The sequence below is a fragment of the Ranitomeya variabilis genome, chromosome 5, assembly GCF_051348905.1.
Source record: "Ranitomeya variabilis isolate aRanVar5 chromosome 5, aRanVar5.hap1, whole genome shotgun sequence".
Taxonomy (NCBI): domain Eukaryota; kingdom Metazoa; phylum Chordata; class Amphibia; order Anura; family Dendrobatidae; genus Ranitomeya; species Ranitomeya variabilis.
Window position 1 is genome coordinate 253,149,340 of NC_135236.1, and position 288,358 is coordinate 253,437,697.

A 288,358-nucleotide genomic window follows, 5' to 3' on the forward strand; every position below is an offset into this window, starting at 1 on the left:
CAGAATCCTTAAGGTTTACACTAACAGATTTGTTTACTAAGGGAAAAATGTATTTGCACGTTGAGACAATACCTACAAAATTAGGACAACACATCACTAATTGTCACTTAACAAAACTAGTGATAAATAATACCGCCTCCGTGTATTTCGTAAAAAGAACATTTTATGATTTTCCACATTTTCTGCAACTTTTATGTGCAATTAGCAAGTTACCCGCTAGATGGCGATAGAGCACCAGTAGATTCAGACACGGACACGAAAAGCATCAGAGCGGCTGCGCACTGGAGGACGGATGGGCTGATGACGTATATGTTGTGAGCCGCACGTGGTGCGGTAGTCGCACACATAGAAGACATGGAGGGGACTGGAGAGCTCCGGTGGTAAGTGACCTGTCAGGCGGGGACCACAGACGGGCAAGGCAGTGGTGGGCGTGGGGCACACATGGCAGGCTCTGTACTTGCATCACGGATCCAATGTTTGTTTCCTGTAAAACTAAATGTGAGACTGTCATAGGGAGATGGTGACAGTCAGCAGTCATATCCCAGGCTGGAGATGGTGACAGTCAGTGGTTATATACCGGGCTGGAGATGGTGACAGTCAGCGGTTATATACCGGGCTGGAGATGGTGACAGTCAGCGGCCATATACCAGGCTGGAGATGGTGACAGTCAGCGGTGATATACCAGGCTGGAGATGGTGGCAGTCAGCGGTTATATACCAGGCTGGAGATGGTGACAGTCAGCGGTTATATACCGGGCTGGAGATGGTGACAGTCAGCGGCCATATACCAGGCTGGAGATGGTGACAGTCAGCGGTGATATACCGGGCTGGAGATGGTGACAGTCAGCGGTCATATACCAGGCTGGAGATGGTGACAGTCAGCGGTCATATACCGGGCTGGAGATGGTGACAGTCAGTGGTTATATACCAGGCTGGAGATGGTGACAGTCAGCGGTTATATACCAGGCTGGAGATGGTGGCAGTCAGCGGTTATATACCAGGCTGGAGATGGTGGCAGTCAGCGGTTATATACCAGGCTGGAGATGGTGGCAGTCAGCGGTTATATACCAGGCTGGAGATGGTGACAGTCAGCGGTCATATACCGGGCTGGAGATGGTGACAGTCAGCGGTTATATACCAGGCTGGAGATGGTGACAGTCAGCGGTTATATACCAGGCTGGAGATGGTGGCAGTCAGCGGTTATATACCAGGCTGGAGATGGTGGCAGTCAGCGGTTATATACCGGGCTGGAGATGGTGACAGTCAGCGGTCATATACCAGGCTGGAGATGGTGACAGTCAGTGGTTATATACCAGGCTGGAGATGGTGGCAGTCAGCGGTTATATACCGGGCTGGAGATGGTGACAGTCAGCGGTTATATACCAGGCTGGAGATGGTGACAGTCAGCGGTTATGTACCGGGCTGGAGATGGTGACAGTCAGCGGTTATATACCGGGCTGGAGATGGTGACAGTCAGCGGTTATATACCGGGCTGGAGATGGTGACAGTCAGCGGTTATATACCGGGCTGGAGATGGTGACAGTCAGCGGTGATATAACGCCTGGAGATGGTGACAGTCAGCGGTTATATACCGGGCTGGAGATGGTGACAGTCAGCGGTTATATACCGGGCTGGAGATGGTGACAGTCAGCGGTTATATACCGGGCTGGAGATGGTGACAGTCAGCGGTTATATACCGGGCTGGAGATGGTGACAGTCAGCGGTTATATACCGGGCTGGAGATGGTGACAGTCAGCGGTGATATAACGCCTGGAGATGGTGACAGTCAGCGGTTATATACCGGGCTGGAGATGGTGACCGTCATTGGTTATATACCGGGCTGGGGATGGTGACAGTCAGCGGTTATATACCGGGTTGGAGATGGTGGCAGTCAGTGGTTATATACCGGGCTGGGGATGGTGACAGTCAGCGGTGATATACCGAGCTGGAGATGGTGACAGTCAGCGGTCATATACCGGGCTGGAGATGGTGACAGTCAGCGGTTATATATCGGGCTGGAGATGGTGACAGTCAGCGGTTATATACCGGGCTGGAGATGGTGACAGTCAGCGGTTATATATCGGGCTGGAGATGGTGACAGTCAGAGGTGATATACCGGGCTGGAGATGGTGACAGTCAGCGGTTATATACCGGGCTGGAGATGGTGACAGTCAGCGGTTATATATCGGGCTGGAGATGGTGACAGTCAGAGGTGATATACCGGGCTGGAGATGGTGACAGTCAGCGGTTATATACTGGGCTGGAGATGGTGACAGTCAGAGGTGATATACCGGGCTGGAGATGGTGACAGTCAGCGGTTATATACCGGGCTGGAGATGGTGACAGTCAGCGGTTATATATCGGGCTGGAGATGGTGACAGTCAGCGGTTATATACCGGGCTGGAGATGGTGACAGTCAGCGGTTATATATCGGGCTGGAGATGGTGACAGTCAGCGGTGATATACCGGGCTGGAGATGGTGACAGTCAGAGGTGATATACCGGGCTGGAGATGGTGACAGTCAGCAGTGATATACCGGGCTGGAGATGGTGACAGTCAGCGGTCATATACCGGGCTGGAGATGGTGACAGTCAGCGGTTATATACCGGGCCGGACATGGTGACAGTCAGCGGTTATGCAGTGGGTACAGAAAGTATTCAGACCCCTTTAAATTTTTCACTCTTTGTTTCATTGCAGCCATTTGGTAAATTCAAAAAAGTTCATTTTTTTCTTATTAATGTACACTCTGCACCCCATCTTGACTGAAAAAAAAACAGAAATGTAGATATTTTTGCATATTTATGAAAAAGCTGAAATATCACATGGTCATAAGTATTCAAACCCTTTGCTCAGAATTGAGTAGAAGCACCTTTTGAGCTAGTGCAGCCATGAGTCTTCTTGGGAATGATGCAACAAGTTTTTCACACCTGGATTTGGGGATCCTCTGCCATTCTTCCTTGCAGATCCTCTCCAGTTCCATCAGGTTGGATGGTGAGCGTTGGTGGACAGCCATTTTCAGGTCTCTCCAGAGATGTTCAATTGAGTTTAGGTCAGGGCTCTGGCTGGGCCAGTCAAGAATGGTCACAGAGTTGTTCTGAAGCCACTCCTTTGTTATTTTAGCTGTGTGCTTAGGGTCACTGTCTTGTTTGAAGGTGAACCTTCGGCCAAGTCTGAGGTCCAGAGCAGTCTGGAAGAGGTTTTCATCCAGGATAATTTCTGTACTTGGCCGCATTCATGCTTCTTTGAATGACAACCAGTCGTCCTGTCCCTGCAGCTGAAAAACACCCCCATAGCATGATGCTGCCACCACCATGTTTCACTGTTGGGATTGTATTAGGCAGGTGATGAGCAGTGCCTGGTTTTCTCCACACATATCGCTTAGAATTATCACCAAAAAGGTTTATCTTCGTCTCATCAGACCAGAGAAGCTTATTTCACATAGTCTGGGAGTCCTTCATGTGTTTTTTTTTTTTGCTAACTCTATGCGGGCTTTCATATGTCTTGCACTGAGCAGAGGCTTCCATTTGGCCACTGTGCCATAAAGGCCCGACTGGTGGAGGGCTGCAGTGATAGCTGACTTTGTGGAACTTTCTCCCATTTCCCTACTGCATCTCTGGAGCTCAGCCATAGTGATCTTGGGGTTCTTCTTTACCTCTCTCACCAAGGCTCTTCTCCCCCGATTGCTCAGTTTGGCTGGATGGCCAGGTTTAGGAAGACTTCTGGTGGTCCCAAACTTCTTCCATTTAAGGATTATGGAGGCCAGATCTGTGCCTTGACACAACTCTGTCTCTGAGCTCCTTGGCCAGTTCCTTTGACCTCATGATTCTCATTTGGTCTGACATGCACTGTGAGCTATGAGTACTTATATAGACAGGTGTGCCTTTCCAAATCAATTCCTATCAGTTTAATTAACCCCTTCCCGACCTTTGACGCCACGTAGGCGTCATGAAAGTCGGTGCCAATCCGACCCATGACGCCTATGTGGCGTCATGGAATGATCGCGTCCCTGCAGATCGGGTGAAAGGGTTAACTCCTATTTCACCCGATCTGCAGGGAGAGGGGGAGTTGTACTTCAGCCCAGGGGGGGTGGCTTTGCCCCCACGTGGCTACGATCGCTCTGACTGGCTGTTGAAAGTGCAACAGCCAATCAGAGCAATTTGCAATATTTCACCTATGAAAATGGTGAAATATTGCAATCCAGCCATGGCCGATGCTGCAATAGCATCTGCCATGGCTGGAAATCATGTTCTGCCCCCCCCTGTCCGCTCCCCCGTGCTCCTGTCCGCTCCCCCCATCCTCCGATCCCCCCATCCTGTGCTCCGATCCACCCCCCCACCACCCCCTCATACTTACCGAGCCTCCCGAAGTCGGTCCGTCTTCTCCCTGGGCGCCGCCATCTTCCAAAATGGCGGGCGCATGCGCAGTGTGCCTGCCGAATCTGCCGGCCGGCAGATGCGTTCCATGTACATTTTGATCACTGTGGTAAACTTATCACAGTGATCAAAATAAAAAAAAATAGTAAATGACCCCCCCTTTTATCACCCCCATAGGTAGGGACAATAATAAAATAAAGAAAATATATTTTTTTTCAACTAGGGTTAGAACTAGGGGTAGGGGTAGGGTTAGGGGTAGGGTTAGGGTTAGGGTTAGAACTAGGGTTAGCGGGTCATTCCATGTCAAGTGATCCAAATATGAATATTTTTTTTACCTGACGTCTTTAGATTTTTTTTATTTTTTGGTCTTATGAAGTACAACTTTAGTTAATTACAAATTAAAAGTTTAGAATTTTTTTCTTCATCAGTTAATTTTTTACAGATTTTTAAAGTTTTAAAAAAGCGCAGATTTTGGCCTGGTATGGCATTACATTTTTTATCATATCTCGGGCTAGAATTAAGATATAGAGGTGGGAGAGGCATCATTTTTCTCAGAACGGTACCAGCTTTCATTTGATATGTCACAAGACTATGTTTCTTTATATTTTGTTTTGGTGAAATCAAATTAAACATTTTGATGCGCAATTCTGAAAAAAACGTATGTTTTAAAATTGTGAAAACATGCATGTGGGTTACTTGTGTCCTTGTTTATATTTGTACAGGGATTCAACTTGGGACCTATCAAATTTGTATTTTTTTTTTAAGCCTTGAATCATCTGATTTTATGTTTGTGTTAGTTTCTTCCCTTTTTCTTTTCAAATTACAACTTATTGCATTCAACATTTATATGTAACAATAAAGAAACGCAAAAAACAAATACCAAAGCGCCAGAATAAATACATCTTAATCATCATAACACAACTTGCTCAGCATTTTCAACCTGAATTCATTGAACAAGCCAAAAGAAAAATCACATCCTCAAGTGTGATTTTCTAAATACAGTCTGATCCTAATTACCGTATATACTCGAGTATAAGCCGAGATTTTCAGCTCAAATTTTTGGGCTGAAAGTGCCCCTCTCGGCTTATACTCGAGTCATGATCGGTGGTGGGGTCGGCGGGTGAGCACTGTCATATACTCACCTAGTTCCGGCGTTCCTGTCGCTCCCCCTGGCTGTCACACTGTCTTCGGTGCCGCAGCCTCTTCCCCTGAGCGGTCATGTGGGACCGCTCATTAGAGAAATGAATAGGCTGCTCCACCCCCCATAGGGGCGGAGCCGCCTATTCATTTCTCTAATCAGCGGTGCCGGTGACCGCTGACAGAGGAAGAGGCTGCGGCACCGAAGACAGGCAGGGGGAAGGAGCGGGACGCCGGGAGCAGGTAAGTATCGCATATTCACCTGTCCTCGTTCCACACGCCGGGCGCCCCGCCATCTTCCCGGCGTCTCTCCGCTCTGACTGTTCAGGCAGAGGGCGCGATGACGCATATAGTGTGCGCGCCGCCCTCTGCCTGATCAGTCAGTGCGGAGAGACGCCGGGAAGATGGCGCCGAGGAGCTGCAAGCAAGACAGGTGAGTATGTGTTTTATTTTTTTTTTATTGCAGCAGCAGCTATGGGGCAATAATGGACGGTGCAGAGCACTATATGGCACAGCTATGGGGCAATGGTGCAGAGCACTATATGGCACAGCTATGGGGCAACGGTGCAGAGCACTATATGGCACAGCCATGGGGCAACGGTGCAGAGCACTATATGGCACAGCTATGGGGCAACGGTGCAGAGCACTATATGGCACAGCTATGGGGCAATGGTGCAGAGCACTATATGGCACAGCTATGGGGCAACGGTGCAGAGCACTATATGGCATAGTTATGGGGCAACGGTGCAGAGCACTATATGGCACAGCTATGGGGCAACGGTGCAGAGCACTATATGGCACAGCTATGGGGCAACGGTGCAGAGCACTATATGGCACAGCTATGGGGCAATGGTGCAGAGCACTATATGGCACAGCTATGGGGCAACGGTGCAGGGCAACGGTGCAGAGCACTATATGGCACAGCTATGGGGCAACGGTGCAGAGCACTATATGGCACAGCTATGGGGCAACGGTGCAGAGCACTATATGGCACAGCTATGGGGCAACGGTGCAGAGCACTATATGGCACAGCTATGGGGCAACGGTGCAGAGCACTATATGGCACAGCTATGGGGCAATGGTGCAGAGCACTATATGGCACAGCTATGGGGCAACGGTGCAGAGCACTATATGGCACAGCTATGGGGCAACGGTGCAGAGCACTATATGGCACAGCTATGGGGCAACGGTGCAGAGCACTATATGGCACAGCTATGGGGCAACGGTGCAGAGCACTATATGGCACAGCTATGGGGCAACGGTGCAGAGCACTATATGGCACAGCTATGGGGCAACGGTGCAGAGCACTATATGGCACAGCTATGGGGCAACGGTGCAGAGCACTATATGGCACAGCTATGGGGCAACGGTGCAGAGCACTATATGGCACAGCTATGGGGCAACGGTGCAGAGCACTATATGGCACAGCTATGGGGCAACGGTGCGGAGCACTATATGGCACAGCTATGGGGCAACGGTGCGGAGCACTATATGGCACAGCTATGGGGCAACGGTGCGGAGCACTATATGGCACAGCTATGGGGCAACGGTGCGGAGCACTATATGGCACAGCTATGGGGCAACGGTGCGGAGCACTATATGGCACAGCTATGGGGCAACGGTGCGGAGCACTATATGGCACAGCTATGGGGCAACGGTGCGGAGCACTATATGGCACAGCTATGGGGCAACGGTGCGGAGCACTATATGGCACAGCTATGGGGCAACGGTGCGGAGCACTATATGGCACAGCTATGGGGCAACGGTGCGGAGCACTATATGGCACAGCTATGGGGCAACGGTGCGGAGCACTATATGGCACAGCTATGGGGCAACGGTGCGGAGCACTATATGGCACAGCTATGGGGCAACGGTGCGGAGCACTATATGGCACAGCTATGGGGCAACGGTGCGGAGCACTATATGGCACAGCTATGGGGCAACGGTGCGGAGCACTATATGGCACAGCTATGGGGCAACGGTGCGGAGCACTATATGGCACAGCTATGGGGCAACGGTGCGGAGCACTATATGGCACAGCTATGGGGCAACGGTGCGGAGCACTATATGGCACAGCTATGGGGCAACGGTGCGGAGCACTATATGGCACAGCTATGGGGCAACGGTGCGGAGCACTATATGGCACAGCTATGGGGCAATGGTGCGGAGCATTATATATAAGGCACAGCTATGGGGCAACGGTGCAGAGCACTATATGGCACAGCTATGGGGCAACGGTGCAGAGCATTATATATGTGGCACAGCTATGGGGCAACGGTGCAGAGCATTATATATGTGGCACAGCTATGGGGCAACGGTGCAGAGCATTGTATATATGGCACAGCTTTATGTGGAGCATCTATGGGGCCATAATGAACGGTGCAGAGCATTATATGTGGCACAGCTTTATGTGGAGCATCTATGGGGCCATAATGAACGGTATGGAGTATCTATTTTTAATTTTGAAATTCACCGGTACCTGCTGCATTTTCCACCCTAGGCTTATACTCGAGTCAATAAGTTTTCCCAGTTTTTTGTGGCAAAATTAGGGGGGTCGGCTTATACTCGGGTCGGCTTATACTCGAGTATATACGGTATATGTTAAAAACAAGATTAAAAGAGCCAATATTATTATTTTACCACCTATTTATACATGGAACAATTTTTTTCTACTATATCACTAAGCATGTAATTTCTGAAGTGTTTAAGAAGAATAGTCCAGCAGTTAAATCCTTGTACTATAAAATATGAACTAATCAAACAATTAATAGTAGGTTTTTACACTGGGCTGTTATCATCAATGTGTCCCTTCTAGTGGATGAAATGTCATCTTGCCCATAAGCGCTCACTAGCAATGGCCGTTTCCTTCTGTGTCAGAGTATGTGCGGCTGTCATGGTGCTTGGCTCCACCTGAGTTATATCTGATTTTTGTTCACTTTTACAATGTCTGATTTTCTTGGATACACAAAGGACGGCGCTGGACCAGAAGGTGCAGAAAAGTCACTTCTACGTCTTCATTTTCACAATCTTTGGAGAGTTCAGTAACCACCAGCGCCGATCATATTCACAGGTCACATCACCAGTTATGTCATCCATGGCCGATCTTGTGCCGCCTTCTACCACGTCATGGACGTCGCTGTCTTTATTTCCACTACATGTGATGACAGTCCGGTATTGCTGAGTCCCTGTGATGGGTTCTGCTTCCTGTAACCGATGTTATAACAAACTCTCCTCCTCCCCGTAGTCCTGGTTTGTACAATACATGAACTAGATGTTAAGAATATTTTTCTCCCTCCATTTGAGGAGTTGCCTCTCCTGGGTGTTCAGATTTGGTGTGAATACGGCCTCTGGAGGCTCGAGCTGCCGGCCTGTCATCTGCTCTGCAGTCACCGTCTACCCCTGTTCAATCTCAGGTTGGGCCCTAACAAAGCTTTCTCCTCTGTCCTCTCCTGCTTCTAACTCTAACATAATAAAATAATACAGTAATATCTAACAATCATGGATTATTTGGTAAATATGGACCCCACACTTCTACACCACAGGCTGAACAGACCTGAAATCAAGATTTTTGAACTGACACTGTAATAGTTTTATTTTTAAAAATATGATCCCATCATGATCCCAGCTGGTATTTTGGTACAGATGTGGCTAGGAGCATAACAGGTACATGTGCAGTTTTTGAAATTTTTAAATTAAACGTTTTTTTCGGAAATGCGTTTTAAAGTTTTGCGCTTGCGTTCACATAGGTAAAATATTATTAAATATACTCTTGTGACATATCTGGTGAAAGCCTGTACAGTTCTGAGTAGAATGGTGTTTATTTTGTTTCTCTATCTCTTTTCTAGCCTGAGTTATGGGGAGAAATGGAAAAAGGCAGGCAACACCGAAATTCGCACTTTTTCCGAACTTTGAAAATCAATAAAAAATTTTAAAAAAAATCTAGAATTTTTTTTTCTTCACATTTTGCATTCTCTGATACACTATTACCAAATAACAAAATCTCAAAAGAATTAAAAATATAGTGGTAAAAATCATTGGTTCACTTGACATGGAATGACCCTAGCGTTAGAATTAGGCTATGTGCACACGGTGCGGATTTGGCTGCGGATCCGCAGCGGATTGGCCGCTGCGGATTCATAGCAGTGTTCCATCAGGTTTACAGTACCATGTAAACCTATGGAAAACCAAATCCGCTGTGCCCATGGTGCGGAAAATACCGCGCGGAAATGCTGCGCTGTATTTTCCGCAGCATGTCAATTCTTTGTGCGGATTTCGCAGCGTTTTACAGCTGTTGCTCAATAGGAATCCGCAGGTGAAATCCGCATAAAAAACACTGGAAATCCGCGGTAAATCCGCAGGTAAAACGCAGTGCCTTTTACCTGCGGATTTTTCAAAAATGGTGCGGAAAAATCTCACACGAATCCGCAACGTGGGCACATAGCCTTAGGGTTAGGGTTGGAATTAGGGCTAGGGTTGGAAATAGGATTAAGAATAGGCTTGTGGTTAGGGTTATGGTTCGGGTTAGGGGTGTGTTGGGGTTAAAGTTGTGGTTAGGGTTGGGGTTAGGGTTGGGATTAGGGTTAGGGTTGTGGTTAGGGGTGTGTTGGGGTTGGGTTGTGATTAGGGTTATGGCTAGAGTTGGGATTAGGGTTAGGGGTGTGTTGGGGTTAGGGTTGGGATTAGGGTTAGGGGTGTGTTGGGGTTAGTGTTGGAGTTAGAATTGAGGGGTTTCCACTGTTAAGGCACATCAGGGGTCTCCAAACGCAACGTGGCGCCACCATTGATTGCAGCCAATCTTGCGTTCAAAAAGTCAAATGGTGCTCCCTCCCTTCCGAGCCCCGACGTGTGCCCAAACAGTGGTTTACCCCCACATATGGGGTACCAGCATACTCAGGACAAACTGGGCAACAATTATTGGGGTCCAATTTCTCCTGTTACCCTTGCGAAAATATAACATTGCTTGCTAAAACATAATTTTAGAGGAATGAAAAATGATTTTTTATTTTCACGGCTCTGCGTTATAAACTTCTGTGAAGCACTTGGGGGTTCAAAGTGCTCACTATACAGCTAGATAAGTTCCTTGGGGGGGTCTAGTTTCCAAAATGGGGTCACTTGTGGGGGGTTTCTACTGTTTAGGCACATCAGGGGCTCTGCAAATGGAATGTGACGCACGCAGAACACTCCATCAAAGCCTGCATTTCAAAACGTCACTACCTCCCTTCCGAGCCCTGACTTGTGCCCAAACAGTGGTTTACCCCCACATATGGGGTATCAGTGTACTCAGGACAAACTGGGCAACAACTATTGGGGTCCAATTTCTCCTGTTACCCTTGTGAAAATAAAAAATTGCTTGCTAAAACATCATTTTTGAGAAAAGAAAAATTATTTTTTATTTTCATGGCTCTGCGTTATAAACTTCTGTGAAGCACTTGGGGGTTCAAAGTGCTCACCACACATCTAGATTAGTTCCTTGGGAGGTCTAGTTTCCAAAATGGGGTCACTTGTGGGGGAGCTCCAATGTTTAGGCACACAGGGGCTCTCCAAACGCGACATGGTGTCCGCTAACGATTGGAGCTAATTTTCCATTCAAAAAGTCAAATGGCGCTCCTTCCCTTCCGAGCCTTGCCGTGCACCCAAACAGTGGTTTACCCCCACATAAGGAGGCATCGGCGTACTCAGGAGAAATTGCCCAACAAATTTTAGGATCCATTTTATCCTGTTGCCCATGTGAAAATGAAAGAATTGAGGCTAAAAGAAATTTTGTGTGAAAAAAAAGTACTTTTTCATTTTTGCGGATCAATTTGTGAAGTACCTGAGGGTTTAAAGTGCTCACTATGCCTCTAGATAAGTTCCTTGGGGGGTCTAGTTTCCAAAATGGGGTCACTTGTGGGGGAGCTCCAATGTTTAGGCACACGGGGGCTCTCCAAACGCGACATGGTGTCCGCTAAAGATTGGAGCCAATTTTTCATTCAAAAAGTCAAATGGCGCTCCTTCCCTTCCGAGCTCTGCCGTGTGCCAAAACAGTGGTTTACCCCCACATATGAGGTATCAGCGTACTCAGGACAAATTGGACAACAACGTCCGTGGTCCAGTTTCTCCTTTTACCCTTGGGAAAATAAAAAAATTGTTGCTAAAAGATCGTTTTTGTGACTAAAAAGTTAAATGTTAATTTTTTACTTCCATGTTGCTTCTGCTGCTGTGAAACACCTGAAGAGTTAATAAACTTCTTGAATGTGGTTTTGAGCACCTTGAGGGGTGCAGTTTTTAGAATGGTGTCACTTTTGGGTATTTTCAGCCATATAGACCCCTCAAACTGACTTCAAATGTGAGGTGGTCCCTCAAAAAAATGGTTTTGTAAATTTTGTTGTAAAAATGAGAAATCACTGGTCAAATTTTAACCCTTATAACTTCCTAGCAAAAAAAAAAATTTGTTTCCAAAATTGTGCTGATGTAAAGTAGACATGTGGGAAACGTTATTTATTAACTATTTTGTGTCACATAACTCTCTGGTTTAACAGAATAAAAATTCAAAATGTGAAAATTGCAAAATTTTCAAAATTTTCGCCAAATTTCCATTTTTTTCACAAATAAACTCAGAAATTATCGACCTAAATTTACCACTAACATGAAGCCCAATATGTCACGAAAAAACAATCTCAGAATCGCTAGGATCCGTTGAAGCGTTCCTGAGTTATTACCTCATAAAGGGACACTGGTCAGAATTGCAAAAAACGGCAAGGTCATTAAGGCCAAAATAGGCTGGGTCATGAAGGGGTTAAACACAGCTGGACTCCAATGAAGAAGTAGAACCATCTCAAGGAGGATCACAAGGAAATGGACTGCATGTGACTTAAATATGAGTGTCTGAGCAAAGAGTCTGAATACTTATGACCGTGTGATATTTCAGTGTTTCATTTTTAATAAATTTGCAAAAAATTTTAACATTTGTTTTTTCTTCAGTCAAGATGGGGTGCAGAGTGTACATTAATGTGAATTTTTTTTTTTTTTTGAATTTACCAAATGGCTGCAATGAAACATAGAGTGAAAAATGTAAAGGGGTCTGAATACTTCCTGTACTCACTGTATACCGGGCTGGAGATGGTGACAGTCAGCCGTTATATACCGGGCTGGAGATGGTGACAGTCAGTGGTTATATACCAGGCTGGAGATGGTGACCGTCAGTGGTTATATACCAGGCTGGAGATGGTGACAGTCAGTGGTTATATACCAGGCTGGAGATGGTGACAGTCAGCGGTTATATACTGGGCTGGAGATGGTGACAGTCAGAGGTGATATACCGGGCTGGAGATGGTGACAGTCAGCCGTTATATACCGGGCTGGAGATGGTGACAGTCAGTGGTTATATACCAGGCTGGAGATGGTGACCGTCAGTGGTTATATACCAGGCTGGAGATGGTGACAGTCAGTGGTTATATACCAGGCTGGAGATGGTGACAGTCAGCGGTTATATACTGGGCTGGAGATGGTGACAGTCAGAGGTGATATACCGGGCTGGAGATGGTGACAGTCAGCGGTTATATACCATCCCGGAGATGGTGACAGTCAGTGGTTATATACCAGGCTGGAGATGGTGACAGTCAGCGTTTATATACCAGGCTGGAGATGGTGACAGTGGCATCATTCGTTTTACCATTTGATGTGCTGGAAAGCAGGGGAAAAAATGGTGAAATAAATTCTCTATTCCGCCATTACTTTTTGGCTTTTGCTTTTCCGGCTTTCAGTGTGCTGTAATAATGACCAGGCAATATGATTCCCCCATCAGTATGATTACGGAGATGCCAAAATAAAAAAAAACTTTATTTAATTTAAATGCATAGTAAATATTTTGACCCCAAAGGTGTTTTCCAGAGATAAGCACGCAGTTTGTTGCAAAGTGAAAATTGCAGATGTGCCGGGTCAGTGCCCGATACATGGTGCTCAGCTTGTGCTTCTGGAGACAGTTAGTTTAAGGGACTCTGTCCTACAAACCAAGTACAGGGGCTTAGTATATCACGGCTGGGCCTAACATTTAACTACACCTTGTTTTCCCTCTAACTCCAACTCCCCTTTTCTTTTTTGACAGCTTTGTCTTGATAGGTCCAGAGAAAGGTGGAGATAGATGGAAATCACCTGGTGTGAAGACGCACCTAAATGATTCGCTCCGCCTTGATATAAGGAGCGCCTGTACTTGGTGTGAGCAGTCATTCTTTGCACAGCCCCTTTAAGTGGGCCCACCCCGCTACAGTTTGCCACATATGTGGATGCTAACTGCGGTTTAGAACTTTGAATGATAGGGACATTTGGAAGCGCAAATTTCACTGCATTTTTTTCCTCTGGTGGTAGTTTAGTGGCTGTTACAGCGCCTTTGAGTTTACAGCAACATGGAAACTTCTAATTTTTCATTGATAAATGATGGACTTTAGGGTTTGTCTTTTGTGGGATAAGTTGAACTTTTTGTCACTCTTGAGGTAAATAACATTTGTTTTTTTTAATTTATTTTAAGGTTCAGTTCACATTTATCCTGTCCTCTGTGTTGAGCGCTAATATCTGCTTGTTGTCTAGTTTTGTTAACCAAAATAATTGGATTCAGACAGAACCAATTACTATAATATGGCGGAGAGACTCCAACTATCCTCTTTTCCATCAGTGCTTGTCGTCTTAGGCCCCTTTCACACACCAGTTTTTTTTGCCGTCAGTCACAATCCGTTGGCTCGACAGATCCATCACACATTGTGAAAAACTGATGGCGACGGATCCGTCGCATCAGTTTTTCATCCGTTTTTTTATCCGTTTTACAACGGATCTGTTTTTTAAAAAAGCCCAATGGGAGGCTCCCAAATGTTATTGGCTAATGAAAACCTATATATACAGTGTTTTTACAGCCCAACTTTGACAGGTTGTAGAGCAAGTGGCAAAAATGGAAGATGTGAGTGTGAACATTGTGAAGATCTATGTGGATTTTTATTTTACTTTTGAGGCAAATCGTTTGGAAGCGATTGTTCTTGAAAAGGAGCGAGAGAGACAGCGCATGATGCGTCTGCGCTGGCGTCGTTTTTGGATCCACCCAATCACTGCACTGAGAATGACACGTGGGGTGTATTCTACATTATATATGGAGTTGAGAGGAAACCCGAGGAGTTTTTTAACTATGTTCGGATGAAAGCAGAGAACGTTTTTGGATGCACGTATTGGAGTGGAGGGATTGGGAGACAGAAGAGGTGCTGGGTGGAGAAGAGGGGTTATTTGGGGCATGATGGGTGTGGAAGGAGACTGGTGGTGTTGGGCAAGGAGTACAGGTTGGGCAGGGAGTGGAGGCACAGATGCTGTGGTTGGGAACTGGTACGGGGCAGGAAGCTGGTACGTGGCAAGAAGTTGGTATTGTACAGGAGGGGGAGGAGGGACAGTGGCTGGAGGGGGGCATGTGCTGGAGGAACTACCGGGGCGGGTGGAGGGGCTTGGGAGCTAACCTGCGCTAGAGCAAACTGGCAGGCTTGCATTACATGCATCTGCTGGTCAGGATATAGCTTGTCTATGCGCTCGACTACTGCCTGGAAAAAGGAATGATTGGGGGATTTACTTGCATCTAAATGCATCTGTGACGCCCGGGAGACCGAGGTACCCAGCACCAGATCAATGAGGTCCGTCTCTTGAGGGGGATGTCACTAGTGGCTTGACCCGGTGCTGTGGCCTCAGGCGATGCACGGTGTAAGGGATATCATGAAGGAACAGACACTTACTTGGTCAGCAGCAGGTCTTCTCAGCTGTGATGACCCCGATCCTGGATCGACGGCTATTGTCCAAATGAAAGACTGAGGCGCTGAAACGTTTAACCAATTTACTTAAACAAAAAGGGATTTGCCACCAATACTGTCACCGGAGTCTGTATAAGAACCCTGAATTACTTTGAGCCTGTCAGGATTTCCACCTCTTATTATGCGCAGTTTCTGTATGGCCCTGCTGCTGTTTGTGAACTGGCTGCCGACCCAATCTGTCTCTTCTGTGCTCTGGTTCGACGGACAACCCGAGTCCTTTTTGTCGGCTTGCCCCCACTGGGAGTACTGCTGAACTCTGTGTCTGTTGCTGCGTCTTACCCTGGTGAAGCTGATATCACCTCACTTCCTTCCGGTTGCTGTATTATATATAATGAATATAGCCACGGATCCGGTATCCGTCTCTGCGCCTATTCTGGGTAGAGGTTATTACTACCCGGTTCTCACAATGTCCTTTTTCTCTATTCCTCTTTTCCTACTATGGGTATTACGAGCCTATAATCCGTCATAGGGCTGTTAGGAGTTCAGTTATACGACCTCTCGCTTTCAGCTCCTCAACCCGACTGCCAATCTTTTTTCTCAGACCAGAATAGATCAAGGGGAGTCTCTGGAGCTCCCTCTTCTGGCCGGAGATGGTAGTGCAGTCTTGCTATTTTAATATTTATATTTTGTGTCAATAACTATTTTTGTGGCAAATAGCCCTAGGGGCGCCACATTCCCACTTAGTTAAGAACAGTACTCCGGGACTGTGGGACGATAACATTTTGAAATAACAATTGATATATACAGAGTCTTAAAAATGAAAAGTTACAAAAACCACTCAAAGAAACAAAAAAAAAATGGAATTCTGTAAAAAGTCACTTCAAATAGCGTCCATTAATACAGTTCTATCCTTGAAGGTACTAGGAAGCAAAGTTCACAAAGCAGTCTTTCCGGAGCTTTGATTTAGTGTTTCCGGGCTGATAAAAAGTTTAAGAATATGCAAGAAGTTCATACAGGTAAGTCTCTGTAGGTACTGGGCTTAAACGTTACAGAACGATAACAATAACTGTAGTCTTATAGTTGGTAATCCGCATACCTGGCCGGTAATTGACCCTGGGTACTACGCTGGGATCTACGTAATGGCGGTGTCTCTTTATGTGGTGTACTACTGTCTACTGCGGATATAGTATCTGCCCTCTCTGCTAAAGATAATTCCACCACTATGGGGTTGGCAAGTCCACCGTGAATGGGATCACTCTGATCAGGAATCTGTTCTTCCTGACCTGGAACCTCTTGTAGTACGGGGTCAGCCTCCTCCTGTCTTGGGACTTCTAATATTGGGTTCGGTGTTGGATAAAAGGCCACCATGGGAACCACTACTGCACCATGGTATGTTAGTAGGGTTTTGGGAAAGTCTCCTATACAGGTGTGATACATTTCCTCCTCCTTTTTCCTTTACTGGTTGAACCTGTATAGGTTGAATAACTTCTGATTCTGGCTGGACAACTTCTGGCTCTTTCAACGTTTCCGGACATAATTTAAGATTGTCTCTTGACACTAGTACAGATGTTAAACCTCCGTTTTTGCTAATGAGACACATTTTAGGATTATCCATTCTTGTTGGTAAAACTGTGTAGGGTACGGCTTCCCATTGATTATCCAGTTTATTGGTTCGACGATTCCTCTTGAGTACTTGGTCACCCGGTCTTAATGGAGTTGCTAGAGAATTCTGGTTGAAAGTTCGCTCTTGTCTTTCTCTGGTTTGCTGGAGGCTTCTTTCCACACTCTCTTGCACTTGGCGATACTGCTTTTGCCGTACGACATCCCAATTGGAGTCTTGAAGTTCTGCGTCTGGTTTCAGAATTCCCATTTCTAGATCGATTGGTAATTGGCCGGGTCTTGCACGCATAAGATAAGCTGGGGTGCAGTTGGTAGAGCTCACCGGGACATGATTATACAGATCCACCAAGTCAGGCAATTTCTCTGGCCATTGATTCCTTTCCGTTTCAGGTAAAGTCTTTAGTAGGTCTATCACAATATGGTTCATCTTCTCACATAAGCCGTTTGTTTGCGGATGATAGGCCGTCGTCCGGAACTTTTTGCAACCATACATATTACAGAATTCTCTGAAGATCGATGATTCAAAGGCTGTACCCTGGTCAGTGAGAACCTGTTCCGGATATCCATGGGGTCTACAAAAGTACGTTTGGAACGCTTTGGCTGCTGTTTTTGCAGTCAGATCTTTTACAGGTACTACTACCAAGAAGCGCGAATAATGGTCCACGATGGTCAAGGCATAGACGTAACCGGACCGGCTCGGTGTCAATTTCACGTGGTCCATGGCTACCAGTTCAAGTGGTTGTTTGGTGATTATGGGCTGCAGTGGTGCTCTTTGGCTCTTTTGATCGTTCCTTCTGAGGTTGCACGGGCCACAGTTTCTACACCACTGTTCGATTGATTTTCTCGTCCCGACCCAATAAAATCTTTCTCTCAGAAGTACTTCTAGCTTTTTCCAACCAAAGTGACCAGCACCATTGTGGTAAGCCTCGAGGACCATCCTCACATCTTGTTTAGGCACGATAATCTGCCAAACCAATTCATGTGTTTTCGGATTGGTGTATCTTCTATAGAGTTTCCCTTGATACAGGAACATTTTGCCTCTCTCTTTCCAGAGTTGATGCGTCTCTTCTGGGGCATCCTCATCGGGATATGCACTTTGCTCAGTCAATAGTTCCTTCACTATCTTCACAGCCGGATTGCTATCTTGGGTGTCAGCCCATCTATGGTGTGCTAACGGATTAAAATTCACTTCTTGTTGTTTCTGATAGGTATTTGACTGACGATGTTTTGCCTTGGGCTGATGAAAGGCTGGTAGTTCAATTTCTTCAAGCTCCCCCTTTTCTTCTTCTACATCTCTCAAGTGTGGCATCCGGGATAGGGCATCGGCATTTCCATTCTTGCGACCTGCTCCATACTTGATCACGAAGTTGTAATTAGATAACCGGGCTATCCATCGCTGTTCTAACGCACCTAATTTAGCCGTGTCTAGGTGGGTCAATGGATTGTTGTCAGTATAGACAATAAATTCTGCACCGGTCAAATAGTGTTTGAAACGTTCAGTCACAGCCCAAACTACTGCCAGTAGCTCCAATTTGAAGGAACTATAATTTTCTAAATTTCTTTCAGTAGGCCGAAGTTTTCTGCTTGCAAAGGCGATGACTTTCTCCCGACCTTCTTACTTTTGTGACAGCACCGCTCCCAATCCCACATTACTGGCATCGGTGTAGAGGATGAAAGGTTGATTGTAATCCGGGTACGCCAGAACTTCTTCTCCGGTTAGTGCCTTCTTTAGTTGTTCAAAGGAGTCTTCTCTTTCGTCGTTCCACTGAAAAGGAGGGTTTCGGTTTGAAGGTTTCTTCGTCTGCCCTATCAAAGTATCTTGCAAGGGCGCTGCCAATTTGGTAAATCCTTTTATAAATCTACGATAGTAACCCACTAATCCCAAGAATTGCCTCACTTCTTTTGCGTTGGTAGGTCTTGGCCAATCCCTTATGGCAGTTATTTTCTCGGGATCCGGTGCTACTCCCTCCGAACTCACGACGTGCCCTAAGTATTGTACCTTTGGCTTGAGAAGGTGACATTTGGATGGTTTGATTTTCATACCATACTTGGATAAGGCTTCGAACACCTCTGCCAGGTCTGTTAAGTGCTGTTCGTAAGTCTTTGAGTAGATGATCACATCATCTAGGTACAGGAGGACGGTCTCGAAGTTCTTGTGTCTGAGGCAACATTCCATCAGTCGCTGGAAAGTACCGGATGCGTTGCAGAGTCCGAACGGCATGCGATTAAATTCGCTTAGACCCATTGGTGTGGTGAATGCTGTTTTTTCTTTATCTCTCAGCCACAGGGACTTGCCAATACCCGCTTGTTAAGTCTAAGGTGGAAAAATAATTAGCAGATTTCAAAGCAGTCAAGGACTCTTCTATCCTAGGCAAGGGATAGGCGTCTTTATGGGTGATGTTGTTAATCCGCCGGTAGTCTACGCACATTCTCATGGTTCCGTCCTTTTTTTTGACAATCGCCAGAGGGGCCGCCCAAGGGCTACAACTATCTCTTATTACCCCAGCCTGTTTCATCTCTCTCAGCATGTCCTTCGCGCATTGATAGTGAGCGGGCGGTATGGGTCTATATCTTTCTTTTATCGGGGGATGGTCACCGGTGGGGATTGTATGTTCCACCCCTTCTATCCGTCCGAAGTCCAATGGCTGTTTACTGAAGACCTGTTCATATTCCGTCACTAATCTATATACCCCTTGTCTTTGATGGGTAGGTGTTGAATCTACACCCACGTCTAGCTGTTGGCACCAATCCCCTGATTCTCCATCTGAGCCGTTATTTTCCACCTGACAGGTTGATTCTAAGGGCTCAACGGTTGTGATGGCATTGTTGTCAACAGTATATAACTTTGCCACTGTAGCGTACCTTGGCAAAGTGACCTCTTCCTCTCCACAGTTCAAAAGTCGTACCGGCACCCGTCCCCGGTGTACCTCGACCACCCCTCGTGCCGTGAGTATAGTGAGTCTGCTGTCGGTGTACGCTGGTTCTATTAAGGCTTGATAGTCTCGTCCTTTAGTACCTATGGCCGCTCTACACCATACCAGCATTTCTGTTTTTGGTGGGATTACAATAGACGTTGGATCACTCACCCTCACACTGCCGATTTCTCCACCTGCAACTTCTATCTGTTGCCTTAACATTAATACTTTTATTTCCCTCCGGAGAACTTTCTGCTGGCAGGATCGGGCGGTTTCAGCAATTTGTTGTAAGACAGAAATAACTTCGGAAAAGCAGTTCTCTAACACATTCATTCCTATCAATACAGTTGGTTCACAGTTCTGTCGGTCAACATCAACGACAATTATACCCTGTTTCTTCAATTCTGCTTTACCAATCTTTACGGTCATCTCCCTGAATCCTAGTTTCGGTACCAACTTACCATTACTGGCCCATATATCTAGTTCAACATCAGAGGGTCCTTTATCAATATCTACCTCAGCCCAGTACCTCTTATAAAGGATATATGGTATAGATGAAATCTGGGAACCTGTATCCAGCAAAGCGTTGAGGGGAATTCCATCCAGCACGATAGGGATGATGGGTCGTCCTCCGATGTACCTGTCGTGCCAGGGTGTTGGGCCTTGAAAATTCATTCCTGCGAAGCGGCCCGCATTCCCAGGGGATTCCCGTTTAAATCACAATTTCGTGCGAAGTGGCCTGGCTGCTGGCAACGGCGGCAAATGGGCTGTCCATCCGGTTGGTAGCGGTCACGGAGTCGTCCTCTCCATGTCGGGTATCTCCGGGACCTCATCCATGGAACATCCTCTCTACGGTTTGCCAACTCCATCTTGGGTTCTCTCATCTCCTGCATGGTTTTAGCCATTGAAGCAACAACATCAGTTAAAGAGTCAAGCTTTTGCTGAAGAGCCTCATTAGTAATGGGCCCCAGGGACTTAGCACTGGCACCGGACGTAGCTGATGTCACTGGCATTCCCCGTTGCTGAAGTGCATCTGCCATGGGTTGTGTGAGATCCTGATCCCGAGGTGCCTCTGCCAGCTGGAGACGTATAGCGCTCTCCTTTAATTGGGCAAATGTTAATTCCGGGTCCTTAAAAACAAGCATGCTCACATGCCCCCGGTGAGAAGGGGTGTAGAGTCCCTCAATAAATTGATCTCTTAGCAGTTTATCAGCTCCTGTGTTAAAAATGGGTTCAGCCAGTGTAAGTGATTTAAGGGCTTCCTGCAGGTTTAAGGCAAAATCTCTCACGCCCTCATTAGCTTTTTGTTTGCAATTAAAGAATCGTACTTTAGCTTTGCTGCTGACAGTGGTTTCAAATGTAGCTTTTAATCCAGCAAATATGCGTTCAACAGTACCTTTTAGATCAGTTGCCCATGCCGTGACTTCTCGCTTAGCATGGCCACTTAACTGCATCATCAGGAGACTAACACGCTGAGCTTCACCCACGGGGAACATATCAAAATGAGCCAGCATCTTTTCCCTGAAACCGTCAAGGGTATTAGGTTCACCTTCATACATTGGAAGCCACGGGCCACCCGGGGTAAATGGCATTAACACCGGCATGATGGGCGCCACTCCTTGCACTGCTGCGCTGCCAGGCTCTCTATCGACACTGTCTTTCAGCTGCATTAGCGTCGCCGGGTGCTGCGGCGTCTCCGTGCTGCGACATACTGTACCCCCTTAGTTAATCCAGACCCCTCCGGTCCCAGCTTCCGTCTAGATCAGAGGTCCCCAACCGCCGGTCCGCGGACCGGGACCGGGCCGTTGGGGTTTTTCAGCCGGTCCGCGGCGCCGCAGCTCTTCCCCTGTTCAGCGGTCACGTGGGACCGCTCATTAGAGAAATGAATAGGCTGCTCCACCTCCCATAGGGGCGGAGCCGCCTATTCATTTCTCTAATCAGCGGTGCCGGTGACCGCTGACAGAGGAAGAGGCTGCGGCACCGAAGAGCAGCTGTCCGGGGGAAGGAGCGGGACGCCGGGAGCAGGTAAGTATCTCATATTCACCTGTCCTGGTTCCACACGCCGGGCGCCGCTGTCTCCATCTTCCCGGCGTCTCTCTCTCCTCACTGACTGCAGGCAGAGGGCGCGATGACGCATATAGTGTGCGCGCCGCCCTCTGCCTGATCAGTCAGTGCAGAGAGACGCCGGGAAGATGGCGCCGAGGAGCTGCAAGCAAGACAGGTGAGTATGTGTTTTATTATTTTTATTGCAGCAGCAGCAGCACAGCTATGGGGCAATAATAAACAGTGCAGAGCACTATATGGCACAGCTATGGGGCAACGGTACAGAGCACTATATGGCACAGCTATGGGGCAATTATGAACGGTGCAGAGCACTGTATGGCACAGCTATGGGGCAATTATGAACGGTGCAGAGCACTATATGGCACAGCTATGGGGCAATAATAAACAGTGCAGAGCACTGTATGGCACAGCTATGGGGCAATAATGGTGCAGAGCACTATATGGCACAGCTATGGGGCAATAATGAACGGTGCAGAGCACTATATGGCACAGCTATGGGGCAATAATGAACGGTGCAGAGCACTATATGGCACAGCTATGGGGCAATAATGGTGCAGAGCACTATATGGCACAGCTATGGGGCAATAATGGTGCAGAGCACTGTATGGCACAGCTATGGGGCAATAATGGTGCAGAGCACTGTATGGCACAGCTATGGGGCAATAATGGTGCAGAGCACTGTATGGCACAGCTATGGGGCAATAATGGTGCAGAGCACTGTATGGCACAGCTATGGGGCAATAATGGTGCAGAGCACTGTATGGCACAGCTATGGGGCAATAATGGTGCAGAGCACTGTATGGCACAGCTATGGGGCAATAATGGTGCAGAGCACTGTATGGCACAGCTATGGGGCAATAATGGTGCAGAGCACTGTATGGCACAGCTATGGGGCAATAATGGTGCAGAGCACTATATGGCACAGCTATGGGGCAATAATGGTGCAGAGCACTGTATGGCACAGCTATGGGGCAATAATGGTGCAGAGCACTGTATGGCACAGCTATGGGGCAATAATGGTGCAGAGCACTGTATGGCACAGCTATGGGGCAATAATGGTGCAGAGCACTGTATGGCACAGCTATGGGGCAATAATGGTGCAGAGCACTGTATGGCACAGCTATGGGGCAATAATGGTGCAGAGCACTGTATGGCACAGCTATGGGGCAATAATGGTGCAGAGTACTATATGGCACAGCTATGGGGCAATTATGAATGGTGCAGAGCACTGTATGGCACAGCTATGGGGCAATAATGGTGCAGAGCACTGTATGGCACAGCTATGGGGCAATAATGGTGCAGAGCACTGTATGGCACAGCTATGGGGCAATTATGAACGGTGCAGAGCACTATATGGCACAGCTATGGGGCAATTATGAACGGTGCAGAGCACTGTATGGCACAGCTATGGGGCAATAATGGTGCAGAGCACTATATGGCACAGCTATGGGGCAATAATGGTGCAGAGCACCAGGGAAACAAGCATGGTGCTCCCACTCATTCCTGAACCTATGGTAAGTTGAATCACATTCTCATTATAAATGTCATAATTATATGATAAGTATGCACTAAGCTCCATCCCTCCATAACCCCACCCCCATATGACCAAAGCCCCGCCCCTGCCCCACCCCCACCGGGCCATGGAAAACTGGTCTGGCTTAAAGCCGGTCCCTGGTGCAAAAAAGGTTGGGGACCTCTGGTCTAGATAATGTAGATTTGTTCCTCTGTGCAGCAGGATGACAATGACACGCCCCCTGCTGCCTCTAACTGCCGCACGCTCTGTGATGGTGGATTTTGAAGTTTTTCAGTTAGACTGGGGCTTGGGTAATGACGTAGCTCGATTAACAGTTTTGTGCCTGACGGTTATGAGATGATTACTTCAGGGGATGGCGGCCATTTTTACCCCATTATAACCAATGGAGAAAAGTCACTTTCAATAGTTTTCAATGGGGAACGGGAATTTCTTTAACAAAGTCAATTTCCAAGACTTTTCATCCAAATTTTCAAAGTTTCAGACTCCAATTACGGCACACAATACCCGGTGTACGGGCTGGCCCTATCCTGTTCGTGACGCCAGTTGTGACGCCCGGGAGACCGAGGTACCCAGCACCAGATCAATGAGGTCCGTCTCTTGAGGGGGATGTCACTAGTGGCTTGACCCGGTGCTGTGGCCTCAGGCGATGCACGGTGTAAGGGATATCATGAAGGAACAGACACTTACTTGGTCAGCAGCAGGTCTTCTCAGCTGTGATGACCCCGATCCTGGATCGACGGCTATTGTCCAAATGAAAGACTGAGGCGCTGAAACGTTTAACCAATTTACTTAAACAAAAAGGGATTTGCCACCAATACTGTCACCGGAGTCTGTATAAGAACCCTGAATTACTTTGAGCCTGTCAGGATTTCCACCTCTTATTATGCGCAGTTTCTGTATGGCCCTGCTGCTGTTTGTGAACTGGCTGCCGACCCAATCTGTCTCTTCTGTGCTCTGGTTCGACGGACAACCCGTCCTTTTTGTCGGCTTGCCCCCTCTGGGAGTACTGCTGAACTCTGTGTCTGTTGCTGCGTCTTACCCTGGTGAAGCTGATATCACCTCACTTCCTTCCGGTTGCTGTATTATATATAATGAATATAGCCACGGATCCGGTATCCGTCTCTGCGCCTATTCTGGGTAGAGGTTATTACTACCCGGTTCTCACAATGTCCTTTTTCTCTATTCCTCTTTTCCTACTATGGGTATTACGGGCCTATAATCCGTCATAGGGCTGTTAGGAGTTCAGTTATACGACCTCTCGCTTTCAGCTCCTCAACCCGACTGCCAATCTTTTTTCTCAGACCAGAATAGATCAAGTCTCTGGAGCTCCCTCTTCTGGCCGGAGATGGTAGTGCAGTCTTGCTATTTTAATATTTGTATTTTGTGTCAATAACTATTTTTGTGGCAAATAGCCCTAGGGGCGCCACACATCCTATCCAGACGCATGCTCAATTCAAGCATACTGTTGTTCATGAGGTTGAATCCAGCAGTGATTTGCTCAGACAACAGTTTCATCGAGTTCTGGAAGGATTCATTTAGATGAAAGAACGCTGGCGCATAGCTCTTTTCCTGACCCCTCTTGCGCTGCCAAGGTCCCCTGACGAAGCCCTCTTGAGAAGGGCGACACGCGTTGGGCGTTTCTTTCTTTGGCACACATTCTGTCTGCGGTCGGAACCGGTGTGTTCACCAGTCTGTTTCTGGGTATGTTCAGCTCTTGTGTCTTATTAGGGACATTGGACCTCCCGGGACTCTACCAGTCATCTCACACGCTGCTGCATTCAGTGGCTTTGCCCTGCAGCTGAGCACTCATGCTCGATTGGTTGTTCCAGGTTGGTGGACCGTTTTTGGGCCCCTAAAGGGTGGTGCACCTTTTTGATTCAGACTTGTTAGCTCCATGAGCCAAAAGGGACCTTTGCTACATATATACCGGTTTCTGCAGACATATATTTTGTATTTTCATACACGTGATATGGTTATGTGCCAATTGATGTTTGTACTGGTTTTAATTATGTTTTACATGTTTTGAGGTTGTTATGTGTCAATAAAAATTCCCCTTTGGTATTAGGATATTATTATTTTTGTCTCATTTTGCGTGGTGTGCATTCTTTGAGCAGCTTCTTCTTTTTTGTAAACCCATTTCTAGACCCCTTTGAAAGAATTCTAAAATTTAATTAATACAAGGTTTCTGGTCAATTTGTGCTCCTGAACTTGATAGGAATTTTTTCCAAACCCTGACATAAATGTTTTTCGTAGAGGTTTTCCTACTTTTTAGAAGTGTATTTACAAGATCCTGAGAAATCCCTTCCCCCTTAGTAACGACCTCTCAAATTCCACGCTGCTAGGTGTAAATTGGCTACTCGTGGATGGAGAATTGGGCCCTGGGAGAGGAGATCTGGTAATTCTGGGAGAATCCATGGTTGGGTAATAGACATCTTCCTCAACCAAGGAAACCACGACCTGCTGGGCCAGAAAGGGGCTATCAGAATTACTTGGGCCTGTCTTCCCATATTTTCCTCAGAATTATAGGAATTAGGTTTAGAGGGGGAAAGGCATAAGCGAGACTGAAGTGCCAAGAGATTAGAAGAGTGTCCACCGCATACGGGTTGTCCCTTGGATTTAAGGAACAGAATTGGTGTAGTTTTCTGTTTCCTCGGTTGGCAAAAAGATCTATTTCTGGACATCCCCATATTTGCACGATCTGATTGAAGATGGCTGGATTTAGTGACCAGTCCCCCTGTCTGAGCTTGTTGCGGCTTAGATAGTCGGCCATGGTATTGAGCTTTCCCTTTATGTGAAGAGCCGTAAGAGAAAGTAGGTGATTCTCGGCCATCTGAAAAATACGATCCGCAACCTCCATTAATGAACCGGACCTCGTACCTCCTTGATGGTTAATATAGGCCACGGTTACCTGGTTGTCTGAGACTAGCCTGACGTGTCGACCCTGTAGGGGCATAAGAAAACTATTTAAAGCGCGCTCTACCGCTAACAATTCCTTTAGATTGGAAGATGAGTTTTGTTCAGACTGGGACCACAGTCCCTGGACCCAATTATTTTCCAAGTGTGCCCCCCAACCCTTGGGGCTAGCATCCGTAGTTACTATCCGTGTTACATGATTTGTCCAGGGAACCCCTCTACGTAGATTTGGTATGTGTGTCCACCAAATTAATGAATGAATAGTTTCAATGGACAGTGAAAATTTGCTGTAAAGATGAGCTCCTAGCCGATGAGAATTATGTAGGATATCCCACTGCAGTGCTCTGGTGTGATATTGGGCCCAGAGAACTGCCGGAATACAAGATGTAAGCGAACCCAAAAGTGACATCACCCCTCTTACAGAGACTAACGGATTGCTAATCATTCTGGTGGCCAACCGTTGGATACCATCCACTTTTGAATCTGGCAGGCGACATTCCTGCTGACTAGAGTCTATGACAAGACCCAAAAATTCCTGTGTTTTTAAGGCCTGCAAACGAGATTTTTTGAGATTAATGATCCATCCTAATCTGTGCAATGCTGCTATCACCTTCCCTAATTGGTCTTTGCAATGTGATTCTGAATGTCCCACAATCAATAAATCATCTAGGTAGGGAATTATTAATATGTTCTGTTCGTGAAGGTGCGCCATAACCTCTACCATGATTTTAGTAAATACACGGGGTGCAACTGCAACACCAAAGGGAAGTGCCTGATATTGAAATTGTTCTACTGTACCAGCAAGTGAAACCGCTACCCTAAGAAAACGTTGATGATCTACATGTATTGGGACATGATAATAGGCGTCTTTTAGATCTAAGACAACCATGAAGCAATTGTTAAAGAGAAGCTTTATTGCCATCTTTACAGACTCCATTTTGAAGGATGGGACCAGCAAAAATTTATTCAGGCCCTTCAAGTTGATGATGGTACGATATGATCCATCAGGTTTTTTGACCAGGAACAAAGGGGAATAGATCCCCTTACCTCTTTCTTCCGCGGGCACTTTAATCAGAACCCTTTTTTGTTGGAGTTCCTGAACTTCCGACTCCAGTGCCAATTGTTCTGCAGGAGAACGGATAGGCGTCAGTTTAACTTTGTCCTGAGGAACTCGATAGAACTCGAACATCAGACCTCTTTTAATAATATTGAGAATCCATGGGCTATTGGTGATCTGTATCCAGGTCGGATGGTAGGCTAAAAGCCTATCCCCCCCACCTGGTCCGCCAGTCATTGTGGCTTTTTAAAGTCCCGAGAGGAATTGAACATATACCCTCTACATCTTCTCCTGTAGTTGTCATATCTGGTTGATTCTCTGTTTGAATCTCTATTTGATCTTCTGCGGCTAGACCATCCTCTGTTGTAATCCCGTCTATAAAAGGGTCTCCTTAAGAAGGGAAATCGCTTTTTATTGTCTCCCGCCTTTTCCAACAGTTCGTCCAGAACTGTTCCAAACAAATGAGCTCCTTCACAGGGAATGCTACACAGTTTTGACCTGGCCTGTAAATCTCCTGGCCAACATTTTATCCACAGTGCTCTACGGGCTGCGTTAGATAGGGCTGAAGATCTGGTGGCCAATTTAACAGAATCCGCCGACGCATCTGAAAGGAATGCTGCTGCATCCTGTATTATAGGTATAGAAGATGAAATCTCATTTCTGGGAACTTTACGTTTGAGTTGATCCTCTAGGTGACCCAGCCACACCATTAACGACCGAGCTGTGCAAGTGGCTGCAATTGCTGGCCTCAGGGAACCTGCTGATGTTTCCCAAGCCCCCTTAAGGAAGAGGTCAGCTTTCCTATCTAGTGGGTCCTTTAGATTTCCCAAATCTTCGAATGGAAGAGAGGTTTTTTTGCACGCCTTGGCCACTGCTGCATCTAGTTTCGGGGCCTTGTCCCATGAGGATGATGCCTCCTCCTCAAATGGATACCTCCTTTTGAATGCTGGTGGGAGTGAACCCTTCCTTTCGGTTTTTTTCCATTCCCTTGTAATCAATGTCTTTATCTTATCCACTACTGGAAAAAACCTTTGGGATTTCCGATCTATACCCCTGAACATTGTCTTGAATGGAGCATTCTGACTGGGTCTCCTCAATCCCCATTGTGTTGTTGACTGCTTTAACTAGGTGATTAACCCTATCGAGTGACAGACAGGCCTGGCCGGATTCTGTGTCCCCCGATGAGGAGGATGATGGGAGGGAATCTGAGCTCAGTTCACCCGAGTCTGAACCTATATCTGAGATTTTGGGGATGTAACTTCCTTCCTCTTTTTGGCATCTGTTTTCTGAGACCTGCATTTTATAGAACCTCTGACTTCTTGTCTAACCATCTCTATTAGCGTAGAGGTAAGGTCAGGGGCCTCTTCCTCAATTAAGTGTTGTATGCAGGATTTACATAATCTCCTTTTATGTCCATCTGGGAGTGGTTCCTCACACTCGGCACACTCCCTATGTTTGGCCTTGGTAAGACATTTTCTCCCCTAGCAAGGAGAGAGGGAATATAAGGAGGAATAACAATCAGTAAGTGAACTTCCACGTAGATCACTTACCCAGCCCTGCAGCGAGTGGTACCGTAGTTGGGGGGTCCTTCCTAGCCGGTGATGCTTTACGGCTTGAGGACTTGCTTGATTTTGACTTTTGAGTCTTCTTAGCTCCACCAGCGCGACTACTGCCACTAGAATGCCGCTGGGAGATCACCTGAGACTCTTCCGAATCCTGAAGCCGCTGCTGCTTGTCCAGCTGCGTTGCTCCCTCTGGCGATTCCATCCTAAGAATGGGTCCGGAGCACCTTGCAGCCTTCATCCATTACTTTAAATACCCCCAAGGTACCGCCCCCGGATGGGGGTCCGCAGGGACTCCAGGAGGCCTGCCTGGTACCATCAACTGAAGGGGCGTGTTCTCCCCCCTTCAGGGCTGCGCCCCCGCCGCCGACCAGTGAGACCCCCACTCCCTCCTGGGTCCAAGCCCCGCTCAGATGCCGGAATGCCGCCATCGGCCGGAACGGCACTACTGCACATGCCCCGCCCCATCATCAGGCCACGCCGCCCAGTTGCATCATCCAGACACGCCCCTTCCGGTTGCGACTGCGGCCTTGCAAGCCGACACGCGACCGAGGATGCCAGCACCGCCCGGACCGACGCGCACGCCCCCAGCAGGCAGCGGACAGATCCCAGAGGCCCCAGCAGGCGCGGTCCCCGAGGAGGGTCCCCACATACTCACCCGGTACCCGCGACGATGGTCCACATCAGAAGCCATCCCTTTCAACCTAAGGCTGCTTCCTCCTGCTATCACAGACACCAGTCAGTTCCCCTGCGGTGTGGTGCTTCCAGCAACCGGATCAGGTCGAGGTAGGGGACCCCCGCTACCTGCATCGGTCTGTCAGGAGTGGGATACCTTCTTTTTCTTCGACCTTCTTAAAGCCTGCCTGAAGAGGTTCCCCTGTCAGGGACAGGAAACCAACTGATGCGAGGGAGAGGTACCGCCCTTTTATGTCTGTAGGTTTCCTGTCCCTGAAGGGCGGATCCCCTCTTTCGTTGTGCTGTCATGGCGACTGAATAAAAACATTTTTTTGGGGAAGCGAGTCTTTATACTTGGGAAACGTACGTTGGGTTTGCGGTCACATCGTAGACAAGAGGAGATACAATATGGGTAATTAACCCTTGATTTATTGATGCATATCTTATGCCACTTATGTCTGATACATTGCAATTGTTTTTAGCAATGCATGCTAGCACTAAACGTGATAGTTATAGGTGGAACTGATTAGTTTTGGTACAAACAAGGTGACTAACTGATTGTCCTACCTGTTTAAGTTACATTGCTTGTGTGCATTGGTTTCTACATTTACATGCAATTATTTAGCATACCGTATATACTCGAGTATAAGCCGAGATTTTCAGCCCAAATTTTTGGGCTGAAAGTGCCCCTCTCGGCTTATACTCGAGTCATGATCGGTGGTGGGGTCGGCGGGTGAGCACTGTCATATACTCACCTAGTCCCGGCGATCCTGGCGCTCCCCCTGCCTGTCACACTGTCTTCGGTGCCGCAGCCTCTTCCCCTGAGCGGTCACGTGGGACCGCTCATTAGAGAAATGAATAGGCTGCTCCACCTCCCATAGGGGCGGAGCCACCTATTCATTTCTCTAATGAAGCGGTGCCTGTGACCGCTGATAGAGAAAGAGGCTGCGGCACCGAAGACCACCTGTCCGGGGGAAGGAGCGGGACGCCGGGAGCAGGTAAGTATCGCATATTCACCTGTCCTCGTTCCACACGCCGGGCGCTGTCTCCATCTTCCCGGCGTCTCTCCGCACTGACTGTTCAGGTCAGAGGGCGCGATGACGCATATAGTGTGCACGCCGCCCTCTGCCTGATCAGTCAGTGCGGAGAGACGCCGGGAAGATGGCGCCGAGGAGCTGCAAGCAAGACAGGTGAGTATGTTTTTTTTTTTTTTTTATTGCAGCAGCAGCAACAGCTATGGGGCAATAATGGACGGTGCAGAGCACTATATGGCACAGCTATGGGGCAGAGCACTATATGGCACAGCTATGGGGCACCGGTGCAGAGCACTATATGGCACAGCTATGGGGCAATGGTGCAGAGCACTATATGGCACAGCTATGGGGCAACGGTGCAGAGCACTATATGGCACAGCTATGGGGCAATGGTGCAGAGCACTATATGGCACAGCTATGGGGCAACGGTGCAGAGCATTATATGGCACAGCTATGGGGCAATGGTGCAGAGCACTATATGGCACAGCTATGGGGCAATGGTGCAGAGCACTATATGGCACAGCTATGGGGCAACGGTGCAGAGCATTATATGGCACAGCTATGGGGCAATGGTGCAGAGCACTATATGGCACAGCTATGGGGCAATGGTGCAGAGCACTATATGGCACAGCTATGGGGCAACGGTGCAGAGCACTATATGGCACAGCTATGGGGCAATGGTGCAGAGCACTATATGGCACAGCTATGGGGCAATGGTGCAGAGCACTATATGGCACAGCTATGGGGCAATGGTGCAGAGCACTATATGGCACAGCTATAGGGCAATGGTGCAGGGCACTATATGGCACAGCTATGGGGCAATGGTGCAGAGCACTATATGGCACAGCTATGGGGCAACGGTGCAGAGCACTATATGGCACAGCTATGGGGCAACGGTGCAGAGCACTATATGGCACAGCTATGGGGCAATGGTGCAGAGCATTATATGGCACAGCTATGGGGCAACGGTGCAGAGCACTATATGGCACAGCTATGGGGCAACGGTGCAGAGCACTATATGGCACAGCTATGGGGCAACGGTGCAGAGCACTATATGGCACAGCTATGGGGCAATGGTGCAGAGCACTATATGGCACAGCTATCTATGGGGCAATGGTGCAGAGCACTATATGGCACAGCTATGGGGCAACGGTGCAGAGCACTATATGGCACAGCTATGGGGCCACGGTGCAGAGCATTATATATATGGCACAGCTATGGGGCAATGGTGCAGAGCACTATATGGCACAGCTATGGGGCAACGGTGCAGAGCATTATATATATGGCACAGCTATGGGGCAATGGTGCAGAGCATTATATATATGGCACAGCTATGGGGCAACGGTGCAGAGCATTGTATATATGGCACAGCTTTATGGGGAGTATCTATGGGGCAATGGTGCAGAGCATTGTATATGTGGCACAGCTTTATGTGGAGCATCTATGGGGCCATAATGAACGGTATGGAGTATCTATTTTTAATTTTGAAATTCACCGGTGCCTGCTGCATTTTCCACCCTAGGCTTATAGTCGAGTCAATAAGTTTTCCCAGTTTTTTGTGGCAAAATTAGGGGGGTCGGCTTATACTCGGGTCGGCTTATACTCGAGTATATACGGTAATATGTTGTCCTGATCCACCCTGTGACTGTTACTACTCTTTTTTTGGATCACACTATTTTATCATATCCTATTGTATGTATTTGTATTTAGTCTGTGGTAAATATCTACCCTTAGTAAAATATTTATATTTTGAGATACATTGTGACTCCATTTCTCCTCATATTTAATTTATTTAATTAATATATTGCTATTGCTTGGCCCTGGCTGAAACCAACATAAAAGGTTACACATGTAAACATTTTTACTTAGTAAATGGGGTGGGGAATATTTATCTTCTGCTCACCATAGTCGACCGGAGGAGAGACAGGACTATAGTATACTTGTTCTTCAAGCTCCTGCATCCTGCCGGTCCACTCGGAGCCTGCATCTCCATGTTAAACTCCTTCTTGAAGGGATTAGTGATGAGCGAATATACTCGTTACTTGAGATTTCCTAAGCACGCTCTGGTGTCCTCCGAGTATTTATAAGTGCTCTGAGTTTTAGTTTTTTCTTGCCGCAGCTGAATGATTTACATCTGTTAGCCAGCATACATGTGGGGATTCCCTAGCAACCAGGCAACCCCCACATGTACTTATGCTGGCTAACCGATGTAAGTCATTCAGCTGCAACAAGAAAAAACTAAAACTTCGAGCACTAAAAAATACTATGAGGACCCCGAGCGTGCTCAGGAAATCTCGAGTAACGAGTATATTCGCTCATCACTAGAAGTGATCCCAGAGTGATCGCCACCGCTTGATAACTCGGTCCCTTGTAAAGTGAAAGCACAAATTGGTTAGTACACAACACATTACATCCTGCAACATAAGTTACTGAACTGTGAATACTTACGCGCTTGATTCTGGGCCCGAACATCAAGGTCCTCCCAAAGTTCCCCAACTTCCTGGCACACTTCCTCCCAGAGCCGACGGGTCACACCAACATCAGCGTGGCAGCGGTACCCCATATTCCACAGCGGCTCCCGCTCTCAGACTAGATCGATGAGGAGGTCGATATCTAGACGGCCTTCTCACCGTCAGTCCAGAGCACACTGTGAAGCCTGTTTAAAAAAGACGAAAAACTAAAACATTACACACAAATCATCAACATGAAGTGAAAAAAACAAAAAATCTAAATAAAAAGGGTACTCATTCGATGGCGACCGCCCCAGTGCTCACACTGACGACCCTGGGAGGTGCTTTGAGAACCTCTATGTTGAGCCCCAGAATTGGAAGACTTAAATTTTTTTTTATTTTTTTTTATGTGCTTGGAATGTAGGCTTATGTGTTGTGTGTACTGTGATGTCTGTGATGATCTGTTTCTGCGATGCATGTAAGAAACTTACAAAATGTGAGCCCGCTCCGGGTCTTTCTTCACCCCATCTGGCTTTAAGAAACACTAAAAGAAATCTAGAACAAAAAATGTGGTAGTCAGTAATGGTTACTTTTTGTAACCAAGCATAGGGGAAAAATTATGGAATCACTCAATTCTGAGGAAAAACTATGGAATCATGAAAAACAAATAAAAAAACACTCCAACATATCACTAGTATTTTGCTGCACCACCTATGGCTTTTATAACAGCTTGCAGTCTCTGAGGCATGGACTTAAAGGGAACCTGTCACCCCCAAAATCGATGGTGAGCTAAGCCCTCCGGCATCAGGGGCTTATCTACAGCATTCTGTAATGCTGTAGATAAGCCCCTGATGCTGGTGGGCTTAACTCATCGTCGATTTTGGGGGTGACAGGTTCCCTTTAATGAGTGTCAAACAGTACTCTTCATCAATTTGGCTCCAACTTTCTCTGATTGCTGTTGCCAGATCAGCTTTGCAGGTTGGAGCCTTGTCATGAACCATTTTCTTCAACTTCCACCAAAGATTTTCAATTGGATTGAGATCCGGACTATTTGCGGGCCATGACATTGACCTTATGTGTCTGTTTTCAAGGAATGTTTTCACAGTTTTTGCTCTATGGCAGGATGCATTATCATCTTGAAAAAGGATTTAATCATCCCCAAACATCCTTTCAATTGATGGGATAAGAATAGTGTCCAAAATATCAACATAAACGTGTGCATTTATTGAAGATGTAATGACAGCCATCTCCCCTCTGCCTTTACCTGACATGCAGCCCCATATCATCAATGACTGTGGAAATCTGTATGTTCTCTTCAGGCAGTCATCTTTATAAATCTCATTGGAACGGCACCAAACAAAAGTTCCAGCATCATTACCTTGCCCAATGCAGATTCGGTCATCCACAGTCCCTGATTGCTTTTCCTTAGCCCATTGTAACCTTGCTTTTTTTTTTTTTGTTTAGGTGTTAATGATGGCTTTCGTTTAGCTTTTCTGTATGTAAATCCCATTTCCTTTAGGCGGTTTCTTACAGTTCGGTCACAAACATTGACTCCAGTTTCCACCCATTCGTTCCTCATTTGTTTTGTTGTGCATTTCCTGTTTTGGAGACATATTGCTTTAAGTTTCCGGTCTTTACGCTTTGATGTCTTCCTTGGTCTACCAGTATGTTTGCCTTTAACAACCTTCCCATGTTGTTTGTATTTGGTCCAGATTTTAGAGACAGCTGACTGTGAACAACCAACATCTTTTGCAACATTGCGTGATGATTTACCCTCTTTTAAGAGTTTGATTATCCTCTCCTTTGTTTCAATTGACATCTCTCGTGTTGGAGCCATGATTCATGTCAGTCCACTTGGTGCAACAGTTCTTCAAGGTGTGATCACTCCTCTTTAGATGCAGACTAACGAGCAGATCTAATCTGATGCAGGTGTTATTTTTGGGTATGAAAATTTACAGGGTGATTCCATAATTTGCGTGGGTTTCCTCCGGGTACTCCGGTTTCCTCCCACATTCCAAAGACATACTGATAGGGAATTCAGATTGTGAGCCCCGATGGGGACAGCGACGATAATGTGTGCAAACTGTAAAGCGCTGCGGAATATGTTAGCGCTATATAAAAATAAAGATGATTATTATTATTAATGATAGAAGGTGCTCACCAAATGGTAGAATCCATCTTCTTTATTGTGGTGGACATCAATGTATACAGAGTCCGTGGAGGCTGCAAGCAGCGTGACAAACCGGCTACAGCCATTTCACATTTGATTAAACTTTTACAGGCCGATAAAATGCGTTTAGCGTTTGATTATTCTTCAGTGGGGACGGAGCACTGTTTTTCTGACCTGTAGAAGTGTAATCAAACACAACATGGCCATAGCCGGTTTGTCACGCTGCTTGCAGCCTTCCCGGTCTCTGTATACATTGATGTCCGCCACAATAAAGATGGATTTTACTATCTGGTGAGCGCCTTCTATCATTCCTTCCCGTACAGAGGAAGATGAAATTAACCAAGGTAATGCAGACACCAAAGTGACGCCATCTGCCTTACTATACTGAATGGTTCCTTTGGGGCTTTAGCTTTTATTTATAAACCCCAATGTAAGTGCTTAAAGAATTTGTCCACTACAATAAACTTTTTTTTTTTTTTTATTTTTTTTTTATTTTTTTATTATGTGCCACTGAAAACATCCACTGTCTTTATTTTAGCCATATTACCTTTTATCATGCTGTAGCAGCACATCTTTAGTGCTGGATCGAGCTCTCATGGGGTTAATCAACAACTTCCTTTCTCCTGAGTTATTGTGCTCTAATACTACAAGTTCCATGATGCATTGCACTCGCCTGTAACTCTGCTCCTGGCACACCCACTCCAAAACACACCCCAACCCCTCCCTCCTCTCCCCCCTCTATCTTCAAAAATATTTGTGATATTATTTCTGTCCAACCTCCTCTTTTACATTTGTCCAACCCACACTCCATTACACACAGATAGATAGATAGGTAGATAGATAACAGATAGATGAATACATACAGATATATCTATATATCTATGTCTATTTCCATAGATATGTCCATATCCATGTTTTTAAACCCCTTCACCCCTGGGGCTTTTTTGTTTTCGTTTATCGTTCCCCTTCTTTCCAGAGCCATCATTTTTCCGTCAGTATGGCCATGTGAGGGCTTATCTTTTGCGGGACAAGTTCTACTTTTGAAAGACACCATTGGTTTTACCATGTCGTGTAACAGAAAATGTGGAAAAAAGTCAAAGTGCGATGAAATTGCAAAAAAAGTGCAAATCCCACACTAGTTTTTTGCTTGGCTTTTTTGCTAGGCTCACTAAATGCTAAGGCTGTGTGCACACGTTGCGGATTTGATTGCAGATCCGCAGCATTTTTTGCCGCACAGAATTGCATCAAATCCGCAGTGTAGTGCACAACCAATGTAAGTCTATGGGAGCCGCAGACTTGTTGTGCACATGCTGCGGAAAAAGCCGCACCGAAACGCAGCTTTTTTTTTTCCGCAGCATGTCACTACTTTTGTGCCGAACTGCAGCGTTTATGCACCCATAGATTTGCATTGAGTCGGGCACATCCGCAGCAAAACCGCAGATATAAAAAAGATCTGCAGTTTAGATGCGGATGTGGGTTCGAGAAACGCTGCAGTTCGGGAGGAGGGAAGTGTGTTGGCGGTGACGGTGTGCATGTATGTGTGTGCGGACGGGGTCTGCGGGCTGTTCAGATGTGTGCGGCGCTGTGCTGGACTGTTCAGGTGTGTGCGAGGTCTGCGGGCTGCTCGGATGTGTGCGGGACTGTTTGGATGTGTGCGGAGCTGTTCAGGTGTGTGCGATGTGTGCGGGACTGTTTGGATGTGTGCGGGACTGTTCAGGTGTGTGCAGGGGGTCTTTTGGGGTGTGTGTGCAGGCATCATCCGATGGGACTACAAGTACGCAGCATCCAATCTGCAGCTAATTCGGATGTAATCCGGACAGTGGGACACACACCCTACACTATCCATACATCTATCAATAGATATATCTATCCAGATATATCTATAGATAGATATAGGAATAGGTAGATGTATGCATCTATAGATCTATCTATATGTAGATCTGTCTATCCATTTCATCTATCATCTATATGTCTATCTGTGTGTAATTGAGTGTGGGTTGGACAATGACATCACAATTTTTTTTTTTTGTTCAATAATACATCTTTATTTAGCGTTCAAAAACGCATACAAAAATGCCCAAAAAACATGCAAAAACCGCACCAAGAACTGCATCAAAACCACACAAAAACCCGCATCAAAACCGCGCAAAAAAATGAAAAAAAACGTGAAACAAATGCATCCAAAACGCAGCGGCGTTTTCTGCAAGGAGATGCAGATTTTGTGCAGAAAATTCTGCAACCAAATCTGAAACGTGTGCACACAGCATAAAACTGACCTGCCATTATGATTCTCCAGGTCATTACGAGTTCATAGACACCAAACACGTCTAGGTTATTTTTTATCTAAGTGGTGAAAATTTCCAAAGTTTGCTAAAAATAAATAAAATAATTGCACCATTTTCTGATACCCGTAGCGTCTATATTTTCTGAGATATCGTGTCGGGTGAGGGCTAATTTTTTGCGCGCCGAGCTGACGTTTTTAATGATACCGCTTTTGTGCAGATACGTTTTTTTGATCGCCCATTATTGCATTTTAATGCAGTGTAGCGGCGACCAAAAAAACATAATTTTGTCTTTTGATTTTTGTTTTCCTCGCTATGCCGTTTAGCGATCATGTACATTTTTTTTTTTTTTGTTGTATTGAAAACAGCTGACATGTTGCGGCTTTGAAGTGGGCTCACCGCCGAAGCCCACCTCAAAGTGGGGGATGCTGCCAGCTGACGTACTATTCCGTCAACTGGCAGAAAGGGGTTAATGAACAATGTTTCAGTTAAATTAAAAAAAAAAAAAGGGAAAAAAAAAATGGTGTAGGCTCCCGCAAAATTTTCTGCACCAGAGGGGGAAAGCCGACGGCCGGGGGCCAATATTTGTAGCCTGCTATGAATATCAGCCCGCAGCTGTCTGCGTAGCCTTTACTGGCTATTAAAATAGGGGGACCCCTCAAAAAAAAAATTACGTGGGGTCCCCCTATATTTTACCAGTCCGCAGCCGCCCCAGAAATGGCGCAATTCCGGCACTTAGCCCCTCTCTTCCCACTCCCGTGTAGCGGTGGGATATGGGGAAATAAGGGGTTAATGTCACCTTGCTATTGTAAGGTGACATTAAGCCGGGTTAATAACGGAGAGGCGTCAATAAGACGCCCATCCATTATTAATCCAATAGTAATAAAGGGTTAATAAAACACACACACATTAGGAAAAAAGTATTTTATTATTCTTCATTTAACCATACTTACCAGCACCAGCACCTTACCAGCATACTTCAGCACCTGCAAAAAACGTAAAATATTAAACCGTATACTACCTGTCCGCCGTAGTCCAATTAATAACGAGTGTCCCACGACGATCATCAGGTGATGTCACTGCTCTATAGGACCCTCAGTGACACACTGACAGGAGACAATGGCTCCTGCAGTGCATTACTGAGAGGTTACTAAAGTTCACTGGTCTCACTTTATGGCAAAAAGCTGCGTGGGAACTTTCTCACACAGCAATGCCAAAAGTGAGACTAGGGAATATTTTCTCACAGGGGCGTAGGAATACATTGTGGAAGGAAACCTTTCTCCCCTCATTGTGTTCCTGGAGCCCCTGGAGAGTGGTCGCATCAGCTGATGCTCCTGCTCTCCGCGGGAGATCGTCAAGGGACACTCGTTTTAATTGGATTTCTGCGGATCAGGGAGTATATTGGTTGTTTATTATTTTAATATTTTTTACAGATGACAATGGCTTCGGGGATCAAAGTGACAAGTGATGGTGAGTATGTACTCTGTTATATGTACTGTATGTCTGTATGTATGTACTGTATGTGGTATGTCGCAAGATGTCACATGTTGCATGTCATCGCATGGTGCATGCCGTCGCATGCCGCATGCCGTCGCATGCCGCATGTCGTCGCATCCCGCATGTCGTCGCATCCCGCATGTCGTCGCATCCCGCATGTCGTCGCATCCCGCATGTCGTCGCATCCCGCATGTCGTCGCATCCCGCATGTCGTCGCATCCCGCATGTCGTCGCATGCTGCATGTCGTCGCATCCCTGCCCACAGCCCAGTCACTCTTGAGTGACTGCTGACTGTGAGGCTGGGTCACGCCTGTTATTGACGTCACGTCAATTTCCAGAGTCTGGAAATTAGCGGCGGCTGCAGCCTGGGGGTCACGTGACCCGGACTCAGCCGCCGCCATAGCGCCGCTCACAGGCGAAAACGGCAACAGAAGGTATTTATAAAATTCATTAGGGGCCTCGGGGGAATACATTGGGGAGTTGCCGTAACTGAAAGTAGTGGACATCCCCTTTAATGTAGAGCACAGGATAAATGTGAAGCCAACCTTATTCCGATTTATGGGAGGCAGAATGAACAAATAGCAGTCTAGAAACTTATTACATTTTTCTTTTTTACCCCATTCACCTTGCTGTATAAATGTGTGTGTGTTTGTGTGTATGTGTATATGTGTATATATATATATATATATATATATATAATATAATATAATATATATACACACACACACACTGTATTTTCTGGTGTATAAGACGACTGGGCGTATAAGACGACCCCCAACTTTTTCATATAAAATATGGAATTTGGGATATGCCCGCTGTATAAGACAGGGGTCATCTTATACGCCCAGTCATCTTATACGGCGTGTGGTTCCCAGGGTCTGAAGGAGAGGAGACTCTCCTTCAGGCCCTGGGATCCATATTCATGTTAAAAATAAAGAATAAAAAAAAAAAATATGTATATACTCACCCCTCCGAGAAGCCTGGCTGTCACCGCTGCAAGCGTCTGCCTCCGTTCCTAAGAATTGCAAAGCATGAAGGACCCTCGATGACGTCGCAGTCCTGTGATTGGTCCGTGACTGCTCATGTGACCGGTCACCTGACCGTGACGTCATCGAAGGTCCTTCACGCTCTGCAATTCTTAGGAACAGAGGCAGACGCTTGCAGCGGTGACAGCCAGGCTTCTCGGAGGGGTGAGTATATACTTATCTTTTATTTTTATTCCTTATTTTTTACATGAATATGGATCCCAGGGCCTGAAGGAGAGTTTCCTCTCCTTCAGACCCTGGGAACAGCCAGGATCGCTCCCTGCACACGCCGTACCTGGCTTATAAGACGACCCCCGACTTTTGGGACAATTTTTAGGGGTTAAAAAGTCGTCTTATACACCGGAAAATACGGTGTGTGTGTGTATATTTGGCTAGAGGGTGGGGTGAAGCGCGAGGCTCCTGATTTATTATGAGTTGTATGCCTCTTAATGAATCTGGAGCATCTGACAAGTTGCTCGCCCGTCTGTGTGCCCCCCACCACAAATGTTACTCCAGTCCCCGGCAGTCATGAATTTGACGAGCAGCTTCCACCGCTTCCCCTTCCTGCCCTAGCTTTGCCCACTTTATTGGAGATGAGTGAGAACGCTACAAGTCACAACATTTTAGTGGAGCCTCACATTGTGCCAAAATGTTGCACCTTTTTTCACCAGAATTCTGGCGTAAGAGCTGTTATAAATCGTGACCATTATAATTTACAACTTTTGCAGAGTAAAAAAAAAGCATTCAGTGAAGATATAAAGGGAATCTTTTATCAAAAAAGGCCTATTGTTTTAAATCAGGTTATGTTAAATGTATATTTTAAAAATCTTTTTTTTTTTTTTTACTTTCCATATAACTTTAACCCCCTACCGACATGTAACGTAACAGTAAATCACATGTCGGTTGCCAGTGTATGGAGCGGGCTCATGGGTCACGCCAGCACCATATCATTGAGATGCCAGGTGTGATACACAGCTGACATCTCACTGTAACAGCAGCAACAAATCAATCTCTGATCAGTGCTGTGTAACCATGTAAATGCCGCTGTCAATCCCTGACAGCAGTATTCAAATATTGCAATTGCGTGTTACTTCTTCCGGAAGAAGCAGGAGGCAAAACGCGCGTCTGGATGAGGGGACACCACGAGCACCTACGATTGCACAAGGTATTGTATTTGCCCACATGATTAGATACCAAGGTGATTACTGGATTGGGTGGTCCGATGATGGGACATGGTAAATGATCCGTATGTGTTATTGGATAGTTTAGATAGGAGCCACTGTGCCTCATTATACAGCACTTCGGACAGCTAACCTAGTGATGTTATGATATTTAATAATTGCAGTTTATTGTGACCACTCTTTATATATTTTTATGTTTATTTATGAAGATTTTAGAATAATACATTGAATACACAGGATTCGGCCGGCCGCGACCAGTTAGCGAAGTGTGGTTCAAATCCCGCGCCAATTCACGGCCGGACTGCGCCTGTCGCTGCCATGTAGTATATAGCACAGCCACATAGTATATAACACCCCACGTAGTAAATAGCAGCCACGGAGTATATAGCACAGCCCGCGGAGTATATAGCACAGCCCGCGGAGTATATAGCACAGCCCGCGGAGTATATAGCACAGCCCGCGGAGCATATAGCACAGCCCGCGGAGCATATAGCACAGCCCGCGGAGCATATAGCACAGCCCGCGGAGCATATAGCACAGCCCGCGGAGCATATAGCACAGCCCGCGGAGCATATAGCACAGCCCGCGGAGCATATAGCACAGCCCGCGGAGCATATAGCACAGCCCGCAGAGCATATAGCACAGCCCGCGGAGCATATAGCACAGCCCGCGGAGCATATAGCACAGCCCGCGGAGCATATAGCACAGCCCGCGGAGCATATAGCACAGCCCGCGGAGCATATAGCACAGCCCGCGGAGCATATAGCACAGCCCGCGGAGCATATAGCACAGCCCGCGGAGCATATAGCACAGCCCGCGGAGCATATAGCACAGCCCGCGGAGCATATAGCACAGCCCGCGGAGCATATAGCACAGCCCGCGGAGCATATAGCACAGCCCGCGGAGCATATAACAGCCCACGCACTTAGTGTGTAACACAGGCCACGCAGTGTATCGCAAAATGTGGGCATCATATCCCTGTTAAAAAAATAATTAAAATAAAAAATAGTTATATACTCACCTTCCGTTGGCCCCCGGATCCAGGCGAAGCGGTTACCGACGCTCCTCGTGCGCTCCGGTCCCAAGAGTTCATTGCGGTCTCGCGAGATGACGTAACTGTCTCGCGAGACCGCTACATCATCATCTTGCGAGATCGCAATGCATGGAGCGGTCACCGGAGCGTCACGAGGAGCGGGAAAGGCCTGTTTTGGATGCTGGGGCCGACGGACGGTGAGTATATAGCGATTTTTTATTTTTTTATTTTTTTTTTTTTTTAAATTTATTTTTTTTTATTATTTTTAACATTAGATCTTTTTACTATTGATGCTGCATAGGCAGCATCAATAGTAAAAAAATTGGTCACACAGGGTTAATAGCGTTAACGGAGTGCGTTACACCGCGGCATAACGCCGTCCGCTAACGCTGCTATTAACCCTGTGTGCATGTAGAAAAGCCGCGGAGACACCATCACGTGTTTCTCAACGCAAGCAATAAATAGGTCTTTCACCGGGAAGGAACAACTTCGGGAAGGGCAGCATCCAATAAATGAAAACCACCTATGCCAAAACATGGTATCCATTCACACACAGCTGTTTAGGGTTATTGCCCCTCATCAGTGTGGAGTAGTAAACTGGCTATTAGGAGCAGTGCCTAATGAAAAGTCTAAAAACATAAGGATGAATGACCTCGGGGAGATCAAAACATCAAACACCGCGGAGACACCATCACGTGTTTCTCAACGCAGTGATCCAGAACACAGCCCCCATCCCTAAAGGGAAATATGCAAATGCATGTAGAAAAGCCGCGGAGACACCCATAACGTGTTTCTCAACGCAAGCAATAAATAGCCAGGTCTTTCACCGGGAAGGAACAACCACGGGAAGGGCAGCATCCAATAAAGGAAAACCACCTATGCCAAAACATGGTATCCATCCACAGACAGCTGTTGAGAAACACGTGATGGTGTCTCCGCGGCTTTTGAGGCTGTCGCTTGGCAACTCGCAGCTTCAACTCCTTCCATAAGTTTTCAATGGGATTAAGGTGTAGAGACTCGCTAGGCCACTCCATGACCTTAATGTGCTTCTTTTTGAACCACTCCTTTGTTGCCTTGGCTGTATGTTTTGGGTGATTGTCTTGCTGGAAGACCCAGCCATGACTCTTTTTTAATGTCCTGGCTGAGGGAAGGAGGTTTTCACTCAGGGTTTTACGGTACATGGCTCCGTCCATTCTCCCATTGATATCCTGTGCTCTCAGCAGAGGAACACCCCCAAAACATAATGTTTCCACCTTCATGCTTGACAGTGGGAACAGTGTTCTTTGGGTCATAGGCAGCATTTCTCTTCCCCCAGACATGGCGAGTTGAGGTAATCCCAAAGACCTCAATTTTTTTGTCTCATCTGACCACAGCACCTTCTCCCAATCACTCACCGAATCATCCAAGTGTTCATTGGCAAACTTCAGATGGGCCTGCACATGTGCCTTCTTGAGCAGGCAGACCTTGCGGGCACTGCTGGATTTTAAACCTTTACGGTGTAATGTGTTACCAATGGTTTTCTTGTTGATGTGGTCCCAGCTGCCTTGATATCATTGAACAAGGATACCCTACGAGATGAGATTTTGCATGATGCACACTGCAGTACTTTGCTCTGCCCTCAACAGGGCAGACAAAGTACACCTGCGCCACAGGCGCAGGGTGAAGACCAGAAGAGGACGTCATGGAATGAAGATGGGAGGCTCCGGACCGGACCTGAGACACTCATCGGACGCGGACCAGAGCGGGACCGCCCCTGGGTGAGTATAATCTAACCTCTTTTTCTCTTCTTTCAGGTAACATCGGGGGCTTATCTACAGCATTACAGAATGCTCTAGATAAGCCCCTGATGACGGTGAGCTTGCCTCACCATCGATTTTGGGGGTGACAGGTTCCCTTTACTAAAAACCAAATATATTCCCATCTCACTTGTTTTTCACCAGGTAAACCAATATAACTGCACAAAATTTAGAAATAAACATTTCTGACATGCAAAAACAAAACGCCACAAAATTAGTGACCAATATAGCCACCTTTCTTTATGATGACACTCAACAGCCTTCCATCCATAGATTGTCAGTTGCTTGATCTGTTTACGATCAACATTGCGTGCAGCAGCCTCCCAGACACTGTTCCGAGAGGTGTACTGTTTTCTCTCCCTGTAGATCTCACATTTTATGAGGGACCACAGGTTCTCTATGAGGTTCAGATCAGGTGAACAAGGGGGCCATGTCATTATTTTTTCTTCTTTGATACCTTTACTAGCCAGCCACACTGTGGAGTAGTTGGAGGCATGTGATGGAGCATTGTCCTGCATGAAAATCATGTTTTTCTTGAATGATACCGACTTCTTCCTGTACCACTGTTTGAAGAAGTTGTCTTCCAGAAACTGGCAGTAAGTCTAAGAGTTGAGCTTCACTCCATCCTCAACCCGAAAAGGTCCCACAAGTTAATCTTTGATGATACCAGCCCATACCAGTACCCCACCTCCACCTTGCTGGCGTCTGAGTCGGAGTGGAGCTCTCTCTGCCCTTTACTGATCCAACTTATGGCCTATCAAGAGTCACTCTCATTTCATCAGTCCATAAAACCTTTGAAAAGTCAGTCTTAAGGTATTTCTTGGCCCAGTCTTGACGTTTTATCTTATGTTTCTTGTTCAAAGGTGGTCGTTTTTCAGCCTTCCTTACCTTGGCCATGTCCCTGAGTATCGCACACCTTGTGTTTTTTTTTTTTTTTGTTACTCCAGTAACGTTGCAGCTCTGAAATAGGGCAAAACTGGTGGCACATGGCATCTTGGCAGCTTCACGCTTGATTTTCCTCAATTCATGGGCAGTTATTTTGCTTCTTTTTTGCCCAACAACTTCTTGCGACCCTGTTGGCTATTTGCCATGAAACGCTTGATTGTTCAGTTATCACACTTCAAAAGTTTGGCAATTTCAAGACTGCTGCATCCCTCTGCAAGACATCTCACAATTTTGGACTTTTCAGAGCCCGTCAAATCTCTCTTCTGACCCATTTTGCCAAAGGAAAGGAAGTTGCCTAATAATTAAGCACACCTTATATAGGGTTTTGATGTCATTAGGCAACACCCCTCCTCATTACAGAGATGCACATCACCTGATTTACTTCATTGGTAGTTGCTTCTCAAGCCTGAACAGCTTGGAGTAGGATAACATGTATAAAAAGTATCATGTGATCAAAATCCAATTGCCTAATAATTCTTCACACAGTGTATAGACTGTTCATGTCTTTGTCAGTGGGAAAACTTACAAAATCAGCAAGGGATCAAATACTTATTTCCCCCTCTGTACAAAATTCCAAAAATGTTTTCACCATTTTTCAGAAACCATAAGTCTGGTATCACCGTAATCATGCTGATGGGTCATTTTTACTATATATTCAGCACCATAAAAATATTTCCCTCTCCCAAAAAATTAAATGGCAGAATCGCAGGCGGTTTTGACATTTTACCGCACTTACAGTGCCTTGCGAAAGTATTCGGCCCTCTGGAACTCTTCAACCTTTTCCCACATATCATGCTTCAAACATAAAGATACCAAATGTAAATTTTTGGTGAAGAATCAACAAGAAGTGTAACACAATTGTGAAGTTGAACGAAATGTATTGGTTATTTTAAATTTTTTGTGGAAATTCAAAAACTGAAAAGTGGGGCGTGCAGTATTATTCGGCCCCTTTAACTTAATACTTTGTTGCGCCACCTTTTGCTGCGATTACAGCTGCAAGTCGCTTGGGGTATGTCTCTATCAGTTTTGTAGATCGAGAGACTGAAATTCTTGCACATTCTTCCTTGGCAAACAGCTCGAGCTCAGTGAGGTTTGGTGGAGATCGTTTGTGAACAGCAGTTCTCAGCTCTTTCCTCAGATTCTCGATTGGATTGAGGTCTGGACTTTGACTTGGCCATTCTAACACCTGGATACGTTTATTTGTGAACCATTCCATTGTAGATTTTGCTTTTGTGTTTGGGATCATTGTCTTGTTGGAAGACAAATCTCCATCCCAGTCTCAGGTCTTTTGCAGACTCCAACAGGTTTTCTTCATCAATGGTCCTGTATTTGACTCCATCCATCTTCCCATCAATTTTAACCATCTTCCCTGTCCCTGCTGAAGAGCAGGCCCAAACCATGATGCTGCCACCATCATGTTTGACAGTGGGGATAGTGTGTTCAGAGTGATGAGCTGTGTTACCTTTACGCCAAACATATCGTTTGGCATTGTTGCCAAAAAGTTAAATTTTGGTTTCATCTGACCAGAGCACCTTCTTCCGCATGTTTGGTGTGTCTCCTAGGTGGTTTGTTGCAAACTTTAAACAAAACTTTTTATGGATGTCTTTGAGAAATGGCTTTCTTCTTGCCACTTTTCCATAAAGGCCAGATTTGTGCAGTGTTACGACTAATTGTTGTCCTATGGACAGACTGTCCCACCTCAGCTGTAGATTTCTGCAGTTCATCCAGAGTGATCATGGGCCTCTTGGCTGCATCTCTGATCAGTCTTCTCCTTGTTTCAGATGAAAGTTTAAAGGGACGGCCGGGTCTTGGTAGCTTTGCAGTGGTATGATACTCCTTCCATTTCAACATGATCGCTTGCACAGTGCTCCTTGGGATGTTTAAAGTTTTGTAAATCATTTTGTATCCAAATCCGGCTTTAAACTTCTCCACAACAGTATCACGGACCTGCCTGTTGTGTTCCTTGGTCTTCATGATGCTCTCTGTGCTTCATACAGAACCCTGAGACTATCGCAGAGCAGGTGCATTTATAAGGAGACTTGATTACACACAGGTGGATTATATTTATCATCATTAGGCATTTAGGACAACATTGGATCATTCAGAGATCCGCAGTGAACTTCTGGAGTGAGTTTGCTGCACTGAAAGTAAAGGGGCCGAATAATATTGCACGCCCCACTTTTCAGTTTTTGAATTTCCACAAAAATTTTAATTACCGTATATACTCGAGTATAAGCCAAGACCCCTAATTTTGCCACAAAAAAACTGGGAAAACTTAATGACTCGAGTATAAGCCTAGGGTGGAAAATGCAGCAGCTACCGGTAAATGTCAAAAATAAAAATAGATACCAATAAAAGTAAAATTAATTGATATCAGTAGGTTAAGTGTTTTTGAATATCCATATTGAATCAGGAGACCCATATAATGCTCCATACGATTCATGATGGGCCCCATAAGATGCTCCATATTAAAAAATGCCCCATATAATGCTGCACAAATGTTGATTATGGCCCCATAAGATGCTCCATACAGACATTTGCCCCAAATAATGCTGCACAAATGTTGATTATGGCACCATAAGATGCTCCATACAGACATTTGCCCCATATAATGCTCCACAAATGCTGATTACGGCCCCATAAGATGCTCCATACAGACATTTGCCCCAAATAATGCTGCACAAATGCTGATTATGACCCCATAAGATGCTCCATACAGACATTTGCCCCAAATAATACTCCACAAATGCTGATTATGGCCCCATAAGATGCTCCATAGAGATATTTGCCCCATATAATACTGCACAAATGGTGATTATGGCCCCATAAGATGCTCGATAGACACATTTGCTCCGTATAATGCTCCACAGATGCTGATTATGGCCCCATAAGATGCTCCATACAGACATTTGCCCCATATGCTGTTGCTGCGATTAAAAAAAGAAAATAAATAAATCACTCACCTCTCGTCGCTCAGGCCCCCGGCACTTGCTATAGTCACCTTTCCCCGTTCCACCGCTGGGCGCCGCTGTCATCCGCATCCTCTGCACTGAAGTTCAGGGAGAGTGCGGCGCGCACACTAATCGCGTCATCGCGCCCTCAGACCTGAGCGTCACTGCAGAGGACGCGGAAGATGGAGCCCGGCGGTGGAACGTGGGACAGGTGAATATCGCGCAATGCCCCCCGTTATACTCACCTGCTCCTGGCGCGGTCCCTGGTTCTCCAGGCGCCGGCAGCTTCTTCCTGTGTTGAGCGGTCACATGGTACCGCTCATTACAGTAATGAATATGCGGCTCCACCCCTATGGGAGTGGAGTCGGGTTCATATTCATTACTGCAGTGAGTGGTACCATGTGACCGCTCAACGCTGGAAGAAGCTGCCGGCGCCCGGAGAACCAGGGACGTGCAGGGACTGTTCCAGGAGCAGGTGAGTATGATTAGACAGCTGCCGCTCCCTCTCCCCTGCCGACCCCTGGGAATGACTCCAGTATAAGCTGAAAGGGGCAATTTCAGCCTAAAAAATGGCTTGAAATTCTCGGCTTATACTCGAGTACATACGGTAACCAATAAATTTCGTTCAATTTCACAATTGTGAAAAGGTTGAAAAGTTCCAGGGGGCCGAATACTTTCGCAAGGCACTGTATAACTTTATCCCATTTTCCTGTACATTCTATGATAAGTTGAATGGTGGTGTTCAAAATTACAACTTGCCCTACAAAAAAAACCCAGCATGTTTAGATACCATTCTTTATTCATGGCAGAGTTCTTAGTCAAAATTGTGAAGTTCCATTCATGCTGTTTGGGACATCTGGAATTTGAGTCCAGAGAAGAAAAGGTAATTGCTACCATGTGTCCTGCCAACAGTAGGCAGTGGGCTCACTCACAATTTTACTTAAGAACATTGCCATGAATAGAGAATGGGATCTAAACATCCTCCAAGAGCAACTTCTACCAAACATCAGGGAGCAATTTGGTGATAAAAAGTGCGTTTAACAGCATGATGGAGACCATCTCACAAGGCAAAAGTGATAACTGAGTGGCTCGCTGAACAACAAATTTTACTCTTTTGTCCATGGCCAGAAAACTCCACAGATCTCAATCCCATTGAAAACCTGTGGTCAACCTCAAAAAGCAGGTAGCCAAATAAAAACACAGAAGTTGTGATAAACTCCACACCCTGATTAGATAAGAATGGGTTGTCATCAGTCAGGATTTGGCCCAGAAGCTGAGATCCAGCTACCTTGATAAATTCCACAAATCTAGAAAAATGGGTCAACACTGGAAATATTGATTCTTTATATAAACTTTATGAAATTGTTAATAAAAGTGTAAAAACTTGTGAATTGCTGATAATGGTACATCAGTTACCATAGAAATACGTGACTAAGAGATCTAAGGGTATGTGCACACGTTGCGGATTTCTTGCAGAAAATTCCTGAAGAAAACCGGAAATTTTCTGCAAGAAATCCGCATTTTTTTTTTTGCGTTTTTTTTCCGTTTTTTTCGCGTTTTTTTAGCATTCTGCAAGCGTAATTAGCTTGCAGAATGCTAAAGTTTTCCCTGCGATCTGTAGCATCGCTTGGAAAACTGACTGACAGGTTGGTCACACTTGTCAAACATAGCGTTTGACAAGTGTGACCAACTTTTTACTATAGATGCTGCCTATGCAGCATCTATAGTAAAAGATAGAATGTTTAAAAATAATAAAAAAAATAAAAAAATGCTTATACTCACCCAGACATCTCACCGGCGTCCGTTCCGTATAGTTGGTCTGTGCGCACAGGACCTCCCGTGACGTCACGGTCACGTGAGCGGTCACATGACCGCTCACGACCAATCACAGGACAGTGACGTCATTCGGCGAGGTCCTTCAGCGCACACCAGGTACAGAAACCGAACGGCAGCGTGCGAGGAGGCGGCAAGACATCGAGGGTGAGTATAGGACTGTTTATTATTTTATTTCTTATTTTTTGACCACTTATATGGTGCCCAGTGCGTGGAGGAGAGTCTCCTCTCCTCCACCCTGGGTACCAACCGCATATAATCTGCTTACTTCCCGCATGGTGTGCACAGCCCCGTGCGGGAAGTAAGCAGATCAATGGACCCCTAGGTGTGCGGAATCCCTGCAATTCCGCATTTTTAATGAACATGTTGCTTTTTTTTCCGCTATGCGATTTTTTCGCGGAAAAAATCGCAACATTTGCACCAAAAATGCGGAATACCCTGTAAATAATAGGAGGCTTATGTAAGCGTTTTTTTTCGCGTTTTTATCACGTTTTTATAGCGAAAAAACGCGAAAAAAACGCTAACAATCCTGAACGTGTGCACATGGCCTTAATGCGAACCTATCAGCTGGATTTTGCAAAGTAAACTACAGACATTGTCATGTTGCCACTTTTATACTGATTAAAATGAGACCTGGGGTAAAGAAATATCTTGTGGTTCTTGTGTAATCAGTGTTAGGCTGGGGTCACACATGCGAGTTTTACGGACGTAAGAGCGCAGAAACTACGTCCGTAAAACTCGCATTACATACGGCACAATTATTCTCAATGGGGCTGCTCCTATTAGCCGTATATTACGGTTCAGTATTATACGGCTTTCTACGGCCGTACAAAATCGCAGCATGCTGCGTTTGTCAGCGTACTGCGCAAATAATACGCCAATGAAAGTCTATGGGGGCGCGAAAAATACGGATTCCACACGGACCTGCAGTGTGACTTGCGAGAAATACGCAGCGCTGTTAGTGAAAAGTCGGTAATTCAATTGCCGGCTTTTCATTTCTCCTGCACAAACCCGACAGGATATGAGACATGGTTTTCATACAGTAAACCATCTCATATCCCCTTTTTTGTTGCATATTCCACACTACTAATGTTAGTAGTGTGTATGTGCAAAATTTCAGCGCTGTAGCTGCTGAAATAAAGGGTTAAATGGCGGAAAAAATTGGCGTGGGCTCCCGCGCAATTTTCTCCGCCAGAGTGGTAAAGCCAGTGACTGAGGGCAGATATTAATAGCCAGGAGAGGGTCCATGGTTATTGGCCCCCCCGTGGCTAAAAACATCTGCCCCCAGCCACCCCAGAAAAGGCACATCTGGAAGATGCGCCAATTCTGGCACTTGGCCACTCTCTTCCCACTCCCTGTAGCGGTGGGATATGGGGTAATGAAGGGTTAATGCCACCTTGCTATTGTAAGGTGACATTAAGCCAGATTAATAATGGAGAGGCGTCAATTATGACACCTATCCATTATTAATCCAATTGTAGGAAAGGGTTAAAAAACACACACACACATGATTACAAAGTAGTTTAATGAAATAAACACAGCGGTTGTTGTAATAATTTATTGTTCTCCCATTCCATTTCCAGGACCTCGCTTGGCAACATAATAAACGCACAAGATACATACCTTCTGCTGTCAGATCTCGTCCCACGAAGTAATCCATCTGAAGGGGTTAACTAATATTACAGGCAGGAGCCCTGCAAATGCAGCTGTGCTCCCTGCCTGTAATCCCCGGGGAATGAATGAAATGTAGGTCATTGACCTACATTTCCTTCAGTCGCGGTGATGCGCCCCTGCTGGATGTTCTCATGAACTGCAGCCTGGGAACTTTTTCCCACGCTCCAGGTCATATGAGGACATCCACCAGGGGGCGCATCACCGCGACTGAAGGAAATGTAGGTCAATGACCTACATTTCATTCATTCCCCGGGGATTACAAGCACGGAGCACAGCTGCATTAGCAGGGCTCCTGCCTGTAATATTAGTTAACCCCTTCAGATGGATTACTTCGTGGGACGAGATCTGACAGCAGAAGGTATGTATCTTGTGCGTTTATTATGTTGCCAAGCGAGGTCCTGGAAATGGAATGGGAGAACAATAAATTATTACAACAACCGCTGTGTTTATTTCATTAAACTACTTTGTAATCATGTGTGTGTGTGTTTTTTAACCCTTTCCTACAATTGGATTAATAATGGATAGGTGTCATAATTGACGCCTCTCCATTATTAATCTGGCTTAATGTCACCTTCCAATAGCAAGGTGGCATTAACCCTTCATTACCCCATATCCCACCGCTACAGGGAGTGGGAAGAGAGTGGCCAAGTGCCAGAATAGGCGCATCTTCCAGATGTGCCTTTTCTGGGGTGGCTGGGGGCAGATGTTTTTAGCCACGGGGGGGCCAATAACCATGGACCCTCTCCTGGCTATTAATATCTGCCCTCAGTCACTGGCTTTACCATTCTGGCGGAGAAAATTGCGCGGGAGCCCACGCCAATTTTTTCCGCCATTTAACCCTTTATTTCAGCAGCTACAGCGCTGAAATTTTGCACATACACACTACTAACATTAGTAATGTGGAATATGCAAAAAAAAAGGGGATATGAGATGGTTTACTGTATGTAAACCATGTCTCATATCCTGTCGGGTTTGTGCAGGAGAAATGAAAAGCCGGCAATTGAATTACCGGCTGTTCACAGATATCGCGCTGAAGTAAATATAAATACAGAATATATATATGTGTCTCAATGACACATATATATATATATATATATATACTGTATATATGTTTTCCCTAACATTTGAGCACATAAATCCATTAGATGTCGGTTTTGCAAGCCTGCGCGAAAATCTCGCAGTACGGATGCCATACGGATTACATACGGAGGATGCCATGCGCAAAATACGCTGAAACACCCTGACTACGGATCAATATTTTGGGGACATTTCTCCGTATTACGGCCGTAGTACGGACGTATAATACGTGGCGTATTTTCTTACGCCATGTGTGACCCCAGCCTTAGAAGTCTTATCACCCTGAAGCACAAACAGTCTGTCTCTTGCTCTGTCTCTATAATGAAGAACATGTTTGTGCTTCGAGGCGGCCTGTGGCTGGTCTTTCCTTGATTTCTCTGGCTTAGGGTACCGTCTCACAGTGGCACTTTGGTCGCTACGACGGCACGATCCGTGACGTTCCAGCGATATACTTACGATCTCGCTGTGTCTGACACGCTACTGCGATCAGGGACCCCGCTGAGAATCGTACGTTGTAGCAGATAGTTTGAAACTTAAAGGGAACCTGTCACCACGTTTTTGGAAGATGGGATAAAAATAGCGTTAAATAGGGGCAGAGGTGGGCATTACATTAGTGTGTTTGTTATGCGTTTATTACCCACCTAAGTTGCCGAAATACCTTTGCAAAGTCTCCGTTTTCGCCTGTCAATCAGGCTGATCTGGTCAAAAGGGCGTTGTCTTCCCCCAGATTTTGCGTAGTTTTCCGTTGGTGGCGTAGTGGTGTGCGCATGCCCAAGGTCCCGAATCCTCTGCCAGGGGATTTAAAAGAGCGCGCTGTTCGTTTTCATTGGTGATCGGTGGGCGCGGCCATCTTCCTTTGGCCGCGCGTGCGCAGAAGCGGCGCTCTGCTGGCCGCGGCTTCAGGAAAATGGCCGCCGCGATATCCATCTGCGCACGCGCGGCATCCCGCGGCCATTTTCCTGAAGCCGCGGCCAGCAGAGCGCCGCTTCTGCGCACGCGCGGCCAAAGGAAGATGGCCGCGCCCACCGATCACCAATGAAAACGAACAGCGCGCTCTTTTAAATCCCCTGGCAGAGGATTCAGGACTTTGGGCATGCGCACACCACTACGCCACCAACGGAAAACTACGCAAAATCTGGGGGAAGACAAGACGCCCTTTTGACCAGACCAGCCTGATTGACAGGCGAAAACGGAGACTTTGCAAAGGTATTTCGGCAACTTAGGTGGGTAATAAACGCATAACAAACACACTAATGTAATGCCCACCTCTGCCCCTATTTAACGCTATTTTTATCCCATCTTCCAAAAACGTGGTGACAGGTTCCCTTTAATTTCGTCGCTGGATCACCCGCTGACATCGCTGCATCGGCGTGTGTGACGCCGATGCAGCGATGTCTTCACTGGTAACCAGGGTAAATATTGGGTTACTAAGCGCTTACACAGGATGCAGGAGGAGTGCAGGGAAGCGGACGCCCGGGGACGTGACAGGCACCGGAATGTGAGTATGTGGTTTTTTTTTTTACGTTTACAATGGTAACCAGGGTAAACATCGGGTTACTAAGCGCGGCCCTGCGCTTAGTAACCCGATGGTTACCCGGGGACTTCGGCATCGTTGGTCGCTGGAGAGCTGACTGTGTGACAGCTCTCAAGCGACCACACAAGGACTTTCCAACAATCACGGCCAGGTCGTATCGCTGGTCGTGATCGTTGGAAAGTTGCTGAGTGTGACGGTACCCTTAGAGCAGGAAGATAAGACTCTCCTACAGTCCTGCCCCGGAGCACAGGCATATCATTAACTGAAAACTTCTATTTATTTTAAATTTCTTTTTATTAGTTTTTACACAGATTACAGATAGATAATAAGTAATAGGTGGTTTTGAAAATATAACAGTGATACATTCAACAAAGCCCCGGGGGAGCTAGTCCATTAAATTCAAGTAACAATAGTAACGACCGTAGAATCAAAAATAAGATTTCATTAGAATGTATCCTTCAGGAAAAAAAAAAAAAAAAAAATATATATATATATATATATATATATATATATATATATATATATGAGTGTTTCCCCGATAGTAAGACAGCGTCTTACTTTCTTTTCCCACTCAAAAGTCCCACTATGTCTTACTATCGGGGGGGTGTCTTACATTGAAAAAAAAACCTGTGTGGTCGCTGGAGAGCTGTCACACAGACAGCTCTCCAGCGACCAACTATGCGAAGTCCCCTGGTAACCAGGGTAAACATCGGGTTACTAAGCGCAGGGCCGCGCTTAGTAACCCGATGTTTACCCTGGTTACCAGTGTAAATGTAAAAAAAAAAAAAAAAAAAAGTGAGGTGTCATATCTTGTTTTTTCCAGAGGTGATTTTGGAGTTTTTGGGCTGTCAGAAAGATACTGATGACTTCCATCTCCGAGGGCGCCCCAGTGCAGGCTGCAGTAGGCCGGCTCTGGCGGCGGGTCCATGCGGGGTGGAGTAGATGAAGCTGGCCGCTGCTTGCTGCTCCGGAGCGCACAGTCCGTGCGGGGGATGGTGCACCGGGCCGGGGGAGGACAGGACGTGCAGGTATCCGCCGCCTCCTGCGCCAACCACAGCGCCGCCCCCGGCCACGAACCCCCCGGAGAAGCTGGAGCATTTGTCGGGGAGCAGCAGCTGGTCGTGCCCGAGGTGGCTTCCCTTTCTCATGGTACGGAGCCGCCGCCTTCTCCGCTCTCCTCCTTGTGACCCCAGTAATCCGCACTGCCCGGCCTGCACCCTACAAATAGCCGGGGCTGCAGTTAGAGCAGGTGCTGAGGTGAGCTCGTCGGAGGGCTATCGAGCACCGGGGGAGGCATATGGAGGACGGATTGTACGGCTGTGTGTGCTCGGGCCCCAGCTCCGACCTCCCTGCCACCACCGCGGCTGAAAAATGGCTCCAGGAAGCTGACAATGAATGAAGGGATGCGGTTTACGCGCGAAGGTCGGAGCTGGGGCCCCGAGCACACACAGCCGTACAATCCGCCTCACGAGGAGAGCGGAGAAGGCGGCGGCTCCGTACCATGAGAAAGGGAAGCCACTTCGGGCACGACCAGCTGCTGCTCCCCGACAAATGCTCCAGCTTCTCCGGGGGGTTCGTGGCCGGGGGCGGCGCTGTGGTTGGCGCAGGAGGCGGCGAATACCTGCACGTCCTGTCCTCCCCCGGCCCGGTGCACCATCCCCCGCACGGACTGTGCGCTCCGGAGCAGCAAGCAGCGGCCAGCTTCATCTACTCCACCCCGCATGGACCCGCCGCCAGAGCCGGTCTACTGTAGCCTGCACTGGAGCGCCCTCGGAGATGGAAGTCAACAGTATCTTTCTGACAGCCCAAAAACTCCAAAATCACCTCTGGAAAAAACAAGATATGACACCTCACTTTTTTTTTTTTTACATTTACACTGGTAACTAGGGTAAACATCGGGTAACTAAGCGCGGCCCTGCGCTTAGTAACCCGATGTTTACCCTGGTTACCAGTGAAGCCTTAGCTGAATTGTCGTACGGCTTATATTTTTCCAACGTGCAGTACTACGTCTTACTTTCGGGGGTGCGTCTTACATTAGCCGACCCCGCTAAAACCCCCACTACGTCTTACTATCGGGGGTGTCTTACTATCGGGGAAACACGGTATGTATATATATATATATATATATATATATATATGTATATGTATATGTGTATATATATATATATATATATATATATATATATATTCCGGTCTGATGTCTTGTATCTTCCTAAGGACTATTCCCGAGGCAGGAGGCGGCCCCACATTAATCAAACATTAATACAACAAACATATGATAGAAGAGAGAGAAAGAAGGGGAAAAACAGGGTTAGGGTTAGTTTCTCCGAAATGAGAGGGTTCGGCTTATATTAAAATAGGTGCAAGGGAGTTAAAGGGAGGACATCGGAGCGTTTACTTTTGGATTAGGAAGAAGTCAGTACTTATAAAAAGACTCTTAATTATTAATGAGAGCTAGATAATCTTCACTAGATCGGAAAGATTTCCAGGGAGCCCATGTTGTGTGGAATTTCTCTTGTGAGAAATAAGTGAATGCGGAAATTTCCTCAATATAGTACAACTGGTCCACTTTATTAGCCCAATCTGAGAGGCTCGGACAGTTTTTAGTCAACCAGTGGACTGGGATAAGAAGCTTAGCTGCTGATAGAAGGAAGGCCAATAGAGATTTATTTTTATGTTTTGATTTATCTTCCTTCCAGTTCAAGAAAATAAGTGTCAGGGAAGGTGGATGTGGTAATTTGCATATTTTAGTTATGTGTTTTAATACTTCTTTCCAAAAGGTTTGTAGTATTTCACAAGACCACCACATATGCAAAAAGGTACCATTGTCTTGAGTACACCTCCAACAAGTTGGTGAGGAGTTAGGATACCATAGATGATATAGTCGGGGTTGTGCACCATCTAGTGACTATTTTATACGAATTTTCCTGTACTCTAATACAACTCGATGGACCATGCGAATTTTTGTAAATTTGATCCACCTCCCAGTCTTGCAATTCAATACCAAGATCTTTTTCCCAGTTATGTGTGTAAGCTCGTTTGAGTGGCGTCTTGTTAATCACAATTGTCTGGTATATTTTGGACTGGACGCCCCCTGGTGGGTTCTTATGGGCTAGAAGTTTCTCAAACATTGTTAGGTCTCTATGAAGGTGGCCTACTCTAACTGAAAACTTCTAACACTGATTACACAAGAACCACAAGATGGATTTGTTCACCCCAGGTATTTTAATTTATTTATTTTCTGAAAATGAGACCTCAGATAAAGCAAAAAAAAAAAAATCATAATCCTTTATAAACAACAAAATAACCATCCCCAGATCATCACCGATCTTCCACCAAATTTCACAGTGGGTGCAAGACACTGTGGCTTGTACGCCTCTCCAGGTCTTCGTCCAGCCAGGTGTTGATCTGGGGATGCTTCAACAAGACTGGAATTGGGCAGGTTGTTCTTTGCGAAGGACGGATGAATCAAGCTGCATACAAGGTTATCCTGGAAAATCTGTTGATTCCTTCTGCTCACGCAATATTCCCCAACTCTGAGGACTGTTTTTTTCCAGTAGGACAATGCGCCATGCCACACAGCTAGGTCAATCAAGGTGTGGATGAAGGACCACCACATCAAATCCCTGTCATGGCCAGCCCAATCTCATGACTTGAACCCCATTGAAAACCTCTGGAATGTAATCAAAAGGAAGGTGGATAGTCACAAGCCATCAAACAAAGAAGAACTGCTTAAAAGGTCACCCAGAAGCAGTGTAAAAGACTGATGGAAAGAATGCCAAGACGCGTGAAAGCTATGATTAAAAATCATGGTTACGGTATTTAACAAAATATTGATTTCTGAACTGTTCCTGAGTTAAAACATAAGTATTGTTGTTTCTAAATGATTGTGAACTTGTTTTTGTTTTTTGCATTATTTGAGGTCTGCAAGCAATTCATTTTTTGTTATTTTGACCATTTCTCATTTTCAGAAAATAAATACAAAATGTATTGCTTGGAACTTCGGAGACATGTTGTCAGTAGTTTATTGAATAAAAGAGCAATTTACATTTTACTCAAATATACTTATAAAGAGAAAAATCAAACAAACTGAAAAATTTTGCTGTAGTCTCTTAATTTTTGCCAGAGCTGTATATAGAGTGGGGAAAATAAGTACGGTATTTGATACACTGCCAATTTTGCAAGTTTTCCCACCTACAAAGAATTAATTTGCATTTTATTGCAAGAAACATGAAATAAGTATTTGATACAATAGAAAAACAGAACTTAATATTTGGTACAGAAACCATGGTTTGCTATTAGATGTTAGACGTTTCCTGTAGCTCCTGACCAGGTTTGCACACACTGCAGAAGAGATTTTGGCCCACTCCTCCTTACAGGTCTTCTGAAGATCTCTCATGTTTCGGGTCTGTCGCTGGGCAACACTGAGTTTCAGCTACTGCCAAAGATTTTCTATTGGGTTCAGGTCTGGAGGCTGGTTGGGCCACTCTAGAACCTTGAGGGTCTGTGCACACGTTGCAGATCCGCAGCGGATTTGACACTGCAGATTCGCAGCAGTTTTCCATGCGTTGTACAGTACCATGTAAACCTTTTGGAAAACCAAATCCGCAGCGGAAAATACCGTGAGGAAATGCTGCGGTTTATTTTCCGCAGCATGTCAATTCTGTGTGCGGATTCTGCAGCGTTTTACACCTGCTCCATAATTGGAATCCGCAGGTGTGAAAACGCATGTGAAATCCACACAAAAACCGGGGTCAATCCCTGGTTAAAACGCAGGGCATTTTACCTGCGGATTTTTCAGAATGTGGGTGGAAAAATCCGCACACGAAACTGCAATGTGTGCACATACCCTGAAATGCTTCTTAGTGCGGAGTCAGACTGCCGTATAACTCGTGCAAGGATCGCATCGTACTGCACGCATTTCTATGCAGCTGTCAAGCTTAGGTCAGGAGAGCCGACAGCCAGTACAAGGTTTACGATGCGATTCTCACATGAGAAATAGGTCAGTCTGTCTCTGCCGTTAGAGACACTCCTTATTTGCCCTGGCTATGTGTTTGGGGTCATTGTCATGCTGGAAGACCCAGCTTCAATTCTCTTACTGAGGGATGGAGCTTGTTGGCAAAAATCCCCATCCATCCTCCCTACAATACGGTGCAGTCGTTCTGTCCCCTTTGCAGAAATGCACCCCGATTATATTTCGTCCACATTGCTTCAAGGTTGGGATGTTTGTCTTGGGGTTGTACAGCGAATGGAGTTGATATCAAAAAGTTCTAGTTTGGTCTCATTTGCCACATATCCTCCCCCCATGCCTCCTCTGGATCATCCAGATGGTCATTGGCGAACTTCAAACGGGCCTGAACATATGGTGGCATGAGCAGGGGGGACCTTGCATGCCCTGCAGGATTTTAATCCATGACGACGTGGTCCCAGCTCTCTTTTTGGCCAAGTCTTCCTGTGTAGTTCTGGGCTGATTCTTGACATTTCTCAGAATCATCCTTACCCCATGAGGCGAAACTTTGCATGGATCCCCAGTCTGAGGAAGATTGACAGTCATCTTGTGTTTCTTCCATTTTCTAATAATTGTGCTAACAGGCCTTCTCACCAAGCTGCTTGCCTATTGTCCTGTAACCCATCCCAGCCTTGTGCAGGTCTACAATTTTGTCCCTGGTGTCCCTTAGCTCTTTGGTCTTGGCCATGGTGGAGAGGTTGGAGTGTGATTGATTGTGTGGACAGGTGTCTTTTATACAGGTAACGACTTAAAACAGGTGCAATTAATACAAGTAATGAATGCAGAATAGGAGGGCTTCTTAAAGCAAAACTATCAGGTTTGAGAGCCATAATTCCTGCTGGTTGGTAGGTGATCAAATACTTATTTCATGTAATAAACTGCAATTTAATTATTTAAAAATCTTACAATGTGATTTTATGGTTTTTATTTTTAGATTCTGTCTCACAGTTGAAGTGTACCTACAATAAAAACTACAGACCTCTCTTTGTAGGTGGGAAAACTTGCAAAATCGACAGTGTATCACATATTTTTATCCCACTGTACGTGGCTCCACACTACAGTACCTTGCGAAAGTATTCGACTCCCTGGAACTTTTCAACCTTTTCCCACATATCATGCTTCAAACATAATGATACCAAATGTAAATTTTTGGTAAAGAATCAACAAGTGGAACACAATTGTGAAGTTGAACAAAATTTATTGGTTATTTTACATTTTTGTGGAAATTCAAAAACTGAAAAGTGGGGCGTGCAATATTATTCGGCCCCTTTAACTTAATACTTTGTTGCGCCACCTTTTGCTGCGATTACAGCTGCAAGTTGCTTGGGGTATGTCTCTATCAGTTTTGTACATCAAGAGACTGAAATTCAACATAGCCCGTTGATATTGGAATGATAGGGGCTTGGCTATAAGATGCTGCATTTGTATTTTGTTACAGAGAGCATCAGATTAGACATGAATTGAGTCCCCTGATTAGTCAACATCTCCCTGGGGAACCCCACACGCGAAAATACAGTCAGTAGTGCATCAGTAACTTTATCGACTCTTATGGAGGATGACGTCATAGCTTCTGGATATTGCGTAGCATAGTCGTCAACTGTAAGAATAAGGCCCCTTTCACACATCAATTTTTGCCGTCCGTCACAATCCGTTGGCTCAATGGATCCGTCGCAGATTGTGAAAAATTGATACGACAGATCCGTTTTTTTGGACGGATCCGAATAACGGATCTAGCTAATGGGATCGGAGGATGCTCAGTTAAAAAAAAAAAAAAAAATCCTGAATCCGTCGCTGTATTCCGTCGCCGTCCGTTTTTTTCGACGGACACAAAAAATTTTACTTTATCCGTTGTCTCCGGCTGCCGGACAAACAATTTTTGATGGATTGGGCGTACGATGAATGAAACGTGAGGCCATCCGTTGCAATCCGTTGCTAATACAAGTCTTTGAAAAAAAAAAAACGGATCTGGCGGCATTAGCCGCCGGATCCGTTTTTTTTTTTCCTTTCAAAATTTGACGGATTGCGACTGATGGCAAAAAACTGATGTGTGAAAGGGGCCTAAAGCTTTTACCAGGGCTGCTAGGTATTGCAAGAGGGCCCTATAGTATCCACATCATTCATTGGAAAGGCTCCTCAATCATCACTAGTGGTATCTTAAGACTATTGCCACAACATACAGACCGAAGGCAAATACAGAATACAGACATAGGACAGAAACAGACATAGGACGGAAACACAAAGGGACATCTGATAGAAGAGTGATGAGTATTATGAGTAAATTAACTATTCTACTGAGCCCAAAAGTAATCCCTAGCAGCCCATATAGCCTCAATAAGTTCTATTCTAGCATTATGAGGCTGTCATGTATTCCATTCTACACTTTGAAGTACGGTAAGTCATGGTAAGAAGGGCGAGCAGTGCGTTTACAATATAGAGCAATAAGACACCTGGCCGCGGTTAGTAGGTGTAATATCAGCTTAGCTGAGTTCTTTCCCATCCCCTAGGGGTAATATTTAAAATGTATATCAAGGGGTCTAATGGAATAACTTTTGGATCATATTTTTAACAGAATCCAAAAACCCTGTCAGACTGGAGCAAGGCCAAAAAATGTGCGTCAAATTACCCTGAGAGGATCTCCACCGCCAACACATCCGATTTCTGTGGATTGAGTTTATGCAATAAAATGGGGGTATGATACCAATACATCAAAATCTTGTACTCTTTGTAGAAAGTGCACATTGAAGTTTTTCCAGCTTTTTTCCCACTGCCTGCCAGGTCTGAGGGAAAAATTCCTTACCCAAGAAAGACTCCCATCTGGCCATATACATATGCCTTGGAAACTAACCTTCCAATGGAGCATTGATCACTATGTAAATATCTGAAATCAATCCCTTAGTGCCAGGCCCTCTACTACAAAGATTTTCAAACTCCGTTGGCTGTGAGACTCCAGTGAAACCAAGCAGCGACGAAGCCAAATGTTTAATTCACAGTTAGATATAGAAAATGTATCTTTAATATAGTCAAACGTGTGACAATCCATTTTTTTCCATCAACCAGGTCAGCAAATCTAAATAGACTAGCTGTGATCCATGGGTGGGCCATAAAGGGTTCAAGCAGCTTGGCATTAATGGCTGATACACAAAATAAGTCATAGGTGAATTTGGGGAGGTCAGGCCGAACCTACTCATACACGAAAGCCAGATGTCCCCAGTAACTTGTTTAGGTCCCAATAAAGGATTTGATATCTTGACTGTACGACATGACCACAATAATGAATGCGGATGAATAGGGGCTGGCCACAACTTTTCAATCTCTGTCCATTTATTTAAGGCCCAAAGAGAAGCCCAGGATAGACCTCTTCTCAAATGGGTAGCCCAATAGTATTTGATAATATCCGGGGTCGGCAGCCCCCCTGGGACTTGTGGGTGATTAGAACTTCCCTAGCAAATCTGTGACATTTATTATTGAAAATAAATCTCATTATTGCTGCTTGTAGCGACTGGAAGAGTTTCAGAATAATATATTAATTAGGGTAGCAGAGACATCTTCAGTGCTGCTAGTCATCGGAGTAAAGAGAGAGAATGTGACATCCATTTAAAGGGAACCTGTCACCCCCCCCCCCCCCCAGGGCCTATTAAAGTAAAAGACCACTTTCAGCAGCACTAAGGCTGCATTCTGTGAAGGTGGCTCTTATGTTTATTATCCCTAGGAATGCATAAATAATGAATTTTATACATTTCCCGCCATACCTCTATTGCGTCAGGGAGGTATGTTTTCTCCCCCTGACTGAACCACCTCGCAGCCGGCCATCATCCCCCTCTGGCCTCCGGGCACCGCCTCCTCTCTTTCTCGTGACGTGAGGATCTCTGGAGGAAAGAGTCAGAGGGAGATAGGGACAGGCGCAGAGGTCCTCACTGCGCAGGCTCCAGATTCCCAGCCCCGCAGTGTGACTACATCATTGCACACTGCGGGGCGGGATATGGGGCCTCTGCTACACGCAGGTGCGATATTCTTACATCACCTTATGTAAGTTCCCGGGCAGCGAACACGGCGTATGCCCGAGAACTGATTGCAGATGCCGGTGACGTCACGAGAAAGAGAAGAGGTGGCACCCGGAGGCCAGAGGGGGATGATGGACGGCTGCGAGGCGGTTGAGTCAGGGGGAGAAAACATACCTCCCTGACTCAATAGAGGTATGGCAGGAAATTTATAAAACTCATTATTTCAGCGTTCCTAGGGATAATAAACATAAGAGCCACCTTCACAGAATGCAGCTTAGTGCTGCTGAAGATGGCTCTTTTACTTTGATAGGGCCTGGGGGTGACAGGTTCCCTTTAACTAGTGTGCTTTTCAGCTCCCTAAATAATGAGGGGAAGTTACCGGAATACAAGGTGTTGTAATAAGAGGTTAAATTAACCCCTAGATATTTAATTGTCAGATTTCCAGCAAAATGTATAGTTTATTTTAACCCCTTACTGCCATTGGACGGGATAGTACGTCCAATGGCAGTACCCCCGCTTTGATGTGGGCTCCGACAGAGCTTCTGTTTTCAAGGCCTTAATCTTATATCCTGCTATATCAGTATTCTCGCAAACATCTTTAAGATTGGGTAATGGGGCATGAAGCCTAGTAAGGGTCAGCAGTACATCATCTGCAAACAAGGAGATTTTAAAGGTTTTCCCTTTTACATCCACTCCTGAGATATCAGTATTCAGATGTATTCTAGCCGCCAGTGGTTCCATACACATAGCAAAAATCAGAGGGTACAATGGACACCCCTGTCTTGTCCCATTCGATATCCTAAAGCTAGAGGAAATATGATATGGACAATTAATGGAGACCGACGGAACTATATATAGAGTGTAACGGGCTGAGTGGTGGAACCACTGTTCTAAAGTTCAAGGAAGACCTGGAGGAGCATGACTAGGAGCCTCACCCAATCCGACCACGGACATGCAGCAGCTAACGATGCCGCAGTCTGTGGAGAGACAAGGGAGGTGATCCAGGTGCTACTCCAGGACTGACCTTGGGTAGATGGCGGCTGACCCCTAGGAGTGAATAGCTGGAATGGCCTGGGGGAATGTCCAACTGATGCAGGCAAGTAGAGAAGATGACAGGAACCGCAGGTGCAGACAGGACAGTCTAGCGGAGATATGAACACTGGCGGCTGCAGCTGGCTCAGCTATTGTTGAGTTGAGCACTGCGGATGCAACTGACTCTAATGCCGTTGAGGTGAGCACTGGCGGGTGCAGCTGGCTCTGCTGCCGTTGTGGTGAGAACTGACGGGTGCAGCTGGCTCGGATGCTGTTGAGGTGAGCTCTGGTGGGTGCAACTGGCTCTGCTGCCGTTGAGAACACTGGCGGGTGCAGCTGGCTCTGCTGCCATTGAGGTGAGCACTGGCGGATGCAGCTGGCTCTACTGCCATTGAGGTGATCACTGGCGTGTGCAGCTGGCTCTGCTGCCATTGAGGTGATCACTGGTGGGTGCAGCTGGCTCTGCTGCCATTGAGGTGATCACTGGTGGGTGCAGCTGGCTCGGACACACAGGGACCTGAGAACTGACAAGCGTGTTAGGAACGAACAACATTGCACAGGCACCTCCATGATGGAGGAGGCGGTTTAAATAGAAAGAGACCTCCAGCAATTGGCTGGGAACACTTTAGAGCAGTGGTGGCGAACCTATGGCACGCAGAGCCCTCCCGTTTGGGCACGCACGCCATCTCCTCAAAACTAGGGCCGCCACCACTCTCCTCAGCCTGCTCATAATCTCCCTCATCACTAGCGCCGATGCCGCGGCCACTCTCCTCTGCTCCTAACTCTCCCATCAGGCCGTTCCATCAGTCTGTGCACGTGCTGAGGATGGCGCGTGGACTGAGGAGAGTGGCAGCGGCACTATAGCCGAGATGGCGCTCGTGCCCACAGGTAGGACTGATATATGAAGAAACCAGATCAGCGTTGGAACGGGCAGAGGTAAGTAGTTTGTTTTGTGGTTTGTTTGTTTTTTGGTGTGCCCATTATACTGTATGCAGCATCACGTGGGGCCATTATACTGTATGCAGCATCACGTGGGGCCATTATACTGTATGCAACATCACGTGGGGTCATTATACTGTATGCAGCATCACGTGGGGCCATTTTACTGTATGTCGCATCACGTGGGGCCATTATACAGTATGTCGCATCACGTAGGGCCATAATACAGTATGTCGCATCACGAGGGGCCTTAATACAGTATGGAGCATCACGTGGGGCCATAATGCAGTATCGAGCATCACGTGGGGCCACAATACTGTATCGAGCATTACGTGGGGCCACAATACTGTATCGAGCATTACGTGGGGCCATAATACTATATCGAGCATCAAGTTGGGCCATAATACAGTATGGAGCATCATGTGGGGCCATAATACAGTATGGAGCATCACGTGGGGCCTTAATACAGTATCGAGCATCACGTGGGGCCATAATGCAGTATCGAGCATCATGTGGGGCCATAATACAGTATCGAGCATCACGTGGGGCCATAATACTATATCTAGCATCAAGTTGGGCCATAATACAGTATGGAGCATCACGTGGGGCCATTATACAGTATGTCACATCACGTGGGGCCATAATACAGTATGTTGCATCACGTGGGGCCTTAATACAGTATGGAGCATCAAGTGGGGCCATAATACAGTATCGAGCATCACGTGGGGCCATAATACTATATCGAGCATCAAGTTGGGCCATAATACAGTATGGAGCATCACGTGGGGCCATAATACAGTATGGAGCATCACGTGGGGCCATAATACAGTATGGAGCATCACGTGGGGCCTTAATACAGTATAGAGCATCACGTGGGGCCATAATACAGTATCGAGCATCACGTGGGGCCATAATACAGTATCGAGCATCACGTGGGGCCATAATACAGTATCGAGCATCACGTGGGGCCATAATACAGTATCGAGCATCACGTGGGGCCATAATACTATATCTAGCATCAAGTTGGGCCATAATACAGTATGGAGCATCACGTGGGGCCATTATACAGTATGTCACATCACGTGGGGCCATAATACAGTATGTTGCATCACGTGGGGCCTTAATACAGTATGGAGCATCAAGTGGGGCCATAATACAGTATCGAGCATCATGTGGGGCCACAATACTGTATCGAGCATCACGTGGGGCCATACTATATCGAGCATCAAGTTGGGCCATAATACTGTATCGAGCATCACGTGGGGCCATAATACAGTATGGAGCATCACGTGGGGCCATAATACAGTATGGAGCATCACGTGGGGCCATAATACAGTATGGAGCATCACGTTGGGCCATTATAATGTATGCAGCATCACGTGGGGCCATTATACTGTATGCAGCATCACGTGGGGCCATAATACAGTATGGAGCTTCACGTGGGGCCATAATACAGTATGGAGCATCACGTGGGGCCATAATACTGTATTGAGCATCACGTGGGGCCATAATACTGTATTGAGCATCACGTGGGGCCATAATACTGTATTGAACATCACGTGGGGCCATAATACAGTATGGAGCATTACGTGGGGCTATAATACAGTATGGAGCATCACGTGGGGCCATAATACTGTATCAAGCACTATGTGGGGCTATAATACTGTATGGAAAGCAATGCCGGGCCTCATTATACTGTACAGTTAGTCCTCGGGTTACAACGGTCTCGAGTTACATCGTTTCGTGGTTACGACGCTTTATACGACGCCTCATTCCGACTTACACGGTTTTGCGTCGTAAGTCGAACAACATGCAACTACGTGCAGTGTGTAGCGTGGCTAAAGGTTGTATAGTCGACGGGAGGTATGTATCACAGGGAAGGTTTGTCGCTGTGATGTAACCCGGAGTGTTTTCTTTAATGCACATAAAGCAATGAGGAATTGTTTGGTATGTTTGGGTCCGGGTTTCGGGTAGCTATGAGAGATGGGAGGGTCTGGCTACCCATATACTGGTGTTTGGAATGCGGGCAAAGATCCAAGGAGCACGTCTTGCAGCGCTGGCTGGGCTGAGCCAAGAAGAGTGGACGGTCTTGACAACCGTGAGTAATACAGTACTGACCGGGGTCAGTGAGAACTGCTGTTTTGGGATACCTCTGAGGAGAAGAGGGATCCGGGAACCTGTGTGGCCGGCACCAACAGGTAACGGACAGGTGTCCGTGTGTACTGACCGGGGTCAGAGTGGAAGAAGACAGAGACAGTGCGTCTGGGCATCTCTGAGGCCGAGGGGTGTCCAGGAACCCGTGAAGTTGCCAACGGGTGATTGTCTGAAAACCGTGTATTGTACTGACCGGGGTCAGTGAAAAACTATGTTTGGGCTGTGTGTAAAGCCGGGTGCGTAACAGACCGGAGTCTGTGGTGTTCTGACCGGGGTCAGTGAGAGACTGAGTTTTTTTTTCCTGAGAGTCAGCTTGCTGTGGCTCGGTGAGGTCACAAGGTTTGCTGTGGCTCGGTGGGGTCATGAAGGTGACAAGCGGCTTGCTGTGGATCGGCGGGTCCACGAAGGTGACAAGCGGCTTGCTGTGGATCGGCGGGTCCACGAAGTCTGCTGTTGAGCTGTGCAGCGCGGTTGCAGCAAAGAGAGAAAAGAAGAAAAAAAAAAAAAGACATTGCTGGTTTAGAGTGTGCGGACTCTTAAAGGGCCAGAGTCACATTGGTGTGCTGGGCGAACTGGGGCCTGAGAGTGCTGTGGGAAGTCCACAGGGTGTACCCCAGAGTGGGGTGGTGTCCCTAAAAGGGGGTTGAGTCCCCCAAAAAAAGGAGCAGTGCCCAAATAATTATGGTTGGCCAAAAAGGGGCTGCGTCTCAAAAGGGGGTGGAGTCCCTAAAAGGGGTGGTGGCCCTAAAGGAGAAAATGGTCCACAAGGGGGCGGTAGCCCACAAGGGGGTGGTGACCCAAAAAGGGGTGGAGCTTTCTAAAGGGGAACAACAATGTTTGTGTTTTGTGTATTCCGAGTGTGGCATAGACTTCCCATTTGATGACAGCCCACAGGTGTGTACTGTTATGTTACACCGTGAAGAAGTATCTGGACTGCTGGACTCAAAGAGTCAGGTGACTCTGACGGGAACTCCTCTCGTTCTCTGTCTAACCGAGAAAAAGGTCAATGTTCGCTGCATTCATGGGGTCACTGTTGACTATACTGTGGACAGAGTGATTATTGATATGTCCAAAAATGTAAAGTGCCAAGATGGTGGTATAACACCAGACTTGTTCTACCCATTTGAGAGGGACCGGGACTTTGTGATCTTTGAAGACATATGGGAAGTTGACGCAGTGTGGGGTTGTTCAGAGGAGAGACGGAATGGTCATATTGAAGCCCCACTACAGCAGCAGGTTGTGGGGATTCCTGTTAATGGGATGTGTAAAGAGAAAGCAGCGCCACCTAATGTCAATAGTCCAGAGTTACAGGTGACTGGAAGAAAGTGTGGGTCTGACACCTGTTTAAGTGGGGACTTGCTGCTCCAGGATGACAGGGTGAGAGGGGGTGACTCCTATCCCGACTGTGACTTGAGCGCAAAGGGAAAAGAGTGCAGTAAGGAGGAGCTGAGTAAAAATCACAGATCTTCATCTCGTCGCGGGGGCCGCAGAAAGGCGGGACAAGTTACACCCTGTGAGAAGAGAGATGATGAGGAAGAGACAGGGTCAGGTGCAGATAACGTTATTGTCCTTGATAAGGAGGTCACTTTATCTCTGACAAATCCCAGCACAGAGGTAGGGCTGGAATTAAAACAGACCTGTGGTAGTCCCATATCTGCAATGCCCGGGAATGCTGAAGTGGCTCAGTATGAAGGCTCCAGAGTACCTGAGGCTGAAGAGATGGAGAACTCTGAAGTTACCAAGAGCCCAGGAGAGACCATAGAGGTGGATGCAGAAACAGGTGGAACTCTGAAGAGGCAGAGTGTGAGTGGGCAAGAGACCCCGTCTGAAAGTTTAATTAAAGAACTGGTGGTGCGACATGTGCTGGCCAAAAGAGAGCATGACCATGAGATAGAGCTGCTTAAAGAGACAGTCAAGCAAGAAAAGGTCCTGAGACTGGCGATTGAGCACAGAGTGGATGAGCTGGAGAAGGAAGTCTCTGAGCTCAGAGGTCACCTATCAGCGTGTCAAACCATGAATAGGGCCATATTGAAAGATATGGAGGTGCTCAGAGAGGCCCAAGAGAAGAATCAGCAGGAGCTTCTCCAGAGAGAGGATGAGCGTCGCTGCCTGACAGAGGAGTTGCCAATGCCCATCTTGGCGAAGGCTCAAGCAGAAGAAAAGACTGGGGAAGAGTTTGTGCTAAAGGCGGAACAAGACAGTCACCCGGTTGTGGCAGATGTCCGTGAAGATGAGACCCCGCTCTTCAAGACCGTGATTGATGTACCCGAAGAGGTGCAAGAAGCCTGTACCGGTGAAGGTGTGCATGAAGCATTTAGAAAGGCAGTAGAAGCATGTAGTGTGCACTGGGCACCAGAGACTAAACAGTTGATGATACTGTCGACTAGGGAAGTCACAGTGAAGCGGGTGGCTGTCCTGAGGGATATGCACCTACACTGCCTCCGTACAAAGCAGAAGATCATTTTGAAGAATGATGAAGCCGTTCGACGTTTGGAGCGTGAAAGGAAAGCTCTTAGTCGGCTGGGCTTATTAGAGGACACAGTCCAAGTACCCAAAGTTCTGGTGGAGAAAGTTATTGGGAAACTTGGGAGAGTGATGCAGGAGATGGTGGATAAATCCAGTCTGAAGAGACTGAGGATACCGGCTGATGAAGAGGTCCAGGTCTTGGGTGAAGATGGGATGGTTCCGTTCCTGGTTGTCGGATCCAGAGAGAGTCTTAGGAATATCCGCATGCTCCTGGAATATCGCATGGCATACCTAAGGGAGGTAGAGCAGCTGAGATTTGAGAGACTGCAAGTTAATAAACAGCTGCCAGAGAGGCGAAGAGGTTCTCTAAAGACTCGAAGTCCTCAAGCTAACAGAGTATATAGAGATAAAGGGAAGAGCTTCTCTCCGAAGAAAGACAATAGGAGAGATCAACAACCGAGAGAGAGCCGAAGGTGGTCAGATGGAAAAGCTAGAAATAGTGACTCCTCAGTTAGTTCAGGGCTCAGTGACCTAAGCGGGAGATCCTGTAGCAGACGAGATGACAAGGGGTCATCGTTATCAAAGGATGTGACGGAAAGGGTTGACGAATACCGACGTAAGGGTTCAGTGCCAGGCCCTGACTTTGACAGACGGTTTGACTGTCAGGGACGACTGAGAGGGGTCTCTAGTCGGTTTAGGACAAGTGCCAAGCCCCACGGCTTTAGGCAGAGGGGGGAGGTATGTAGCGTGGCTAAAGGTTGTATAGTCGACGGGAGGTATGTATCACAGGAAAGTTTTGTCGCTATGATGTAACCCGGAGTGTTTTCTTTAATGCACATAAAGCAATGAGGAATTGTTTGGTATATTTGGGTCCGGGTTACGGGTAGCTATGAGAGATGGGAGGGTCTGGCTACCCATATACCTCACCCCTGGGTAAGGGGCATAACCATGCCTATCTATGTTTGTTTCAGGACCTGTGGTGATGTCAGAACCACATGTCTAATCATGTGACAGGTGCCTGGGTGTGGTTTCAGGCTACATAATGGAGGTGTGTTTGGCACATGCTGGTGAGTGTTTGGAAGTCTGTCAGAGTGGACACACTTCCATGTGTCTTGGCTGGACACTGCAGAGTGGCGTGTGTGTTGGACGGTTCCAAGTGGGAACAGACGTCCTGGAAGCACACAGAGACCATATTTAGGCTGGAGAGCCTACGTGCTGGACATGGCACAGCCTGTATGCCTACAGGTCTGAGGGAGAGCAGAGCTTTACTATGGACACTGAGGACTTATCCATCTGATGTAAGACTGTTTACCTTTGTTTTGCTGACTTAAATGGTTTATGGAGTGAATAAACCTACATGAACGCTGAAGAGAATGCGCCTCCTGTTTCCTCCTATGCACCTGAGCGAGTGAATCCCTACAAGTGGCAGAAAAATAGAGTCCAGTACTGTACACTGTACCCGGTTACACGAGGAAAACGAGTCTCCTGCACGCCATAACACCCTAATTATGTAGGGTACTGTGTTAGGATAGGTGTTTGGATAGGCTAAGTGTTTGCAGTACTGTACTGTTATTCTGGTACAGTCCTGTATGAATGTATGGTCCGACTTGCATCGAAATTCGGTTACGACGTCGTGTAAGAATGGATCAACGTCGTAAGTCGAGGACTACCTGTATAGAGAACTATGTGGAGCCCATTGCACTTTATGGAGCACTATGTGAGGCCCATTACACTGTATGGAGGACTATGTGGAACCATTGTACTGTATGGAGGACATTTTGTGCACATTATACTGTATGGAGAGCTGTGTAGGGATCATTTTAATCAGTATAACGGTGCCGACCTGACACTGTAGGTTACTGTGCACAAACCTGCTGACAGGTTCCCTTTAAGGACACCACGCACCCTATGGCTTGTGGACTCAAAAAGAGAGGGAACATCGAGCTTATTAGCGCACAGTTCAAAAGCTGTATCTCTTAAGGTATGTTGGTTGCATTAGTGCCTATGGCATGGGCAGTTTACACATCTGGAAAGGCACAATCAGTGGTGAACATTAGAGGATTGAGGACATGATATGCTTCCATACAGACATCATTTTCAGGGGAGGCCTTGTGTATTTCGGCAAAACAATGCTAAACCACATACTGCAACCAGCACAACAGCATGCCCCAACTTTTGAGACGTGTTTTTGCCATATATTTTTAAATGAGTTAATTTTTTCAAATGGGAGGGAAAAAAAAGTGTAACTTTCACCTTCTGATCTGTGATCTATGTTCTGTGTTAACTATGGCTATAAGAGATTTCCAAATCATGTCATTTTCTGAAGATCTTTGAAGCTGCATATAAAAAGAAAAAAAAAACCTGTGAAGCTTATCTCCGGTATAGAAAATGTAGAACTAGATGAGGGCATCCAGTTGCCTACATTGTTCATTTAAAACTTTTGTATTCATTACTTTTATTTTTTTGTTCTCTGTAGGGATATTGAACCTTGCAATGGCAGAAGCTGTTTCTTCACACATGAGTCTTATGAGAAATATCGCTTGGGTCCAACACTGGCTGAATTGTTGCTCCTCTCCAGCAAGTAAAACTCTTTTACTTATTATGTCCAAATAGTGTTCTTAAAGTGAACTTGACAGCTGATACATGTGGCCCGATCCACAGACAGTATGTATCAGGCACTGGCTATATGATCTCAGCCATGAATCATAGATTGTTAGAGTTGGAAAAGACCTCCAGGGTCATCGCGTCCAACTCCCTGCTCACTGCAGAATTCAGTGAACCATCCCTGACAGATGTCTGTCCAGCCTCTGTTTGAAGAAGTCCGTTGAAGGAAAACTCACCACCTCTCGTGGCAGCCTGTTCCACTCATTGATCACCCTCACTGTCAAAAAGTTTTTTCTAATATCTAATCTGTGTCTTCTACTTTTCAGTTTTATTTCATTGCTCCTTTTCTTTCCTTGTGCAAATGAGAATAAGCATGATCCCTCTACACTGTGACATAGCTTCAGATATTTGTAGACAGCTATAAAGTATCTAAGGCTACTTTCACACTAGCGTCGGGCTTGGCCAGTCGCGGTGCGTCGGGCCGAGGGTCCCGACGCTAGCGTTGTCTCCGCCGCACAACGGGGGCAGCTGATGCATTTTTCCAGCGCATCCGCTGCCCCATTGTGAGGTTCGGGGAGGTGGGGGCGGAGTTCCGGCCGTGCATGCGTGGTCGGAAAAAGCGGACCATCGTGAGCAAAAAACGTTACATGTAGCGTTTTTTGGTCCCGACGGTCCGCCACAACACGGCGCAACCGTCGTACGACGGTTGCGACGTGTGTCAATCCGTCGCAATACGTCGCTTAATGTTAGTCTATGGGGAAAAAACACATCCTGCAAGCACTTTTGCAGGATGCGTTTTTTCGGCAAAACGACGCATTGTGGCGGATTGCAGTTAACGCTAGTATGAAAGTAGCCTTAGCCTTTTTTTTGTTAAAGCAAAAATTCCCAGATCCTTTAACCGTTCCTCGTAGGACATAGTTTGCACTCCGCCCCAGTTTTTTAATGTGTTTTTTAAAATGTGCCCAGAACTGGACACAGCTTGCTAGATGAGGTCTGACCAAGGAGGAGTAGAGGGCGATAATTACTTAATGTAATCCTAGACTTTGTGCTTCTCTTAATACATCCTGGAACTGTTTGCCTTTTTTACTGCTGCATCACAATGGTGACTCATGTGCAGTCTATGATCTATTAGTACTAATATCCAAGTCTTTTTCACACATGCTGTTGCTTAGTTATATTCCTCCCGTTCTGTAAATTTAATTTTTGTTTTTCTTGGCCAGATGTAGGATCTTGCATTTCTCCCTGTTCAATACCATTCTATTTGTTGCTACCCATTGTTCAAGCTTATCTAGATCCTCCTGAATTCTTTCTCTGTCTTCTCTGTTATCTATCCCTCCTAGTTTTGCATTGTTTGCAAAGTTGATTAGTTTAACTTCAGTTTCCTTCTCTAGATCATTTATAAAAATGTTGAACAACACTGGGGCCTTTTGGTGCCCTACTTGAAACACTCTTCCAAATGGATGTGCAACCGCTTATTGCCACTCTTTGAGTAGGATCACTAAGCCAGTTATGGATCCACCTAACTGTAGGCTTGTCAATCCCATATTTGGTCATTTTTTGCAATAAGAATATTACAAGATACTTTATCTAATGCTTTGCTGAAGTGGAAATATACGTATAGTACAATGCCAAAGATTTTACTTCTTACATTACATGAGTGGTATCTTTTGTAAATTCTACAATAGTTCAGAAACCGGACAGTATAGTTTTCCTTACAGTATTATGGGCACCACATTTTGCTCCATACAGTATGTTGAGCCCCATATATTGCTCCATACAGTATTATGGCTACCACATAGTGCTAAACACAGAATAATGTGCCCCATATATTGCTCCATATAGAACAACAAGCCCCATATATTGCTCCAAACAATATAATGAACCACATATAATGCTCCATACATTATAATGAGCCCATGTAATGCTCCATACAGTATAATGAGCCATACAGAATGAGCCCCATATAATGATCCATACAGTATATAATAGGACCCATATATTGTTCCGTACTGTGTAATGGGCCCCATGTAATGCTCCATAAAGAATGAGCCCCATATATTGCTTCATACAGAATGGGCCTCATATAATGTGCCATACAGTATATGATGGGCTCCATATAATGCTCCAGTATGTGATGGGCCCCATATATTGCTCCATATATAATGGGCCTCATTTTACATAGTTACATAGTTATTAAGGTTGAAGGAAGACTGTAAGTCCATCTAGTTCAACCCATAGCCTAACCTAACATGCCCTAACATGTTGATCCAGAGAAAGGCAAAAAAAAACCATGTGGCAAAGAGTAACTCCACCATGGGGAAAAAAATTCCTTCCCAACTCCACATACGGCAATCAGACTAGTTCCCTGGATCAACGCCTTATCAAGGAATCTAGTGTATATAGCCATTTAATGCCCCGTACAGTATAGAATGGGCCCCATAGAGTATAATGAGCCCCATATATTGCTCCATACAGAATGAGTCCCATATGATGCTCCATTAAGAATACTGTATATACTCGAGTATAAGCTGAGATTTTCAGCCCATTTTTTAGGCTTTTTTAGACTTTTTTAGTGCCCCTCTCAGCTTATACTCGAGTCCTTGTCCCAGGGGGTCGGCGGGGGAGGGGGAGTGGTGGCTGTCACATTATACTCACCTGCTCCTGACGCGGTCCCTGCTTCTAGGATTGTCTCTGACGCCGGCAGCTTGTTCATGTGTTCAGCGGTCATGTGGTACCGCTCATTAAAGTAATGAATATGGATGCGACTCCACTCCCATCGGGGTGGAGCGCATATTCATTACTTTATTGAGCGGTAACGTGACCGCTGAACACAGGAACAAGCTGCCGGCGCCAGAGACCATCGCATCGGAGAAGCAGGGACCGCGCCGGGAGCAGGCGAGTATGACGGGGGAGGGTGAGCCATGCGATATTCACGTGTCCCCGTTCCACCGCCGGGCTCTGTCCTCTGCATCCTCTGGCTGTGACGTTCAGGTCAGAGGGCGCGATTACGTGTTTAGTGCGCGCCCTCTGCCTGAAAAGTAATTGCAGAGAGCCAGAAGACACAGCGATGCGCGGCAGTGTAAGGGGGACAGGTGAGTATCGCAAGTGTCGGGGGCCTGAGCAGCGAGAAGTGAGTATGTCATTTTTTTTTTAATCGCAGCAGCATGTGGGGCATAATATGCTATAGAGCATCTTATGGGGCCATCAACCTTTGTGCAGCATTATATGGCTCATAATCTATGGAGCAACTTATGGGGCCGTCAACCTTTGTGCAGCATTATATGGGGCATAATATTCTATGGAGCATCTTATGGGGCCATCATAAACTTTTCATGCAGCATTATATGGGGCATATTTTAATATGGAGCATCTTCTGGGGCCCATCATGAACTTTATGGAGCATTATATGGGGCTCCTGATTCAATATGGATATTCAAAAAAACAACCTACTGATGTCTCAAATAATTTTACTTTTATTGGTATCTATTTTTATTTTTTAAATTTACCAGTAGCTGCTTCATTTTCCACCCTAGGCTTATACTCGAGTCAATAAGTTTTCCCAGTTTTTTGTGGCAAAATTAGGGGTCTCGGGTTGGGTTATACTCGAGTATATACAGTAGTTCCCATATAATGCTCCATATATAATGGGCCCCGTATAATGCTCCATATATAATGGGCCCCGTATAATGCTCCATATATAATGGGCGCCACATAATCCCGCCCCCCCACCCCATTACCACACGCAGTCCCGCCCCCCCACCCCATTACCACACGCAGTCCCGCCCCCCCACCCCATTACCACACGCAGTCCCGCCCCCCCACCCCATTACCACACGCAGTCCCGCCCCCCCACCCCATTACCACACGCAGTCCCGCCCCCCACCCCATTACCACACGCAGTCCCGACCCCCCCCATTACCACACGCAGTCCCGCCCCCCCGCCCCATTACCACACGCAGAAACCGCCCCATTACCACGCGCAGTCCCGCCCCCCCACCCCATTACCACACGCAGTCCTGCCCCCCCACCCCATTACCACACGCAGTCCCGCCCCCCCACCCCATTATCACACGAATCCAGTTTGCTTTTGATTTTACACTGTGAATAAAATGTATTAGTATTTTTCTGATTTTTAATTATTGTTAACTTCATTTTAAGTTAATTTACCACCTGTGTAAGCGCTATTGAATGTTGTCATTACTTACTTTAGTTTAATCACCAGCAGCGTTAATTAGATAGCAATGAGCGTGCCGAGCGTTAGCTGGCTGGAAACAGCTAGCAATATATATATTATATATATATATATATTATATATATATTAGAAGCTAGGGGTAGAAGATGGTTCTGCGGGACCAGTGTGGTGTCTGTAAAGTACTATATGAAGACGCTGGAGGGTGAATGTGAATGGGGCACAGGGCTTATATTTATATTTAAAGCACCACTCCAGCACTGAACAATAACACTAAAGTGCTGCTTTAAGATCCCAGGGGAGAACTAAAACTCCCAGCATGTCCTGCAGATCCTATGACATGTTGGGAGTTACAGTTCACCACAGTAGTGGCAGAGTGCATTTTTGTGTGTTGTGGTGACGGTCGGGTAATGAAGGACTGAAACATTACAACCGAGGAAGCTGCATTGTTTTTAGTAAAGTGTCTGCAGGACCTGGTGACATCATGAAGAGGGAGGGCTCTGTGCAGTCATGTGATGCTCCAGCCCACCCAATTTATTTCATTATCCACATTTATCACTAACCATGAATTAGTGGGTCACATTGTAACATCAGTTTGTGACCTAATGTACATTCATATTGTATGTATGTAAATAACTCAAAATTAATTTTTTTTAAGGGAGATGGGAATATATGTGGTTTTTATTAAGTTGCCTAATAATTCTGCACAGTAATAGTTACCTGCACAAACAGATATCCTCCTAAGATAGCCAAATCTAAAAAAAAAACACTCCAACTTCCAAAAATATTAAGCTTTGATTATTTAAGACTTTTGGGTTGATTGAGATCATAGTTGTTAATCAATCTGCTATATAATTGTCTAAGGGTCACTTCCGTCTGTCTGTCTTTCTGTCTGTCTGTCTGTCATGGAAATCACAAGTCGCTGATTGGTCGCGGCCGCTCCTTACTCCCCGCAGTCAGTGCCCGCTCCATACTCCCCTGCATTCAGCGCTCACATAGGGTTAATGGCAGCGTTAACGGAACGCGTTATGCCGCGGTGTAACTCAGTCCGTTAACGCTGCTATTAACCCGGTGTGACTAACTTTTTACTATTGATGCTGCCTATGCAGCATCAATAGTAATAAGATCTAATGTTAAAAATAATAAAAAAAATAAAAAATCGTTATATACTCACCGTCCGTCGGCCCCTCGGATCCAGAACCGGCCTTTCCCGCTCCTCACTACGCCCCGGTGAGCGCTCCATGAATTGCGATCTCGCAAGATGATGTAGCGGTCTCGTGAGACCACTACGTCGTCATCTCGCGAGACCGCAATGCACTCTTGGGACCGGAGCGCGAGGAGCATCGGTAAACGCTTCGCCTGGAACCGGGGGCCAACGGAAGGTGAGTATATAACTATTTTTTATTTTAATTCTTTTTTTTTAACAGGGATATGATGCCCACATTGCTATATACTACGTGGGCTGTGCAGTATACTACGTGGGCTGTGCAGTATACTACGTGGGCTGTGCAGTATACTACGTGGGCTGTGCAGTATACTACGTGGGCTGTGCAATATACTACGTGGGCTGTGCAATATACTACTACAAGGAGACTAGAATACTTTAGCACAGACTGAAGGCTGGGGTGGAGTTTTATAGCAGGAAGACACAGTGCACATGAGACCAAAGACGCCATCTTGGAAAAGAGCAGTAATGCACAAAAGGTAATAAAAAATGTTCACAGTCCTGACATTACTCCCTCCTTAGAAGCGGCCTCGGAACGATCCTGGACCTGGTTTCTCAGGGAATCTCTGATGAAAACGAGAAATCTTCCGTTGGGCATTGATGTTTTCCACAGGTTCCCAAGAGTCTTCCTCAGGGGGATATCCCTGCCATCTTATCAGATATTGGAGCCGATTTCTGCGAATCCTGGAATCAATAATTTCCTCCACCACAAATTGTTCTTGCCCATCAATCACCACAGACTGCTGAGGTGGCACAACACGTCCCTGGAAGGTATTAGGAGATACAGGCTTTAGTAAAGATACATGAAAAACTGGGTGTACCTTCATAGTCCTAGGCAGCTTCAGCCGGCAGGCCACAGAGCTCACAATACCGTTGATCTTGAAAGGGCCAATGAATTTCTGTCCAAGTTTTTGTGAAGGAACGTTTAACTTCAGATTCTTAGGGTATGGCTCCACGGTCCGGAGGGGCGGCGGTATCGCCGCTCGGCGCTAAGCCCCGCCCCCTTTCTGGGACGCGATGGTGCCGGATGTGTACAGTACACATCCGGGATCATCGCACCCCTCGCCATAGGGCCCTGTGATATGCCTTGCGGGGACGCTGCGTCCCCGCAAGGTGTACGGACATGCTGCGATCTGAAAAGACGCGCAGCATGTCCGGAGTCGCAGGCCCGCCGCGTGCGGGTTTCCACGCATAGTGGAGACGGGATTTCATAAAATCCCCTCCACTATGCTGGAACATCTGGACGCTGCTTGTTTGACGCTGCAGCGTCAAACAAGCAGCGTTTACTTACCGTGGAAACATACCCTTAGTTGCTAACCACGCGGAATCTCCTACCTTGAACATGGGTGCAGGTTTACGGAATCTATCAGCCGATCTCTTATAACGTTCTTGAGCTGTGGTCAGGGATTCCTTCAGAACCTCCAGATTTTGCCTGATCACAGTCAGCCTTTCCTCCATTGCCGGAACCGGAGAATTAATTGGAGACCTAGGTAAGATACACGGATGATAACCCAGATTGGCAAAGAAAGGTGTCAATTTAGTGGAGGCGCTCTGAGAATTGTTATATGAAAATTCGGCTAACGGCAGCAACTCCAACCAATCATCCTGGAGATGGCTGACATAGCATCTTAGATATTGTTCCAGCGTCTGGTTGGTCCGCTCATTCTGACCATTTGTCTGGGGATGGTAAGCGGAAGAGAGACAGACATTAATGTTGAGTGCGGAGCAAAACCCTTTCCAGAATCTTGAAGTGAACTCTACTCCACGGTCAGAGATGATCTCATCCGGGACCCCATGCAACCGAAAGACATTCTGTATAACCCAGTTCACTGTATCTTTAGCTGAAGGGAGGCCGGTGCACGGAACAAAATGAGCAGCTTTAGTCAGGCGATCAACTACCACCATGATTGTATTCATGCCCCCCGATGTAGGCAACTCCACAATAAAGTCCATTGATATAGACCCCCAAGGGCGGGATGGAACAGGTAATGGTTGTAGAAGACCCGTAGGTGCCACATGAGGAGTCTTGTAACGAGCACATACCTCGCAAGAGAGAACATAGTCCTTGGTATCCTTCAGGCAAGTTGGCCACCAGAAAAATCGGCTCAGGAACTCTTGTGTCTTCTGTACCCCCCTGTGACCAGCCAACTTGGAGTCATGTACCAACTTGAGGATCTGCAGACGGACGACCTCAGGGACGTAGATACGTCGATCTCTGAACCACATGCCACCCCTTCAAGACAAGATTAATATCCACAGGTGGGTTGGCCAGAAATACATCACCGTCATAAGCCTCCCTGCACTCCTTCCACAAGTCCTGATCGTGGATAACTCCCATGAAATTGGCATCAGATAGAATGGTCTTGGACGGGGCTCCAGGTACGGAATCCGCAGCATGGATTCGGGATAAAGCATCAGCCTTCCCATTACGAGAACCTGGACGGCACGAGATAACAAAGTTAAATTGATTTAAAAATAAGTTCCAACGAGCCTGACGAGGAGAAAGACATCTAGCAGATCTAAGGAACTCTAAATTGCGATGGTCAGTTAGCACTATAATCTGTTGTGCAGCCCCTTGCAGATGATGCCTCCATTCTTTGAAAGCCGCAATAATAGCCAGCATTTCCTTGTCTCCCATGTCGTAATTCTTCTCTGCTGAGGTTAGTCTACGGGAAAAGAAAGCACGAGGATGTAGCAGACCCTTCTCTCCAGTTCTTTGGGAGAGAATAGCCCCCAAAGTATTATCAGAAGCGTCCACCTCCACAATGAAAGAAAGTGTTAGATCTGGGTGTATCAACAGCGGTGCTGAGGGGAAACAGATCTTAAGCCGATCAAAAGCTTCTTGAGCCTGTGATGACCACTTAAAGGGCTTTTCCTTCTTTGTCAAGGAAGTAATGGGACGCACAATATCAGAAAAATTTCGAATGAAGCTTCTGTAGAAATTTGCAAAACCAATAAAACGTTGGACCTCCTTAACGTTCTTGGGTACCGGCCAGTCAAGGATAGCCTGAATCTTACCAGATTCCATGTTCAGCCCATGGGGAGAGATGATATAACCTAAGAACTGTATCTCAGAACGATGGAACTTGCATTTCTCCAGCTTAATATACAGATTGTTCTCTTTCAGACGTCTTAAAACATGTTCTTCATATTCCTGTAGAGAGTCAGAAAAGATTAGTATATCGTCCAAATAGATCACCACAAACTGGTCCAACAAATCTCTGAAAATGTCATTAGCAAGGTATTGAAACGTTGCAGAGGCGTTACAAAGCCCGAAGGGCATCACAAGAGATTCAAAGTGTCCATACCGGCATCTGAATGCTGTCTTCCACTCATCCCCTGGACGAATACGCACCAAATTATAAGCCCCACGAAGATCCAGTTTAGAGAACACCTTAGCATGGCGGACTCTTTCCAGTAATTCGGGAATCAGAGGCAAAGGGTAACGGTTTTGTATGGTTACCTTATTGGGTTCCCGATAGTCAACACAGGGTCTCAGGGTCCCATCCTTCTTCTTTACAAAAAAGATAGGTGCCCCTGCTGGTGAGGAAGAAGAACGTATGAAGCCTTTGGCCAGATTTTCATCAATATACTCCTTTAAGGCTTGAAGCTCAGGTGCCGCCAAAGGGTATACATTACCAAAAGGAATAGCTGCCCCAGGAAGCCGCTCAATGGGACAGTCATAATGCCTGTGTGGAGGAAGCTGATCTGCATTCTTCTTGTCACAGATGTCAGAGAACTCTTTATATGCTGAAGGTAAAGTAAATACCGGTACATGTGGTTCCATAGCCGTGGACTCAGGGACAGGTTCTGTTAATGCTGAGTTGCTCCTTGTTGGAAAGATAATCTCCTTGGTCTCCCAGTTGATAATTGAGTTCTGAGAACGCAACCAAGGAATGCCTAAAATCACAGGAAAATGAGGAGAAGAAATTGGCAAGAAAGAAAGTTGCTCCTGATGATTAGGCTCCAACAAAATTTCAAGGGGTATGGTCTCCTGATCCACAGGCCCAGAGATTAAAGGTGACCCATCCACTGTTTCTATGGTAATTGGAGAGGCTCTTTGCTGAATTTCAATACCATGTACCTTGGCAAATGCGATATCCATGAAATTGCCACCTGCACCAGAGTCAATCATAGCTGCACTGGAAATCCACTGATCTGAACACAGGATCTTAATAGGGAGAGAACAGTGAGAGTTCTTTTCCTTAAGCTCCTTGGGGGGTGAAGTCATAGAAAGTGAATGGAATACAGCGTTTAAAGGCAGGCTACATTCAGAGATGTCAGATTCATCATCACAGTTGTCATATTCTCCTACTGCTGCTCGCAACTTGTTAGGCCGCTTGGGACAGTTGATTAAAAAGTGGTCAGACTGACCGCAGTAGAAAGGCGAATGTCTATGCGCACACAATGCAGTATAAACGTTTGTAGCTCCTGTGGTGATTCAGAGCGAGCTAATTCATCTTTTACCATATTAGATAGACCCCTTTTAAAAATAGGCAATTGTGCATAACTGTCCCAATTGGTATGTACCGCTAATGTCCTGAATTCAGTAGCATACTCAATAACAGAACGTTTAGCCTGGCGTAAAGACAATAAAGCAGATTCAGCGGTTGCACGGCGATTAGGATCATCAAACATTAATGCCATAGCGGCCAAGAAATCATCCAAGTTATGTAACCGTGGGTCCCGAGACTCAATCATCGGATTCGCCCAGGCGAGCGCTCGTGAGGTCAGCAGCATTATTAAACACAATACTTTGGATCTATCAGTAGGATAACGGTCAGCATGCACATCAAAATATAGCATGCATTGGTTCACAAAGCCTCAAAATTTGTCGCGATCACCATTAAATCTGAATGGGGGCAACTTAGGTGGGCTAGCTGATGGTGATTGCCCAGAGGGTAAAGTCGCTTGTGCAGCTATTTACGTGCTTATGTCCTGAAAAGCCCGTCCATACTGGGACTCTATGCCAGCAAGTTTGTTTTCCTGGGCTGCCATGCGGTTGCTTAAGTCCTGCAACGTTTGTCCAAACACTTGTTGATTGTGTTCAAAGCTTCCAAACTTCTTTTGCAGACCTTCCACATCTTTATGCAGTGATCTAGTAATGGAAAACACCTGCTCTAATCTGCTTTCTGCAGTCATTGTTCCAGCAGTCTCCTCTTTTATAATAACTCAGGAGACTCTTTGCATGGAACAAGACAACTACAGGACACAGTTTTATAAGTGGTAAAGTCTATATTATCACACGGTGATTCAAGCAGGTGCAGAGAGAAACTCAAGTCCACAACACGGTGTAAATATTAAACACAGCTTAAACAGTCGATAGGGAACTTGAGAAGAAAATGCAATCACGCAGAAAGTCTATGAAGCACAATTTTTTTTTTTTTGATTCTTGAGGATACTTGACACGAATAAGTCCTTGTTTTAGTCCAAACACAGATAGCTATGCTTATAAAGCAGTTCAAATAATATCTTAGCACAACCAGGGAGGCCTGGGTAATAGTCTCAGGTTTTTGCAGAGCAGCAACAGCTTACATGTCCAACAAATGCAGATGGAAGTAAACAGGGGCAGCAGATGAAGGAGGATTACTGGAAACTGGTGTATGCAGCAGGAACTCAGAGCAGAGTAGCAGGATCACCACACAGGTTCACAGGAGCAGGTATACAGCCAGGGAGTCAACAGGGTCAGGAGCTGGATGCAAGGCAGAATACTCTAGCACAAACTGAAGGCTGGGGTGGAGTTTTATAGCAGGAAGACACAGTGCACATGAGACCAAAGACGCCATCTTGGAAAAGGGCAGTAATGCACAAAAGGTAATAAAAATGTTCAGAGTCCTGACAGTGGGCTGTGCAATATACTACGTGGGCTGTGTAATATACTACGTTGGCTGTGCAATATACTACGTGGGCTGTGCAATATACTACGTGGGCTGTGCAATATACTACGTGGGCTGTGCAATATACTACGTGGGCTGTGCAATATACTACGTGAGCTGTGCAATATACTACGTGGGCTGTGCAATATACTACGTGGGCTGTGCAATATACTACGTGGGCTGTGCAATATACTACGTGGGCTGTGCAATATACTACGTGGGCTGTGCAATATACTACGTGGGCTGTGCAATATACTACGCGGGCTGTGTTATACACTACGCGGGCTGTGTTATATACTGCGTGTGTGGGCTGTTATAAACTACGTGGCTGTGTTATATGCTATGTGGGCTGTTATACACACCGTGGGCTGTGCTATATACTCCGTGGGCTGTTATATACTACGTGGCTGGGCTATGTACTACGTGGTTGTGCTATTTACTACGTGGGCTGTTATACAGGTCCTTCTCAAAAAATTAGCATATAGTGTTAAATTTCATTATTTACCATAATGTAATGATTACAATTAAAGTTTCATATATTATAGATTCATTATCCACCAACTGAAATTTGTCAGGTCTTTTATTGTTTTAATACTGATGATTTTGGCCTACAACTCCTGATAACCCAAAAAACCTGTCTCAATAAATTAGCATATTTCAACCGTCCAATCAAATAAAAGTGTTTTTTAATAACAAACAAAAAAACCATCAAATTATAATGTTCAGTTATGCACTCAATACTTGGTCGGGAATCCTTTGGCAGAAATGACTGCTTCAATGCGGCGTGGCATGGAGGCAATCAGCCTGTGACACTGCTGAGATGTTATGGAGGCCCAGGATGCTTCAATAGCGGCCTTAAGCTCATCCAGAGTGTTGGGTCTTGCGTCTCTCAACTTTCTCTTCACAATATCCCACAGATTCTCTATGGGGTTCTGGTCAGGAGAGTTGGCAGGCCAATTGAGCACAGTAATACCATGGTCAGTAAACCATTTACCAGTGGTTTTGGCACTGTGAGCAGGTGCCAGGAAGCATGAAGTGCTCCAAAATCTCCTGATAGCTAGCTGCATTGACCCTGCCCTTGATGAAACACAGTGGACCAACACCAGCAGCTGACATGGCACCCCACACCATCACTGACTGTGGGTACTTGACACTGGACTTCAGGCATTTTGGCATTTCCTTCTCCCCAGTCTTCCTCCAGACTCTGGCACCTTGATTTCCGAATGACATGCAAAATTTGCTTTCATCAGAAAAAAGTACTTGGGACCACTTAGCAACAGTCCAGTGCTGCTTCTCTGTAGCCCAGGTCAGGCGCTTCTGCCGCTGTTTATGGTTCAAAAGTGGCTTTACCTGGGGAATGCGGCACCTGTAGCCCATTTCCTGCACACGCCTGTGCACGGTGGCTCTGGATGTTTCCACACCAGACTCAGTCCACTGCTTCCTCAGGTTCCCCAAGGTCTGGAATCGGTCCTTCTCCACAATCTTCCTCAGGGTCCGGTCACCTCTTCTCGTTGTACAGCGTTTTCTGCCACATTGTTTCCTTCCAACAGACTTACCATTGAGGTGCCTTGATACAGCACTCTGGGAACAGCCTATTTGTTGAGAAATTTCTTTCTGGGTCTTACCCTCTTGCTTGAGGGTGTCAATGATGGCCTTCTTGACATCTGTCAGGTCGCTAGTCTTACCCATGATGGGGGTTTTGAGTAATGAACCAGGCAGGGAGTTTTTAAAAGCCTCAGGTATCTTTTGCATGTGTTTAGAGTTAATTAGTTGATTCAGAAGATTAGGGTAATAGGTCGTTTAGAGAACCTTTTCTTGATATGCTAATTTATTGAGACAGGTTTTTTGGGTTATCAGGAGTTGTAGGCCAAAATCATCAGTATTAAAACAATAAAAGACCTGACAAATTTCAGTTGGTGGATAATGAATCTATAATATATGAAAGTTTAATTGTAATCATTACATTATGGTAAATAATGAAATTTAACACTATATGCTAATTTTTTGAGAAGGACCTGTATACTATGTGGCTGTGCTACATACTACATGGCCGGCCGCGAACAATCAGCAACATGCGCAGTCCATCCGCGAATTGGCTTTGAACCACGCTTCGCTAATTGGTAGCGGCCGGCCGAATCCTGTGTGTTAAATGTATTATTCTAAAATCTTCATAAATAAACTACATACATATTCTAGAATACCCGATGTGTTAGAATCGGGCTACCATCTAGTAATTAAAATAATCCTCTAAAATACAACTTGCCTAATAATTCTGCACACAGTGTATAACCCACCCACACCACTGACTGGCAGATTCCTGGGTACACTGTAAATAGGCAGAAACCTGCCAATCCGTGGTGTGGGAGAGGTTATACAGAAGTCTACATTAGAGAACTACCAAATCTGCAGCCGATAAAAGTGATTTTTATCAGAATGATAGGAAGCAGCTCAGTAAGTGCCAAATTACTGAAATCAAGGTATCTGCCTTTATATCATGCTGCTCTCAGATGGAGTAGCAAAAATCTGCTGACAGATTCCCTTTAAGAATTACCGTATTATTTATTTAGTCAATATTATACGACCATATTATGTCCTGTTGGACTTGTGCCCAAAAATTATAAATTGAAATCCCAGATAATCCTCTAGATGAATACTATAAATGTAAAACCCCTATTCATCAATGTGTTCAGGACAAAAAATTTTCTGAGGTTCCTCAGACATTTTACAACCTTTAGCATTTTGGCCAGTTCCTCTTTAATGTGTGGAGCTGGGTTGGGGCATGGCGTTGCCCACTCATCGAAGTCATGACTGGTTGTGGCGTACCTTACTCCACAAATCTTACTCCAGCCTTTTGACTGGAGTAAGATTTGTGGTGCTTTTAATACCATTTTTAAGACGTGCCTGAATCATTAAGAAGCGTGCACCTCTTAATAAATCGGGCTTCTCTGTCTCCACTACGACACCTCATCATGACTGTAGTGAAAAATAATACCGGCCTTGATGAATTGGGGACATAGTTTTCAAAATAGTCTTTGCAAAAATGTCCAGCTGCAGCAAACCATTGAAATCTGCACTACATTCGGAGCCCTGAAGTGTGCGAAAAGGGCAGCCAACTGCAGCAAAACGTATGGCATTGGGAGAACCTGGTTGTGTGTGTGTCTGTAGTGGCACAAGCTGGGTACAACATATTGAATGCTCAAACGGGCACATCTGTGGCAAATATTACAATTTCTACTATGCACCAACCGCTCAGCATTCCCTGCTGTGAGAACAAAATGCTCTGTGTACCCCTCCATAAATTCTTTTGAGGGTGTAACTCCCAAACGAAGATTAGTTCTTGTGGGTTTCCACTATATCGGTATCCCAGGGGCTCCGCCAATGTGATGGTGCTCCAAGTGGCCTGGTGCCTAGTCTTCTTTATCCTTAGCTCACTGATGGGATTAGATGCTGCATCTACTGGACTACACACGTGCTCTTTGCAATAAGTGGTCTTGAGGACAATAGTCTCAGTCCTTAGATGATAGTACCAAACCAAGAGTTTGCAAACGCCGTCAATAGGACAACGTACCTCAGTGTCTGTTCTAGCTACGGAAGAATGGCAGCTGCATCTGTTCGCTCTGTGTTTCCTCAAGTTATTATGTCCTGGCAATGTTCTGTTATTGGAGGTCATTTGCATTCGTATTTTTCCTGCCGCTGCACCACTTAGTCAGCATTTACCTCCATTATAATTTAACGTGCCATCGTGTCTCTCTGACAGACGTTCTCTGCTATATGAGGAGACCGCTATGAAGTATCTGGTGCCACATGGTGATCTCCCTTCCTGTCCATTTGGCTGGAGTGAATATATTTCTCCTGTGTGTAAAATAAGAATCCATAATACATTTTATAAAGCATTCCACCCATTCTTCAGTGGTAAATAATAATTATGTGGATAGTCTGTAGATACAGGAGATGGCTGTGAACCAAAGTTTCACCAAATCTGCTCTGCCAGCCCACTAGCCATAGGATGCCAAATGAATATCCTGTGATTTGCTTTATTGATGCAATGTCCACTATAATTAACCATCGGTGCGCTGCCCATTAGAGCATTTTAACTCTTTATTCCCTCCTGCAGGTTGGACCATTGGCTACAAGGCATAGTACATTACAGGTAACCCCCGTTACTTTCTCATTTTCTCCCAGACCAGCTCCAGCAGAAGCTACACAGAAAGATGCAGAGGCTTCAGGTTCCCAAGCTCCTGTCTCTGACACTAAACCTACCGTTGACCCATCTTCTGCCAAAGATGTCCCACCTTTTCCTGAGCCTCGTGTGCAGTACCCACGGCTTTCCTCTCTCACAGCATTTGAGCAGGATGCATACGTGAAGATGATGATCAAATTCCTCAACAATAAGTACACCAATATGGCCTTTCAGCACATGAAGGAATACAACCTTTACCAGGTAATTGAGAACTATATGTGTTCTATTGTGCAGGAACTAAGGAGATACTGCAGAGGTCCCTTGTACATGGTGCAGATAGCGAGGACTCCCACAAGCAATAATGCTCCTTTTTTAATGTTTTGATGTTTCATGGTGTCGCGATTCCCACCGTGACGGTCACCACTATGTCACGATACAGGGGTGACCTTTGGCCAGCACACGGCTATCACATGTGCAGGGGGCTTATCTTGGTTATCCCTCCACTGCTACAATGTGACGAAAACACAAACAAAGGCTATTGACCTATCAATTTACCGCAGGGGCTTATCTTAGTTATCTCACTGCTGCTACAATATCACGAACTGCAGGGATTTATGTATATCCCTCTTTCCAGTTCCGGTTTGGACTTTGCAGCTTCTCTGGCGCCCCCTTGCCCTCAGGTCAGTCTAGGTACTGCACCTAGGGTAATTGGTCGCCAGAAAGGCTGCCTGCTTTGTACTGGCTATTGGGCACACTGCAGGGAGGGCGATATAACTACTCCCAATCAGGCAGGAACAATAATTATCAACGCCGCCATCGCCAGAACGACTCCCAAATGCACAGAACAAGTATGCTGCCACCAGCTCCAATTAAAAGGGTCCGAAGCCAACCCAATTCATGAGATAAGACCTGCTGTAACAGCTCAGGCAAGACTGAAGGTTGGGCTCACTGGCAGTCACATATACTTGCAGGCTTGTGACATCACGAAAGGGGCTGAGTTACCATTGCCCTCCCCTCCTCAGATGTACAATTTTTAACCAAAAAGCTTATAATTCTCATATCTTAGCTTGAGAACATGTCAGAATCACAGCTCACCCATCATTCATCTTTTATTAAAATTAGCTCTCTATTGATACTAAATTCGTCCTAGTTGTTCCACACGGTTCCGGAGAAATCCGTACTTTGTACTTGTTGTGTTTAGCTGCTAGTGGTTACAGTGGTTGGCAGATCTACCGATGGAAGTTAGCAATATATACTCCTTCTTTTTCTAGCCCAAATCGGTGGCCCAATATCTTGTTATCATAGAACAAAGAACCCCATGTCTTCTGTGAAAGGCTAGACCAGTTACAGCTGGTACTAGATGGGAGGAGGGATGAGTAAGTTGCCCAGAGCCTGGAATTTACAGCTAGAAGCAATAAAACCTCTTCTACACACGCATTTCAGCAAGCAGAAACAGAGAGAAGGGGGGTCAGAGCCCACAGTATGTGTACTAACAGGGGAAACTAAAAATCATATTACACATTATCATCACACATGGACTTCACCATTAAACAGCCAAACTATTCATGAAACAGACATGTAATTTGTATGGTAGGAGCAATGTTAAAGTGGATCTGGCAATAGGTTTCACTATATGAACTTAGTACATTATTAAATAGATCTCTTAGACTTGATGAGACTAGTGTACTTACTTTAGAAATCTTTGTCAGAATGGCAGTATAATCCTGATAAATTTCTCTTAGTAGCACTCACTGTACATTAAGGCCACGTTCACACTTTGCGGCGTGCTCTGCGGGTTCTCCCGCAGCGGAATTGATAAATCTGCAGGGCAAAACAGCTGCGGTTATCCCTGCAGATTTATCGCGGTTTGTTTTGCGATTTCCGCTGCGGGATTACTCCTATACTATTGATGCTGCATATGCAGCAAAATGCAGCATCAATAGTAATGTTAAAAATAATAAAAATTGGTTAAATACTCACCCTCTGATGTCCGGATCTCCTCGGCGCTGCACGCGGCGCTCCGGTTCCAAAGATGCTGTGCCGAGAAGGACCTTCATGACGTCACGGTCATGTGACCGCGGCGTCATCACGGTCATGTGACCGCGACGTCACCGCAGGTCCTGCTCGCACAGCAACTGAGACCGGACGGCCGCTTGCAGCGCTGAGAGGTGAGTATAACATCATTTTTTATTTTAATTCTTTTTTTTACACTATGCTTCCCAGGGCCTGGAGGAGAGTCTCCTCTCCTCCACCCCGGGTACCACCCGCACATTATCCGCTTACTTCCCGCAACGTGGGCACAGCCCCATGCGGGAAGTAAGCGGATCAATGCATTTCTATGGGTGCAGAATCGCTGCGATTCTGCACAAAGAAGTGACATGCTGCGGGTTGTAAACCGCTGCGTTTCTGCGCGGTTTTTCCCGCAGCATGTGCACTGCGGTTTGCGGTTTCCATAGGGTTTACATGTTAATGTAAACGCTATGGAAACTGCTGCGGACCCGCAGCATCAAAATCGCCGCGGATCCGCGGTAAAACCCGCAAAGTGTGAACATGGCCTTACAGCCGATGTTGTCAGGAGCTGAGCCTTTTCCATTCAGTGCAGGTGACAGCTGTGTAGTACAGTAGGCTCCTGAGGGTAGTTAGCCAATGGGTTGTCATAGCAGCCGACCTACTGATGGACAATATGTCTGCCATGTTAGCACATGTTTGATGCCCAAATGGTGGCTTTATAGGAATCTGGTAATCACCTAATAGACTGCAGGTTCAGATTTCCTGAAGGGACTAATAGAAATGTTAAAAAATAAAACAAGGCCCTCATATGGCTATATTGATGGAAAAATAGAAATGTTATAACTCTTAGAAGGAGAAGAGGAAATAAAACTAAATCGAGAAACCAAAGTAGGCACATCTCTAAGGGGTTAAAATTAGCACGTTACGACTCCAGCTAAGACTATGTTCACATGGAACATTGAATTTATTGACCGATGAGTGTCTCCGTGTACAGCTCGTGCCCTCCTCCGCACAGCTGAAAGAGCGGCCTGCAGTTCCATGCACCAGTCCGGGCCGTAAATTAGAATACACTAGCACATGCGGAGATTTTATTTCTAGGCAACTCTAATAAAGTTACAACCACTTTAACTTTATCTTTTAAATACCGTAAGTTGCAAATGCTCTGCGGCTACTCACCTATGCTATATTTTATTACGATAGTCTTAGGCGAACTGAAGACCGCGCACACGAGGTAGATTTAAGGTGGTTTATTGAAGCCTACGCGTTTCAAGAGCTATCTTGCTCTCTTCTTCAGGGCATATAGTACAAAACACAAATATGGGGTATATTTATACAAAAAGGAAGGGGAGGGGCCCCAAGGCCCTTGTACAATGATACATAAACACCTAATAAAACACATATTTAATAACATATAAAAACATTATTCTTTATTATTTATAACCTAGGAACATTATTTGATATAAATAAAAAATAAATTTAAAATATAAAATTTAAAAATGTAAATAGGCCCTGAAAAAAATAAGTAACCTACTGGGTGTTCGAACCGGGGAACTCTGTATAGAATTATATTGTTTAAGCTATTCTAGTCCTTGCGCCACAGAATACTGGTAAGTTCCTTATCAATTTCTCTTGTGGAGATGAAAACATCTAAAATGTTCTTATGGGCAAAAAAGCAAAATATTGCAAAACGAACAATATATGCCGTTATAAATTACTTAAAAAATTACATGGTGTTATATTTATTATAAATTATATATAGTTATAAAAATATTAAAATTGTTACAACATGAGTGGTACTAGAGCCATCCCATGGGACACAAAGAAAAATTGTTATTTGGAGTGAGGCTTAATGATAGGAACCACACTTCAATTAGAGAATTTATTCAGTCACAATAGGTCTGATATTACATTTAGCCCTTCAGGCTCCAGAGAATTCAAGGTATATATCCAAAAAACCTCTTTCTTATTAAGTGACTGTGTGCGATTAGGGACATGTGCAGGAACGTGATCAATGGGGTGAACATGAAATAGTGAAGGATTGCTGTTATGTGAAATGCTGAAGTGTTTGGAAAGACCATGTTTGAGATAACCTATTTTAATGTTGTGTCGATGGGAATTCATACGGAGGTGAAGTGGTTGTGTTGTCCTGCCAACATATATCTTGTTGCATGGACAAGTAATAATGTAAATAACATAGGAGGTGGTGCAGGTGAAATGGTGACTGATTGGAAAGGGGTGAGGAAAAGAGGAGTGTTTAAATGCTGTACTGGTATGTGCTATGATACCACAGCACAAACATTTCTTGTGAGAGCATTTGAATATACCTGGTTTTAGTAAAGAAGGTGATTTTTTTAAAATATCAGGGAGTCTGCTAGGTGCCAATTTATTTTTCAAGCTGGGTGCTCTCCTAAAAATAATTTTAGGATGTTGTGGCACCAGCTTACCTAGTATCTTATCCTCTCTTACTATGTGCCACAACTCATTGATGGATTTTTTAATGAATTTGTGGTCTGTGCTGAATGTGGTTACAAAACTGCAGGTGTATTCTTCTGGGCTGGCTGCAGGGTCAGCTTTTTCTTTTTTTTAGTAACAAATCTTGATTGAAATTTTTATAAACATGCTCAAGTGCTCTATTCACCAACTCTCTGGGGTATTTTTGTGCTAAAAACTTATTTTTTAAAATCTCAGATTGGTCCTTAAAATCACTATCAGAAGAACAATTTTTCCTAATACGCATAAACTGGCTTTTTGGAATGTTACAGAGCCATTTGTCAAGATGGTTGCTATTGTAATGGACATAGCTGTTACTATCTACTTTTTTAAAAAAGTTTTTTGTATGAATCTTTCCATCCACAATGAAAAATGTCACATCTAGATAGTCAATGGCAGTTTTGTTAAAAACAGAAGTAAAACCAAGACCCCAGGGGTTGTTATTGAGCTCTGACATTAAATATTCTGGAGGTTTAAAAGTTGTGTCCCAAATAAAAACAAGATCATCAATATAACGTCCATAAAAAACAATGCAATCAATAAAACCACTATTATAGATAAAAGAATTCTCAAAGTGACCCATAAATAAATTAGCATATGTAGGCGCTACCCGAGATCCCATCGCTGCACCACGTGTCTGGTGGTACAGTTCACCCAAAAAAGTAAAATAATTATTTTTTAAAATGAACTCCATTCCTGACATTAAAAACTGTTTTTGTTTATCCAATAATCTCGGATCTGTATCCATAAATGATTTCATACTTGCAAGTCCAATTTCATGTTTGATATTTGTATATAGGGAGCACACATCAACTGTAACAAATATATAACTATCTTTCCATTTTATATTTCTAATGAGTTTAATTGCATGTGCAGAATCCTTAATGTAGCTCCTCAATTGGGTAACATGTAACTGCATGATGCTATCTATATAACTGGATAGATTTGAAGTTAGGGAACCAATACCCGAGATAATGGGGCGACCAGGGGGATTTTTAAGACTCTTGTGAATTTTGGGAATATGATACATAAATGGTACACTTGGATTTATTATAGTAAGATACTTGTACTCATTCTCATTTAAGACCCCACTGTCAAAGGCATCCTTAATCATGGAATTGTAAACTTTTTGCATTTCAGAAAAAGGTTCATTGATTATTTTGGAATAGAACTCATGGTCAGACAAAATGTTATAGGCTTCTTTGATATAGTCACCTCGGTCCTGCACCACTATACCACCACCCTTATCTGCGGTTTTGATGACTATCTCCATGTTATTTTTAAGTTTTGAAAGAGAAGCTTTCTCACCTGGTGTTAAATTCCCACTTTTTTGCGGTTTTGCCTTGGAATTTTTTTCTCAATATTATTAAATTTTTTTAGTAATAGATTGGAGAATGTTTCCAAATGAGGACCCTTGCTGTCTATCGGGTAAAATTTGCTTTTTCTTTTAACATCCAAATGTAACCCTGTGGTTTCAGGTGTACCTTACTACTTACTACTTCAGGTAGTAAGAATCTTGAAGTATTTCTTGATGTGCACAGCTTTGTGAGAAAACTCACTCTAAAGAGACATTATGAAATTAAAAAACATGTCCATAATACTAGTGACTATGAAGGACTTTCTAATACACCTGAAACCACAGGGTTACATTTGGATGTTAAAAGAAAAAGCAAATTTTACCCGAGCAAGATAGCTCTTGAAACGCGTAGGCTTCAATAAACCACCTTAAATCTACCTCGTGTGCGCGGTCTTCAGTTCGCCTAAGACTATTACCTCCAGCATCCCTTTGGATTCTTGTGGAGACCTGCTGCTACGATTATGCCTTCTTGGGAGTTGTGACCCAGTTTCACAACACCAATAGGTGAGCACATTCCCTACAAAGGACTGTATGTGTGTTTTTTAAACAGTGTGACACATTGGGGGCGCCTTGTTTTTTCTCTTTTTTCATATTTTATTACGATGACATATATACAGTACAGACCAAAAGTTTGGACACACCTTCTCATTTAAAGATTTTTCTGCATTTTCATGACTATGAAAATTGTACATTTACACTGAAGGCATCAAAACTATGAATTAATACGTGTGGAATTATATACTTAACAAAAAAGTGTGAAACAACTGAAATTATGTCTTATATTCTAGGTTCTTCAAAGTAGCCACCTTTTGCTTTGATGACTGCTTTGCACACTCTTGGCATTCTCTTGATGAGCTTCAAGAGGTAGTCACCGGGAATGGTCTTCCAGGAATCTTGAAGGAGTTCCCAGAGATGCTTAGCACTTGTTGGCCCTTTTGCCTTCACTCTGCAGTCCAGCTCACCCCAAACCATTTCGATTGGGTTCGGGTCTGGTGACTGTGGAGGCCAGGTCATCTGGCGTAGCACCCCAACACTCTCCTTCTTGGTCAAATAGCCCTTACACAGCCTGGAGGTCCTGTTGAAAAATAAATGATGGTCCAACTAAACGCAAACCGGATGGAATAGCATGCCGCTGCAAGATTCTGTGGTAGCCATGCTGGTTCAGTATGCCTTCAATTTTTTATAAATCCCCAACAGTGTCACCAGCAAAGCACCCCCACACCATCACACCTCCTCCTCCATGCTTCACGGTGGGAACCAGGCATGTAGAGTTCATCCGTTCACCTTTTCTGCGTCGCACAAAGACACGGTGGTTGGAACCAAAGATCTCAAATTAGGACTCATCAGACCAAAGCACAGATTTGCACTGGTCTAATGTCCATTCCTTGTGTTCTTTGACCCAAACAAATCTCTTCTGCTTGTTGCCTGTCCTTAGCAATGGTTTCCTAGCAGCTATTTTACCATGAAGGCCTGCTGCACAAAGTCTCCTCATAACAGTTGTTGTAGAGATGTGTCTGCTGCTAGAACTCTGTGTGGCATTGACCTGGTCTCTAATATGAGCTGCTGTTAACCTGCGATTTCTGAGGCTGGTGACTCGGATAAACTTATCCTCAGAAGCAGAGGTGACTCGTGGTCTTCCTTTCCTGGGGCGGTCCTCATGTGTGCCAGTTTCTTTGCAGTTCTTGATGGTTTTTGCCACTGCACTTGGGGACACTTTCAAAGTTTTCCCAATTTTTCTTACTGACTGACCTTCATTTCTTAAATTTTTTGTTGCCATAATACAAATTCTAACAGTCTATTCAGTAGGACTATCAGCTGTGTATCCACCATACTTCTGCACAACACAACTGATGGTCCCAACCCCATTTATAAGGCAAGAAATCCCACTTATTAAACCTGACAGGGCACACCTGTGAATTGAAAACCATTCCCGGTGACTACCTCTTGAAGCTCATCAAGAGAATGCCAAGAGTGTGCAAAGCAGTCATCAAAGCAAAAGGTGGCTACTTTGAAGAACCTAGAATATAAGACATAATTTCAGCTTTCTCACTTTTTTGTTAAGTATATAATTCCACATGTTTTAATTCATAGTTTTGATGCTTCAGTGTGAATGTACAATTTTCATAGTCATGAAAATACAGAAATTTTCATAGTCATGAAAATACAGAAAAATCTTTAAATGAGAAGGTCTGTACTGTGTGTGTGTGTATGTATGTATATATATATATATATATATATATATATATATATATATATATATATATATTTTTTTTTTTTATTGAAAAACTCCAAATACGAATTTTCCATCTTTCAAATAACTTAAATGACATAATTCCATAGTATAAAGCCTAAACAAAGTAACTGAACCTCAATTCCCTGACCCACTCTGATCCCAACAATGCCCAACATATTTATTTTTTACAGAATGCCATTTATGCCAGGGTCACATGAAATGTAGTCGTGGTGTTGCCCTTTGCGTGAGTCCGTGTTAGGCCGCCTATATATAAAGTGTTCAAATGAGCAACTAAGCTCAAAATCTGTTTCTGCCTAAATACTTTTTATATTCTGTTTTATGGCCTATTATTACATGACTTGTCTCCACTATATAATTGTTTAGTTCCTGAAGTCTAAAGCGAGCAACGAAGTTCCAGAGTTTCAGAAGTTTCTCCAGAATGCGGCTCGGAGTTGTGCTGAGGACTATGATGTGCTTTCTCCAGATGCTGACCACTATATTCAGGTTCGTGCCCAATACTGAATTGTTGGATTCAATGATAGAAAGGCAAGGGTGTTTTTTTTTTTTTTTTTTTTTTTTTTTTTGAAGGCTTTTTTTTGTTTTCTGACACTGTTGTAGGGGTACTGCCTTATGTCCCTTACCTCTTCAAGAGTATTGTTACTTCTCTGGTTTGCAGTTTGCATCAAAATGAGGACTATTTCCTATGGTGGTAACTCAGTGTGAAAGAGCGCTCCCTGAGTGTGTTGGGGGACACTCGCTTGGCAACAGGATTAATTAAGAGGAAAGGTTTCTCAGATAATCATACCATCCGGTTTATTTAAATGCAGCATAAACCGGATAGAGTACAGTCCGTACTGTTGCATCCATGAAACATAATAAGACACCAGTCTGTTCATGTAGCAAATACACCTCTCTGCCTTCTTGCAACCCCCTTTTCTGAGGTTACCTTCCAGGAGCTCCGCTCCACACGCTGACTCCTTGTCAGTCCTGGCTTCCAGGGAAGCTGCCTTACTGCGATCACTGTCCCTGACGATGACTTGCTCAAGAGGTCAAATCCTACAGTTCCAGACCCTCAGAAGGTCGGTAGCAGTTAGCCGTCACAGGCTCTGCAGGTACATGGTCTCACCACCTGCTCTTCAGGAAGTCTCCACTCGCAGGACCTTCCAACACGGACCATCTAGGTACATGGCCTCACCATGTGCGCTTCAGGAAGTCTCCACTCACAGGACATTCCAACACAGATACCATGTGACCACACCACAGTCTCATTATATCACAGAGACACACCGCTTGATGGGAGGTAGGTGGTTGGCCAGACCCACCCAACTTTCCGGCCAACCCTGTGAGTCCAGCCCCTACAATCTAAACACATTTTGTGGAACTACAAGTCCCAGAGCAACATTTCAGGCTTACAGTGCAGAGGACCTCCTCCTCTGCGGCACACACCAGCCATTCACAACAACGCTAGTCACTGTCTCACAATATTCAGTGGAACCAATCATGGTTTGTAAGCCATCATTCTGTGTCCAGGCCAAATTCATATGAAGAAATTTAACCTCTGTATTTTATGATGGTGTGGAGGGGAACTGGAGCAAAAAAGAGATTTCACCAAATATGCACCATTCAAATGATTGTGGTTGGACTTCTTAGTCTGAGTGTTCAGTGCAGTATGATAAAGACTATATACAGTCACGGGTGGATTAAGGGTAGACAGGACCCCGGGCTGTTCAGACACTGTGGGCCCCCCGGTCATGTGACGGGGTCATGTGATGGGGTTGTGACAGGGTCATGCGACGGGGTCATCATGTACCTGAACCAGATTATTCCAATGTGTCCAGCAACTCTGCCCCCAATGTGTCCAGCAACTCTGCCCCCAATGTGTCCAGCATCTCTGCCCCCAATGTGTCCAGCATCTCTGCCCCCAATGTGTCCAGCATCTCTGCCCCCAGTGTGTCCAGCATCTCTGCCCCCAGTGTCTGACTCCGGCATCTCTGCCCCCAGTGTCTGACTCCGGCATCTCTGCCCCCAGTGTCTGACTCCGGCATCTCTGCCCCCAGTGTCTGACTCCGGCATCTCTGCCCCCAGTGTCTGACTCCGGCATCTCTGCCCCCAGTGTCTGACTCCGGCATCTCTGCCCCCAGTGTCTGACTCCGGCATCTCTGCCCCCAGTGTCTGACTCCGGCATCTCTGCCCCCAGTGTCTGACTCCGGCATCTCTGCCCCCAGTGTCTGACTCCGGCATCTCTGCCCCCAGTGTCTGACTCCGGCATCTCTGCCCCCAGTGTCTGACTCCGGCATCTCTGCCCCCAGTGTCTGACTCCGGCATCTCTGCCCCCAGTGTCTGACTCCGGCATCTCTGCCCCCAGTGTCTGACTCCGGCATCTCTGCCCCCAGTGTCTGACTCCGGCATCTCTGCCCCCAGTGTCTGACTCCGGCATCTCTGCCCCCAGTGTCTGACTCCGGCATCTCTGCCCCCAGTGTCTGACTCCGGCATCTCTGCCCCCAGTGTCTGACTCCGGCATCCTGCCCCCAGTGTCTGACTCCAGCATCCTGCCCCGACAATGACGTCAGACGCCGGTGACTTGTGCGCTGCGCCTGCGGACGACTTCAGCTGCCAGCCTCCAATTGGCTGGCGGCTGTTGTTAACTATTGACGTGCGGGCGCACGCCCACACGTCAATAGGTGAAACTTCCGCAGCGCCGGTAGGGGCCCGGTGAGCAGATGAGATGGGGCCCGATGCGGGCCCCCTCTCTGCCCACCGGGCCCATACGCCAGTCAGGGCAGTAATGCCCTGATGGCGGCAGGCAATCTGAGCGGTAATGCCCAGATTGACCCTATTATAATCCGTCCCTGTATACAGTTGATGCAATAGGAATTTGGTATAAAGCAAATTTTGTAGACACAAATATTGGGACACAATTCTTAATCAATGAATTCTCGTTTTTCACTCAGTACACTATAGGTGTATGAAATCAGTCATCTGGCCATGCAGTCTGCCTTTACTAGCATTTATGAAAGAATGGCTCTCTTTAAGAGATCACTGAATTCAAGTCTGGTACTGTAGTAAGATGCTTCTGTTGTAACAAGTCAGTTTTTAAAGTTTCTGCTCTCTTAAATTTTTCATGTTAGTAGCATTATTGAGAAGTGCAAGTGTTTAACAAGCACAGCAACTTCGCCTCAAAGTAGCAGACCACATAAAGATACATATCGGGGTCACCAAATGCACATTGTGCATGAAAGACCCAAACTCTCTGCTGACTCAATAACTGCAGAGCTCCAAATCGATTTTGGCATTGAATATCAGCACAAAAATTGTATGGCGAGAGCTTCATTGCATGTGTTTCCATGGCCGAGCAGCTGCAAGTATTACATGACCAAGCACAATGCCAAGCATCGGATGGAATGCTATAAAACCGCTACTACTGGATTCTACGGCAGTGGAAACCAGTCCTTTTACACAGGTTAATCATTCTTCTCTAGCTGGGAAGTGTGAAGGAGTCTTGGTTTTGTGAATGCCTGGGTAAATGTTACCAGCCTGAAGAATGCATTGTGCTGAAATGTAAGACTATCATGTTCCAGCATGACTGTGCCCAGTACAGAAATGGTCAATCAAGACATGGTTGGGAGAGCTTGGTATGGAAGAACTTTACTGACCTACATAGAGCCCTAATCTCAATCCCAGTGAACACCTTTGGGATGAGGAAAGATTGTTAGCCAGGTCCTCTCATCCAATATCCATGTCTGATCTCACAAATGAATGGGCAAAAAATCCGACAGACATAATCCAAAATTTTGTAGAAAGTCTTTGCAGAAGAGTGGAAGTTACTACAGCTGCAGTGGAATGAATTACTCCATAGTAACGCCTATGGAGTTAGAGTGGGAGATCATAAAGGTAGGTGTTATGTGTAGATTTCCTAATACTGGTGTCCACATAGTGTTTGTTAGATTGATGTCTAGTTCGGACAAACCCAGACGTCAAACTGACTGTAAAATTGTACCTTAGAGCCCCACTCCAACATTTTTTTTTTTAATGTTAGCATTGGAATGGTGCCACTAATGACAGGTCCCTGACTTACCAGCCATCATTTTCGGCGACTTACCAGCACCATTCTGGTCCCGTGCCGTCATCTTGAGTTAACGAGCACAAGCTCTCAATAGAATTCTGTGAGAACCTCGTTCTGGGTCTCATAGATGTACATTGTTGGGCGATCCAGAAGTCACAACTCAAACTGCTAGAGACTGACTGGAGTGGCACCAATAATAGAGGAAGACAGCGGCTGGTAAATATGAGACTAAGTGCAAGGAGCTTAGATTGGTGGCAACACTCCAGCGGTAAAATTTAAAAAAAAAAACGGCGTAATGCTTTAAAAGTGGTCTCTCCTGCCAGCACAGTACACATTAAACAGCGTGCCTACTGCAAAATGCTTTACGTAATAAACATGGACAGTTTCTGGTGCCTTTTATCCTGACATGTACAGTACTTTTATATTCTGTATTTTTATTTCTTTTCCTCTTCTTCTTGTAGGAGATGGTAGAGGCATGCCAAACTAACGTGAAGAATTATCCTTCGTTATACATTGTCCATGAGATCACAAGCATTTTGGGGGGAAAGTTTATCCCCGACTTGACCTTTAAGCTGGAGAAATGCCTACTTAAAATGGTAAAAAAATAAGAATTGTTTATATTTACTCTGTTCACCAGTATCCCCAACATTTTGCTATAACATATAAACTCTTCCTGAAAATTGGCTTATATTTGGATCCTAAGAGGTAATTTCCATGGGCGCTGAGCCTTCCCAGCAAACCATAGAGAAGTCTGCATCCCAACTATAAATTTAAGGATATACACTGCTCAAATAAAGTATTTTAGGATAATTCATTTAAACTTCAGGGATGTCAATCTGTCCAGTTGGTAAAAATAAGTGATTATGAATCGATTTTACCTGTGTTGGTACAAATATAAGTGAGAGCAGGTATATCTAAAGGCAGCCCAAAGACAACCCCCAAAAAACAGAATGGTTTTGTGGGTAGAGGCTAAAAACCGTTAACTATCTATTCAACCTTAAGGCCCCGTCACACATAGCGATTTACCAACGATCACGACCGGCGATACGACCTGGCCGTGATCGTTGGTAAGTCGCTGTGTGGTCGCTGGGGAGCTGTCACACAGACAGCTCTCTCCAGCGACCAACGATCAGGGGAACGACTTCGGCATCGTTGAAACTGTCTTCAACGATGCCGAAGTCCCCCTGCAACACCCGGGTAACCAGGGTAAACATCGGGTTACTAAGCGCAGGGCCGCGCTTAGTAACCCGATGTTTACCCTGGTTACCAAAAAAAACAAACAGTACATACTCACCATCTGATGTCCGTCAGGTCCCTTGCCGTCTGCCTCCTGCTCTGACTGAGCCGCCGTACAGTGAGAGCAGAGCGCAGCGGGGACGTCACCGCTGTGCTGAGCTCTCACTGTACGGCGGCACTCAGTCAGAGCAGGAAGCAGACGGCAAGGGACCTGACGGACATCAGATGGTGAGTATGTACTGTTTTTTTTTTTTTACATTTACGCTGGTAACCAGGGTAAACATTGGGTTACTAAGCGCGGCCCTGCGCTTAGTAACCCGATGTTTACCCTGGTTACCAGTGAAGACATCGCTGGATCGGTGTCACACACACCGATTCAGCGATGTCAGCGGGACCTCAGCGACCAAAAAAAGGTCCAGGCCATTCTGACACGACCAGCGATCTCGCAGCAGGGGCCGGGTCGCTGGTACGTGTCACACATAGCGAGATCGCTACTGAGGTCGCTGTTGCGTCATAAAACTTGTGACTCAGCAGCGATCTCGCTATGTGTGACGGGGCCTTTACTGATTCTTCTCTAATTTTCATTTTGTCAGTGTCTATGTCACTACTGATGGCATGAGGTGCTACCTGCTGCCTATTCAATTAAACAGGTAGTTCTGCTTCTCCAGGATGGCACATGTGCTATTGTAAAAAGTTTTGCTGTGTCTCCTTAGACAGTCTCGAGCATTGAGCAAATACCAGAACATGGGCTATTACATGATAAAAGATGGACAGGGCTTTAAAAATTCATCATCCCAGCAAACTGGACCTGTATCTGCTTCTTGTGTGAGGGGAACAGAAGGAGCACTGCCAGTGCCCTACAGAAGGCGTTCCAGTGGACAATTGGTGTGAATTTCTGATAGTTTCATCAAAAACACAGACAGTACAATGGAGGCCAGTGTCCTGTAGTGGGACATGAGCTCACTCTTACGTCAACGAGTCTGGAGATATGAAAAATGTTATGCTGCTTGCAGCATCATCGAGCATGACCAGATTGGCGGTGGGTTAGTGATGGTCTGGGAAGACATATTCTCGAGGAGTTGCAATAACCTCCACATGATAACCAATTGAACCCTGACTGGCGTTAGGTACTTGGGTGGGATCCATTATTAGACCTTACTCTGATGCAGTGGGCCCAAGGTTCCTCTTGGTGCAAGACATTGCCCAGCCACATTTGGCCCTAGTGTTTGCAGGTATTGAATGACCTTATGGTGGTTATTGTGACCACCTTTTGCATTCAAAACAGTATCAATTCTTTTGACAAATGGTTTTTGAAGGAACTCGGTAGGGAGGTTGTTCCAAACATTTTGGAGAACTTACCACAGATATATAGATGTAGGCTTGTGCAAGCCATTTTGTTCTTCATGAAATCCAGAGAGCCTAGTTGATGTTGAGATCAGGGCTCTGTGGAGATTATATCACCGCTACTAGGATTGCTTGTTCTTTATGCTGAATATACAGTTGTGCTCAAAAGTTTATATACCTCGGCAGAACTTTTGCTTTCTTGGCCTTTTTTCATAGAATATGAATGATAACACCCAACTTTTTCTCCACTCATGGTTAGTGTTTGGGTGAAACCATCTATTGTCAAACTACTGTTTTCTCTTTTTTAAAAACATCCAAATGACCCCGATCAAAAGTTCACATACCCTGGTGATTTTAGGCCTGATAACATGCACAGAAGTTGACACAAATGGATTTGAATGGCTACTAAAGGTAGCATTGTGACCTGTGACAAATGCCAGGAAAATTGTTCAATATTTAAAAGAAAGGGAGACTAAAAGCGCAAAATAGGGTCTTATCCTACAAATAGACAGGAGAGCTTCCAAAAAACTGCTCACCTGATATTGCAGAGTAAAAGCGTGTGTAAATGTAGGCTGCTGCAGATCCACTAGTTGATCAACGACCATGCAGTACAATATATTTCGTAGGAAATATGGATTACTGTTTGGGATGCAAAGAAAAACCTACAAATAATGTCAGCTGAAATACTAGACTCCCTGAAAACTAGTGGTGTGGCTGATTCAAGATGCACAATAAGGAGAAACTTGAAGAATAATGGGCTGCATGGTCGAGTAAAGTACTGCAGTGCGCAGGCGCCGGGCCTCTCTGACCTTTTCCGGCGCCTGCTCACTGCAGTACTTTACTCTGCCCTCAACAGGGCAGAGAATTACGCCTGCGCGGGAGTGCGATGCCAGGGAGTGATGAAGCAACAGGAAGGCGGCATCTCAAGAAGATGGGAGGCGCTGGACCTGTGACACCCATCAGACCGGACCGATCCCCTGGGTGAGTATAATGAAACGTATTTTTCTTATCTTTTAGATCGGACCGGGGGCTTAGGCTAGGTTCACATTGCGTCAAGTACATGGCGTTAAACGGATCCGTTAAACGCATGTACAGAAAAGGATCAAATTTGTCGAAAAATCGGCTTCACGTTAACGCTTGCGTTAACGCTTTTGACAGCGGTTTTCTCATTTTGATGTCCATTCGCGATGTATCTGTTTGTCTGCGTTTGTCACTGTCAATAAAGTTTTTTTGGTTTTTTTTCTCCTTTTGTCCTCGTCGGGGTGTGGGTGCAGACTCATTCTCCATTTTGAAAGCATTGAGTGAACTTCTGCTAGCAAGATGTTTGTGTCTGAGCTGGTTCGATTTCGCTTGATGCGGTTGCGACTTCGGCAGAGAAAGCGTAGTTCCCAAAAGAGATATTGGATCCACAAAGTTAGTTTCTTGCGGAGTACATATGGTGCCTTTCACACCCTGTATCTTCAGCTTCGGGATCACCCTTCAAAATTCCAACGCTATCTACGGATGTCCATTGAGACCTTTGATGTTCTGCTTTCACATGTGAAGGATGAGATACATCATCATCGCAGCACTTTCCGTGAAAGCATCTGTGCGGAGGAACGATTAGTAGTGACTGTGAGGTAATTATAAAAAATTTTCTCATTCTATTGACAAAGACAAGATCTAGGCAATTTAGCAATTGTATATTCTATTGTATGTAGCCTTTTAGTTGTCCTTTAAAATCCTAAACAATTTCCTTTTTTTTTTCTTTTTCAATGCCAACAGATATCTGGCTACTGGAGAATCTTTTGCGTCACTGCATTACCAATTTAGACTGGGGAAGTCAACAATTTGCCAACTGGTTCGGGAAACTTGTGATGCCATTTGGAACAACTTGCAACCACTTGTGCTACCAACCCCAACATCAGAAATGTTGCTAGCGATTTCCCAACAGTTCGAGGATGTGGCTAATTTCCCCAATTGTATTGGTGCCGTGGACGGCAAGCACATACGGATTCAGAAACCAGCGCATAGTGGGTCCCTGTACTATAATTATAAAAAATACTTCTCGATAATCTTGATGGCTATTGCGGATGCAAGATACCGGTTTGTAGCTGTGGATATTGGTGCGTATGGCCGTACTAACGATTCAAGAGTCTTCAGAGACTCCAACATGGGGAGATGTTTGTACAGCAACAATTTTAACTTACCCTCATCACGACCTCTACCAGGGACCGAAGACCCAAGTTTGCCCTTTGTTTTAGTTGGTGATGAGGCGTTCCAACTTGGGCAAAATCTCCTCAAACCGTACTCAAGCCGCAGTCTGAACTCAACCAAGCGCATTTTTAATTATCGCTTGAGCCGGGCAAGACGTTATGTGGAGTGCGCCTTTGGTATTTTGACATTAAAATGGCGAATTCTACTAACGTGCATGCAACTGCAACCAGAAAATGTGGACCATGTTGTGAAGGCATGCATCTGTCTGCATAATTTTGTGGCCAGACATGAACCCCAGGTGGTTGACCCCGATGAATGTGAGTCGAACCTCATGAGCATTGAATCTACTGCTGTTCGGTCTACAGCACAAATAATGAGGATTCGTGACCAATTTGCACAGTACTTCATACATGAGGGGCATGTTCCATGGCAAGACAGACACGTGTAAAATTTATTTCAAGTCTGAAGCTGTGTCCTGATGTGTTTTTGTTTTTTTGTTTTTTTTTATTTCCCATATGTCTTGTAAAATATGTCTTGTAAAATGTTACATTACTGTTATGTTGTGTTCACAGTCATACAAGAATCAGATTTTAAACAGTTTACTTAAGTTTCCAAATTTTTATGGAAGAACAGTTGTGAACTTGTTACATATGATATCCCATAGGGATGTAAAAAAACACACACGAAATTGGGTGGGAAAAAAAACAATAAACCAAAAAACGTGAAACGCAGTTTGCACCTGGCTGAGGACAGTGAGCTGTACTATAGACTCTGGTATTGCGCGGGCGTATTGTCTGCCCAGGTGTATGATGGACTGCTACTTTGTCTCTGATGTTCCATGCTCGGTTCACACCGGGCTCTATATTGAGGGTTGTAGGCCGGCATGTCTATGCTTCTGGTTCTCGATGGAGCTGGTTCCTGGGGTCCCACAAATTCCTCAAGAAGGTCATTCAGTCTTTGCCGAAACAAAAGGTTTCTGTGTGCCGGGATATTTTGTGCTACAGGAACATAGGACAAAAAAAGTAGCTTCCACTCATTTGCAGAATATACAGACGCGCGAGATTGCAAGTCGGTAATTTCCCGCCTCAGGTCTTTCAGTTCACTCCGACACATGTCCTCAACCCGCTGAAGTCCATCGACAATGGCATCAGCTTCATCTTTTTGTGAAGCTCGCTTGCGTCCACGCAGTGATTGCAACCGGGCACTCACACCTGAAGCCACAGTGCTTCTCTCCCCAGATCGTGGCTCGCTGATGACAGACACGTCTTCAGCGCCCGTCTGCTGACTTGGTTCCAGTGGAGATGGCTCCAGTTCTTCTGCCTGTCTAGGCGCGGCGGTACTGCATATCGTGCTGTAACCAAAAAAAATATATATTTTGCTTTAATTTTTAAACAATTTTGTCTCGCACACAGACCAATTTGTACTTACGAGCGCTGAGACAATGTTTTTTGAAGAAAGAGCAATTGCTCGTAATGCACATACGGGGTCACCCGTTTTGCACCTGCTCCGCTTGGTACATTTTGACTATTCTGGTAGTCACGGACAAAGCGGTCCCTTATTGATTTCCAGCGGGTATGGACCGCATCCGCTGTAAGTTTTAAAAAAAGGTTAAAAAAAAATATATATATATTAGTAGACAGTTCTTATATTGATAGTTTAAAAATTGTGTATAGTTAGTTAAGATCATTGATATATAGCTAGTAGATAGATAGTTGATAGATAGTAATTATAGATGATAGAGAAATAGTTTAGTGTATAGGTAGTTGATAGTTCAGAGATAGATAGTAGACAATTTAACATCACCAATATTTACCAATTTTTTTCTTTGAGGTTGACGACTTCTCCATGTATCGGGGATCGAAGTGAGAGATAATTTGATCCCACAACTTGCGGTTCTTCACTATGTCATGGTGGGAGCTGTCGCTTTGGTCCCATATTGAGGGGTTGGCTTCCACAAGGTTGATCAGTGTCTCGTTGTGAATGGTCAACGGCTCTTCGTTAACCACAATCCTTTTCTTTTTTTGGCTCGCTGACTTGGACTATGTAAACACAAAACGTTATGTTGAAAGGTTCAATTTCAGTTTATTGGTAGACTGATAGATGGATACATAGATAGATACATAGATAGATAGATACAGAGATAGATAGATACAGAGATAGATAGATACAGAGATAGATAGATACAGAGATAGATAGATACAGAGATAGATAGATACAGAGATAGATAGATACAGAGATAGATAGATACAGAGATAGATAGATACAGAGATAGAGAGATAGATACAGCGAAAGATAGAGAGAGAGAGAGAGATAGTGGATAGATAGTTTATAGATATAGCAGATAGAAAGTGAATAGATAGATTGTAGATAAATTTCTAGTTTTATATTTACCACTGGCAGTTGTGGAGACGACAGACGGCGAGGAACCTTCTTCCTCTTGTGTCCTCCGTGTGCCACAACCTATTGTGTATGTAAATGGAAAAAAAAAATTACATTTCTTTGATCAATAAATTTATGTTTGCAAAACTTAAAAATGTCTGCCATGTACCTTTGTTGGTTTTGACGGGTTTTTTTGGGGGGGCCTAGCAGCCTCGGGCTCCGAAGACTCCTATTTGCAATAGAAACATGATTATACACGTGCTTGGCTTAATACACTGAATTTTCACACAAATTTTTGTGGTTTTTTAAAGTGCAAGCCTACCGACTGAGAAGAAAAAAACCGCAGACACGCTGCTGCTGCTGCTGCTGCTTCCCTCACTATCCGACATCTGCAACAAAGCAATACATTTTTAGTACACACACATCCGTCGTACAATACAGACTCCCATGATGTATACAGAGATATCTACTATATAATTGTCTAGGGTACTTCCGTCTTTCTGTCCTTCTGTCACGGTATTAATTCGCTGATTGGTCTCGGCAGCTGCCTGTCATGGCTGCCGCGACCAATCAGCGACGCGCACAGTCAGAAAAAAAAGGGCCGCCCCGCACTCACTGCCCGGCGCCCGCATACACCCCACAGCTCACCGCTCACACAGGGTACTGTGACAAATGTCGCTGTGCAATATACTACGTGACTGGGTTCTGTATACTACGTGGCTCTGTGCTGTATACTACTTCACTGTGCAATACACTACGTGGCTCTGTGATGTATACTACGTCACTGGGCAATATACTACGTAGCTGGGCAATATACTACGTCGCTGGGCAATATACTACATACTACATGGCTGGGCAATATACTACGTGGACATGCATATTCTAGAATACACGATGCGTTATCGGGCCACCATCTAGTATATATATATATATATACAAATGTACTTACATTTCCTGTGATCTTTTGCAAGACACTTTTTCTCTGGTGTGGAGCAGGCCTCAGGATGTGCGCTGGGGACAGTTAATGGCCGAAATCCTGTTTCCTGTCACATGACCACATGGACCTCCCTCAAACGCTATTAAAACGTATGGTTCTATTTGGAAATTTATCAAGATTTGCGTCTGGCTGCGTTTGCCATAGACATCAATGGCAGAATTAACGCTTCCGTTAGTATTGCGTTAGCTTGGCCGGACCCGAAAACGCTGCAAGCCGCGTTCAAAGGTCCATCAGAAAAAAACGTTATGTGACGAGGCGTCAGACAATGCAAGTCTATGGGCGCGTTAGTATGTGCGTTATATTGCGTTTTCACTACTTAAAAACGTGTCCGTTAGAAGGACTCACCTAGCGCAATGTGAACCTAGCCTTATCTACAACATTATAGAATGCTGTAAATAAGCCTTGAAAGGCAGTGGCTGCATCTTACATTGGCCAAAACTGCTGACAGGTTCCCTTTAAAACCAGGTAATCCTAAACCACCGCAGGAGGTGGGGTATGTTAGCAATTTAAAAGGTAGCCTAGCTGGTTTTTCTCTCCATATAAATTTAGTTATTAAGGACTTTATATTTTTGAAGAAAGTGAGGGGAAGACGAAGGTTCCCTTTAAAACCAATGGTGTTTTGTTCAAAAGTACAACTCGTCTTGCAAAAAAACAAGCCCTCACATGGTCATTTTGACCCAAAAATAAAAGTTATGGCTCTGGGAAGAAGGGGAGCAAAAAAAAATAAAAAATGAAAATGCAAAAACAAAAATACATTTTGTCGTTAAGGGGTTAATCTCTTAAATTGCTCTGAAATAATGGAAGCTGAGATCTGGCTGCTTTGGGCAATGAGACTAATTTTTCTTTTACAAACTTTTAATATATCAGGCCTTTTTTATGGCAAATTTTTCTGTGTATTTATTACCGTTCTCCATGTAATTATATTAAAAAATATGGTGTTTGAGCTCATAAAGGTATTTCTGTTCCAACCTGGCATTTTTTTTTCTGGATTCATAAGATCTTTTGCATTCTGCACAGAAAAAGTTATAGGGATACACAGGAGATCCAGCAGGAGACCATCAAATATTGGTAGTGCATTTGTGATCCTAAAGAAACTTGTTTGCATGAGTTTAGATTACTTATTAAAATGTTTGTTTTTTATTTAGGAAAAGCAACATAGGTAACCTTTTATGACTTAGTGCATGTTGGAAATGTCATTGTAATGCTCCCAACAATTCTGGTTATTACTAATATATTTAATGTTCCTAGGGATCTGTGAAATTTGTGAAAATTACATTTCCATCTGATGATATTCCTCTGCCAACCACTTATAAAAAGGTGTCTCAGATGATGCCTCCAAAAACAAAGGCTTGTCACGTGCATGCGGTGAGTTTCTGATTCAAATATTCTACAGTGCTGATAAAGGGAAGATTAATGCTGCCCAAACCACAGGCGTCATGAATCAAACACTGGCTGCGGTTTTGGCACTATATGTGATTTACTGTAAAGTGCTGCTGCAGTTCAGCGGGAACATACTTTGAAAAGCCAGCCAGGAACCATGCATCTTGGATGTCTATGTAGTTAATTGTCACTATATCAGCGGTCGTAACCATAGATACCTGAGGTCCTGCAATGCCTGCACATAAGGAAAGAGACATAGCGAATCAGAAAAACTATACTAAAATTCTAATTGGAGGTATTTGAAATATTATTGTTACACCTACTACATATTGGAATAGGATCTTGGAGATGGGAATACTGCTTTAAATTATGTTTCAAAATAAATCCTACATGGTGACAATAACTCAGACTGTCAGATTCATGCTGCCTGTAGTTCGGGCAGCATGAATTTCAATTTTCTGTACCTTTAAGGCTAGTTTCACACTAGCGTTTTGAGGAGCTGCGGAGGGCTGCAAACTTCCTCCGTGAAGCCCCGCCCTTGGCCGCACCTCCGCCACTAGCTCCGCCTACTTCTGCATGCGGCCTGCGTACCTATCTTTAACATTAGGTACGCAGGTCGTGCGGCTGTATGCAGATGTTTCCGCATGCGTCGTTTTGACGATGCGGAAAAAAAAAGAAATTGCTACAAGCTGCGTTCTACGCTGGTCGCCGCATCGTCAAAACGACGCATGCAGAAGCATCCGCATACAGCGGCACGGCCTGCGTACCTAATGTTAAAGATAGGTACGTGGCCCGCATGCAGAAGTAGGCAGAGCTAGCGGCGGAGGTGCGGCCGAGGGCGGGGCTTCACGGAGGAAGTCCGCAGCTCCTACAAACGCAAATGTGAAACCAGCCTAAGGAGTTGTTAGAAGAAAATGACAGTATATTCACTTAAACCAATGTGAAACAGTCTTGAGTAAAGCTGGTTGGTCCTATGGATTTTCATCATTATCAGATAACTGAAGAACATTTTTCAGTTAGTACTGTAAGTATTCATTACCGCTGATCTATCAAAGCATTTGGGTAGAGACCACCTTGTATGAAGCCACTTTTCAAACCTGTGAGGAACGAACAAAGGGGGTTCGAAAAATCATTGCGAGGAACTGATGATTCTAAGCTGGATGGTCCTTGTCACTGCAGGACGATAATAGAAGCTTCAGAATTGTCTAGTGACATACCTGAGAGCTAGTTATATATGTTACTACAATCATTTTCAATTGTGCGGTCAACAATGATCATATTATGGCAGCACAAAATATCAAGATTGGGCTTATCGTTGATGTTCTTTGTGCACAGTGGACAATTATTAATACCATGACTTAAAAAAAAAAGCAAAATTCAAACATATATGGCCCATGTAAACAGGCTATAAAGTTGCTCTACCCCGCCCTGTGCAAGGTCAGTATTTCCCCTGTTGGCACAACCAAAATTATTTTGTTTACCGTATTTTCCGGCGTATAAGACGACTTTTTAACCCCTAAAAATTGTCCCAAAAGTCGGGGGTCGTCTTATACGCCGGGTACGGCGTGTGCAGGGAGCGATCCTGGATGTTCCCAGGGTCTGAAGGAGAGGAGACTCTCCTTCAGGCCCTGGGATCCATATTCATGTTAAAAATAAAGAATAAAAATAAAAAATATGTATATACTCACCCCTCTGAGAAGCCTGGCTCTCACCGGTGTAAGCGTCTGCCTCCGTTCCTAAGAATTGCAGCGTGAAGGACCTTCGATGACGTCACGGTCAGGTGACTGGTCACATGAGCGGTCACGGACCAATCACAGGCCAGTCACCTGACCGTGACGTCATCGAAGGTCCTTCACGCTGCAATTCTTAGGAACGGAGGCAGACGCTTACACCGGTGAGAGCCAGGCTTCTCGGAAGGGTGAGTATATACATATTTTTTATTTTTATTCTTTATTTTTAACATGAATATGGATCCCAGGGCCTGAAGGAGAGTCTCCTCTCCTTCAGACCCTGGGAACCACACGCTGTATAAGATGACTGGGCGTATAAGATGACCCCAGTCTTATACAGCGGGCATATCCCAAATTCCATATTTTATATGGAAAAGTTGGGGGTCGTCTTATACCCCAGTCGTCTTATACACCAGAAAATACGGTATATATCATAAACCAGTCTGTGATCACAATTCAATGAGATGAAAACTACTGAATGTACAATAAAACACTAATGCTAACATTATTTGTGGCACTTCCAAAATCATAAAACGGCAACAAAGCCTTAAGTCCAAAATAAGGATTGAGTGGAGAGGAGGGCCATGATAAAAATTATTTTTATTAAATCGCCAATAATTAAAAACTGTAATAAAATAAGCGAAAATGTCATATAGGGGACACAAGTGGGTGAAAAAATATACATAAGGTGAGGATAAATTAGATGCTGGTATAAATAAAGGGGTTCAATAGTACAGTGGCTTTCACTGACTGAAAATATCCTCAACCTGGCATTATGGTGCAAAATTAATAATACACAAGGGATCTGCATAAAAAAAAATCAATAGATGATTACTAGGTATTGCTAGCATGAGAAAATGCCTGTTAATAATAAAGAAAAAAGTCCTCAATGTGGTTCACATAAATATAAGAGAGAACAGGACTAAGGGGTAAATTAGTGAGTCGTATACATGGATCTAAATTTGATCGTGAGAGAATAAAACAATATGTAGACGTTATTAGATAGATCGAATGCTGAGTTCCATAAATTAGAAAGCATGGTCCCTCAGGAAGGTGTAACAGACTGAGCCAATAGTGAGAAATATATGTGAACAGTTATAGAAAGTGCTTTGTGTAGTTTTTACCTTATGACAACAAATGAATAGTATCCAGGTTTGGCATGATCACCCAAGTGTCCTCGCATCCCAACGCATGTTTCGCCGCCATCTTCTTCCGGGGGCGTATTAGGGTGAGGGGTGGCCATGTTCTTAAACCATGCTTTAGCCTATCGGCGATGTACGAGGAGCCATTTCGTCTGTTACGTAAGCGACGCTTGATGCAGCAGCCCTCCTCATGTGATCGCATCTTCCTAGAGGAGCTCTCTGGCACACAAGCGTGGAATGGAAGCGTGTCAGATGGCGAGTGTCATCGGAAGTCCCTGAGGCAGGGAAGGCAATGCATGCGCTTTGTCCGGACAGCAGGAGATATGAGGTGACCTATGTGGATTGTATGGGAGAGAGGCTTTGTCGTTGGTGGTGCTGAATTTACAGTAAGCGTTAATTTATTGTGACGCCTAAAAACCAGCATGAAAACTGCAGTATTACGGAATTAATGCAGATCATTATTTGGAAAATTATAAAAACAACTTCAAAAATGTAAAATATATATTCAGTATATTCAGCCAGTGGCGTAACTAAAGTCTGATGCCCCCACCCCTCCCCGATACATATATAATACCATGGGGAAAATAAGTATTTGATACACTGACAATTTTGCACGTTTTCCCACCTATAGAGAATGGAGAGGTCTGTCATTTTTATCGTAGGTACACTTCAACTGTGAGAGACAGTCTAAACAAAATCCAGAAAATCACATTGTATGATTTTTACATAATTTGCATTTGATTGCATGAAATAAGGATTTGATACAACTGAAAAATAGAACTTGGTATTTGGTACAGAAACCTTTGTTTGCAGTTACAGAATTCAGACATTTCCTGTAGTTCTTGACCATGATTGCACACACTGCAGCAGTTATTTTCCTCCATAGAGATCTTCTCCAGGTCTTTTAGGTTTCGGGGCTGTCGCTGAGCAATATTGAGTTTTGACTCTCTTCAAACTTTTTCTATTGGGTTCAGGTCTGTAGACTGGCTAGGCCACTCCAGGACCTTGAAAATTTGAAATGTTTCTTACGGGGCCACTGCCTAGTTATGCTGGCTGTGTGTTTCGAGTCATTGTCATGTTGGAAGAACTAGCCACGACCAATCTTCAATTCTCGTAGGCTAAGTTCACATTAGCATATGTATGCGCAGTGTTTCGTCTGCATGCGGAAATGCATGCCAAAACACATGTAAACACATGGTTACGCTGCGTTTTTTATCCACATCATCTTGCGCATGACACCAAAAAAGCAGAGTTTGCATTTTTTCAGCGCATGCATTCGATATTTCCAGGAGAATTTTCTTTTCTTGACACAAGACACACACAATGGGCGTGTCTCTTGGGGATTCTGTATATAAACTTACACAGATGAAATCCTCATCTTTTGCTGCTGTATACTGCTGCAAGATTAATATTTGCATGGAGAGCTTCTATCGGAATCTGCATTTGTCCTTTAAATTGGCTTTTTCATTTGCTGTGGCTTATGAAGAAGAAAGAAGGAGAAAAATATGGAGAAGACTTCGTTGTCGCTACTGGCAACACCCCATTGTTGAAGTCCGAGAGACCCGTGGAGCCTACCACTCATTGTACAGCGAGCTGCGGGCAAACCCAGAGAGGTTTTACGACTACACCAGGATGTCGTACCAGAGCTTTGTTGACTTGCTGCAACGTGTCGGAGGATCCATCACCAGGCAGGACACCCAACTACATAGAGAAATTCCTGCTGAGGAACATCTGTTGGTGACCCTGAGGTAAGTAATTTTTAAAAACAAACACCTGTTGTTACCATTATTGTTAGAGAAGCCAAGTAATGATATTTTTTTTCCTATGTCTGTTCCACAGATTCCTGGCTTCGCGGAGAGACCTTAAGATCTCTACATTTTCAATTCAGGATTGGAGTGTCCACCCTTTCTGGGATTGTTGGAGACATCTGCTGTGCTTTATGTGAAGTTCTGCAGGTAGAATTCCTCCCCCATCCCACAACTCAACTCTGGCTGGAAAATGCTGCCAAATTCCAGAAAATTTGTAATTTTCCAAACTGTGTGGGGGTTGTGGACGGCAAACACATTCGGATTCTGAAACCGGCTAGAATACTTTTCTATTGTTCTCATGGAGATTGCAGATGCTGAATGTAGATTTGTCGCCGTGGACATTGGCTCATTTGGATGAGGAAATGACTCAGACTTTTTCAAAAACTGTGACATGGGCCAGCGTTTGTATGGTAATTATTTCAATATTCTACCACCGCAACCTCTTCCAAACACTGAAGGACCGCCAATGCCGTTTGTTGTGGTTGGGGATGAGGCTTTTCAAATGTGTACCAACCTCCTAAAACCGTACTCAGGTCGGGACTTGAATTACACCAAAAGATTTTTCAACTACTCACTGACAAGGGCACGAAGAACTGTGGAGTGTGCCTTTGGTTTGCTGGCATCTAAATGGTGCATTTTGGGAACACCAATCAATCTTAAAAATTGAGACAATTGATGATGTTGTCAAAGCGTGTGTTGTTATGCACAATTTCATCCTGGCGAAAGAGCGACAACAATTAGAACTTGGCGAACATGTTGATACCACTTTGCATGATTACCATGCTCACCCTCTGAGGACAACTGTGGAAGTTGCCCAGATGCGAGATAAGTTTGCAGATTACTTTGTTTCTGATATTGGACGTGTGTCATGGCAAGACTATATATAGTTTAATACACTTGTAAGTAAATGTACCTTTTAATGTTTGATGACTTTACTACTAATAAAACACCTCAAGTTACACACTCGTTACAACTTCAGTCAACCATACTATACACGTGTGTGTTTTCACCAAAAGAAATAAAGAAAACACAGAGGTTGCGAAAACAGAATAAAAGTTTTAGTTCACAAAAATAAATTAGATTTATTTTCGGGGTCTGGGTCTGATTGGCGGTGAGATGGTGTGGACCTTGGGGGTGTGGAGCTGGGAGGATTGGGTGTCGATTGATGATGAAGGGGTTACAGGGGAAGGGGAGGTAAATTGTAGGATTGGCTCCTGTATGGGACTGGACACATTGGGAGTAGATGACACATTAGAATTGGAATCTTGGGAATGGATAGAAAAATTTGAAGGGAGGGAAGGTAGTGACAACATAGACACATTGGAAGGTGAGGGTGGAGGTGGCAAGTCCATTTTTGGGCAGCTTTTCTTGCCTCGTCTTTTTCGGTGAGGTGATGAAGCCAAAGTGGCACTCTTTTTCCTTTTTTTTGTGGGCAGAGTGGGAGTGGAGGTCTCTGTAGCAGTGGATGCTGATTGCTGCAGGGGTGCTGCACTTGGCGGCGTGGGGGATGTTGCTTGCTGCAGGGGTGGTGCACTATGGAGCGTGGTGGATGCTGCTGCACTCGAGCGTGATGGATGCTGTTTGCTGCAGGGGTGCTGCTCTCCGGAGAGTAGTGGATGCGGCTTGCTGCTGGGGTAGTGCACTCTGGAGCGTGGTAGATGCTGCTTGCTGCTTGGGTGGTGCACTCTGGAGCTTGGTGGATGCTGCTTGCTGCAGGTGTGCTGCACTCGGCAGCGTGGTGGTGTAGCTGTGCACTGGGGGAACAGCCCACGGATGGTGGTAAAATCCGGACTGCTGATGATAGCTTCTGGACTGCTGCTGCTGTAATGCCTGGCTGTAAACAGCCTAGCAGGCCTGCATGACGTTCAGCTGGAGTTCAGGCATAAGGTTTTCCGACACGCCCCGCACTATTGCTGAAAAAAAATGTTGCGCCGGTCTCTGAAGGTCGGATTCCAGGCGGTCAAGGCGTTTATGGACATCCTGGAAAAGTGAGTTCATCTGGAAATGGATGTTCACCTTAGTGAACCCACTGTCCAGTCTATCTCCAGTCACCTTCATCCCATCCTGGAAGACCAAGCTTAAGTGAATAAACTCAGGCATGACTGACCTCTCCCAGGCCCTCTGCGCTGACGAGAAGTCCAAACGAAATCTGTGGCAGAGGGCTGGGAGAGGGGAAAACCTGATGGACCGGCTCCCTGTTCCCCAGCCTGTGAAGCCTGCCTGGTTGCTCCTTCGCTGGTGGATGATTGGGAAAGTCTGGTGGCTGGTTTTTGAAGGGCCGCTCCAACTGAGGAAGATCCAGGTTGTAGAGTGCTGCTCCAGGTTCTGTGTGGAAAATAAAAGAAAAACATTAGTAAAAATGTTTTAACAGTTTATATAATAGACAACAGAAAAAATACGTTCGCTGAGCAACCGCAGGCCTCAGAAAAGACTGCATATGGTTGTACTTCTATTTGGACACCTTTGGAGCAGCACCACTTCTAACTTGAATCTCCTCTCATGTCCTTATTGAAGCGATCCTTCTTTGAACGCCAACGGACTTTTACTCTCTTCACTGAGAAGGGGGAAGAAAAAAAAAAAAAGTTAAAAAATACACCAAACTTTAACAGGGATACAGATGCATCAGAGCACTTTGCAACACTTACAAAAATCCTTTCTGACTTGTGGCCTTGCATAGTCCCAATCATACAGCAGCGATCTGGCCACTTCCGATCACGGGGGTACCACACCGCTACTCGCTCTTGCACCAGTGTAATGAGTATGTCATTTGTCAATTTTAGGTTGAGCGTCCTCACGTTGTGGAACATATAGATCAAATTAAAGAAGGAAAAAAATGAATAACCATATAGTTTTAAAGATACAAACCTGCAAAAAAATTCCAATTACAAGTCTGAGAATTAAAAGAATACTTATCATCAATTTGAACACAAGGACCCTGGGAAGATTCATTTCCACATGACTTCTCCTGCTCTTCATCACTGGAAGGTACCTGTAAAGAAAAGACATGATTTAACACATGTAGTATTGCCAGTCAATACATACCACTCAGTATATCAAATGTGATTACATAATCACTGTCATGTCCACTCTGGGAAGCATTCAGGCCTTCCCTGGCGGACATGTTTGAAACACTAAAAAAAAGAATAGAAAAATTCAACTTGAGCAAAAAACAATGTAGGCAAAGGCCAAAAAAAAAAATTGAAGGACAATACTTACATTACAGTCGATAGTCCAACAGCACAGCAGTCAAGCAGCACAGAACCACACCAGTGGAACAGAGATATCCTGGAGAGGAGAACCGAGGACTCCTCCACCACAACCAAGAAATTCTGGACAGTAGCAGCACAGCACCACACCATTGGAACCAAGAAATCCTGGACAGGAGAACCAAGGACCACACCACCGCAACCGAGAAATCCTGGACAGGAGAACTGAGGGTCAGTACCACAGCCACGGAATGGAGAAATCCTAGATGGGAGAAATGAGGGACGGTACATACCACAGCACCGCAACCGAGAAATCTTGGACAGGAGAGCATGGACCACAGCACCGGAACAGAGAAAACCTAGACAGGAGAACTGAGGGTCAGTACCACTGCACCGGAACAGAGAAATCATAGATAGGAAAACTGAGGAACACCCCACCGGAAAAGATAAATTCTGGACAGGAAAACTGAGGGCCACAACAGAAGTAGTCCGGGAACGGAGCAGAAAACAGTCTAGAAGGAACAGGAAAAAAAAAAAGTACAGAATGCAGAGAGACAGACATTTTCAAAGCTTCTATACTTTCATCCAGAGTCTTGTGGCCGCAATCCAGAGCCTTGTGGCCGCAATCCAGAGCCTTGTGGCCGCAATCCAGAGCCTTGTGAGTAATGGAGTTCCTGTTTCCAGACCCCTTTTATACAGCAGGCATTTTGCATGTGGTTACATCATTTCCTGGAGATAATTAGTGAGAAGTATGCATGTGTATCGAACGCATGCATCCGCATGTCCTTGCATTGTATTTGACGCCTCAAAAAATGCAACATGTTGCGTTGGCCGCACACTGCCGCACACCGAGAACGCATCCGCATGTGAACTGATGCAAGCGCATGTCCCTGCATACACCATGTTAAAGATAGGTACGCAAGACGCATGCGGATCAAACGCTGCGCACAGATATGCAAATGTGAGCCCGGCCTTACTAAGGGAAGGAGTATGTAAGCCAAAATTTCTCAATACATGACTCCATCCATTCTCCCTTCAATACGGTGCAGTCATCCTGTCCCCTTTGCAGTAAAGCACCCCCAAAGTATGCTATTTCCCCCATCATGCTTCACAGTTGGGTCGGTGTTCTTGGGGTTGTAGTTATCCTTCTTCTTCCTCCAAACATTTTGGTCTCATCTGACCACATGACCTTCGCCCATGCCTCTGGATCATTCAGATGATCATTGGCGAACTTTAAATGGGCCTGGACATGTGCTGGTGTGATCAGGGGGACCTTGTGTGCCCTGCAGGATTTTAATCCATGACGGCATAGTGTAGGACTGATATATGAAGAGACCAGATCAGCGGTGGAACAGGCAGGGGTGAGTGTTTTTTTTTTTTTTAATAAATGTGAGGCCACTATACAGTATGGAGCTTCATGGGGGGGCATTATACAGTATGGAGTATCATGTGTGGCCACTATACAGTATGGAGCATCATGTGGGGCCATTATACAGAATGGAGCATCATGTGGGGCTATAATACTGTATCAAGCACTATGTGGGGCCATAATACTGTATGGAAGGCAATGCAGGGCCCCGTTATATTGTATAGAGCACTATGTGGAGCTCATTATACTTTATGCAGGACTGTGTAGGGCCCATTGCACTCTAAGGAGCACCATGTCAGACCCATTACACTGTATGGAGGACTATATGGAACCATTGTACTGCTGGCCTCTGATTGGCCTGTAGCATGTATTGCTGCGCACGGACCTGACTGGTCTCTGTGCCGCAATACACTTCAGCTGAATGTGCGTCCAGTTGAACATTGTGCTGGCGTCGGCTGGCCCCCACCCGCGACCTTTGCAACCGTGGTAGTTACACCCCTGTATTCAGCATAAAAACTTGATTTGCACAGTAGGTAATTATCTTATGATAGATTTCGTTTAAGGGCTTATTCATTCAGCTGTATAAATGTACAGCTGTTTGTGGGTAATTTTATTACAGTCGTCTGAATAAGCTATTAATGAATGTACAAGTTATTAGTACTTAAAGAGCACCTATCTCCAATCTGGGACTACACTTATTTTATTTTTTACAAGTGTGCGTCTTTGGACTGGGGCATTTTGTAAATTTACACTTATTGGCAAAAGAGGTCAGAAATGTCCCTATAAAGGACTCTACTTTCTAGAAAAAGTCAGGTGTGAACTTCTGAGTTGTGGCATCCCACAACCCTTCTTGCAGTGAAAAAAGCAAGTTCTGCCTTTTACCGTAACCCAGCACTGCTTCATCCCGTACAAAGTGGCTACTGAATGGTAACATCTGTAAAGTAGCTACCACGCAATAACCACTTTGTAAAGGATGCAGCTGTGCTGGGTTACTGTAAAAAGTGAGATCTTGTGCTTGGGTTACAGGATCTCTCTCCACATGCAGAGACCCCACAACCTGGAAGTTCAGACTTTGTTTTCTAGAAAGTCAGGTCCTTTATGAGGACTTTGGAAACCCTTCTGACCACTTTTTCTAACAGATGATGATTAATAAATTCACCAGTCTGAAGTCGCCCACTCTTACATTAAAAAAAAAAGGCAGCCCCTGACTTGTGATGAGTACTCGTTAGGTGTATGACTTCCTTCACTCAAAGTTCTTTCTCTAGGGTTTATTTCTCCTTTTTTGGGGAAGGGGGTGGGAAGGAAATCCAAGAATCTTTGGAGTTTTTTATAAACTTTTCTTTGTATCTTTCAAGTCAATTAAAGGAACAATACGACAGTACCAGCAAGTGAAAGAAACTTCTTAAATCTCATGAACATGCTGCTAATTTTTTCCAAATCTGAAGCATGTCAATTATTTGAGTTCTTGTACCATTTTTCACCAATTGAAATGAAAGGGGGAAAAAAATTCAGTGCATCAGAAAAACATTCTAAAATGTGCATATTGTACGCAGCATTTTTCCTGCAGAAAAATTGAATGCAAATATGTGTGTACATACCCTAAGGGTATGTGCACACGTTCCGGATTTTTCGCTTCTTTGCGCGTTTTTTCGGCAGCTTAAATGCATACATTAAGCATCCCATAATTTTTAACGATTTCTGCAGTTTTTGTGCACATGTTGCGTTTTTTATCGCAAAAAAAACGCATGCGGAAAACTACGCAGCATGTTCATTAATTTTGCGGATTTTAAGCGGATTTCCCACTATATTATTACACTGGGAACCTCCGGAAAAAACACGCAAAATCCGCACAAAAAAACGCGCAAAATACGCGATAAAAATACGACAAAAAAGTGTGCAGAATTCCTGCGGAAAACCTCAGGATTTTCTCAGGAAATTTCTGCATAATTTCAGGACGTGTGCACATGGCCTAATACTTTTTTTTGCTGCCTTATTTGCATTGTGTCTCTTGCTGTTTCACAGGATGTGAGTTCAGATCCAAACATTTCTAAATTGGCCTCGAAGTATTGTCCACAGGTCGTGCTTACGTCCCAGGTCTTATTTACCCTCCTTAACAACCATGCTCCTGGTTACAATGAACAATGGGAGATTCCTGTGTGTGTGAAGACTATTAATGGTAAAGGTGAGCGAAAACTAATGTAATAAACTGAATGTATGTTTTGTTAAGGCCATATACATTAGACTAATGCTAACTGAACCCATAATGTCCAGCTCAAAGAAAGGGAGGCCACACCATTTCTGCACAAAGCGTAGATAAAGGTTTGGCCTCCCTTTCTTTGAGTTAGACATTATGTTTCTGTAACTTCCCATTTACTGGGTATCTTATGCGGGACCCGGTCCTGCTTGACCCTGCAATATTTATATGTATGTGTGGACATGTACATATAAATTTGATTTATGCAGTATATAAAAAAAAAATGAGTACACCCCTCACATTTTTTGTAAATATTTTATTTTATTTTTCATGGGACAGCACTGAGGATATGACACTTTGATGTAAAGTAGTCAGTGTGCAGCTTGTATAACAGTGTAAATTTGGTGTGCCCTCTAACTCAACACACAGCCATTAATGTCTAAACTGCTGACAACAAACGTGAGTACACCCCTAAATGAAAATGGCCAAGTTGTGCCCAAAGGATCCAGATATTTTGTGTGTCCACCATTTTCTTCAAGCACTGCCTTAACTTTCTTGGGCATCATGAAGTTCACAGGTTACCACTGGAATCCTTTTCATGGAGCTGGTGGATGTTGGAGACCTTTTGCTCCTCCACCTTCAGTTTGAGGATTCTCAATAGCAGAGGTGTCAAACTGCATTCCTCGAGGGCCGCCAACAGGTCATGTTTTCAGGATTTCCTTAGCATTCCACAAGGTGCTGGAATCATTCTGTGCAGGTGATTAAATTATCACCTGTGCAATACAAGGAAATCCTGAAAGCATGACCTGTTGGCGGCCCTCGAGGAATGCAGTTTGACACCTCTGCTCAATAGGGTTTAGGTGTGGAGACATGCTTGGCCAGTCCAGCACCTTTATCCTCAGTTTCTTTAGCAAAGTAGTGGTCGTTTTAGAGTTGTGTGCTGGGGGTAAAGAGGTCCTCGGAGTGTCCTAGTGTGGGATCACTAGCCTCCTGGGACTCAACATGGTGGGAGGAAGGAGGATCAGGGTGAGGATTAAAACATCCAGACTTTAGGCTGGTGAGACTGGACCATGTGGAAGACTGGGTGGTGCTGCCAAGCCTGCTGGAAGCATTATCTGCTATCCAACCAACCACCTGTTTGCACTGCTCTGGCTTCAGAAGTGATGTACCATGCCTCCCTGCAAAGTGGGACAGGAACCTATGTATTTTGGATGTGCATGTTTCTTGTGCTCCAGCAAGAGATGCAGTCTCACCTGCCCCATATCTTTGGCATCTGGGTGCACCTTCAGCAGCACTTCCATTTCCCTATCCCTTAATGCACTCCTTACACATTTTGTAATTGCTAGGTCTCTTGAAATCAAGTTCATTTTATAATAGAAAAAAAAAAGATCACCTGCACCTATCAAAGTGGTTTTGGGGAGTTTACTCCACCCTAATGTAACAGAAAGAACGCAAAATTGTTATATGGATCACCAATTCAATCCAGAAAAATGTTTCTATACTTTTTTCAGTTTTATAGATCACATAATTTCTAGACCATGTAACACTTTATGGCAGAGATATGGAAGCCTACAAAATTTTAAAAGCTTTTTCTCAATTTTAGAGATCACAGAAATGTACTCCACACTACAGAATAGTGTGTGGCTGGGGAATTGAACCCAGGAAAATGTTTCAATGACTCTTACGTTATATAATACAAAAGAGGACCTCAAAGCACCGTAATACTTGATGGATCAAAATATATTACATTTTTTCAAACTGCAGCTATATATTTGCCAATCGACTGCACAGGCCTGATCCCTGTCTACAGACTGGATTCTGTCGTTCTCCCTGCTCCTGCGACTCTCTATCTCTCTCCCTCCCTCCCTCCCTCCATAGGCTAAATGCAGATTTTATGTGATACAAACAGCAAAGCAAACAAACAGCCCTTAGGACTGTTAGCTTGATGGCTCAGCTTCAGCACCAGTATGAAGACTACAGGCCTCTGATTCATTATACTGTCCACACAGGCCTAGACAAGCACTCTCTCCCTCCAATACTATAATCCCAGGTCATCATTTTCCAGCAGAAGTTCCCCAAACAGCAAAGAATGGAAGATCACAAAAAAGGTGCAGAGTATGAGGGGAATCCGAAAAGACACAACTTACCATTGTGAAACCTGCCATGAGAAAACTGGTCTTTGCATTAAGGATTGCTTCAAAGCATATCACACATCAAAAATTCATAAAATTTGTTATACCTTGTTAACACACAACCGTTTTATAAAGTGATGTACTCCGTACAACTTACACATGCCACCACATTATAAATTCATCACTAGTAAAACCAAAAGCATTATTATCATTACTATAAATATGCTTCTACATAAATTCCTTGAGGGGTTTAGTTTTCAAAATGGTGTCACTTGTGGAGGATTTCCACTGCTTAGGCACATCAGGGGCTCTCCAAACGTAACATGGCGCTCGCGCACCATTTCATCAAAGTCTGCTCTTAAAACCGTAATTCCTTCCCTGCCGTGCGCACAAACAATGGTTTTCCCCATAAATGGGGTATCTGCGTACTCAGGAGAATTGTCACAACAAATTTTGGGGTAAATTTTCTCCTATTACCCTTGTGAAAAATTGGGGGCTTAAAGATAATTTTTGTGGAAATTTTTTTATTTTATTTTCATGGCTCTACGTTCCAAACTTTTGTGAAGCACTTGGGGGTTCACGGTGCTAACCACTCATTTAGATAAGTTCCTTTAGGGGTCTAATTTCCAAAATAGTGTCACTTATGAGGGATTTCCACTATTTAGGCACATCAAGGGTCTCCAAACGCGACATGGCGTCTGCTCTCGATTTCAGCCAGTTTTGTATTCAAAAAGGCAAACAATACTCCTTCCCTTCCAAGCCCTGCCTTGGGTCCAATCCCTGGTTTTCCCCCATATATGAGGTACCTATGTACTCAGGAGAAATTGCACAAAAACTTTGTGTCCATTTTTTCCTGTTATCTTTGTAAAAATAAAAAAAATATTTGGTCTAAAGTATTTTTTTTGTGGAAAAAGGTTAAATGTTAATTTTTTTATTTGTTCCACATTGCTTCAGTTCCTGTGAAGCACCTTAAGGGTCAATACACTTCTTGAATGTGGTTTTGAGCACCTTGAGGGGTGTAGTTTTTAGAATGGTGTCACTTTTGGGTATTTTCTGTCATATAGATCCCTCAAAGTGACTTTAAATGTGATGTGGTCCCTAAACAATGGTTTTGTAAATTTTGTTGTAAAAATGAGTTTCACCCTTCTAACTTCCTAACAAGAAAAATTATGTTTCAAAAATTGTTCTGATATATAGTACACGTGGTATATGTTATTTATTAACCATTGTGTGTGACATAACTCTCTGGCTTAAGGGCATAAAGATTAAAAGTTTGAAAATTTAGAAATTTTCTACATTTTTGCCAAATTTACGATATTTTCACAAATGAAGTCGTATCAAACAAATTTTACTACAGTCATGAAGTACAGTATGTCACGAGAAAACTGAATCGGTGGGATGCGCTGAAGCATTCCAGAATTATTACCTCATAAAGTGACAGTGGTTAGAAATGTAAAAGTTTGCCTGGTCACGAAGGTGAAAACGGGCTTCGCGCTGAAAGGGTTCAATACAGTTAGGTCTGAGGCTGAATGTATCCATTTCCTGTCACTTTTTGAACATATAAGGCTACTTTCACACTAGCGTTAACTGCATTCCGTCACAATGCGTCGTTTTGCCGAAAAAACGTATCCTGCAAAAGTGTTTGCAGGATGCGTTTTTTCGCCATTGATTAACATTAAGCGACGCATTGTGACGGATTGCCACACGTCGCACCCGTCGTGCGACGGATGCGTCGTGCAGTGGCGGACCGTCGGGAGCAAAAAACGCTACATGTAACGTTTTTTGCTCACGACGGTCCGCTTTTTCCGACCGCGCATGCGCGGCCGGAACTCCGCCCCCACCTCCCCGCGCTTCCCCGCACCTCACAATGGGGCAGCGGATGCGCTGGAAAAATGCATCCGCTGCCCCCGTTGTGCGGCGGAGACAACTCTAGCGTCGGGAACGTCGGCCCGACGCACAGCGACGGACCGAGCCCGACGCTAGTGTGAAAGAAGCCTAAGAGGTAAAATGTATCTATTATAGGTCACATTGGCCTCACTTTTTTTTTTCTCTTACCAGATGGTAAAGAATGTAAAGTAGTGTACATGGACTCCCCTCTTCCCAAGAAAGAACTGAGCACAAGAGAGAGAAGCCGAATGTTTCATGAAGTGGTACTGGACAAATTCATGGTGAAAAATTCTTTGATTCCTTTGAAAACTATTTGTCTGGACAGAGATAATGGAAGCTTTCATGTGAGTATATTTTCTTCCGCATAAAATACAATGAATTCTAGAGTTGTTGCAGCGTGATTCTCAGGAATCGGTCCCGCTGCCAGGTCAGTAATCTGTGGTCATCAGACTGGAGCCCTGTGAGCTACAGTACCTCCTGCCTGCCGTGTGAGAAATCCTGGCTTCTGTTTTCATTATCTGGACTAGCACAATATCATTATTGTGGCCTGATGCACACATGACTTTGCGCCAGACCTTTTAAGGTTTTTCAGGGCCAGGCTAAGAACCTGGAGCTCATCAGGATGGGAATAGATCAGTACCTGCAAAAGAAATCTGCATAGTAGTGGATAGATGAAATGGAATTGAAAGTGTAGTGACCGGATCCTTTAAAGGGAACCTGTCACCTGAATTTGGCGGGACCGGTTTTGGGTCATATGGGTGGGGTTTTCGGGTGTTTGATTCACCCTTTCCTTACCCGCTGGCTGCATGCTGGCCGCAATATTGGATTGAAGTTCATTCTCTGTCCTCCGGAGGACACGCCTGCGCAAGGCAATATTGCCTTGCACTGGCGTGTACTCCGGAGGACAGAGAATGAAATTTGGGACACCTACCGCAGTGCCCCATGGTGATTCCATTAGTAATCAGTGGTCTGAACATTGACCACAAATGACACTGAAGGTGGAGGGCAGAGGATCTATTGAAAACAGATATCCCTCAGCTTTAGAAAATTGACGTGTAGGAAAGATTTTTCTTTTGACCGTAGTCCCCATATTGTGTCAGCCAAAACACTCCCCCACCTATGGGACTATTATCTACTAGATGGTGGCCCGATTCTAACGCATCGGGTATTCTAGAATATGTATGTAGTTTATTTATGAATTTTCAGAATAATGCAATTTATACACAGGATTCGGCCTGCCGGGTGTGACCAATAAGCGAAGCGTGGTTCAAATTCAGCGCCAATTCGCGGCCGGACTGCGCCTGTCGCTGATTGTTCGCAGCCGGGTGTGACCAATCATTGAAGCCAGGGCCTGCTCCAGGTTTTTGAGGGCCCCGGGTGAAGAGTCTCAGTGGACCCCCCTCTTTAACACATACTACGATTCATGATGCACAGATACAGCATGGAAATATAGCACAGCCAAGTTGCATACAGCCCACGTAGTATATAGCACAGCCCACATAGTATATTGCCCAGCCACGTAGTATATAGCACAGCCACGTAGTATATTGCACAGCCACGTAGTATATTGCACAGCCACGTAGTATATTGCACAGCCACGTAGTATATTGCACAGCCACGTAGTATATTGCACAGCCACGTAATATATTGCACAGCCATGTAGTATATAGCACAGAGATGTAGTATAAAACACAGCCCATGCAGTATATAACACAGGCCACATAGTATAGAGCACAGCGGTGTAGTATATTGCCCAGCCACGTAATATATACTACAGCCACGTAGTATATAGCACAGAGACATAGTATATAACACAGCCCACACAGTATATAACACAGCCCACACAGTATATAACACAGCCCAGACAGTATATAACACAGCCCACACAGTATATAACACAGCCCATGCAGTATATAATACAGCCCACGTAGTATATTGCCCAGCCACGTAATATATTGCACAGCCACGTAATATATTGCACAGCCACGTAATATATTGCACAGCCACGTAGTATATAGCACAGCCACGTAGTGTATAACACAGGCCACGTAGTATAGAGCACAGCGATGTAGTATATTTCCCAGCCACGTAATATATACCACAGCCACGTAGTATATAGCACAGCCACATAGTATATAACACAGCTCACGCAGTATATAACACAGCCCACATAGTATATAGCAATGTGGGCACCATATCCCTGTTAAAAAAAAGAATTAAAATAAAAAATAGTTATATACTCATCTTCCGTCGGCACCCGGATCCAGCCCAGGCGTTTACCGATGCTCTCGTGACGCTCCGGTCCCAAGAATGCATTGCGGTCTCGCGAGATGATGAGCTAAGGCCACCAGCATCAGGGGCTTATCTACAGCATTCTGTAATGCCGTAGATAAGCCCACAATGTAACCTTGAAAGGTAAGAAAAACAGGTTATATTATACTCACCCAGGGGCGGTCCCCGCTGCCGTCCGTGTCCGATGGGCATCGCAGTCGGGGTCCGGCGCCTCCTATAATACGATGGCGTCCTCTTCTTGTCTTCCTGAAGCGGCTCCGGCACAGGCGTACTTTGTCTGTTCTGTTGAGGGCAGAGCAAAGTACTGCAGTGCGCAGGCGCCGGGAAAGGCCAGAGAGGCCCAGCGCCTGCGCCCTGCAGTACTTTGCTCTGCCCTCAACAGGGCAGACAAAGTACACCTGTGCCGGAGCCGCGGCAGGAAGACAAGAAGAGGACGTCATCATATGAAGATAGGAGGTGCCGAACCCGAACCGCGAGGCCCATCAGACCAGGACCGCAGCGGGGACCGCCCCTGGGCGAGTATAATATAACCTGTTTTTTTTACCTTTCAGGTTACATCGGGGGCTTATCTACAGCATTACAGAATGCTGTAGATAAGCCCCTGATGCCGGTAGCCTTATCTCATATACGATTTTTGGGGTGATAGATTCCCTTTAAGGCATAATATACCATGTCCTTTTGGGTGCTTTTGTTGAGATTTCATGCTGAAGCTATATAGGCCAAATCATGTGGGTCATGTTAACACAGGAGGAAGTATAGGCTAGGATGAAGTGCAGAGCAGAAGCAGGGTCTTCAAAAATCAACTTGGAAGAAGGTTGAGTTTCTTCAGCTGCTGTTTCATTAAGGGACTCACTATGAAACATAGAAAGATCAGTGCTCTTGGAAAGACGAGTGGCTTGCATGACATAAGCCAGCTTAATATTTCATTTAGGCTAGCTTCACACTAGAGTTCTGCAGGGCTGCGGATGGCAGCCTTCCTCCTCCGTGAAGCCCTGCTCACTGCCGCACCTCTTCCTTCAGCTCCGCCGACCGCAACAAAATCCTAACATGTTGCGTTTGATGCAGGTCAGCACAGCGTCAAGACGACGCATGCTGTGGCATCCGCATACATCCGCATGGCCTGCGTACCCAATGTTAAAGATAGGGTACGCAGAGCGCATGCAGATGTAGGCGGAGCTGAATAAAGAGGCGAGGCAGTAGGCGGGGCTTAACAGAGTGCGAAGGCTGCCGTCCGCAGCCCTGCCGAATGCGAGTGTGAAGCCTGCCTTAGACTGTGACTCTGTTTCCTTCCCTACCAGTCTTCCTCTTCGGGAGACCCTTCTAAACAATGTCACCAATAGTTGTTTTAACTGGGAACAGGGGAACAGCTATGAAGATATGAAGAAGGAATGGTACTTGTCCTGGGGAATTGAAACTTGCCCTTCGTATTAAACCTGCACCTTGTAATAAAGTATGGCCTGCTGGGGATCCTAAGATTATCTGTGATGACAGATTGACATTAGTTTTATTGCATTGAACTCTATTATTACAGTAAGCTCAAGCAAAAATGGTTATACCTTCCAGTTGTCAGACATCATCCTTCTGAGATGAAGATATGGAGCACCAAGCATTTTTGAGTTAACTCCTAAATAGCTGTAGTAACCTACATGTGAATATTCATGAAACCACTCGTACAATATAAAATTTGATGCTACTTTATTAGACAAAATGAAAAAAAAAAATTCTTAAAATGAACCATGCAATTAATGATGCATGTTTGAGGATTCATAAAAGAAGATAAATCAAGAATAGACAAAGAAGATGGTGAGTCAGGTCTAGCTACGGGTATAGTAATAGTTGTTATGCAATGCCAATCCGATAGTACTGGCCAAATTCACAATAAATATATACGCTAGTCTAAATAGATTTAATTAAAACAGGCCTAGTCCATTTAAAAAAAATTGAATAAATTCACTGCTTACAGATGATGTTATCAACATGCTACCACTGTTGCCCCAAGGTCGTAGTGGGAGAAGAGTATAGCCAACGGCTAGTTTACAGGCCCTGTTGCAGTGTTCCATTGAAGAACCTCTTTGTTGCTGAAGCAGTTGGAGTCTGTACTGGTGCCTTGAGCTGGACAGACGAGAGGTTCTGTTTTATGCTGGAACAAATGATGACTCTTGAGCAATCAGTATTGCCAGAGCAATATTGGGAACAGCAGCTGTTGTGTGGTGGGAGCCAAGTACCTCCCCTCTGGAATTCTGCTGTAAGAGAAGTTTCTGCCCCCTAAGTAAGTTGCGAGATTGGTCCTGCAGCAGTGTGCCTCCAAGATGCTGGGGCTGGATAGGGGCGCACATACCACGTGTGAAAGAACCTCGTCATGGTACAGAGCCACGACAGCATGTATAAAGGCCAGGGGAAGGCAGTTTTGGTAATAAGACAGGTTTCTTGTCTTTATGGGCCACCTGTCGGCTACTGAGGGGCATTTATGTAGGGAATAACTTGTAACCCCTGCATTCAGCTGGGGAAATAGACGTATTTGTAAACTAGGTAATGGCCGTAGAGAGGTAAAAGAAAAAGGGATCTGCGGAAAAGGTAGCTCTGTACTCGCTTGTTTTATCATAGGGTGTGTGCATTCACTTATTTGGTAACCTCCCACATAGTGTAGGGGCTATCGGCACATCATCATTGCAGCAGCAGGGTAAAGGTGTGGGTGACTGGAAGAGGACCTGGCGCAATGCAGATGTCTGGCTGGCCTCCTAGTACCCCCGGAAGAGTTTGACTAGTGTGATCGTCCGCAAAGAAGACCTCACAGAATCAAAAATAAGGAGGATCCTCCTTCACAAACAATAAAATAAACTAAAATAAAAGTTCTGCCAAACCTGCTAACAGGTCGGGTCTTAAACTGTTTACCCAGAATGGAGAAAGCCTTGTTTGGAAGAAGGATGTTCTTAAGCTAGAAGGATATTAAAGTTAGTATTACGGTACTTTTTTTATTTGCTTTTTCGCTGAACATTTTCAGTAGTTACCAAAGATTTGCCAAATATGTGTATAGGTGTATAGTCCTTCAATGCAGTATATTGTGCAAGCTGTTGCTTCCCCTTTTTAAAACATTTTTAACAATTCCATTTCTTTAAATCATATTGTATAGGAAGCATCTGTTTCTGTGGTATTGGAAGTGTAAACGTTTGGGCAAAATGGGTTTGTGTCTTTTTGCTGAATGTCTCTATTTAGCCCCAGATAAAGGTTTTGTATGAAGTAAACCCAGTGAATCTGGAACTTGTGGGAGTCTGCGTTAACCTTTTAAAAACAAAGGCTTTGTCTGTGTAGGGGAATACATTATTCTGCTATTGTCGGAATCCAGTGTCAGGAAGGAGGCTTTCTTGGCTACAGAGGGCATATTTTATGAGAAAAACATTTACTACATAGTGTTTTTTTTTAGGCAGACAAAAGTATGTTTCACATAAATAATTACACATTCCACGGTAACCCCTAGATCAAAGGGTGGTTGATTGGTGACCATAATCCCAATTACTTGCCAATTTAGAAGAGTTTCCCAATGGTAAATTCTGGTCCATCTTTGAAAAATACACCTATGGGAATCCGCAGCTTTCTGCACCTTTCAATTGTGAGAGGAGAATACGTTTTGACCTGTCTGATTCTTTTGGAGGAACATAGAGCCATATTCTATTAAGCTCAATCCTAGCCTATTTCCCAGTGCTATATACTGCTCCAATAGTGAATGCTGAAAGTTACTTTGCATAAATGTTAAGTACAAGAAAATAGAAAACATTTTGTAATAATTGTGATCAGAAAAATCTGCTTCTTTCTGTACTTTTGAATCCCTTTTCTCCTCCCCCCGACCCCATGAACTTGTCATTCACACTAAAAGACAGCCAAAATCCAAATTCATCTTTGTCAAAACAGGATGGACTGTCAGCTCAATGAGGTGTCAGATTACAGCTGACTATTAAAGTCTACAATGATGAGAGAGGAAAGGGGGGAAGCAGATTGAACAAGACTGTAACAGCGAGCAAGAGAGACACATAGCTGTTGCTTTCTAGTCATTTTTTTTATTTTAACCCAAAAGTTGGATTCACAGCTACACTAGTAAGTACTACTTTGTAATGTTCTCCATTCGGCTGTGCTTCTAGAGACGTTCTACAGAAAACCCTCATGTCTCTGTGTATGGGACACATGATAGTAGCAAGTCTCCATCCATTAGCTCAGTGTCCATTGAAAATAGGGAAAAGTAGTGAACAATGCAGGAATTTGCCCTCATGTACACCCACAACACCTTATTGTGGAAAATCGTCTAACGCTACATGTACTTTATTAGAGGGGTTGCACCATTTTAGCTAGAAGTGGTTATGAAATCTGTCTTTTATACTTTCTCCTACGCCTCATTGGGGGACACAGGACCATGGACCATGGGTGTTATGCTGCTGCCACTAGGAGGACACTAAGTAAACAGAAAGATTAACTCCTCCTCTGCAGTATACACCCCTTCACTGGATACAATTTCAACCAGTTCTTGCTTAGTGTCTGTAGGAGGCACTTGGGTCTGTTTTCAGGCCCCAACTTTCTTATTTTAATTTTTATTTTAAAGTTTTTAGTTTTCTGTAAATTTTTAATTTTTTACTTAACGTAGTGAAGGGGGCGACGGGTTCCTTTTTTTATAGGGTCCGCTCTCCCCCGAACCATCAACAGGCGAGCACGGCGAGTATACCTCCCCGTCCCTCTCCTGCGACGTATGGGGCACGCCTAATCTACGCTAGGGCGACGGTTCCTATGTGGTCCCGATCTCCCCCCTGTAAGATGGCGAGCACATGGAGTATACCTCTTATGTGCATCTCCCGGGCTCCACCGCACTCAAGCCCTCATCTTGGCGTCTCGTAGTCCCCACAGTAGCCGTAAGCCCCCTGTGGCAGGCGCAGAAGAACCCTGCAATAATCTCCATGTGGCAGGCACAGCTGTAAGTCCCCTGAGAAGGCAAGCATGCTTCAGGAGGCTCTCCGTCCCCCGACACAGGGAGGATCGATTGAGCTGGAGGTGGTCCCTCCTTTGGTGAGTACTATCTTCCTCACGCTACCGGCGTGGGAAGAAGCGGTCCGGGTCCCTGGGGAGAGGTACCGCTGGCTAGATGCCAGCGACGATCGTTAGGCGCGGCGGCGCGGCCGCCAGAGCGCTCCGTCGGCCGGCTCCACTAATTTAGTCCCCGGCTTCTGCAGCCGGACTAGGCCGCAGTTCAAAAAACCCGCCCACGCCGGAGCCCCGCCCACTGTTCAGGCGCTTCTCGTTTTCAATGAGAAGAGCCCTGCAAATCTCGGGCGCCATCTTGGGACTCCACTGCTACAGGGAAATACAGCCGAAAACGCTACCTCCCTCTCTTCCTCCCTGGGGACACCAGTTCAGGACCGTGGGTAAGCTGCTCCGCTGCATAGGGAAAAGCTTAACCCCTTCCCTGCTCACATAACTGCGGTTTATCGGAGATAGACATTCACTATGTCTCAATCTATGGAAAAAAGGGGACAAAAAAGCACACTGTATTTTTTACCATTTGTGCCACTTGCAAGTCTGCCTTGCCAAGTACCCACAGTCCCCCCTTGTGCCAGAACTGTGACCTGGCCAGTGCGCAGCCGCCTTCTGCCGCCACTTCCTATGTCGTCTCCTGAGTGGGCCGCGCACGTTCAGTGGAATCCTGGGTCCTCCTTAAACCAGAATTCACCTCCGTCGGCTGCGACGGAATCTGATAACGGCGCGGGGCTGTCCGAACACAGGGGGCGCACCGTTGTACGGGACTCCCGGGGTTCCAGGAAAAGGACCTTTTCCCCATCTCCCGTACACGCGTGAGCTTCAGCTTCTGCAAGCTCATTTTCTCGCTCCCCCTCCCCTGAGGGTCGCAGCGTACAGGGCTCAGTATATGAGTCGGAGGAATCTTTAACCCAGACTCCTCTATTGGTCAGGCATTAATGGTGGACGATGAATCTGCTTCCTCTCAGGAACACGTTGTATCTTTTAAGAAGTCTCCATAATCACCCTGAGTTTCAGGATATTATCCCAAAACACAGGGAGCAGAAAAGCGCTTTACGGCTCAAAAAGCCACGGAAGCTAAATATCCTTTCTCAAGGGATCTGGTGAAGGGCTTACTTCTTTCTCCTTCTGGATCCTGCCGTGTCGCGGCTTGCATCCAAAACAATCTTCTCTCTGTCAGACGATTCATCAGTCAAAAACCCTTCTGACTGCCAGATTGATTATTTGGCTCGCTCAGTCTTTGAAGTCTCAGGAGCAGCCCTCCTTCCATCCTTTGCAGCTACCTGGGTAGCTAAGGCAATGGTGACCTGGGCTGAGGTGTTGACCTTTACCGTCCACGGCAGTAATCTTCCCCCAGGGACGGCCAGACTAGTTAACCAGTTAGCTCAGGCCGGAGATTTTGTCGTTAGCGCCTCCATAGATGCGGCTAATTGCGCAGCGCAAGCGGCTGCTAACGCAATTTCCATCGGGGGGGCCCTATGGCTCCGCGATTGGCGAGCAGACTCTCCTTCCAAAAAGTCGCTGACCTCTCTTCCTTACCAAGCGGGTCGTTTAATTTGGGGGAAAACCTAGACCAAATAATTTCTGACGCTACCGGATTTAAAAAAAAAAAAAAAAAAATTAATTTCTTCCCCAGCATGGAATCCGCAGCAGTTTCGATTCCGGTCATTTCGTAACAACTCCAGTTTGTCGTCCTCTTCCCCTGGTTCGGGACGTCGGGACAACAGAACTTCCCAGGTCTCATACAGACCAAACCGTTCCTGGAAACCCGGACCCAGGCCGTCTGCCCCTGAGCCGTCCGCATCCCTTAAACCTTCACAATGACTCATTGGCGTGTCCGGCTGACACTGACAACGTAGGCTGACGCCTTCTTTCGTTCCGTCAACAGTGGCTCTCGGTCGTTCACGACGAGTGGGTCAGAGAGCTCGTGTCTTCCGGATACAAAATTGAGTTTTTTCTCTTCACGCCATACAGGCGCTTCAAAAGGACGGTGTCATCACTCCAGTCCCTCGTGACCAAAGGTTCACGTGGTTTTACTCCAACCTTTTCGTGGTCCCAAAGAAGGACGGGACTCTACGGCCCATACTGGATCTCAAACTGCTAAAACAAATTCGTACGGGTCCGACACTTCAGGATGGACCGCCTCCGTTCCGTTGTCGCGTCCCTGGAAAAAGGAGAGTGCCTTGCATTCATAGACATCAAAAGATGCCTATCTACACATCCCAATTTTTCCCTCTCATCAGCAGTTCCTGCTCTTTGCAGCCCAAGAAGTACACTTCCAGTCTGTGGCCTTGCCCTTCGGACTTGCCACCGCCCCCAGAGTCTTCACAAAGGTCATGGCGGCTGTCATGGCCATTCTTCACGCTCGGGGAGTGGTAGTCCTGCCATATCTGGACGACCTATTAATCAAAGGTCCGTCCCAGTCTACCTGCGAGGAGTCGGTGAGCATCACCGTGGATTCTCCTTCTCGCCTGGGTTGTAAGATCAACTTCGAGAAATCATCTCCAGTGCCGGCCCAGCAAATCTCCTTCCTGGGCATGATTTTGAACTCTTCCCGCGGGCTGGTCATTCTCCCTCCAGAGAAGGTTCTATCCTTACAACAGGGAGCGCGCAGGCTCTTCCGCCCAGTCCCTCACTCCATTCGCTTTGCGATGCGCATCCTCGGAAAAATGGTTGCGGCGATGGAAGCCATTCTGTTCGCGCAGTGCCATCCCCGTCCCTTGCAACAGGCGCTCCTTTTAGCATGAGACAGAAGCCCGGTTCCTCTCGACCGTCGCTTTCATCTACCCCCACAGGTCAGGCAGACCCTCAGGTGGTGGACACTACAGTCTTCCTTGAACCAAGGGAAATCCTTTCTTCCTGTGCGCTGGTTAGTGGTGACTACCGATGCCAGCCTTTTTGGCTGGGGTGCAATTTTTATTCACCACACGGCACAGGGTCGTTGGTCCACGAGATAGTCACGTCTCCCAATCAATATCCTGGAAATTTGAGCGATCATTCTCGCTTTACACAACTTTCACCAACCTTCTCGCAGGTCATCCCATCAGAATTCAATCCCACAACGCCACAGCCGTGGCGTACATCAACCACAAGGGGGAACAGAGCAGCCATGCGCGAAGTCTCCCACATCCTGCGCTTGGCAGAGACCAATCACTCGCTCATATCGGCGATCCACATACTGGGCGTGGAGAATTGGGAAGCGGACTTCCTCAGTCGCCAAAGTCTTGCTTCGGGCGAGTGGTCCCTCCATCCGGAAGTTTTCCAGCAGATTTGCCTTCGCTGGCTGACGCCGGATGTGGATCTCATGACCTTGAGGTTCAACAACCAGGTTCCCCAGTTCATTGCCCGTTCCCACGATCCTCGCGCCATCGGGGTAGATGCCCTGGTTCTGTCGTGGCATCCGTTCCAGCTGCCATACATTTTTCCGCCCCTTTCTCTGCTTCCGAGAGTCATCAAAAAGATCACAGCAGAGGGGAGACCGGTGATTCTCGTCGCGCCCGACTGGCCGCGCCGAGCATGGTACGCGGAACTCGTCCAAATGGTCGCCGACACCCCCTGGCGCCTTCCAGATCGCACGGACCTTCTCTTCTAGGGCCCAATTTGCCATCAAAACTCTGGGACCCTGTCTTTGATGGCGTGGCCGTTGAATCCTGGATTTTAGCCCAAGCCGGATTCTCTCCGGGGGTCCTTCTACCATGATTCGCGCTAGGAAACCCGTATCCGTGCGCATTTATCATCGCACCTGGCGTATCTTCTTTTCATAGTGCAATACCCATGGACGTTTGCCCTTAGTCTTTTCCATTCCGTCCATTCTGGAGTTTCTCCAATCAAGTTTAGAGTCAGGCCTTGCCCTAAGCTCGCTCAAGGGACAAGTGTCCGCCTTGTCTGTTCTATTCCAACGAAGGATCGCTTCCAGACTGCCGGTTAAGACGTTCATCCAAGGAGTCTCCCGGGTGGTCCCTCCCTATAGAATGCCTTTGGCGTCATGGGATCTTAACTTGGTTCTCGGAGTTCTTCAGGAGGCCTCTTTCGAACCATTGCAGGACATCTCTCACCCTCCTCTCATCGAAGGTGGTCTTTCTAGTGGCAATTACGTCAATTAGGAGAGTTTCTGAGTTGGCGGCTCTCTCTTGCCGACCCCCCCCCCCCCTTTTTCTGAATTTTTTACCCAGATAAGGTGGTTTTGAGAACCTCTCCCGAGGACATTGTCTTCCCGTCTTTCTGTCCTGCACCTACTCATTGTATCGAGAAAGCTCTCCATACTCTGGATCTGGTTTGAGCTCTTCGGAGGTACATATCTCGCACGGCTCCCTTCCGTAGGTCGGATGTCCTCTTCGTGCTTCCGTAGGGACATTGGAAGGGTCTACCTGCCTCAAAGGCCACTCTAGCTAAGTAGATTTGTTCCGCTATTCAGGAATCCTATCGTGTCAGGAACACTCCTGTCCCACCTGGGATTCAGGCGCATTCCACCCGGTCGGTCGGTGCTTCTTGGGCCATTCGGCACCAGGCGTCCGCACATCAGCTTGTAAAGCTACGACTTAGTCCAGTCTGCATACTTTCACGAAGCACTACCTCATCCATACTCAGGCTTCGGCAGACGCTGCCCTCGGCAGGCGCATTCTGCACACATCGGTACCTCAGTAAGCTGGTGGTACATGGGGTATTAGCATATTGCTCCCCACCCAGGGACTGCTTTTGTACGTCCCATGGTCCTGTGTCCCCCAATGAGGCGTAGGAGAAAAGGAGATTTTTGTGTACTCACCGTAAAATCTTTTTCTCCGAGCCACTCATTGGGGGACACAGCACCCACCCTGTTAGCCTGTTTTGGCTTGTTGTTACTTCTTTGGTTTTGACATAGTTTGTCTTTGTTCATGCTCCTACTGCTTTACTACCGAACTGGTTGAAATTGTATCCAGTGAAGGGGTGTATACTGCAGAGGAGGAGTTAATCTTTCTGTTTACTTAGTGTCCTCCTAGTGGCAGCAGCATAACACCCATGGTCCATGGTCCTGTGTCCCCCAATGAGTGGCTCGGAGAAAAAGATTTTACGGTGAGTACACAAAAATCTCCTTTTTCTTCCCAACAAATGCCCTTAAAATTGTTTTTGCGACTCCAGTCTTATAATGATCTCTTTGCCCATGTCTTTCTGCTCCTATGATTAATAATAATAATATAATAATAATTTTATTTATATAGCGCCAACATATTCCGCAGCGCTTTACAACTTATAGAGGGGACTTGTACAGACAATAGACATTACAGCATAACAGAAATCACAGTTCAAAACAGATACCAGGAGGAATGAGGGCCCTGCTGCTCGCAAGCTTACAAACTATGAGGAAAAGGGGAGACATGAGAGGTGGATAGTAACAATTGCTTTAGTTATTTGGACCAGCCATAGTGTAAGGCTCGGATGTTCATGTAAAGCTGCATGAACCAGTTAACTGCCTAAGTATGTAACAGTACAGACACAGAGTGCTATTAACTGCATAAAGTGTATGAGAACATGATACAAGGAACCTGATTGTTTTTTTTTTGTTTTTTTTAAATGATAGGCCACACATGAATCGTTAGCTTAATGCGTTGAGGCGGTAGGCCAATCTGAACAAATGAGTTTTTAGGGCACGCTTAAAACTGTGGGGATTAATCGTATTAACCTAGGTAGTGCATTCCAAAGAATCGGCGCAGCACATGTGTAAAGTCTTGGAGACGGGAGTGGGAGATTGATTATTGAGGATGCTAACCTGAGGTCATTAGCGGAGCGGAGGGCACGGGTAGGGTGGTAGACTGAGACCAGAGAGGAGATGTAGGGTGGTGCTGAGCCATGGAGTGCTTTGTGGATGAGGGTAGTAGTTTTGTACTGGATTCTGGAGTGGATGGGTAGCCAGTGTAATGACTGGCTCAAGGTAGAGGCATCGGTGTAACGGTTGGTGAGGAATATGATCCTGGCAGCAGCATTCAGGACAGATTGGAGCGGGGAGAGTTTGGTAAGAGGGAGGCCAATTAGTAGAGAGTTACAATAGTCCAGACGGGAATGAATAAGTGAAACAGTAAGGCCATGTGCACACGTTCAGTATTTTTCGTGTTATAAAAACGCGAAAAAAACGCTTACATATGCCTCCCATTATTTTCAGTGTGTTCCGCATTTCTTGTGCAAATGTTGAATTTTTTTCCACGAAAAAATTGCATCGCGGAAAAAAAAGCAACATGTTCATTAAATTTGCGGAATAGCGGGGATTCCGCACACCTAGGAATGCATTGATCTGCTTACTTTCAGCACGGGGCTATGCCCACCATGCGGGAAGTAAGCAGATCATGTGCGGTTGGTACCCAGGGTGGAGGAGAGGAGACTCTCCTCCATGGACTGGGCACCATATAATTGGTAAAAAAAAAAAAGAATTAAAATAAAAAATAGTCATATACTCACCTTCGATGGCCCCCGGAGTCTTCCCGCATCTCAGCGGTGCACGCTGCCACTTCCGTTCCTATAGATGGTGTGTGTGAAGGACCTGCGATGACGTCACGGTCACGTGACCGCGATGTCATCGCAGGTCCTTCACACACACCATCTATAGGAACAGAAGCCGCTGAGGAGATCGGCTGTTTGCGGAAGGTGAGTATAACCATTTTTTAAATTTTTTTTAAATTATTTTTAACATTATATCTTTTTACTATTGATGCTGCGTAGGCAGCATCTATAGTAAAAAGTTGGTCACACTTGTCACGCACTATGTTTGACAAGTGTGACCAACCTGTCAATCAGTTTTCCAAGCGATGCTACAGATCGCTTGGAAAACTTTAGCATTCTGCAAGCCAATTACGCTTGCAAAATGCTAAAAAAAAGCGGAAAAAAACGCCAAAAAAAAATGCGGATTTCTTGCAGAAAATTTCCGGTTTTCTTCAGGAAATTTCTGCAAGAAATCCTGACGTGTGCACATACCCTAAGAGTTTTTGCAGAGTCAAAAGTAAGAAAAGGGCGAATTCTAGAAATGTTTTTGAGATGCAGATAAAAAGAGCGAGCCAGTGATCGGATGTGGGGGGTGAATGAAAGCTCGGAATCAAGGATGACCCCAAGGCAGCGGGCATGTTGCTTTGGAGTAATGGTGGAACCGCACACGGAGATGGCAAAGGTAGGTTAGTAGAGGGAGAGAACACGAGGAGTTCAGTTTTTGACAGGTTCAGTTTCAGATAGAGGGAGGACATGATGTTCGAAACAGCGGTAAGACAATCACTGGTGTTTTCTAAAGAGGTCGGCGTGATAACAGGAGAAGAGGTGTATAATTGGGTGTCGTCAGCATAGAGATGGTACTGGAAACCAAATCTACTGATTGTTTGTCCAATAGGGGCAGTATACAAACAGGAGAGGAGGGGGCCTGAACTGATCCTTGAGGAACCCCAACAGTAAGGGGAAGGTGAGAGGAGGAGGAACCAGCAAAACATACAGTAAAGGATCGGTCAGAGAGATAGGAGGAGAACTAGGAGAGAACGGTGTCCTTGAGGCCGATGGAGCGGAGCATAGTGAGGAGGAGCTGATGATCCACAGTATCGAATGCTGCGGAGAGATCCAAGAGAATTAGCATGGAGTAGTGACCATTAGATTTAGCTGTTAGTAGGTCATTAGAGACTTTAGTGAGGGCAGTTTCAGTAGAGTGTAAGGAGCAGAAGCCAGATTGAAGAGGGTCGAGAAGAGTTATCTGAGAGATAGCGGGTAACACGGGAGTGGACCAGGTGTTCGAGGAGTTTAGAGATGAAGAGAAGATTAGAGACAGACAGGTCTATAATTAGCGGCACAGTTTTGGTCGAGGGATGGTTTTTTAAGTAATGGATGTATGTATGTCCCATTCTAATGTATAATGTGTAATGTTCTTCTGTCAACTCCACTGTCATGTCAATTAAGTAATTCTTTTTATGATTTTTATGATTTAAGTTGTGCTGCTGTGATACCATAATTTCCCACGGGATCAATAAAGTGTATCGTATCGTATGATGGCATGCTTAAATGAGGAGGGAAAAATACCGGAAGTGAGAGAAAGGTTGAATATTTTTGTTAGGTGAGAGGTGACAGCCGGGGAAAGGGACTGGAGGAGATGTGACGGAATGGGGTCACTGGTGCAAGTGGTCGGGCGAGAAGATGCAAGGAGCCCGACTACTACTTCTTCTGTAACTGGCTCAAAGTCAGAGAGTGAACTAGATGCAGTGGGGGAGGGAGGACAGTGCATGGTATGAAGAGATTGGGAGATGATTTCCTGTCGAATGTGGTCAATTTTTTCTTTGAAGTAATTGGCCAGATCGTCAGTGCGGAGATCCGTGGTTGGGGCCTGCTCTCTTGGGTTGAGTAGGGACTGGAATGTGTCAAAGAGACGTTTAGGGTTATTTGACAGTGAGGTGATCAGGGTGTTGAAATAGGTTTGTTTGGAGAGGTGAAGGGCAGAGTTGTATGTTTTTAGCATGAACTTATAATGGATGAAATCTTGGGGTAGATTAGATTTTCTCCACACACGTTCGACGCACCTGGAGCACCGCTGCAGGAAACGTGTTTGCAGCGTGTGCCACGGTTGTCGCCGTCTGTGCTGAGTTGTTCTATGTATAGGAGGTGCAGTTTCATCCAGTGCACTTTGCAGGGTTTCATTGTAATTCTTGAGAGCAGAATCAGGACATGAGATGGAGAAGATTGGGGCCAATGAGGACTGCAAGTTCTTCATAAGTTTCTGGGTGTTAATGGCCTGTATGTTTCTATAAGTGTGGAAAGTGGGGGTGACCTGAGCGGGATGGCAGTATTTTCATGGGTGCCTTCATGGATTATATAACCTTATTGGCAGGGTATTTTCTGGTTTCTAAGTGTACTTTTGTAGCCTCTTATAGATGACTAGACTGTGGCCCGATTCTAATGCATCGGGTATTCTAGAATATGCATGTCCCCGTAGTATATGGACAATGATGATTCCAGAATTCGCGGCAGACTGTGCCCGTCGCTGATTGGTCGAGGCAACCTTTATGACATCATCGTCGCCATGGCAACCATTATGACATCTACGTCGATACTGTGCCCGTCGCTGATTGGTCAAAGCGAATTCGCGGCAGACTGTGCCTGTCGCTGATTGGTCGAGGCAACCTTTATGACATCACTCGACCAATCGGAGACGCGGGATTTCCAGGACAGACAGACAGACAGACAGACGGAAAAACCCTTAGACAATTATATATATAGATGTTTTTGGATTGCAAACAAATTTCTTTCCATTGGGAGTTCTTTGCATAAAGCAAGACTATTAAAACGGAATTTAATGGCGTATATTGAAGCGTGTTTGATTGCAGACAGTACATTTTATTGCCTGACCTCCTATTACTTTATTGTTAATGTCGTCGTTGTCATCTTGTTAACTCATTTTTTATGGACTGCTGTCATCGGTTTAGACTACTTCCCTTTTCATCTACTGCTGTCCTTTTATTTTATTTATGTTTTCCTTTGTAGGTTGATGAACATAACGCAAGTAGGAGTTTGCCATGTGAGCATAAGGATTTTGAGACCGATGTGACAGAATTTGAAAGTTTTGGATCAGTGAATAAGGATGTAAAGTCGAATACAACTTTATCTGATTCCGAGTCTCCGGAGACAATGCAGAGCTCCTTTAAAATGTCTTTGCAAGACAAATTGAAAACAGACAAGCAGATCATCATCACTTCGAACCCAGATCAGTTTTGTACGAATCTGTATCTTGTCAGTGGTTTTACTTGTGTGCTTTGTAGGGTTTCTTCACGCCATCTTCAGGAGCACAATATGCTCTCACATGCATCCCTTGTCCAAAACTGATCCATAACACAATTCAATAATGCACATAAAAATAAGTAACTTTGCAATATATCTTATCATAGAAAGCTGCTTCTTTCTGCACCAGGACTGATCATTCAGTTTCAAAATTCTCATTTCTTGGGTAGAATCGGTATTCAGTGAAGGCTTTCCCATTATTGAGTTAGTAGATGGCGGCTGCTACTGATCAGATCATATGTAGATAAGAGGGAGGAACTAGACAGAGTTCCTGCTTTCTCCTTCCTAGTACGGTCTACATAGAATCTGGTCAGTAGCAGCCGCCGTCTCCTATCTCAGTAATGTAAAATTCTGTCTTCACTGAATACAGATTTTACCCGTAAAATTGAGAACTTTGAAAATTAATTATCTGTCTAGTAGGAGAAAGAAGCAGAGTTCTCTGATAAGATATATTACAATTTTTTTTTTTTTTTTCATGTGTACTATTCAGTTATGAAATAAAAATTAAAGCAATAGTTACTCTTTAACCCCTTTCTGACATATGACTTACCGTTACGTCATATGTCGGGTGCCTGACTTTGATGCCGGCTTGCTAGCCGAGCTCACTTCTTTCCTGGCAAATTATTTCTTAATTATATTTAGCCATGATCTGCCTTTTAACAGCCATTGGTGGAGCGTAGCTCCCCCTTAACAATAATAATAATAATAATCTTTATTTTTATATAGCGCTAGCATATTCCGCAGCGCTTTACAGTTTGCACACATTATCATCGCTGTCTCCATCGGGGCATACAAACTCCTTGCAGATGTTGTCCTTGGCAGGATTTGAACCCAGGACTCCAGCGCTGCAAGGCTGCAGTGCTAACTACTGAGCCACCGTGCTGCCCCCTTGGCCTTTAAATGCCGCTGTTAATCTCTGATGGCATTTACAGTGTCATGTGAAAGTTTGGGCACCCCTGGTCAAAATTACTCTAAAGGTACCTTCACACTAAACGATATCGCTAGCGATCCGTGACGTTGCAGCGTCCTGGATAGCGATATCGTTGAGTTTGACATGCAGCAGCGATCAGGATCCTGCTGTGATATCGTTGGTCGTTGGTTAAAGTTCAGAACTTTATTTGGTCGTCAGATCGCCGTGTATCGTTGTGTTTGACAGCAAAAGCAACGATACCAGCGATTTTTTTACAATGGTAACCAGGGTAAATATCGGGTTACTAAGCGCAGGGCCGCGCTTAGTAACCCGATGTTTACCCTGGTTACCAGTGTAAAATGTAAAAAAAAAAAAACAGTACATACTCACCTTCGCGTCCCCCGGCATCCGCTTCCTGCACTGACTGAGCGCCGGCCGTAAAGTGAAAGCACAGCACAGCGGTGACGTCACCGCTCTGCTGTTAGGGCCGGAGCTCAGTCAGTGCAGGAAGCGGACGCCGGGGGACGCGAAGGTGAGTATGTACTGTTTGTTTTTTTACATTTTACACTGGTAACCAGGGTAAACATCGGGTTACTAAGCGCGGCCCTGCGCTTAGCAACCCGATGTTTACCCTGGTTACCCGGGGACCTCGGCATCGTTGGTCGCTGGAGAGCGGTCTGTGTGACAGCTCTCCAGCGACCAAACAGCGACGCTGCAGCGATCGGCATCGTTGTCTGTATCGCTGCAGCGTTGCTTAGTGTGACGGTACCTTTACAGTGAACATTTAAGCAAGTGGAAGATGAAATGATCTCTAAAGGGTCTTAAGTTAAAGATGACACATTTCCTTTGTATTTTAGGGAAATATATATATATTCATTTGTTACAATTTAAAAATTATCAAAAGATAAGCAAGTCGATGCAAAAGTTGGGCACCCTTCTTGGTTAGTTCCTTGTCGCACGCTTTTTGTAGCCATATAAGAGTCTCTCAATTCTTGTTTGAGGGAGTTTCATCCATTCTTTCTTGGAAAATTCTTTCAGTTCTGTGAGATTCCTGGATCGTTTTGCATGCACTGCTATTTTGAGGTCTAGGCACAGATTTTCAATGATGTTCTGATCAGGAGACTGAGGGCCATTGTAAAACCATCAACTTGCTCCTTTAGAAGTAGTCTATTGTATATAGTGTAGAGGTTTGTACTCACTCGGCTGCGGTTGAGGTAGGCACAGGAAGCGGTATTGCGAAAATGTCCAGGTAAGTTTATTTAAACTGCATAAACTGCTCAGGATAGCAAAACAAAAGAACAGCCTTTTCCGGCACAAAGTGAAAACATAAAGTAAAAAGTCCATACAACATACAGCGGGTCTGCCCGCTCAGGATAGGGTCCGGTTATTTAGGCGTTAGCACAGACCAACACACAGGAGATCCGCACATCTCCAGCTCTAGACACTGAGTGAGACACTCTGTCTCCATTTTATCTGCCAAACCATGCCCCTGGGGTAGGGATATGTGAGCCGTCATTCCCACCCTTCTCTTATAACTGCTCGTGAAACCCAGCCCTGGAATGGCCTAATAACTCTCTCAGCACTATATGTGCAGGAGCATGCTTCTGAGTTCACATCACCGCAGCTAATAACCATGATAACACACATCTCCCCTCAAGGACCCGTCCGGCGGCCATCTTACAATATATATTTTTTCTGTAAAATACAAAGGAAATGTGTCCTGTTTAACTTAAGACCTTTTAGATATTATTTCATCTTCCACTTGCTTAAATGTTCACAGTAAAGGTACCTTCACACGAAGCGACGCTGCAGCGATAGCGACAACGATGCCGATCGCTGCAGCGTCGCTGTTTGATCGCTGGAGAGCTGTCACACAGACAGCTCTCCAGCGACCAACGATGCCGAGGTCCCCAGGTAACCAGGGTAAACATCGGGTTGCTAAGCGCAGGGCCGCGCTTAGTAACCCGATGTTTACCCTGGTTACCAGCGTAAAAGTAAAAAAAAACAAACATTACATGCTCACCTTCGCGTCCCCCAGCGTCCGCTTCCTGACACTGACTGAGCTCCGGCCCTAACAGCAGAGCGGTGACGTCACCGCTGTGCTTTCACTTTCACTTTAGGGCCGGAGCTCAGTCAGTGTCAGGAAGTAGAGGCTGGGGGACGCGCAGGTGAGCATGTTCTGTTTGTTTTTTTTACTTTTACGCTGGTAACCAGGGTAAACATCGGGTTACTAAGCGCGGCCCTGCGCTTAGCAACCCGATGTTTACCCTGGTTACCAGTGTAAAATATCGCTGGTATCGTTGCGTTTGCTTTCAAACACAACGATACACGGCGATCGGACGACCAAATAAAGTTCTGGACTTTATTCAGCGACCAGCGACATCACAGCAGGATCCTGATCGCTGCTGCGTGTCAAACGAAACGATATCGCTAGCCAGGACGCTGCAACGTCACGGATCGCTAGCGATATCGTTTCGTGTGAAGGTACCTTAAGAGTAATTTTGGCCAGGGGTGCACAAACTTTTACATGCTACTGTAACTGCCACTGTACACCCATGACGTAATCACCGGGGGCTGATGCGTTGCCATGACAGCCAGGGGTCTGCTGAAGACCCTTGTGAATGTGATTACGGTGTTTCTGTGAAATCCAGCCTGTTGTTGACGTTCATGGGAGACCATGAACTATACATAGTAGTTCTGATGCACTTCTATGTATAGTAACAGTGATTGGATGACAGCAGGTTCAAGTTCGCTAAGGGGACCTAAGAAATACAGTAAAAAAAGTGAAAATTCAAATCGCCGCCCTTTTGCCCCATTAAAAATAAAACAGTGAAAAAAAATACACATTTGATATCGCAACGTTCGTAAAAGGCCGATGTATCAAAATATAAAATAAATTAATCCGATCATTAATGGCATAAAGATAAAAAAAAAAAATTGAAATGCTAGAATTATTTTTTTTGTCCACTGCAACATTACAATAAAATGTAATAAGAGGCGATCAAAACATCATATCTATGCCAAAATAGTTTCAATAAAAATGACACCTCCAAGGTGCAAAAGATAAGCCCTCACACAACCCTATATGCAAGAAATGTTATACATTACAGGTCTCTGAAAATGGCGACACAATCTAAATTTTCAAATTTTTTTGTACCACTTAAGAAAAAAACCCAGCTATCGTATATACAGTATGTTTGGTATCTGGGTAATCGTACTGACCTGGAGAACCATATTACATGGTCAGTTCTACTGAATAGTGAATATGGTAAGTAAACCCCCCAAAAAAGAACTGTGAATTTGCACTTTGTTTGCAATTTTGACACACTTGGATTTTTTTGCGCTTTCATGATAAAGATAAAATGTATTGTCTTTCTAAAGTACAATTTGTCCCGCAAAAAAAGATGACCCTCATATGACTATGTGGGCGTAAAAATAAAAAAGTTATGGCTCTTGGAAGAAGGGGAGAAGGAAATCGGCAGCGGTGTGAAGGGATTAAAGAATTTCAACCTTTTATTACAAAAATGACTCACAAAAGAGATGTCGCTAATATGGTGCGATGATGCCAGCGTTACAAGAGTTATGGACTGTCTGTTATGGCTCACGCTGTCCATTTCTAGGACAGTTAATAATAAGTGTACATTCATAACACTCAATGCCTTCTGCTCTGTATTATACCATTCTGCAGGAGATTATTTCCATATTCTAGCATCTGATGGACATGGCACTATGATCCCAAAAGAACAAAAATAATCTGTGTCAGATTGGAGATCTACAGAGATACCGTATCAAAGTTGTGCACATGATGTCTTCTTCAGGTAGATTTCGCTTGTAAGCCAACTGAGAAAGCGCCACAAAACTGCTGAAAAAGAGGTGCTGGAAAAAGACCACCAGCATTTTTCTGAAGCCGGTTCACCCAGAAAAACTTGTTAAACCGAGACGTCATGGGCACATACCTTTACCCTTTAAATTTCTATGGATGGCTGAATTTACAACTTCTGCAGAATGATATAGTTGTGTACACGAGGTCTTGCTTTCTGATTCTTCAGATCACTCTCTTAACACTAACCTATAGTCAGGGCATCAGTCATTAATATTACGCTTGGTGCACAATTATTAGGCCAACCAGTATTTTTTTCGTATCCTTATTTTGATGCAGATTTCTCAACTCCAAGCTGTAAACAGTTGATACTTATTAGATGAAGCAGGTCAGATAATGTGTGTTTGTCTATTGAGGCTGGATGTGGCCTAAGGATACAATACCCCTTAGTTTTCTTGTTTTCCTCGGGCAAAATGAGCCAAAAAAGAGATTTAAGGAAAAGTAAAAAATCGTGTTAAGTTTTACAGTCTGAAAGACTCCATAGATGTAAGGCTTATGACGTATGGAATAGGAGGGAGCTATATTGGCCACTGATATAAAAAAAAATAAATTTAAATGTTAGAAATGTATTTTTGCACATTGAGTTGTTTGGTTATTATCACTTTAACATATGAGAATAACTTTGCTTTTCTTTTATCTGCATAATAACTCTGCACACATAGATATTCTGCTAAGAAAGACAAAACCTCAACTTTTACTTTCTTAAATATTCAGGTTTCAGATATATAAACCTTTTGGATTGACTGACTGACAGCACCGTAGTTGTTCAATAATAAAATGAATCATCAAAAATACAAATTGCCTAATAATTGTGCACTCAGTGTACTGCAAACAGAGAAATTTTTAGTAATAGTTTTATTGTAGAAAATGACATTGGTTTTCTTGGCAAATTCTTCACTTTGCATCTGCTTCACTTTACATTGTAAAAATGTAGTATGAGTTACTTTGTAACCTAACAAACTTGTTTAGAATCGGGTTGGTAGATAATGAGCATTGCATAGCCATCAGTTATCACTAATGTACAAGTAGTCTGCACGATTATCTGTAGTGATTGGGAGGTGACACTATTCTTGTTCCTTCTCACATAGGTTACAGTTCAGATGAGGTCAGCAGTATGAAGGAACAAAAAAAGGGCAATAAAGAGGAGTTGGATTTGAGCTCTACACAAAGCACTGGCGCCAAACCCACCAGCAGTAGTGACAGTGACTCAGATGACGGCAAGCTTGTGATTGACATTGATTGTAAGATGAATGAGCGCAGCAGTGCGGCAGTCACACCATCCGTGACTACTGCTCCAAGTGCCCCTAGACAGAGAAAGACTGCTAGGAAAATTTCTAAAGATGTTGATCCCTTGGGGGAGATTCTAAAGATGCAAACACAGCTTCTAAGAGGAGACCCAAAGAAGATGGAACAACAGACGAGCTCCATAAATCCTGAGAAAAGCGAACATTCAACTCAGTCTGCACCCAGTATCCAACAGATTCCCCCAAGTTCATCTGAATCTCCGAGGAAAGTGCAAGTTTGTCAGTCAAGTAATAACAAATGTAGGTATCGTGATGAATAACTTGTTTAAAGCAGAACTCTGCAGTAAAGGGGTTCTCCCAGATTACCAGCTTATCACCTGGCCACAGAATAGGTGATAAGTGCTTGACTGGTGAAAATAGCCAAGTACAGCACTTTGCCATATCTAGCTTTTAATTCTAGTAGCCCATTTCTTCATGTGATACGCAAAGGGGTCCAGATTACTGAAATATGGCAAGTTCTTTGACAAGGTACAGAGGCAAGAAATAAACATCAACATAAGTTCTCCAGTGCAAATGTCCTGACAAGCTATTTGCAGTGTATCCGCTTCCTGGACGACTGTGAGTAAAACTTTAGTGAGAGGTATATTGTGAGTAATTGCATTAAGACCTGATTTTACAGATCATGACTGCTGTTCCAGCCCGTTCACGGTTTGCCACTATTAAGATTCATTGTGATCAATTGTAAATTAATTGTCTAGAGTAATTTCACAATGAAAAAAAACAGAACTAAACTTTAAATTATGGACATTGGCAGAATATACAGTGGCATGTAAAAGTTTGGGCACCCCTGCTCAAAATTACTGATATTGTGAAAAGTTAAAGGGAACCCGTCCCCAGGTTTGGCACATATGAGATACGGCCACAACCCTTCAGCTTTCATATATAGTATACTAATATGATGTGTATATACCTCTGATACAACCTGCAACAAAAGAAAAATGCATTTTCTTATACTTGTCTGCGGGGCATCTTTTGATGTAATGACATGTCATCCACATGAAGCAAGACAATGTCATCCACACAGTCTCCCTGGCATCGCGCTCCTGGGCAGGCGTACTTCTCTGCCCTGACTAGTACTGCAGTGCGCAGGTGCCGGGGCTCTTTGACCTTTCCTTGATGGTCTCTGCTCATCGGGTCCTTAGTCAGTCACCTGCCACAGAGGTGACTCATAAATTATGCAGAATTTTTCTGGTGTCTTTGACCACATCTTGTCTTCCAAGAAGTTGGTGGAGCTGGCTGGACCGGGAGTAAAAATGGAAGAATTTTGTGACATTTCAACCAGTTTTATTCAAGAAGAGCGTAAATACTACTTGATGATTTGGGGCCTATATTCCTGAGTTTATTTTCAGATTATTTTTCGTGCCAATGGGATTGAATTCAGTAGGTCTTGCCTGCATTGAGTAGTTCTCGTAAAGCACTATATTTTTGCATATATTAGCTTCCATATTTCTTTCTCAGATTTCTGTCTGTTCTTTATAGACCTGCTTCCTAGTGACCTTATGGCCTTGCAAGAGGATGCCTCTGAGTACACTGTGGAGCCAGAAGAAAACTGTGCCTACAAGATGTTCAGCCTGGACGATATGCTGCTGCTAGTCAAGAGTACTGTGCACACGGTTAAGACTCATCGCACCGTGAAAAGAATAATCAAATTGGTAAGATTATCTTTGCAAAAAATCTGTAAAAACAGGCTTTTTGGAATTGTACCCTGCTTTCGGTGTGATAAATGCCTCGAACGGTCAGGAGCATTTAAATGAATGCATTTCACTGTTACTTTTTACATCTAAAAGATCTTTATGTTTAAAGGAGTTGTTTTGAATTAGAAAAACATGGCTGCTTTCTTCCAGAAACCTCGGCTCTCCTTATAGAGGTTGTATGTGGTCTCGCAGTGTAGACCCATTCCCTGTGGTGGAGCACTGTATTCTGGACAACATGCCTGGTTTCCCTTTACGAATTGAAATGTGCTAAGCTGAACATGCACAAGAGTCTGTCTTATTTTAAAGGTGTTGCCTAGGCAAAATGAACACTTTGCAGGGGACTTGCGGCTGTAAGGAAATACCAAACTAAGTGATATTCACCTACCGGCACCCAACTGGATCCAGTGCAAGCCGCCCCATCGTCTACACAGGTGGAAGAGACGTCCCTGTTCTTCCAGCCCCAAAATCGCTGTGGCCTGTAATTGTAGCCATCAAGTGAATGCTGCAGTCAGTCATTGGATAAGATGACGCTAGATAACGCGCTGCTGAAGTCAACTGATTGTTGCAGTGGCCCTGCCACTGGTAGAATGGTGATTGGATCCAGGAAGGTGTCGGATGGTGAGTATCGTTTGGGTTGCTGTTGTTTTCTACAACTGTTAAGCCGCTGGTGAAATTTATTTTTTGCTCTGACAACTTCTTTAAGCAGATGAGCCTCTCACTGATTAAATCCTGCACTGTCATTGCTGCAAAAATAAAAAACTGCTAAATCCTCAACAGTCCATAGTGATCTACTTGTATCTGTTTTGAAAATGTGATATGGAATTTATGGCTAAGAACAGAGTCAAAATAAACATGCATGCTCAGCCGGTCCAAGCAGACATTTTATGGTAGCGTAAATTGCCATTTACAAACAGCTTAACGGTTTAATAAAATAAATTCATCTCTTTATCTAACCACTGTTCTCTAATTCCCTATAAACATGCGGGTTTAGTGCGTCTGATCAGGCATGTTGTTTCTAAAGGGTGAGGCAGATAAGTGGTTGCCAGGTACTTCTTGTGTTGCTCGTCATCCAAGAAAGAGTAGGATGAGGCAGGTTGAAATTCATGCTGGTCTCTCCTACACCTACATCCAGTAACCCTATAAATGGCATGCAGCAGATCTCAGGAGCGCTGAACCTGTATACTGGCCAAGCAGAGGCGGCAGCTGTCCGCTGAATGCAGACAACACAGTGGTGACCTAGTGAAGGCAAATTGCTTTACCCTTATCCTCCCTGACATCATTTGTTGGGGGGGATGGGATTTTTTAGCCCCCAAATTTCCCCCCTTACAGATCAAGTTGTCAGACGATCCTTATCCTGACTGTTGTGTGTATGGGAAACCAACAACCGAAAGAATAAACCTACCCCTTAAAAACATTAATCTTTATTTATAATCCAGTATAATACAAATAATTATCAAAAAAATCTAGATAAAAAACATCCCAATTAGGGGACCAAAAATCCAGGGATCAGAGACACCGCCTAACTATATCTCATTTGTGTACCAAAATAACACAATAGAAAAAATAAGCAAAACGTGAAGAATAACACTAAAAAACCAAAAAACATGAAAAAATGAAAATATTAGATATAGTATACCTATATTGACCCTAATATGCCCTAAGGTCTGATAACCTTCCTTGCAGCGGAGGTTGGCACCCTAGAATGTCGATATGGCGCCCCCGCTCAACGGCGGCTCTCCCTTATTTCCCTAGATGGCCCATACAAATCTAATAACCACAGACGAACAACACCACAAATATATGGATCAAATTAGATCCAGTAAAATACGCTAGATGCTGCACCTGATATTCAAACTCAAGTTAATTATATAGTGGATATACAATGATCAAATGAAGACTTAGAACTGCACGTTGTTTAATATATGCTAACAACACCTATATCTAGCCAACAGCCCTATAATATGCAGGCTTGTCCTATATCAAGGCATAAACTTTAGTAGATCCTCATATACATATTAGAGAAAAAAGTATTAGTCACTTAACATCAGGAGGATATACCCCCCCCCCAAAAAAAAAAATAAATCTACTATTGTTTCTAGCTAAAGTTATTAATCAAAAAAACACAGTACTGAATAGACTAGTTATCACCCAATAGTAGATTTATTTATTTTATTTTTATTTTTTTTGGGGGGGGGGTATATCCTCCTGATGTTAAGTGACTAATACTTTTTATTAATTAATGTTTTTAAGGGGTAGGTTTATTGTTTCGGTTGTTGGTTTGCTGTAGACTCCCCTGTTTAACTGTTTAAATTGTCTAGACAGTTGTACTGTTGTGTGTATGGGGCCTTTAGTATTGAGGACAGCGGTCTGCGGCTTCTTTCCAGTAATGCTGATAAGAGCAGCGCGATAGCTTCACCCTTGTATGTGACATAACCAGATATATTTTCTTTCTTAGCAAATTCCAGTTTTTGTGCTCACGAAGGTGAATTACCAGACCTGCTACGGTGTGGAGTCGCTGACGGAGAGCGAGAGGTGTCGATTATGGACGGAAAGCCTTATACACTCTAAATGTGAACTCTATGTTGGTGAGTACTGTCTCGAGATTTTAATCTGTTGTTCATGACATCAATGAGCTTGGAAATTCATCAATGCTAGATGCTTGTGCACGAAGTCACCGTACTTATACATAGCTATCTTTATTACTTGCTCTATCCATATAAAATTCATAAAGCAATTTCTATAGGCCATTAATAATTGTTATAGGGTGGAAATGAGGAGTGGACCATTACCAGGCTTGTGAGGGAACAGGTATGGTGATCAGGTTTCTGTATTATACTTGGCTAGCCTGGTTGAACATCGACAAATCTCCATTAGCTATATAGCTAGCTGTTTGTGCCAGGAGAAGTCATGAAAACTAGGGCTGTTGGGGGAAGATTATTTATGACCCCATAAAACCAGTCAGATATCTGAACTTGAAGCACCACTCCAATTTTTGCTTTTTTTATTGCAACACTGAAGTGGAGCCATTAATTTAAGGTCCTTGCACTTAGTCATACTTACCAGCTGCTCTTATTAACTGTTCTTAGTGTCCCTCCTGTCGATCTTCGGCAGTTTGTGACCTACCTGATCACTGTTTGATGGAGCGAGCCTGAGGTTGCTTCTCAATGTAAGTCTATAAGAGTCAGAACGAGGCCCTCATAGGCTTCCACTACACTGAGCGCTTGTGACCGTTACCTCTGACTTCCTCCGGTCAGTCAGAAGTTGTGGTCACAAGATGGTTGCGCAGGACCAGTGCAGCGCTGGGAAGTACAGATGGCTGCAGCTTGTGAGTATAATATTAGGGACAGGGAACTTAGATCAGTACTACCACTTCAGTGTGGCAATAAAACAAAGCCCATAGAGTGGTGCTTTACAAGCAACCTGTCATCAGCAAATTCCTCATTGATCTGCCTACACGCTCCTGCAGGCAATTGCATGATATTGATAATGGTGTTTGTAGCTAAGCTATACAATCAGTTGTTGCGGCATAGTTATAGAATAAAAATGTGCCAACTTGTGTAAAAATCTGTTCCTCCGAGTCACCAGGGCGGTGCAGCCTCCTGCCGTCATCCTTGTAAACATCCCCATTCTCTTTAGATTGATTGCTCCACGGTACGGTGATGTCAGAGCAGAGGTTTCTGAAATCCCACACATGCTCTCTTATGGCCCGGGCTCAGCACGCCTTTATCATGTGCAATGAGTCGGGGTGTAAACTCCTCAGCCTGATTAGGAGCAAGTTGGGAAGGTCGGTTAATAATGCTTACAGATGCAGCCCAAACCAATACATTTAGTTGCCTGCAATCTTGCACTCTACAGGTGTCAATCAGTAGTTAAAATAAGTAGTGCTAGGAAAGTCTCCATGTGCTAAAGAAATGCTACAACCTGAAGTGCCCGGGTAGATTATGGGCCTTCCGTGTGCAGCGGTGTGAGTCAGAGCGGCCCCTCATCCTGTGTGATTACTGCATTTCCTCTTCTGGAAAGCCGGGGATGTTATGTTTCGTGGTTTCCATAGTAAAGCCTCGCCCTGTGGCTAACGCAAACCTTACTGTACTGTAGATTTTTCTGTATCACATATGCACAGTAAATACAATCCACATTGTAGGGTCTTAAGAAAAGATCATCTGAAAATATATTTACGGTAATTCCTCATGGGAGCTGCCATGCCTAATGCGACCTAGTTTGTGATGTGACGGGTGTGAGCTGCCCCTAACTATCCTAGGTAGATAGGATGTACAATGGCTGATGTTTGCTGCTATCATGGAAGTGTTTCTAGGGGTCTGAGATTGTGCAGCAGCAGCTTCTCGCTGACCCCAATATCCACAACGTACTCTGTAAATGTCTCCGCTGTAAACTTTAATCTTTTGAACGTCTCCATTTCAGATCTCTAAAACCACACATTATGTTACAGCGTGCGCAGCCGTGCATTGCCCTTCCGGACATCCTGAATTTGCATCTTGGTTTTGCCATAGCTTTGATACAGTTTCTAGTTTATATCATAATACCGTCCCTGATGTATACATTTATATATAGGGCAATTCTTCAGAAATGTATACCTTTGATAGTCTTGCTTCTATTATTAATTTATTATTATTCCACTTCTGTTACTTTACAGTCTTTATTGTTTGTTTGATTCTCTTTTTTCTTACTCTGTATCGGCTGTTAAATGGAGTAAGACTTTAATCAAATCCCAGAGATCATCGGAGTCAGGAATGACTCACGTGTTAATCACAATTTGAGCAGAGGCCAGATGGCGTAAGGGGAAATTGTTGGGAAAGCAATGTAAATGGCAGGATGGAGCAGTCTACTTAGAGATGGCCATTATTATAAAACTATACATTACTAGCTTGTGTTTTTGCATCTAAAAGAATGTTGGACATTGTGAGAATATAATATACAAAAACCCACTTCTAAAGTGTTAAAAAGGGGATAAAGAGGCATATGCATAAGTATAATAAAATATAATATTTATTGAAAATTTAATTTAAAACCAAATTTAAAGTATTAAAAACAAAGGGATTTTCTCAAGGGTAGCAGGGTGTGGGTCTGTTGGTAAGAAAAGATCTTTGCAGCAGCAAGGTATAATTTGAAAAAAGTGCATAAATGGAGGAAGTATTCCTTATAATTAATAAAGTGCAAAGTGCCCAAATCTCAAGGAAAATGTTCTTCCAAAAGCAAGGTGACTATAATCAAGGCATATACACGTAGGAGTCAAAAAGTTTAAGTGCTTATATGCATATATAGAAAGCTGCCACATAAATCAAGATCTTATGGTAACTTACATCAGTGTCAATTCCAACAGCAGACACACTACAGCCACGGCCCCGACAGCGCCGTTTCGCCTATCTGGCTTCTTCCGGTGGTGGCATGCGAGAATAAACCTGCTTGATATTACCTAATGATGTGTAAAACGTCATGTCCTCCTGCTCCCTGCACAGTTACCTCTGCGCAAGTCACAGGGCATGCCCAAAACAGTTTCCCATAGAAGTCAGCAAACCTCTCGCGTTTCTATGTGGCTGCTGCAAATTTTATCTCTGAATTCTGTTAGCAGTAGCTCACGCAACATGGCCATCGCCACAGTCATGTACAAAAAATAGAAAATGTAATAAGAATAAAAATATGATGCATTACATTTATATGAACTTCTAACGTCTCATGCCGGACACAGGAGGCTAAAAGAACGCTTATAGAATATTAGAGAGGTGGTTTTATCGTTATGACAGATAAGTAAGTAGTATTCCTATCCATGCTACCACTCACCCCTGGCTTGTTACTGTAAGAAATCATTTTTCTTAGTACAGACACACAAGGCCAGGGTTTCTCACCTCCATCCACAATCGTAACTTTATTTTCTAACCTGTGTAGAAGACAGGAATCTTCTTGCTTGTTTGTGCCGTGCTGACTTATGCTGCTGATTCCTACTTACGGTAAAGATTACTGCACACAGGATGTTTAGAATTGGGATTTCATATTTTAGCTTTTTATCCCCAGAAAAAAAAGAAAAGGAGATCTTGAGATCAAGGTCGTCCTGTGCAATCTATGCATTACATATACATTAGGTTTTTCCTCACTTTTTTTTTCTTTTGCCTTATAGGACATGTTGATGCATTCACATCTAAGTTCTTCATGCTGGAGGAAATCACTGTTGAAAATTTGAAGGAAGGCGTGAATACATTCAAGTAGGCTTGGCTATTCAACTACTATCTGACACTATATTGCAGTGGGTCACTGGATTGTCCAGTAATTTTTTTTATTGATGACCTGTCCTACAAATTGGTGATTGATACCTGGTACCCTGACCGACCAGCTGGGGGTGACCAGATGAATACAGTGTACAGCTCGGGCTGACTTGCATCAGACAACCAGCACCACCACCATCGACAAGACATTAACATAAACTGCTATACTGAAAAATATTGCCAGTTTAGCCACATTTCCTATCTCCTATAAAGTGAAATGTAGATAAGGGTTTATAACCTGCACATCAGACCTTTATGGCATAGCTAATAAATATGCTGTAAGCATCTAAGTTGCGCATGACCCTTTAAAGGGAACATACCAGCTGATACATGCTGCCCAAACTGCGGGCAACATGTTTAGCCACTGTACAATCACAGTCATGTATGTTTTACTCGGAACGCTATGGTGTTTGAGAGAAAAACATACTTTTAATAGCTGCCCGGGACCTATACAGGCGGGTCCCCGGTGGTTTCAAATAGGCAGAGGCATGCCAATCACTGTCAGCGGGTGGGGAGAAGCTGCCAGGGACCCACCTGTACAAGTCACCTGCGCGTCTCGCTCCCGCTCAGCGTTTCAGAGTAAAACATAGATGCCTGAGATGTGCAGCCAGACTGGGAGGAGAAGACCCAGTGCACAGTCCGGCCCCTGTGCACCGAAATACAATTAGCTGAAAACTTCAAATGGTGATTAAAATCGAACTACAAAGCGGATTTCTTCACCAAGGTATCAGTTGAATCTGTATTACTGCGTCATTGATTTTACTTTACATTACAAAATTGTGCTGACAGGTTCTCTTTAATGAATTTGGTGCCTTATGCTGCAGCAAGTCCTTTATTAAGATTATGCACATTGCCAGACTTAATAAATCGGCCCCTATGTCTAATTTTGTAGTTTTCTGTGAGCTAGTGTATGAGGATGAGATGCTTTGATGTCTCCCACACAACGCACACAGACAGGATTCCTGTTCTCCTGTTTGAAAAGTGTTCAGAAGCAGCAGCAGCAGCAGCATGGCTGACATTGGATAGTAGTATGAAGTGTAGCTATGATTCCAGCACTGGGGAGAATTATGCTGTATTTCTGCTTTCTAATAATAGTTTATCTGTGTTTTCTGTCTGTCTGTCAGTGTGCTTTGTTTTTCCTCCTTCAACCCCCCTCCCCCATCCCTCGACAAACTTCAGTATGCAGCTGTAATCTGATTCCTCCTGGGATGACAGTCCAAATCGTTTTTTACTGAGACTAATTTAATTGTTTTTAGAGTGGATGAATTTTTAGATGCCAGGGAAGGTGGGATTGATAAATGGCTTATAAGCTGAAAAATGGGCATATTTCTCTAATAAGATAAATTGCAGAGTTTCCTAAAGTTCCATGTATTATTGATTTATATAAAGTTTGTTGCCATGCCAGTGGCCATCTATTGACATATTTGGGGTCCGGGCCTAAGTAATGATTTGCTATTTTATTTCTGCACAGACCTGCTAACTGCCTCAATTCTCTTCGTCATATCTTAAAGTGGGTGACTGGGTAAGTATCAGATAGTTAGTTGCATTTTATTTAGGTCCTTTAGGCTACTGGTTGTCTTTTCTGTAAATGTTACTCATTTTTGTAAATTGTCAGAATGGAAAAATGCAAATCTAGCTACAAAGAAGAGGGATATTTACTGAAATTTCATGAAGGCTTTTGTTACCACCTCGCTGAGCACTTATTGATTGTATCTAAGTTATCATATTGCTATTTGTAATGTAAGCCATCTCATCAGGATGTATAGAGGAAGTGTGTATCTGGCAGAGTGAGACACGCATTCTTCACACAATGTAAATGGACTTTCTAAGAGTTCCACTGAAATAGTGACTCATTCCGGAAGCTTCTCATCCGTGATATGCCAGGCTTGGTTTACACACCTGTCGTAGTCACATCAAACACAAAGCTTGTATGACGGAGCGGAATATACTGTACATGATTGATTCAGTCCATGTGGCTATGCTAACATAGAAGGCAATATACATGGAGCAGCAGATCTCCGCACGCTGCTCTGCTTCTGGGTCTGCCCACGGGTCCTGGTAACCCAGAAGGTTGTGCATGCTACCACTACCTCTACCAGAGTGATAAATTTGGAGATCCATCATTGTTACTAGGTCTACTATTAATACACTGCAACATGCCAATTGTAAGGGGAAGTGATATAATTGATACATTTAGGGTTTTTCATTCTACACTGAATTCTATTTGTTTTCAATGCAGTTTCCAGGATGGATCCTACCTCTTGAGCCACGTGTCTGGAGACTCCTCTGTCCACCTCTATAAAAGTACTGAGGATCACATAAGAGGAGCCTATAACCTGCATGTTGCCCACTGTCATGCCCCTGAAGCACCATCCTCCCTGTCTGTTCCCTGGGTGCCTTTAAATCCCAATCTGTTGTTGAAGTATCACATTCTCCATGGCCGTCCGCCTTGCACTTTCCCACCTGCACCAGAGCAGGATACAGGAATAGACCACGTAAGTGTCCAAGTAGTGAAGCATGGATTGTAGCGTTTACTGCGGAGTTCTGCACATTCCGGACACTGGGGGCAGACATTATCCACAGTGTAGGAGGTGTAGGTTCTGAAACCGCTGGCTGTGCCCGGCCTCTTACATAGGTTCTCAACAGGAGAAATCAGTGCAGGATTTTATATTTATTGCCGTATATAATAAACACTGTAACGTGAAATCATAAAGCTAGATGTAAAGAATAGCCAACTTTATATCCTAAGGCCAGGTTTACACATGGTATAGAATCTGTGCTGGGATCGCAATGCCTGGCCCTTCTGGCTGGTCCCCTGACCTGAACTGTCCCATAAGCAATGTATAAGGCAAGGGGTTTCAGGCCAGGAGACTCGCCGGTCAGGCCAGGTATTGTGATCCGAGCAAGGTCTGCATACAACGGACATATAACGCAGTAATGAAATGTAACGTGCCTCATCTTTCATACTTCACCACATTTGCCTTTTAAGGTGGTTGTCATATAATTAACATTTTATGGCTTCCCATTTAGGTTGGTGCTGCAGCTAGAACCCCTAAGTCATATACTGAAATGATAGCTGAACTTTGCAGCAGATCACTAAGCTTGTGGCGCCCCATAATCACATATGGCCTAGTAGAACAGAGAAAGCAGTTCTCTTCCTAGTATTATTCGGAGGGTTTGCTATTTAGTGTGTTGCTATGAGATCATGCACATTTCTGGCTTCCATTACTCTGTAGTGAGTTACATCTGGTTGTAGTTATAGAAATCCCACTGTAACAATGAGTAACCCTTCATGTTGTCTTTTCCATATACTGTTAGATATCCATTGATTTGTTTTTTTTTATATGGATACATTGCCATGTTTCTTTTTGCACAGTTGCAGAACCAAAATCATTGGGGTTTTGCCATAGCTACGACCATTCCCATAAAACCATGTAAATTCTAAAGAATTGCTAGTAGGTGTGCTCATGAGAACAGGAGTGGTGGGAAAGCCGTGTGTGTGGAGACGTGGGTTTTATTGCTGCTGGAAAGAGTCAGACCTCTCCTTGTAGAGGAGGAGGAGGGAGTTGAATATTTGGAGAGAACGGAGTTTGATGTCATTCTTGGATCAGACACCATAGCGGCCTGGGATAATGGCTGCAGTCAGGAGAACTGCCGAACTCTGCCAATTTCCAAGCACTTATCGTAATGTCTCCAGGATCCCTTTACTGTATGTCGCTACAAGGAGAATCTGCTGTAACCCCGAGCCTTGTCTTCTGCACTGTTGTATGAGCGGAGCAGGGAGAGTATAAAGCTCTGCTTTACTAACTTAAAAACACTGCAACTTTAAGAGTCTGATTCCATTGTCTTTGCCATCTGGAGTGACCTTTATTCTGGGAGGATCCCACCAAGAGTTGCTGAGTCGATAAAAAAAGGGGAACAAATGCTCATGCAATAAAGATCACTATGTAGCATAGTTTATCTCTGGTCTTACTAATGCTATGGATTTTCTTCTGAGCTGGCTGAATTCCGAAAAGTGGATTCTTGCAAATAGACCTAGAATAGCTCAGGACGTGTATTGTTCCAGTTTACAATATATTATTAACATCTTGTAGTCTGCAGCGGTATCTCTTTGTCTATTCATTATGCATTTTCCTTCTATGGTTTATTCCAGGCTGTTAAGAATAGGATAAGAAACATCCATCAGACCGCTGTGTCCAGACCACTATATTTCTTGTGTGACTTATCATTCAGTTCTAGGGTTAGTGTTCCTTTAAGAAACATCCATCCAAACCGCTGTGTGTTTTCTTAAAGGAACACTAACCCTAGACCTGAATGATAAATCACACAAGGAATATAGGTGCCCTTCTAATAAATTAGGGTACCGTCTCACAGTGGCACTTTTGTCGCTACGACGGCACGATCCGTGACGTTCCAGCGATATACATACGATATCGCTGTGTCTGACACGCAGCAGCGATCAAGGACCCCGCTGAGAATCGTACGTCGTAGCAGATTGTTTGGAACTTTCTTTCGTCGCTGGATCTCCCGCTGTCATCGCTGGATCAGTGTGAGTGACAGCGATCCAGCGATGTGTTCGCTTGTAACCAGGGTAAACATCGGGTTACTAAGCGCAGGGCCGCGCTTAGTAACCCGATGTTTACCCTGGTTACCATCGTAAATGTAAAAAAAAACAAACTGTACATACTCACATTCCGGTGTCCATCAGGTCCCTTGCCGTCTGCTTCCCGCTCTGACTGACTGCCGGCCGTAAAGTGAAAGCAGAGCACAGCGGTTACGTCACTGCAGAGAAATCCTGCAGAGAATAAGGCTAATCCGCTGCTGATCAGTGTCACCTTGCCTGGTGCCTGAATGAAGCTTCGTCCCTGGGAAAAGAGAAGGGGGCGCGACGGTCAGTCGTCTTAGGGTACTGTCACACAGTGCAATTTTGATCGCTACGACGGCACGATTCGTGATGTCGCAGTATCGTATGATTATCGCTCCAGCGTTGAAGACTGCGGTCACACGTTGCAATCACGGCGCTGGAGCGATGCCGAAGTCCCCGGGTAACCAGGGTAAACATCGGGTTACTAAGCGCAGGGCCGCGCTTAGTAACCCGATGTTTACCGTGGTTACCAGCGTAAAAGTAAAAAAAAACAAACCGTACATGCTCACCATCTGATGTCCGTCAGGTCCCTTGCCGTCCGCTTCCTGCTCTGACTGAGATCCGGCCGTACAGTGAGAGCAGAGCGCAGCGGTGACGTCACCGCTGTGATCTGCTCTCACTTTCCGGCCGGCAGACAGTCAGAGCGGGAAGCGGACGGCAAGGGACCTGACGGACATCAGATGGTGAGCATGTACGTTTTTTTTTTTTTTTACTTTTACGCTGGTAACCACGGTAAACATCGGGTTACTAAGCGCGGCCCTGCGCTTAGTTACCCGATGTTTACCCTGGTTACCAGCGAACGCATCGCTGGATCGCTGTCACACACAACGATCCAGCGATGACAGCGGGAGATCCAGCGACGAAAGAAAGTTTCAAACGATCTGCTACGACGTACGATTCTCAGCAGGGTCCCTGATCGCAGTAGCGTGTCAGACACAGCGATATCGTATGGATATCGCTGGAACGTCACGGATCGTGCCGTCGTAGCGATCAAAATTGCACTGTGTGACAGTACCCTTACCGCAGGGCGAGGAGGCCGACTCCAGCTCCAGCCAGTTGTCACACAGCCACACACTAGTGCAGTGAGGCGAAGAAAGGGTTAGCTGATTTTTATATTTCCCAATTGAAAATAGAATCTGTCAGCAGTGTTCCAAAATTGCCCACAGGGATATATAGGGAAATGGGAGCTCTGCATAAGTATACTTGTATGTTACAAGTAAGTGGCAACATAACTTTTGAAATTCAGTTTTACTCTAACAGGTTGCCTTTAATTGTAATACAAGACACAATCTGCTTAGGGTATAGGATTAAAGGGATTGTCCGATACATAAAATGCCCTGTATAAATATCTTTTGTACACCCTAACCACTGTTATAATTAGCTTTATGTTTTGTTTCCCTGATACAGCCAATCTCTATATCTGTTTTCTTCCTTTATTCCTGGTGACAGATTTTAAAGTGGTTGTCTGATACATCAAGTGTCCAACATACGACTGCAGGGCCATCCACTGTCATCAGATGGCGTCGCATATAGGACATTTTATATTTCGGACTACCACTTTAAAAGGAATCTGTCACCAGGTTTTTGCCACCTAATCTGAGTAGTATAATGTAGAGGCAGAGACCCTGATTCCAGTGATGTGCCACTTTACCTGGCTGCTTGCTTTAGTTTTATAAATCAGTAAGAGATTATCATTAGAGGACTAGTAAACCTGCTTCCAGGTAGTCAAGCATATTCATGAGCCCTATATAACCCCGCCCCCATCCCTGATTGGCAGGTTTCTGCATACACTGTGGTGAGGGCGGAGCTCATGAATTTGATTGACTGCCTGGCCGCAGGTTTACTAGTCCTCTAATGATAATCTGTTACTGAATTATCAAAACTGCTAGATCTCCAGCAGATAAAACAGTAATTTTATCAACTGCAGCAGACAGCCCAGTAAGTGACACATTGCTGTAATCAGGATCTCTTTCATTACACCATGCTGCTCTCTGATGAGTTGGCAAAAAAAACCTGGTGACTGATTTCCCTTTAATGGAGGAAGTACTTGGATGTTGTTTTTTTTTCTTTTTAATTTTCTTGATTTTTTTTTGTGTTTTGTCACTTTAAGATGTTTTGGGAAGAAGTAAAAATCCTTTGACAGCGAGTTACAGGCCATAACATTGTGAATGAAATGTGGTTCTTGTTATTCCATTATGTTCCGGATATATCTGGTCAGAGAGGGAATATTCATTTGCTATGCTTGGCAGCTCAAAAGGCCTTTCTGAATGTACAAGCGTCGATACATCAGCATAATGTATGAGAAGTGAAGGAACGTGAAGTATTTGTGAAAGGTTGAGTGGCCCTTTTATCTATCGGTAAAGAGTGAAGTATTTGTGAAAGGTTGAGTGGCCCTTTTATCTATCGGTAAAGATAGGAAGAAAAGAAAGGTGGCAGAAATGGGCAAGATGATTGCATAACATTGTAAGCAATGTAGAGGTGTATGGGGGATCCAGGGGAGTAGATGGAAACAAATAAATATGTTGGAATGTGATATGTTTATGAATAGGAAAATAAGTGTTCCATCCAGGATGGGAAGGGTTTCTGTTATGATCCTGGAGGTTAGGATCACAAAACTGACCTGTTAAATAACCAGATTTTAAGGACTAGCTCTGGGGATGTGGGAACTGTACTGACCGCAACCCTGATCCTATCGACACACACTGTAGGCAGCCGTGGAGTGTTCCTAAAAACCTAGACGCCTCTTCACAGCCTGAGAAACTAGCTACCCCTAGAGAGAAACAAAGCCTCACTTGCCTCAGAGAAATTACCCCAAAGTTTAGACAGCCCCCCACAAATAATAACGGTGAGTTAAGGGGAAAACACAAACGTAGAAATGAAAACAGGTTTTAGCAAATGAGGCCCGCTAACACTAAATATTCAGAAGATAGCAAGGAATCTGTGCGGTCAGTATAAAATACTATCAAAATTATCCACGCAGAGAATACAAGAACCCCCACACCGACTCACGATGTGAGAGGCGCAACTCTGCACCCCAGAGCTTCCAGCAAGCGAGAAAATCACATATAAGCAAGCTGGACTGAACTCATCATATACTGAGAAACATTTTCAAGAGAACAATGAGCAAACATGAACTAGCCAGACTTAGCTTCTCCAGGAGGAGACAGATCACAATGGAGTCCAGAGAGATCAGAACCAGTACTGAATACAACGACAGCAGGCAACAAGTAAAGGTCCAGGTGGAGTTAAATAGGCAGCCAGACTAGCAGAAAACGAGGCAGCTGGATCCCAGCTACAGACCAGCCGTATCGCTAAAGGCCACCAGAGGGAGCCCAAGAACAGAACTCACACAGTACCACTCATGACCACAGGAGGGAGCCCGAGAACGGAATTCACAACAGTATTCCCCCCCTCCTTGAGGAGGGGTCACCGAACCCTCACCAGAGCCCCCAGGCCGATCAGGACGAGCCAAATGAAAGGCACGAACCAAATCGGCCGCATGGACATCAGAGGCGACAACCCAGGAATTATCCTCCTGACCATAGCCCTTCCATTTAACTAAGTACTGAAGCTTCCATCTCGAAATACGAGAATCCAAGATCATCTCCACCACATACTCCAATTCTCCCTCGACCAACACCGGAGCAGGAGGATCAACAGAAGGAACCACAGGCACCACATACCTCCGCAACAATGACCTATGGAACACATTATGAATGGCAAACGATGCTGGGAGGTCCAAACGAAATGACACAGGGTTGAGGATTTCTAAAATCTTATAAGGACCGATGAAATGAGGCTTGAACTTAGGAGAGGAAACCTTCATAGGAACATAACGAGAAGACAACCACACCAAATCCCCCACACGAAGTTGGGGACCCACACAGCGACGGCGGTTAGCAAAGTGCTGAGCCTTCTCCTGTGACAACGTCAAATTGTCCACTACCTGGTTCCAAATCTGCTGCATCCTATCCACCACAGAATCCACCCCAGGACAGTCCGAAGGCTCAACCTGACCTGAGGAAAAACGAGGATGAAACCCAGAATTACAAAAAAAAGGCGAAACCAAAGTAGCAGAACTAGCCCGATTATTGAGGGCGAACTCAGCCAATGACAAAAAAGTCACCCAATCATCCTGATCAGCAGAAACAAAACATCTCAGATAAGTTTCCAAGGTCTGATTAGTTCGTTCGGTTTGGCCATTCGTCTGAGGATGGAAGGCCGACGAAAAAGACAAATCAATGCCCATCTTAGCACAAATGGACCCCCAAAATCTGGACACAAACTGGGATCCTCTGTCAGACACAATGTTCTCCGGAATACCATGCAAACAAACCACATTCTGAAAAAACAGCGGGACCAAAAAGGAGGAGGAAGGCAGCTTAGGCAAGGGCACCAAATGGACCATTTTAGAAAAACGATCACAAACCACCCAGATGACAGACATCCTCTGAGAGACTGGAAGATCCGAAATAAAATCCATGGAAATATGCGTCCAGGGCCTCTTCGGGACAGGCAAGGGCAAAAGCAATCCACTGGCACGAGAACAGCAAGGCTTGGCCCGAGCACAAATCCCACAGGACTGCACAAAGGAACGCACATCCCGCGACAAGGAAGGCCACCAAAAGGACCTAGCCACCAAATCCCTGGTACCAAAAATCCCAGGATGACCCGCCAACACCAAAGAATGAACCTCGGAAATAACTCTACTGGTCCATCTATCCGGGACAGACAGTCTCTCCGGTGGACAACGGTCAGGTCTATTGGCCTGAAATTCCTGCAGCACTCGTCGCAAATCAGGGGAGATGGCAGACAAAATCACCCCCTCTCTGAGGATACCAGCCGGTTCAGAAACTCCCGGAGAGTCAGGCACAAAACTCCTAGAAAGGGCATCAGCCTCCACGTTCTTCGAACCCGGAAGGTATGAAACCACGAAATCGAAACGGGAGAAAAACAGCGACCATCGAGCCTGTCTAGGATTTAACCGTTTGGCAGACTCGAGATAAGTCAAATTCTTCTGATCCGTCAAGACCACCACACGATGTTTGGCTCCCTCAAGCCAATGTCGCCACTCCTTAAATGCCCACTTCATTGCCAACAACTCCCGATTACCAACATCATAATTCCGCTCGGCAGGCGAAAACTTTCTTGAAAAGAAAGCACATGGCCTGCTGTACTGTTATGATCCTGGTGGTTAGGATCACAAAACTGACCTGATAAATATCCAGATTTTAAAGACTAGCTCTGGGGATGTGGGAACTGTACTGACCGCAACCCTGATCCTATCGACACACACTATAGGCAGCCGTGGAGCGTTCCTAAAAACCTAGACGCCTCTTCACAGCCTGAGAAACTAGCTACCCCTAGAGAGAAACAAAGCCTCACTTGCCTCAGAGAAATTACCCCAAAGTTTAGACAGCCCCCCACAAATAATAACGGTGAGTTAAGGGGAAAACACAAACGTAGAAATGAAAACCGGTTTTAGCAAATGAGGCCCGCTAACACTAAATAGTCCGAAGATAGCAAGGAATCTGTGCGGTCAGTATAAAATACTATCAAAATTATCCACGCAGAGAATACAAGAACCCCCACACCGACTCACGATGTGAGGGGTGCAACTCTGCACCCCAGAGCTTCCAGCAAGCGAGAAAATCACATATAAGCAAGCTGGACTGAACTCATCATATACTGAGAAACATTTTCAAGAGAACAATGAGCAAACATGAACTAGCAAGACTTAGCTTCTCCAGGAGGAGACAGGTCACAAGGGAGTCCAGAGAGATCAGAACCAGTACTGAATACAACGACAGCAGGCAACAAGTAAAGGTCCAGGTGGAGTTAAATAGGCAGCCAGACTAGCAGAAAACGAGGCAGCTGGATCCCAGCTACAGACCAGCCGTATCGCTAAAGGCCACCAGAGGGAGCCCAAGAACAGAACTCACACAGTACCCACTCATGACCACAGGAGGGAGCCCGAGAACGGAATTCACAACAGGTTTCCACGTGCTTCATCTTCTTGACCCGGGAGATTGTGTCTAGCAGCAACCTATAGCCATAACATTACTGATCCAAGAACGCTTGTTCATGCCATTGTTGACGCTTTTGATGTGTGTTCTGTCATATGGTTTATGCACATGTCCCAGTTATGTTGGGGGTTTGGTTTTGTTTAATTATCTCATCATCATGACATGACTGCAATGTGTGAATATACACTTACAAGAAAAGTCCAAAATCTTTCCTGTATAATGTTACTCTTCCTAATACACTCCTAAAAAAAAAAAAAAAAGAATTGTCCTTAAACAGCACAGTGTGAACGTGGATTTCGTGCTTTTGAATGAAATCTGCTTCTATAATATATAGATAAAATAAAGGCATTCTGAGGAGTTCAGAACTGTTAGGGTACCGTCACACAGTGGCATTTTCATCGCTACGACGGAACGATTCGTGACGTTCTAGCGATATAGTTACGATCTCGCAGTGTCTGACACGCAGCAGCGATCAGGGACCCTGCTGAGAATCGTACGTCGTAGCAGATCGTTTGAAACTTTCTTTTGTCGCTGGATCTCCCGCTGTCATCGCTGGATCGTTGTGTGTGACAGCGATCCAGCGATGCGTTCGCTTGTAACCAGGGTAAACATCGGGTTACTAAGCGCAGGGCCGCGCTTAGTAACCCGATGTTTACCGTGGTTACCAGCGTAAAAGTAAAAAAAAAACAAACAGTACATACTCACCATCTGATGTCCGTCAGGTCCCTTGCCGTCCGCTTCCCGCTCTGACTGTCTGTCGGCCGGAAAGTGAGAGCAGATCACAGCGGTGACGTCACCGCTGCGCTCTGCTCTCACTGTACGGCGGCACTCAGTCACAGCAGGAAGCAGACGGCAAGGGACCTGACGGACATCAGATGGTGAGTATGTACGGTTTGTTTGTTTTTTACTTTTACGCTGGTAACCACGGTAAACATCGGGTTACTAAGCGCGGCCCTGCGCTTAGTAACCCGATGTTTACCCTGGTTACCAGCGAACCTCGGCATCGTTGGTCGCTGGAGAGCGGTCTGTGTGACAGCTCCCCAGCGACCACACAACGACTTACCAACGATCACGGCCAGGTCGTATCGCAGGTCGTGATCGTTGGTAAATCGTATAGTGAGACGGTACCCTTAGATTTGTTGTAGCCATCGCATCCATTTAATAATCCATTTATAAATTACATTAACATTACTTTCATTATTACTTCAGATTGTATAACCGGTTTCACAGACCCTTCAGCAACTTATGTTCTTGACCTCAAATGTTAGTTGTGTTTACTGACATTGAACCATATGATAATATCTTGATGTTGAGCTTCTGTTATAGGAAAGATAAATATCTTTGTACCGTGTTAGCCAGTAGATAGAAAAATATTAAAATGTAAGAGTGCTCAGTGGTTGATACCTTTTAATGGCTAACTGAAAAGAGTGTAACAAATTGCAGCTTTCCAGACAACTCGGGTCTCTTCATTAGGCATAGACTAAGGGTACCGTCACACAGTGAAATTTCCATCGCTGCGACGGCACGATTCGTGACGTCGCAGCGTCGCATGAATATCGCTCCAGCGTCGTAGACTGCGGTCACACTTTGCAATCACGGCGCTGGAGCGATGCCGAAGTCCCCGGGTAACCAGGGTAAACATCGGGTTACTAAGCGCAGGGCCGCGCTTAGTAACCCGATGTTTACCCTGGTTACCAGCGTTAACATAAAAAAAAAAAACAGTACATACTCACATTCCGGTGTCTGTCCCCGGCGTTCTGCTTCTCTCCACTGTGTAAGCGCCATAGCCGGAAAGCAGAGCGGTGACGTCACCGCTGTGCTCGCTTTCCGGCCGGCAGGCGCTCACACAGTGCAGAGAAGCTGAGACGCCGGAGGACTGACACCGGAATGTAAGTATGTACTGTTTGTTTTTTTTACGTTTACGCTTGTAACCAGGGTAAACATCGGGTTACTAAGCGCGGCCCTGCGCTTAGTTACCCGATGTTTACCCTGGTTACAAGCGAACACATCGCTGGATCGCTGTCACACACAACGATCCAGCGATGTCAGCGGGTGATCAAGCGACGAAAGAAAGTTCCAAACGATCTGCTACGACGTACGATTCTCAGCAGGGTCCCTGATCGCTGCTGTGTGTCACACTGCGATATCGTAACGATATCGCTAGAACGTCACGGATCGTACCGTCGTAGCGATGGAAATTTCACTGTGTGACGGTACCCTAATACAAAATTTGAAGAGTCACATATTTATACACAACACAGCACAGAAATAATGCAATAGATAAGACAAGTGATTTGAAGCAGAACTATCATTAAGGGAGAGAGATAAACAGTGGTGGCTATAAATATTGGAACAGTTCATAGATAAGGAGTGTGAGAATTTTATTGTCCTCTGATTGGGGTTTGGTTCTGTGTTGTGATGCCCCCACAAGGTCTGAGGAGCAATACACGTGTTTATTTCCTTTGTATGTATCTTAACAACACAAAAAAGAGCAAAAAAAATTGGACATATTTCAAACAAAACCCCCAAAATGGGCCAGACAAAATTGTTGGCACCTTTCTAAAATTGTGGGTAAACAAATTTGTTTCAAGCATGTGATGCTCGTTCAAAATCGCCTGTAGGAAGTAACAGATGTGGGCAATATAAAAGTCAAACCTGAAACCAGATAAAAAGGGGGAGACATTGACTCAATCTGTGCATTGTGTGTCTGTTTTTGCCACACTAATCATGGAGAACAGGAAGAGGAGAAAAGAACTGTCTGAGGACTTGGGAACCAAAATTGTTGAAAAATATCAACAATCTCCAGATTACAGGTCCATCTCCAGATATCTTTAAGTTTGTTTGTCCATGGTGCACAACATAATCAATAAATTTCCAACCCATGACACTGCAGCTAACCTCTCTGGACGTGGCCTGCAGAAAAAACTTGAAAGGATACAACGCAGTGTGGTCCCAGATGGTGAATAAACAGCCCAAAATTAAGTTCCAAATAAATTCAAGCTGTCCTGCAGGCTCGGGGTGCATCAGTATCAGCACAAACTATTAGTCTACATTTGAATAAAATGAAACACTATGGCAGGAGACGCATGATGATCCCACTACTGCTGACAGTGATTTAAAAAAGCTAGACTGCAGTTTGGCAAAATGTACATGAGTTAGCCAAAATCCTTCTGGGAAAACATCTTGTGAACAGATGAGACCAAGTTAGAGCTTTTTGGTAAAGCACATCACTTTACTGTTTACTGAAAACGGAATGAGACCTACAAAGAAAAGAACACAGTACCTGGAGTCAAATATGGTGGAGGGTCAAAGGTGATTTGGAGTTGTTTTGCGGCCTCTGGCACTGGGTGCCTTGACTGTGTGCAAGGCATCATTAAATGTAGTGCCCAGTATCAGAAAGCTGGGCTTTCATCCTAGTTTATAGGTTTTCCAGCAGGACAATGACTCCAAACATACTTTAAGAAGTGCCCAGAAATGGATGAAAACAAAGTGTTGGAGAGCTCTGAAGTGGCCAGCAATGAATCCGGAACCAAATCCCCTTGAACACCTGTGGAGAGAAATTAAAATTACTGTAGGTAGACTTCACCCTTCTAATATGAGAGACCTGGAGCAGTTTGCAAAAGAAGAATGGTCCAAAATTCCGGTTGAGGTGTAAGAACCTTGTTGATGGTTATAGGAATCGAGCGACTGCAGTTATTTATTCCAAAAGGTGTACAACCAAATATTAAGTTGAAGGTGCCAATAATGTTGTCTGGCCCATTTTTTGGGTTTAGTGTATAATGATGTCCAATTTTCCGTTTTTTTATGGTGTTCGGATACACAAAAGAAAATAAGCGTGTATTACAAAACAGCGCAATAATTTTCTGGAACTATTTCAAGGGTGCCAACATTTTAAGCATGTATATTGTTTACATGATTAGATGTGCTGCACCATTGATAATTTTTCAGGCCTTATTAAATGTGTGATTTATGCTTGTTCATCAGCTGGTCACTTGGCCTAGTGATCAAGAGCAAGCATTCTCATAAAGACTTATTCGGCCAACTATCGTCCCCCTACACAACATAATGTGGGCCATGCCACAACAATGACATCTTATGGCCAAAGAATTGTGTCATGATGACTGGACCAGGATCTTGCTAATTTATTGGCTAATTTCTAGCTTCAATATGGCAAGAAAACAGGTTATCCTAATGACAGAAGCCTTCTAACTGGTCATGTCTTGGAAAACTTTGGAACAGTAAAGCAGCTATTAATGTATGATTTTTTTTTCCGAATATCATTCATCTATTCTGCCTCATTTTAGAAATGTAATGTAAATGTGATTTAGACGTCTGTCATGAATTGCTTACTCCTGGTAATGAGTGGAGTAGTAGTCTGTGTCTGAGGTTGTCACTATAAGTTCAAACATACTTTTGACCATCTTAAAGGAGCACTAAATCTAGAATTGTGCACACTGTCAATTTTCCCAATGGTTCTTTTAGAAAGTTAACGTCTTCTGATCTCTTCCACTTCTGGTGGGTAGATGGCTAACAGGCTGGGACTTAGCCAAGGGGTGGCTTAATGTTTTGTCACTTAATGCAGGCTGTGGCAGAGTTGTTCTGCGGCAGCCGGTTGTCTTACAGAAGATTTCTTGATATAGTTTCTTTTATTTACTTGCAGTGGGATACCAATAGAATATTTTTTTTTGTCTTATCTGTCTTCTGTGTCCATATAATAAGCGCTGATTATGATAGCAATGAATTCAGTTTTTAGCGTTCCCACCTCTTCTCCTCCCCCTCTCATCTTATCGTAGGTTTGTCAGGTGGGGCCCATAATGCGAGTTCTGCAAGTTCCAGCCTATCTGTGGGATAAAGAAGCCTTTCTTCCTCTAACACACCTGAGTTAATAGTGGCACAGCCTCTTGTGTTTGTGTATAATAGGATTAGATTTCTTCACAGTTAACACAGACCTTCTCGTAGACCGCAGTGTTTCTCTATCATGAATGTATGAACCGACATGCCATTTGTGGTCACTACTCCCTTAATCTATTATTTGTGCTGATTTGTAGCACATAAATAGAAATTAATCTATGTGACCAGATACCCAAAGATGCCGCCAACTGGATGGGTTAACGTGTGCATAATCTGTACAGTGGCGAGACTGTAATATAAATTTAGCTAGGCTTAACCGTTGACTGTAGGCCAAATAATCTTGTACTGCTTCCTTTTGTTAGGGGGAATTGCCAACATTCTGACAAAATTGGCCTAAAAATGTCAAATGTTTATGGCTAGATTCGGCATGCAGCTCTCTAACACACACATAATGAAGGTCCGTTATCTCCGTTGACCATGAGGTGTCGAATTGCTCAATCTGTGTGGTTGAGGTACAAAGCAATGCGGCTGAAAACTGCTATGACATAACTTTTTTTTTTTTTTTACAAGAAAATTGTGTGGTTTTTATTCAAAAGATAGTGTTGACAGTGTTCATAGAATGGAGATTAGTAGTCTTCTTTTTTTCCCCCATGTTAATGGGGCCAAGATGCAGTTTGCGTGACAACCTATAGACTAGAGTGGTGCTGATGAGCAGCATATCTTTTTTTCTTTTATTTTTTTTTATTAAGGAATTATATTTAGGGTATGTGCACACGTTGCGGATTCTCTGCGGATCCGCAGCGTTTTTTGCGGTGCAGAAACGCTGCAGATCCGCAATTGATTTACAGTACAATGTAAATCAATGAGAAAAAAAAAAGCTGCGGATACGCTGCGGTTTAAAAGAAGTAGCATGTCACTTCTTTTTTGTGAATCTGCAGCGTTTTTTACCCATTCCATTATAGAAATCCGCAGGGGGCAAATCCGCAAAAAAAAGCAGCAAAAACGCTGCGGATCTGCACAAAAAACGTGACAAATCCGCAGCTGCGTTTTCTGCCAGGAGAGGCAGAATCCGCACCAGAAATTCCTAAGGCTAATCCGCAATGTGTGCACATAGCCTGAGACTTGCACAAGACAATATGCAGGACCCTGACCCAGTGGCCACATTGGTACTCCACGGTACTATGCGGCAGCCGGATGTAGTCACAACCTTGTGCCAGCATACTAATAAGAAGAGGTGCGCAGGATGCCTGCAGGTAGGGGGACGTGTGTGGTGCCCTAGGATGACTCCAACAGAGGACCACTGTGGCCCCTTCTCTAGTTACATGCCACTATAGCAAAGTTTCTCCTGATCTTCTTCATTCAATAATAGAATTCCTGAACAAAAGTGAATTTAGAGTAAACAGGTGAGATGTGAAAATATAAAGTATATATTTTCTTACAACTGTGACCATAACTGTTAGTTTGTCTTTAATGGTTGTCAGCCGTGATCTGGTATGAGGTAACGTGTTAAGGTTAGAATGGCTGAGGAAGTCTAAGACTTTCATTTTTAGATTATTTTATTTAAAGCATTTATAATGTGTTTGACTCAAGATCAGTGAGTCTTGTGTTTCATTGTGTATTGTTTATTATGTTCTTAGCTACAGCTAAAGCAGCCAAGAAAAGTTCCCGGACAAGAGAAGACTAAAGGTTTGCCACCTACAAATGCATCTAACATTACTAATGCAGCGAAGAAAAAGAGAAACCGAATAAAACGCCTGAAAGCAAAACAGAAGATCTGGAAAGCTCAAGCTGCGTTGCCAGAAAATACATGACCCTGTTGTATTTAGCTGAAAACCGAGTATTAAGTGGAGGAGGCATGGCTTCTTGTCATTGTCAGCAGTCTACACAAGCTCATGTGTAAGCAGAGACTAGTGGTTTGCAAAATTCACAATGTGATATACTGGAGGCTCTATGACGTCCATTCTCTATAATTCCTCATCATGCCCTATTGGGTTACATAAAATATTAATATGCACAAACTTGCTACTCTGACTTTTTAAAAACTTCTAAATATACCTCCTAGAAGAAAGCCCCATCAACGTCTCTAGTGGCATATGAATGGATATTGCATTGAGGCATAAAAATGTATGAAATAAACAACGTATTACTCTTGGCAGCCTAGTGGTCTTTATTGTACCCACTAGTTACATATAGAGCGATGATGGTATTAAAGTGAACCTGTCACCGTTTATTTATATATATATATATATATATATATATATATATATATATATATATATATATATATATATATATATATATATATCCTACGGCCATCACCTTTGAGCCCCATGCAACAACATTTTACAATGCTGCACATATGGCTTCAATTTACCTTGCAAGGCAAAAAAAGACCTTTTATTACACTTACTGTGAAGGATGGCACCAGAGAAATCACGCAGCATCCCACCGCTGCCACCACATGTGAGGAACCCGCACATCGCCACCCCGCCTGACATCACTGTTACGTCCAAGGGATCACGTGGTATGCTCTGCTCACTTGCAGCAATGTGACATTCCGCGCACCCTGGGGACATGTAAGGTCAGCTTGGCATAGTTTTACCCAGACATCCCCTGTCTACACAGGCCCAGGAAGGTACGGTTGTGATAGAATGTGGCCCACACAGTGACTGACGTGGCATCACACTCACTCACAACCCCGACCGGCTGAGAGGCCCTTTCACTAGCATTGGTGAAACAGCACCTGGTCAGCCCAGTAGGACTGCCACCAATTCCTTGCTAGATATAAGCCTGGTCCTTTAACGAGATTATATTGAGCCAGAAACCAGCCCTGGTAGCATGGAAAGTTAAGCAGAGAATATGCACTTGTGGATGGTGATGAGAACAACCCAAGGTTAAATTATATATTAAATCTCCTTAAGGGCACACTAGGCAAAACACTATACACAATGGTTATACATATCCAATGGTCAGATATGTAAATACAATAGTGGGAAGACAAAGTATCCAGAATATGAGTCAGTTACCAGTCAGATGAAAGGCCTGGCTTGCAAGGGAGGGGCTGACATATGGGAGGCTGATGTTCCCCTCCATTCCATGACTTCTCCCCACACGATGTGTTGTCATGACCACATAGAGAAAAAATAATAGGCCATGCTTTACACAAGCATTTAACCCCTCTGGATCACTGTCGTTTGGGCTGAACCTAAATCCCTTCCCTTGCCTCTGGCAGCTAAAAATGCTAAAACCTAAGATGGGTCATAACTAGTGATGAGCGAATATACTCGTTTACTCAAGATTTCTCGAGCACGCTCAGGGGTCCTCCGAGTATTTTTTAGTGCTCGGAGATTTAGTTTTTAGCTTTACAATGATTTACAACTGTTATCCAGCATAAGTACATGTGGGGATGCCATAGCAACGAGGTAATCCCCACATGTACTTATGCTGGCTAACAGATGTAAATCATTCAGCTGCGGCGTTAAAAACTAAAACTCTGAGGACCCCCGAGCATGCTCAAGAAATCTCAAGTAACGAGTATATTCGCTTATCACTAGTCATAACTCCTTAATGGATGGTCCTAGGGAGGCGGTTTTGGTGCCATTAGATCCAGCCAGGCCCCTGCTACATGTTCAGACCAAACACAGCTTTATTACTTGGCTCCTACTAGCCATTCTACGTAATGCCCCACCTTGGGGTGGTAGAGTAGATCGAGGCCCTGGAAGGCGATCAGCATGTTCCAGGTATCTCAAAAATGTAATTGATATGTGGCTAGGACATATGATAAGTCCATATTCTCCTTATGAAATCCTAGCTGTATAAACAAAGCAGTTACACTGCATGGACTCCAGATGCAGATAAGCCTTGTGTTCTGAGCTTAGCTGGCTCAAGATGTGAAATCTGTCACAGCCTTTTTTAGGCTTGATCACCTGTGCAGGTAGGTGCTCTGTTACAGCTGCACAAACGAAGGGCCTTTTATAAGCCCATGCCAAATAGGATACAATGATTGACATACTATATCTCTAATATTTTTCACACTCACGGAGTCCGGACCAATGGGTGTCACTGGTCTAGGTCGCGCTTCCTCTCATTGCGATGCCGTCCTCCTGTGCTTCTTGTGGATGATGCACCCTACATCATTCACAGTGTTCCCCTTCAAGCTTCTGCACAGGGGCACTTCTCTGTGCCATTCCGAGGGCAGAGCAAAGCACTGCAGTGCCCTTGCGCCAGGAAAGGTCAAAAGAGCGCTGGCACATGCTCACTGCAGTAGTTTGTTCTGCCCTAGTCAGGGAAGAGAAGTACGCCTGCACAGAAGCATGAAGTGGAACACTGTGGATGACGTAGGAAGCACCATCCACAGGAAAGACAGGAGGAGGACGGCACCGTAAGAAGAGAGGAAGCACCAGACCAAGCGCCAGCGACTCCCATGAGACCGGACCACACCATAGCTGAGTATAATAAAAATTGTTTTTTTACCTTGCAGAGCAAATTGGAGTCATATGTGCAGCATTTTAGAATGCAGTATATTGGCTGAATGGTGGTGGTCGTAGCTTTTATCAGGAAAAAGTGGTGACTGGTTCTCTTCATGTTCCTCCCTCCCAGTACACTTTGATTACTCCATCTTCTAATGTGTATGAGGACCTCAACCGCACACCCAATCTGAAAGTGTCAGGGTAGATAAGTAGGGGTCAGTTTCTAATCAACGTGATCTTTTCTTGATCTAGCCTTTAGGAAATTGCTTACGTCCTACTACCCTTTAGAATGACATGAATGCTTCGCTGACAATCTCCAAGTTGCAGTATGCCATATTATAAAAATTATTATTCATGGAGCTGAGCTGTTCACATGTTGGTATGTTCTCAACAAAAATCATTCATTGAGACTTGTCCGTTTTTGTTCTCACAGATTGCAATTGCCATATACACCATGTTCCAAATTATTGTGCAAATTATATTTTTTTCAGATTTTCCTAAATGGTCGGTGCAAATGACAGTCAGTCTAATAAAAGTCATCACCCGTTAGATTATACATCGAATTTTATTGAAGAAACCTCACAATCATAACAGTATAATCTCCAAAATGAATAAAAACTTAAAATGCACTGTTCCAAATTATTAGGCACAGTAGAATTTCTAAACATTTGGTATGTTTTAAAGAACTGAAAATGCGGAATTTGCAGCATTAGGAGGTCACATTCACTGAACAAAAAAGCTATTTAACTCCCAAACATCCTAACAGGCCAAGTTACATGTTAACATAGGAACCCTTCTTTGATATCACCTTCACAATTCTTGCATCCATTGAACTTGTGAGTTTTTGGAGAGTTTCTGCTTGTATTTCTTTGCATGAAGTCAGAATAGCCTCCCAGAGCTGCTGTTTGGATGTGAACTGCCTCCCACCCTCATAGATCTTTTGCTTGATGATACTCCAAAGGTTCTCTATAGGGTTGAGGTCAGGGGAAGATGGTGGCCACACCATGAGTTTATCTCCTTTTATGCCCATAGCAGCCAATGACTCAGAGGTATTCTTTGCAGCATGAGATGGGGCATTGTCGTGCATGAAGATGATTTTGCTCCTGAAGGCACGGTTCTGCTTTTTATACCATGGAAGAAAGTTGTCAGTCAGAAACTCTATATACTTTGCAGAGGTCATTTTCACATCTTCAGGAACCTTAAAGGGCCCTACCAGCTGTTTCCCCATGATTCCGGCCCAAAACATGACTCCTCCACCTCCTCGCTGACGTTGCAGCCTTGTTGGGACATGGTGGCCAACCACCAATCATCCAGTACTCCATCCATTTGGACCATCCAGGGTTGCTTGACACTCATCAGTAAACAAGACTGTTTGAAAATTAGTCTTCATGTATGTGTGGGCCCAATGCAACCGTTTCTGCTTGTGAACACTGTTTAGGGGTGGCCGAATAGTAGGTTTATGAACCGAAGCAAGCCTTTGAAGGATCCTACACCTTGAGGTTCGTGAACTCCAGAGGCACCAGCAGCTTCAAATATCTGTTTGCTGGTTTGTAATGGTATTTTGGCAGCTGCTCTCTTAATCCAATGAATTTGGCAGAAACCTTCCTCATTATGCCTTTATCTGCATGAACTCTGTCTGTACTCTGTTTCAGTCACAAATCTCTTCACAGTATGATGATCACTCTTAAAGGGAACCTTATGGAATGCTGTAGATAAGCCCTCGATGTATTCTGAAAGATGAGAAAAGGAGGTTATATTATACTCACCTGGGGGAGTGGTCCGATCCGATGGGCGTCGCGGTCCGGTCCGGGGCCTCCCGTCTTCATAGGATGACATCCTCTTCTTGTCTAAACGCTGCGGCTCCGGAGTACTTTGTCTGCCCTGTTGAGGGCAGAGCAAAGTACTGCAGTGTGCAGGCGCCGGGCCTCTCTGACCTTTCCCGCCCATCGGACCGGACCACATCGGGACCGCCCCCTGGGTGAGTATAATCTAACCTCTTTTTCTCATCTTTCAGGATACATCGGGGGCTTACATATGCCCCTGATGCCGGTGGGCTTAGCTCATCTTCCATTGTGGGGGTGACGGGTACCCGTTGAGTTTTCGTGAAGTATCTAGTGTTTTCATACCTTGTCCAAGGCATTGCACTATTTAACACTTTTCAGCAGCAGAAAGATCCTTTTTAATTCCCATATTGCTTGAAACCTGTGGCCTGCTTAATAATGTGGAACATTTTTTTGATTTCAGTGATCCATTGAGCCCTGAGACACAATACCATCCATGAGTTTATTTGAAAAACAAAACAATTAAATCTTTGACACTTAAATCCAATTTGCATAATCATTTGGAACACACTGTAATTCTGCGGGTTTGTGAAAATCACGGCCAGAACATGGATGTCATCCAGGTGCTATCTGTGATTAACATTGTAATGGATAGGAGAAACTTTGCGTTTTAATTTTTTCCTATTAGTGAAAAATCATTGATGAAACACTGATGGTAAAAACTGACTTTGGCCAAACACTTTTGAAAGTCAGATCAGTAACACTGATGAACAACGGTCCGTGATTTACTTAAATGTAGACACACAGATGTTAGAATTAGGCTACTTTCACACTAGCGTTGGTATGGGTCCGTTGCTATGCGTCGGGCCGACGTACCGACGGACGTTGTGAAATTTATGCACGATGTGGGCAGCGGATGCAGTTTTTCAACGCATCTGCTGCCCAGTCTAAAGTCCGGGGATGAGGAGGCGGAGTTTCGGCCGCACATGCGCGGTAGAAAATGGTGAACGCGACAGACAAAAAACTTTCATTTCAACGTTTTTTCGTGCCGACTGTCTGCCAAAACACGACGGATCCGTTGCACGACGGACGCGACGTGTGGCCATCCATCGCGATCCATCGCTAATACAAGTCTATAGGCAAAAAACGGATCCTGTGGGCACATTTGCAGGATCCATTTTTTTCCCAAAACGATGGATTGCGAAAAACGCAAGTGTGAAAGTAGCCTTAAGCTTTGAGTGTTATTTTGCCCATACACCTGCATGAGATGCCAAGATACAATCTGCGCATGCATTTTAATTGTGATTCTGTAATGGAAATGCAGTAAAAGAAACGTGTGTAATCTGAACTTTCCTATATTAGTAAAGTTTTTCCAAAGTTGAATAACTCAGCAGGAAGTTTATAAAAAAAAAAAAAAGTTAACTGCAAAAAGAGACTTAAAGAGAGAACACACTAAAAAAAAAAGCTGCATGTTAAAAAATGCGCTAAAAAACCGACACGCTAAAAAAATGAAATGGTGTGAAGTGCAACAAATACGCCCCATGGGAACTTAGGCTTAGGCTTTTTGGTGCAGCAAACTGAAAGTATGGAGGTGTGGAATTATATTGGGGAACGCAGCATTTTTAAGTAAAATATAATGAGTTATACATAACTTTTTTTTATATATGAAGGTTTTTAAACTACAGTAGAAAATTAATTTACTAGAAATGCATATAGTAGCAAAACTGAAGAAATGCCTTGTGTGAGCCCACTCCTAATGAAAAGAAAGTGTGAATTGTTCCTAACAGCCATCTCGTGCACTTCGATAACGAAGTGGTTAAACTTGCCTCTCTGACATTCCCTGAATGCTTACCAGATCTTTCTCCACCATAAAGCAAGGTTTTGTGGAAAGGTGAGGAGTGTTTTCAGATCAAATTCCATGGATTCTCCCGCCCCACCCCTCAATATCCCTGTGACTCACAAACCAGATATTTCTACTGAATGGCTCTCAGAAATAACCCAGGCTGGCCATGTCTGGTTGGTGAATGAGGGCAATGTGATGGCAGGCTGCTGGGACACAAAGGCTGGTGCTAGATGGCTGGTCCATACCGCCATACTGTACAAATTCAGAATAAAGCCCTGTTTATGGAAATATTTGTGTATGTACCGTAGAGATCTGGGAAGTTTGTATATAAAGAAATAGAAAACTGTAATTTCTTTACATAGATGAGAAAGATGATCAATATACAATGTTGACATCGATAGCAGATAGCAGAATTGCAGCAGCCCCCGAAGCCTGCACTTTGCTTATTCTGCATGTAGTGTGTACAGCATTGCTGCTTGGAGATTGAATATTGCCCATCCCTTTGGGTGCCTGCTGTTAAGCTGCATTACTGAGTGAATTGCTCTCACTTGGTATTTATCACTGAGGGAGCAATGTCCAGCTAGTGCCCGTTGTAATGTGCCAGGCCCAGAGTGCTGATATCCACTTAAAGGAAACCAGTCACCAGGATTTTGCAGCCCTATATGAGCGCAGCATAATGTAGGTGCAGAGACTCTGATTCCAGCAATCTGTCTCTTGCTGATCTGCTTGATGTCATTTTGATAAAATCACTTTAGCAGTTCTCTGAATGCTGGGATCTGTATAACCCCGCCCACACCACTGACTGCCAGCTTTCGGTGTGCACTGTGCATAGACAGAAAGCTGCCAATCAGTGCAGAAGCCCTCATGAAACAGAACAGGTCACCAGCATCCAATTCATATCTGGTAACTGGTCTGTTCCAGTCAGTAGCTACTGGGGGGGGGCAGAGGAGGCTGTTGCCCCGGGCCCCGTCACATGAAGGGGCCCTCCGGGAGACACGGCCACTTTTGTCCTTTGGCCGCGTCTGACTTGTCTGGTAGAGAGCAGTACAATGCCTGCTCCCCTGTCTGACAGACTCTCCACAGTGGCTGGTTGCAGAGCCTCAGTCAGTGCAGCATCTGATGCTATCTCACCCCAGGAGCTTCTTCCTGGCTGGGCTGGCAGCAGCTGCAGTTAGTTTCTAGCTGTGCATGTGCAGCGCCCCCACTGCCGCAGGGCCGAGGGGTACCCGGTACCGGGCCTCTGAGTCTCTGCTCTGGGGTCGTCACGGTGGCTAGGCCCGGTCCGTGACCCTGCTGAGGGGCGCACAGTGAAGAAATGTGGATCGATGATGTTAGTGGTGCAGTGCAGTAAATAATGAGGACACCAGGTTTGCAGTCTCTTTACCTCTTTACTGAAGATCTCTGAGTCCTCAGTCCGGAATCCGGATAACCAGGCTGCGCAAGTCCGGCCGGTCCAATGGCACCTCCAGAGTCCTCTTAGCAGGTGGAAATCGGTGCCTTCCTTCTAGCGCTATGTGTTGTGGTCCTTCCCTGCTGTGCTTACAGAAAGTCCCCACAACTGTTGTGTCTGTTTCTTAAGTTCCCTCACAACTCGATTAGATGATGTTCTGCTAATCCTCCGTCCCTCCCTGGTGTTCTGGTTGGGACGGCACCCGTTTGACGGGTAGGCTCGGAGCTCTTCCGGGACCCAAGAGTCGCCCCTCTCCACAAGTTGCCCCCCAAGACTGCATAGGTGATATAAGTTAGACAGCCCGCCTTAGACTGACTGTCCTGCCGCTGTGTGGAGTATTGCTTGAAGCTGAATGTTATGATACTCCCTCGGCGTTCCGGCCACCGGTAGTGCGCCTCAGTAGGATGTTGCTTCGGTCTTACAGCACGACTCCTACTGGTATTTCTCCTTTTGCGTGATCTCGTTTCTCACTCAGCACAATCTATCTCGCTTCTAATCCTTCCTTGGGCACCGCCGCTACCCGGAGCAGGCACGGTCCCGTTACGTTCGTTCAAGTTGCCAAGCCTCTGTCAGGATCCCACCCCTGACAGAGACCCTACTGTATCTTCCCCCACAACACCCTCTTCCACAAGGTGTTGCCTGGTTCCAACCCAGTCAGCTTTCTGATCTAACTTCCTGCCTGACCCCCAGTTTACCCACTATGGTGGGGAGTGGCCTAGTGAATAGAACCCTTAGCTCCCCCCGGAGGCCCGACTGTGAAATGTATTGGTGTCTGTGATACCTGATCAGATGAACTCCTTCAGTGCCATCAGACGCACCATAGCTCCCCATAGTGGCGGAGCCACAGTACTGCAACGACCAGGACTCTGGGGCGCTGCACTCCCCCCTGGTTAAACACAGTACTCCGGGACTGAGAAGAAAACAACAATACAAGTTAGCAAAAAGACATAGTTTTGTTGAGTGCAATAACAATAAGTATACTTAAACAGAGCTTCCCTTTATGGGAGGTGAGGACACTTGAACGTTACAAACATGGTTAGATATCATAGCAACATGCTATAAATAACTTTTCTTACCCAACCGGGTATTCTACTAAGTACAAAATTGTTGAACAATAATTTAACATTGCCTTTAAGGACATACACTCTGAATCCACTAAAGACCTTCTTATAATCACATTATAAGGCAATTTAACTTTTTCATTCTCCTACTTTAAATCTGCAGGACCGCCTGTCCTAACGGCACCAGACCTACTGCCTCTCCTTTCTATGCAGGACCGCCCCGTTCACCGCGGGCCTACTGCCTTTTCCACTACTATACACAGTATAGAACATAACATTACTTTCAGTTTAAGAGCACTGAGCCATCTCTGCATGACTCCTATGAGGACTCAGGGTTTACCTTCTATCCTAATTATCTATCAACGTTATCAACCATTTTCTTTATATAACATCAAACCTTCCCATTATCTTTCTCACTAACATGCATGCTGGACACCACGTCTACCCCTACGGGCCCACTGCATCCTTCTACTATCTTTCACTTTTTCTTTTCAGAGAACATCATCAGCATTTCTTCACAATTAACTAGTTGAATACATATAACTTACTCATGTAAACATTATCATCACTTTCTTTCATCAAAACATTATTGCTACCTGTCTTAAAGCAATATCACCATTTAAGTGCAACAAATGAACATCCCCTTTAAGAGGGGACCAAGTCTCTATGAGGTAGCATATCTTCTCAAGCTACCAGTCCATACTCAGCAAAGGTTCCAGTGTGGTATCTTCACAAAGAGTCCTTTTCGAAGTAAAACCAGTAGGGAGCACCTTTAATAAGGTGCAAACTATTTACAAAAAGTTTGTATCATGCACTGTTCATGATCCAGCAGTTCTTTCAGTGATGAATAAACAGGAAACAAAACAAAAAGCAGAAGAAGGGATCCCGGGTAAACAAAGGGATCCCTTTAAGAATAACCCAGGTCGGGTTTAAAGTAGCAAAAAGCAGGGAAACAAACAGTTAACTATGTACAGTTTCAGGTTTCCGAGGTTTAGTTGGACGGCTTCCAGGGCTGCACCTGGCACTTAACCCTTCTTGGCCTGGGCAAAGTGAGGTCCAGGATTACACCCAGTGCTGGACAAACGCCGTTAATCCGTCTTGCATGTACGGTTAAATCATGCGCAGCGATGGAGGTCTGCGCAGCTTGAGTATGGGCATTTGCTGCAGCAGAGGTGGCGGCTGCTGCAAAATCAGTCACTGGAACGGAGTCAGCAGCTGTGGCACTAGCAGTCACTGGAGTGGTGTCGGTCGTCAGGGCAGGGTCGTCCTTCATACCTGCTTCAGATGCGGTTCCTCCGGTGCCGATCTGCTCCGTCTCCGCTGGGGTCTGGAACGCTAGCTGCAGGGCCTTGCGCTGCGGCGTTGTCATCTCCGTTTGCAGCATCTCGCTTTCCGGCAGAGCCTTGCTTTCTGGCTTCGGAGCGCTGGAACTTCTTTCTTGCTCCGGACCAGATGAGGCTGCCGACAGATGTCTGGTGAGGCTCCCGATGTTGGTCTTCTTCCACCCGGCCTCAGTGCTCAGCTGCGTCCGCAGGAGTTGGTGGATCAGCTCGTCCGCTCCGGTCTGCAGGAGGTCAGCGTCAACTGTGGAGGTCTGGCTGCGGTGCCTCTCCGGGTAGCTGGGGGAGTCCTCGGCTCCGACCCCACGCTCCGGCTCCTGGCGGCTGGCCATGGCGTCCTCCATGTCGCTGACTTCTTCTTCCTGGTCCTTTTCCCGCTCTCTCCTTCGTGGGCGGTTTCGTTTTCGTTGTCTCCGCCCTCCATTGAGGATTAGGAGGCGGATCTCGGCTGCTGACGGTCACGTCCTCACGGTGCTGGAATATTTAGACTGGGCGGTCATTGTCTTTCGCGCTCTTCAGTTTGTTCACGCCCACTTCCACGCCCTTTTTCTTCTCCTGCGCTCCTCGTGGCGCTGTAATGGCGGATTTTGGCGGTAAATGGCAATACACAGTCCTTGCAATAAAGCACAGTCCAAGCACAGTAAATCACAGTTCCAAGGCACACGTGACCTGATTCTTCAGGCTTAAGTAGATCCTGTTCGTGACGCCAAGTTTTGCAGCGCCCCCACTGCCGCAGGGCCGAGGGGTACCCGGTACCGGGCCTCTGAGTCTCTGCTCTGGGTTCGTCACGGTGGCTAGGCCCGGTCCGTGACCCTGCTGAGGGGCGCACAGTGAAGAAATGTGGATCGATGATGTTAGTGGTGCAGTGCAGTAAATAACGAGGACACCAGGTTTGCAGTCTCTTTACCTCTTTACTGAAGATCTCTGAGTCCTCAGTCCGGAATCCGGATAACCAGGCTGCGCAAGTCCGGCCGGTCCAATGGCACCTCCAGAGTCCTCTTAGCAGGTGGAAATCGGTGCCTTCCTTCTAGCGCTATGTGTTGTGGTCCTTCCCTGCTGTGCTTACAGAAAGTCCCCACAACTGTTGTGTCTGTTTCTTAAATTCCCTCACAACTCGATTAGATGATGTTCTGCTAATCCTCCGTCCCTCCCTGGTGTTCTGGTTGGGACGGCACCCGTTTGACGGGTAGGCTCGGAGCTCTTCCGGGACCCTAGAGTCGCCCCTCTCCACAAGTTGCCCCCCAAGACTGCATAGGTGATATAAGTTAGACAGCCCGCCTTAGACTGACTGTCCTGCCGCTGTTTGGAGTATTGCTTGAAGCTGAATGTTATGATACTCCCTCGGCGTTCCGGCCACCGGTAGTGCGCCTCAGTAGGATGTTGCTTCGGTCTTACAGCACGACTCCTACTGGTATTTCTCCTTTTGCGTGATCTCGTTTCTCACTCAGCACAATCTATCTCGCTTCTAATCCTTCCTTGGGCACCGCCGCTACCCGGAGCAGGCACGGTCCCGTTACGTTCGTTCAAGTTGCCAAGCCTCTGTCAGGATCCCACCCCTGACAGAGACCCTACTGTATCTTCCCCCACAACACCCTCTGCCACAAGGTGTTGCCTGGTTCCAACCCAGTCAGCTTTCTGATCTAACTTCCTGCCTGACCCCCAGTTTACCCACTATGGTGGGGAGTGGCCTAGTGAATAGAACCCTTAGCTCCCCCCGGAGGCCCGACTGTGAAATGTATTGGTGTCTGTGATACCTGATCAGATGAACTCCTTCAGTGCCATCAGACGCACCATAGCTCCCCATAGTGGCGGAGCCACAGTACTGCAACGACCAGGACTCTGGGGCGCTGCACATGCTCTGATTAGCTCAGGCATTCTGGGTCTTAGTGCCCTCCTTGCATTAAACTGGTCCTGCCTCACTGCCTACAAACTTCATCCATAAGTGGGAATGGATTTGATTAGAGCCATTCAGTTTAGGCATGTCATGGTCACTGTGGGGTGAATGTGAGAGGATGGGGTATTGTGTTGGCTGAGGGTGGGGACAGGGCATTGGGGGTTAATGTGAGAGGATGGGGGTATTAGGGCTAGTGCACTGGGGGTTAATGTGAGGATGGGGGAATTGTGTGGGCTGAAGTGGGGGAGGTGGGACAGGGCACTAGGGGTGAATGTGAGGATGGGGTTTTGTGGGGGCTGAGGGTGGAGACGGCATTGGGGGTTAATGTGAGAGGATGGGGGTATTAGGGCTAGGGCACTGGGGGTTAATGTGAGGATGGGGGAATTGTGGGGGCTGAAGTGGGGGAGGTGGGACAGGGCCCTAGGGGTGAATGTGAGAGGATGGGGTTTTGTGGGGGCTGAGGGTGGGAACAGGGCATTGGGGGTTAATGTGCGAGGATGGGGGTATTAGGGCTAGGGCACTGGGGGTTAATGTGAGGATGGGGGAATTGTGGGGGCTGAAGTGGGGGAGGTGGGACAGGGCACTAGGGGTGAATGTGAGAGGATGGGGTATTGTGAGGGAGGAGGGACAGGGCACTGGGGGTGAATGCGAGAGGATGGGGGTATTGTGGGGGAGGGGGACAGGGCACTGGGTGAATGCGAGAGGATGGGGTATTGTGGGGGAGGGGGACAGGGCACTGAGGTGAATGCGAGAGGATGGGGGTATTGCGGGGGAGGGGGACCGGGCACTTGGGAGTGAATGCGAGATGATGGTATATTGTGGGGGAGAGGGACAGTGCACTGGGAGTGAATATGACAGGATGGGTGAGAGAGGACAGGGCACTGTGAGTGAATGTGACAGGATGGGGGTATTGCGGGGGAGGGGGACAGGGCACTGGGGCTGATTATTATACTGTTTTGATGTGAAATTATATGCACGCCAACACATGTAAAAGGGAACTGGGTGTGTATGTGAGGGTATTGTGGGGGACAGGGCATTGGAGGGTTAATGTGAGAGAATGGGATATTGTGGGGCTAGGGCACTGGGGGGGTTAATGTGAGAGGATGGGGGTATTGTGGGGGCTTTAGTGGGGGAGGGGCGACGACACTGGGGGTGAACGTGAGAGGATGGGGTATTGTGGGGGTCAGGGCACTGGGTGTTAATGTGAGAGGATGGGGTATTGTGGGGGCTAGGGCACTGGGGGTTTATGTGAGGATGGGGGACTTGTGGGGGCTGAAGTGGGGGAGGGGCGACAGGGCACTGGGGTGAATGTGAGAGGATGGGGTATTGTGAGGGAGGGGGGACAGGTCACTGGGAGTGAATATGTGGATGGGGATATTGTGGGGGAGGGGGGGACCGGGCACTGGGGGTGAATGCGAGAGGATGGGGTATTGTGGGGGAGGGGGACAGGGCACTTGGGGGTGAATGCGAGAGAATGGGGGTATTGTGGAGGGGGACAGGGCACTTGGGGGTGAATGCGAGAGAATGGGGGTATTGTGGGGCAGGGGGACAGGGCACTTGGGGGTGAATGCGAGAGGTTGGGGGTATTGTGGGGCAGGGGTGACAGGGCACTTGGGGGTGAATGCGAGATGATGGGGTATTGTTGGGGAGAGGGACAGTACACAGGGAGTGAATATGAGAGGATGGGGAGAGGAGACAGGGCACTGGGGCTGATTATTATACTGTTTTGATATGTAATGATATGCACTCCATCACATGTAAAAGGGAACTGGGGGTGAATGTGAGATGATGGTATTGAGGGGGACAGGGCATTGGGGGTTAATGTGAGAGGATGGGAGTATTGTGGGGGCTGAAGTGGGGGAGGGGCGACTGTACTGGGGGTGAATGTGAGAGGATGGGGTATTATGGGGGCTGAGGTGTGGGACAGGGCATTGGGGGCTAATGTGAAAGATGGGGGTATTGTGGGGCCCGGGCACTGGGGGTTTATGTGAGGATGGGGGAGATGCGACAGGGCACTGGGGTGAATGAGAGGATTGGGGGTATTGTGAAGGGGACAGGGTACTGTGGGTGAATGTGAGAGGATGGGGTATTGTGGTGGAGGGGGGACAGGGCACTAGGGGTGAATGCGAGAGGATGGAGTATTGTGAGGAAGGAGGGACAGGGCACTGGGGGTGAATGTGAGAGGATGGGGATATTGTGGGGGGAAAGGGGACAGGCCACTGGGGGTGAATGCGAGAGGATGGGGGTATTGTGGGGGAGGGGTCAGGGCACTTGGGGGTGAATGCGAGAGGTTGGGGGTATTGTGAGGCAGGGGTGACAGGGAACTTGGGGGTGAATGCGAGATGATGGGGTATTGTGGGGGAGAGGGACAGTACACTGGGAGTGAATATGAGAGGATGGGTAGAGGGGACAGGGCACTGGGAGTGAATGTGAGAGTATGGGGGTATTGTGGGTGTTGGGGAGGGGCACAGGGCACTGGGGCTGATTATTATACTGTTTTGATATGTAATTGTATGCACTCCATCACATGTAAAAGGGAACTGGGGGTGAATGTGTGATGAGGCTATTGAGGGGGACAGGGCGTTGGGGGGTTAATGTGAGAAGATGGGATATTGTGGGGGCTAGGGCCCTGGGGGGGTTAATGTGAGAGGATGGGGGTATTGTGGGGGAGGGGCGACGGCACTGGGGGTGAATGTGAGAGGATTTGGTACTGTGGGGGCTGAGGTGGGGGACAGGGCATTGGGGCTTAATGTGAGAGGATGGGGGTATTGTGGGGGCTAGGGCACTGGGGGTTAATGTGAGGATGGGGGAGGGGCGACGGGGCACTGGGGTGAATCTTAGAGGATGGGGGTATTGTGAAGGTCAGGGCACTGGGGGTGAATGTGAGAGGATGGGGTATTGTGGGGGGAGAAGGGACAGGCCACTGGGGATGAATGCGAGAGGATGGGGGGTATTGTGGAGCAGGGGTGACAAGGCACTTCGGGGTGAATGCGAGATGATGGGGTATTGTGGGGGAGAGGGACAGTACACTGGGAGTGAATGTGAGAGGATGGGGTATTGGGAGAGGGGACAGGGCACTGGGAGTGAATGTGAGAGGATGGGGGTATTGTGGGTTTTGGGGAGGGGGACAGGGAACTGGGGCTGATTATACTGTTTTGATATGAAATTATGTGCTCTCCATCACATGTAATAGTTGCTGTCTTTGGGGGCTGGAGATGGAGTGGTATTGGGCTTTTTATACTTACGAGCTGGGTCTTTTATAAGTATTAGTATAACAAGCATAACAATACAGGTTAATAGCGTTAATGCTTTAATAATAGGTTAATATTTAAAAATTAGAATAAGGGCACAGACAGATGGCCGTATAACTCATGTGGAGATCGCATCCAATCCTCGGACTGGCCCAACACCTCTCCTGATATGAGAGAGACAGATTGCTAGTCAGCTGTCATGCTCAGGTCAGGAGAGCTGACTGTCAGTACGAGTATTGTGATGCGATCCTTGCACGAGAAATACGTCCGTCTGCGTCCTAACAAGTATAGCAATTCAGTAACCACGAGCTGCATTCTATTTAATAATTTCATGACAAGCAATTCATTATTATAAAGTTATTAAAGACTTGGGATAAATGCAGTCATGGACCCCAATGCCACTGGTGCGATCAGGCGGTCATGCGACCTCGTTTGCTGTTTCCACGTGTCGACTAGATAAGTTTGACTGTTCTCAATAAATGATAATTGTTAGAAGCCGAAAGAGTCATTACACGACCCCCTGCTCACATCAGCAATGCTGAGGCCATTATTACTGTACATAGGGGGATTCAGTTAAATATTAAGTAGGCACTTAAGAAGCATTATTATTTATAGGGGCACCAGTAGGGTAGCTACTGAGTGGCAAATGGTGCTGAGGCGGCTGTCAGTCAGTAACTGGGCACGGTTACAGCCGCTACTCTATACACAGAGCGGTGACTGAAACCGTGCCAGCGTAACCCCTATGTCTGGAAGAGCAAGGTTGCCATTAGGAAATAGTTTCGTTTCTTCCCGGCAGCGGGGCTCTCAGCGCAGGTGCCGCACGGTGTCAGAACTCTGTTAACTATTATACTGTCTATTGGAGGAGCAGTGAGGACATCATTCTATATATAGGGGAACTCTGGTGGACATCATACTATGTATAAGGGAGCTGTGCGCCCATCATACTGTGCATAGGGGAGCTGTGGGTCCATCATACTGTGTAGGGGGGAGCTGTGGGCCGAGCATACTGTATATAGGGGACGTTATTACATGTTAAGTGGGCACTTAAACATTTTTATTATTATTACTTTCTAGGGACAATATTTGGAGAGCACATGCACAGGAAATATACAAAATAATATTTTCTAGTTGGCAATTTTACCATCTAGAGAGCACAAAGAAGGCATTATTACAATGTAAGGGGCACAGTGGTGGCATTACTATGTGGGGCACTAAGAGGAGCTCTGTTTTTGTACCACACAGCAGGTGCAGTAATAGGGACACATACAGCAGCAGCGTCTCAGTATTGGGGTACCAGCAGGATGAGGAGTTTGTGCAGGTTGGGAATACATTTGCACATGGAAACACAAGGAGCAATGGAATGTCAGAAAGGGAGAATATACAGATTAGATATTATAAATAAAATTGACAGTGAGGGTGATCAATGAGTGGGACAGGCTGCCACAAGAGGTTGTGAGTACTCCTTCAATGGAAGTCTTCAAACAAAGGCTGGACAGACATCTGGCTGAGATGGTTTAGTGAATCCTGCATTCAGCAGGGGGTTGGACACGATGACCCTAGAGGTCCCTTCCAAGTCAAATATTCTAGGATTTAAGATTCTACATGTGAACGGTGCAGAAATGTGAGAAGTCCGATTTGTCTTTGTTGTAATCTCTGCAGATGAGTCTTGGCTGGAGAAGTACTGTAGACATGTCAGTCTGGGCCAGATGGAAAAGACGGGAAAAGTGAATATCTCCACCAGAAAGAACGTCAGCTGTAAGTCACCATCTATAACTGTTTTGTAATCTCTATATGTCCTGCAGACTGGTATCTACCACTATATGGTCACCATATGACCCTAATATCAGTGCTGATCTTTGTGTAGAGATTTATTTTTAATAACCGTTTGGTAATCTCCTGAGGTTCCCCTATACCACCGTAGTTATAATCATGATTACCTGGTTAGGTGCCACAGACAGACAGTAAAGGGCCCCTGTGCAAGAACAATATGTGGGCCTTTTGCAGCCCAAGAGCTTCTAAAATGCCACGCAGGTTGCATCAATGATAAGGCTATGTTCACACTTTGCGGTTTTTGCTGCGGATCCGCAGCGGATTTGCCTCTGCGGTTCCGCAGCAGTTTTCCATGCAGGGTACAGTACAGTGTTACCCTATGGAAAACAAAAACCGCTGTGCCCACTTTGCTTTTTTTCTCTTGAAAATCCGCGCGGATTTTCTGCGGAAAAAAAGAAGTAGCATGTCTATTCTTTCTGCGGATTCCGCAGCGGTTTTCCACCTGCACCAATAGGAAAGTGCAGTTGGAAAACCGCAGTGGAATCCGCAGTAGAAACCGCACAAAAAACCGCAGTGAAAAGCACCGCGGTTTTGCACTGCGGTTTTTGCAAATCCGCTGCGGAAAAATCCGCAGCTAATTCCGCAAAGTGTGAACAAGCCCTAAGTCCTCCTGTTAGGGACCCACTCATGTTTCGCCCCCCCCCTCCCCCCCCATCACTTTTCTACCCCTGAGCTAAACCCCTAGCTACGCCTCTTGTTTCAGTCTTACAACGGTTGCAGTCAATCACAGACCTAAGTGGTCGTGGCCAGGAGACCAAAGAATGGGATGTTATCACTTCCTGACCTGGCAGCAGCCAGCGCTGGAGTGATGGGGTGAAAGCTCATGAGTATGCCGCCTTTCTCCTGTAATAATATTCCCTTCCTTTGTAATAATAAAAGTGTATATAAATACGTGTGTGTATATATATGTATGTGTGTATATATAATATAATATAATATATATATATATATATATATATATATATATATATATATATATATATATATATATATATTAGAAGTCAAAGAGAAGACGACCTCTTTATAGCATCACTTCACTTAAACAGTATGTAGAATTTTATGATTTTCCGTTATTTTGCAGTCTAATTGTCAGTTGTCACAGGTGCTACAACAAGGGATGTCATTTTATGTATTAAGAGAAATATTTTGTGAAACAATTTGATGCTTGCATGAAGACCATGATTTGTATAGGCTGACCTAACTCATGTCTATCTCCTGGCCGTTCTGGGATCGTCTGCACACTTATTACTTTTGTTTGGGTTGATATTTTATTATTGGTAACCTCTGACATCGTTTCAATAGTCACTAGCTTTAATGTTTATTCATTGTATATCTGATGCTTATGTGTTGTGAAATGATTGCTCTTTTTTCCTGGATTTCTATATTTGTGTAGTGTTGAGCGATACCTTCCGATATCCAGAAGTATCGGTATCGGATTGTATCGGCCGATATTCAAAAAATATCGGATATCGCCGATACCGATACCCGATACCAATGCAAGTCAATGGGACAAAAATATCGGAATTAAAATAAACCCTTTCTTTCCTTGTAGGTTAATTCTACATGAAGGAAAACAACTAAGAATAATGTAGGATGTATTGGGGGAGGTGGAGGAGACATTAAAGGCATACAGAGATACAGAGACCGTGCAGACAGCCGTGAGCGGCGCTGCAAGGCCAAAACAAGCTCCTCTATGTAATCCTATGTAGTGTTTTTTCACAATCTAGCAGGATACGGATGGAAAGCCACTAATAGGATAAATTTGAAAAAATGTGCAGCAGGCTGCACTAATTGCAAAAAAGGACAATGGATTGAACAGTATGAGGCAGTGACGCACCCTGAGCTGACTACAACCGGCTGTGGCTGCAGACCAGACTACAGAGTGAGCTGCACTCACACAGAGACCGTGCAGACAGCCGTAAACGGCGCTGCAAGGCAAAAGCAAGGTTCTCACACAGCGGTTGCTATATTAGCCTGGGTAAAGCACAATGAAGCAAATCGCTATCTCAAAACTGTCCCACAGTCAGAACACAACGTCCTGTCCATAACTGAATTCACAGCAGAGTGAACCCAAAATGGCGGCGGCGACTTTTATAGTGCATCATGATATTATTTCAGCAGCCAATCACAGCCATGCCAGTAGTTACATGCCTACCATGCAGAACAGGATGTGCCCACACTTCTAATGATTCCTCATTGGCTGAATTCTGGCTCTTTGAATTATGGGAACTTCCGATTCCAGTATCCGATATACTGAAAGTATCGGAACTCGGTATCGGAATTCCGATACCGCGAATATTGTCCGATACCCGATACTTGCGGTATCGGAATGCTCAACACTATATTTGTGATATGGCCTGGGCTGCCCTCTTCTCCGCCTTTTTGGATGAGGGAATGTGATAATGCACACCTTTGTGTGTGTAGTTTTTATTTACTTTATTCTTGGCCGTGTTTTGTCCTGTTAAGTATTTGCAGTCTTTGGCCATGTTCACACAATGCGTTTTTTACCGTGGAACCGCAGCGATTTTGCCGCTGCGGGTCCGCAGCTGTTTTCCATGCAGGGTACAGTACAATGTAACCCTATGGAAAACAGGAAACGCTGTGCACATGATCCTGAAATTCACTAAAAAAGCCGCGCTGAATAGCCGCGGTAAAAAAGAAGGACCATGTCACTTCTTTGTGCGGAACTGCAGCGGTTCTGCAGCCATAGACCTCCATTGTGAGGTCAAACCCGCAGTAAAACCCGCAGATCAAAAATATATCTGCGGGTTTTATTGCGGTTATGGGTGGAGAAACCGCTGCAGCAGGAAGTGCGGGGAAGCGGGCAGAAGTACGTGGGCGGAAGTGCTTGGGCGGAGTGTGTTCCGAAGTGACGGAGGCATACCGTCGCATGGGGATCGATGTCGGCTGTTTGATAGATTTGGTATATGTGTGTGTGTGTGTGTGTCCCCATGCGACGCTAGTGCCACCATTGTGCTAAGTCGCCGTATGGGACTACTACTCCCATCCCGTATTAGGATGGGAGAGTTGTCCCTGTGTCCGGCGACTTAGCACAGTTGTAAAGTTACACAAAACACACACAATACACATACATGACACACAGTACATATAACACAGAGTATATACTCACCAACAGCACACTGGTAGGCGAAGCCCTCGATCCCCTAGAAAAAATCCCAAAATAAAAAATCAAATTCATACTCCCTGTCCGCAGAATCCATAAAACGAGTGTCCCACGCCGATCGGCTGCTCTCCGGCGATACACTGCCAGGAGCGAAGCTCCTAGCAGTGTATCGCGTACTGTTCCGGAGTTCAATGGCTCCGGCGTCTCGGTTAACGGCAGTACAGCTGCGTTGAACTTTCCCACGCAGCACTGCCGTTAAGCGAGAGTGCCGGGGTCAATGACCGCCGGTAAACTCGCTCGCGCATGCGCAGTGACACACCGACAGGAACTATGGCTCCTGTCAGTGTGTTGCTGCAGCCGTGGAGAGCAGACATATCTCTGGATGTGTCTGTTCTCCATGGAAGATCTTCGTGGGACCCTCGATGGATTTCTGCGGACAGGGCCAGGGAGTATGAATTTGTTTTTTTTATTTTGCGTCTTTTTCAGGTCGAGGGTCTTCAGGACGGATTGAGCGTACAATAAAATATGGTCAAAAAGTGTGTGTCTTTATTTCATTAAAATATTTTTTTTCTAGTGTTTGTGTTTTTTTTAACCCTTTCATTGGATTAATAATGGATAGGCGTCTTATTGACGCCTCTCCATTATTAACCGGGCTTAATGCCACCTTACAATAGCAAGGTGGCATTAACCCCTCATTACCCCATATCCCACCACTACAGGGAGTGGGAAGAGAGGGGCTAAGTGCCGGAATTGGCACATCATTTTGATGCGCCTTTTCTGGGGCGGCTGCGGGCTTATATTTGTAGCCAGGGGGGGGCAAATATCCATGGCCCCTTTCCTAGGCTATCAATATAAGCCCACGGCTGTCTGAGTAGCCTTTCTGGCCTAAACATATAGGGGGACCCCAACACTTTTTTTTGGGGGGGGCTCTCCCTTTATTTCTGAGCCAGAAAGGCTACGCAGACAGCTGTGGGCTTCATATTCATGGCCTGGGAACAGCCATGGGTATTTTAACCCCTTCCCAGGCCACAAATATTGGCCCGCAGCAGTCTGCCTAGCCTTTCTGGCCTAAAAATATAGGGGGACCCTATGTCATTTTTTTTTTTTTTTTGGGGGGGGGGTCCCCCTATATTTTTTTTGATCATTTTAATAGCATTAATAATGGATAGGCGTCTTATTGACACCTCTCCATTATTAACCGGGATTAATGCCACCTTACAATAGCAAAAATACGTGCAACTGAAATACGTGGCACTTAAATACGTGATACGTGGCACTTAAATACGTGATACGTGGCACTTAAATACGTGATACATGGCACTTAAATACGTGATACGTGGCACTTAAATACGTGATACGTGGCACTTAAATACGTGGCACTGAAATACGTGATACGTGGCACTTAAATACGTGGCACTGAAATACGTGATACGTGGCACTGAAATACGTGATACGTGGCACTGAAATACGTGGCACTGAAATACGTGATACGTGGCACTGAAATACGTGGCACTTAAATACGTGGCACTTAAATACGTGGCACTGAAATTCGTGATACGTGGCACTTAAATACGTGGCACTTAAATACGTGATACGTGGCACTTAAATACGTGGCACTGAAATACGTGATACGTGGCACTGAAATACGTGGCACTGAAATACGTGGGACTTAAATACGTGGCACTTAAATACGTGGCACTGAAATACGTGATATGTGGCACTAAGTCTACATTCACATTTGCGGTCTGCGCCGCAGCGTCGGGCGCCGCAGCGTCGCCGCATGCGTCATGCGCCCCTATATTTAACATGGGGGCGCATGGACATGCGTTGCACTTGCGTTTTGCGACGCATGCGTCACTGCGGCGCACGCGTCCGGGCGCAGAGGACGCAGCAAGTTGCATTTTTGCTGCGTCCAAAATCAACCAAAAAAAGGACGCATGCGTCGCAAAACACAGCGTTGTGCATGCGTTTTGCTGCGTTTTTGTTTGCGTTGTGCGTTGCGTCGCCGACGCTGCGGCGCACAACGCAAATGTGAACGTAGCCTTAAATACGTGGCACTTAAATAGCTGGATAGAGCTGGATCCACGGGCTGTGATCTGGCCTACGCTCAGCACTCTGCGGAGCGCTGTCATTCAAAACACGTCCACTCATTTTGGTGTTTAGTCCCAAAATGGAGGATGGAAGAAGAAAAGGGTTGGACAAGGAAATGACATAATTTCTTTTTTTTTTTTTTTTCCCCACTGCAGTTAAAGCTTTATTTGTGTCAAACACAGACAATCTGCAGAGAAAACTGCATAAAAAAACGCACTAAAAACCGCATCAAAAAACGCACCAAAAACCGCACCTGCGTTTTCTGCCAAGAGCTGCGGTTTTTAGTGCAGAAAAACAGCAGGGAAATCAGGAACGTGTGAACATGGCCTTTCATTGAAAAAAGAAAAAAAAGTATGGATATATTTGGTGGTGCAGCCTTTGGCTATATGCATGTATCTTTGTATGATACAATCTGCTTGCAGATCCCACTAGATTTTACAAATACAGGTGCATCTCACAAAATTAGAATATCATCAAAAAGTTTATTTTCTTCAATACAAAAAGTGAAACTCATATATTAATCATTACAAATAGAGTGATGTATTTCAAGTGTTTATTTCTGTTAATGTTGATGATTATGGCTTACAGCCAATGAAAACCCAAAAGTCATTATCTCCGTAAATTAGCATACTTTATAACACCAGCTTGAAAAAATTATTTTAACATCTGAAATGTTGGCCTACTGAAATGTATGTTCAGAAAATGCACAACCAATGATTCTGTTCATTTAAATGGGGGAAAAATGGTTCCCAGAGCGTAAAAAAAAATAAAAAAATGCGCCACTGCTCAAAAACTGAAAAAGAAAATGCACTGTGTGAATGAGATTTTAGAAATCAAGTTTAAGTTGCTGCTACTGTCAAATGCTGCATTTTTTACGGAATAGAAAAAATGCAATGAAAATTCTGTGAACATACAGTGGGGCAAAAAAGTATTTAGTCATTCAGCAATAGTGCAAGTTCCACCACTTAAAAAGATGAGAGGCGTCTGTAATTTACATCATAGGTAGACCTCAACTATGGGAGACAAACTGAGAAATAAAAATCCAGAAAATCACATTGTTTTTTTATCATTTTATTTGCATATTATGGTGTAAAATAAGTATTTGGTCAGAAACAAACAATCAAGATTTCTGGCTCTCACAGACCTGCAACTTCTTCTTTAAGAGTCTCCTCTTTCCTCCACTCATTACCTGTAGTAATGGCACCTGTTTAAACTTGTTATCAGTATAAGGCCGGCGTCACACTTGGCGTAAGACAATACGCCACGTATTATACGTCCGTACTACGGCCGTAATACGGAGAAATGTTCCCAAAATAGTGATCCGTAGTCAGGGTGTGTCAGCGTATTTTGCGCATGGCATCCTCCGTATGTAATCCGTATGGCATCCGTACTGCGATATTTTCTCGCAGGCTTGCAAAACCGACATCTAATGGATTTATGTGCTCAAATGTTCATTAAAACATATATACAGTATATATATATATATATATATGTCATTGAGACACATATATATATATTCTGTATTTAGATTTCATTCAGCGCGATATCTGTGAACAGCCGGTAATTCAATTGCCGGCTTTTCATTTCTCCTGCACAAACCCGACAGGATATGAGACATGGTTTACACACAGTAAACCATCTCATATCCCTTTTTTTTTTGCATATTCCACACTACTAATGTTAGTAGTGTGTATGTGCAAAATTTAAGCGCTGTAGCTGCTGAAATAAAGGGTTAAATGGCGGAAAAAATTGGCGTGGGCTCCCGCACAATTTTCTCCGCCAGAGTGGTAAAGCCAGTGACTGAGGGCAGATATTAATAGCCAGGAGAGGGTCCATGGTTATTGCCCCCCCCGTGGCTAAAAACATCTGCCCCCAGCCACCCCAGAAAAGGCACATCTGGAAGATGCGCCTATTCTGGCACTTGGCCACTCTCTTCCCACTCCCGTGTAGCGGTGGGATATGGGGTAATGAAGGGTTAATGCCACCTTGCTATTGTAAGGTGACATTAAGCCAGATTAATAATGGAGAGGCGTCAATTATGACACCTATCCATTATTAATCCAATTGTAGGAAAGGGTTAAAAAACACACACACACACACACATTATTATAAAGGATTTTAATGAAATAAACACAGCGGTTGTTGTAATAATTTATTGTTCTCGCAATCCATTTCCAGGCCCTCACTTGGCAAAATAATTAACGCACAAGATACATACCTTCTGATGTCAGATCACGTCCCACGAAGTAATCCATCTGAAGGGGTTAACTAATATTACAGGCACGAGCTGCGATAAACCACTCGCTCGTGCCTGTAATCCCTGGGTGCTGAAAGGAAAGCAGGATCTGTACTTACATTCAGTCGCGGTGATGCGCCCCTGCTGGATCCACCAGGGGGCGCCTCACCGCGACTGAAGGAAATGTAGGTCAATGACCTACATTTCATTCATTCGCCGGGGAAATACAGACACGAGCACCGCTGCATTTAGCAGGGCTCCTGCCTGTAATATTAGTTAACCCCTTCAGATGGATTACATCGTGGGACGTGATCTGACATCAGAAGGTATGTATATTGTGCGTTTATTATTTTGCCAAGCGAGGGTTTGCAAATGGATTGCGAGAACAATAAATTATTACAACAACCGCTGTGTTTATTTCATTAAAATCCTATATAATAATGTGTGTGTGTGTTTTTTAACCCTTTCCTACAATTGGATTAATAATGGATAGGTGTCATAATTGACGCCTCTCCATTATTAATCTGGGTTAATGTCACCTTCCAATAGCAAGGTGGCATTAACCCTTCATTACCCCATATCCCACCGCTACAGGGAGTGGGAAGAGAGTGGCCAAGTGCCAGAATAGGCGCATCTTCCAGATGTGCCTTTTCTGGGGTGGCTGGGGGCAGATGTTTTTAGCCACGGGGGGGCCAATAACCATGGACCCTCTCCTGGCTATTAATATCTGCCCTCAGTCACTGGCTTTACCACTCTGGCGGAGAAAATTGTGCGGGAGCCCACGCCAATTTTTTCCGCCATTTAACCCTTTATTTTAGCAGCTACAGTGCACAAATTTTGCACATACACACTACTAACAGTAGTGTGGAATATGCAAAAAAAATGGGGATATGAGATGGTTTACTGTATGTAAACCATGTCTCATATCATGTCGGGTTTGTGAAGGAGAAGGAAAAAGCCGGCAATTGAATTACCGACTTTTCACTAACACCGCTGCGTATTTCTCGCAAGTCACACTGCAGGTCCGTGTGGAATCCGTATTTTTCTCGCCCCCATAGACTTTCATTGGCGTATTATTAGCGCAATACGCTGACAAACGCAGCATGCTGCGATTTTGTACGGCCGTAGAAAGCCGTATAATACTGAACCGTAATATACGGCTAATAGGAGCAGCCCCATTGAGAATAATTGTGCCGTATGTAATGCGAGTTTTACGGACGTAGTTTCTGCGCTCTTACGTCCGTAAAACTCGCCAGTGTGACGCCGGCCTAAAAAGACACCCGTGCACACCCTCAAACAGTCTGACTCCAAACTCCACTATGGTGAAGACCAAAGAGCTGTCAAAGGACACCAGAAACAAAATTGTAGCCCTGCACCAGGCTGGGAAGACTGAATCTGCAATAGCCAACCAGCTTGGAGTGAAGAAATCAACAGTGGGAGCAATAATTAGAAAATGGAAGACATTCAAGACCACTGATAATCTCCCTCGATCTGGGGCTCCACGCAAAATCCCACCCCGTGGGGTCAGAATGATCACAAGAACGGTGAGCAAAAATCCCAGAACCACGCGGGGGGACCTAGTGAATGAACTGCAGAGAGCTGGGACCAATGTAACAAGGCCTACCATAAGTAACACACTACGCCACCATGGACTCAGATCCTGCAGTGCCAGACGTGTCCCACTGCTTAAGCCAGTACATGTCCGGGCCCGTCTGAAGTTTGCTAGAGAGCATTTGGATGATCCAGAGGAGTTTTGGGAGAATGTCCTATGGTCTGATGAAACCAAACTGGAACTGTTTGGTAGAAACACAACTTGTCGTGTTTGGAGGAAAAAGAATACTGAGTTGCATCCATCAAACACCATACCTACTGTAAAGCATGGTGGTGGAAACATCATGCTTTGGGGCTGTTTCTCTGCAAAGGGGCCAGGACGACTGATCCGGGTACATGAAAGAATGAATGGGGCCATGTATCGTGAGATTTTGAGTGCAAACCTCCTTCCATCAGCAAGGGCATTGAAGATGAAACGTGGCTGGGTCTTTCAACATGACAATGATCCAAAGCACACCGCCAGGGCAACGAAGGAGTGGCTTCGTAAGAAGCATTTCAAGGTCCTGGAGTGGCCTAGCCAGTCTCCAGATCTCAACCCTATAGAAAACCTTTGGAGGGAGTTGAAAGTCCGTGTTGCCAAGCGAAAAGCCAAAAACATCACTGCTCTAGAGGAGATCTGCATGGAGGAATGGGCCAACATACCAACAACAGTGTGTGGCAACCTTGTGAAGACTTACAGAAAACGTTTGACCTCTGTCATTGCCAACAAAGGATATATTACAAAGTATTGAGATGAAATTTTGTTTCTGACCAAATACTTATTTTCCACCATAATATGCAAATAAAATGATTAAAAAAACAGACAATGTGATTTTCTGGATTTTTTTTTTCTCAGTTTGTCTCCCATAGTTGAGGTCTACCTATGATGTAAATTACAGACGCCTCTCATCTTTTTAAGTGGTGGAACTTGCACTATTGCTGAATGACTAAATACTTTTTTGCCCCACTGTACATTTAAACTCTGACAGACGCAATCACAATATTTACCACACTATTGCAACATCAGGACAGAATCCCATACTATCTATAGACATTGTTCTGGAAAACAAAAGATTATTATTGCTGTTTCCTTTGGGACTGTCTGAAAGACTATGTGAAGCAATGTCTACACATTTTCTTTTATTAAAAAACTAGGAAAAAAGATAAATTGAGCTAACGGGTAACTGTAAAAGATTGGAGGTGAGTTATGTTGCAGAGTCTACAAAAGATAACTAACCTTGTCTTCCGTTGGTCAGACTGGATGTCATACACCTGCAAGTCAAAGAATTGTATCTTTTTAACAAATCTGTAATATTTTAAACTATCAGAACCAAAGGACAACCATGTTTGCCCTTCTTAATCCTCAGAATAGTTCCTCACATGGTGACGTCGCACACCAGTCGGTGAACTGGCACTGGCATGCGCTGCTGCAGCACTGCCAGAGCGTTAACAGCTGTATCTGACTTGTGGAAATGGGAGCTGATGTGGCATACTTTGACCAGAATCTCTGGCAAATCTGGGTAGGTTTTCAGAAACTGTTGAATTACCACATTGAGCACATGGGCCAAGCATGGTACATGTGTGATCTTGCCAAGCTCCACAGTCGCTACCAAATTACAGCCATTATCACACACGACCATGCCTGGTTGTAAGCAGCGAGAGCCACAGATCTGTCTAGTCTGTTATTCCTATCAGTAACTCTGCCGTGATATGAGGTTTGTCTTCTATGCGAATTAGCTTCAGCAGAGCTTGTTGCCGTTTCTGAGGCAGTGCTGCAGAGTCTCTGGCTGAAAAAGCACATTGGAGATGGAGTAAGAGCAAGAGGTGGAGGAAACCCTGATAGCAGTAACGCCAGGAATCGTCTGTGTCGATAGCACATGTACCGTGCCGGGGTGGGACTCGACCCCTGCCTCCACAATGTTCACCCAGTGTGCCATCAGGGTTATGTAGCATCTCTGCCCACAAGTGGTTGTCCACGTGTTGGTCGTTAAGTGGACAATCCCAGTAATCGCATTGGTAAAAGCATAGGAGAAATAGTGGTGGCTTGGGACCAAGTTTTGTTTTTTTATTTCAAACCAATGAAATTTCACACAAACCAAGTCCTACAGTATATATGACAAGAGTCAATTTTTGAAAAACCCAATTTGTAGCAGGCCATTTTTGTTTATAGTTCAATCCAACAAAATTTCACACACAGCAGGTTCTACAGTATGCATATCAATAGTAAACTTTAGGAGCAAAAATATTTTGTGAACTGTACCAGGCCAAGCGTTTTTAACCTCTTAATGACCGCCAATACACCTTTTTACTGACCTGAGATTTGAGAATAGCATCCCCATGCAGGTGACAATCCAGCAGCTGTCGGCTGAGCATTATAGCTGATAACTTGCTGCATTAGCCACGATCAGTGTTTGCGCCATCCATACCTGTTTAACCCATTAGATGCTGCTGTCACTAGTGACTACATCATATAAATGGTTAACGGAGTGTGGGGGCTCCCTCTTTATCCCCATTGGCACCCAGAGATCATGATTGTGTGGTCCTGATGTTTGCTATGGCAATTCATGACCAAATAGTGGCCTTAGAGTCTGCCAGCTATAGTAACTTGTTCAGAAGTTGGTGTTATTTTGGTGGTAAAAATAAAATTTTTCATTCCTGCCATGTCACTTTGCATTAATTCCTGAAAATCATCTGAAGGGTTAATAAACTACCTCACATCAGTTTTCAATATGTCAGGGGTGCAGTTTTAAAATGGTATAACTTTTGGGGGTTTCCAATATATAGGACCCCCAAAGTCACTTCAAACCTGGATAGGTCCCTTAAAAAAAAAAAAAAAAAAAGTTTGTAAATTTCTGTGAAAAAATTAAAAATTGCTGCTACATTTTCAAACCTTCTAAAATACTAACAAAATAAAATAACATTTTACAAAGCAGATATAAACTGTATGGATGACTAATTGAATACAGAAAATGTTTTTAGAATATACAGTACAGACCAAAAATTTGGACAAACCTCATTTAAAGATTTTTCTGTATTTTCATGACTATGAAAATTGTAAATTCACACTGAAAATATGTCTTATATTCTAGGTTCTTCAAAGTAGCCACCTTTTGCTTTGATGACTGCTTTGCACACTCTTGGCATTCTCTTGATGAGCTTCAAGAGGTAGTCACCGGAAATGGTCTTCCTACAATCTTGAAGGAGTTCCCAGAGATGCTTAGCACTTGTTAGCCCTTTTGCCTTCACTCTGCGGCCCAGCTCACCCCAAACCATCTCGATTGGGTTCAGGTCTGGTGACTGTGGAGGCCAGGTCATCTGGCGTAGCACCCCATCACTCTCCTTCTTGGTCAAATAGCCCTTACACAGCCTGGAGGTGTGTTTGGGGTCATTGTCCTGTTGAAAAATAAATGATGGTCCAACTAAACGCAAACCGGATGGAATAGCATGCCGCTGCAAGATGTTGTGGTAGCCATGCTGGTTCAATATGCCTTCAATTTTGAATAAATCCCCAACAGTGTCACCAGCAAAGCACCCCCACACCATCACACCTCCTCCTCCATGCTTCACGGTGGGAACCAGGCATGTAGAGTCCATCCGTTCACCTTTTCTGTGTCGCACAAAGACACGGTGGTTGGAACCAAAGATCTCAAATTTGGACTCATCAGACCAAAGCACAGATTTCCACTGGTCTAATGTCCATTCCTTGTGTTCTTTAGCCCAAACAAGTCTCTTCTACTTGTTGCCTGTCCTTAGCAGTGGTTTCCTAGCAGCTATTTTACCATGAAGGCCTGCTACACAAAGTCTCCTCTTATAAGTTGTTGTAGAGATGTGTCTGCTGTTAGAACTCTGTGTGGCATTGACCTGGTCTCTAATCTGAGCTGCTATTAACCTGCGATTTCTGAGGCAGGTGACTCGGATAAACTTATACTCAGAAGCAGAGGTGACTCTTGGTCTTCCTTTCCTGGGGCGTCCTCATGTGAGCCAGTTTCTTTGTAGCGCTTGATGGTTTTTGCCACTGCACTTGGGGACACTTTCAAAGTTTTCCCAATTTTTCAGACTGACTGACCTTCATTTCTTAAAGTAATGATGGACACTCATTTTTCTTTACTTAACTGCTTTTTTCTTGCCATAATACAAATTCTAACAGTCTATTCAGTAGGACTATCAGCTGTGTATCCACCAGACTTCGGCTCAACACAATTGATGGTCCCAACCCCATTTATAAGGCAAGAAATCCCACTTATTAAACCTGACAGGGCACACCTGTGCAGTGGCGTATCTAGGGGGGCAGCTGAGGCATGTGCCCTGGGCGCAGCCGGCAGGGCGGCGCAGTCGGGCCCCCTAATGTGGCGGTCCGCAGTGTCCCCTCGGCGGCTGCATTCTGCAGCCCCTGGTCTGGGAGTCAGCTGTTCTCTGTGCTGACTGTCAGGCTGACAGCCGGCACAGAGAAGCTGCAGAGCGCCGGCTCCCAACATGTGCGGAGATGGAGAGGGGCCCCTGCAGGGTAGCTGCGGCGGGCAGGGAGAAATCCCTGCAGCTCCACTGCCTACAAGAGAAAATAGCAGCGGAGCTGCAGCGATCTGTCTTCCTGCTTCCTCTCACACAGACGCGCCAGAAATCCAAGACTAGGCAAGAAATCCCACTTATTAAACCTGACAGTGCACACCTGTGAAGTGAAAACCATTTCCGGTGACTACCTCTTGAAGCTCATCAAGAGAATGCCAAGAGTGTGCAAAGCAGTCATCAAAGCAAAAGGTGGCTACTTTGAAGAACCTAGAATATAAGACATAATTTCAGTTGTTTCACACTCTTTTTGTTAAGTATTTAATTCCACGTGTTAATTCATAGTATTGATACCTTCAGTGTGAATTTACAATTTTCATGGTCATGAAAATACACAACAATCTTTAAATGAGGTGTGTCCAAACTTTTGGTCTGTACTGTAAATATTTTGAAAGCCAGGAAAAAATTATAAGGAGTGTAAGACAGTAATTCTCTTCTGGTGTCCCTTCCGCATCTACTCCTTCCCCATCTACTCCTTCCCCAGGAGGCTGGATGGACTGCCACTACCTGCTGCCTGGAACCGGATTTGCTGGGTTGTAAGTGACCCGGCTTTGGGTATTCGGGTAGTGCCGGAGCCCCCGACATGTAGAAATGGGCGAAAGGCCCCTGTGTCACCTGCACCATCGCCTGCTCCCGCATAGGAGGTGGGGAACTACAAGGACAATATGACCTCTCGGGAGTGATAGCCCCGTCTCAAGCCTCCATGAGGAACCTCTCCCAGGCCCATTCATTTCTCAAGTAGGGTTCATCCTGCTCCTTTCTTTCTCGGATCACACCCACTGCATACCAGCAATGTTGACCCTCCATGTTGAGGAACGTGACCATGGTTCCTGCCATCAGCTCTTGCAGCCTTTGAGGTAAGTGTTCCATCTCTACTGCCCACTGGTTGAACAAGATATGATGACGTGTACCAAACTCCTCTATGGCCCCCTTCTCTGCTGCCGGTCATACGACCTCCCCCCGATGCCAATTGTTGGTACCATGCGACTAGCAGGCCTGCTAGCATTTCTCCAGCCCTAACTCACTTCCTTTCTTCTGACCAGCCTAAGCCCCGCAGTCCGCTCACTGCTTGCTGGATCCTGACTCTCCCATTTGCAGACCACAAGAACCCCAGCGGTGAAGGCTGTGGCCTTGATTCGGGCCTTGGTGTTCTGGGAAAGCGGCCAGTTCCGGACCACCGGTTACTGCCACCTTCACTGTCATGAAGTGTTAAATGCCGCTGAAATGTACTACAGAACACATAATAGTATATAGATGAGTTGCTGCGCAACATTGAGTTCCAGCTCCCTCCAAAGATTTTCTATTGAGGTCAGGTCTGGGGACTGGTTAGGCTTCTCTAGGACCTTGAAAATCTTCCAGCAGAGACATTCCTTAGTTGTCCTGGCTGTGTGTTTTGGGTCATTGCTGTCCCCATTAGAAGACACAGCCACAACCCATTTTCAATGCTCTTACTGAGGGAAAGAGGTTGTTGGCCAAAATCTCATGATACATGACCCAAGCCATCCTCCTTTCAATATGATGCAGTTGTCCTGTCCCCTTTGCAGGAAATCACCCCAAAGTATGATGTTTCTGCCACCATGCTTCACGGTTGGGACAGTGTTTTTGGGGTTGTACTCATCCTTCTTCCTCCAAACATGGTGAGTGGAGTTGACACAAAAAACATATTTTGATGTCCTCTGACAACATGACCACCTCCCCTGCCACCTCTGGATCATCCAGATGGTCATTGGTGAGCTTCTAATGGGCCTGGACATGTGTTGGCATGAGCAAGGGGACCTTGTGTGCCCTGAAAGTTTTTAATCCATGATGTGTGTTACTAACGGTAATGTTTGAGACTGTGGTCCCAGCTCTCTTCAGGTTATTGACCAGGTCCTCCCGTGTAGTTCGGGGCTGATTCCTGACCTTTCTCAGAATCATCTTTAACCTATAAGGCTAGATCTTGCATGGAGGCCCAGACCGAGGAAGGTAGTCAGCTTGTGTTTCATCCATTTTCTAATAATTGTGCCAACAGTTGTTGCCTTCTCGCCAAGCTGCTTGCCTATTGGCCTGTAGCCCATCCCAACCTTGTGTAGGTCTTACATTTTCTCCCTGGTGTCCTAAGACTGCTCTTTGGTCTAGGCCATGGTGGAGAGGTTGGAGTGATTGATGGAGTGTGTGGACAGGTCAATTATAAAAGTAACGAGTGCAAACAGGTGCAATTAATACAGGTAATGAGTGCAGAGTAGCAGCGCTTCTTACAGAAAAACTAACAGGTCTGTGAGAGCCAGAATTTTTGCTGGTTAGTAGGTGAACAAATATTTCATGCAATAAAATGCAATTTAATTATTTATTAATCATACATTGTGATTTTCTGGTTTTTTTTTAGATTCTGTCTCTCACAGTTGAAGTGTACCTGTGTGTATGATAAAAATTACTGACCTCTCCATTCTTTGTAGGTGTGAAAACTTTTAAATCAGCAATGTATCAAATACTTTATGTTCCCCACTTGTTTAGCACCTACTCCCACTTCATTTTATAAAACACGGTTTGTGATTGCCACCTCTTATTAGAGGATTTGACTGAGAACAGACCTGGTGATAAAATATTGCCAAGGAATGGCCGTTTTTAGCTTCACATTTGAACCCATTATTGGGGTCTTAAAGAAGTTATCGACTACTTGAACAACTTCCTTTCATACCCCTTGCTTGGCCCCAATAAAATAATAAAGTCTATACTCTCCTCTCGTACCAGCGCCGTTCCCGTGGTGTCGGCAGTCGCTCTCTCAGTGGCCCCCATGCAGAGTTGTGACACGTGACGCCAGCAATCAATCAGCGCTGACCTCATTCTACCCACCTTCGGACAAATCGATCAGGAAGGGGAAGTCCAGGCTGCAACTAGGTTGTCCTAGTAGTGGACAACCCCTTTAATTCAATAATGGTAAGAATTTTTTTTATCACTTCTTTCATTCTATTAAATTGCAAACAGTAAGAAGTTCTGAATAATTGCAACATGTCCCCCCACCATCAATGTCTGTTTATTTTGGTTTATATATGAATGTTTGTGATCATTTTCTCATGATTTTCATGTTTTTTGTTTTTTTTTAAATTCAGCTTGGGATCACAACTTTTTAATATACCCCTTGGTTGCCAATCTGTTTTTGATAACTGGACTCTCAGATTTGAAACCGTGGTCATGAGAACAAATTTGTTTCACCCTTATCAACTTCCCATAAGGGATTACCTCAATAGTATGGATAAAATGGCAACGTGATACTTGCAGGATTGTGTTCCTTGAAACTGGTTTGTGATATAATGATGTATGGTCTTTGTCCAAATAGTTATCTGCTTGTTAACTCATGTCTAAAAACTGTGTTTGAATGCCTGGATAAGTATAAAGGAATCGCAATTTAACTAAATTTATTGAGGTAGAGGTTAAAGCTTGATAATCTCAATCACATCACCAGACCACACTATAAGTATGTCATCAATGTAGCGACCATACCAGATGACATCCCTGTAAAAAGGATTGAGAACTAAGAATAAAATGTTAATTCCACAATGAAACAAAGAGATTGGTCATTGAAGGAGAAACCTGTAAAAATAAAAAATCATACTGCAAAACTTAATCAATAGCAGAAAGAATAAACTGTTTAAGATTATCTGAATATTTACTGTATTTATCTAATTGGTATTCCATGGCTACAATAGCCACGCCATGAGGAATACAAGAATAAAGATTGACCACGTCATTTGTAAAGAAGTTGTATCAGTACAAATTAACTGTTCTATAAACCACAAGACGGAATTTTGGACACTAATGGCTGAAGGTACTCATTTATCCAGGCATTCAGCCTCTCATTTAACAAATCAATGCCAGAGATAATGGGCTGTAATGGTGCCGGAATAGTCTCTGTGTCTTGGGAAGCCCATGAAAAATTGTGTCTGTTTACTGTTTAACTGTATCTGAAAGTTCAGCAGGCTGTGATTTCCTATAAAGGGAGCCACCATGAAAACAAAACCTATCATGCAGTATACAGTTTATTTTTTTATATGTATACAATAGGTGCCTATGGTGGACAGTTGCCGAAACATCCATCTTGATTAGGGTCACTGTTCATCTTCTACCTTCAGAAAGTATGGGCATAGGTCTCCATATACACAGTGTTCGCTCAGTCTTCAATATTACTGTGTACACACAATTATATCACCACCACATTTGGTAAAGTAAGGTTGCCAACACTTTTTCTCTATCCCCATTACAATCCCTTATGGACCAAGCTGGCATTTTATATGATATACAGTGAATGGCTAATGTATTAAAGACAATTGGCACCCAATTGTATAGAAAGTAGATATATGCGGGCAGCACTGTGGCTCAGTGGTTAGCAAATCCCACCAAGGACAACATCTGCAAGGAGTTTGTATGTTCTCCCCGTGTTTGTGTGGGTTTCCTCCGGGTACTCCAGTCTCTTCCCACATTCTAAAGACATACTGATAGGGAATTTAGATTGTGAGCCCCATCAGGGACAGTGACAGTGCAAACTGTAAAGCGCTGCGGAATATGTATGCGCTATATAAAAATAAAGATTATTTATGCTTAGTTATGATGCCCAAAGTGCAGAATGAAATCAATCGCAGTCAGTGTGACTCCACGTTAGATTGGAACAATGGCAACCTATGTGCGCTAAGCAATATATTACAGATCATTCAGTGAGCACACAACATTTACTGTGGTCTAACTGTGTAAACAGACCGTTGAGCAGTGAATGTTTACCTGTCTGCGGACGTTTAGAGCCGCCAGTCAATCTATGTAAATGAACCCTAAGCGACAAGAGGAATTTGATAAGTATCATCAAAAAAAGCTATGCATAGTCAAGCAAATTGGAGCCAAATACAAATCTGGACTCCAACTGTGTCAGAAATAATTGTTCTTTATCATTTATGGGATATAACTGCCATGTGGTGCTCTGATTAGGAATTCATAATGCAGACTGCTGACAGGTCACTGATCCCTCACTGACCTGCCCCCTAGTTTACATACTGAATATTATATATTGAGAACAAAAAAACTCACCTGCAGCAGGCAGACAGCGGCGCCTGCGCTGCAGCATGATCACTTGTGTAATGTGTATTTAATTATTTTATTTGATGCTATAAATACATTAAAATAAGTGTCTCAAAATTGCACACTAACAGGTATCGGCGATCTGATAACTGCTACTGCGCAGGCGTTGACGGCACCATCTTGAAAGAGAAAAAGAAAAATTGACACTTCCAAGATGGCGTTGGCCGCACCTGCGCAGTAGCATCTATTGGCGATCTGATAGAGGAAGCAATTTTTTTTTCTCTAGCAAGATGGCGCCGCCTATGCAGTAGCAGTTATTGGATCGCCAATTGACAGCGACATCTAAATGATCAGTTGCATCACACTCACTTGTAGGCCGCAGACCTCCGCTGCCTCCAGGCTTCCATCCTTAGGAGCCACCGCACACAATTCAGGGGACACCAGGTTCTTTACAACCCGCATACGTTTCCTAGTCAGTTCAAGTTCATCACGTTGGTGACGTGGGATAGGGCACAGCATTTCAAGTTTCCTTCCTCCTTAGTACGACAGCTTTTCAGCCCTGCCACTTGTTCGTGCCCCTAATCCCGCTGATTCCATCAGCCTCAGATACTTCCACTTCAGCAGTGCACCCAGGACTGGCCATCTGCCCCCCCCCCCCCACACACACACACACACATAATTCCATGTCTACTGGCCTCGAGATGTCAGAAGACCAGGCCCTCTCTTTGGTACCTGGGCCAAGCCCTAGGCTCCATACATGACAGGAATATTCATCAGGGATCTCTGCAAGGCCTCCCACTGCCTCCACTGGCGCATGCTGCCCTTTTCAGCCCAATACACCTGAACCTTCATATTGCACTTTTCTAACCAGTCACCCCTTTTATTAACAGTAGTCCTCACCCACTGGGATAGTTCAATCATTAACTATTTCCTATCCTATAGACTAAACCTATTGTTCTTATCCTACACCCTATGCTGTTGCTAATCCACTTATTATATAAACCATACTTATGCTATCCTAAAGCTAATCCAATGCTTACCTTGCACTATACGCAGGGGTGGGTTTCAAATTTTTAACAACAGATTGTGTGTGTGTAGGAAAACCACACCCTTTGTTTAAGCCACACCCATGTACACACACCTTTTCCTCAAACATATACAAGTAGAAGAAGGGAAAGGGTATGTGTCCACGTTCAGGTTTGCTTCAGGCTTTGGTCAGGATTTTATGCAGGTAAAATCCTGACCAAAAATGCACCTGAGGTCACTGGCAGGTCACCTGCGGTGTTCCTGCGTGTTTTGCTCATTGTAGCAACATGCTGCGTTTTGAAAAAACGCACCGCACATGCGTTTTCGCGGCAAAAACGCATGCGTTTTTTAACGCATAGTGGAGTCGGGATTTCATGAAATCCCCTCCACTATGCTGTAACATCTGGACGCTGCGTTTTTGACGCTGCGGAAAAACGCAGCGTCAAAAACGCAGCGTTTCCTGAACGTGGAAACATACCCAAAGATGGAGAAAGTTTGCGACGCGTTTCACAACTAGTCACGCCCATACCCACATCCCAACCACACCCACTTAGCACTGCTGATCACACTGTTTCATAAATAATAATTATAAACAGAAAAATATGGCCACACATGATGCTCCATACTGTATAATGGCCACACATGATGCTCCATACTGTATAATGGCCCCATATGATGCTCCATACTGTATAATGGCCACACAGTGCTCCATACTGTATAATGGCCACACATGATGCTCCATACTGTATAATGGCCATACATGATGCTCAATACTGCATAATGGCCACACGATGCTCCATACTGTATAATAGCCCCACATGATGCTCCATACTGTATAATGGCCACACAGTGCTCCATAATGTATAATGGCCATACATTATGCTCAATACTGTATAATGGCCACACAGTGCTCCATACTGTATAATGGCCACACATGATGCTTAATACTGTATAATGGCCACACAGTGCTCCATACTGTATAATGGCCACACATAGTTACTCCTACACACACGGCTCGCCTCCGTACACCTCGTAGACACATGGCTCCACTCCGTACACCTTGCACACACTGCTCCGCTCCGTACATCTCGTACACACATGGCTCCGCTCCGTACACCTCGTACACACCTAGCTCCGCACACCTCATGCACACAGCTCCACTCCGTGCACCTCGTACACACACGGCTCTGCTACATCCACACTGTAGACCCCTCCTGACCCCACACATAAGCTTACCCTCATCCAGCATCATGACAGCTTGGCAGAGTCCTGCAATACACGGAGGCCCTTGATCATGTGACTCCTAACTCCTTCCCTCCTGTGACCTCATCACAGGTCCTGTGTGCACAGGATAGCGGCAGCCATATATGTGGTGTGCGGCTCTCTGCGGGTGGAGGGATGCGGCTCTGCAGTGCAGGACCGTGGGGCACTCTCAAAATCGGGACTGCCCCGTGGGATATGAGACGGTTGGGAGGTGTGGTACTGGATCGCGGCTCTGAATCTCCTTGGTTCGGGGAACCGGCTGCTTTTTTAACAAGCGGTTCAATCGAACCGGGGAGAACCGGGCGAATCCCACCCCTGACTATACCCTACTCACATTGTATATTAACACTTTACATGACTTATATGATGTATATTAAAATAACACATGATATAAGACGCACATCACTATCATATGTAAAACCGCAGCGCTAGTGTTGTCTTCAGGGACAGGAACAAGGTACAACAGTCCACATCTCTGCAACTATGTAAAGCAATGTTCACATGTCCAGTAGTGATCAGTTAGAACGGATCCAGCGACAATCTGTTGGCAAAAAAGTTATGCAGACACAACGTTTTAGTCCATTTTTAAATAACTGATCTCTGCTGGATCTGTTTTTTTTTTAGCATTGAAATCTATGGAAAACGGATCAGTTAATCAGCTGTCCATTTTCTTTCATTCTGGATCCAATATGCAAAAAACGGATCAGTTACAAGTGAAAGTTGAGCTCGGACCTAGACTTTAATAATACTGGTAACCCTGGTAAGAATAGGTTCCCAGGGGTTGCTGATACTTTGTCTCCCATTGGCCAGCTTATTAGTGAATTGTGCCTGATAGATATATGGAGGGAAAAGTTCCCATTGTCAAAGACCTCCTGGTGTGCCTCTGAGACATTCCAATCTCTCTCAAGAATTGACTTGGTTCTTTGCAACTCTCTCATGGTACTTTTCATATTAAATATTGAATACTCCCCCCAAATCCTTATCAGATCCCTCTCCTTTTTAATTTCAGGTGCAGGTAGACTCATCTAGGGCTAAGCACTCTCTGGGACAGACACTAGAGATGAGCGAATTTGTTCAGCTCCCTCCTTATTTGCCAAGCTATAGCGCTTACAGAATAAGGGCTGTCCCACACGTCCAGATAATTCCGGTACCGGAATAAATCGGTACCGGAGTTATCCGTGTCCGTGTGCCTGGGAACTCACGGAGGCCATACGTGCGGCACACGTGTGCCGCCCGTATGGCGAGTGGGTACCACACGGAGCGTGTGGTACCCACTCTGCATGGTGCTGAAGCTGCGATTCATATCATCCCTGCAGCAACGTTTGCTGTTGAGAAAATATGAAGAATAGTGTTTAAAATAAAGATCTATGTGTCCGCCGCCCCCCCACCCCCTGTGCGCCCCCCCCCGCTGGTCAGAAAATACTTACCCGCCTCCCTCGCTGCTTCCTAGTCTGGCCGCGGCTTCTCCTGCATGTGGTCACGTGGGCCCGATCATTTACAGTCATGAATATGTGGCTCCACCTCCCATAGGGGCGGAGCCGACTATTCATGATTGTAAATGATCGGCCCCACGTGACCGCATATAGTAGGAGGCGCGGCCAGACCAGGAAGGAGCGAGGGAGCGGGTAAGTATTTTCTGACCAGCGGGGGGGCGCACAGGGGGTGGGGGGGCGGCGGACACATGGATCTTTATTTTTAACACTATTCTTCATATTTTCTCTATAGCAAACGCTGCTACAGGGAAGATATGAATACCGGCTTCAGCACCATGTGGGGGGGACAGCGCTTACTGTAGCGCTGTCTCCTGCACGCACACGGACCCCAGACGGAGAATGTCCGTGTGAGGTACGTGTTTTACGCGGACCCATTGACTCTATTGGGTCCGTGTAAAACGTGCGCTCCCACGAACACTGACATGTCTCCGTGTTTGGCACACGGAGACACGGTCCGCAAAAAATCAATGACATCTGCACAGATGCATTGATTTTTATGGGTCTACGTGTGTCAGTGTCTCCGGTATGTGAGGAAACTGTCACCTCACGTACCGGAGCCACTGACGTGTGAAACCGGCCTTAGCTGCAGAGGGAACCTGGCTTCCTGAAGCGCGCCGGCTGATAAGCTGTTCGGCTCTGCAGCTGCATGTGTCGTGGCTGTGTGACTGTCAAAACACATGCATGGACAGCCTGCGTGTTAACTAAGCAGTGGAAAAAAATTCCAAAGTTTGTTAAAAAAAAAAAAAAAAAAATGCGCCAATTTCCAATACCCGTAACATCTCTTATTTTATGCGCGCCAAGCTGGCGTTTTTTAATGATACCATTTTGGTGCAGATACGATCTTTTGATCGCCCGTCATTGTACTTTAAAGGGAACCTGTCACCACGTTTTTGGAAGATGGGATAAAAATAGCGTTAAATAGGGGCAGAGGTGGGCGTTCCATTAGTGTGTTTGTTATGCGTTTATTACCCACCTAAGTTGCCGAAATACCTTTGCAAAGTCTCCGTTTTCGCCTGTCAATCAGGCTGGTCTGGTCAAAAGGGCGTGTTGTCTTCCCCCAGATTTTGCGTAGTTTTCCGTTGGTGGCGTAGTGGTGTGCGCATGCCCAAGGTCCCGAATCCTCTGCCAGGGGGTTTAAAAGAGCGCGCTGTTCGTTATTTCATTGGTGATCGGTGGGCGCGGCCATCTTCCTTTGGCTGCGCGTGCGCAGAAGCGGCGCTCTGCTGGCCGCGGCTTCAGGAAAATGGCCGCCGCGATATCCATCTGCGCACGCGCGGCATCCCGCGGCCATTTTCCTGAAGCCGCGGCCAGCAGAGCGCCGCTTCTGCGCACACGCGGCCAAAGGAAGATGGCCGCGCCCACCGATCACCAATGAAATAACGAACAGCGCGCTCTTTTAAATCCCCTGGCAGAGGATTCGGGACCTTGGGCATGCGCACACCACTACGCCACCAACGGAAAACTACGCAAAATCTGGGGGAAGACAACGCCCTTTTGACCAGACCAGCCTGATTGACAGGCGAAAACGGAGACTTTGCAAAGGTATTTCGGCAACTTAGGTGGGTAATAAACGCATAACAAACACACTAATGGAACGCCCACCTCTGCCCCTATTTAACGCTATTTTTATCCCATCTTCCAAAAACGTGGTGACAGGTTCCCTTTAATGGCGAAAAAACATAATTCTGGCTTTTTGACTTTTTTCTTGCTACGCCGTTTTCTTGCTACACCGTTTAGCGATCATGTTAATCCTTTTTTTTATTGATAGATCGGGTGATTCTGAACACGGTGATACCAAATATGTCTGTTTGATTTCTTTTATTATTGTTTTATTTTGAATGGGACGACAGGAAAGTGACTTTTAAATTTTTGTTAAACTTTTTTTTTCACTTTTTGCATGCTTCAATAGTCTCCATGGGAGACTAGAAGCTGCCATAACCCAATCAGCTCTGCTACATACAGGCGATGATCAGATCTCCTGATGGAGCAGAATTACTCACTGGCTATGAGCGCCAACCACTGGGCGGTGCTCAAAGCCATCCGGCAGTGACAACCATAGAGGTCTGCAGGAGACCTCTGGTTGTCATGCCAACCTATCAGTGACCCGCGATCACGTGACGGGGTCACCGGTTGGTGGAATTCCTGCGCGCTTGCTGGAAGCGCATGTTAAATGCCGTTGTCAAAGTTTGACCGTGGCATTTAACAGGGTAATAGTCGCGGGAGGATCGCAATTCCTCCCGTGGCTGTTAACGCACATGTCAGCTGTTCAAAACAGCTGATATATGCCAGAAAAGATGTGGGCTCAGCGCCGGAGCCCACATCAAAGGGAGGGTGTCTGACATTGGTGTATTATTACGTCCAATGTCGGAAAGGGGTTTTAATAATGCATTTGAGTCTGGGGATCTCCCAAGATCTTCATATGAAGCGGTGATTGTGGTTCTAGCTAAAGAGCACAAAGAAAAGGAATTACTGGATTCATATAGGCCTATCTCATTGATGACATCAGATGTCAAGATATTTGCTAAAATCCTTGCAACAAGACTAAATAATGTCATAACCTCAGTAATACGTTCTGATAAGGCTTTATGTTCTCTAAGTCTACAGCACAAATATATATATATTTGGCCTAGAATACAAAGGAAATGTGTCATCTTTAACTTTAGCCCTTTAAGGGATCATTTCATCCTCAACTTGCTGAACTGTTCACAATAACAGTAATTTTCACCATGAGTGCCCAAACTTTTACATATTTAGAATTGAGTCCTCAGTGGTTGATACCTTTTAATGGCTAACTGAAAAGATGGTAACAAATTGCAAGCTTTCAAGCTTTTTTCAATTCTAAATATTTTTTTTTTTATCAACTGGCTAACAAGGTACAAAGATATATATCTTTCCTGTATCAAACTTTTACATGACACTGCATGCAGAAGACTTTTTATTCATTATAGTGCTTTGGAACAAAGCACTATACTGTTATTCCATCGTGGATAACTTCTTCTTATTCTTATTATTATAGTGCTTTGGAACAAAGCACTATACTGTTATTCCACCGTGGTAAACTTCTTATTATAGTGCTTTGGAACAAAGCACTATACTGTTATTCCACCGTGGTAAACTTCTTATTATTATTATAGTGCTTTGGAACAAAGCACTATACTGTTATTCCACCGTGGTAAACTTCTTATTATAGTGCTTTGGAACAAAGCACTATACTGTTGTTCCACCGTGGTAAACTTCTTCTTATTATTATAGTGCTTTGGAACAAAGCACTATACTGTTATTCCACCGTGGTAAACTTCTTCTTATTCTTATTATTCAGTCCGCACGTAATGCGGCCCGAACCGCTAAACTCACAGACTCCAGTGAGGTGTCATTTCGAAGCCAGCGTCCCCAAGAGGTGTGCTAAGTATTTTTCGTGCCGATCGGATTTGTAGTTTTTGCGCAATTTGTGTTTGAAAAAAGTCTTTCAATGCGTTTCAATAGAGAAATTTTCCTATACGTTTATAATGGGCTGGTTTCTGAGGCAATTTCTAAAAATAACTGCCACCTGGCCGATTAGCTCATTGATATGCGCAGTCAGACACAGTTACTATGCCAACGCCTATGAAGTCTACATCAGCTCACCAGGTCACAAGTTTTGTCAGATAATATCAGCTCTTAAAGTGACAGTACAGCACAATTCCAAACCACTATCTGTAGTCTTATAATTATTAGACTGTGGCCCGATTCTAACTCATCGGGTATTCTAGAATATGTATGTCCACGTAGTATATTGCACAGCCACACAGTACAAAGCGCAGAGCCATGCAGTACACAGCGCAGAGCCACGCAGTACACAGCGCAGAGCCGCGCAGTACACAGCGCAGAGCCGCGCAGTATAAAGCGCAGAGCCGCGCAGTACACAGCGCAGAGCCGCGCAGTATAAAGCGCAGAGCCGCGCAGTATAAAGCGCAGAGCCGTGCAGTATAAAGCGCAGAGCCGTGCAGTACACAGCGCAGAGCCGCGCAGTACACAGCGCAGAGCCGTGCAGTACACAGCGCAGAGCCGTGCAGTATAAAGCGCAGAGCCGTGCAGTACACAGCGCAGAGCCGCGCAGTACACAGCGCAGAGCCGCGCAGTACACAGCGCAGAGCCGCGCAGTACACAGCGCAGAGCCGCGCAGTACACAGCGCAGAGCCGCGCAGTATAAAGCGGAGAGCCGCGCAGTACACAGTGCAGAGCCGAGCAGTACACAGCGCAGAGCTGCGCAATACACAGCGCAGAGCCGCGCAGTACACAGCGCAGAGCCGCGCAGTACACAGCGCAGAGCCGCGCAGTACACAGCGCAGAGCCGTGCAGTACACAGCGCAGAGCCGCGCAGTACACAGCGCAGAGCCGCGCAGTATAAAGCGGAGAGCCACGCAGTACACAGCGCAGAGCCGAGCAGTACACAGCGCAGAGCCGCGCAGTACACAGCGCAGAGCCGCGCAGTACACAGCGGAGAGCCGCGCAGTACACAGCGCAGAGCCGAGCAGTACACAGCGCAGAGCCGCGCAGTACACAGCGCAGAGCCGCGCAGTACACAGCGCAGAGCCGCGCAGTACACAGCGGAGAGCCGCGCAGTACACAGCGCAGAGCCGCGCAGTACAGAGCGCAGAGCCGCGCAGTATAAAGCGCAGAGCCGCGCAGTACACAGCGCAGAGCCGCGCAGTACACAGCGCAGAGCCGCGCAGTACACAGCACAGAGCCGCGCAGTACACAGCGCAGAGCCACCCAGTATACAGCGCAGAGCCGCGCAGTATACAGCGCAGAGCCGCGCAGTACACAGCGTAGAGCCACGCAGTATGCAGCGCAGAGCCGCACAGTATACAGCGCAGAGCCGCGTAGTATACTGTGCAGAGCCCCGCAGTAAACAGCGCAGAGTCGCGCAGTACACAGCGTAGAGCCACGCAGTATGCAGCGCAGAGCCGCGCAGTATACAGTGCAGAGCCCCGCAGTATACAGCGCAGAGCCGCGCAGTACAAAGCGCAGAGCCGCGCAGTATACAGCGCAGAGCCGCGCAGTATACAGCGCAGAACGCGCAGTACACAGTGCAGAGCCGCGCAGTACACAGCGCAGAGCCGTACACAGCGCAGAGCCGCGCAGTACACAGCGCAGAGCCACGCAGTATACAGCGCAGAGCCGCGTAGTATACAGCGCAGAGCCGCGTAGTATACAGCGCAGAGCCACGCAGTATACAGCGCAGAGCCACGCAGTATACAGCACAGAGCCACGTAGTTATACTGCCCAGTCACGTAGTATATTGTCCAGTCACATAGTATACTGCATATCCCTGTTAAAAAAAAAAAAGAATTAAAATAAAAAAGTTACATACTCACCTCCTGGAGCGGCCGGTATCTGATGGTTGTTGCACCTCCTAGAGCGGCCGGTACACGATGCTTGTTGCACCTGGAGTGGCCGGTACCCGATGCTTGTTGCGCGCTCCGGTCCCAAGAGTGCATTGCGGTCTCACGAGATGATGACGTAGCGGTGTTGTGAGACAGAAAGACGGAAGTGCCCTTAGACAATTATATAGTAGATTACCCCGCTCACCAAATCGGACCCCGAGGGGCCCGGCTCACCAAATCAGACCCAGAGTGACCCCGCCCCCTAAATCAGTCCCAGAGTGACCCCGCCCACCAAATCGGACCCAGAGTGGCTCCGCCCACCAAATCGGACCCAGAGTGACCCCTTCCACCAAATCAGACCCAGAGTGACCCCTTCCACCAAATCGGACCCAGAGTGACCCCTTCCACCAAATCAGGCCCAGAGTGACCCCGCCCACCAAATCGGACCCAGAGTGACCCCACCCACCAAATCGGACCCTGAGGTGCCCAGCCCACCAAATCAGACCCTGAGGTGCCCAGCCCACCAAATCGGACCGAGTGACCCCACCCACCAAATTGGTCCCTAAGGTGCCCCGCCCACCAAATCGGACCCAGAGTGGCTCCGCCCACCGAATCGGACCCAGAGTGGCCGCGCCCACAGAATCGGACCAAAAGTGACCCCGCCCACCGAATCGGACCTAGATTTACCCCGCCCACAAAATCAGACCCAGATTGACCCAACCCACCAAATCGGACCGCCTGAGGGGCACCCAAGTGTCAAAGTCTTGCAGGGGCAGCCCGGGCACCATTCCAAAGCACTATCTGTAGTTCCTTCAGGAAATACCCATCTAGTTATAGTGCTTTGGAACAAAGCACTATACTGTTATTCCACCGTGGTAAACTTCTTCTTATTCTTATTATTCAGTCCGCACGTAATGCGGCCCGAACCGCTAAACTCACAGACTCCAGTGAGGTGTCATTTCGAAGCCAGCGTTCCTGAGAGGTGTGCTAAGTATTTTTCGTGCCGATCGGATTTGTAGTTTTTGCGCAATTTGTGTTTGAAAAAAGTCTTTCAATGCGTTTCAATAGGGAAATTGTCCCATACGTTTATAATGGGCTGGTTTCTGAGGCAATTTCTAAAAATAACTGCCACCTGGCTGATTAGCTCATTGATATGCGCAGTCAGACACAGTTACTATGCCAACGCCTATGAAGTCTACATCAGCTCACCAGGTCACAAGTTTTGTCAGATAATATCAGCTCTTAAAGTGACAGTACAGCACAATTCCAAACCACTATCTGTAGTCTTATGATTATTAGACTGTGGCCCGATTCTAACTCATCGGGTATTCTAGAATATGTATGTCCACGAAGTATATTGCACAGCCACGCAGTATACAGTGCAGAGCCGCGCAGTACACAGCGCAGAGCCGCGCAGTACACAGCGCAGAGCCGCGCAGTACACAGCGCAGAGCCGCGCAGTACACAGCGCAGAGCCGCGCAGTACACAGCGCAGAGCCGCGCAGTACAAAGCGCAGAGTCGCGCAGTACAAAGCGCAGAGCCGCGCAGTACACAGCGCAGAGCCGCGCAGTACACAGCGCAGAGCCGCGCAGTACACAGCGCAGAGCCGCGCAGTACAAAGCGCAGAGTCGTGCAGTACACAGCGCAGAGCCGCGCAGTACACAGAGCAGAGCCGCGCAGTACACAGCGCAGAGCCGCGCAGTACACAGCGCAGAGCCGCGCAGTACACAGCGCAGAGCCGCGCAGTACACAGCGCAGAGCCGCGCAGTACACAGCGCAGAGCCGCGCAGTACAAAGCGCAGAGTCGCGCAGTATAAAGCGCAGAGCCGCGCAGTACACAGCGCAGAGCCGCGCAGTACAAAGCGCAGAGTCGCGCAGTACACAGCGCAGAGCCGCGCAGTACACAGCGCAGAGCCGCGCAGTACACAGCGCAGAGCCGCGCAGTACACAGCGCAGAGCCGCGCAGTACACAGCGCAGAGCCGCGCAGTACACAGCGCAGAGCCGCGCAGTACAAAGCGCAGAGTCGCGCAGTATAAAGCGCAGAGCCGCGCAGTACACAGCGCAGAGCCGCGCAGTACACAGCGCAGAGCCGCGCAGTACACAGCGCAGAGCCGCGCAGTATACAGCGCAGAGCCGCGCAGTACACAGCGCAGAGCCGCGCAGTACACAGCGCAGAGCCGCGCAGTACACAGCGCAGAGCCGCGCAGTACACAGCGCAGAGCCGCGCAGTACAAAGCGCAGAGTCGCGCAGTATAAAGCGCAGAGCCGCGCAGTACACAGCGCAGAGCCGCGCAGTACACAGCGCAGAGCCGCGCAGTACACAGCGCAGAGCCGCGCAGTAGACAGCGCAGAGCCGCGCAGTACACAGCGCAGAGCCGCGCAGTACACAGCGCAGAGCCGCGCAGTACAAAGCGCAGAGTCGCGCAGTACACAGCGCAGAGCCGCGCAGTACACAGCGCAGAGCCGCGCAGTACACAGCGCAGAGCCGCGCAGTACACAGCGCAGAGCCGCGCAGTACACAGCGCAGAGCCGCGCAGTACACAGCGCAGAGCCGCGCAGTACACAGCGCAGAGCCGCGCAGTACAAAGCGCAGAGTCGCGCAGTATAAAGCGCAGAGCCGCGCAGTATACAGCGCAGAGCCGCGCAGTACACAGCGCAGAGCCGCACAGTACACAGCGCAGAGCCGCGCAGTACACAGCGCAGAGCCGCGCAGTACACAGCGCAGAGCCGCGCAGTACAAAGCGCAGAGTCGCGCAGTATAAAGCGCAGAGCCGCGCAGTACACAGCGCAGAGCCGCGCAGTACACAGCGCAGAGCCGCGCAGTACACAGCGCAGAGCCGCGCAGTAGACAGCGCAGAGCCGCGCAGTACACAGCGCAGAGCCGCGCAGTACACAGCGCAGAGCCGCGCAGTACAAAGCGCAGAGTCGCGCAGTACACAGCGCAGAGCCGCGCAGTACACAGCGCAGAGCCGCGCAGTACACAGCGCAGAGCCGCGCAGTACACAGCGCAGAGCCGCGCAGTACACAGCGCAGAGCCGCGCAGTACACAGCGCAGAGCCGCGCAGTACAAAGCGCAGAGTCGCGCAGTATAAAGCGCAGAGCCGCGCAGTACACAGCGCAGAGCCGCGCAGTACACAGCGCAGAGCCGCGCAGTACACAGCGCAGAGCCGCGCAGTATACAGCGCAGAGCCGCGCAGTACACAGCGCAGAGCCGCGCAGTACACAGCGCAGAGCCGCGCAGTACACAGCGCAGAGCCGCGCAGTACACAGCGCAGAGCCGCGCAGTACAAAGCGCAGAGTCGCGCAGTATAAAGCGCAGAGCCGCGCAGTACACAGCGCAGAGCCGCGCAGTACACAGCGCAGAGCCGCGCAGTACACAGCGCAGAGCCGCGCAGTAGACAGCGCAGAGCCGCGCAGTACACAGCGCAGAGCCGCGCAGTACACAGCGCAGAGCCGCGCAGTACACAGCGCAGAGCCGCGCAGTACACAGCGCAGAGCCGCGCAGTACAAAGCGCAGAGCCGCGCAGTATAAAGCGCAGAGCCGCGCAGTACACAGCGCAGAGCCGCGCAGTACACAGCGCAGAGCCGCGCAGTATAAAGCGGAGAGCCGCGCAGTACACAGCGCAGAGCCGCGCAGTACACAGCGCAGAGCCGCGCAGTACACAGTGCAGAGCCGCGCAGTACACAACGCAGAGCCGCGCAGTATACAGCGCAGAGCCGCGCAGTACACAGCGCAGAGCCGCACAGTACACAGCGCAGAGCCGCGTAGTATACAGCGAAGAGCCACGCAGTATATAGCGCAGAGCCGCGCAGTACAAAGCGCAGAGCCGCGCAGTATACAGCGCAGAGCCGCGTAGTATACAGCGCAGAGCCGCGTAGTATACAGCGCAGAGCCACGCAGTATACAGCGCAGAGCCACGCAGTATACAGCGCAGAGCCACGTAGTTATACTGCCCAGTCACGTAGTATATTGTCCAGTCACATAGTATACTGCATATCCCTGTTAAAAAAAAAAAAAAAAAGAATTAAAATAAAAAAGTTACATACTCACCTCCTGGAGCGGCCGGTATCTGATGGTTGTTGCACCTCCTAGAGCGGCCGGTACACGATGCTTGTTGCACCTGGAGTGGCCGGTACCCGATGCTTGTTGCGCGCTCCGGTCCCAAGAGTGCATTGCGGTCTCATGAGATGATGACGTAGCGGTGTTGTGAGACAGAAAGACAGAAGTGCCCTTAGACAATTATATAGTAGATTACCCCGCTCACCAAATCGGACCCCGAGGGGCCCGGCTCACCAAATCGGACCCAGAGTGACCCCGCCCACCAAATCGGACCCAGAGTGACCCCGCCCACCAAATCGGACCCAGAGTGGCTCCGCCCACCAAATCGAACCCAGAGTGACCCCTTCCACCAAATCAGACCCAGAGTGACCCCTTCCACCAAATCGGACCCAGAGTGACCCCACCCACCAAATCGGACCCTGAGGTGCCCAGCCCACCAAATGAGACCCTGAGGTGCCCAGCCCACCAAATCGGACCGAGTGACCCCACCCACCAAATTGGTCCCTAAGGTGCCCCGCCCACCAAATCGGACCCAGAGTGGCTCCGCCCACCGAATCGGACCCAGAGTGGCCGCGCCCACAGAATCGGACCAAAAGTGACCCCGCCCACCGAATCGGACCTAGATTTACCCCGCCCACAAAATCAGACCCAGATTGACCCAACCCACCAAATCGGACCGCCTGAGGGGCACCCAAGTGTGAAAGTCTTGCAGGGGCAGCCCGGGCACCATTCCAAAGCACTATCTGTAGTTCCTTCAGGAAATACCCATCTAGTTATTATTATTATTCAGTCCGCACGTAATGCGGCCCGAACCACTAAACTCACAGACTCCAGTGAGGTGTCATTTCGAAGCCAGCGTTCCTGAGAGGTGTGCTAAGTATTTTTCGTGTCGGTCAGATTTGTAGTTTTGGCGCAATTAGCATTTGAAAAAAGTGTCTCAATGCGTTTCAATAGGGAAATTTTCCAATACGTTTATAATGGGCCTGATTTCTGAGGCAATTTCTAAAAATAACTGCCACCTGGCTGATTAGCTCATTGGTATGCGCAGTCAAGCCCAGTTACTATGCCAACGCCTGCGAACTGTACATGACCACACCAGCACTGTTTTGCCAGATAATATCAGCTCTTAAAGTGATAGCACAGCACAAATTCAAAGCACTATCTGTAGTCTTATTATAATTATTGCCCCGCTCACCAAATCGGACCCAGCCCGCCAAATCGGACCCAGAGTGGCGCCGCCCGCCAAATCGGACCCAGAGTGGCGCCGCCCGCCAAATCGGACCCAGAGTGGCGCCGCCCGCCAAATCGGACCCAGAGTGGCGCCGCCCGCCAAATCGGACCCAGAGTGGCGCCGCCCGCCAAATCGGACCCAGAGAGGCGCCGTCCGCCAAATCGGACCCAGAGTGGCGCCGCCCGCCAAATCGGACCCAGAGTGGCGCCGCCCGCCAAATCGGACCCAGAGTGGCGCCGCCCGCCAAATCGGACCCAGAGTGGCGCCGCCCGCCAAATCGGACCCAGAGTGGCGCCGCCCGCCAAATCGGACCCAGAGTGGCGCCGCCCACCAAAATCGGACCCAGAGTGGCGCCGCCCGCCAAATCGGACCCAGAGTGGCGCCGCCCGCCAAATCGGACCCAGAGTGGCGCCGCCCGCCAAATCGGACCCAGAGTGGCGCCGCCCGCCAAAATCGGACCCAGAGTGGCGCCGCCCGCCAAAATCGGACCCAGAGTGGCGCCGCCCGCCAAATCGGACCCAGAGTGGCGCCGCCCGCCAAATCGGACCCAGAGTGGCGCCGCCCGCCAAATCGCGCCGCCCGCCAAATCGGACCCAGAGTGGCGCCGCCCGCCAAATCGGACCCAGAGTGGCGCCGCCCGCCAAATCGGACCCAGAGTGGCGCCGCCCGCCAAATCGGACCCAGAGTGGCGCCGCCCGCCAAATCGGACCCAGAGTGGCGCCGCCCGCCAAAATCGGACCCAGAGTGGCGCCGCCCGCCAAAATCGGACCCAGAGTGGCGCCGCCCGCCAAATCGGACCCAGAGTGGCGCCGCCCGCCAAATCGGACCCAGAGTGGCGCCGCCCGCCAAATCGCGCCGCCCGCCAAATCGGACCCAGAGTGGCGCCGCCCGCCAAATCGGACCCAGAGTGGCGCCGCCCGCCAAATCGGACCCAGAGTGGCGCCGTCCGCCAAATCGGACCCAGAGTGGCGCCGCCCGCCAAATCGGACCCAGAGTGGCGCCGCCCGCCAAACCGGACCCAGAGTGGCGCCGCTCGCCAAATCGGACCCAGAGTGGCGCCGCCCGCCAAATCGGACCCAGAGTGGCGCCGCCCGCCAAATCGGACCCAGAGTGGCGCCGCCCGCCAAATCGGACCCAGAGTGGCGCCGCCCGCCAAATCGGACCCAGAGTGGCGCCGCCCGCCAAATCGGACCCAGAGTGGCGCCGCCCGCCAAATCGGACCCAGAGTGGCGCCGCCCGCCAAATCGGACCGAGTGGCGCCGCCCGCCAAAATCGGACCCAGAGTGGCGCCGCCTGCCAATTCGGACCCAGAGTGGCGCCGCCCGTCAAATCGGACCCAGAGTGGCGCCGCCCGCCAAATCGGACCCAGAGTGGCGCCGCCCGCCAAATCGGACCCAGAGTGGCGCCGCCCGCCAAATCGGACCCAGAGAGGCGCCGCCCGCCAAAATCGGACCAAGTGGCGCCGCCCACCAAATCGGACCCAGAGAGGCGCCGCCCGCCAAATCGGACTCTGAGTGGCGCCGCCCGCCAAATCGGACCCAGAGAGGCGCCGCCCGCCAAATCGGACCCAGAGTGGCCTCAACCCTGAGGGGCTACAACTACCAAACCAGCGCCTGAGGGGCACCCAAGTGTGAAAGTCTTGCAGGGGCAGCCCGGGCACCATTCCAAAGCACTATCTGTAGTTCCTTCAGGAAATACCCATCTAGTTATTATAGTGCTTTGGAACAAAGCACTATACTGTTATTCCACCGTGGTAAACTTCTTCTTATTCTTATTATTCAGTCCGCACGTAATGCGGCCCGAACCGCTAAACTCACAGACTCCAGTGAGGTGTCATTTCGAAGCCAGCGTTCCTGAGAGGTGTGCTAAGTATTTTTCGTGCCGATCGGATTTGTAGTTTTTGCGCAATTTGTGTTTGAAAAAAGTCTTTCAATGCGTTTCAATAGGGAAATTGTCCCATACGTTTATAATGGGCTGGTTTCTGAGGCAATTTCTAAAAATAACTGCCACCTGGCTGATTAGCTCATTGATATGCGCAGTCAGACACAGTTACTATGCCAACGCCTATGAAGTCTACATCAGCTCACCAGGTCACAAGTTTTGTCAGATAATATCAGCTCTTAAAGTGACAGTACAGCACAATTCCAAACCACTATCTGTAGTCTTATGATTATTAGACTGTGGCCCGATTCTAACTCATCGGGTATTCTAGAATATGTATGTCCACGAAGTATATTGCACAGCCACGCAGTATACAGTGCAGAGCCGCGCAGTACACAGCGCAGAGCCGCGCAGTACACAGCGCAGAGCCGCGCAGTACACAGCGCAGAGCCGCGCAGTACACAGCGCAGAGCCGCGCAGTACACAGCGCAGAGCCGCGCAGTACAAAGCGCAGAGTCGCGCAGTATAAAGCGCAGAGCCGCGCAGTACACAGCGCAGAGCCCCGCAGTATACAGCGCAGAGCCGTGCAGTACACAGTGCAGAGCCGCGCAGTACACAGCGCAGAGCCGCGCAGTACACAGCGCAGAGCCGCGCAGTATACAGCGCAGACACACGCAGTACACAGCACGGACACGCGCAGTACACAGCGCAGAGCCGCGCAGTACACAGCGCAGAGCCGCGTAATATACAGCGAAGAGCCACGCAGTATATAGCGCAGAGCCGCGCAGTACAAAGCGCAGAGCCGCGCAGTATACAGCGCAGAGCCGCGTAGTATACAGCGCAGAGCCGCGTAGTATACAGCGCAGAGCCACGCAGTACACAGCGCAGAGCCGCGCAGTACACAGCGCAGAGCCGCGCAGTATACAGCGCAGACACACGCAGTACACAGCACGGACACGCGCAGTACACAGCGCAGAGCCGCGCAGTACACAGCGCAGAGCCGCGTAATATACAGCGAAGAGCCACGCAGTATATAGCGCAGAGCCGCGCAGTACAAAGCGCAGAGCCGCGCAGTATACAGCGCAGAGCCGCGTAGTATACAGCGCAGAGCCGCGTAGTATACAGCGCAGAGCCACGCAGTATACAGCGCAGAGCCACGCAGTACACAGCGCAGAGCCGCGCAGTACACAGCGCAGAGCCGCGCAGTACAAAGCGCAGAGTCGTGCAGTACACAGCGCAGAGCCGCGCAGTACACAGAGCAGAGCCGCGCAGTATACAGCGCAGAGCCGCGCAGTACACAGCGCAGAGCCGCGCAGTACACAGCGCAGAGCCGCGCAGTACACAGCGCAGAGCCGCGCAGTACACAGCGCAGAGCCGCGCAGTACAAAGCGCAGAGTCGCGCAGTATAAAGCGCAGAGCCGCGCAGTACACAGCGCAGAGCCGCGCAGTACAAAGCGCAGAGTCGCGCAGTACACAGCGCAGAGCCGCGCAGTACACAGCGCAGAGCCGCGCAGTACACAGCGCAGAGCCGCGCAGTACACAGCGCAGAGCCGCGCAGTACACAGCGCAGAGCCGCGCAGTACACAGCGCAGAGCCGCGCAGTACAAAGCGCAGAGTCGCGCAGTATAAAGCGCAGAGCCGCGCAGTACACAGCGCAGAGCCGCGCAGTACACAGCGCAGAGCCGCGCAGTACACAGCGCAGAGCCGCGCAGTATACAGCGCAGAGCCGCGCAGTACACAGCGCAGAGCCGCGCAGTACACAGCGCAGAGCCGCGCAGTACACAGCGCAGAGCCGCGCAGTACACAGCGCAGAGCCGCGCAGTACAAAGCGCAGAGTCGCGCAGTATAAAGCGCAGAGCCGCGCAGTACACAGCGCAGAGCCGCGCAGTACACAGCGCAGAGCCGCGCAGTAGACAGCGCAGAGCCGCGCAGTAGACAGCGCAGAGCCGCGCAGTACACAGCGCAGAGCCGCGCAGTACACAGCGCAGAGCCGCGCAGTACACAGCGCAGAGCCGCGCAGTACACAGCGCAGAGCCGCGCAGTACACAGCGCAGAGCCGCGCAGTATAAAGCGCAGAGCCGCGCAGTACACAGCGCAGAGCCGCGCAGTACACAGCGCAGAGCCGTGCAGTATAAAGCGGAGAGCCGCGCAGTACACAGCGCAGAGCCGCGCAGTACACAGCGCAGAGCCGCGCAGTACACAGTGCAGAGCCGCGCAGTACACAACGCAGAGCCGCGCAGTATACAGCGCAGAGCCGCGCAGTACACAGCGCAGAGCCGCACAGTACACAGCGCAGAGCCGCGTAGTATACAGCGAAGAGCCACGCAGTATATAGCGCAGAGCCGCGCAGTACAAAGCGCAGAGCCGCGCAGTATACAGCGCAGAGCCGCGTAGTATACAGCGCAGAGCCGCGTAGTATACAGCGCAGAGCCACGCAGTATACAGCGCAGAGCCACGCAGTATACAGCGCAGAGCCACGTAGTTATACTGCCCAGTCACGTAGTATATTGTCCAGTCACATAGTATACTGCATATCCCTGTTAAAAAAAAAAGAATTAAAATAAAAAAGTTACATACTCACCTCCTGGAGCGGCCGGTATCTGATGGTTGTTGCACCTCCTAGAGCGGCCGGTACACGATGCTTGTTGCACCTGGAGTGGCCGGTACCCGATGCTTGTTGCGCGCTCCGGTCCCAAGAGTGCATTGCGGTCTCATGAGATGATGACGTAGCGGTGTTGTGAGACAGAAAGACAGAAGTGCCCTTAGACAATTATATAGTAGATTACCCCGCTCACCAAATCGGACCCCGAGGGGCCCGGCTCACCAAATCGGACCCAGAGTGACCCCGCCCACCAAATCGGACCCAGAGTGACCCCGCCCACCAAATCGGACCCAGAGTGGCTCCGCCCACCAAATCGAACCCAGAGTGACCCCTTCCACCAAATCAGACCCAGAGTGACCCCTTCCACCAAATCGGACCCAGAGTGACCCCACCCACCAAATCGGACCCTGAGGTGCCCAGCCCACCAAATGAGACCCTGAGGTGCCCAGCCCACCAAATCGGACCGAGTGACCCCACCCACCAAATTGGTCCCTAAGGTGCCCCGCCCACCAAATCGGACCCAGAGTGGCTCCGCCCACCGAATCGGACCCAGAGTGGCCGCGCCCACAGAATCGGACCAAAAGTGACCCCGCCCACCGAATCGGACCTAGATTTACCCCGCCCACAAAATCAGACCCAGATTGACCCAACCCACCAAATCGGACCGCCTGAGGGGCACCCAAGTGTGAAAGTCTTGCAGGGGCAGCCCGGGCACCATTCCAAAGCACTATCTGTAGTTCCTTCAGGAAATACCCATCTAGTTATTATTATTATTATTCAGTCCGCACGTAATGCGGCCCGAACCGCTTCACTCACAGACTCCAGTGAGGTGTCATTTCGAAGCCAGCGTCCCCAAGAGGTGTGCTAAGTATTTTTCGTGTCGATCGGATTTGTAGGTTTGGCGCAATTTGCGTTTGAAAATGTTTTTTCCCCTCGTAATGCATTTCAATAGGGAAATTTTCCCATAGGTTATAATGGCCGGGTTTCTGAGGCAATTTGAAATGTACCTGCCACTTGCCACCTGGCTGATTAGCTCATTGATATGCTAAGTCAGGCCCAGTTACTATGCCAACGCCTGCGAACTGTACATGACCACACCAGCACAGTTTTGCCAGATATCAGCTCTTAAAGTGATAGTACAGCACAATTTCAAAGCACTATCTGTAGTCTTATTATAATTATTGCCCCGCTCACCAAATCGGACCCAGGGTGTCGCCGCCCGCCAAATCGGACCCAGAGTGGCGCCGCCCGCCAAATCGGACCCAGAGTGGCGCCGCCCGCCAAATCGGACCCAGAGTGGCGCCGCCCGCCAATTCGGACCCAGAGTGGCGCCGCCCGCCAAATCGGACCCAGATTGGCGCTGCCCGCCAAATCGGACCCAGAGTGGCGCCAACCGCCAAATCGGACACAGTGTGGCGCCGCCCGCCAAATCGGACCCAGAGTGGCGCCGCCCGCCAAATCGGACCCAGAGTGGCGCCGCCCGCCAAATCGGACCCAGAGTGGCGCCGCCCGCCAAATCGGACCCAGAGTGGCGCCGCCCGCCAAATCGGACCCAGAGTGGCGCCGCCCGCCAAATCGGACCCGAGTGGCGCCGCCCGCCAAATCGGACCCCGAGTGGCGCCGCCCGCCAAATCGGACCCCGAGTGGCGCCGCCCACCAAATCGGACCCCGAGTGGCGCGGCCCGCCAAATCGGACCCAGAGTGGCGCCGCCCGCCAAATCGGACCCAGAGTGGCGCCGCCCGCCAAATCGGACCCAGAGTGACCCGGGCCACCAAATCGGACCCAGAGTGACCCGGGCCACCAAATCGGACCAAGAGTGACCCGGCCCACCAAATCGGACCCAGAGTGACCCGGCCCACCAAATCGGACCCAGAGTGACCCGGGCCACCAAATCGGACCCAGAGTGACCCGGGCCACCAAATCGGACCCAGAGTGACCCGGGCCACCAAATCGGACCCAGAGTGACCCGGGCCACCAAATCGGACCCAGAGTGACCCGGGCCACCAAATCGGACCCAGAGTGACCCGGGCCACCAAATCGGACCCAGAGTGACCCGGGCCACCAAATCGGACCCAGAGTGATCCGGCCCACCAAATCGGACCCAGAGTGACCCGGCCCACCAAATCGGACCCAGAGTGACCCGGGCCACCAAATCGGACCCAGAGTGACCCGGGCCACCAAATCGGACCCAGAGTGACCCGGGCCACCAAATCGGACCCAGAGTGACCCGGGCCACCAAATCGGACCCAGAGTGACCCTGGCCACCAAATCGGACCCAGAGTGACCCGGGCCACCAAATCGGACCCAGAGTGACCCGGGCCACCAAATCGGACCCAGAGTGACCCGGGCCACCAAATCGGACCCAGAGTGACCCGGGCCACCAAATCGGACCCAGAGTGACCCGGGCCACCAAATCGGACCCAGAGTGACCCGGCCCACCAAATCGGGCCCAGAGTGACCCGGCCCACCAAATCGGACCCAGAGTGACCCGGCCCACCAAATCGGACCCAGAGTGGCGCCGCCCGCCAAATCGGACCCAGAGTGGCGCCGCCCGCCAAATCGGACCCAGAGTGGCGCCGCCCGCCAAATCGGACCCAGAGTGGCGCCGCCCGCCAAATCAGACCTAGAGTGGCGCCACCCGCCAAATCGGACCCAGAGTGACCCCGCCCACCAAACTGGACCCAGAGTGAGTCCGCCTACCAAATCGGACCGCCTGAGGGGCACCCAAGTGTGAAAGTCTTTCTGGGGCAACCCGGGCACCATTCCAAAGCACTATCTGTAGTTCCTTCAGGAAATACCCATCTAGTTATTATAGTGCTTTGGAACAAAGCACTATACTGTTATTCCACCGTGGTAAACTTCTTCTTATTCTTATTATTCAGTCCGCACGTAATGCGGCCCGAACCGCTAAACTCACAGACTCCAGTAAGGTGTCATTTCGAAGCCAGCGTTCCTGAGAGGTGTGCTAAGTATTTTTCGTGTCGATCGGATTTGTAGTTTTTGCGCAATTTGTGTTTGAAAAAAGTCTTTCAATGCGTTTCAATGGAGAAATTTTCCTATACGTTTATAATGGGCTGGTTTCTGAGGCAATTTCTAAAAATAACTGCCACCTGGCTGATTAGCTCATTGATATGCGCAGTCAGACACAGTTACTATGCCAACTCCTATGAAATCTACATCAGCTCACCAGGTCACAAGTTTTGTCAGATAATATCAGCTCTTAAAGTGACAGTACAGCACAATTCCAAACCACTATCCGTAGTCTTATGATTATTAGACTGTGGCCCGATTCTAACTCATCGGGTATTCTAGAATATGCATGTCCACGTAGTATATTGCACAGCCACGCAGTATACAGTGCAGAGCCGTGCAGTACACAGCGCAGAGCCGCGCAGTACACAGCGCAGAGCCGCGCAGTATAAAGCGCAGAGCCGCGCAGTACACAGCGCAGAGCCGCGCAGTACACAGCGCAGAGCCGTGCAGTACACAGCGCAGAGCCGCGCAGTATAAAGCGCAGAGCCGTGCAGTACACAGCGCAGAGCCGCGCAGTACACAGCGCAGAGCCGTGCAGTACACAGCGCAGAGCCGCGCAGTACACAGCGCAGAGCCGTGCAGTACACAGCGCAGAGCCGCGCAGTACACAGCGCAGAGCCGCGCAGTACACAGCGCAGAGCCGCGCAGTATAAAGCGCAGAGCCGCGCAGTACACAGCGCAGAGCCGCGCAGTACACAGCGCAGAGCCGTGCAGTACACAGCGCAGAGCCGCGCAGTTTAAAGCGCAGAGCCGTGCAGTACACAGCGCAGAGCCGTGCAGTACACAGCGCAGAGCCGTGCAGTACACAGCGCAGAGCCGCGCAGTATAAAGCGCAGAGCCGTGCAGTACACAGCGCAGAGCCGCGCAGTACACAGCGCAGAGCCGCGCAGTACACAGCGCAGAGCCGCGCAGTATAAAGCGCAGAGCCGCGCAGTATAAAGCGCAGAGCCGCGCAGTACACAGCGCAGAGCCGCGCAGTACACAGCGCTGAGCCGCGTAGTATACAGCGCAGAGCCCCGCAGTATACAGTGCAGAGCCCCGCAGTATACAGCGCAGACACGCGCAGTACACAGCACGGACACGCGCAGTACACAGCGCAGAGCCGCGCAGTACACAGCGCAGAGCCGCGTAGTATACAGCGAAGAGCCACGCAGTATAAAGCGCAGAGCCGCGCAGTACACAGCGCAGAGCCACGCAGTATACAGCGCTGAGCTGCGTAGTATACAGCGCAGAGCCCCGCAGTATACAGTGCAGAGCCCCGCAGTATACAGCGCAGACACGCGCAGTACACAGCACGGACACGCGCAGTACACAGCGCAGAGCCGCGCAGTACACAGCGCAGAGCCGCGTAGTATACAGCGAAGAGCCACGCAGTATATAGCGCAGAGCCGCGCAGTACAAAGCGCAGAGCTGCGCAGAGCTGCGCAGTATACAGCGCAGAGCCGCGCAGTATACAGCGCAGAACGCGCAGTACACAGTGCAGAGCCGCGCAGTACACAGCGCAGAGCCGTGCAGTACACAGCGCAGAGCCGCGCAGTACACAGCGCAGAGCCACGCAGTATACAGCGCAGAGCTGCGTAGTATACAGCGCAGAGCCGCGTAGTATACAGCGCAGAGCCACGCAGTATACAGCACAGAGCCACGCAGTATACAGCGCAGAGCCACGTAGTTATACTGCCCAGTCACGTAGTATATTGTCCAGTCACATAGTATACTGCATATCCCTGTTAAAAAAAAAAAGAATTAAAATAAAAAAGTTACATACTCACCTCCTGGAGCGGCCGGTATCTGATGGTTGTTGCACCTCCTAGAGCGGCCGGTACACGATGCTTGTTGCACCTGGAGTGGCCGGTACCCGATGCTTGTTGCGCGCTCCGGTCCCAAGAGTGCATTGCGGTCTCACGAGATGATGACGTAGCGGTGTTGTGAGACAGAAAGACGGAAGTGCCCTTAGATAATTAGATAGTAGATTACCCCGCTCACCAATTCGGAACCCGAGAGGCCCGGCCCACCAAATCGGACCCCGAGGGGCCCGGCCCACCAAATCGGACCCAGAGTGACCCCGCCCCCTAAATCAGACCCAGAGTGACCCCGCCCACCAAATCGGACCCAGAGTGGCTCCGCCCACCAAATCGGACCCAGAGTGACCCCTTCCACCAAATCAGACCCAGAGTGACCCCTTCCACCAAATCGGACCCAGAGTGACCCCTTCCACCAAATCGGGCCCAGAGTGACCCCGCCCACCAAATCGGACCCAGAGTGACCCCACCCACCAAATCGGACCCTGAGGTGCCCAGCCCACCAAATCAGACCCTGAGGTGCCCAGCCCACCAAATCGGACCGAGTGACCCCACCCACCAAATTGGTCCCTAAGGTGCCCCGCCCACCAAATCGGACCCAGAGTGGCTCCGCCCACTGAATCGGACCCAGAGTGGCCGCGCCCACAGAATCGGACCAAAAGTGACCCCGCCCACCGAATCGGACCTAGATTTACCCCGCCCACAAAATCAGACCCAGATTGACCCAACCCACCAAATCGGACCGCCTGAGGGGCACCCAAGTGTGAAAGTCTTGCAGGGGCAGCCCGGGCACCATTCCAAAGCACTATCTGTAGTTCCTTCAGGAAATACCCATCTAGTTATTATTATTATTCAGTCCGCACGTAATGCGGCCCGAACCGCTTCACTCACAGACTCCAGTGAGGTGTCATTTCGAAGCCAGCGTCCCCAAGAGGTGTGCTAAGTATTTTTCGTGTCGATCGGATTTGTAGGTTTGGCGCAATTTGCGTTTGAAAATGTTTTTTCCCCTCGTAATGCATTTCAATAGGGAAATTTTCCCATAGGTTATAATGGCCGGGTTTCTGAGGCAATTTGAAATGTACCTGCCACTTGCCACCTGGCTGATTAGCTCATTGATATGCTAAGTCAGGCCCAGTTACTATGCCAACGCCTGCGAACTGTACATGACCACACCAGCACAGTTTTGCCAGATAATATCAGCTCTTAAAGTGATAGTACAGCACAATTTCAAAGCACTATCTGTAGTCTTATTATAATTATTGCCCCGCTCACCAAATCGGACCCAGGGTGGCGCCGCCCGCCAAATCGGACCCAGAGTGGCGCCGCCCGCCAAATCGGACCCAGAGTGGCGCCGCCCGCCAAATCGGACCCAGAGTGGCGCCGCCCGCCAATTCGGACCCAGAGTGGCGCCGCCCGCCAAATCGGACCCAGAGTGGCGCCGCCCGCAAAATCGGACCCAGAGTGGCGCCGCCCGCCAAATCGGACCCCGAGTGGCGCCGCCCGCCAAATCGGACCCCGAGTGGCGCCGCCCGCCAAATCGGACCCCGAGTGGCGCCGCCCACCAAATCGGACCCAGAGTGGCGCCGCCCGCCAAATCGGACCCAGAGTGGCGCCGCCCGCCAAATCGGACCCAGAGTGGCGCCGCCCGCCAAATCGGACCCAGAGTGGCGCCGCCCGCCAAATCGGACCCAGAGTGGCGCCGCCCGCCAAATCGGACCCAGAGTGACCTGGGCCACCAACTCAGACCCAGAGTGACCCGGGCCACCAAATCGGACCCAGAGTGACCCGGGCCACCAAATCGGACCAAGAGTGACCCGGCCCACCAAATCGGACCCAGAGTGACCCGGCCCACCAAATCGGACCCAGAGTGACCCGGCCCACCAAATCGGACCCAGAGTGACCCGGCCCACCAAATCGGACCCAGAGTGACCCGGCCCACCAAATCGGACCCAGAGTGACCCGGCCCACCAAATCGGACCCAGAGTGACCCGGGCCACCAAATCGGACCCAGAGTGACCCGGGCCACCAAATCGGACCCAGAGTGACCCGGGCCACCAAATCGGACCCAGAGTGACCCGGGCCACCAAATCGGACCCAGAGTGACCCGGGCCACCAAATCGGACCCAGAGTGACCCGGGCCACCAAATCGGACCCAGAGTGACCCGGGCCACCAAATCGGACCCAGAGTGATCCGGCCCACCAAATCGGACCCAGAGTGACCCGGCCCACCAAATCGGACCCAGAGTGACCCGGGCCACCAAATCGGACCCAGAGTGACCCGGGCCACCAAATCGGACCCAGAGTGACCCGGGCCACCAAATCGGACCCAGAGTGACCCGGGCCACCAAATCGGACCCAGAGTGACCCTGGCCACCAAATCGGACCCAGAGTGACCCGGGCCACCAAATCGGACCCAGAGTGACCCGGGCCACCAAATCGGACCCAGAGTGACCCGGGCCACCAAATCGGACCCAGAGTGACCCGGGCCACCAAATCGGACCCAGAGTGACCCGGCCCACCAAATCGGGCCCAGAGTGACCCGGCCCACCAAATCGGACCCAGAGTGACCCGGCCCACCAAATCGGACCCAGAGTGGCGCCGCCCGCCAAATCGGACCCAGTGTGGCGCCGCCCGCCAAATCGGACCCAGAGTGGCGCCGCCCGCCAAATCGGACCCAGAGTGGCGCCGCCCGCCAAATCGGACCCAGAGTGGCGCCGCCCGCCAAATCGGACCCAGAGTGGCGCCGCCCGCCAAATCGGACCCAGAGTGGCGCCGCCCGCCAAATCGGACCCAGAGTGACCCCGCCCACCAAACTGGACCCAGAGTGACCCGGCCCACCAAATCGGACCCAGAGTGACCCGGCCCACCAAGCCTCAACCCTGAGGGGCTACAACTACCAAACCAGCGCCTGAGGGGCACCCAAGTGTGAAAGTCTTGCAGGGGCAGCCCGGGCACCATTCCAAAGCACTATCTGTAGTTCCTTCAGGAAATACCCATCTAGTTATTCTTATTATTATTCAGTCCGCACGTAATGCGGCCCGAACCGCTAAACTCACAGACTCCAGTGAGGTGTCATTTCGAAGCCAGCGTCCCTGAGAGGTGTGCTAAGTATTTTTCGTGTCGATCGGATTTGTAGTTTTGGCGCAATTTGCGTTTGAAAAAAGTGTCTCAATGCGTTTCAATAGGGAAATTTTCCAATACGTTTATAATGGGCCTGATTTCTGAGGCAATTTCTAAAAATAACTGCCACCTGGCTGATTAGCTCATTGATATGCGCAGTGAGACCCAGTTACTATGCCAACGCCTATAAACTCTACCAGCCCACCAGGTCACAAGTTTTGTCAGATAATGTCCGCTCTTAAAGTGACAGTAGAGCACAATTCCAAAACACTATCTGTAGTCTTATAATTATTGCCCCGCTCACCAAATCGGACCCAGCCCACCAAATCGGACCAGAGTGCCCCCTCTTGCCAAATCGGACCCAGAGTGGCGCCGCCCGCCAAATCGGACCCAGAGTGGCGCCGCCCGCCAAATCGGACCCAGAGTGGCGCCGCCCGCCAAATCGGACCCAGGGTGGCGCCGCCCGCCAAGTCGGACCCAGAGTGGCGCCGCCCGCCAAATCGGACCCAGAGTGGCGCCGCCCTCCAAATCGGACCCAGTGGCGCCGCCCGCCAAGTCGGACCCAGAGTGGCGCCGCCCGCCAAATCGGACCCAGTGGCGCCGCCTGCCAAGTCGGACCCAGAGTGGCGCCGCCCGCCAAATCGGACCCAGAGTGGCGCCGCCCGCCAAATCGGACCCAGAGTGGCGCCGCCCGCCAAATCGGACCCAGAGTGGCGCCGCCCGCCAAATCGGACCCAGAGTGACCCGGCCCGCCAAATCGGACCCAGAGTGACCCGGCCCGCCAAATCGGACCCAGAGTGGCACCGCCCGCCAAATCGGACCCAGAGTGGCGCCGCCCGCCAAATCGGACCCAGAGTGGCCCGGGCCACCAAATCAGACGCAGAGTGACCCGGGCCACCAAATCGGACCCAGAGTGACCCAGTGCACCAAATCGGACCCAGAGTGACCCGGGCCACCAAATCGGACCCAGAGTGACCCGGCCTACCAAATCGGACCCAGAGTGACCCGGCCCACCAAATCGGACCCAGAGTGACCCGGCCCGCCAAATCGGACCCAGAGTGGCGCCGCCCGCCAAATCGGACCCAGAGTGGCGCCGCCCGCCAAATCGGACCCAGAGTGGCGCCGCCCACCAAATCGGACCCAGAGTGGCCCGGGCCACCAAATCGGACCCAGAGTGACCCGGGCCACCAAATCGGACCCAGAGTGACCCAGTGCACCAAATCGGACCCAGAGTGACCCGGGCCACCAAATCGGACCCAGAGTGACCCGGGCCACCAAATCGGACCCAGAGTGACCCGGGCCACCAAATCGGACCCAGAGTGACCCGGGCCACCAAATCGGACCCAGAGTGACCCGGGCCACCAAATCGGACCCAGAGTGACCCGGCCCACCAAATCGGACCCAGAGTGGCGCCGCCCGCCAAATCGGACCCAGTGTGGCGCCGCCCGCCAAGTCGGACCCAGAGTGGCGCCGCCCGCCAAATCGGACCCAGTGGCGCCGCCCGCCAAGTCGGACCCAGAGTGGCGCCGCCCGCCAAGTCGGACCCAGAGTGGCGCCGCCCGCCAAATCGGACCCAGAGTGGCGCCGCCCGCCAAATCGGACCCAGAGTGGCGCCGCCCGCCAAATCGGACCCAGAGTGACCCGGCCCGCCAAATCGGACCCAGAGTGACCCGGCCCGCCAAATCGGACCCAGAGTGGCGCCGCCCGCCAAATCGGACCCAGAGTGGCGCCGCCCACCAAATCGGACCCAGAGTGGCGCCGCCCGCCAAATCGGACCCAGAGTGGCACCGCCCGCCAAATCGGACCCAGAGTGGCCCGGGCCACCAAATCAGACCCAGAGTGGCCCGGGCCACCAAATCAGACCCAGAGTGACCCGGGCCACCAAATTGGACCCAGAGTGACCCAGTGCACCAAATCGGACCCAGAGTGACCCGGGCCACCAAATCGGACCCAGAGTGACCCGGCCTACCAAATCGGACCCAGAGTGACCCGGCCCACCAAATCGGACCCAGAGTGACCCGGCCCACCAAATCGGACCCAGAGTGGCGCCGCCCGCCAAATCGGACCCAGAGTGGCGCCGCCCGCCAAATCGGACCCAGAGTGGCGCCGCCCGCCAAATCGGACCCAGAGTGGCGCCGCCCGCCAAATCGGACCCAGAGTGGCCCGGGCCACCAAATCGGACCCAGAGTGGCCCGGGCCACCAAATCGGACCCAGAGTGACCCGGGCCACCAAATCGGACCCAGAGTGGCGCCGCCCGCCAAATCGGACCCAGAGTGGCGCCGCCCACCAAATCGGACCCAGAGTGGCCCGGGCCACCAAATCGGACCCAGAGTGACCCGGGCCACCAAATCGGACCCAGAGTGACCCAGTGCACCAAATCAGACCCAGAGTGACCCGGGCCACCAAATCGGACCCAGAGTGACCCGGCCCACCAAATCGGACCCAGAGTGACCCGGGCCACCAAATCGGACCCAGAGTGACCCGGCCCACCAAATCGGACCCAGAGTGACCCGGCCCACCAAATCGGACCCAGAGTGACCCGGCCCACCAAATCGGACCCAGAGTGACCCGGGCCACCAAATCGGACCCAGAGTGACCCGGGCCACCAAATCGGACCCAGAGTGACCCGGGCCACCAAATCGGACCCAGAGTGACCCGGGCCACCAAATCGGACCCAGAGTGACCCGGGCCACCAAATCGGACCCAGAGTGACCCGGGCCACCAAATCGGACCCAGAGTGACCCGGGCCACCAAATCGGACCCAGAGTGACCCGGGCCACCAAATCGGACCCAGAGTGACCCGGGCCACCAAATCGGACCCAGAGTGACCCGGGCCACCAAATCGGACCCAGAGTGACCCGGGCCACCAAATCGGACCCAGAGTGACCCGGGCCACCAAATCGGACCCAGAGTGACCCGGGCCACCAAATCGGACCCAGAGTGACCCGGGCCACCAAATCGGACCCAGAGTGACCCGGGCCACCAAATCGGACCCAGAGTGACCCGGGCCACCAAATCGGACCCAGAGTGACCCGGGCCACCAAATCGGACCCAGAGTGGCGCCGCCCGCCAAATCGGACCCAGTGTGGCGCCGCCCGCCAAGTCGGACCCAGAGTGGCGCCGCCCGCCAAATCGGACCCAGTGGCGCCGCCCGCCAAGTCGGACCCAGAGTGGCGCCGCCCGCCAAATCGGACCCAGAGTGGCGCCGCCCGCCAAATCGGACCCAGAGTGGCGCCGCCCGCCAAATCGGACCCAGAGTGACCCGGCCCGCCAAATCGGACCCAGAGTGACCCGGCCCGCCAAATCGGACCCAGAGTGGCGCCGCCCACCAAATCGGACCCAGAGTGGCGCCGCCCACCAAATCGGACCCAGAGTGGCGCCGCCCGCCAAATCGGACCCAGAGTGGCACCGCCCGCCAAATCGGACCCAGAGTGGCCCGGGCCACCAAATCAGACCCAGAGTGACCCGGGCCACCAAATCGGACCCAGAGTGACCCAGTGCACCAAATCGGACCCAGAGTGACCCGGGCCACCAAATCGGACCCAGAGTGACCCGGCCTACCAAATCGGACCCAGAGTGACCCGGCCCACCAAATCGGACCCAGAGTGACCCGGCCCGCCAAATCGGACCCAGAGTGGCGCCGCCCGCCAAATCGGACCCAGAGTGGCGCCGCCCGCCAAATCGGACCCAGAGTGGCGCCGCCCGCCAAATCGGACCCAGAGTGGCCCGGGCCACCAAATCGGACCCAGAGTGACCCGGGCCACCAAATCGGACCCAGAGTGACCCAGTGCACCAAATCGGACCCAGAGTGACCCGGGCCACCAAATCGGACCCAGAGTGACCCGGGCCACCAAATCGGACCCAGAGTGACCCGGCCCACCAAATCGGACCCAGAGTGACCCGGCCCACCAAATCGGACCCAGAGTGACCCCGCCCACCAAATCGGACCCAGAGTGACCCGGGCCACCAAATCGGACCCAGAGTGACCCGGGCCACCAAATCGGACCGAGTGACCCGGGCCACCAAATCGGACCCAGAGTGACCCGGGCCACCAAATCGGACCCAGAGTGACCCGGGCCACCAAATCGGACCCAGAGTGACCCGGGCCACCAAATCGGACCCAGAGTGACCCGGGCCACCAAATCGGACCCAGAGTGACCCGGCCCACCAAATCGGACCCAGAGTGACCCGGCCCACCAAATCGGACCCAGAGTGGCGCCGCCCGCCAAATCGGACCCAGTGTGGCGCCGCTCGCCAAATCGGACCCAGTGTGGCGCCGCCCGCCAAATCGGACCCAGTGTGGCGCCGCCCGCCAAATCGGACCCAGAGTGGCGCCGCCCACCAAATCGGACCCAGAGTGGCGCCGCCCGCCAAATCGGACCCAGAGTGGCGCCGCCCGCCAAATCGGACCCAGAGTGGCGCCGCCCGCCAAATCGGACCCAGAGTGGCGCCGCCCGCCAAATCGGACCCAGAGTGGCGCCGCCCGCCAAATCGGACCCAGAGTGGCCCGCGCCACCAAATCGGACCCAGAATGACCCGGGCCACCAAATCGGACCCAGAGTGACCCAGTGCACCAAATCGGACCCAGAGTGACCCGGGCCACCAAATCGGACCCAGACTGACCCGGCCCACCAAATCGGACCCAGAGTGACCGGGGCCACCAAATCGGACCCAGAGTGACCCGGGCCACCAAATCGGACCCAGAGTGACCCGGGCCACCAAATCGGACCCAGAGTGACCCGGGCCACCAAATCGGACCCAGAGTGACCCGGCCCACCAAATCGGACCCAAAGTGACCCGGCCCACCAAATCGGACCCAGAGTGACCCGGCCCACCAAATCGGACCCAGAGTGACCCGGCCCACCAAATCGGACCCAGAGTGACCCGGCCCACCAAATCGGACCCAGAGTGACCCAGCCCACCAAATCGGACCCAGAGTGACCCGGCCCACCAAATCGGACCCAGAGTGACCCGGCCTACCAAATCGGACCCAGAGTGACCCGGCCCACCAAATCGGACCCAGAGTGACCCGGCCCACCAAATCGGACCCAGAGTGACCCGGCCCACCAAATCGGACCCAGAGTGACCCGGCCCACCAAATCGGACCCAGAGTGACCCGGCCCACCAAATCGGACCCAGAGTGACCCGGCCCACCAAATCGGACCCAGAGTGACCCGGCCCACCAAATCGGACCCAGAGTGACCCGGGCCACCAAATCGGACCCAGAGTGACCCGGGCCACCAAATCGGACCCAGAGTGACCCGGGCCACCAAATCGGACCCAGAGTGACCCGGGCCACCAAATCGGACCCAGAGTGACCCGGGCCACCAAATCGGACCCAGAGTGACCCAGCCCACCAAATCGGACCCAGAGTGGCTCCAACCCCAAATCGGACCCAGAGTGGCCCCGCCCACCAAATCCTCAACCCTGAGGGGCTACAACTACCAAACCAGCACCTGAGGGGCACCCAAGTGTGAAAGTCTTGCAGGGGCAGCCCGGGCACCATTCCAAAGCACTATCTGTAGTTCCTTCAGGAAATACCCATCTAGTTATAGTGCTTTGGAACAAAGCACTATACTGTTATTCCATCGTGGATAACTTCTTATTATAGTGCTTTGGAACAAAGCACTATACTGTTATTCCATCGTGGTAAACTTCTTCTTATTCTTATTATTATAGTGCTTTGGAACAAAGCACTATACTGTTATTCCACCGTGGTAAACTTCTTATTATAGTGCTTTGGAACAAAGCACTATACTGTTATTCCACCGTGGTAAACTTCTTATTATTATTATTATAGTGCTTTGGAACAAAGCACTATACTGTTATTCCACCGTGGTAAACTTCTTCTTCTTATTATTATTATTATTATTATTATTAGGCTTTTTTTCGCAGTTAATGCGGCCCAAACCGCTGAACGCACAGACTCCAGTGAGGTGTCATTTCGAAGCCAGCGTCCACGAGAGGTGTGCTAAGTTATTTTCATGTCGATCGGATTTGTAGTTTTGGTGCAATTTGCATTTGAAAATTGTTTCCCCCTCATTGGAAAGCATTGTTTCAATGCATTTCAATAGGGAAATCTTCCTATACGTTTAAAATGGCCTGGTTTCTGAGGCAATTTTTAAAAATAACTTAACTGCCAAATGCCACCTGGCTGATTAGCTCATTGATATGCGCAGTCAGACACAGTTACTATGCCAACGCCTACGAACCACCAGGTCACAGTTTTGTCAGATAATATCAGCTCTTAAAGTGACAGCACAGCACAATTTCAAAGCACTATCTGTAGTCTTATTATTATTACAGCATACAGAGCAGAGCCGCGCAGCGTACAGCGCAGAGCCGCGCAGCATACAGCGCAGAGCCCCGCAGCATACAGCGCAGAGCCCCGCAGCATACAGCGCAGAGCCCCGCAGTATACAGCGCAGAGCCCTGCAGTATACAGCGCAGAGCCCCGCAGTATACAGCGCAGAGCCGCGCAGTATACAGCGCAGAGCCGCGCAGTATACAGCGCCCACCAAATCGGCCCCTGAGGGGCCCCACCCACCAAATCGGACCCAGAGTGGCTACAACTACCAAACCAGCGCCTGAGGGGCACCCAAGTGTGAAAGTCTTGCTGGGGCAACCCGGGCACCATTCCAAAGCACTATCTGTAGTTCCTTCAGGAAATACCCATCTATTTCTCTCTGTTATCAGCCATTCCCCGTCCTGCTGTCAGTCTATTTCTCTCTGTTATCAGCCATTCCCCGTACTGCTGTCAGTCTATTTCTCTCTGTTATCAGCCATTCCCCTGTCCTGCTGTCAGTCTATTCTCTCTGTTATCAGCCATTCCCCGTCCTGCTGTCAGTCTATTCTCTCTGTTATCAGCCATTCCCCTGTCCTGCTGTCAGTCTATTCTCTCTGTTATCAGCCATTCCCCGTCCTGCTGTCAGTCTATTTCTCTCTGTTATCAGCCATTCCCCGTACTGCTGTCAGTCTATTTTTCTCTGTTATCAGCCATTCCCCTGTCCTGCTGTCAGTCTATTCTCTCTGTTATCAGCCATTCCCCGTCCTGCTGTCAGTCTATTTCTCTCTGTTATCAGCAATTCCCCTGTCCTGCTGTCAGTCTATTCTCTCTGTTATCAGCCATTCCCTTGTCCTGCTGTCAGTCTATTCTCTGTTATCAGCCATTCCCTTATCCTGCTGTCAGTCAGAGTGACCCGGCCCACCAAATCGGACCCAGAGTGACCCGGGCCACCAAATCGGACCCAGAGTGACCCGGGCCACCAAATCGGACCCAGAGTGACCCGGGCCACCAAATCGGACCCAGAGTGACCCGGGCCACCAAATCGGACCCAGAGTGACCCGGGCCACCAAATCGGACCCAGAGTGACCCGGGCCACCAAATCGGACCCAGAGTGACCCGGGCCACCAAATCGGACCCAGAGTGACCCGGGCCACCAAATCGGACCCAGAGTGACCCGGGCCACCAAATCGGACCCAGAGTGACCCGGGCCACCAAATCGGACCCAGAGTGACCCGGGCCACCAAATCGGACCCAGAGTGACCCGGGCCACCAAATCGGACCCAGAGTGACCCGGGCCACCAAATCGGACCCAGAGTGACCCGGCCCACCAAATCGGACCCAGAGTGACCCGGCCCACCAAATCGGACCCAGAGTGACCCGGCCCACCAAATCGGACCCAGAGTGACCCGGGCCACCAAATCGGACCCAGAGTGACCCGGGCCACCAAATCGGACCCAGAGTGACCCGGGCCACCAAATCGGACCCAGAGTGACCCGGCCCACCAAATCGGACCCAGAGTGACCCGGGCCACCAAATCGGACCCAGAGTGACCCGGGCCACCAAATCGGACCCAGAGTGACCCGGGCCACCAAATCGGACCCAGAGTGACCCGGGCCACCAAATCGGACCCAGAGTGACCCGGGCCACCAAATCGGACCCAGAGTGACCCGGGCCACCAAATCGGACCCAGAGTGACCCGGGCCACCAAATCGGACCCAGAGTGACCCGGGCCACCAAATCGGACCCAGAGTGACCCGGGCCACCAAATCGGACCCAGAGTGACCCGGGCCACCAAATCGGACCCAGAGTGACCCGGGCCACCAAATCGGACCCAGAGTGACCCGGGCCACCAAATCGGACCCAGAGTGACCCGGGCCACCAAATCGGACCCAGAGTGACCCGGGCCACCAAATCGGACCCAGAGTGACCCGGGCCACCAAATCGGACCCAGAGTGACCCGGGCCACCAAATCGGACCCAGAGTGACCCGGGCCACCAAATCGGACCCAGAGTGACCCGGGCCACCAAATCGGACCCAGAGTGACCCGGGCCACCAAATCGGACCCAGAGTGACCCGGGCCACCAAATCGGACCCAGAGTGACCCGGGCCACCAAATCGGACCCAGAGTGACCCGGGCCACCAAATCGGACCCAGAGTGACCCGGGCCACCAAATCGGACCCAGAGTGACCCGGGCCACCAAATCGGACCCAGAGTGACCCGGGCCACCAAATCGGACCCAGAGTGACCCGGGCCACCAAATCGGACCCAGAGTGACCCGGGCCACCAAATCGGACCCAGAGTGACCCGGGCCACCAAATCGGACCCAGAGTGACCCGGGCCACCAAATCGGACCCAGAGTGACCCGGGCCACCAAATCGGACCCAGAGTGACCCGGGCCACCAAATCGGACCCAGAGTGACCCGGGCCACCAAATCGGACCCAGAGTGACCCGGGCCACCAAATCGGACCCAGAGTGACCCGGGCCACCAAATCGGACCCAGAGTGACCCGGGCCACCAAATCGGACCCAGAGTGACCCGGCCCACCAAATCGGACCCAGAGTGACCCGGCCCACCAAATCGGACCCAGAGTGACCCGGGCCACCAAATCGGACCCAGAGTGACCCGGGCCACCAAATCGGACCCAGAGTGACCCGGGCCACCAAATCGGACCCAGAGTGACCCGGCCCACCAAATCGGACCCAGAGTGACCCGGGCCACCAAATCGGACCCAGAGTGACCCGGGCCACCAAATCGGACCCAGAGTGACCCGGGCCACCAAATCGGACCCAGAGTGACCCGGGCCACCAAATCGGACCCAGAGTGACCCGGGCCACCAAATCGGACCCAGAGTGACCCGGGCCACCAAATCGGACCCAGAGTGACCCGGGCCACCAAATCGGACCCAGAGTGACCCGGGCCACCAAATCGGACCCAGAGTGACCCGGGCCACCAAATCGGACCCAGAGTGACCCGGGCCACCAAATCGGACCCAGAGTGACCCGGGCCACCAAATCGGACCCAGAGTGACCCGGGCCACCAAATCGGACCCAGAGTGACCCGGGCCACCAAATCGGACCCAGAGTGACCCGGGCCACCAAATCGGACCCAGAGTGACCCGGGCCACCAAATCGGACCCAGAGTGACCCGGGCCACCAAATCGGACCCAGAGTGACCCGGGCCACCAAATCGGACCCAGAGTGACCCGGGCCACCAAATCGGACCCAGAGTGACCCGGGCCACCAAATCGGACCCAGAGTGACCCGGGCCACCAAATCGGACCCAGAGTGACCCGGGCCACCAAATCGGACCCAGAGTGACCCGGGCCACCAAATCGGACCCAGAGTGACCCGGGCCACCAAATCGGACCCAGAGTGACCCGGGCCACCAAATCGGACCCAGAGTGACCCGGGCCACCAAATCGGACCCAGAGTGACCCGGGCCACCAAATCGGACCCAGAGTGACCCGGCCCACCAAATCGGACCCAGAGTGACCCGGCCCACCAAATCGGACCCAGAGTGACCCGGCCCACCAAATCGGACCCAGAGTGACCCGGCCCACCAAATCGGACCCAGAGTGACCCGGCCCACCAAATCGGACCCAGAGTGACCCGGCCCACCAAATCGGACCCAGAGTGGCGCCGCCCGCCAAATCGGACCCAGTGTGGCGCCGCTCGCCAAATCGGACCCAGTGTGGCGCCGCCCGCCAAATCGGACCCAGAGTGGCGCCGCCCGCCAAATCGGACCCAGAGTGGCGCCGCCCGCCAAATCGGACCCAGAGTGGCGCCGCCCGCCAAATCGGACCCAGAGTGGCGCCGCCCGCCAAATCGGACCCAGAGTGGCGCCGCCCGCCAAATCGGACCCAGAGTGGCGCCGCCCGCCAAATCGGACCCAGAGTGGCGCCGCCCGCCAAATCGGACCCAGAGTGGCGCCGCCCGCCAAATCGGACCCAGAGTGGACCGCGCCACCAAATCGGACCCAGAATGACCCGGGCCACCAAATCGGACCCAGAGTGACCCAGTGCACCAAATCGGACCCAGAGTGACCCGGGCCACCAAATCGGACCCAGACTGACCCGGCCCACCAAATCGGACCCAGAGTGACCGGGGCCACCAAATCGGACCCAGAGTGACCGGGGCCACCAAATCGGACCCAGAGTGACCGGGGCCACCAAATCGGACCCAGAGTGACCGGGGCCACCAAATCGGACCCAGAGTGACCGGGGCCACCAAATCGGACCCAGAGTGACCGGGGCCACCAAATCGGACCCAGAGTGACCCGGGCCACCAAATCGGACCCAGAGTGACCCGGCCCACCAAATCGGACCCAAAGTGACCCGGCCCACCAAATCGGACCCAGAGTGACCCGGCCCACCAAATCGGACCCAGAGTGACCCGGCCCACCAAATCGGACCCAGAGTGACCCGGCCCACCAAATCGGACCCAGAGTGACCCGGCCCACCAAATCGGACCCAGAGTGACCCGGCCCACCAAATCGGACCCAGAGTGACCCGGCCCACCAAATCGGACCCAGAGTGACCCGGCCCACCAAATCGGACCCAGAGTGACCCGGCCCACCAAATCGGACCCAGAGTGACCCGGCCCACCAAATCGGACCCAGAGTGACCCGGCCCACCAAATCGGACCCAGAGTGACCCGGCCCACCAAATCGGACCCAGAGTGACCCGGCCCACCAAATCGGACCCAGAGTGACCCGGCCCACCAAATCGGACCCAGAGTGACCCGGCCCACCAAATCGGACCCAGAGTGACCCGGCCCACCAAATCGGACCCAGAGTGACCCGGGCCACCAAATCGGACCCAGAGTGACCCGGGCCACCAAATCGGACCCAGAGTGACCCGGGCCACCAAATCGGACCCAGAGTGACCCAGCCCACCAAATCGGACCCAGAGTGGCTCCAACCCCAAATCGGACCCAGAGTGGCCCCGCCCACCAAATCCTCAACCCTGAGGGGCTACAACTACCAAACCAGCACCTGAGGGGCACCCAAGTGTGAAAGTCTTGCAGGGGCAGCCCGGGCACCATTCCAAAGCACTATCTGTAGTTCCTTCAGGAAATACCCATCTAGTTATAGTGCTTTGGAACAAAGCACTATACTGTTATTCCATCGTGGATAACTTCTTATTATAGTGCTTTGGAACAAAGCACTATACTGTTATTCCATCGTGGTAAACTTCTTCTTATTCTTATTATTATAGTGCTTTGGAACAAAGCACTATACTGTTATTCCACCGTGGTAAACTTATTATAGTGCTTTGGAACAAAGCACTATACTGTTATTCCACCGTGGTAAACTTCTTCTTCTTATTATTATTATAGTGCTTTGGAACAAAGCACTATACTGTTATTCCACCGTGGTAAACTTCTTCTTCTTCTTCTTCTTATTATTATTATTAGGCTTTTTTTCGCAGTTAATGCGGCCCAAACCGCTGAACGCACAGACTCCAGTGAGGTGTCATTTCGAAGCCAGCGTCCACGAGAGGTGTGCTAAGTTATTTTCATGTCGATCGGATTTGTAGTTTTGGTGCAATTTGCATTTGAAAATTGTTTCCCCCTCATTGGAAAGCATTGTTTCAATGCATTTCAATAGGGAAATCTTCCTATACGTTTAAAATGGCCTGGTTTCTGAGGCAATTTTTAAAAATAACTTAACTGCCAAATGCCACCTGGCTGATTAGCTCATTGATATGCGCAGTCAGACACAGTTACTATGCCAACGCCTACGAACCACCAGGTCACAGTTTTGTCAGATAATATCAGCTCTTAAAGTGACAGCACAGCACAATTTCAAAGCACTATCTGTAGTCTTATTATTATTACAGCATACAGAGCAGAGCCGCGCAGCGTACAGCGCAGAGCCGCGCAGCATACAGCGCAGAGCCCCGCAGCATACAGCGCAGAGCCCCGCAGCATACAGCGCAGAGCCCCGCAGCATACAGCGCAGAGCCCCGCAGTATACAGCGCAGAGCCCTGCAGTATACAGCGCAGAGCCCCACAGTATACAGCGCAGAGCCGCGCAGTATACAGCGCAGAGCCGCGCAGTATACAGCGCCCACCAAATCGGCCCCTGAGGGGCCCCACCCACCAAATCGGACCCAGAGTGGCTACAACTACCAAACCAGCGCCTGAGGGGCACCCAAGTGTGAAAGTCTTGCTGGGGCAACCCGGGCACCATTCCAAAGCACTATCTGTAGTTCCTTCAGGAAATACCCATCTATTTCTCTCTGTTATCAGCCATTCCCCGTCCTGCTGTCAGTCTATTTCTCTCTGTTATCAGCCATTCCCCGTACTGCTGTCAGTCTATTTCTCTCTGTTATCAGCCATTCCCCTGTCCTGCTGTCAGTCTATTCTCTCTGTTATCAGCCATTCCCCGTCCTGCTGTCAGTCTATTCTCTCTGTTATCAGCCATTCCCCTGTCCTGCTGTCAGTCTATTCTCTCTGTTATCAGCCATTCCCCGTCCTGCTGTCAGTCTATTTCTCTCTGTTATCAGCCATTCCCCGTACTGCTGTCAGTCTATTTTTCTCTGTTATCAGCCATTCCCCTGTCCTGCTGTCAGTCTATTCTCTCTGTTATCAGCCATTCCCCGTCCTGCTGTCAGTCTATTTCTCTCTGTTATCAGCAATTCCCCTGTCCTGCTGTCAGTCTATTCTCTCTGTTATCAGCCATTCCCTTGTCCTGCTGTCAGTCTATTCTCTGTTATCAGCCATTCCCTTATCCTGCTGTCAGTCAGAGTGACCCGGCCCACCAAATCGGACCCAGAGTGACCCGGGCCACCAAATCGGACCCAGAGTGACCCGGGCCACCAAATCGGACCCAGAGTGACCCGGGCCACCAAATCGGACCCAGAGTGACCCGGGCCACCAAATCGGACCCAGAGTGACCCGGGCCACCAAATCGGACCCAGAGTGACCCGGGCCACCAAATCGGACCCAGAGTGACCCGGGCCACCAAATCGGACCCAGAGTGACCCGGGCCACCAAATCGGACCCAGAGTGACCCGGGCCACCAAATCGGACCCAGAGTGACCCGGGCCACCAAATCGGACCCAGAGTGACCCGGGCCACCAAATCGGACCCAGAGTGACCCGGGCCACCAAATCGGACCCAGAGTGACCCGGGCCACCAAATCGGACCCAGAGTGACCCGGGCCACCAAATCGGACCCAGAGTGACCCGGGCCACCAAATCGGACCCAGAGTGACCCGGGCCACCAAATCGGACCCAGAGTGACCCGGGCCACCAAATCGGACCCAGAGTGACCCGGGCCACCAAATCGGACCCAGAGTGACCCGGGCCACCAAATCGGACCCAGAGTGACCCGGCCCACCAAATCGGACCCAGAGTGACCCGGGCCACCAAATCGGACCCAGAGTGACCCGGGCCACCAAATCGGACCCAGAGTGACCCGGGCCACCAAATCGGACCCAGAGTGACCCGGGCCACCAAATCGGACCCAGAGTGACCCGGCCCACCAAATCGGACCCAGAGTGACCCGGCCCACCAAATCGGACCCAGAGTGACCCGGCCCACCAAATCGGACCCAGAGTGACCCGGGCCACCAAATCGGACCCAGAGTGACCCGGGCCACCAAATCGGACCCAGAGTGACCCGGGCCACCAAATCGGACCCAGAGTGACCCGGGCCACCAAATCGGACCCAGAGTGACCCGGCCCACCAAATCGGACCCAGAGTGACCCGGCCCACCAAATCGGACCCAGAGTGACCCGGCCCACCAAATCGGACCCAGAGTGACCCGGCCCACCAAATCGGACCCAGAGTGACCCGGCCCACCAAATCGGACCCAGAGTGACCCGGCCCACCAAATCGGACCCAGAGTGACCCGGCCCACCAAATCGGACCCAGAGTGACCCGGCCCACCAAATCGGACCCAGAGTGACCCGGCCCACCAAATCGGACCCAGAGTGACCCGGGCCACCAAATCGGACCCAGAGTGACCCGGGCCACCAAATCGGACCCAGAGTGACCCGGGCCACCAAATCGGACCCAGAGTGACCCGGGCCACCAAATCGGACCCAGAGTGACCCGGGCCACCAAATCGGACCCAGAGTGACCCGGGCCACCAAATCGGACCCAGAGTGACCCGGGCCACCAAATCGGACCCAGAGTGACCCGGGCCACCAAATCGGACCCAGAGTGACCCGGGCCACCAAATCGGACCCAGAGTGACCCGGGCCACCAAATCGGACCCAGAGTGACCCGGCCCACCAAATCGGACCCAAAGTGACCCGGCCCACCAAATCGGACCCAGAGTGGCGCCGCCCGCCAAATCGGACCCAGAGTGGCGCCGCCCGCCAATTCGGACCCAGAGTGGCGCCGCCCGCCAAATCGGACCCAGATTGGCGCCGCCCGCCAAATCGGACCCAGAGTGGCGCCGCCCGCCAAATCGGACACAGTGTGGCGCCGCCCGCCAAATCGGACCCAGAGTGGCGCCGCCCGCCAAATCGGACCCAGAGTGGCGCCGCCCGCCAAATCGGACCCAGAGTGGCGCCGCCCGCCAAATCGGACCCAGAGTGGCGCCGCCCGCCAAATCGGACCCAGAGTGGCGCCGCCCGCCAAATCGGACCCCGAGTGGCGCCGCCCGCCAAATCGGACCCCGAGTGGCGCCGCCCGCCAAATCGGACCCCGAGTGGCGCCGCCCGCCAAATCGGACCCCGAGTGGCGCCGCCCGCCAAATCGGACCCAGAGTGGCGCCGCCCGCCAAATCGGACCCAGAGTGGCGCCGCCCGCCAAATCGGACCCAGAGTGACCCGGGCCACCAACTCGGACCCAGAGTGACCCGGGCCACCAAATCGGACCCAGAGTGACCCGGGCCACCAAATCGGACCAAGAGTGACCCGGCCCACCAAATCGGACCCAGAGTGACCCGGCCCACCAAATCGGACCCAGAGTGACCCGGGCCACCAAATCGGACCCAGAGTGACCCGGCCCACCAAATCGGACCCAGAGTGACCCGGGCCACCAAATCGGACCCAGAGTGACCCGGGCCACCAAATCGGACCCAGAGTGACCCGGGCCACCAAATCGGACCCAGAGTGACCCGGGCCACCAAATCGGACCCAGAGTGACCCGGGCCACCAAATCGGACCCAGAGTGATCCGGCCCACCAAATCGGACCCAGAGTGACCCGGGCCACCAAATCGGACCCAGAGTGACCCGGGCCACCAAATCGGACCCAGAGTGACCCGGGCCACCAAATCGGACCCAGAGTGACCCGGGCCACCAAATCGGACCCAGAGTGACCCGGGCCACCAAATCGGACCCAGAGTGACCCGGGCCACCAAATCGGACCCAGAGTGACCCGGCCCACCAAATCGGACCCAGAGTGACCCGGGCCACCAAATCGGACCCAGAGTGACCCGGGCCACCAAATCGGACCCAGAGTGACCCGGGCCACCAAATCGGACCCAGAGTGACCCGGGCCACCAAATCGGACCCAGAGTGACCCGGGCCACCAAATCGGACCCAGAGTGACCCGGGCCACCAAATCGGACCCAGAGTGACCCGGGCCACCAAATCGGACCCAGAGTGACCCGGGCCACCAAATCGGACCCAGAGTGACCCGGGCCACCAAATCGGACCCAGAGTGACCCGGGCCACCAAATCGGGCCCAGAGTGACCCGGCCCACCAAATCGGACCCAGAGTGACCCGGCCCACCAAATCGGACCCAGAGTGGCGCCGCCCGCCAAATCGGACCCAGTGTGGCGCCGCCCGCCAAATCGGACCCAGAGTGGCGCCGCCTGCCAAATCGGACCCAGAGTGGCGCCGCCCGCCAAATCGGACCCAGAGTGGCGCCGCCCGCCAAATCAGACCCAGAGTGGCGCCGCCCGCCAAATCGGACCCAGAGTGACCCCGCCCACCAAACTGGACCCAGAGTGAGTCCGCCTACCAAATCGGACCGCCTGAGGGGCACCCAAGTGTGAAAGTCTTTCTGGGGCAACCCGGGCACCATTCCAAAGCACTATCTGTAGTTCCTTCAGGAAATACCCATCTAGTTATTATTATTATTATTCAGTCCGCACGTAATGCGGCCCGAACCGCTTCACTCACAGACTCCAGTGAGGTGTCATTTCGAAGCCAGCGTCCCCAAGAGGTGTGCTAAGTATTTTTCGTGTCGATCGGATTTGTAGGTTTGGCGCAATTTGCGTTTGAAAATGTTTTTTCCCCTCGTAATGCAGTTCAATAGGGAAATTTTCCCATAGGTTATAATGGCCGGGTTTCTGAGGCAATTTGAAATGTACCTGCCACTTGCCACCTGGCTGATTAGCTCATTGATATGCTAAGTCAGGCCCAGTTACTATGCCAACGCCTGCGAACTGTACATGACCACACCAGCACAGTTTTGCCAGATAATATCAGCTCTTAAAGTGATAGTACAGCACAATTTCAAAGCACTATCTGTAGTCTTATTATAATTATTGCCCCGCTCACCAAATCGGACCCAGGGTGGCGCCGCCCGCCAAATCGGACCCAGAGTGGCGCCGCCCGCCAAATCGGACCCAGAGTGGCGCCGCCCGCCAAATCGGACCCAGAGTGGCGCCGCCCGCCAATTCGGACCCAGAGTGGCGCCGCCCGCCAAATCGGACCCAGATTGGCGCTGCCCGCCAAATCGGACCCAGAGTGGCGCCACCCGCCAAATCGGACCCAGTGTGGCGCCGCCCGCCAAATCGGACCCAGAGTGGCGCCGCCCGCCAAATCGGACCCAGAGTGGCGCCGCCCGCCAAATCGGACCCAGAGTGGCGCCGCCCGCAAAATCGGACCCAGAGTGGCGCCGCCCGCCAAATCGGACCCCGAGTGGCGCCGCCCGCCAAATCGGACCCCGAGTGGCGCCGCCCGCCAAATCGGACCCCGAGTGGCGCCGCCCACCAAATCGGACCCAGAGTGGCGCCGCCCGCCAAATCGGACCCAGAGTGGCGCCGCCCGCCAAATCGGACCCAGAGTGGCGCCGCCCGCCAAATCGGACCCAGAGTGGCGCCGCCCGCCAAATCGGACCCAGAGTGGCGCCGCCCGCCAAATCGGACCCAGAGTGACCCGGGCCACCAACTCAGACCCAGAGTGACCCGGGCCACCAAATCGGACCCAGAGTGACCCGGGCCACCAAATCGGACCAAGAGTGACCCGGCCCACCAAATCGGACCCAGAGTGACCCGGCCCACCAAATCGGACCCAGAGTGACCCGGCCCACCAAATCGGACCCAGAGTGACCCGGGCCACCAAATCGGACCCAGAGTGACCCGGGCCACCAAATCGGACCCAGAGTGACCCGGGCCACCAAATCGGACCCAGAGTGACCCGGGCCACCAAATCGGACCCAGAGTGACCCGGGCCACCAAATCGGACCCAGAGTGACCCGGGCCACCAAATCGGACCCAGAGTGACCCGGGCCACCAAATCGGACCCAGAGTGACCCGGGCCACCAAATCGGACCCAGAGTGATCCGGCCCACCAAATCGGACCCAGAGTGACCCGGCCCACCAAATCGGACCCAGAGTGACCCGGGCCACCAAATCGGACCCAGAGTGACCCGGGCCACCAAATCGGACCCAGAGTGACCCGGGCCACCAAATCGGACCCAGAGTGACCCTGGCCACCAAATCGGACCCAGAGTGACCCGGGCCACCAAATCGGACCCAGAGTGACCCGGGCCACCAAATCGGACCCAGAGTGACCCGGGCCACCAAATCGGACCCAGAGTGACCCGGGCCACCAAATCGGACCCAGAGTGACCCGGGCCACCAAATCGGACCCAGAGTGACCCGGGCCACCAAATCGGACCCAGAGTGACCCGGGCCACCAAATCGGACCCAGAGTGACCCGGGCCACCAAATCGGACCCAGAGTGACCCGGGCCACCAAATCGGGCCCAGAGTGACCCGGCCCACCAAATCGGACCCAGAGTGACCCGGCCCACCAAATCGGACCCAGAGTGGCGCCGCCCGCCAAATCGGACCCAGTGTGGCGCCGCCCGCCAAATCGGACCCAGAGTGGCGCCGCCCGCCAAATCGGACCCAGAGTGGCGCCGCCCGCCAAATCGGACCCAGAGTGGCGCCGCCCGCCAAATCGGACCCAGAGTGGCGCCGCCCGCCAAATCGGACCCAGAGTGGCGCCGCCCGCCAAATCGGACCCAGAGTGGCGCCGCCCGCCAAATCGGACCCAGAGTGACCCCGCCCACCAAACTGGACCCAGAGTGACCCGGCCCACCAAATCGGACCCAGAGTGACCCGGCCCACCAAGCCTCAACCCTGAGGGGCTACAACTACCAAACCAGCGCCTGAGGGGCACCCAAGTGTGAAAGTCTTGCAGGGGCAGCCCGGGCACCATTCCAAAGCACTATCTGTAGTTCCTTCAGGAAATACCCATCTAGTTATTCTTATTATTATTCAGTCCGCACGTAATGCGGCCCGAACCGCTAAACTCACAGACTCCAGTGAGGTGTCATTTCGAAGCCAGCGTCCCTGAGAGGTGTGCTAAGTATTTTTCGTGTCGATCGGATTTGTAGTTTTGGCGCAATTTGCGTTTGAAAAAAGTGTCTCAATGCGTTTCAATAGGGAAATTTTCCAATACGTTTATAATGGGCCTGATTTCTGAGGCAATTTCTAAAAATAACTGCCACCTGGCTGATTAGCTCATTGATATGCGCAGTGAGACCCAGTTACTATGCCAACGCCTATAAACTCTACCAGCCCACCAGGTCACAAGTTTTGTCAGATAATGTCCGCTCTTAAAGTGACAGTAGAGCACAATTCCAAAACACTATCTGTAGTCTTATAATTATTGCCCCGCTCACCAAATCGGACCCAGCCCACCAAATCGGACCAGAGTGCCCCCTCTTGCCAAATCGGACCCAGAGTGGCGCCGCCCGCCAAATCGGACCCAGAGTGGCGCCGCCCGCCAAATCGGACCCAGAGTGGCGCCGCCCGCCAAATCGGACCCAGAGTGGCGCCGCCCGCCAAATCGGACCCAGGGTGGCGCCGCCCGCCAAGTCGGACCCAGAGTGGCGCCGCCCGCCAAATCGGACCCAGAGTGGCGCCGCCCTCCAAATCGGACCCAGTGGCGCCGCCCGCCAAGTCGGACCCAGAGTGGCGCCGCCCGCCAAATCGGACCCAGTGGCGCCGCCTGCCAAGTCGGACCCAGAGTGGCGCCGCCCGCCAAATCGGACCCAGAGTGGCGCCGCCCGCCAAATCGGACCCAGAGTGGCGCCGCCCGCCAAATCGGACCCAGAGTGACCCGGGCCACCAAATCGGACCCAGAGTGACCCGGGCCACCAAATCGGACCCAGAGTGACCCGGGCCACCAAATCGGACCCAGAGTGACCCGGGCCACCAAATCGGACCCAGAGTGACCCGGGCCACCAAATCGGACCCAGAGTGACCCGGCCCACCAAATCGGACCCAGAGTGGCGCCGCCCGCCAAATCGGACCCAGTGTGGCGCCGCCCGCCAAGTCGGACCCAGAGTGGCGCCGCCCGCCAAATCGGACCCAGTGGCGCCGCCCGCCAAGTCGGACCCAGAGTGGCGCCGCCCGCCAAATCGGACCCAGAGTGGCGCCGCCCGCCAAATCGGACCCAGAGTGGCGCCGCCCGCCAAATCGGACCCAGAGTGGCGCCGCCCGCCAAATCGGACCAAAGAGTGACCCGGCCCGCCAAATCGGACCCAGAGTGACCCGGCCCGCCAAATCGGACCCAGAGTGGCGCCGCCCGCCTAATCGGACCCAGAGTGGCGCCGCCCACCAAATCGGACCCAGAGTGGCGCCGCCCGCCAAATCGGACCCAGAGTGGCACCGCCCGCCAAATCGGACCCAGAGTGGCCCGGGCCACCAAATCAGACCCAGAGTGACCCGGGCCACCAAATCGGACCCAGAGTGACCCAGTGCACCAAATCGGACCCAGAGTGACCCGGGCCACCAAATCGGACCCAGAGTGACCCGGCATACCAAATCGGACCCAGAGTGACCCGGCCCACCAAATCGGACCCAGAGTGACCCGGCCCGCCAAATCGGACCCAGAGTGGCGCCGCCCGCCAAATCGGACCCAGAGTGGCGCCGCCCGCCAAATCGGACCCAGAGTGGCGCCGCCCGCCAAATCGGACCCAGAGTGGCCCGGGCCACCAAATCGGACCCAGAGTGGCCCGGGCCACCAAATCGGACCCAGAGTGACCCGGGCCACCAAATCGGACCCAGAGTGGCGCCGCCCGCCAAATCGGACCCAGAGTGGCGCCGCCCACCAAATCGGACCCAGAGTGGCCCGGGCCACCAAATCGGACCCAGAGTGACCCGGGCCACCAAATCGGACCCAGAGTGACCCAGTGCACCAAATCGGACCCAGAGTGACCCGGGCCACCAAATCGGACCCAGAGTGACCCGGCCCACCAAATCGGACCCAGAGTGACCCGGCCCACCAAATCGGACCCAGAGTGACCCGGGCCACCAAATCGGACCCAGAGTGACCCGGCCCACCAAATCGGACCCAGAGTGACCCGGCCCACCAAATCGGACCCAGAGTGACCCGGCCCACCAAATCGGACCCAGAGTGACCCGGCCCACCAAATCGGACCCAGAGTGACCCGGGCCACCAAATCGGACCCAGAGTGACCCGGGCCACCAAATCGGACCCAGAGTGACCCGGGCCACCAAATCGGACCCAGAGTGACCCGGGCCACCAAATCGGACCCAGAGTGACCCGGGCCACCAAATCGGACCCAGAGTGACCCGGGCCACCAAATCGGACCCAGAGTGACCCGGGCCACCAAATCGGACCCAGAGTGACCCGGGCCACCAAATCGGACCCAGAGTGACCCGGGCCACCAAATCGGACCCAGAGTGACCCGGGCCACCAAATCGGACCCAGAGTGACCCGGGCCACCAAATCGGACCCAGAGTGACCCGGGCCACCAAATCGGACCCAGAGTGACCCGGGCCACCAAATCGGACCCAGAGTGACCCGGGCCACCAAATCGGACCCAGAGTGACCCGGGCCACCAAATCGGACCCAGTGTGGCGCCGCCCGCAAAGTCGGACCCAGAGTGGCGCCGCCCGCCAAATCGGACCCAGTGGCGCCGCCCACCAAGTCGGACCCAGAGTGGCGCCGCCCGCCAAATCGGACCCAGAGTGGCGCCGCCCGCCAAATCGGACCCAGAGTGGCGCCGCCCGCCAAATCGGACCCAGAGTGACCCGGCCCGCCAAATCGGACCCAGAGTGACCCGGCCCGCCAAATCGGACCCAGAGTGGCGCCGCCCACCAAATCGGACCCAGAGTGGCGCCGCCCACCAAATCGGACCCAGAGTGGCGCCGCCCGCCAAATCGGACCCAGAGTGGCACCGCCCGCCAAATCGGACCCAGAGTGGCCCGGGCCACCAAATCAGACCCAGAGTGACCCGGGCCACCAAATCGGACCCAGAGTGACCCAGTGCACCAAATCGGACCCAGAGTGACCCGGGCCACCAAATCGGACCCAGAGTGACCCGGCCTACCAAATCGGACCCAGAGTGACCCGGCCCACCAAATCGGACCCAGAGTGACCCGGCCCGCCAAATCGGACCCAGAGTGGCGCCGCCCGCCAAATCGGACCCAGAGTGGCGCCGCCCGCCAAATCGGACCCAGAGTGGCGCCGCCCGCCAAATCGGACCCAGAGTGGCCCGGGCCACCAAATCGGACCCAGAGTGACCCGGGCCACCAAATCGGACCCAGAGTGACCCAGTGCACCAAATCTGACCCAGAGTGACCCGGGCCACCAAATCGGACCCAGAGTGACCCGGCCCACCAAATCGGACCCAGAGTGACCCGGCCCACCAAATCGGACCCAGAGTGACCCGGGCCACCAAATCGGACCCAGAGTGACCCGGGCCACCAAATCGGACCCAGAGTGACCCGGGCCACCAAATCGGACCCAGAGTGACCCGGGCCACCAAATCGGACCCAGAGTGACCCGGGCCACCAAATCGGACCCAGAGTGACCCGGGCCACCAAATCGGACCCAGAGTGACCCGGGCCACCAAATCGGACCCAGAGTGACCCGGGCCACCAAATCGGACCCAGAGTGACCCGGGCCACCAAATCGGACCCAGAGTGACCCGGCCCACCAAATCGGACCCAGAGTGACCCGGCCCACCAAATCGGACCCAGAGTGACCCGGCCCGCCAAATCGGACCCAGAGTGGCGCCGCCCGCCAAATCGGACCCAGTGTGGCGCCGCTCGCCAAATCGGACCCAGTGTGGCGCCGCCCGCCAAATCGGACCCAGAGTGGCGCCGCTCGCCAAATCGGACCCAGAGTGGCGCCGCCCGCCAAATCGGACCCAGAGTGGCGCCGCCCGCCAAATCGGACCCAGAGTGGCGCTGCCCGCCAAATCGGACCCAGAGTGGCGCCGCCCGCCAAATCGGACCCAGAGTGGCGCCGCCCGCCAAATCGGACCCAGAGTGGCCCGCGCCACCAAATCGGACCCAGAATGACCCGGGCCACCAAATCGGACCCAGAGTGACCCAGTGCACCAAATCGGACCCAGAGTGACCCGGGCCACCAAATCGGACCCAGACTGACCCGGCCCACCAAATCGGACCCAGAGTGACCGGGGCCACCAAATCGGACCCAGAGTGACCCGGGCCACCAAATCGGACCCAGAGTGACCCGGGCCACCAAATCGGACCCAGAGTGACCCGGGCCACCAAATCGGACCCAGAGTGACCCGGGCCACCAAATCGGACCCAGAGTGACCCGGGCCACCAAATCGGACCCAAAGTGACCCGGCCCACCAAATCGGACCCAGAGTGACCCGGCCCACCAAATCGGACCCAGAGTGACCCGGCCCACCAAATCGGACCCAGAGTGACCCGGCCCACCAAATCGGACCCAGAGTGACCCGGCCCACCAAATCGGACCCAGAGTGACCCGGCCCACCAAATCGGACCCAGAGTGACCCGGCCTACCAAATCGGACCCAGAGTGACCCGGCCCACCAAATCGGACCCAGAGTGACCCGGCCCACCAAATCGGACCCAGAGTGACCCGGCCCACCAAATCGGACCCAGAGTGACCCGGCCCACCAAATCGGACCCAGAGTGACCCGGCCCACCAAATCGGACCCAGAGTGACCCGGCCCACCAAATCGGACCCAGAGTGACCCGGCCCACCAAATCGGACCCAGAGTGACCCGGGCCACCAAATCGGACCCAGAGTGACCCGGGCCACCAAATCGGACCCAGAGTGACCCGGGCCACCAAATCGGACCCAGAGTGACCCGGGCCACCAAATCGGACCCAGAGTGACCCAGCCCACCAAATCGGACCCAGAGTGGCTCCAACCCCAAATCGGACCCAGAGTGGCCCCGCCCACCAAATCCTCAACCCTGAGGGGCTACAACTACCAAACCAGCACCTGAGGGGCACCCAAGTGTGAAAGTCTTGCAGGGGCAGCCCGGGCACCATTCCAAAGCACTATCTGTAGTTCCTTCAGGAAATACCCATCTAGTTATAGTGCTTTGGAACAAAGCACTATACTGTTATTCCATCGTGGATAACTTCTTATTATAGTGCTTTGGAACAAAGCACTATACTGTTATTCCATCGTGGTAAACTTCTTATTCTTATTATTATAGTGCTTTGGAACAAAGCACTATACTGTTATTCCACCGTGGTAAACTTCTTATTATAGTGCTTTGGAACAAAGCACTATACTGTTATTCCACCGTGGTAAACTTCTTCTTATTATTATTATTATAGTGCTTTGGAACAAAGCACTATACTGTTATTCCACCGTGGTAAACTTCTTCTTATTATTATTATTATTATTAGGCTTTTTTTCGCAGTTAATGCGGCCCAAACCGCTGAACGCACAGACTCCAGTGAGGTGTCATTTCGAAGCCAGCGTCCACGAGAGGTGTGCTAAGTTATTTTCATGTCGATCGGATTTGTAGTTTTGGTGCAATTTGCATTTGAAAATTGTTTCCCCCTCATTGGAAAGCATTGTTTCAATGCATTTCAATAGGGAAATCTTCCTATACGTTTAAAATGGCCTGGTTTCTGAGGCAATTTTTAAAAATAACTTAACTGCCAAATGCCACCTGGCTGATTAGCTCATTGATATGCGCAGTCAGACACAGTTACTATGCCAACGCCTACGAACCACCAGGTCACAGTTTTGTCAGATAATATCAGCTCTTAAAGTGACAGCACAGCACAATTTCAAAGCACTATCTGTAGTCTTATTATTATTACAGCATACAGAGCAGAGCCGCGCAGCGTACAGCGCAGAGCCGCGCAGCATACAGCGCAGAGCCCCGCAGCATACAGCGCAGAGCCCCGCAGCATACAGCGCAGAGCCCCGCAGCATACAGCGCAGAGCCCCGCAGTATACAGCGCAGAGCCCTGCAGTATACAGCGCAGAGCCCCGCAGTATACAGCGCAGAGCCGCGCAGTATACAGCGCAGAGCCGCGCAGTATACAGCGCCCACCAAATCGGCCCCTGAGGGGCCCCACCCACCAAATCGGACCCAGAGTGGCTACAACTACCAAACCAGCGCCTGAGGGGCACCCAAGTGTGAAAGTCTTGCTGGGGCAACCCGGGCACCATTCCAAAGCACTATCTGTAGTTCCTTCAGGAAATACCCATCTATTTCTCTCTGTTATCAGCCATTCCCCGTCCTGCTGTCAGTCTATTTCTCTCTGTTATCAGCCATTCCCCGTACTGCTGTCAGTCTATTTCTCTCTGTTATCAGCCATTCCCCTGTCCTGCTGTCAGTCTATTCTCTCTGTTATCAGCCATTCCCCGTCCTGCTGTCAGTCTATTCTCTCTGTTATCAGCCATTCCCCTGTCCTGCTGTCAGTCTATTCTCTCTGTTATCAGCCATTCCCCGTCCTGCTGTCAGTCTATTTCTCTCTGTTATCAGCCATTCCCCGTACTGCTGTCAGTCTATTTTTCTCTGTTATCAGCCATTCCCCTGTCCTGCTGTCAGTCTATTCTCTCTGTTATCAGCCATTCCCCGTCCTGCTGTCAGTCTATTTCTCTCTGTTATCAGCAATTCCCCTGTCCTGCTGTCAGTCTATTCTCTCTGTTATCAGCCATTCCCTTGTCCTGCTGTCAGTCTATTCTCTGTTATCAGCCATTCCCTTATCCTGCTGTCAGTCAGAGTGACCCGGCCCACCAAATCGGACCCAGAGTGACCCGGGCCACCAAATCGGACCCAGAGTGACCCGGGCCACCAAATCGGACCCAGAGTGACCCGGGCCACCAAATCGGACCCAGAGTGACCCGGGCCACCAAATCGGACCCAGAGTGACCCGGGCCACCAAATCGGACCCAGAGTGACCCGGGCCACCAAATCGGACCCAGAGTGACCCGGGCCACCAAATCGGACCCAGAGTGACCCGGGCCACCAAATCGGACCCAGAGTGACCCGGCCCACCAAATCGGACCCAGAGTGACCCGGGCCACCAAATCGGACCCAGAGTGACCCGGGCCACCAAATCGGACCCAGAGTGACCCGGGCCACCAAATCGGACCCAGAGTGACCCGGGCCACCAAATCGGACCCAGAGTGACCCGGGCCACCAAATCGGACCCAGAGTGACCCGGGCCACCAAATCGGACCCAGAGTGACCCGGGCCACCAAATCGGACCCAGAGTGACCCGGGCCACCAAATCGGACCCAGAGTGACCCGGCCCACCAAATCGGACCCAGAGTGACCCGGCCCACCAAATCGGACCCAGAGTGACCCGGCCCACCAAATCGGACCCAGAGTGACCCGGCCCACCAAATCGGACCCAGAGTGACCCGGCCCACCAAATCGGACCCAGAGTGACCCGGGCCACCAAATCGGACCCAGAGTGACCCGGGCCACCAAATCGGACCCAGAGTGACCCGGGCCACCAAATCGGACCCAGAGTGACCCGGCCCACCAAATCGGACCCAGAGTGACCCGGGCCACCAAATCGGACCCAGAGTGACCCGGGCCACCAAATCGGACCCAGAGTGACCCGGGCCACCAAATCGGACCCAGAGTGACCCGGGCCACCAAATCGGACCCAGAGTGACCCGGGCCACCAAATCGGACCCAGAGTGACCCGGGCCACCAAATCGGACCCAGAGTGACCCGGGCCACCAAATCGGACCCAGAGTGACCCGGGCCACCAAATCGGACCCAGAGTGACCCGGGCCACCAAATCGGACCCAGAGTGACCCGGGCCACCAAATCGGACCCAGAGTGACCCGGGCCACCAAATCGGACCCAGAGTGACCCGGGCCACCAAATCGGACCCAGAGTGACCCGGGCCACCAAATCGGACCCAGAGTGACCCGGGCCACCAAATCGGACCCAGAGTGACCCGGGCCACCAAATCGGACCCAGAGTGACCCGGGCCACCAAATCGGACCCAGAGTGACCCGGGCCACCAAATCGGACCCAGAGTGACCCGGGCCACCAAATCGGACCCAGAGTGACCCGGGCCACCAAATCGGACCCAGAGTGACCCGGGCCACCAAATCGGACCCAGAGTGACCCGGGCCACCAAATCGGACCCAGAGTGACCCGGGCCACCAAATCGGACCCAGAGTGACCCGGGCCACCAAATCGGACCCAGAGTGACCCGGGCCACCAAATCGGACCCAGAGTGACCCGGGCCACCAAATCGGACCCAGAGTGACCCGGGCCACCAAATCGGACCCAGAGTGACCCGGGCCACCAAATCGGACCCAGAGTGACCCGGGCCACCAAATCGGACCCAGAGTGACCCGGGCCACCAAATCGGACCCAGAGTGACCCGGGCCACCAAATCGGACCCAGAGTGACCCGGCCCACAAAATCGGACCCAGAGTGACCCGGGCCACCAAATCGGACCCAGAGTGGCCTCAACCCTGAGGGGCTACAACTACCAAACCAGCGCCTGAGGGGCACCCAAGTGTGAAAGTCTTGCAGGGGCAGCCCGGCCACCATTCCAAAGCACTATCTGTAGTTCCTTCAGGAAATACCCATCTAGTTCTTATTATTATTATTCAGTCCGCACGTAATGCGGCCCGAACCGCTAAACTCACAGACTCCAGTGAGGTGTCATTTCGAAGCCAGCGTTCCTGAGAGGTGTGCTAAGTATTTTTCGTGTCGATCGGATTTGTAGTTTTGGCGCAATTTGCGTTTGAAAAAAGTGTCTCAATGCGTTTCAATAGGGAAATTTTCCAATACGTTTATAATGGGCCTGATTTCTGAGGCAATTTCTAAAAATAACTGCCACCTGGCTGATAACCTCATTGATATGCGCAGTGAGACCCAGTTACTATGCCAACGCCTATAAACTCTACATCAGCCCACCAGGTCACAAGTTTTGTCAGATAATATCAGCTCTTAAAGTGACAGTACAGCACAATTACAAAGCACTATCTGTAGGCTTATCATTATTGCCCCGCTCACCAAATCGGACCCAGCCCACCAAATCGGACGAGAGTGCCCCCGCTTGCCAAATCGGACCCAGAGTGGCGCCGCCCGCCAAATCGGACCCAGAGTGGCGCCGCCCGCCAAATCGGACCCAGAGTGGCGCCGCCCGCCAAATCGGACCCAGAGTGGCGCCGCCCGCCAAATCGGACCCAGAGTGGCGCCGCCCGCCAAATCGGACCCAGAGTGGCGCCGCCCGCCAAATCGGACCCAGAGTGGCGCCGCCCGCCAAATCGGACCCAGAGTGGCGCCGCCCGCCAAATCGGACCCAGAGAGGCGCCGCCCGCCAAATCGGACCCAGAGTGGCGCCGCCCGCAAAATCGGACCCAGAGTGGCGCCGCCCGCCAAATCGGACCCAGAGTGACCCGGGCCGCCAAATCGGACCCAGAGTGACCCGGGCCGCCAAATCGGACCCAGAGTGACCCGAGCCGCCAAATCGGACCCAGAGTGGCGCCGCCCGCCAAATCGGACCCAGAGTGGCGCCGCCCGCCAAATCGGACCCAGAGTGGCGCCGCCCGCCAAATCGGACCCAGAGTGGCGCCGCCCGCCAAATCGGACCCAGAGTGGCGCCGCCCGCCAAATCGGACCCAGAGTGGCGCCGCCCGCCAAATCGGACCCAGAGTTGCGCCGCCCGCCAAATCGGACCCAGAGAGGCGCCGCCCGCCAAATCAGACCCAGAGTGGCGCCGCCCGCAAAATCGGACCCAGAGTGGCACCGCCCGCCAAATCGGACCCAGAGTGACCCGGGCCGCCAAATCGGACCCAGAGTGGCGCCGCCCGCCAAATCGGACCCAGAGTGGCCTCAACCCTGAGGGGCTACAACTACCAAACCAGCGCCTGAGGGGCACCCAAGTGTGAAAGTCTTGCAGGGGCAGCCCGGGCACCATTCCAAAGCACTATCTGTAGCTCATTCAGGAAATACCCATCTATTTCTCTCTGTTATCAGCCATTCCCCTGTCCTGCTGTCAGTCTATTCTCCCTGTTATCAGCCATTCCCCGTCCTGCTGTCAGTCTATTCTCTCTGTTATCAGCCATTCCCCCATCCTGCTGTCAGTCTTTTTCTCTGTTATCAGCCATTCCCCTGTCCTGCTGTCAGTCTATTTCTCTCTGTTATCAGCCATTGTAAACCAGAAATAAATAATGTCTATAGGTCAAAAGAGAATCAATATATAACCAAATAACCTATAACTCTCAATTAGCTATATAAAACAATACTTTATTAATTAAAACCATAAAGTGTTAGTGTTGGTATGTCTGTGGTTGTGGTTTATGGTTTTAATTAATAAAGTATTGTTTTATATAGCTAATTGAGAGTTATAGGTTATTTGGTTATATACTGTTATCAGCCATTCCCCGTCCTGCTGTCAGTCTATTTCTCTCTGTTATCAGCCATTCCCCTGTCGTGCTGTCAGTCTATTCTCTCTGTTATCAGCCATTCCCTTGTCCTGCTGTCAGTCTATTCTCTGTTATCAGCCATTCCCTTATCCTGCTGTCAGTCAGAGTGACCCGGCCCACCAAATCGGACCCAGAGTGACCCGGCCCACCAAATCGGACCCAGAGTGACCCGGCCCACCAAATCGGACCAGAGTGACCCGGCCCACCAAATCGGACCCAGAGTGACCCGGGCCACGAAATCGGACCCAGAGTGACCCGGCCCACCAAATCGGACCCAGAGTGACCCGGCCCACCAAATCGGACCCAGAGTGACCCGGGCCACCAAATCGGACCCAGAGTGACCCGGCCCACCAAATCGGACCCAGAGTGACCCGGGCCACCAAATCGGACCCAGAGTGACCCGGGCCACCAAATTGGACCCAGAGTGACCCGGCCCACCAGATCGGACCCAGAGTGACCCGGCCCACCAAATCGGACCCAGAGTGACCCGGCCCACCAAATCGGACCCAGAGTGACCCGGCCCACCAAATCGGACCCAGAGTGACCCGGCCCACCAAATCGGACCCAGAGTGACCCGGCCCACCAAATCGGACCCAGAGTGACCTGGGCCACCAAATCGGACCCAGAGTGACCCGGGCCACCAAATCGGACCCAGAGTGACCCGGGCCACCAAATCGGACCCAGAGTGACCCGGGCCACCAAATCGGACCCAGAGTGACCCGGGCCACCAAATCGGACCCAGAGTGACCCGGGCCACCAAATCGGACCCAGAGTGACCCGGGCCACCACATCGGACCCAGAGTGACCCGGGCCACCACATCGGACCCAGAGTGACCCGGGCCACCACATCGGACCCAGAGTGACCCGGGCCACCACATCGGACCCAGAGTGACCCGGGCCACCACATCGGACCCAGAGTGACCCGGGCCACCACATCGGACCCAGAGTGACCCGGGCCACCACATCGGACCCAGAGTGACCCGGGCCACCACATCGGACCCAGAGTGACCCGGGCCACCACATCGGACCCAGAGTGACCCGGGCCACCAAATCGGACCCAGAGTGACCCGGGCCACCAAATCGGACCCAGAGTGACCCGGGCCACCAAATCGGACCCAGAGTGACCCGGGCCACCAAATCGGACCCAGAGTGACCCGGGCCACCAAATCGGACCCAGAGTGACCCGGGCCACCAAATCGGACCCAGAGTGACCCGGGCCACCAAATCGGACCCAGAGTGACCCGGGCCACCAAATCGGACCCAGAGTGACCCGGCCCACCAAATCGGACCCAGAGTGACCCGGCCCACCAAATCGGACCCAGAGTGACCCGGGCCACCAAATCGGACCCAGAGTGACCAGGCCCACCAAATCGGACCCAGAGTGCCCCGGGCCACCAAATCGGACCCAGAGTGCCCCGGGCCACCAAATCGGACCCAGAGTGCCCCGGGCCACCAAATCGGACCCAGAGTGCCCCGGGCCACCAAATCGGACCCAGAGTGCCCCGGGCCACCAAATCGGACCCAAAGTGCCCCGGGCCACCAAATCGGACCCAGAGTGGCCCCGCCCACCAAATCCTCAACTACCAAACCAGCGTCTGAGGGGCACCCGAGTGTGAAAGTCTTGCAGGGGCAGCCCGGGCACCATTCCAAAGCACTATCTGTAGTTTCTTCAGGAAATACCCATCTAGTTCTTATTACTATTCAGTCCGCACGTAATGCGGCCCGAACCGCTTCACTCACAGACTCCAGTGAGGTGTCATTTTGAAGCCAGCGTCCCCAAGAGGTGTGCTAAGTATTTTTCGCGTCGATCGGATTTGTAGTTTTGGCGCAATTTGCGTTTGAAAATGTTTTTTCCCCTCATTCTAATGCATTTCAATAGGGAAATTTTCCCATAGGTTATAATGGCCGGGTTTCTGAGGCAATTTGAAATGTACCTGCCACCTGCCACCTGGCTGATTAGCTCATTGGTATGCGCAGTCAGGCCCAGTTACTATGCCAACGCCTGCGAACTGTACATGACCACACCAGCACAGTTTTTTTTGCCAGATAATATCAGCTCTTAAAGTGATAGCACAGCACAATTTCAAAGCACTATCTGTAGTCTTATTATAATTATTGCCCCGCTCACCAAATCGGACCCAGAGTGGCGCCGCCCGCCAAATGGGACCCAGAGTGGCGCCGCCCGCCAAATCGGACCCAGAGTGGCGCCGCCCGCCAAATCGTACCCAGAGTGGCGCCGAACGCCAAATCGGACCCAGTGTGGCGCCGCCCGCCAAATCGGACCCAGTGTGGCGCCGCCCGCCAAATCGGACCCAGAGTGGCGCCGCCCGCCAAATCGGACCCGGAGTGGCGCCGCCCGCCAAATCGGACCCGGAGTGGCGCCGCCCGCCAAATCGGACCCAGAGTGGCGCCGCCCGCCAAATCGGACCCAGAGTGGCGCCGCCCGCCAAATCGGACCCAGAGTGGCGCCGCCCGCCAAATCGGACCCAGAGTGGCGCCGCCCGCCAAATCGGACCCAGAGTGGCGCCGCCCGCCAAATCGGACCCAGTGTGGCGCCGCCCGCCAAATCGGACCCAGAGTGGCGCCGCCCGCCAAATCGGACCCAGAGTGGCGTTGCCCGCCAAATCGGACCCAGAGTGGCGCCGCCCGCCAAATCGGACCCAGAGTGGCGCCGCCCGCCAAATCGGACCCAGAGTGGCGCCGCCCGCCAAATCGGACCCAGAGTGGCGCCGCCCGCCAAATCGGACCAAGAGTGGCGCCGCCCGCCAAATCGGACCGAGTGGCGCCGCCCGCCAAATCGGACCCAGAGTGGCGCCGCCCGCCAAATCGGACCCAGAGTGGCGCCGCACGCCAAATCGGACCCAGAGCGGCGCCGCCCGCCAAATCGGACCCAGAGCGGCGCCGCCCGCCAAATCGGACCCAGAGTGGCCTCAACCCTGAGGGGCTACAACTACCAAACCAGCGCCTGAGGGGCACCCAAGTGTGAAAGTCTTGCAGGGGCAGCCCGGGCACCATTCCAAAGCACTATCTGTAGCTCATTCAGGAAATACCCATCTATTTCTCTCTGTTATCAGCCATTCCCCTGTCCTGCTGTCAGTCTATTCTCCCTGTTATCAGCCATTCCCCGTCCTGCTGTCAGTCTATTCTCTCTGTTATCAGCCATTCCCCCATCCTGCTGTCAGTCTTTTTCTCTGTTATCAGCCATTCCCCTGTCCTGCTGTCAGTATATTTCTCTCTGTTATCAGCCATTGTAAACCAGAAATAAATAATGTCTATAGGTCAAAAGAGAATCAATATATAACCAAATAACCTATAACTCTCAATTAGCTATATAAAACAATACTTTATTAATTAAAACCATAAAGTGTTAGTGTTGGTATGTCTGTGGTTGTGGTTTATGGTTTTAATTAATAAAGTATTGTTTTATATAGCTAATTGAGAGTTATAGGTTATTTGGTTATATACTGTTATCAGCCATTCCCCGTCCTGCTGTCAGTCTATTTCTCTCTGTTATCAGCCATTCCCCTGTCGTGCTGTCAGTCTATTCTCTCTGTTATCAGCCATTCCCTTGTCCTGCTGTCAGTCTATTCTCTGTTATCAGCCATTCCCTTATCCTGCTGTCAGTCAGAGTGACCCGGCCCGCCAAATCGGACCCAGAGTGGCGCCGCCCGCCAAATCGGACCCAGAGTGGCGCCGCCCGCCAAATCGGACCCAGAGTGGCGCCGCCCGCCAAATCGGACCCAGAGTGGCGCCGCCCGCCAAATCGGACCCAGAGTGGCGCCGCCCGCCAAATCGGACCCAGAGTGGCGCCGCCCGCCAAATCGGACCCAGAGTGGCGCCGCCCGCCAAATCGGACCCAGAGTGGCGCCGCCCGCCAAATCGGACCCAGAGTGGCGCCGCCCGCCAAATCGGACCCAGAGTGGCGCCGCCCGCCAAATCGGACCCAGAGTGGCGCCGCCCGCCAAATCGGACCCAGAGTGACCCGGCCCACCAAATCGGACCCAGAGTGACCCGGGCCCACCAAATCGGACCCAGAGTGACCCGGCCCAACAAATCGGACCCAGAGTGACCCGGGCCACCAAATCGGACCCAGAGTGACCCGGGCCACCAAATCGGACCCAGAGTGACCCGGGCCACCAAATCGGACCCAGAGTGACCCGGGCCACCAAATCGGACCCAGAGTGACCCGGCCCACCAAATCGGACCCAGAGTGACCCGGCCCACCAAATCGGACCCAGAGTGACCCGGCCCACCAAATCGGACCCAGAGTGACCCGGGCCACCAAATCGGACCCAGAGTGACCCGGGCCACCAAATCGGACCCAGAGTGACCCGGGCCACCAAATCGGACCCAGAGTGACCCGGGCCACCAAATCGGACCCAGAGTGACCCGGGCCACCAAATCGGACCCAGAGTGACCCGGGCCACCAAATCGGACCCAGAGTGACCCGGGCCACCAAATCGGACCCAGAGTGACCCGGGCCACCAAATCGGACCCAGAGTGACCCGGGCCACCAAATCGGACCCAGAGTGACCCGGGCCACCAAATCGGACCCAGAGTGACCCGGGCCACCAAATCGGACCCAGAGTGACCCGGGCCACCAAATCGGACCCAGAGTGACCCGGGCCACCAAATCGGACCCAGAGTGACCCGGGCCACCAAGTCGGACCCAGAGTGACCCGGGCCACCAAGTCGGACCCAGAGTGACCCGGCCCACCAAATCGGACCCAGAGTGACCCGGCCCACCAATTCGGACCCAGAGTGACCCGGCCCACCAAATCGGACCCAGAGTGACCCGGCCCACCAAATCGGACCCAGAGTGACCCGGGCCACCAAATCGGACCCAGAGTGACCCGGGCCACCAAATCGGACCCAGAGTGACCCGGGCCACCAAATCGGACCCAGAGTGACCCGGGCCACCAAATCGGACCCAGAGTGACCCGGGCCACCAAATCGGACCCAGAGTGACCCGGGCCACCAAATCGGACCCAGAGTGGCGCCGCCCGCAAAATCGGACCCAGAGTGGCGCCGCCCGACAAATCGGACCCAGAGTGGCGCCGCCCGCCAAATCGGACCCAGAGTGGCGCCGGCCGCCAAATCGGACCCAGAGTGGCGCCGAACGCCAAATCGGACCCAGAGTGGCGCCGCCCGCCAAATCGGACCCAGAGTGGCGCCGCCCGCCAAATCGGACCCAGAGTGGCGCCGCCCGCCAAATCGGACCCAGAGTGGCGCCGCCCGCCAAATCGGACCCAGAGTGGCGCCGCCCGCCAAATCGGACCCAGAGTGGCGCCGCCCGCCAAATCGGACCCAGAGTGGCGCCGCCCGCCAAATCGGACCCAGAGTGGCGCCGCCCGCCAAATCGGACCCAGAGTGGCGCCGCCCGCCAAATCGGACCCAGAGTGGCGCCGCCCGCCAAATCGGACCCAGAGTGGCGCCGCCCGCCAAATCGGGCCCAGAGTGGCGCCGCCCGCCAAATCGGACCCAGAGTGGCGCCGCCCGACAAATCGGACCCAGAGTGGCGCCGCCCGCCAAATCGGACCCAGAGTGACCCGGCCCACCAAATCGGACCCAGAGTGACCCGGGCCCACCAAATCGGACCCAGAGTGACCCGGCCCAACAAATCGGACCCAGAGTGACCCGGCCCAACAAATCGGACCCAGAGTGACCCGGGCCACCAAATCGGACCCAGAGTGACCCGGGCCACCAAATCGGACCCAGAGTGACCCGGCCCACCAAATCGGACCCAGAGTGACCCGGCCCACCAAATCGGACCCAGAGTGACCCGGCCCACCAAATCGGACCCAGAGTGACCCGGCCCACCAAATCGGACCCAGAGTGACCCGGCCCACCAAATCGGACCCAGAGTGACCCGGGCCACCAAATCGGACCCAGAGTGACCCGGGCCACCAAATCGGACCCAGAGTGACCCGGGCCACCAAATCGGACCCAGAGTGACCCGGGCCACCAAATCGGACCCAGAGTGACCCGGGCCACCAAATCGGACCCAGAGTGACCCGGGCCACCAAATCGGACCCAGAGTGACCCGGGCCACCAAATCGGACCCAGAGTGACCCGGGCCACCAAATCGGACCCAGAGTGACCCGGGCCACCAAATCGGACCCAGAGTGACCCGGGCCACCAAATCGGACCCAGAGTGACCCGGGCCACCAAATCGGACCCAGAGTGACCCGGGCCACCAAGTCGGACCCAGAGTGACCCGGGCCACCAAGTCGGACCCAGAGTGACCCGGCCCACCAAATCGGACCCAGAGTGACCCGGCCCACCAAATCGGACCCAGAGTGACCCGGCCCACCAAATCGGACCCAGAGTGACCCGGCCCACCAAATCGGACCCAGAGTGACCCGGCCCACCAAATCGGACCCAGAGTGACCCGGGCCACCAAATCGGACCCAGAGTGACCCGGGCCACCAAATCGGACCCAGAGTGACCCGGGCCACCAAATCGGACCCAGAGTGACCCGGGCCACCAAATCGGACCCAGAGTGCCCCGGGCCACCAAATCGGACCCAAAGTGCCCCGGGCCACCAAATCGGACCCAGAGTGGCCCCGCCCACCAAATCCTCAACTACCAAACCAGCGTCTGAGGGGCACCCGAGTGTGAAAGTCTTGCAGGGGCAGCCCGGGCACCATTCCAAAGCACTATCTGTAGTTTCTTCAGGAAATACCCATCTAGTTCTTATTACTATTCAGTCCGCACGTAATGCGGCCCGAACCGCTTCACTCACAGACTCCAGTGAGGTGTCATTTTGAAGCCAGCGTCCCCAAGAGGTGTGCTAAGTATTTTTCGCGTCGATCGGATTTGTAGTTTTGGCGCAATTTGCGTTTGAAAATGTTTTTTCCCCTCATTCTAATGCATTTCAATAGGGAAATTTTCCCATAGGTTATAATGGCCGGGTTTCTGAGGCAATTTGAAATGTACCTGCCACCTGCCACCTGGCTGATTAGCTCATTGGTATGCGCAGTCAGGCCCAGTTACTATGCCAACGCCTGCGAACTGTACATGACCACACCAGCACAGTTTTTTTTGCCAGATAATATCAGCTCTTAAAGTGATAGCACAGCACAATTTCAAAGCACTATCTGTAGTCTTATTATAATTATTGCCCCGCTCACCAAATCGGACCCAGAGTGGCGCCGCCCGCCAAATGGGACCCAGAGTGGCGCCGCCCGCCAAATCGGACCCAGAGTGGCGCCGCCCGCCAAATCGTACCCAGAGTGGCGCCGAACGCCAAATCGGACCCAGTGTGGCGCCGCCCGCCAAATCGGACCCAGTGTGGCGCCGCCCGCCAAATCGGACCCAGAGTGGCGCCGCCCGCAAAATCGGACCCAGAGTGGCGCCGCCCGCCAAATCGGACCCAGAGTGGCGCCGCCCGACAAATCGGACCCAGAGTGGCGCCGGCCGCCAAATCGGACCCAGAGTGGCGCCGGCCGCCAAATCGGACCCAGAGTGGCGCCGAACGCCAAATCGGACCCAGAGTGGCGCCGCCCGCCAAATCGGACCCAGAGTGGCGCCGCCCGCCAAATCGGACCCAGAGTGGCGCCGCCCGCCAAATCGGACCCAGAGTGGCGCCGCCCGCCAAATCGGACCCAGAGTGGCGCCGCCCGCCAAATCGGACCCAGAGTGGCGCCGCCCGCCAAATCGGACCCAGAGTGACCTCAACCCTGAGGGGCTACAACTACCAAACCAGCGCCTGAGGGGCACCCAAGTGTGAAAGTCTTGCAGGGGCAACCCGGGCACCATTCCAAAGCACTATCTGTAGTTCCTTCAGGAAATACCCATCTAGTTATAGTGCTTTGGAACAAAGCACTATACTGTTATTCCACCGTGGTAAACTTCTTCTTATTCTTATTATTCAGTCCGCACGTAATGCGGCCCGAACCGCTAAACTCACAGACTCCAGTGAGGTGTCATTTCGAAGCCAGCGTTCCTGAGAGGTGTGCTAAGTATTTTTCGTGTCGATCGGATTTGTAGTTTTTGCGCAATTTGTGTTTGAAAAAAGTCTTTCAATGCGTTTCAATGGAGAAATTTTCCTATACGTTTATAATGGGCTGGTTTCTGAGGCAATTTCTAAAAATAACTGCCACCTGGCTGATTAGCTCATTGATATGCGCAGTCAGACACAGTTACTATGCCAACTCCTATGAAATCTACATCAGCTCACCAGGTCACAAGTTTTGTCAGATAATATCAGCTCTTAAAGTGACAGTACAGCACAATTCCAAACCACTATCCGTAGTCTTATGATTATTAGACTGTGGCCCGATTCTAACTCATCGGGTATTCTAGAATATGTATGTCCACGTAGTATATTGCACAGCCACGCAGTATACAGTGCAGAGCCGTGCAGTACACAGCGCAGAGCCGCGCAGTACACAGCGCAGAGCCGCGCAGTACACAGCGCAGAGCCGCGCAGTATAAAGCGCAGAGCCGCGCAGTACACAGCGCAGAGCCGCGCAGTACACAGCGCAGAGCCGCGCAGTACACAGCGCAGAGCCGCGCAGTATAAAGCGCAGAGCCGTGCAGTACACAGCGCAGAGCCGCGCAGTACACAGCGCAGAGCCGTGCAGTACACAGCGCAGAGCCGCGCAGTATAAAGCGCAGAGCCGTGCAGTACACAGCGCAGAGCCGCGCAGTACACAGCGCAGAGCCGCGCAGTACACAGCGCAGAGCCGCGCAGTATAAAGCGCAGAGCCGCGCAGTACACAGCGCAGAGCCGCGCAGTACACAGCGCAGAGCCGTGCAGTACACAGCGCAGAGCCGCGCAGTTTAAAGCGCAGAGCCGTGCAGTACACAGCGCAGAGCCGCGCAGTACACAGCGCAGAGCCGTGCAGTACACAGCGCAGAGCCGCGCAGTATAAAGCGCAGAGCCGTGCAGTACACAGCGCAGAGCCGCGCAGTACACAGCGCAGAGCCGCGCAGTACACAGCGCAGAGCCGCGCAGTATAAAGCGCAGAGCCGCGCAGTATAAAGCGCAGAGCCGCGCAGTACACAGCGCAGAGCCGCGCAGTACACAGTGCAGAGCCGTGCAGTACACAGCGCAGAGCCGCGCAGTATAAAGCGCAGAGCCGTGCAGTACACAGCGCAGAGCCGTGCAGTACACAGCGCAGAGCCGTGCAGTACACAGCGCAGAGCCGCGCAGTATAAAGCGCAGAGCCGCGCAGTATAAAGCGCAGAGCCGTGCAGTACACAGCGCAGAGCCGTGCAGTACACAGCGCAGAGCCGCGCAGTACACAGCGCAGAGCCATGCAGTACACAGCGCAAAGCCGCGCAGTATAAAGCGCAGAGCCGCGCAGTATAAAGCGGAGAGCCGCGCAGTACACAGCGCAGAGCCGAGCAGTACACAGCGCAGAGCCGCGCAGTAGACAGCGCAGAGCCGTGCAGTACAGAGCGCAGAGCCGCACAGTATAAAGCGCAGAGCCGCGCAGTATACCGCGCAGAGACGTGCAGTACACGGCGCAGAGCCGCGCAGTACACAGCGCAGAGCCGCGCAGTACACAGCGCAGAGCCGCGCAGTACACAGCGCAGAGCCGAGCAGTACACAGCGCAGAGCCGCGCAGTACACAGCGCAGAGCCGCGCAGTACACAGCGCAGAGCCGCGCAGTATACAGCGCAGAGCTTCGCAGTACACAGCGCAGAGCCGCGCAGTACAGAGCGCAGAGCCGCACAGTATAAAGCGCAGAGCCGCGCAGTACACAGCGCAGAGCCGCGCAGTACACAGCGCAGAGCCGCGCAGTACACAGTGCAGAGCCGCACAGTACACAGCACAGAGCCGCGCAGTACACAGCGCAGAGCCACCCAGTATACAGCGCAGAGCCGCGCAGTACGCAGCGTAGAGCCACGCAGTATGCAGCGCAGAGCCGCGCAGTATACAGCGCTGAGCCGCGTAGTATACAGCGCAGAGCCCCGCAGTATACAGTGCAGAGCCCCGCAGTATACAGCGCAGACACGCGCAGTACACAGCACGGACACGCGCAGTACACAGCGCAGAGCCGCGCAGTACACAGCGCAGAGCCGCGTAGTATACAGCGAAGAGCCACGCAGTATATAGCGCAGAGCCGCGCAGTACAAAGCGCAGAGCTGCGCAGAGCTGCGCAGTATACAGCGCAGAGCCGCGCAGTATACAGCGCAGAACGCGCAGTACACAGTGCAGAGCCGCGCAGTACACAGCGCAGAGCCGTGCAGTACACAGCGCAGAGCCGCGCAGTACACAGCGCAGAGCCACGCAGTATACAGCGCAGAGCCGCGTAGTATACAGCGCAGAGCCGCGTAGTATACAGCGCAGAGCCACGCAGTATACAGCACAGAGCCACGCAGTATACAGCGCAGAGCCACGTAGTTATACTGCCCAGTCACGTAGTATATTGTCCAGTCACATAGTATACTGCATATCCCTGTTAAAAAAAAAAGAATTAAAATAAAAGTTACATACTCACCTCCTGGAGCGGCCGGTATCTGATGGTTGTTGCACCTCCTAGAGCGGCCGGTACACGATGCTTGTTGCACCTGGAGTGGCCGGTACCCGATGCTTGTTGCGCGCTCCGGTCCCAAGAGTGCATTGCGGTCTCACGAGATGATGACGTAGCGGTGTTGTGAGACAGAAAGACGGAAGTGCCCTTAGATAATTAGATAGTAGATTACCCCGCTCACCAATTCGGAACCCGAGAGGCCCGGCCCACCAAATCGGACCCCGAGGGGCCCGGCCCACCAAATCGGACCCAGAGTGACCCCGCCCCCTAAATCAGACCCAGAGTGACCCCGCCCACCAAATCGGACCCAGAGTGGCTCCGCCCACCAAATCGGACCCAGAGTGACCCCTTCCACCAAATCAGACCCAGAGTGACCCCTTCCACCAAATCGGACCCAGAGTGACCCCTTCCACCAAATCGGGCCCAGAGTGACCCCGCCCACCAAATCGGACCCAGAGTGACCCCACCCACCAAATCGGACCCTGAGGTGCCCAGCCCACCAAATCAGACCCTGAGGTGCCCAGCCCACCAAATCGGACCGAGTGACCCCACCCACCAAATTGGTCCCTAAGGTGCCCCGCCCACCAAATCGGACCCAGAGTGGCTCCGCCCACCGAATCGGACCCAGAGTGGCCGCGCCCACAGAATCGGACCAAAAGTGACCCCGCCCACCGAATCGGACCTAGATTTACCCCGCCCACAAAATCAGACCCAGATTGACCCAACCCACCAAATCGGACCGCCTGAGGGGCACCCAAGTGTGAAAGTCTTGCAGGGGCAGCCCGGGCACCATTCCAAAGCACTATCTGTAGTTCCTTCAGGAAATACCCATCTAGTTATAGTGCTTTGGAACAAAGCACTATACTGTTATTCCACCGTGGTAAACTTCTTCTTATTCTTATTATTCAGTCCGCACGTAATGCGGCCCGAACCGCTAAACTCACAGACTCCAGTGAGGTGTCATTTCGAAGCCAGCGTTCCTGAGAGGTGTGCTAAGTATTTTTCGTGTCGATCGGATTTGTAGTTTTTGCGCAATTTGTGTTTGAAAAAAGTCTTTCAATGCGTTTCAATGGAGAAATTTTCCTATACGTTTATAATGGGCTGGTTTCTGAGGCAATTTCTAAAAATAACTGCCACCTGGCTGATTAGCTCATTGATATGCGCAGTCAGACACAGTTACTATGCCAACTCCTATGAAATCTACATCAGCTCACCAGGTCACAAGTTTTGTCAGATAATATCAGCTCTTAAAGTGACAGTACAGCACAATTCCAAACCACTATCCGTAGTCTTATGATTATTAGACTGTGGCCCGATTCTAACTCATCGGGTATTCTAGAATATGCATGTCCACGTAGTATATTGCACAGCCACGCAGTATACAGTGCAGAGCCGTGCAGTACACAGCGCAGAGCCGCGCAGTACACAGCGCAGAGCCGCGCAGTACACAGCGCAGAGCCGCGCAGTATAAAGCGCAGAGCCGCGCAGTACACAGCGCAGAGCCGCGCAGTACACAGCGCAGAGCCGTGCAGTACACAGCGCAGAGCCGCGCAGTACAAAGCGCAGAGCCGCGCAGTACACAGCGCAGAGCCGCGCAGTACACAGCGCAGAGCCGTGCAGTACACAGCGCAGAGCCGCGCAGTATAAAGCGCAGAGCCGTGCAGTACACAGCGCAGAGCCGCGCAGTACACAGCGCAGAGCCGCCCAGTACACAGCGCAGAGCCGCGCAGTATAAAGCGCAGAGCCGCGCAGTACACAGCGCAGAGCCGTGCAGTACACAGCGCAGAGCCGCGCAGTTTAAAGCGCAGAGCCGTGCAGTACACAGCGCAGAGCCGCGCAGTACACAGCGCAGAGCCGTGCAGTACACAGCGCAGAGCCGCGCAGTATAAAGCGCAGAGCCGTGCAGTACACAGCGCAGAGCCACGCAGTACACAGCGCAGAGCCGCGCAGTACACAGCGCAGAGCCGCGCAGTATAAAGCGCAGAGCCGCGCAGTATAAAGCGCAGAGCCGCGCAGTACACAGCGCAGAGCCGCGCAGTACACAGCGCAGAGCCGTGCAGTACACAGCGCAGAGCCGCGCAGTATAAAGCGCAGAGCCGTGCAGTACACAGCGCAGAGCCGCGCAGTACACAGCGCAGAGCCGTGCAGTACACAGCGCAGAGCCGCGCAGTATAAAGCGCAGAGCCGTGCAGTACACAGCGCAGAGCCGTGCAGTACACAGCGCAGAGCCGCGCAGTACACAGCGCAGAGCCATGCAGTACACAGCGCAGAGCCGCGCAGTACACAGCGCAGAGCCATGCAGTACACAGCGCAAAGCCGCGCAGTATAAAGCGCATAGCCGCGCAGTATAAAGCGGAGAGCCGCGCAGTACACAGCGCAGAGCCGAGCAGTACACAGCGCAGAGCCGCGCAGTAGACAGCGCAGAGCCGTGCAGTACAGAGCGCAGAGCCGCACAGTATAAAGCGCAGAGCCGCGCAGTATACCGCGCAGAGCCGTGCAGTACACAGCGCAGAGCCGCGCAGTACACAGCGCAGAGCCGCGCAGTACACAGCGCAGAGCCGCGCAGTACACAGCGCAGAGCCGAGCAGTACACAGCGCAGAGCCGCGCAGTACACAGCGCAGAGCCGCGCAGTACACAGCGCAGAGCCGCGCAGTATACAGCGCAGAGCTGCGCAGTACACAGCGCAGAGCCGCGCAGTACAGAGCGCAGAGCCGCACAGTATAAAGCGCAGAGCCGCGCAGTACACAGCGCAGAGCCGCGCAGTACACAGCGCAGAGCCGCGCAGTACACAGTGCAGAGCCGCACAGTACACAGCTCAGAGCCGCGCAGTACACAGCGCAGAGCCACCCAGTATACAGCGCAGAGCCGCGCAGTACGCAGCGTAGAGCCACGCAGTATGCAGCGCAGAGCCGCGCAGTATACAGCGCTGAGCCGCATAGTATACAGCGCAGAGCCCCGCAGTATACAGTGCAGAGCCCCGCAGTATACAGCGCAGACACGCGCAGTACACAGCACGGACACGCGCAGTACACAGCGCAGAGCCGCGCAGTACACAGCGCAGAGCCGCGTAGTATACAGCGAAGAGCCACGCAGTATATAGCGCAGAGCCGCGCAGTACAAAGCGCAGAGCTGCGCAGAGCTGCGCAGTATACAGCGCAGAGCCGCGCAGTATACAGCGCAGAACGCGCAGTACACAGTGCAGAGCCGCGCAGTACACAGCGCAGAGCCGCGCAGTACACAGCGCAGAGCCGCGCAGTACACAGTGCAGAGCCGCGCAGTACACAGCGCAGAGCCGTGCAGTACACAGCGCAGAGCCGCGCAGTATACAGCGCAGAGCCGCGTAGTATACAGCGCAGAGCCACACAGTATACAGCACAGAGCCACGCAGTATACAGCGCAGAGCCACGTAGTTATACTGCCCAGTCACGTAGTATATTGTCCAGTCACATAGTATACTGCATATCCCTGTTAAAAAAAAAAAGAATTAAAATAAAAAAGTTACATACTCACCTCCTGGAGCGGCCGGTATCTGATGGTTGTTGCACCTCCTAGAGCGGCCGGTACACGATGCTTGTTGCACCTGGAGTGGCCGGTAACCGATGCTTGTTGCGCGCTCCGGTCCCAAGAGTGCATTGCGGTCTCACGAGATGATGACGTAGCGGTGTTGTGAGACAGAAAGACGGAAGTGCCCTTAGATAATTAGATAGTAGATTACCCCGCTTACCAATTCGGAACCCGAGAGGCCCGGCCCACCAAATCGGACCCAGAGTGACCCCGCCCCCTAAATCAGACCCAGAGTGACCCCGCCCACCAAATCGGACCCAGAGTGGCTCCGCCCACCAAATCGGACCCAGAGTGACCCCTTCCACCAAATCAGACCCAGAGTGACCCCTTCCACCAAATCGGACCCAGAGTGACCCCTTCCACCAAATCGGGCCCAGAGTGACCCCGCCCACCAAATCGGACCCAGAGTGACCCCACCCACCAAATCGGACCCTGAGGTGCCCAGCCCACCAAATCAGACCCTGAGGTGCCCAGCCCACCAAATCGGACCGAGTGACCCCACCCACCAAATTGGTCCCTAAGGTGCCCCGCCCACCAAATCGGACCCAGAGTGGCTCCGCCCACCGAATCGGACCCAGAGTGGCCGCGCCCACAGAATCGGACCAAAAGTGACCCCGCCCACCGAATCGGACCTAGATTTACCCCGCCCACAAAATCAGACCCAGATTGACCCAACCCACCAAATCGGACCGCCTGAGGGGCACCCAAGTGTGAAAGTCTTGCAGGGGCAGCCCGGGCACCATTCCAAAGCACTATCTGTAGTTTCTTCAGGAAATACCCATCTAGTTATTATTATTATTCAGTCCGCACGTAATGCGGCCCGAGCCGCTTCACTCACAGACTCCAGTGAGGTGTCATTTCGAAGCCAGCGTCCCCAAGAGGTGTGCTAAGTATTTTTCGTGTCGATCGGATTTGTAGGTTTGGCGCAATTTGCGTTTGAAAATGTTTTTTCCCCTCGTAATGCATTTCAATAGGGAAATTTTCCCATATGTTATAATGGCCGGGTTTCTCAGGCAATTTGAAATGTACCTGCCACTTGCCACCTGGCTGATTAGCTCATTGATATGCTAAGTCAGGCCCAGTTACTATGCCAACGCCTGCGAACTGTACATGACCACACCAGCACAGTTTTGCCAGATAATATCAGCTCTTAAAGTGATAGTACAGCACAATTTCAAAGCACTATCTGTAGTCTTATTATAATTATTGCCCCGCTCACCAAATCGGACCCAGGGTGGCGCCGCCCGCCAAATCGGACCCAGAGTGGCGCCGCCCGCCAAATCGGACCCAGAGTGGCGCCGCCCGCCAAATCGGACCCAGAGTGGCGCCGCCCGCCAATTCGGACCCAGAGTGGCGCCGCCCACCAAATCGGACCCAGATTGGCGCCGCCCGCCAAATCGGACCCCGAGTGGCGCCGCCCGCCAAATCGGACCCCGAGTGGCGCCGCCCGCCAAATCGGACCCCGAGTGGCGCCGCCCGCCAAATCGGACCCCGAGTGGCGCCGCCCGCCAAATCGGACCCCGAGTGGCGCCGCCCGCCAAATCGGACCCCGAGTGGCGCCGCCCGCCAAATCGGACCCAGAGTGGCGCCGCCCGCCAAATCGGACCCAGAGTGACCCGGGCCACCAACTCGGACCCAGAGTGACCCGGGCCACCAAATCGGACCCAGAGTGACCCGGGCCACCAAATCGGACCAAGAGTGACCCGGCCCACCAAATCGGACCCAGAGTGACCCGGGCCACCAAATCGGACCCAGAGTGACCCGGGCCACCAAATCGGACCCAGAGTGACCCGGGCCACCAAATCGGACCCAGAGTGACCCGGGCCACCAAATCGGACCCAGAGTGACCCGGGCCACCAAATCGGACCCAGAGTGACCCGGCCCACCAAATCGGACCCAGAGTGACCCGGGCCACCAAATCGGACCCAGAGTGACCCGGGCCACCAAATCGGACCCAGAGTGACCCGGGCCACCAAATCGGACCCAGAGTGACCCGGCCCACCAAATCGGACCCAGAGTGACCCGGCCCACCAAATCGGACCCAGAGTGACCCGGCCCACCAAATCGGACCCAGAGTGACCCGGGCCACCAAATCGGACCCAGAGTGACCCGGGCCACCAAATCGGACCCAGAGTGACCCGGGCCACCAAATCGGACCCAGAGTGACCCTGGCCACCAAATCGGACCCAGAGTGACCCGGGCCACCAAATCGGACCCAGAGTGACCCGGGCCACCAAATCGGACCCAGAGTGACCCGGGCCACCAAATCGGACCCAGAGTGACCCGGGCCACCAAATCGGACCCAGAGTGACCCGGGCCACCAAATCGGACCCAGAGTGACCCGGGCCACCAAATCGGACCCAGAGTGACCCGGGCCACCAAATCGGACCCAGAGTGACCCGGGCCACCAAATCGGGCCCAGAGTGACCCGGCCCACCAAATCGGACCCAGAGTGACCCGGCCCACCAAATCGGACCCAGAGTGGCGCCGCCCGCCAAATCGGACCCAGTGTGGCGCCGCCCGCCAAATCGGACCCAGAGTGGCGCCGCCCGCCAAATCGGACCCAGAGTGGCGCCGCCCGCCAAATCGGACCCAGAGTGGCGCCGCCCGCCAAATCGGACCCAGAGTGGCGCCGCCCGCCAAATCAGACCCAGAGTGGCGCCGCCCGCCAAATCGGACCCAGAGTGACCCCGCCCACCAAACTGGACCCAGAGTGAGTCCGCCTACCAAATCGGACCGCCTGAGGGGCACCCAAGTGTGAAAGTCTTGCTGGGGCAACCCGGGCACCATTCCAAAGCACTATCTGTAGTTCCTTCAGGAAATACCCATCTAGTTCTTATTATTATTATTCAGTCCGCACGTAATGCGGCCCGAACCGCTTCACTCACAGACTCCAGTGAGGTGTCATTTCGAAGCCAGCGTCCCCAAGAGGTGTGCTAAGTATTTTTCGGATTTGTAGTTTTGGCGCAATTTGCGTTTGAAAATGTTTTTTCCCCTCATTCTAATGCATTTCAATAGGGAAATTTCCCCATAGGTTATAATGGCCGGGTTTCTGAGGCAATTTGAAATGTACCTGCCACTTGCCACCTGGCTGATTAGCTCATTGATATGCGCAGTCAGGCCCAGTTACTATGCCAACGCCTGCGAACTGTACATGACCACACCAGCACAGTTTTGCCAGATAATATCAGCTCTTAAAGTGATAGCACAGCACAATTTCAAAGCATTATCTGTAGTCTTATTATAATTATTGCCCCGCTCACCAAATCGGACCCAGAGTGGCGCCGCCCGCCAAATCGGACCCAGAGTGGCGCCGCCCACCAAATCGGACCCAGAGTGGCGCCACTCGCCAAATCGGACCCAGAGTGACGCCGCCCGCCAAATCGGACCCAGAGTGGCGCCGCCCGCCAAATCGGACCCAGAGTGGCGCCGCCCGCCAAATCGGACCCAGAGTGGCGCCGCCCGCCAAATCGGACCCAGAGTGGCGCCGCCCGCCAAATCGGACCCAGAGTGGCGCCGCCCGCCAAATCGGACCCAGAGTGGCGCCGCCCGCCAAATCGGACCCAGAGTGGCGCCGCCCGCCAAATCGGACCCAGAGTGGCGCCGCCCGCCAAATCGGACCCAGAGTGGCGCCGCCCGCCAAATCGGACCCAGAGTGGCGCCGCCCGCCAAATCGGACCCAGAGTGGCGCCGAACGCCAAATCGGACCCAGAGTGGCGCCGCCTGCCAAATCGGACCCAGAGTGGCGCCGCCCGCCAAATCGGACCCAGAGTCACCCGGGCCACCAACTCGGACCCAGAGTGACCCGGGCCACCAAATCGGACCCAGAGTGACCCGGCCCACCAAATCGGACCCAGAGTGACCCGGGCCACCAAATCGGACCCAGAGTGACCCGGGCCACCAAATCGGACCCAGAGTGACCCGGGCCACCAAATCGGACCCAGAGTGACCCGGGCCACCAAATCGGACCCAGAGTGACCCGGCCCACCAAATCGGACCCAGAGTGACCCGGGCCACCAAATCGGACCCAGAGTAACCCGGCCCACCAAATCGGACCCAGAGTGACCCGGCCCACCAAATCGGACCCAGAGTGGCCTCAACCCTGAGGGGCTACAACTACCAAACCAGCGCCTGAGGGGCACCCAAGTGTGAAAGTCTGGCAGGGGCAGCCCGGGCACCATTCCAAAGCACTATCTGTAGTTCCTTCAGGAAATACCCATCTAGTTCTTATTATTATAGTGCTTTGGAACAAAGCACTATACTGTTATTCCACCGTGGTAAACTTCTTATTATTATTATTATTATTATTATTCAGTCCGCACGTAATGCGGCCCGAACCACTAAACTCACAGACTCCAGTGAGGTGTCATTTCGAAGCCAGCGTTCCTGAGAGGTGTGCTAAGTATTTTTCGTGTCGGTCAGATTTGTAGTTTTGGCGCAATTAGCATTTGAAAAAAGTGTCTCAATGCGTTTCAATAGGGAAATTTTCCAATACGTTTATAATGGGCCTGATTTCTGAGGCAATTTCTAAAAATAACTGCCACCTGGCTGATTAGCTCATTGGTATGCGCAGTCAAGCCCAGTTACTATGCCAACGCCTGCGAACTGTACATGACCACACCAGCACTGTTTTGCCAGATAGTATCAGCTCTTAAAGTGATAGCACAGCACAAATTCAAAGCACTATCTGTAGTCTTATTATAATTATTGCCCCGCTCACCAAATCGGACCCAGCCCGCCAAATCGGACCGAGTGGCGCCGCCCGCCAAATCGGACCCAGAGTGGCGCCGCCCGCCAAATCGGACCCAGAGTGGCGCCGCCCGACAAATCGGACCCAGAGTGGCGCCGCCCGCCAAATCGGACCCAGAGTGGCGCCGCCCGCCAAATCGGACCCAGAGAGGCGCCGTCCGCCAAATCGGACCCAGAGTGGCGCCGCCCGCCAAATCGGACCCAGAGTGGCGCCGCCCGCCAAATCGGACCCAGAGTGGCGCCGCCCGCCAAATCGGACCCAGAGTGGCGCCGCCCGCCAAATCGGACCCAGAGTGGCGCCGCCCGCCAAATCGGACCCAGAGTGGCGCCGCCCACCAAAATCGGACCCAGAGTGGCGCCGCCCGCCAAATCGGACCCAGAGTGGCGCCGCCCGCCAAATCGGACCCAGAGTGGCGCCGCCCGCCAAATCGGACCCAGAGTGGCGCCGCCCGCCAAAATCAGACCCAGAGTGGCGCCGCCCGACAAAATCGGACCCAGAGTGGCGCCGCCCGCCAAATCGGACCCAGAGTGGCGCCGCCCGCCAAATCGGACCCAGAGTGGCGCCGCCCGCCAAATCGCGCCGCCCGCCAAATCGGACCCAGAGTGGCGCCGCCCGCCAAATCGGACCCAGAGTGGCGCCGCCCGCCAAATCGGACCCAGAGTGGCGCCGTCCGCCAAATCGGACCCAGAGTGGCGCCGCCCGCCAAATCGGACCCAGAGTGGCGCCGCCCGCCAAACCGGACCCAGAGTGGCGCCGCTCGCCAAATCGGACCCAGAGTGGCGCCGCCCGCCAAATCGGACCCAGAGTGGCGCCGCCCGCCAAATCGGACCCAGAGTGGCGCCGCCCGCCAAATCGGACCCAGAGTGGCGCCGCCCGCCAAATCGGACCCAGAGTGGCGCCGCCCGCCAAATCGGACCCAGAGTGGCGCCGCCCGCCAAATCGGACCGAGTGGCGCCGCCCGCCAAAATCGGACCCAGAGTGGCGCCGCCTGCCAATTCGGACCCAGAGTGGCGCCGCCCGTCAAATCGGACCCAGAGTGGCGCCGCCCGTCAAATCGGACCCAGAGTGGCGCCGCCCGCCAAATCGGACCCAGAGTGGCGCCGCCCGCCAAATCGGACCCAGAGTGGCGCCGCCCGCCAAATCTGACCCAGAGAGGCGCCGCCCGCCAAAATGGGACCAAGTGGCGCCGCCCACCAAATCGGACCCAGAGAGGCGCCGCCCGCCAAATCGGACCCGGAGTGGCGCCGCCCGCCAAATCGGACCCAGAGAGGCGCCGCCCGCCAAATCGGACCCAGAGTGGCCTCAACCCTGAGGGGCTACAACTACCAAACCAGCGCCTGAGGGGCACCCAAGTGTGAAAGTCTTGCAGGGGCAGCCCGGGCACCATTCCAAAGCACTATCTGTAGTTCCTTCAGGAAATACCCATCTAGTTATTATAGTGCTTTGGAACAAAGCACTATACTGTTATTCCACCGTGGTAAACTTCTTCTTATTCTTATTATTCAGTCCGCACGTAATGCGGCCCGAACCGCTAAACTCACAGACTCCAGTGAGGTGTCATTTCGAAGCCAGCGTTCCTGAGAGGTGTGCTAAGTATTTTTCGTGTCGATCGGATTTGTAGTTTTTGCGCAATTTGTGTTTGAAAAAAGTCTTTCAATGCGTTTCAATGGAGAAATTTTCCTATACGTTTATAATGGGCTGGTTTCTGAGGCAATTTCTAAAAATAACTGCCACCTGGCTGATTAGCTCATTGATATGCGCAGTCAGACACAGTTACTATGCCAACTCCTATGAAATCTACATCAGCTCACCAGGTCACAAGTTTTGTCAGATAATATCAGCTCTTAAAGTGACAGTACAGCACAATTCCAAACCACTATCCGTAGTCTTATGATTATTAGACTGTGGCCCGATTCTAACTCATCGGGTATTCTAGAATATGTATGTCCACGTAGTATATTGCACAGCCACGCAGTATACAGTGCAGAGCCGCGCAGTACACAGCGCAGAGCCGCGCAGTACACAGCGCAGAGCCGCGCAGTATAAAGCGCAGAGCCGCGCAGTACACAGCGCAGAGCCGCGCAGTACACAGCGCAGAGCCGTGCAGTACACAGCGCAGAGCCGCGCAGTATAAAGCGCAGAGCCGTGCAGTACACAGCGCAGAGCCGCGCAGTACACAGCGCAGAGCCGCGCAGTACACAGCGCAGAGCCGCGCAGTATAAAGCGCAGAGCCGCGCAGTACACAGCGCAGAGCCGCGCAGTACACAGCGCAGAGCCGCGCAGTACACAGTGCAGAGCCGCACAGTACACAGCACAGAGCCGCGCAGTACACAGCGCAGAGCCACCCAGTATACAGCGCAGAGCCGCGCAGTACGCAGCGTAGAGCCACGCAGTATGCAGCGCAGAGCCGCGCAGTATACAGCGCTGAGCCGCGTAGTATACAGCGCAGAGCCCCGCAGTATACAGTGCAGAGCCCCGCAGTATACAGCGCAGACACGCGCAGTACACAGCACGGACACGCGCAGTACACAGCGCAGAGCCGCGCAGTACACAGCGCAGAGCCGCGTAGTATACAGCGAAGAGCCACGCAGTATATAGCGCAGAGCCGCGCAGTACAAAGCGCAGAGCTGCGCAGAGCTGCGCAGTATACAGCGCAGAGCCGCGCAGTATACAGCGCAGAACGCGCAGTACACAGTGCAGAGCCGCGCAGTACACAGCGCAGAGCCGTGCAGTACACAGCGCAGAGCCGCGCAGTACACAGCGCAGAGCCACGCAGTATACAGCGCAGAGCCGCGTAGTATACAGCGCAGAGCCGCGTAGTATACAGCGCAGAGCCACGCAGTATACAGCACAGAGCCACGCAGTATACAGCGCAGAGCCACGTAGTTATACTGCCCAGTCACGTAGTATATTGTCCAGTCACATAGTATACTGCATATCCCTGTTAAAAAAAAAAAGAATTAAAATAAAAGTTACATACTCACCTCCTGGAGCGGCCGGTATCTGATGGTTGTTGCACCTCCTAGAGCGGCCGGTACACGATGCTTGTTGCACCTGGAGTGGCCGGTACCCGATGCTTGTTGCGCGCTCCGGTCCCAAGAGTGCATTGCGGTCTCACGAGATGATGACGTAGCGGTGTTGTGAGACAGAAAGACGGAAGTGCCCTTAGATAATTAGATAGTAGATTACCCCGCTCACCAATTCGGAACCCGAGAGGCCCGGCCCACCAAATCGGACCCCGAGGGGCCCGGCCCACCAAATCGGACCCAGAGTGACCCCGCCCCCTAAATCAGACCCAGAGTGACCCCGCCCACCAAATCGGACCCAGAGTGGCTCCGCCCACCAAATCGGACCCAGAGTGACCCCTTCCACCAAATCAGACCCAGAGTGACCCCTTCCACCAAATCGGACCCAGAGTGACCCCTTCCACCAAATCGGGCCCAGAGTGACCCCGCCCACCAAATCGGACCCAGAGTGACCCCACCCACCAAATCGGACCCTGAGGTGCCCAGCCCACCAAATCAGACCCTGAGGTGCCCAGCCCACCAAATCGGACCGAGTGACCCCACCCACCAAATTGGTCCCTAAGGTGCCCCGCCCACCAAATCGGACCCAGAGTGGCTCCGCCCACCGAATCGGACCCAGAGTGGCCGCGCCCACAGAATCGGACCAAAAGTGACCCCGCCCACCGAATCGGACTTAGATTTACCCCGCCCACAAAATCAGACCCAGATTGACCCAACCCACCAAATCGGACCGCCTGAGGGGCACCCAAGTGTGAAAGTCTTGCAGGGGCAGCCCGGGCACCATTCCAAAGCACTATCTGTAGTTCCTTCAGGAAATACCCATCTAGTTATTATTATTATTCAGTCCGCACGTAATGCGGCCCGAACCGCTTCACTCACAGACTCCAGTGAGGTGTCATTTCGAAGCCAGCGTCCCCAAGAGGTGTGCTAAGTATTTTTCGTGTCGATCGGATTTGTAGGTTTGGCGCAATTTGCGTTTGAAAATGTTTTTTCCCCTCGTAATGCATTTCAATAGGGAAATTTTCCCATAGGTTATAATGGCCGGGTTTCTGAGGCAATTTGAAATGTACCTGCCACTTGCCACCTGGCTGATTAGCTCATTGATATGCTAAGTCAGGCCCAGTTACTATGCCAACGCCTGCGAACTGTACATGACCACACCAGCACAGTTTTGCCAGATAATATCAGCTCTTAAAGTGATAGTACAGCACAATTTCAAAGCACTATCTGTAGTCTTATTATAATTATTGCCCCGCTCACCAAATCGGACCCAGGGTGGCGCCGCCCGCCAAATCGGACCCAGAGTGGCGCCGCCCGCCAAATCGGACCCAGAGTGGCGCCGCCCGCCAAATCGGACCCAGAGTGGCGCCGCCCGCCAATTCGGACCCAGAGTGGCGCCG

General features: G+C 48.9%; 1 protein-coding gene and 1 long non-coding RNA gene across 4 annotated transcripts; one reads left to right on the plus strand and one right to left on the minus strand.

Annotated features, from left to right (window-relative positions):
* Nucleotides 1–238: 238 nt before the first annotated feature.
* ICE2 (interactor of little elongation complex ELL subunit 2) lies at nucleotides 239–173,719 on the plus strand. 3 transcript variants are annotated; one of them, XM_077264062.1, is made up of 16 exons: nucleotides 239–380; nucleotides 72,160–72,264; nucleotides 87,760–88,018; nucleotides 96,232–96,351; nucleotides 100,372–100,506; nucleotides 109,311–109,427; nucleotides 120,720–120,879; nucleotides 125,082–125,254; nucleotides 141,687–141,915; nucleotides 147,859–148,314; nucleotides 149,554–149,726; nucleotides 152,224–152,353; nucleotides 155,899–155,983; nucleotides 157,515–157,565; nucleotides 158,283–158,538; nucleotides 173,203–173,719. In XM_077264062.1, the coding sequence occupies exons 1-16, from the start codon at nucleotides 355–357 to the stop codon at nucleotides 173,374–173,376; spliced, it is 2,649 nt and encodes an 882-aa protein (XP_077120177.1). In that variant the 5' UTR covers nucleotides 239–354; the 3' UTR covers nucleotides 173,377–173,719. The 3 variants fall into 3 exon arrangements, with proteins under 3 accessions (XP_077120177.1, XP_077120179.1, XP_077120180.1); XM_077264064.1 differs by having other exon boundaries at nucleotides 120,720–120,873; XM_077264065.1 differs by lacking the exon at nucleotides 72,160–72,264 and having other exon boundaries at nucleotides 286–380.
* LOC143773580 (uncharacterized) lies at nucleotides 105,891–106,661 on the minus strand. Its single transcript, XR_013215241.1, has 3 exons — nucleotides 106,500–106,661; nucleotides 106,115–106,274; nucleotides 105,891–106,037 (listed from the first exon to the last, which is right to left on the minus strand). It is a non-coding gene; the product is annotated as an uncharacterized LOC143773580 (long non-coding RNA).
* Nucleotides 173,720–288,358: the final 114,639 nt, after the last annotated feature.

Coding starts and splice junctions, on each gene's coding strand:
- ICE2 (XM_077264062.1), top strand. CDS start 355: ATGGAGGGGACTGGAGAGCTCCGGTG. Junction 125,255..141,686: donor GAGATAATGGAAGCTTTCAT/GTGAGTATATTT, acceptor TTTCCTTTGTAG/GTTGATGAACATAACGCAAG. Junction 149,727..152,223: donor TGAAAAGAATAATCAAATTG/GTAAGATTATCT, acceptor TTTCTTTCTTAG/CAAATTCCAGTTTTTGTGCT.